The 250,436-nt window shown below is 43.7% G+C and overlaps 32 protein-coding genes, 2 long non-coding RNA genes and 1 other non-coding gene across 100 annotated transcripts; 15 read left to right on the top strand and 20 right to left on the bottom strand.

The window, feature by feature from the left end:
• Positions 1-7,447: 7,447 nt before the first annotated feature.
• On the bottom strand, positions 7,448-20,654 carry LOC6495570 (serine proteinase stubble). Of its 4 annotated transcripts, none has more exons than XM_032451077.2 (9): positions 20,581-20,654; positions 15,016-15,211; positions 12,055-12,212; positions 10,535-11,984; positions 10,016-10,471; positions 8,876-9,053; positions 8,667-8,819; positions 8,333-8,604; positions 7,448-8,273 (listed from the first exon to the last, which is right to left on the bottom strand). In XM_032451077.2, the coding sequence occupies exons 2-9, from the start codon at positions 15,209-15,211 to the stop codon at positions 8,110-8,112; spliced, it is 3,027 nt and encodes a 1,008-aa protein (XP_032306968.1). In that variant the 5' UTR covers positions 20,581-20,654; the 3' UTR covers positions 7,448-8,109. The 4 variants fall into 4 exon arrangements, with proteins under 4 accessions (XP_032306968.1, XP_032306969.1, XP_001959117.3 ...); XM_032451078.2 differs by having other exon boundaries at positions 20,540-20,619; XM_001959081.4 differs by lacking the exon at positions 20,581-20,654 and adding an exon at positions 19,284-19,848.
• Positions 20,655-21,430: 776 nt separating this feature from the next.
• Positions 21,431-27,989, bottom strand: LOC6495567 (serine proteinase stubble). Of its 4 annotated transcripts, none has more exons than XM_001959079.4 (6): positions 27,426-27,989; positions 25,571-25,750; positions 22,933-23,451; positions 22,541-22,718; positions 22,103-22,481; positions 21,431-22,041 (listed from the first exon to the last, which is right to left on the bottom strand). In XM_001959079.4, the coding sequence occupies exons 1-6, from the start codon at positions 27,613-27,615 to the stop codon at positions 21,823-21,825; spliced, it is 1,665 nt and encodes a 554-aa protein (XP_001959115.1). In that variant the 5' UTR covers positions 27,616-27,989; the 3' UTR covers positions 21,431-21,822. The 4 variants fall into 4 exon arrangements, with proteins under 4 accessions (XP_001959115.1, XP_032306577.1, XP_032306579.1 ...); XM_032450686.2 differs by lacking the exon at positions 27,426-27,989 and adding an exon at positions 25,878-26,387; XM_032450688.2 differs by lacking the exon at positions 22,933-23,451 and having other exon boundaries at positions 27,426-27,983.
• An 870-nt stretch (positions 27,990-28,859) lies between these two features.
• On the bottom strand, positions 28,860-33,213 carry LOC6495566 (serine proteinase stubble). Its single transcript, XM_001959078.3, has 6 exons — positions 32,565-33,213; positions 32,212-32,501; positions 31,572-32,091; positions 31,342-31,449; positions 29,107-29,205; positions 28,860-29,040 (listed from the first exon to the last, which is right to left on the bottom strand). Exons 1-6 carry the CDS (start codon positions 32,617-32,619, stop codon positions 28,973-28,975), a joined length of 1,140 nt encoding a protein of 379 aa, XP_001959114.1. The 5' UTR covers positions 32,620-33,213; the 3' UTR covers positions 28,860-28,972.
• A 549-nt stretch (positions 33,214-33,762) lies between these two features.
• LOC6495078 lies at positions 33,763-34,906 on the top strand. Its single transcript, XM_001959077.4, has 4 exons — positions 33,763-34,195; positions 34,246-34,331; positions 34,387-34,537; positions 34,593-34,906. The coding sequence occupies exons 1-4, from the start codon at positions 33,937-33,939 to the stop codon at positions 34,763-34,765; spliced, it is 669 nt and encodes a 222-aa protein (XP_001959113.1). The 5' UTR covers positions 33,763-33,936; the 3' UTR covers positions 34,766-34,906.
• LOC6495565 lies at positions 34,903-46,210 on the bottom strand. Of its 3 annotated transcripts, none has more exons than XM_032450685.2 (9): positions 46,052-46,210; positions 45,438-45,516; positions 37,807-39,981; positions 37,613-37,743; positions 37,089-37,319; positions 36,183-36,294; positions 35,867-36,120; positions 35,509-35,802; positions 34,903-35,445 (listed from the first exon to the last, which is right to left on the bottom strand). In XM_032450685.2, exons 3-9 carry the CDS (start codon positions 39,186-39,188, stop codon positions 35,330-35,332), a joined length of 2,520 nt encoding a protein of 839 aa, XP_032306576.1. In that variant the 5' UTR covers positions 39,189-39,981; positions 45,438-45,516; positions 46,052-46,210; the 3' UTR covers positions 34,903-35,329. The 3 variants fall into 3 exon arrangements, with proteins under 3 accessions (XP_032306576.1, XP_001959112.1, XP_014763356.1); XM_001959076.4 differs by having other exon boundaries at positions 46,066-46,210; XM_014907870.3 differs by lacking the exon at positions 37,089-37,319 and having other exon boundaries at positions 46,066-46,210.
• Positions 46,211-54,199: 7,989 nt separating this feature from the next.
• On the bottom strand, positions 54,200-56,685 carry LOC6495564 (angiotensin-converting enzyme). Its single transcript, XM_001959075.4, has 6 exons — positions 56,545-56,685; positions 55,087-56,343; positions 54,810-55,027; positions 54,629-54,751; positions 54,394-54,572; positions 54,200-54,333 (listed from the first exon to the last, which is right to left on the bottom strand). The coding sequence occupies exons 1-6, from the start codon at positions 56,590-56,592 to the stop codon at positions 54,323-54,325; spliced, it is 1,836 nt and encodes a 611-aa protein (XP_001959111.1). The 5' UTR covers positions 56,593-56,685; the 3' UTR covers positions 54,200-54,322.
• A 130-nt stretch (positions 56,686-56,815) lies between these two features.
• Positions 56,816-59,280, bottom strand: LOC6495563 (phenoloxidase 2). The gene is made up of 4 exons (XM_001959074.4): positions 58,199-59,280; positions 58,047-58,142; positions 57,224-57,985; positions 56,816-57,162 (listed from the first exon to the last, which is right to left on the bottom strand). Exons 1-4 carry the CDS (start codon positions 59,174-59,176, stop codon positions 56,950-56,952), a joined length of 2,049 nt encoding a protein of 682 aa, XP_001959110.1. The 5' UTR covers positions 59,177-59,280; the 3' UTR covers positions 56,816-56,949.
• Positions 59,281-59,323: 43 nt separating this feature from the next.
• Positions 59,324-75,187, bottom strand: LOC6495562 (putative sodium-coupled neutral amino acid transporter 11). Of its 4 annotated transcripts, XM_001959073.4 has the most exons (11): positions 74,889-75,166; positions 74,281-74,551; positions 70,861-70,920; positions 65,140-65,436; positions 64,813-64,927; positions 64,193-64,445; positions 62,799-62,869; positions 62,569-62,730; positions 62,133-62,245; positions 61,863-62,054; positions 59,324-61,388 (listed from the first exon to the last, which is right to left on the bottom strand). In XM_001959073.4, exons 2-11 carry the CDS (start codon positions 74,335-74,337, stop codon positions 61,146-61,148), a joined length of 1,563 nt encoding a protein of 520 aa, XP_001959109.2. In that variant the 5' UTR covers positions 74,338-74,551; positions 74,889-75,166; the 3' UTR covers positions 59,324-61,145. The 4 variants fall into 4 exon arrangements, 2 of the variants coding, with proteins under 2 accessions (XP_001959109.2, XP_014763355.1); XM_014907869.3 differs by lacking the exon at positions 70,861-70,920 and having other exon boundaries at positions 74,889-75,164; XR_006507329.1 differs by lacking the exons at positions 59,324-61,388; positions 62,569-62,730; positions 62,799-62,869 and having other exon boundaries at positions 61,921-62,054; positions 74,889-75,187.
• A 307-nt stretch (positions 75,188-75,494) lies between these two features.
• On the bottom strand, positions 75,495-76,899 carry LOC6495561. The gene is made up of 2 exons (XM_001959072.4): positions 76,386-76,899; positions 75,495-76,323 (listed from the first exon to the last, which is right to left on the bottom strand). Exons 1-2 carry the CDS (start codon positions 76,801-76,803, stop codon positions 75,581-75,583), a joined length of 1,161 nt encoding a protein of 386 aa, XP_001959108.1. The 5' UTR covers positions 76,804-76,899; the 3' UTR covers positions 75,495-75,580.
• Positions 76,900-83,562: 6,663 nt separating this feature from the next.
• Positions 83,563-91,040, top strand: LOC6495079 (protein anachronism). 3 transcript variants are annotated; one of them, XM_014907652.3, is made up of 5 exons: positions 83,563-84,183; positions 87,768-88,132; positions 88,245-88,498; positions 89,371-89,443; positions 89,689-91,040. In XM_014907652.3, the coding sequence occupies exons 1-5, from the start codon at positions 83,891-83,893 to the stop codon at positions 89,700-89,702; spliced, it is 999 nt and encodes a 332-aa protein (XP_014763138.1). In that variant the 5' UTR covers positions 83,563-83,890; the 3' UTR covers positions 89,703-91,040. The 3 variants fall into 3 exon arrangements, with proteins under 3 accessions (XP_014763138.1, XP_001959107.1, XP_044571218.1); XM_001959071.4 differs by having other exon boundaries at positions 83,564-84,183; positions 88,245-88,502; XM_044715283.1 differs by lacking the exon at positions 83,563-84,183 and adding an exon at positions 87,631-87,677 and having other exon boundaries at positions 88,245-88,502.
• A 1,065-nt stretch (positions 91,041-92,105) lies between these two features.
• LOC6495080 (solute carrier family 28 member 3) lies at positions 92,106-95,629 on the top strand. Of its 2 annotated transcripts, none has more exons than XM_032450837.2 (8): positions 92,106-92,329; positions 93,071-93,124; positions 93,188-93,380; positions 93,437-93,644; positions 94,014-94,778; positions 94,847-95,174; positions 95,238-95,418; positions 95,485-95,629. In XM_032450837.2, exons 2-8 carry the CDS (start codon positions 93,071-93,073, stop codon positions 95,568-95,570), a joined length of 1,815 nt encoding a protein of 604 aa, XP_032306728.1. In that variant the 5' UTR covers positions 92,106-92,329; the 3' UTR covers positions 95,571-95,629. The 2 variants fall into 2 exon arrangements, with proteins under 2 accessions (XP_032306728.1, XP_001959106.1); XM_001959070.4 differs by having other exon boundaries at positions 93,185-93,380.
• Positions 95,630-95,901: 272 nt separating this feature from the next.
• Positions 95,902-98,419, top strand: LOC6495081 (sodium/nucleoside cotransporter 2). Its single transcript, XM_001959069.4, has 6 exons — positions 95,902-96,167; positions 96,232-96,631; positions 96,694-97,458; positions 97,527-97,854; positions 97,922-98,102; positions 98,162-98,419. The coding sequence occupies exons 1-6, from the start codon at positions 96,023-96,025 to the stop codon at positions 98,263-98,265; spliced, it is 1,923 nt and encodes a 640-aa protein (XP_001959105.1). The 5' UTR covers positions 95,902-96,022; the 3' UTR covers positions 98,266-98,419.
• Positions 97,570-101,341, bottom strand: LOC6495560. The gene is made up of 10 exons (XM_001959068.4): positions 100,992-101,341; positions 100,770-100,936; positions 100,527-100,657; positions 100,240-100,463; positions 100,033-100,181; positions 99,864-99,975; positions 99,656-99,809; positions 99,423-99,594; positions 99,076-99,370; positions 97,570-99,016 (listed from the first exon to the last, which is right to left on the bottom strand). The coding sequence occupies exons 1-10, from the start codon at positions 101,244-101,246 to the stop codon at positions 98,411-98,413; spliced, it is 2,265 nt and encodes a 754-aa protein (XP_001959104.2). The 5' UTR covers positions 101,247-101,341; the 3' UTR covers positions 97,570-98,410.
• A 153-nt stretch (positions 101,342-101,494) lies between these two features.
• On the top strand, positions 101,495-103,424 carry LOC6495082 (probable ATP-dependent RNA helicase Dbp45A). The gene is made up of 6 exons (XM_001959067.4): positions 101,495-101,652; positions 101,711-102,252; positions 102,304-102,470; positions 102,526-102,884; positions 102,941-103,094; positions 103,153-103,424. Exons 1-6 carry the CDS (start codon positions 101,577-101,579, stop codon positions 103,421-103,423), a joined length of 1,569 nt encoding a protein of 522 aa, XP_001959103.1. The 5' UTR covers positions 101,495-101,576; the 3' UTR covers position 103,424.
• Positions 103,421-105,745, bottom strand: LOC6495559 (NAD kinase 2, mitochondrial). Of its 2 annotated transcripts, none has more exons than XM_032450111.2 (6): positions 105,607-105,745; positions 104,891-105,137; positions 104,464-104,704; positions 104,202-104,408; positions 103,749-104,151; positions 103,421-103,687 (listed from the first exon to the last, which is right to left on the bottom strand). In XM_032450111.2, exons 1-6 carry the CDS (start codon positions 105,644-105,646, stop codon positions 103,584-103,586), a joined length of 1,242 nt encoding a protein of 413 aa, XP_032306002.1. In that variant the 5' UTR covers positions 105,647-105,745; the 3' UTR covers positions 103,421-103,583. The 2 variants fall into 2 exon arrangements, with proteins under 2 accessions (XP_032306002.1, XP_014763354.1); XM_014907868.3 differs by having other exon boundaries at positions 104,464-104,692.
• On the bottom strand, positions 105,678-107,703 carry LOC6495558 (GATA zinc finger domain-containing protein 14). 3 transcript variants are annotated; one of them, XM_014907866.3, is made up of 5 exons: positions 107,554-107,702; positions 107,475-107,490; positions 106,892-107,415; positions 106,550-106,831; positions 105,678-106,489 (listed from the first exon to the last, which is right to left on the bottom strand). In XM_014907866.3, exons 2-5 carry the CDS (start codon positions 107,488-107,490, stop codon positions 106,421-106,423), a joined length of 891 nt encoding a protein of 296 aa, XP_014763352.1. In that variant the 5' UTR covers positions 107,554-107,702; the 3' UTR covers positions 105,678-106,420. The 3 variants fall into 3 exon arrangements, with proteins under 3 accessions (XP_014763352.1, XP_001959101.1, XP_014763353.1); XM_001959065.4 differs by having other exon boundaries at positions 106,550-106,807; positions 106,892-107,490; positions 107,554-107,703; XM_014907867.3 differs by having other exon boundaries at positions 106,892-107,490.
• Positions 107,704-108,057: 354 nt separating this feature from the next.
• On the top strand, positions 108,058-109,411 carry LOC26515338. Its single transcript, XR_001408688.3, has 5 exons — positions 108,058-108,175; positions 108,415-108,465; positions 108,728-108,786; positions 108,977-109,082; positions 109,329-109,411. It is a non-coding gene; the product is annotated as an uncharacterized LOC26515338 (long non-coding RNA).
• LOC6508146 lies at positions 108,826-108,910 on the top strand. The gene has a single exon (XR_046068.2). It is a non-coding gene; the product is annotated as a small nucleolar RNA Me28S-Gm3255 (small nucleolar RNA).
• LOC6495557 (cytoplasmic tRNA 2-thiolation protein 1) lies at positions 109,297-110,651 on the bottom strand. The gene is made up of 3 exons (XM_001959064.4): positions 110,512-110,651; positions 110,290-110,447; positions 109,297-110,230 (listed from the first exon to the last, which is right to left on the bottom strand). Exons 1-3 carry the CDS (start codon positions 110,557-110,559, stop codon positions 109,405-109,407), a joined length of 1,032 nt encoding a protein of 343 aa, XP_001959100.1. The 5' UTR covers positions 110,560-110,651; the 3' UTR covers positions 109,297-109,404.
• Positions 110,652-110,708: 57 nt separating this feature from the next.
• LOC6495083 (tetratricopeptide repeat protein 37) lies at positions 110,709-116,046 on the top strand. Of its 2 annotated transcripts, XM_001959063.4 has the most exons (13): positions 110,709-110,844; positions 110,902-111,113; positions 111,439-111,631; positions 111,701-112,296; positions 112,358-112,435; positions 112,501-112,915; positions 112,978-113,160; positions 113,219-113,403; positions 113,454-114,242; positions 114,304-114,732; positions 114,790-114,964; positions 115,016-115,203; positions 115,356-116,046. In XM_001959063.4, the coding sequence occupies exons 1-13, from the start codon at positions 110,752-110,754 to the stop codon at positions 115,513-115,515; spliced, it is 3,696 nt and encodes a 1,231-aa protein (XP_001959099.1). In that variant the 5' UTR covers positions 110,709-110,751; the 3' UTR covers positions 115,516-116,046. The 2 variants fall into 2 exon arrangements, with proteins under 2 accessions (XP_001959099.1, XP_014763139.1); XM_014907653.3 differs by lacking the exons at positions 110,709-110,844; positions 110,902-111,113 and adding an exon at positions 111,222-111,361.
• Positions 116,047-116,085: 39 nt separating this feature from the next.
• Positions 116,086-119,067, top strand: LOC6495084 (vang-like protein 1). The gene is made up of 2 exons (XM_001959062.4): positions 116,086-116,336; positions 116,396-119,067. The coding sequence occupies exons 1-2, from the start codon at positions 116,096-116,098 to the stop codon at positions 117,898-117,900; spliced, it is 1,746 nt and encodes a 581-aa protein (XP_001959098.3). The 5' UTR covers positions 116,086-116,095; the 3' UTR covers positions 117,901-119,067.
• A 353-nt stretch (positions 119,068-119,420) lies between these two features.
• On the bottom strand, positions 119,421-122,157 carry LOC6495556 (glucose 1,6-bisphosphate synthase). The gene is made up of 4 exons (XM_032450749.2): positions 122,101-122,157; positions 121,510-121,704; positions 121,345-121,446; positions 119,421-121,281 (listed from the first exon to the last, which is right to left on the bottom strand). The coding sequence occupies exons 2-4, from the start codon at positions 121,668-121,670 to the stop codon at positions 119,673-119,675; spliced, it is 1,872 nt and encodes a 623-aa protein (XP_032306640.1). The 5' UTR covers positions 121,671-121,704; positions 122,101-122,157; the 3' UTR covers positions 119,421-119,672.
• Positions 122,158-122,508: 351 nt separating this feature from the next.
• On the top strand, positions 122,509-129,047 carry LOC6495085 (ell-associated factor Eaf). 4 transcript variants are annotated; one of them, XM_014907654.3, is made up of 8 exons: positions 122,509-122,633; positions 123,467-124,395; positions 124,454-124,546; positions 126,609-126,747; positions 126,803-127,017; positions 127,081-127,168; positions 127,224-127,659; positions 127,725-129,047. In XM_014907654.3, exons 2-8 carry the CDS (start codon positions 124,269-124,271, stop codon positions 128,136-128,138), a joined length of 1,512 nt encoding a protein of 503 aa, XP_014763140.1. In that variant the 5' UTR covers positions 122,509-122,633; positions 123,467-124,268; the 3' UTR covers positions 128,139-129,047. The 4 variants fall into 4 exon arrangements, with proteins under 4 accessions (XP_014763140.1, XP_032306641.1, XP_001959095.2 ...); XM_032450750.2 differs by having other exon boundaries at positions 122,567-122,633; positions 123,470-124,395; XM_001959059.4 differs by having other exon boundaries at positions 122,568-122,707.
• On the bottom strand, positions 125,183-125,899 carry LOC6495555. The gene is made up of 2 exons (XM_001959060.4): positions 125,833-125,899; positions 125,183-125,771 (listed from the first exon to the last, which is right to left on the bottom strand). Exons 1-2 carry the CDS (start codon positions 125,870-125,872, stop codon positions 125,347-125,349), a joined length of 465 nt encoding a protein of 154 aa, XP_001959096.2. The 5' UTR covers positions 125,873-125,899; the 3' UTR covers positions 125,183-125,346.
• LOC116654716 lies at positions 126,126-126,602 on the bottom strand. Its single transcript, XR_004309889.2, has 2 exons — positions 126,445-126,602; positions 126,126-126,386 (listed from the first exon to the last, which is right to left on the bottom strand). It is a non-coding gene; the product is annotated as an uncharacterized LOC116654716 (long non-coding RNA).
• An 816-nt stretch (positions 129,048-129,863) lies between the features above and the next one.
• On the bottom strand, positions 129,864-131,126 carry LOC26514949. Of its 2 annotated transcripts, none has more exons than XM_032450880.2 (2): positions 130,992-131,126; positions 129,864-130,936 (listed from the first exon to the last, which is right to left on the bottom strand). In XM_032450880.2, the coding sequence occupies exons 1-2, from the start codon at positions 131,038-131,040 to the stop codon at positions 129,981-129,983; spliced, it is 1,005 nt and encodes a 334-aa protein (XP_032306771.1). In that variant the 5' UTR covers positions 131,041-131,126; the 3' UTR covers positions 129,864-129,980. The 2 variants fall into 2 exon arrangements, with proteins under 2 accessions (XP_032306771.1, XP_032306770.1); XM_032450879.2 differs by having other exon boundaries at positions 129,864-130,942; positions 130,992-131,051.
• A 338-nt stretch (positions 131,127-131,464) lies between these two features.
• Positions 131,465-132,535, top strand: LOC6495086 (lactoylglutathione lyase). The gene is made up of 5 exons (XM_001959058.4): positions 131,465-131,658; positions 131,731-131,867; positions 131,952-132,038; positions 132,102-132,215; positions 132,274-132,535. The coding sequence occupies exons 1-5, from the start codon at positions 131,587-131,589 to the stop codon at positions 132,398-132,400; spliced, it is 537 nt and encodes a 178-aa protein (XP_001959094.1). The 5' UTR covers positions 131,465-131,586; the 3' UTR covers positions 132,401-132,535.
• A 162-nt stretch (positions 132,536-132,697) lies between these two features.
• LOC6495087 (gustatory receptor for sugar taste 43a) lies at positions 132,698-137,186 on the top strand. Its single transcript, XM_044715538.1, has 8 exons — positions 132,698-133,112; positions 133,170-133,224; positions 135,709-135,853; positions 135,921-136,083; positions 136,156-136,299; positions 136,350-136,638; positions 136,694-137,045; positions 137,102-137,186. The coding sequence occupies exons 1-8, from the start codon at positions 132,959-132,961 to the stop codon at positions 137,162-137,164; spliced, it is 1,365 nt and encodes a 454-aa protein (XP_044571473.1). The 5' UTR covers positions 132,698-132,958; the 3' UTR covers positions 137,165-137,186.
• LOC6495554 (putative pre-mRNA-splicing factor ATP-dependent RNA helicase PRP1) lies at positions 137,186-140,561 on the bottom strand. 2 transcript variants are annotated; one of them, XM_001959056.4, is made up of 7 exons: positions 140,402-140,558; positions 139,525-140,339; positions 138,988-139,461; positions 138,661-138,924; positions 138,017-138,139; positions 137,607-137,960; positions 137,186-137,545 (listed from the first exon to the last, which is right to left on the bottom strand). In XM_001959056.4, the coding sequence occupies exons 1-7, from the start codon at positions 140,452-140,454 to the stop codon at positions 137,424-137,426; spliced, it is 2,205 nt and encodes a 734-aa protein (XP_001959092.1). In that variant the 5' UTR covers positions 140,455-140,558; the 3' UTR covers positions 137,186-137,423. The 2 variants fall into 2 exon arrangements, with proteins under 2 accessions (XP_001959092.1, XP_014763351.1); XM_014907865.3 differs by lacking the exons at positions 137,186-137,545; positions 137,607-137,960 and having other exon boundaries at positions 138,085-138,275; positions 140,402-140,561.
• Positions 140,562-140,595: 34 nt separating this feature from the next.
• LOC6495089 (kinesin-like protein costa) lies at positions 140,596-145,457 on the top strand. The gene is made up of 5 exons (XM_001959055.3): positions 140,596-140,698; positions 140,766-141,612; positions 141,669-142,386; positions 142,438-142,934; positions 142,995-145,457. The coding sequence occupies exons 2-5, from the start codon at positions 140,955-140,957 to the stop codon at positions 144,824-144,826; spliced, it is 3,705 nt and encodes a 1,234-aa protein (XP_001959091.1). The 5' UTR covers positions 140,596-140,698; positions 140,766-140,954; the 3' UTR covers positions 144,827-145,457.
• A 783-nt stretch (positions 145,458-146,240) lies between these two features.
• LOC6492917 (Down syndrome cell adhesion molecule-like protein Dscam2) lies at positions 146,241-204,708 on the top strand. 38 transcript variants are annotated; one of them, XM_044715525.1, is made up of 26 exons: positions 146,241-146,721; positions 149,473-149,642; positions 157,961-158,305; positions 163,308-163,478; positions 164,579-164,728; positions 170,348-170,471; positions 176,562-177,406; positions 177,465-177,626; positions 182,510-182,809; positions 192,715-192,834; positions 192,892-194,118; positions 194,187-194,342; positions 194,396-195,079; positions 195,134-195,242; positions 195,297-195,473; positions 195,533-195,699; positions 198,044-198,256; positions 199,763-199,918; positions 200,532-200,681; positions 200,986-201,296; positions 201,353-201,533; positions 201,595-201,753; positions 201,939-201,950; positions 202,648-202,714; positions 202,918-202,929; positions 203,498-204,708. In XM_044715525.1, exons 2-26 carry the CDS (start codon positions 149,570-149,572, stop codon positions 203,577-203,579), a joined length of 6,153 nt encoding a protein of 2,050 aa, XP_044571460.1. In that variant the 5' UTR covers positions 146,241-146,721; positions 149,473-149,569; the 3' UTR covers positions 203,580-204,708. The 38 variants fall into 38 exon arrangements, with proteins under 38 accessions (XP_044571460.1, XP_044571458.1, XP_044571459.1 ...); XM_044715523.1 differs by lacking the exon at positions 170,348-170,471 and adding an exon at positions 169,166-169,289; XM_044715524.1 differs by lacking the exon at positions 170,348-170,471 and adding an exon at positions 167,844-167,967.
• Positions 204,709-211,533: 6,825 nt separating this feature from the next.
• LOC6495553 (golgin subfamily A member 6-like protein 22) lies at positions 211,534-213,412 on the bottom strand. Its single transcript, XM_001959052.4, has 5 exons — positions 213,285-213,412; positions 212,856-213,035; positions 212,526-212,801; positions 212,212-212,469; positions 211,534-212,154 (listed from the first exon to the last, which is right to left on the bottom strand). Exons 1-5 carry the CDS (start codon positions 213,303-213,305, stop codon positions 211,900-211,902), a joined length of 990 nt encoding a protein of 329 aa, XP_001959088.1. The 5' UTR covers positions 213,306-213,412; the 3' UTR covers positions 211,534-211,899.
• A 9,127-nt stretch (positions 213,413-222,539) lies between these two features.
• LOC6495552 (flocculation protein FLO11) lies at positions 222,540-239,461 on the bottom strand. Of its 6 annotated transcripts, XM_001959051.4 has the most exons (11): positions 239,218-239,461; positions 238,189-238,347; positions 236,281-236,630; positions 224,994-226,937; positions 224,529-224,927; positions 224,310-224,473; positions 224,131-224,253; positions 223,405-224,073; positions 223,177-223,331; positions 222,974-223,115; positions 222,540-222,911 (listed from the first exon to the last, which is right to left on the bottom strand). In XM_001959051.4, exons 3-11 carry the CDS (start codon positions 236,498-236,500, stop codon positions 222,720-222,722), a joined length of 4,008 nt encoding a protein of 1,335 aa, XP_001959087.2. In that variant the 5' UTR covers positions 236,501-236,630; positions 238,189-238,347; positions 239,218-239,461; the 3' UTR covers positions 222,540-222,719. The 6 variants fall into 6 exon arrangements, with proteins under 6 accessions (XP_001959087.2, XP_032306828.1, XP_032306832.1 ...); XM_032450937.2 differs by having other exon boundaries at positions 224,529-226,937; XM_032450941.2 differs by having other exon boundaries at positions 222,974-223,112; positions 224,529-226,937.
• Positions 239,462-240,860: 1,399 nt separating this feature from the next.
• LOC6495551 (inner centromere protein) lies at positions 240,861-243,756 on the bottom strand. Its single transcript, XM_001959050.4, has 6 exons — positions 243,465-243,756; positions 243,222-243,405; positions 242,126-243,167; positions 241,967-242,063; positions 241,195-241,861; positions 240,861-241,132 (listed from the first exon to the last, which is right to left on the bottom strand). The coding sequence occupies exons 1-6, from the start codon at positions 243,531-243,533 to the stop codon at positions 240,939-240,941; spliced, it is 2,253 nt and encodes a 750-aa protein (XP_001959086.1). The 5' UTR covers positions 243,534-243,756; the 3' UTR covers positions 240,861-240,938.
• A 347-nt stretch (positions 243,757-244,103) lies between these two features.
• Positions 244,104-249,500, top strand: LOC6495090 (peregrin). Its single transcript, XM_001959049.4, has 4 exons — positions 244,104-245,550; positions 245,611-246,869; positions 246,929-247,212; positions 247,270-249,500. The coding sequence occupies exons 1-4, from the start codon at positions 244,392-244,394 to the stop codon at positions 248,861-248,863; spliced, it is 4,296 nt and encodes a 1,431-aa protein (XP_001959085.1). The 5' UTR covers positions 244,104-244,391; the 3' UTR covers positions 248,864-249,500.
• Positions 249,501-250,436: the final 936 nt, after the last annotated feature.

Raw genomic sequence — 250,436 nt, 5'->3', positions numbered from 1 at the left:
ATACTTTTATGAGACTATAAAGGTTTAGAGGAACTTAGTGGATAGTTCCTAAAGTCCTCTGAAATAAGCAAGTATTGGAAATGATACTTTTACTTTTGATATGTCCTACGAAGCCAGCTGGAAAGGTTATTCCCCTCTGATTGGCCTGTCAATTAGCGGCTGGCTAAAACACCGGCAAACTTTGGCGGCTAATAACGGTCATTTCATCATATGCAGCTAGGAGGTGCAACCTGCGGATTGCCGATTGGCATTTCCTTGACCCAAATTTCACTGCGAGCATATGAGACGGTGGTGGAAAATCCGGCGGCGCCAGCGATGTGGCGGTGTGTTATTGTTTTGCTTTCTTGGCTGGGCTTGGCCCGGTGGTCGGTCGGTTTTAATGTCGGCCTGGTCGAGGTCCGACCCGGGGTTGGGGCTCAGGCTGAGGCTGGCATTGAGGGGGTACGGGGGTAAACGCCTGACCAGGCTGGCTGGCACTTGTGGCTGGCCAAGCGTGGACACCGCTCCACCATCACATCACGATCTTTTTGTAGAATTTCACTTTCGTTAATTTGTCGCAGCTTGCCGTTTTTTTTTGTTTTTTGGCTTATCCATTTAATGTTTTTTCTGTAAACTTTTTCTCTACATTTCTTGGGCTTTTATTTTGTTGTTTATTTTCTTGTGGTCAGCCCATCGAAATGGAAAACAGTGTGAGAGCAGCGGACTCCAACTCCAACTATTGGCCATGCCGGGCACGTGGGTGGTGACTCTAACCTGGCCAGAACTAGTTGGCCAACTGGGGTTGGGAGTTGGTTTGGCTTTCTCGGGGCGGAGAGTAGACGGACAAACGAATCCCGTGATTCATTAGAGTCGGTATTACGAAACCCGGCAAGCGGGGAATTATGAACGATTTTAAACGATTTTAACATAATCAACGGTATGGTATCTAAGACAAAGACCCTGCGAATCGTTGACTTTCTCCCCACTCAGACACAATACAGCTCGCCCAAGAAGGTGCCAAAATAAAGCACTAACAAAGCCGAAACCCGATCTTTAAACAAATGGCAACGGGTCGAGACCGCGATCCGTATACCCGGTCGGTCAATGATGAAATATTGGGAGCCATTCTTCGGCTGAATCTGTTTAAGATGCCGCCACCAATTTTATCAGGCAATCGGTTATACATTTCGGGTTATATCATACGCCCGACCCCCAGTTCAACTTAGCTCAATCAAACGAAATAAGCTCCACTCTACCCGGGCAAAAATTAGCCCCTTAAATTGCAATGGGCACTTGATTTCTGCTTTGCATATTTTCCGACGATGAGCCATCAAAATTTCTATTTCACGGCTGGCAAAATAATCTGCAGACTAAGCAGCCAAATCGACGGGAGGGCCGAGTCGATCAATCGATGAAAACATCAACATAATGACCGGTGAGTGAGCGACAAGTGTGAGAAATTGAATTTCCAAGACGACACGGAGATCTCTGAATCGCTGTGAATCCAGAAAGTGAAGGTTTCTATCTGGGGATGGGATGGGATGTTCCCATGTCAACGCCTCTCGTGTTGCCAATTCGCGGTGGGTTCCCTCATGGCTCAAAGTTTATTAACTGCCATTAATTTGTTTTTTCAACGCCGGCGATTGAAAACGAAAGCCATCATAAAGGCGGCCTGTTTGTGAGACGATGGTCAATGGTCTCCGGTTTGTCTGCGATCGTTTTTGGCGTCGGATTTGTTGGATTAAGACCCAATTAATCAAAATGAGGCGTCGACATGAATTTTGATTTATTGCCTGCAAATTAAACCAAAAACTCAATCCCAACTGACAGTGTCTGCCCCATCATTAGCGCTCCCCATCCAAGGGTGCCTCACTTTCCACTTTGCAGCTTCGAAGGGTTCGCGGTTCAGTAGTCCAACCGAAGACTCTTTATTGGTTTCTGGTATTTGGGGATCTGTGACTAATTGAAAAGGCAATAATTTCACTTTTAGCAGGTTGCCAGCCATGTTTACCCACTAAAGCCAAACAAGACGAGGCAGAAAAGAAATTTCAGCACAATAAATGAAAGTGAGTAGCCGGCTAGTAGCTATGGTAGCAAGTACAAATGACATACAGAAAATGATTGTTAGGCTAATGTATGACAAGTTGGCTAGTTCCTCCCCCCCATCCACAACACAGCGCTATTGAAAGACATCCCCAAACAACTAAGCCGTGTTTTCTAAAAGCGACATCACATCACGCATACGCCGTGTTGACAACTTGCGCTTTCAATTAGCGCGTGTCAATGGCCCCCGAAAAGGGTCGGTAAGCCTCAGGCTATTTGCCCGGAAAGCCGGATGGCCGGGTGGCCGGGCCAGATGTGCACCTATGATTTAATTTCGGTTTCTTTCGTTTTCGCACACTTTTAATTACGCAAATGTTATTCAATAAACCAGTAAGCAAGTCGTCGGGTGTGCGATTAGAGAAATGGGCGAAACTTTTTGGCAAACGACGCAGTTGGGAAAGTTGTTAAGGCTTGCCAAGGGTTTGTTTAAGTTAAAATATACAATTAATATAAAAAATAAAAATATATGTACAAAAAATTTATTAGAAAAATCAAATATGATTCTTAAGCAACTATTTACATTTTTGAAATTGAAATTATGAAATTGAATTGATATTATCTTAAAAAGGGCTAAATAGACTAATAAAATTTATGAAAAGTCTCGAAAGAAGTCAGAAAATTAAGTTATGGTTTTAGGTTTCTAATACATCATAAAAACTAAACTACAAATCTTCCCAGACTTGACAATATAATAGAGTATTTTATGGCCATCTTGCAAGGCCATAATTTTGTTTACAAATTTCTTTGTCACCGACTTGGCTGGTGGTCGCGATTGGACAGCTTGGGCCTCAAGCTAATTGCACTATTATTTCATTTTGATGCCATTTTAATTTAATTCCATTTGCGCAACGACTTTCGTCTTCATTAGGTGCGTTTTTTTCTGCACATTGTTTGTCTGGGGGGCTCTCCATAAAAATTTTGCACCTTTCACAGAATCCATTCGACTTCCGTCACCGTTTTTTTTTCCATCATCTTCCATCAGTTTTTCTGTTTGTATTTTCTTTTCTTGGCTTTTTATTATTTTTATGCGCTGGGCTGGTATACTGCCAAGGCTTTGATTGTGAGGCCGTTTAATTGGCGAAAATTAAAAAGGGAAAACATTTTTTTTACATTAAAAACACTTTGTGTGGGCGTCTACCGGGGCTAATGCAATTAATTAGAAAGCGAAACTAAAAAATTCATTTGGATTATGCCGATGCAAAGGGGGGAAATTCATAATTTCTTCTTGATAAATGTTGGCCAGAAGATTATATTTTTTGTACAATTGCCTTCACTTTTCTGATGTCCGCAGGCCAAAGGGCAGAAAAAGGTTTAAATTTTGTTCATCTTAGTTTTGGAAAGGGAAGCCTCCGTGCCCCGAGGTGCAGGGCAAATGATTTACCGAACAAAGAGGCTTTGAAGGTGGGGGAGAGAGGCTTAGAGGGTATCCCCGCAGTTTAACGAGATCCAAAATCGCAACTCTGGTTGGCCATTCCCCGCCGAACCGAATCATAACTATTGACGCCCATATTTGGACATTCGACACACCTGTGAATTGGCCGCGGAAAAGGAGAAGCTTCCAAATGAAGATCCATCAGCATCAGTGCCGGGGGCTGTGGCAAGTTGCTGGCTGCGTCCGAATCCGAATCCGAAACGGCCCCAAAGATCTGTCTGGCGATCGATCTATCAAGATTTGAAGTATGTAGACCCAAGACCAATAATTACCGGATGAGGAGTAATTTCCTACGGGTTACGTTTCAAATGGGGCTGGCAGCCCATCAAAATAATGATCGTCTTCTGGGCCTCTTCTACGGTATGGGTTTTGTTTACTCGCATTGTGCGATTTCATTAAACGATATCGACTGGCCCTGAAGGAGATGCCTCTTCTATGGCTCTTCTATGTGATTAAAGGTTTTCCGTGCCACCAGAACAGTGGCGTTTCCCAGCCTCCCTCCTTCTTCACTAACATCTTCAAACTGAAGAAAGGGAAAATATTGTCCATGAGTACTTTTCAATTGTTTCCATAGATGGGCATATAAATTTTTGGGAGAAAGATCTTATATTTATTATTGTGGCAGTACTTGGACTTTCGTTTTTTGTTTGCTTCTCAAGTGGCTGCGGCGACGACTGTTCCTATAAATCTTCTTTTATTTTTCCCCAGTGTTTTTTTGCCCAGAAAAATAAGAAATTTCCATTGTATTGTCCGTTGGGAAAGTCTAAAGTCGTCATTGTGCATTCAGTTAAGGTTCAGTTGTTGGTGGCACTAGGCAGTAGTTGGTTGGTTGGTGGTCATCTTTTTCACTGGTGCCTCATGGTGGCTCATACCTCATGCTGATCTTTGGCTGACACTCGCCCCCTCATTCATTTCACTCGTGTGTGCGGCTTTTGATGATGCTTGATACTTGGTGCTTGGTGCTTCAAGCGTTTTAATTGTGCAACATTTCTTTAGAAATTAAATGCAAGGCACTTCAGTTACTTCATAGCTTTCGTTTTCCATGGGAATGCTCTGGATTTGAGGCTTGGCTTTCGGTGTCTGCGAACACTGCCAAAAACTACGTGTTCGTCGAAAAGCTTAATTATACATTTTTTCTTTCCAAATAGGAGACCCATCAATAGTAACAATAAAATTTGCTCTATCGGGCCGTGTTACGCAATACCTTTGAAAATTTCACCCTGGTTTTTGTGAATTGCATAAAAACCAGGCCATAAATAAAGCCATCGAGTGTCATAAATCGCCAATTTGTCGGCAAATTAATTCAAATGGAGCAGCTGGCCTGAGGGCGGGCTTTTAATTTTCACTTTCGCCAGGCGGACTTTTCATCTTATCTTCGCCGAGGATCATCGCCTGACAAGTAATCCCCTAATCGGCGCCCATTACCCAAACACGAACGCCATGTGAAAGTTCAGGTCCAGGACCGACACTCCGGTCGTGATCGCAGTCGTTGATAATCCGGACACATGACCCCGTCGCAGTACGTGATATCCGTACAAATTATGATATGCCAGTTGCCGCCGATCTCGAGTTGAGCCCCACGACATGCACTTGCAACGCACACGAAGGTCTGATCTCCGGCTCCCCCACATGCCACAACATAAAAACAATAAAAAAGTGTTCGTGAGCATATGCAAATGGCCAGCAAGTACGAGTATTCCCCATAGCCATCAAGTGAGAGCGAAAGTTCCACGACTATCTGGACGTAATCAAGCCGGCAATTGCTGGGCGTTTGGTCAAAAATTAAGTATTTCCAGCCACTTATCTTTATCATTTAGTTATTATGTTTTTTGATATGTGTTTTGATAATAACACAAAAGGTAAGAGTATCTATCTTGATTATCAAATTATCAAATATTTAAACTTTACAGAAATAAAAAAAGTTTTAAATATTCAATAGTTCATAGTTGTATTTCAATACGAAATGTCTTTTCTTTGAAGACTATTCTTACAATCGAGGTCTTGCCTCGATTAGTTTTTTATTTTGCCTCTGCCTAAAAATCGAGTGCTACGTGTGGAATATAAAATTTACGAATAAAAACAATTGGAAATATTGGAGTCGTGTGCTTAAGCTCCAGTCGAAGAAAGTTTTCAAACGTCGTTCATGGCACCTGCCAAATAATATTGAAGTCGCTGCCCAAACTCGGTATCGTTTCATGCATTATAAATTAAATTCCTTAGAATAATCTATGAATGTTTTATTATTAAATGGATTTTAAATTAAGTTAAGCTGTTAAAAAAAAAATAATTATGGATTTTACATTTTACATGACTCAGTGGCGCCATCCGGTGTCTTATAGATACATTTCCCTGTTAGTTAACAGCTGTTATATCAAGGACTGTTAATATTGAAGACAAAAATTAATTCGGAAAAATCTGAAACAGAAAAGCAAATAAAATGAAGTTTCGAGGCGGATAAAAACCTCGTAAAATGAAAAAATAAATTTTAAATCCGGAATGGAGATTTGTGGCAACGACAATGAATCCGTAGTTCAAAGATGTGTCAGCAGAGAGCGCCATAAAAAGTATGACCAAAGATCAATTTCGCTAAATGCCAACAATTTTTTAACAAATTTTCAAATAATTTTTGGTTCAAAACACCAGCTTTGCCTAAACTTGCGAACTTTATTTTAAACTAAGTATAACACTTCTCTACGCCAAAAATAATAATTCTTTATTAGTTTTTAAACAAAACAATCTTAACGGATACTTGCAAAGTTGTCAATGAAATATTTTTGGGAGTATTTATTTAAAGCTTTTAGCTGTCTTTGAAGTGTGTTGTTTTTGGTTTTCGTGAACATTCAAACTTAGCACCCTTGTGGTCTTCACATCCTCGACTTCCAGACCAAACCGGCATCAATTTCCAACTAATATCAGTCTGATTGTTCGAAGAATTTGCGCCATCATCTAAACACATCTGACAATTGCTGTAGGTAGCCGATTGTCGAATATTCGCACAACAATTTTTGAACTTTGCGTCGATAAGAAGTATTTTCGTAGCATTCCAGTCATTATAGTCAATTTTTTGTCCTGGAACAGGCTCAAGAAGCAGCATCGCCATCCACAGCAGAGGCATGAGGAACCTTATAGAACTCTGAGCCTTCATTGCGTCTGAAATTCGATATCTAAATACAAATTTTAAAAAATGTATGCAGTTCTTCATTTTAAATTGATTAATGAAAGAAGTAAGAGACCGATCGAATATAAAACAAAGTGTCCCCTTTTTTTCGATTGATTCGGAAATTTAGAAAAGGTTTTAGAGAGTTCTTTGTGTTTTTAAGAAAAAAAATTATCCAAGCCGTAAAAATTTAATACACAATTTGAGAAAACACAAGCTTTTCTTTTAAAATTATAATATATTATACCGGCATGGGTGCTTACTTTGCTGCGATGGTTCTACACTGACGGCACTTTACTAACTAACTCAACTTTTGGCACATGTCAGTGAAATTAATTGAAATTGATTTTTGATTGAGGAAATTTTTGACCTCATATTCTATAAAAACTCTATACATATCTTTATAGCTGTCATATTACTGAACGTTCGGAAATAAAACAACTTTACAGAAATGTTAATTTAGTCAAGTTTTAATTTAAAGTTAAATGAGCTGTTCTTTTATATCCCGAAAGTATAAAATAAAATTTAAAAGGCAAAAGTTTACTTCAGAGCCTGAAGCTTTGTAATGACATAGAAAATAATATATATAATATTTAGTATGTATAATATATTTAAAGAAATCCCTATTAAAATAACAAGAATACTTTTTTTCTAAGTTCATCATTCAAATTGTCCAATTTCAATCAATTTCAATTAAGTTTGGAATTCAGTTCCCACACCAACCAGAGAATAAGAAAGTTTTCTTGAAAGAATTCAAAGATGAAACACTTTATACGTTTGTTTTAAACATTTGAATTTAATTAATTTTGTCGCGCATGAGCTGCTATAAATAAATAATTACAGTACGTTATAAAATAAAATTACAATAGCTTCTGCCGCATTATTCGATTCGAGGAGAAGCGACTTAAGAGATAGTGCCCTACCGAGTGACTCGATCGAGTCCGAGTCAGAGTCCCTTTAAAATTAATATTGAATAGGACTAAAGCTAAGTGTAAATGTTATGCAATAATTTAGAAAATTATGTACAGCAAATGGGAATAAATTAGGAGTCCAATCGATTAATACGTTACATGATCTTTCCCTATCTCCTTTCGTTTAGTGTGCTGGTTAATCACATTCACTAACTAGTTTTAGGTTAGGCTAGGCAACGCTAATTGTAAGATTACGATTATGACAATGGACAATGGAAGTGCTATCAGTGTTCCAGCTGATCCAGTGGTTTATGGGGGGCGGGCAGACGGAGGTAAATGGTGGCAACTGGAATCGTTGCTCGGGTTATGGTTGAATCCGTTAGAGATCCGTCACGGATCTGATCTCTCCATAACCGGAGCACGAGTCCGAGTATCGTTGGATTCCGATGCCGATGGGCGATGGGAAGGGGCATTGCGTTTCTAGGCATTCGCTAAGGATCTGGGTCAGGATCAGGTCATCCTAAGACCTAGAACTGCAGAATCTGGTTGATCCAGTCCCGGAATTCGGAGATGCGCGTGTACACGCCCGGCTGGTTGGCCTCAGCGCATCCAATGCCCCACGAAATGACTCCGCCCAGCTGGAACCGCTTGTCCGACTCCCTTTGCAGCACCATGGGGCCACCGGAGTCGCCTGTGGTCGAGGATACAAATCGGTTACATTAGCGCCACAAATAGCCAGCAATTACTCACCTTCACAGGAGTCGTAGCCACCCTTCTTCCAGCCGGCACAGATGAAAATATGCGGTATGTGCTCTATGTAGCCCGCGGCCCGGTACATGGACTCGCAGATGGTGTTGTTGATCACCGGCACCGCCACCTCCTGTAGGACACTGGGCAGGGGTCCATCCTCGTACAGGCGGCCCCAGCCGGTGACGAAGGCAGTCTGCCCGATGAAGTTTTCGTCATTGTCGGGCACACAAACCGGAATGATGTTGGGCTGGAAGACCACGGGCTCGTAAAACCTGTCATGTAAATAATAAAATTTTAATAAAATAATTAAAATAATTGAAAGGAAATGACTCACCTGAGCAGGGCCAGGTCGTACTCAAAGGTGCGGGGATCGAACTGTGGATGCGAGGCTACGATCTGGACACGACGCTCCTGGTAGCCGTAGGGCTCCTCTTCCTCCGCCAGATCGTACTCCCCGAGGCGGAGCAGCAGGTCGGATGGCGGAACACTGGAAGTAGAACTTTGGTCAGGACGATCCCTTGGGATTTGGGAGTGGTTACTCACTTGTCCACGCAATGCGCTGCCGTTATAGCCCAGTTCTCGTTCAGCAGAGCTGCTCCGCACTTGTGCAGGTAGGTGGAGGTGCGCCACTGGCGCAGGGAGATCTGCCAGGGCCATCGTCCGAAGGCGGCGTTGGCTCCTCCGACGATTCGGGGCTCGGGGAACATGCGGCGACCGCAGACTGTGAACGGGAGGGGAGGAGAACATTAAACAATGGGAAGGATCATGGCTAATAGCGGCCAGCGCCAGGTCACAATTAAAATAATGGGTTGGCAAGAGCCCTAAACATTTTAATCACTCCGCCAGGCACTCAGTCATTTTGGCCGCCAATGTAATGTGCTTTGGACAAGTCCTTGGCTTTGGCCATCTTGTACCGGGGCCGGTCGGTCGGTCAGTCAACGGCCTACTTTATGGCCAACCACTTGTCTTGGCCCGACTCGTTTCGATTCGTGTATCAAGATTGTTTTTGCTTTTTGCAAATCGGTCAACAGGCTGCAGGAGTTGTGGTTGAAGGGGGGGGCAAATGGGGAAAGGGGGAGGCAACGGACTGGGATGATTCTTTTTTTATCTTTTTTTTTTTGGGTGCATTTTGCAGACTTGGTCGACAACGTGACCCATACGGCACAATGACCGAAACCATCCCATGCACGATGCAGTCATTATTGTAAATGATTGCTGTAAAAATTGTTGCGGCCTTAGCAAAGTTCTTGCACTGAGAAAAAATATAATACGAAAATGAATTATTAAAAAGTAAAGTAGGAATAAAATGGTCCAAAAGGGCATCTCGAAAAGTTTTTGCTTAAAATTTTAACTGACTACAATATTCAGTTTCATATCTCTTATAAAAAAGTATAATATTAAACTTAACTAGCATATAGATTTGTTTTCAGTGCATTCGTTTATGATCTGGACAACAGAGAATCTCGGAAGATGTCTCCGATTCTTGGTCTTCTTGGCTCGATGCTGGCTCAAGGCCAGCGGTTAGCCTTCAAATTGAATTTAATGGCCACGCACGTTGGCTTTGTCTTATGACCAAAGTCAGCCACGAGTGTATTAATAGATTTCTCCCCGCGGGAAACAAGTTTTCTCCCGAGGATCGAACGCCCATCCCCCCCTCCGCACCACACTGCACCACTTACTCACCTTCTCGGTAATCGACGCCCTCCAATGCATTGGCGGGTGCTACGGTGGTGCTGCCTGTGGCCTCGATGGTAGTGGTATTTGGTTCTTCGCCGCTGTAATCGGTGGTTTCTTCAGTGGTTGTTGTTGGCCTTGTTGTTGGGCTGCTGGTGGTGGTGCTGATGGTACTGATGGGGCTGCTAGTTGTGCTAGAAGATGCCACCTCCGTGGAGGATGAAGCTAATTCTATACTGTTTATTGGTCCATCTGTGGTTTTCACTGCACTTTGTGTTGTTGTTGTGGTTGTTGTTGCTTCCGTAGTTGTTGTTGTTGTTGGTCTGGAAGTGGTTGTTGGCCTGGGTGTGCTTGTGGTCTTTGTTGGCTTCGTGGTCTTGTGCGGCTTGGCCGTTGCGTGGGTCTCCACGGCACTGACACTGGTGGCCACCGAGATTACCACTTTGTCGGTGGCACTGGGTGGTGCTGCAAGTACAAATCGTAGCTATTACAAAATCCACCCTTTTGAGTGGTGCAATCCAGACTTACCTGTGGCCGCTGCGGCCTCGGGCTTTTGGGTGGCCAGCGGCACCCAATCGGCTGGTGGTGCAGGCTGCCAATCGTTCGATATGCTGGCATTCGTCGGTGGCTCAGCCTCCACATCGGTCCAGGTGATCAAGCCGGGCTTCTTGGTGGCAGTTGTGGTTGTTGTGGATGATGATGCCTTGGTGGGTGCCTCCGTGGTGGTCGAGGGCTTGGCTGTAGTTGTGGGTGGTTTGGGGGTTGTAGTCGTCGTTGTTGTGGTGGTTGTTGCTTTAGTTGTTTGCTTCCTGGTGGGCTTCGGAGTGGTAGTAGTGGTTGTTGTGGATGTAGTGGTGGTAGAGGTGGGTTTCTTTTTGGTCACCAGGGTGGTGGAGGAGGAGCTGCTGCTGCTGGTGGTTACAGTTGTCTCTGCCAGCAAAGCAGGAACCTTTACAATTTCTCCGGTGGGTTTGGGCTTCGGCCTTGGCGCCTGGGTGGTTGCTGGTGTGGTGGTGCGGTTGTTGTTCTTGTTCAGCTCCTCCTTTAACGATGTGGTTGTCGAGGTGGAACTACTGCTGCTAATTGTCTGAACAATTGGCTTTCGGGTGGACAGGGTGGTGGTGGCGACCGTAACATTCACCGTGGTGCTTGTTTCCGCCGGCTTTCGAGTGTCCTGGGTTCCACTAACTGTGGTTCCAGTTGTGGTTGGCTTTTTGGCTGGCGTGGGCCTCCTACTCGAATGCGTTTTGTGCGGCTTTTGGGTCGTGGTGCGCAGTGGGGGAGTTGGCCTCTTGGTGGTTACCGTTGCCTTTGTGGTTGTTGTTGGTGCAGCAGTTGTGGTTGTTGTTGTTTTGCTGGTTGTCCTGCTAGCTGATCCACCAACTGAACTGCTAACCGTGGGCTTTGTGTGCCGCCTGGTGGTTGTCGTCGTCTCCTGTAGGTGGGAAGGCTCCGTCACCGTCGGTGTGGTGGTTTCCACGATTTGGAAAGTCACAAACTTTGTTGGCACCGTGGTGGTTTCAATGCGCTGCTCTACTGCACCCGTGGTTAGCACTGGCTTGGCGGTGGTGGTGCGACGACGCGGTGGCTTCACTGTTGCCACAGTTGCATTCACCGGCGCAGTACTTGGCTTGAGAGTGGTGCGCACCACAAAGTGCGAATTCTTGTGGGTGGTGTGTGGCTGTGGTGGGCGGCGAGTGGTTGCCAGGGAACTGTTACCATCACTGCTGGTGGTGCGGACTGGCTTGGCGGTGCTCAGGTATGACTGGGTTACGTTCTTGAGCAGCTCATTGGTGGTGTGGTGGTGGGTGGTGCCGGAGCTGCTACCGCTGCTGGCACTGCTAGACAAAGCACTTTCGGTGGTTAGCTTGAAGAGAGCGCTGGTGGGCAGTGTGGTGGACTCGTGGGCAAAGTGCGAAATGGTATTCTGGTCGATGCTGTTGTCGTTGATCTCCGGCGCGAATAGAGAGGCTTCCTCCTGGCAATTAAAAAATATCCATTAAAAAAAGCCGCACAGAATTAATTTAATAGCCTGAAATGAAACTCACCTTTAGCGCACAGCACGAGCCGAAGTAGAAGCGATCGATACAGGTGCCCAGGTGGGTGCCATTCTGTTTAATGCAATCGATGGCAAACATGCAGACTCCCGAGCGTCCCGACTTGCGTACGATGCAGGGCAGATGGCGTATATTTCGACCAGATTGGACTGCCAATTTAAAAATAATAGCCCAAAATCAGTAATAATATAACAAAATGGTAGCACACATAATGATGATAATGATTATGATGATACAGATGGGACAAAGGGGCGGACAAAGCAAATAAGATTCCCATTCTAGCTGCTCCACACCATTTCCGTTTGCCGGTGCGATTAACGCCTTCGAATTTGTACGCCAATTTGGAGCGTCCATTTACCGTTAGGCAAACAGTTAGCACAAGTGAAAATGAAGTGGCAACAACTCAAAAACGAACCCAACACCGAACCCATAAAAGCCCACCAGCTAGCCCATGCCCCTCCAAGTCCGCTGAAGGGCGTCATCGTCAAAGAATATTCATAAATACATACAAACATGCTCGCTGAAGACCGCCCGATGAGGCAACAGTAGCCCCATCCGCATTATTGTTATTTATTTACTTCTGCTCTTCTCCAAGAACCACCAAGAGCTGCTGAGAGCCACCAACCACCAACCACCAGCTCCGTCATCTTTGTCATTGTGTAATCGAGCCGAGAATTATCCAAGCTCGAGCTTTGAACTTATATAATTATGGCCACGAGCGCGGGGCCAAGAGTTTTGTATTCGTTTTTACTTTTTTTTCTCAGTTTTTTTTTGGATTTTCTCACCAAAAATGGCCAGGCCAGGGACTAGAGAGACCGACCGAGTGTCCTGTTTCCACATCAGAGGTCATAAATTAAGTTAACAACCTGGCCACAGAGTTTCGAAGTAAGCGCTTTAAATATATCCATCCACATAAATAACGCACTTTGCTTGACTTCTGCTAAATGAAAAGAAAACAAGGCAGGGCGATGGCTTAAATACCCCTTTTTTATTTGGAAAACACTAAGCAAGGTGTGAAATTTTTATATGACTTTCATTTTGAAATAAATTTTATAACGAATATAAAAGACTATCCTTTTATCTTAAACAAAAAAGTAATATTATCATTAAAAGAAAGAGCATTCCTTGAATACTTGATATCTGATATCGTATATATTCCCACGATTATAAAGGGTATGCAAATAAATATTGCCAACTGCCACCAGTTTTGGCGTGTTTTGCGTTTATTGAACTTTCGGGGATGTAAAGTATCGCGCATTTCTTATGCAATTAACACGAATTTCAGGCCTGAGATTTTTTTATGCCACAGAAGCGTCCCAAAACAAATGACTCAAGACACGAACTGGCTGGCGGCCAGTTGAGTGGAAAAGCAAAGAAATCAATCGACCGAAATTGAACTCGGTCCCCACAGAAGACATTGTCACGTTCCATGGATCGTGGCAGCGGTTCTGTTTCTGTTTCTGTTTGCATTTCGTTTGTGGCTTTTTGGGTCAACAGCTTAGCATATGTTTCGCTAGCTGGCCGCCACTCGTTTGGCCTACCAAACAGCCAGAATCGAAGGCCAAGACGACACAGACACAGACACAGATAGAGATAGAGAGAGAATCATGGAGAGAGATAGAAAGACGGTGGAGAAGAGACAGCAGACCCGCATTGCAATGTAAGGAAATTCGTTTTTGGCATGCGAATGCGGCGGCACCACATTTTCGTGGCCCGATTGTGGGTGAGTGGCGCAGTGGCTAAAGTGGGTCACAATCGAATCGATCGGGCCATTGGAGAGGCCGAGAATCAATGTCTGGGCTCGGTCCTCGATATCTCAGGGGTTTGTTTGTTTTATTTCCCTTTCACTTGCCGTCAAATTTACTTTCCGCTTTCTGCAGCCGCCTCTCGCCTCTTGCCGTCTTCAATATTATTTATATTTTCTTTGTTGCCGCTGCGGTCCAGTCATAAACATGAAATGCTCGTCGGCACAAGCTTTCTGGCCAGAGAGTCCAACCCTGATTCTGATTTCAATTCCGATTCCCGGTCCAAGACGGACTGGCCCCGACTGGCGGTTGCTTATTTTATGGCAACATTCTTTGATGGCTGACCTCAATTGCTTTTGCTCGCTGACGTTTGCCCGTTTGGTAGCTTTAGTTGTTGGCTCTCGCATCTTGGATCTTGAATCTTGGCTGGCTGCCTGGCTGGCTTGCTGCCGGCTTTGGCTTTGGCTTTGGTCAGTCTCGACAGTTTCAGTTTGTATATGAAAGTTTTTTAGTTTTATTTTCATCTTTTTTTTAAAGGCTGCGCTTTGTTGCCTTGCGGCAGACAAATTGGCAGCTGTGTGGGGCCGTCCGCAGAGGAAGTGCTAATAGCGTATAAATTTGATTCTTAATGACTCTGACCCAATTAATCTTCGTGGCTGGTGCTGGGACCGGGCAACGCCTGTCTCTATTGTCATTAATTTTGATTACTTTCATTGGAAATACTCTGTCTGTAGCTCTGCTTCTGGATATCGCTCCCGACAAGTTCGTCGCTTAAGTATTTTGTGTTCGCTTCTTTTGGCAATAAAGTTTAAAGGTGGCAGTGGGATAATTAAAATAAGAATAAAGGCTAATCTCTCGGTTAAAGTAAGTATGAATTTTCATCTGACTGGCTACTAATTATGAGTTGGTTTGGAATTGTTATTGTTCTCTTACATTGTAGTTTTTTTTCGGTTTCTTACAGACCGCGTTTCATTTCATTGTAATAACCGTGGATGCTCCCGAAAAGAAACTTTTAATAGTCTACGTGAGAGAAAGTGCTGGAGTTCTTGGGAAACAATGGAAATAAACCACGACAAAGTGCTGCTCCGTCTGTACTGCTTTCCGATCTGTATCTGTATCTCGTTGCTGAACGGATTCCGGCTAAGTGAGAGCGTCAATGGCGTTCGACACCCATGAAGTCGATGGGTCTGATGACTCAAATACTTACACTGTGCTAAACTGGGATTATCCACAAAGACGGGACTGGCGTCTATCGTCAGCAGCAGGAGACTGCAGAGCGCCATGAGGCTGAGTAGGAGGCTGGGGCGTGGCATCTTGCTGGTCCTCGATATCGCCGATCTGCACTGCGCTGCTGTGTACGTATAGGTGTCTTCTGCATCCGTGTGTTGTTGTGCACCCATCATCTGCAAAAGTGAAGCACATTCATAAATTGGTTAGTTTTCTTCAGTCGTGGGTGATTCATATCCAAAAATGTGAAACGTTTTACGGCCGTATTCAAATTAATCAACAAAACAAAAAAAGACGAAAAAAAGATGGGCACGGCCCAGCAGCAGCAGAAGCAAAAGCAGGCAAGGCAACAAGTGCGTAGAAGCAATACCTCTGCTGACTCAAGTAGGTGAAAGTCTGTCTCCGGTGACTTGCATATGCAAAAACGATGAACAAATGAAACAAAACGTAGCCACAGAAACGGAAACCGACGAAGCTAAATTTTGCTGCGGCCTAAAATGGTCAAATAGTCATGCCTAAAATGGCCCAAATGGAAAGCAAAAGTGTATGCGTGTGTGGGCATAGAAAGCGTTCCAAACGGGAATCGTTCAACTGATTGTATAATCTTCCTCAGCGTTTATATAACTGTTCGGAAATGCATTTCCATTCCCACACCAAGACCCCCATTCTCCATTCTCCATTCCCATACTACTCTACTGGTTCTGCTCATCTTTGGGGTTCAACAGTCGCCTAATTGAGTTCGAACTGCAAAGAAAGTTCAGAGAATGTACAGAAATGATGACATAAACCGGAGCAATCAAAGAAAGCGCGTCCAACGACAACAAATGATGATGATGAGTTGGCTTGAGTTAACTGGACCTCCTCCGGGAACTGCCGCGATGACAATGCGTCTCTATATCTCACAAGAACATGTATCTGTATGTTTGTTTGTACATATATCTCTTGGGTTTGCCCATGGCCGGGAGGCATCTTTTGCGGTGACAACATATTCATTGATCGGTTCTGTTCTGTTCTGTTTGGCTTTGACTTGAGCTTGGGTTGGCTGGGCTCTTTCTTTAAGTCACGATTCTGCAGCGTTGAGAAATTAGCTGCGTTTGGTGGGGAAAGCGGTAGGTGGTAACAGGTAACAGGTAAGAGGTAAGCGGTTTGCGGGGAGAGTAACTCTCATTGTTAGCGACAGTTCTGTGAGTTGCGTAATACGGTCATTGAACTCCAATAGCAACAGAAGTAGCAGCTTCAACAGCAGCAACATTTTCCAGCTCCATCAGAAACTTGGCTTAAAGACACTTCCACCGCAGAGCCGTAAATCGCTTTAATTATCCCCAAATGCTAAAATTGTAATATCTACACTCTGATATCGGGAACGGAAGCCATAAAACAAAATACTAACTAACACAAAATTGCCTCAATTAAACACTAGAATCTAGAATCGAAAGCATTGGCATCTAATTGCTAGTGTGATCTTTAGTTGTTGCCACGATCTCAAGTCCAGTTCCAGCTCCAGCTCAGTCTCCAGCTCAAGCGATTGTTTGGCTTTTCGCAGCCTCAAAAATGTTGGCCAGCTATTTGTGTATTTGGGTCACGTTCAGACGCAAACACCCGTATCGGTATGCGTATCTGTATAATTGTGTTGGCGTTGGCTGGCTGGCCGGCGCTGGTTGTGTGCAAATTAACATGAATTTCAGAGCTACTGAGAGAAACGATAACCAGAACCGGGCGGGGATTGCCTGGGAAGCGCGAAATGGGTCTCGATCTGGGTCAGAAGCGACGGATGATTTGCATGATTTTCATTTGACTGAGACGATTCAGTTCCCTCATCCCTTCCTTTCCACCTTCTTGAATCTCGAATCTCAATCTCGCTGTGGTTCCAGCTTTATGGGCAATTAAGTAATTTCCACTCGCGACTCGATACAAGTGACAATTTCGGTGGCTCGTTAAAAGTGAAATTACAAATTTGTTTTGTTTGTTATTAAAAATACATTTTGTCAGCTGAGCGATACATATGTATATGTACCCCGCCCTGAGTAAAAGCGAAAGCCAGCAGGGGATTTCATTGTGGCGGCAGCTGGCTTCTTCTTTTAGTATTTACTTAAACGAAAAGTGAAAAGCCACCAGCAGCTTGTAATTTCAAATGGTGAACAAAAGAATTATGCCATTTGCCGTGAAACGGCCAGTGCCTCAATAGAAACTACATACACGGCCACTAAGCTCGTACATTTCTAGTGTAATCAAATAAGAAGTGCGTCTCGCTTGGCGCTGCTTTCATTTCTGCTTCCCAAAAACGGAGCTAGGAGAAATTTCTGTATATTTTTAGTAAAAAAAAAAAAGTTTGTTGCTATGCTTTTGTCCACTTCATGGCCCGGTGGTTTTTCTTGGCCGGCTGTCACCTGGCTGCCACCAAGGAGAAGGCTAAGTTCATTAGTTCGAATCAAAAGACTCAAGGCACAAACTTGATGATGGCCTGGCTAATTATTTCGGCAAGTGGCCAGCCCAGAAAGCAGGTTCAATGCAACCATCAGGCCATCAACGGCAATTTCTCAATTACAAATGCCGAATGCAAATTACAATAATTACTGCAAGCCATTTTATGCTACTTGTGGGCCCAGCCAGCCAGCATCATCATCGTCGAAGCCGTCACCGTCAGGAAACCTGTATAAACCAGAGCGCCCCGAGAACGTGAAATGCAAATAACGCAATGCCTACTACCAGAGCATCCTACTACCACCAGATCATCTGTGGCCGCGAGCCAAACGTTCCAAGATCCTTCTCTATCCCACTACACTCCGGTACTCTCCTGTCTTGGCCATTCTGCTCCCCTAACCGCTGTCGAGTGTGTTTTAGACCAAAGACAGGCGGAATGGCAGGTCTCCAACAATGAGGAAGAAACATGTGCGGTTGCAACAGAGTCGACGTATGGTTACTACGTAGTTTTGTTTCTTAAACCAGATTTTGGCATGGTGAAATTGATCAGAAAACATGGCTAGATCTGGTAAAGTTTCTACCACTGATTAAAGATCATTAGATTATATTTGGATGTGATAATGAAGTCAGTTTGGAAGAGATCTAGCCAACATATGTTCCAGCCAACCCGGCATACCCTTGTTCTTTTGAGCCATTGGCATAACCACTATCAGACCAGTTCTTTAAACCGAAAAGCAAAAATCGTTTGCCAAGGAGAAGGCGAAGGAGAAGGCAGGGTTCTTTCAGTTCTTGGTTCTTTATTTTTTTGTTGCTGTTGTGTCTCGGCAGCCGCAGAAGCAGCCGTGCCGCAATTGAAACACTTGTACTAAGCTGCTGCCGCTGCTGCTGCTGCTGATGCTGCTGCTGACTCTTGTGACTCTGCCACACACTGAAAAGTCTTGTGGCAAGCGCTTTGGCTTGCTCCCGTTGTTGTTGTTTACAGGAATTTCAATAAATTTACAGCAGGAGCAGATCGGATCGGCAACGGCCCACAGTTTCCAGCTTGGAATGGTTGGGTTTTGGTTTTTGGTTCGGTTCGGTCGAGAGCGGAGACTTGAGCTCGAGACTTTTGCTTTGGACTCGTTTTTGAGCTTTGGCCGTGTTTGCGGCGCTTGAACTTGTTGCTCTTGTTTCGATGCCACTGCCACTGCTGCCTGCTGCTTCGGATGGCTCTTCTTCAGCATCTTCTGCTGCTACCAGTGCAGTTAGTTGCAGTTATGCGCATCTATTGGGTGTGTGCTGTATCTGTATCTTGGTATCTGTGAGATTCAGTATCCGAGTAGCGAGTACTGTGAGTTGGCGCTTAATTGACTTGTACGCGGTAGAAAGTGCAGCGCAGCTACTTTAGGCACTCACACACACACACACACACACCGAAACACATTTGAGGGCCGGCGTATCTGATGGATGCGTATCTTGGCTGGAGATCTTTTGCATTTACTGGCGTTGGCTTCTCAGCTATTTTGGGTCATTTCTTTTAATTTGCTATTACTATATGATTGTTATAACTCCTCCGGCTTCTTTTGTTTTTTATTTTTAGTTTGTTTTTTTGTTGCCTAACTTCTTGGACTGTCCGTTTTATGAGTTTCTTCACTTTTGGCTTTTGTTTGACACTGGCTTTTTGCCTTTGCCTTTCGATGGTTCTACCTTTTGTTTTAGGCCGGGAAGAGCGACTAAAAAAAATCACACAAAGCACTGTTAGCCGGATAATTGCTGGCTATTGTGGTCGAGTGGGAAACTCTTGGTCCCGAAATTAGTTCTGCTGAAGGGACACACACTTGAACTTGCCTTTGGGGGGACTTTTTGGTCGTTCTGGCCAATTAATATTTCGCTCAAACACTAACACACACACATGCACACTCGATAGCGGCTAACACGCACTGCCACAAATATCCCGCGGGCGACACGAAGAAGAAGAAGAAGCGGAAGCGAGCAGAAGACCAAGTTCAGAGCGCGACAAGTTGCGCACGTCTGCGGAGTGGCGATCGTTGAAAAGATCCAAACACCAGCCACCAGGTGAACTGGAGTCTCGGTCTCTGCCTCGGTTGGCGGCGTCGTCACTGCGACGGCGCAGCGGCTGAGATTTGGCGACGCCGGCAGAGCTGAAGAACCACAAAGCGAAATTGGTAGAAGTTGGAGCCCAGCACTCTGCTGGCTCTCTCTCCCGGTCTCTCTCTCTCTTAGCCCGCTTGCTTCGTTTTCTTTGTGCCCCCACATGTGCGCACTGCGCATGCGTGCAGTCGACGCCGCGCAGTCGACATTGCTAGTTAGAGCTCGGCGGCGACGCATAACGGTTTCCATTAAGGCCAACAGCAGCGAGAACAGCCAAAAGCTAGGCGCTGTTTCTTATTCAAATGAACTTCACACTCACTCTCGCACTCACTAACACTACCGCTGCTGTTGCTGCTTCTTCTTATGGGGGCCTCTCTCTTTTGGCGGCACAGCTGATTGGCGGCAAGTGGTGTTTTTTTTTTTTGTTTTTTTGGGCAGGGGGCGGGGGAGCCAGGGGGCTCACTTTGGGGTTAACAGCGCTTTCACATTAAAATAGCAAGAAGCAGAAGACAACAGAGAAACAACAAACCCACACATATCCCAAAACACACACTCGCACACACACACACATGTGTGATGGCTTTTTCTTTTAATATTTTGTGGTGCAAATGAGTTTGTTTTTGCTGCTGCCACTTGCCATTCTTTGTCACCTGCGCCTTTGTCAGGGCGTGCATGTGTGTGAGTGCCGCAGTTTGTTTGTGTTTTAATTTATGCACGTCTTCAGGTTAAGAAAGTCAATCTTTATTAACGTTTTAGTTTACAGGTAAACCTGTTCGCTGATAAGAATTGCATGGCCAGTGGCCACATCCACTCCTTCCCCCATTTGAATATATTGTTGGCCAGAGACACCAGCAAACACTCATCAACAGATCATTAAGCTTTATGGAAAATCATTTAGATGCCAACAAGTCCCAATTATAAATCACAGACAGAATAGACAGACAGGGAGTCAGACGCGGCCGAGAGTATCGTCTTTAATATAGAGAACGCACATATAAAGAACGTCTTTGGCCGATTCTTGAACTCGAGAGACCTTGACACTGGCGCAGCTCCACGGCGACTGAAGACTCGAGGCCCCAACTGACTTGCTGGCCGGATCCCGGTTCTTTGGCCAATTGCCCGAAGAAGTGGATGCCAATGTGGATCGTAAGAGCGTGCCATGAAGATTCTGGCCAAGAGCGGGAGAGCGCCTGATAAGCTCCTGTTGATCGCAGTGATAATGCCAGGGGATCTGGTCATCCCGGTCTTTTCGTTCTCCTGCCTGGATTATGTTATTGAATTTTGATGGCTCTGCCAGCTGCGCCCGGTGATTAACCAGCCACTGGCGGAAGTTGAACTCATTAGAAATTCAGTCCATGCACCGCATGTGGCACTTGTTGCATGTCGCTCTCCCCGACAGTTTCAGTTTCTCGAAAAAGAGTTTTGGGTCAGCGGCGGCATCTTCCCACTCACATCTCCCTCGGGTATCTTTTGTTTAATATTCGTGTCTTTTGTGGACTGCTGCTGTTTACTACCTTTGTTTGTTATTAGCATTACAAATCAAATAATGATTCAAAAGCGATTCAAAAACGTTATCAAAAAGGTTCGTCATTCATCCAAAAAAGTAGGCAATGGTTTTTTCCAATACCCAGGTAACGAACCAATGCGTGTAAAAACGATGTACACATGTATCAGTCATGTAGAATAATTGAATATATTGAAAAGAAGATATTATTTAAGATTATATTATTAGATATTATTTAAGCATTTTAGAAAAGAAATTGGAAATAATATTTAATAATTTTATCATTTTAAATTAAGTGAATACAAATATTTGGCATTGCCCAATAACTATTATTATCATGTAAAAATCACTTTTACCCCAATCCAATATTAAACATGGTTTTAAATATTTTATTAAATTTTAATAGTATATTAAAACATAGTTTGTAATTATAAATAAGTTTGTGAATGGAATCTATCGAATGTAGGAATCTTTCGTCACAAAATACAATAAATATCAAAAACTTAAACCGAAATCCTAGTTATGCAATGAGAAACGAATGAAGGCGACAGGATTCGGGTCTGGGATCCCTTTTTGGAGTGGTTGAATATAGGTAAAATAAATACAGGGCCACAAGGACCTTGGGTCTTATACACTAGCAACCCCGAGTCGTAGAGGAATCACATGGCCTGGCTGACGGGATGCATCTCGGCAGCGGACGCACACAACTGCAGAACTACTCGAGCGGTGACTGCAGTCTTCCGGTTTAGGGTTCATGGGTCAGTGGCTCGACTACGCATTGTTGTCATTGGCCATGACCTTATTGATCCAGGGCACGAAGCGTTGTATATTCGTGTAGACTCCGGGCAAGTGCTCCCGTCCGCAGCCGATGCCCCAAGACACGAGACCAATGAGCGTCTTCCGACCATCCATGGTCAGGGTTAGCGGCCCGCCGCTGTCGCCCTGGCAGGAGTCCCTTCCGCCCTCCTTGTATCCTGCGCAAAGGAAGACCTGGAAAGGAATCATATTGGTTTTTAAGATAATTAATTTTTTTCATTTTACCAATACTTACATCGTGAATGGCTTCACGGCGTCCTGCCGCCCGGAACCATCGTTGACAGCGATCATTGGATATGACCTCCACGTCCACCTCCTGCAGCACAGAGGGCACCGTGCTCTGGCCATGTCGCGTCCGCCCCCATCCCGCTACGGTGGCCATTTTCCCCGTCAGTTTGGTGGACGGAGGTGGTAGGCAGACGGGGATGATGTGCTGTTTGTAAACCACATTGCGATCCAGTCGGATCAGGGCTACGTCGTTCTTAAAATCAGCGGGATTGTAGTGGGGATGGACTTCTTTCCTCTCTATTCCGTACTCCTCGTGGTTCAGACGCTCCTCCTGGCCACGGACATCCCATTCCCCAAGACGGATTTTCATGTTGGAGTTGGTGGTACTGAAATTTAAAGCAGCGTTGAGTTATTGAACCTTCCCTGTCCTTATTTTATTACTTACGTAGCCACGCAATGGGCGGCGGTCACCACCCATCGATTGGAGATCAAGGCACCACCGCAACTGAGTTTCCTTGTCAGGAATCCGCTCTTGATCAGAGCCACCTGCCAGGGATGAGATCCAAATCCCGTGGAGTGGCCGCCCACGATGCGATTAGAACGGGTGAAGACCTCTCCGCAACCTACCGAAGAAACATGAATGTAATTATTAAAAAGCATCCAAAATAACAAAAGTTATTAATAAGAGTGGAGTAAAGAAAGATAAATAGAATCCCAGAGTTCAAAAGTGTGGGTGAAATGTGTGGTGGTGCAGCTTTACGGAAAATCATTTGCAGAAGTGCCAGAGAACAGAAATATACAGTTAGAGAGAGAAGAATGTGTGAGATTTCTTTGTACCCGGCACTGGACGATAGTTGGCATCATGGTAGCCTCCGCCGCCACCACCGCTTTGGTATTCATCTGCAGCTTCTCCCGCGTTCAAATCCAATACATTGCCCACCGCGAAGGCCTGGGCATTGGGAAGGGGCTCGTGGGGCGGAGGTGGCACATCTCCCGGCGGGGCCTCTGCGTCGAAGAAGCTATCCAGGTGGTTGGTGATCCCGTTGATGGTGTGACCTCCAGTTTCATGCTCCCAGCTGTTCAGACTGGATGACGACGACGGTCTGTGACCAGATCCAGATCCGCTGGACCCGCCACCAGCAACCGGCTTGTAGGGATTACCGCCACTGTACAAGGTGGGGCGCTTGGTGCTGTAGTAGTTCCCGGAAGGATAGGCTGGTCGGGTGGAGGAGGAGGTCGTGGACGAGGCCGCTGACAGGCCGTTGTGGTGCAGGTGGTGCTGCTGCTGCTGTGGATGCGGCTTATTTGCATTCGGCGACAGATCGGGGTATATGTCATGCAAGTGTATTATGTCACCTGTGTGTAAGAATCGTGATACAGGTGGGGCTAGATCTCTAAAGAAAATCATCCTCTAGATCTCCAGATTTTGTTTTTTATTCATAGGATGTAGCCTAACTTTTAGAAAGATTCAAACTTTATAATAAACATCTAAGACCATATTCTTTAGGTTTCTTTTATCTACTGAAAAATCGATAAAGTCTAAAAAACTCAAAACTACATTTGTGATATGCAAATTTTGAATGGAAAAGTTTCTTCAAAAAACCATTAGGATGATCAAGTAGCAACTCCAAGGGTCAGAGAAAGACTCCAAACCAGACTTTCCCTTTAAAACAGAGAAAAAAAACTAAAAACTAAACTTACGATGACAATCGCGGCATGCAACCATAATAAAAAGTAAGACCTCCAACACGACTGCGATTATGTCAGCAGAAGATGGCCAAGTCTGGGGACCCAGTCTGGTCAGTTTATTTTTTTTGGTTTTCGGACATTAAGACAGAGCCGGACAAAGACACTTAAGCTGACTGGTTGTTTCGCACGTAATTCAAACAAATCCAAAAGCCATTTCGGGGGAGACACAGAACGGCGGCGGCGTCATGACTTGATTAACACTTTCAAATAGTTCGGCCTGATTCGGGGACTATGCCGTAACTTTTTCACTGTGATTTTTCCCACATTTGAAAGCCAACAAAATAATAAAAGCCCAGAAGGGGAGGGTGCCACCACCAAATTGAAACAAAGAAAGAAAACAAAAATTTCACTTTTAAATGCGAAAACGTTCACCTTCGTTTATTTCCGCAAGTGAGTTTTGCCCATTTCTCGTGTCTGTCTTTTCGGCTTTATCATTGTCGCCAGTCTGGGACTGGCTTGGGAAAAAAACCTTTACACATGATGGAGCGACATGAAGAAAGCTCACAGAACCCGCTTCTTTATGGGCTTCAAGGAAATGGTTAACCAAAAAACTGGAGAAGAAACTCTCAAAATTAAGTTAAATTGCGGTAAAAGAAGAAAGGGTTGATGGCAGCCAACAAGATTGATGTGAGCCCCCAAAAAAACAGTGGGGGGGGAGTCGAATAAAAAACTGAAATTTTCCACTAAGAATTATTTCCAACATGTTGTAATGCATTGTTATGGTCTGTTCAGGCTGCTTCTGCTTCTGCTTTTTTCTGTCTGCTGGCCTTTGCTGTTGCCTCTGTAATGCTCGCATTCGAAAATAGAAGGCAGAAATCTAGAAAACTAAACAGAGCACAACAAAATAGCTGCGGAAGAAACAACAACAGCCAGTAGCCGAAAAAAAAATATATAAAAATTTCGTTAGCCATGTATGTGCGTTAGTGGCATAATATAAGTGGCTGGTCTAACACTTGAAGGTATTTCTACTCTATTGCAATCGTTTTCGATGCGATTACGATACCAGCCAATGCACTTGATGGAAAACAATTGATCCATAAAGGGGGTTTTTTAAAGAGATTTAAGAACATAAATGATTTATTGGCGAAAAATCAAAAATTGGTCTGTCAAATGCAATCACAAAGGCACAAGACTTATTATAATAAATATATTAAACCCATCTATCTAGCTCATTTATTTTAGAAACAGAATATAATTCATAAGTAGCATTTTATGCGAATTTTTAGAATATATAAGGTATAAGCCGGGAAAAATTAATAAACAAATAAATAAAGCATTGATCTGAGATGTAATATTGGTAATCAATGATTTGATTGCTATATCTTATAAGTTATTGAAATATATTTAATAATTGAGAGGTACGAAGTTTACAATCACTACAAAAAGATCACTTTTCTTGCAAATAAAATTGTTAACTCCTTGGGATAGTTCTTCAAAGCCATTTAGTTTTAAATCCGAGCACTCTGCCCATGGGCTTGAGTTTAGCGTGCAGCCTGTGTGGTTTTGTGTTTGTGTGTGCAGAGCAATTTGTTGTCATTTTCGAAATGCAAGCTAATTTATTGCTCTATTATACGAATCCGAGTTGCATAACTTGGAGCCCAGTAATTTGCGATTGGTCGGAATCACGCGGGGAAAGCAGGGGGACAAATGTCTTTCAGAATCCAATGGTTTCGTTGGCGGCAGGATGGAAGGAGATGGTTAGGGGTTGGGGAAGCAGGGTACTTACTCGTGTTGTTGACTGGAGCAGCGTGTGGACTCTCTTCGGCATCCAGATCTTTGTCCACGCAACACGACCAGATCATGCCGCCGGAGCAAAGATCCAGGGGCTTGCCGCCGCCCAAGACACATGAAATGGACAGGCCGCACTCGAATTTGTGACCACGAAAGCGGCACGATTGCGGTATCACTGTAAAGACATTGGATCGAAAGAGTCAGAGGGAGGTGGAGGTAGAGAGAGAGAGAGATGGGGTGAAATTAGTCTGGGGTTAGGGAATATTCTCAAAGGAATTCAGAAGTCAAGTCAAATCAAGTACTTCGGGATAACATTTCCATCACGCTGTTCTCGCCATAATATCCGGTTCCACTTCTGCGGGAAAGAGCATCCAGGATGAGCATGTCGTGCTCCTGCTGGGCACTGGGATAGCCCAGTCCTTGAGCCAAATGGAGGGCAGCCAGGCCAATCAGCAACCTTAACCAGGTATCCTTTGAGTGCCTGGGCAAAGACATGATCGACTCCACTGGGACTTTCACTTTCGATACGGGGTAGCTGCACTTTCGCTTTCGGGCGTTCGGTCCTGCCACTAGTTCACCAAGGATTTCACTTTTGTTTTCATCTGGCTGCTTGCGGTTCACGCATGCGCAGTTACGGCGCTCTCGAAACAAGAAAAGAAAACTTTTCAACGCTTTTTACACTTTCCAGCTTTTCGGTTGATCTTTATATCAAAAATTTTCATGAAACGCACGCGCACACGAAGCGACCAAAAAAATGCGACCGCGCGTCGGGAAAATCGGCTCAGAATTAAGCCAAACTTTTGCGGTCTTCGAGCTTGAAGCAAACTTGAAAAGCCGAAGACAGAGTCTCGTTTTGCCGCCTTTCGCATTTCACTTGCCGAGCGGGCTTCGGGCGTGCGAAAGAGATAGGTGGAGTGAATCAGAGCAGGGCGGCGCTGAGCGTGTTGCTGGCAACATGTTGCCAAGCCATCGATTCCGAGTTCGACTTCAATTCGATTTTTTTTCTTTGATTACACTCTATTTTTTTTTTTTTGGCCAAGGTTTCTGCTTACATAAAAGGCCAAACCAAAATAATCTATAATCTTTTGGGAAAATGGCCGAATCACGGCGTGGTATTTGTTGCTGTGTTAACACTTTCGAATGCTACAAGTTTGCAATTGAAGTTAATTGCAGTTGATTTTCCTGTCTCTCTTCGAGTGTGTGTGCTTGTAACTGTATCTGGAAACACTTTTGCTTTACTCATACTCGTATTACATATACCCGTATCCGTGCTGCCATTGAACTTGCAATGCAGTAATTTAGCTCCAATCGCACACTTGCTTATTTCTAATATTTCACTGGCTTGGCCATCATTTTAATAGACACTCACAGTTGCCCAAAAAACGCGGGCTTTCCAAGCCAACAGTTACATATGTTAGTGTGTGTTGAGTGTTTTTTGTGTTAATGTTTTGGCCACCTTAATCTCTTGGCTAATTGGCTGGCATGTCTTTTTTTCGAAAGTCCAATTAAACAAGATGAATCGGTGGCCCAAGAACAGTGTGTCTGACTTTCGCTTTGGGTCGAAGTTCGGAATTCGGAAGAGTGCTCCAGTGATTGCGTTGGGCAGTGAGGAATTTGGTACGAACTTGACATCGAATCGATGGCCAGAGCCGGAGACAGAGGCGTAAAGTGGCGAAGATCAAGGTTAAACACGCCAGCGTTAACTAATATGCAAATTGTGTAATGCGAAACTGCAGGGAAGCGTCATCAAACGAAAGACTTAGGCAACAAACTCGATTTGACTTGACTTGCTCGGGGAAGGAAAGGGAGTGCGGGGATGCGGAAATCGGCATCGGCTGTTAAATACTCACAATCCAGCTCATCGAAGAACTTGGCCTGCTTGGGCAGCTCCTTATCAATCGCCTGCTTGAGCTCCGGGGTAATCACTTCGTTGTAAACCGAATTGTAATTGCTATGGCCAGCAACTATTGCCGCAAGTGGCAGCAGCAGCAACATCACCAGTTGCTGTGGCAGCATCGAGCCTGCAACTGCCAGGCGCATTTTGCAATACTTTCGTTGTTATGTTTACACTTTATTTTTGTATTTTTTTTGTTTTGTTTGTTGGTTGCGGCTGCGACTGCGGCTGTCACTGATTTCTGCAATTGTGTTTCACTTAATTCACGTAGCAGCGCGAGTTTTTGATTGAATAATCGCTCGTCTCGTTTGCATAGCCCGAACCACCGAATACTCGGAGTTGTGTTGCCCGAGTAAATTGAATTAAGTTCACAATTTTCTCCACCTGCCGGTGGTTTGGCAATTTCTTTATTTTATTTTTAGGACTTGGCGCCCTGTTTTTTTATTTGGTTTGGGCTTTTGCGGTGCAGGCGGCGGCGAAGTTCGCGAACAGTTTGCTGGCGCGTCGAAACACTTAATAAACAGTTGGCTGACAAATCCAAAATCAAAATGCCATCAACACCGGCTCAGAGTTGGCTTGGAGAGCGGAGGCCCCAACTATTGAGTAATAGTCACCAAAAAGAGCGAGGGAGAGGCACTTAGCCCCAGACAGAGAGAGAGCGAGAGCATTGAAAACGAAAGTGAAAAGCAGAAGAAGAGTGGCCAACGAGTTTTGTCGCTCAACTGACAATTGCATGTTGCTGCTGTTGCTGTTGCTGTTGCTGTTGCTACCATGACTAATCTCTATACACTCTCCTCTACATACCACAGCTCCCTTCTAGCCCCCCTGACAAAGAGGAAGTGGCATTTTCCATCGTACAAATTGGTGTTTTAGCAAAACCAACAATTGCCCAACAAATTGCAGCAGGAAAGCCCACTTGGCTTCATCTCAAGCATGACATTTTCGCAGAAACAGAAGCTTTCCAGCCAGTTCCATTGATTGTTGGTATTAATAATTATTGGCCACAGTCGCTGATCAATGACCAATGACACACAAATGCAATATCATTGCCATATGTCATTGCAGCAGCAGCAGCAACAGTGGCAGCAATGGCAGCAGCAACATTGCACTGCGCAACCAATTGCCGCAGATATTGGGCAACCAAAAGCAAAGTGCCCTGGCTTAATGTGCCTAATGTACAAATTACCGGCGGCAATAGTCAGGGATTGTGCCATTTGTGGCATTCCACCAAATAGGCCAAACAGCAGGTGACATAACCCATAACAAGACCTGCGCTTTGTTTTGTTTTGGCCACGCAGCAGTTTTCTCTTTTGGCCCGGCGTTCAAGGTCGTTCAGCGGGTGGCGTCTATACCTAGCCCTCCCACCAATTGGCTAATTACAAAGTTTATTAAATCTAATAAATATATTGCGCTCTTTTGTTTTGGATTGCACATTTTCATTGCCTAAGCCTACGAGCCGTAAACTATTGAGATGGGTTGCATGCCATTCGGAGGGGATTGCGGTTATGATTCGTTGCGTGCCAGCACTTCCTGTATCCACCTCACAGTCTTCTGAACGTTGTGATAAATGCCTTGTAAATAAATGTAAATATATTTTCATTATTTATGTTGCTTAGTTACGGTCTTATTTTTTTCACCTGGCTGATGGTCCACTCCGCAGCCAAAGCCCGCACTGGTGATTCCCACGAGCACAAAGCGTCCTCGCTCTTTAATAACCAAAGGACCTCCAGAATCACCTAGATTATGTTCAATATATTTATATATTTAATTTTAAAAATCTACATATTTTAAATAAAAAATTGGAGTTTTAAAACAATTCACTTTAACTCTCGCCACCGTAAAGTATACTACTTCTTTTTAAGCCGAGCGATGGCTATATCTTGGCCAATTTTCATCCGATTCTTTAGCGGAGTACCTTAAACGATTTTTGGATCGATTCTTAATCAATCTGCATCAAAATCTAACAACAACATATTTTTTAAATTTTTTGTCAAATTTTCTGGGCCATCCCCTTCAAAATGTGGAAAGTGCATGGGGAGGCCTATATGGCCCCAGCGATGGCTATATCTTGGCCAATTTTCATCCGATTCTTGAGCGGAGTACCTTAAACGATTTGTACATTGATTCTCCATCATTCTGCATCAAAATCTAAAAACAAAATATTTTTTAAATTTTTTGTCAAATTTTCTGGGCCATCCCCTTCAAATTGTGGAAAGTGCATGGGGAGGCCTATAAGGCCCCCAGCGATGGCTATATCTTGGCCAATTTTCATCCGATTCTTTAGCGGAGTACCTTAAAAGTTTTGTAGATCGATTCTTAATCAATCTGCATCAAAATCTAAAACCAAAATATTTTTTAAATTTTTTGCCAAATTTTCTGGGCCATCCCCTTCAAAATGTGGAAAGTGCATGGGGAGGCCTATATGGCCCCAGCGATGGCTATATCTTGGCCAGTTTTCATCCGATTCTTTAGCGGAGTACCTTAAACGATTTGTACATTGATTATCCATCATTCTGCATCAAAATTTAAAAACAAAATATTTTTTAAATTTTTTGTCAAATTTTCTGGGCTATCCCCTTCAAAATGTGGAAAGTGCATGGGGAGTCCTATATGGCCCCCAGCGATGGCTATATCTCGGCCAATTTTCATCCGATTCTTTAGCGGAGTACCTTAAAAGTTTTGTAGATCGATTCTTAATCAATCTGCATCAAAATCTAAAACCAAAATATTTTTTAAATTTTTTGCCAAATTTTCTGGGCCCTTCAAAATGTGGAAAGTGCATGGGGAGGCCTATATGGCCCCAGCGATGGCTATATCTTGGCCAGTTTTCATCCGATTCTTTAGCGGAGTACCTTAAACGATTTGTACATTGATTCTCCATCATTCTGCATCAAAATCTAAAAACAAAATATTTTTTAAATTTTTTGTAAAATTTTCTGGGCCATCCCCTTCAAATTGTGGAAAGTGCATGGGGAGGCCTATAAGGCCCCCAGCGATGGCTATATCTTGACCAGTTTTCATCCGATTCTTTAGCGGAGTACCTTAAAAGTTTTGTAGATCGATTCTTAATCAATCTGCATCAAAATCTAAAACCAAAATATTTTTTAAATTTTTTGCCAAATTTTCTGGGCCATCCCCTTCAAAATGTGGAAAGTGCATGGGGAGGCCTATATGGCCCCAGCGATGGCTATATCTTGGCCAGTTTTCATCCGATTCTTTAGCGGAGTACCTTAAACGATTTGTACATTGATTCTCCATCATTCTGCATCAAAATTTAAAAACAAAATATTTTTTAAATTTTTTTTCAAATTTTCTGGGCCATCCCCTTCAAAATGTGGAAAGTGCATGGGGAGGCCTATATGGCCCCCAGCGATAGCTATGTCTTCGCCAATTTTCATCCGATTCTTAAGCGGAGTACCTTAAACGATTTGTGGATCGATTCTTAATCAATCTGCATCAAAATCGAAAACCAAAATATTTTTTAAATTTTTTTTCAAATTTTCTGGGCCATCCCCCTCAAAATGTGGAAAGTGCATGGGGAGGCCTATATGGCCCCCAGCGATAGCTATGTCTTCGCCAATTTTCATCCGATTCTTAAGCGGAGTACCTTAAACGATTTGTGGATCGATTCTTAATCAATCTGCATCAAAATCGAAAAACAAAATATTTTTAAAATTTTTTGTCAAATTTTCTGGGCCATCCCCTTCAAAATGTGGAAAGTGCATGGGGAGGCCTATATGGCCCCTAGAGATGGCTTTATCGTGGCTATATTCTATCCGATTCTTGAGCGGAATTTTTTATATTATTATCGTAATAGAGTCTTCTGAATAGAAAATTTTGTGGTATTTAGTGACATACTGCTTTTAACTTACCCAGACACGCATCCATATGGCCATCGGGGTGACCGGCACAAAACATTTCCGCTTTTATTTCCACATTTATCTGCTTGCTTTCGTGCCAGCGAATACAATCCAACGTTGCTTAAAGTAAAAATAAATTTAAATATATTTATAATGGCCCCAAAAAAACGACAAATCTTCGTAAAGATCTCGCAAAGTGCAAGCCCTTTAAAATTTGAAACCATTATAAAGAAGATACTTACTTATAATTGGAACACTTGCCACTTGGAGCATGTTGGTGCCGGTGTGGCCCATATGTGCTTCTGTTTTTCCCCATCCTGCTATGAGTCCCTTTCGTCCAATCAACCGAATGGGATACTGTGGCAGGCAGACCGGCAGGATATGCTCGCTGAAGGACGTTGGCTGGACCAATTTGAGCAGCGCCAGGTCATAGCGATCTGGTTGGGTCATCCGAAAGTTGAAGCGCGGGTGGATGATCTTCTGCTGGACGCTGTGCTTCTCCACGGGTAATGGCTCATGGATGTGACCCAGATCCTGGGTGTCTAGCTCCCCCAAATAGACCGTTATATCCGCCAACTGGGCCTGCTGGATGCAGTGGGCCGCCGTGGCGACCATGTTGGCTGAAATGAGGGCGCCACCGCACTGGAACTCTGAGATACGGATATGTGCCTGCCACGGATACTCTGCAAACTGGGCTGGTCGTCCGCCAATAATTCTCTTTTGTAGACTGTTCTGCGCCGTTCGAGGAAGTCCGCACTCGGGCTGGAAAAAATGTGGCTTTGAGATTCTTTTTCTGAGGCACGGAAACGTGCAACGCCCTGGGGACTCCGACTGTCAGAATGGCTCAATCATCTAGGAAGGCTTAATTAGCTGGCCACTTACCTTGAAATTGAGGAGCTCGTTATCGTCGCGTCTTCGGAGCATTATTCGCTTGGGAAGACTAGAGAGGCTCAGTTTCAGCTTCCCGTAGTCGACCAGATTGGCCAGGGGCGACGAGCTGTGGTGCGTTGGCTGTGCCTCAGCGATGCAGCAGCTGAAGAGCCACTTGTTGCTGCCACAGCCCCGGGCATGCTTGCCGCCCTGCAACCAGCAGGAGAAGCTCAGCTTACAGGGCCAGACGCCACTTTGATGGACGCATTCGGCGGGCACTCCCAGGAGAGTGTTCAGGATGCCTGAAAAGTGTGATCACTGATCAGTTATGGCTTTCTGGAATTTTAGCTTTAACCTCTACTCACTGGCATTTCCTTGACTGAAATTCCAGAAGACAAAGAGCAGCCAGAAGAACTGCATCTTTTAAGGTCACCGATCACTAGTCACAGGTCACTTTAGCCACCGAATCGAATTGATTTTGAGGCACTGGAGCACATTCATTGAAATGTTCTATATTTTCCTTTGTGGCTGCTAATGAAAGCATGACAACTACTCATACACTTTTAGCTGTCTACGGGTCTTCTGTCTTGGCTTTTTCATCTTACATTTCCTATTATTGCTGCTCCACTTTTACTAGAAGCCGCCGCCGTTTATGGGTCTGTTTTGGGTGACTCACTTCTCGAGTGAAAGAGATTTGTGTCCTTGATAGGCGAACAAGTTCTGGGGTCGCTCGCAAATGGGTCGAAACGTCGGGCCGATGGCTAATGGATTTTTATATAACAATCATATTGCAAACTGTGCCAATTCGCTGGCTCGATGGCACAGTTTTCTCACTCGCTTCTCACTTGTTTTTCCTTTTCCTTTTCTCAAGAGCAGCAGCACACCTCACTGCCAGTTCCACACACATTTTAGAAGAAAATTGAATGCAACATGTATATCTAGTAGTTCTTGAGCCGCACAACCGCACGCGCCGCTGGCCAAAAGCAAACTAACTAAACTTCACGCCATTAGCCAGGCCAAGAACTAGCAACAGGTTGATCTTGATGGTTCTTCATGTTGCTCTTCGAGTTGTTACTACTTTATGTTGCTGCTCTAGCTGCTGCTGCTGTTGCTACTGATCTTCTTCATCTTTACTAATTATTACGAAATGCTGATGACGCCGCCAGCGGCGCAGGAAATGTTCTCCCCAGTCTGTTATAATTATTTTATGCGACATAATTGCAACAACCGCTCAAGTCTCCCAGCGGAATGGGAACAGTTCTCGTGGCGGTTCAAGTGTTTTTGGGTTAGGCCATCTAGACAAAGGAGAACCGACTCCAAATAGGGGCCACACATTCATTTATGTAACTTTCTAATTTGTCGCCAGACTGGGTAGAGTATTTTTTAGGGGATTAGCATAATAAATAGGTTTCCTATTAAGTTCTCTTCTTAGAGAAGAAAGTGAGATGGCCTTGTTCCAAAGGGCTTGAAAATATTTATTTAAAAGATCCAATAAAAAGTAATCCATAATAGCTAGAAACAAAACAAGCAGGCCTTGGCTTACACATTTTTTCTGTCACCTGGCTGTCGTTGGGCTGGTTCTCAGTATATCGTTGTTTGTTCTGTTGTAAACACACAAACAAACAACAAAAACTGAAAACCCGGCAAAACCCCAAACAGCCCCCTCCCACCGAAAAGAAACCAAAATAAATCCGGCTAAACGTGGTACGTTTGATCCATCAACAAACGGAGACTACAATGGCCCCCAACGATCCAGCGCATCCGTGTTCCAAGGCGGCTGCCGTGGCAGCTGTCTCCGGCAATGGCATATCGTACGTGCAGTGTCAGAACCTGAAGTACAACGTCCTTATCCTGGGCTGGCTTGGAGTGATCTTCTCTAGCGTTATCCTGTGCAGCTCGCTGCTAACCGTGCACCTGCAGCCCGACATCGAGCTGATCCTCAAGCAGTGGCCCATGAACACAGTCGGAGCCACCGAGCAGCAGGTCCTGATCAATTGTGAGTAATATCCTTTTTATAAAAAATTCTTGTTACTGATTCCTGATTAGTATTGGGAATCTTTAGCTCTATAGCTTATGGACTTTCGTTGATCAACTTGGGCGTTAGCCTACTGTTGCTTATTGGAATTGCCCGGGTGAGTACTCCAGATGCATCCATCTTAGATTTCTCTAAGCATTCTCTTCCTCCAGGATTCGAGTTGGTTAATGTATCCCTGGCTAATATTTCATGGCTTAAGTTTTGGATTTGGTCTATATTTGGGTGTTTTCTACGCTGTCGCAGGCCTGTTCATTGACCTGTCGAGCTTTCTAATGTGTCTTCTGGTATTCACTCTCGTACTAGGTGAGTCCATTTCTCATCTCTGGAATACTGACTCTAGTAACCTTTGGCTTTTCAGTCATTTTTTACAAGATCTACCATGAGGTCTTTACCCTATTTCGGGTGATGGAGCAACAATCGAAGGAGGGGGGCTTGGGTGGGCTCTACTATCAGGATGCTGAGCAGGGATGGACTGCGGCCGGGGTTCCATATCAGCAGGTTTACATGCCGCGTCTTCCACTCAAGCAATAGCAATAGAAATAGCAAGCGAATAAATTCCAAAAAAATCGTAGATATTAGAAACATATGTATGTATAAGCAACAACGGCAATAATATCATATTTGGACTACGTTTGTACGTTTAATAAAGAATGTTTGACATGCTCGAATTCATTTCAACATTTGTATAATTTATTTACACACGAAATGTAGTTCATAAATAGTTTTTAAAATTACATAACAGCGCATATGACTAAGTAAAATTATCCATAATTATCAGTTAAATTAAGGGATTTAGGTTGTCTTGTTTTTTGCAAAAAATATCGCACACGTGTGTATCTTGCAGATACACACAACCATTCCTATCTGCTAAATTGTACTGCGCTAATTTGTTCAATTATAAGTATTTTTTTTTCTTTTTGTGTATAATCATAAATTAAAAGTCAGCAGAATCGGAATCAGAATCAGAATTAGAATCAGAATCGAAAGCGGAATGAAGTGAGTTATGTACAAAAAACAATCTCTTGGCCCACTTAGCAGGCAGGTGCGAATGCGAATACGATTGCGATTGCGATGAGAATAAATTAGTTGCCCTTCTTAGATGTTCATCGTCAGTCCGACGACGTAGGAAACCCAGTCTACGGTCTTGCTGACGCTGTGATAGATTCCTGGCTGGCCTCGGGAGGCACACGAGTATCCCGCGGAGACCACACCTGTGGGAGATGGAATTCTGGTTATTCACTTGGTCAAGGCTTGGAACTCTTGCAAAAACTCACCTATCAGATACCATCTTCCGTTCTTGTCGTGCATCAAAGGTCCGCCGGAATCGCCCTGACAGGAGTCCTTGCCTCCGTTCCGGTATCCTGCGCACAGCATCTCCTGGTAGATGACCACATTGATGCCGTTCTGTCGGTGCCAGCGTTCGCAGATCCTGTTCTCAATCACTGGCACATCCACTGCCTGGAGCGTCTTGGGTCGGAGACGAGAGCCTGGATTCAAAGCTCCCCAGCCAGCGGCCCAGCCGAATTTTCCCAGAAAGTCCTCGTTCTTCTCAGGCAGGCAAATGGGTGCTACAAAAAGGAATTATGTTGAATTATAATCTAAACTTTAGGGAATTTAAATGTGAATAGTTACCAATATGAGGCATAAAGTGCACAGTCCGTTCCAGGGTCAGAACTGAGATGTCGAAGCGATCTGCCTGCGGGGTGAATTTGAAGTACGGATGCACATCGATCCTCCGGACTCCGAAAGTGTAGGCTGGAAGTGGTTCCACCGCAGAGTTGATCACATAGTCGCCAAGGGTGACGTGCACCTGGCGGGGCGTGGCCCGGGCCACACAGTGTCCAGCAGTGACCACATGACGCCGCGAGATCAACGAACCTCCGCACCTGAAAGGGTCAAGCCAAACCATGAAAACTGAGGGTGATTGGGACGAAATCTTACTACTTACCGGGAGGAACCGATGCGTATGTAGGCCTGCCAGGGAAAGGAACCAAAGCCGGCATCATCTCCTCCCACAATGCGACGTTGGGCAGTTTGTTTGGCCAGCGATATGCCACAGCCTGTAATGGAAATCATAAGAAAAAGAATCGCATTTAGTTACATCCTTTCGAGGGTCGTGGCTGGAAGGGACTTGGGATTAGTGAAGCATTAACAACGGGGGTGACCATAAAGCAGGCAATTAGGCAAACAAGCAACATAACCAACTCAACTGCCGGGTTCAGCTCAGCTTTCTAGTTGGGTTTTATTTTTGGAGTCTTTCTTTCGGAAGGCGGGGGCTTCTGTCTGGTGCGGAGTCTGGTCTGGTCGGTTGGGGTCTGGGGTGGATCCGTGTGTTGGACTTGGAGCGTAATGCCGTTAAGTTATGTGTAATATATGGCTTAATTATCATTAGCGTGCTGTGGTAATTAACATGCTCATGCCGGGCAATTAAACTTATATATTATTTTTCCAGCTTTTCTTTCTTCACTTTTCATTCCAACGCTGCCAGGCGCCATCTTCTTTGCGGGGGCTTGTCTTGTTTTGTTTTGTGTTTTATTTTCTAAATTTGTTTATGTTTTAGTACATCTACTAGCGATTGCGGCTTAATTAGGCACTGAAAAACCACCCAAATGCGAATTACGAGTGCATAACTACATACATAACAAAATGATGAAGAAACAAAACGAACTACAAAATATACGTAAATGGTTAGAGGTGGCATGCAAATTATTTCCCAACTATTTTGTTCAACCGCTTTTTTATAATTTTGGTTTTTATTTGGTTTTATTTTTTGGGGGTTTAGTGTAAGGTGCACGTGCTTGGAGGTTTTTTTTTGTATTTGGCTTGCATTCGAGCTGAGCTGCCTCACACTCACTGGGTTCGTTGTTGACCGGTCCAAAGTTTTTCTGCGGCAGATCTGTGAGATCTACGGCATTGCCGACGAAGTCCGAGCTGCCCAGATTGGCCGACTTGGCCGTCCGGTGGCAGCAGCCGCGCAATAGTCCGTTGCAGGTCCCCTGAATGAGGCCGCCCGACAGCCAGCAGCCCAAAAAGAACTCGCACGTACCGCCGCGGTGCTGGCACTCCGTGTCCGTTGTGATGTCGACTGTCGAATGGGAATCGAATCGGAGTTGCAATCGGTTTGTTCTCGTGTCTGGGTTGGTTTTGGGTGGTGTGCTTAGACTTGGTTGGTGGCATTAGGTGTGTGTATGGGTGGTGGGGTGTGTATTCATTCGGGGAGGAGGAAGGAATGTTTGGCGGAGGATGGGGGTCTTTGGGGTTTCGGGGTAATAAGTGGCCTAGTGCAAGCAGTTTCCCAGCAGCTGACTGAAGCTCATCTAAGCCCTAACGAAAGCGGAAACGACGGGGTGCCTTCTCTTCTTTTGGGTCACCACTTACCCTTCTCCTTGAACGTGCTGGCCGACTGTGGACTGCTGGTGGCCTCCGAGGCGCTGTCCAGGTCCTGCAGGCTGTAGTCATTCCGCACATCCTGCACAGCGGCCAGTTCATTGATGCCAAAGTTCTGATCCCTATTAGGGGAAGAAATAATCCGTTTAGTACACATTGGAAGATCTATTCGATTATCCACTCACCTAAAGGCTATATTATCGCTGAAATAGACTCCATTGCCCGAAGGAGCACTGCCGGCTGCTGGGCCACTTGGTCCGGTGGTGCCCACATTGTCGTTTGTGGGGAAGACCACCCGCGGACTCCTGGAGGACTTGTACGGGTAGTACCGGCTCTTGCGGGAGCCCTGGTACTCGCTGGGGCCCACGTACTCCTGGAAGTTCTTCTGCGGACCAAACTGGCGGATGGGGGGTCCCGTCCGGAACTCGGTGTCTCCGAAGTAGAAGCCTCGCTGCGGTCGCTGCTGGGGCAGAGCCGTGATGGGTCCGTTGATATCGCCAAACTTGGTCACATCATCCCGATAGATCTTCAAGCCGTGCGGCTTTGAGTTGCTCACCAGTCCGGGGAACTCGAAGCTGGAGGAGGCAGTGTCCGGGTCGAAGTACAGCTGGCGGGTGTGCCTGGTCTCGTGCTGCTGCGTGGGAGCCGGAGCTGCAACGGGGTCCTCGCTGTAGGGCTGAGGCTCGTACCCTCCGCCACTGGTTTCCCCGAAGATGGGGTTATCTTCCCGATAGGCCTGCGGGTGGAAGGGACTCGCTGGCTTCAGGCTGTAGCTGGGAAACTGGAAGCCCACTCGGCGACTAGTGTTTTCCGGCTCAGCGTACTCCAGCTTGTCCGTAGAGCTGGCAGCAGCCATCAAATCGCTGCGTTCAGTCCGCTCCGGATCACGCCCCACCTCCACCTCAAAGTCGGAAGCGAATTCGTGGGCCACGGCCGCCACTCCATCGGCGGGCGGTCCCAAAGCGGAGAGGGTGGCATTTCGGCTGGGTCGCAGCTGGAGCAGAGCTCCGGATCCTACGCCCTGGCTGGACTCCTGCAGCGGTATGTACATGTAGTTGCGCTGCCTGCCCTGGCGGGTCACATTCTCCGGCATCGTGGGAACCAGCTGCTTGGGCACCGTGATCAGTTCGCTCTGGGGCAGCTCGACGGAAGGAGCCGGGACTATTTCCACGGCGATATCCGAGCGCCGCTGGGCAGCCGCCGAGCCACCCGACTTTCGGGCGGTGCGGTAGGAACCAAAGGATTGCACCACCGTTCCATCGCTGCGCTGACGCACATCCTTGAAGCTGATGTCGTCCTGCTGGCTGAAGCTCTGGTATGGGGCGTACAAGTTCCGGGCGGTGGCAGGGGTGGTGCTAAAGGGCGTGGCAGACGTGGCCGCCGTTTGCCAGGGCAGCAGCTGATGGCCCGTTAGCAGAGCTGCCGTGGTGCCACCGGTGGTGGGCGTGGCCGCCGAGGCGCAGCAGCAGTAGGCGAACAGATTAATGGCCAAAGTCAGTTGGCTCCATCTCCAGGTGTTGCGTGTGCTGTTATTTTTTTTGTTAATGTGGCTGCTGGTCACTAACATCTTACATTGAGCAGGATGAGCGTTGGTGAGTTGTTTGATTGTTGTTTGTTGTTTGGTGGTGGTGCTGCCTGGTGGTAATGACACTGGCTCCAATTAAGGTGCAGCCGCACAACTTCCTGCTTACGGCCTGAACTTGAAGCCGTTTCGCTTTTCCTACGCTCCGCTGGACACACCAAACAGTGAAGACCGAGTAACGAATACTGATTACTGAATACCAAATACCAAAGCCTGTCAGCTGCGTGCCGCGTTCATTGATCTTCTCACCACTGGTTTTTGGCCTGGTCGCGGCTTTTGGGGATTTTCCGGCGCTGTGCGGCGTCTCTGTTACAATTCAGCTGGATTTGCGGCAAAACGATTTGTGTGTGTTTAAGAGTGTGTGTGTGTGGCACAGAGTGGAGTGGATTCGAGTGCTGCTGCAGATTGGATCAGATTGGATTGGAGTAGAGTGGAGTGGAGTGGAGTGGTGTGGTGTGGTGTGCCTGCCGCCGATGGCTCGTGTGGCGAGTTTCGTTTTGTGATGGCTGAATTGGTCCGGGTGCCGGGCGGATGGTCCAATGGATGGTTGGTTGGGATCTTGGATACGGGGTGCCGGGTTATTGGACTCCGTTTACGTTTGGACTATGTGTGTGCTTGTGTGTTTGGATGTTTAGGATGTCTATGTGCGGTGCTCCAATGGCAATTATGGCAATTGCTGTTGACGCTTTAACAGCGACGTTTCAAGCGATTTCATGTGGTTGCATGCTGCATCGTATCGTATCGTGCGACAACATCCACGAATCACTTCCTTAATTGCCTGCAAAAGATAAAATCCAAAAACAAAAAACAAATTATAAACAACTGGTTTGAATTTTGGCCGTTAAGAGAGTGGGTGTGTTTGGGGCACTTTGGGTTGCATGAACGAACGCCCGTCATCGTAAAACTCATAAATGCTCAAATCAGCTTTCATCTGGCAGCCATAATCTACGCTTTGCGCATTAAATTCCCATTAATCCAGCAGCAAATTAATTTTAAATCATCAATTTACGCTTCGGCCAGTTGCAACAACAACAACACAAACGGCAGAGGCAGCACCACCATAAGGTGCACTTGCAACTGCAACGACACAACGACAACATGCGTTTCCTCGGTCACAAGCTACAGCTGAGTTTTTATTTTGGAAAACCTGTTGCCCGTTGTTGAGATAAAAGCATCTGGGAAAACTGGAAAAACCGTCATCAGCCGCCTAAACCTCACAATGTTTTTATTTTTTTATAATTTCCATTTTTTTTCCTATTTGTTGTTTAAATGTTTTGTCTTGTTTTTTACGTTTTCGTTTACATTTAAAGATAGAAGGAAATGAATGAATGTCATGAAAAACGCAATAAAGGCAAAAATACTGTGTACTTTGGTACTCTAACTTAATTCGGGGATACTTAGTTGGAGTGACTTAAATAGTACCTACTTAAAAGACTGAAATTGAAACAAAAGTGCTTCAAAGATGAAGATTTATTAGTTAACTAGGCATGACAATTATTCATTTATTTTTATTGTTATAAATGATAGTTATAATAATAATCATTACAGCAATTGAAGCTTGATGATTTTAGATATTAATTGTAGAAGTTTTAATTTCGATTCCCTCTTAAATAAATTTTTTTGGTACATTGTTGTCTTAGAAGTTTCTAACCTTTTCCTAACTATTTCCTATTAATGGGAAGTCCAAAAAATAAAGAACTCCCTTAGTTAGGGAAAAATAGCTTGAAAGTAAATGCTTTTTACGAGCTTTTCTGCTCTGCTGCTCGCTCAGTTTGGCTCCAACCGACTTCAGTGTATTTTCACTTTCATTTCGGGTTCAAGCACCACAAAAGCAGCTGCTGCTGTTGCTGTTGGTGGTGCTGCTGCGAGCAACTAGTTCGATTGCTTCCTTTAACTTGGCTCAAACTTGACATTTTGAACTTGATTTGCAGTGCCTTTTTTGGGATCGATGGTGGTGGCATGCACCAGGAAGTCGGGAAGTTGGGAAGCTTGGAAGCAGCCCCTCGGAACGTGACTCGGCGCTTCGACAGTCGCGAAGATTGCTTTGCATAATAGTTAACACATTTTGCGGACACTTTATGTATAGACTTGGCTTGCTGGTTATGAAATATATATATTTTTATTTTTCCTTTTTTTTTGGCGACCCAACTGGTTTTGCCAGCTGGCATTTCTGTTTTTCCAGCACGCATACAGTGATGCAACCGATGCAAAACTCAATTTACATTTCGGTAGGAGGTGCACTTGGGGCTAATCCATCTGCCCAGCCGGAGATCGGGTTACGTAAGTCTGACAGCTGCCCCATCATCATCATCATCGTCATCATTATCGTTTCGAGTTGCATGCGTGCCGCATCGATATGGAAACGGCCTTGAGTGAAGGACGCCGGAAACTGGCTTTCTCGCTCGTTTGCTTTCTGCAGCTCTTTCTCTTGAAACGCCTCTTTCTTCACACTTCCATTCCTGCCACGCATAATTTACAATCGCTTTGTTGCTGGCCTTTGGTTTATTTGTTTTAATTAACAATACACTTTTTTTCTTGATTTTTTTGGAGGCGGATGGGTCCCTTCCTCCCATCTCGAATCTGAGAGATACCCCCGAACTTCACAGCCCTCGCCCGCAACATCATTACTTTTGTTTTAGTTTCGAGCTGGCAGTGAAAGTTTTTTTCTGTTTTCTGTTGCAAACAATGCGTCGTTCATTTCGTTTCGTTTTCATTTCGTTGTAAACAAGCGATTTTGTTACTTTTCTGCTCGTAATTGAGATAAATGCATTTTAAATGCGCCACTGCAGCAGCAGCAGCAGCAACAGCACCAGCAACAGCAGCTGCAACATCAGCAACACCCAAAAACAGTTGCAATCTGGAGAGTTGCGTATGCAGATGCGACTCATTGCTTTTGGGAGTCGAATTATGCGGCACAAATCTTGAAAGACTTTTCTTTTATCCGGCCACGCATAATTCAAGGCAAATGAATTCTCTTCGCCCCGCCAAGGAGACAATGCCTAATGCGCAAAATGACAATGGCAACGACTGCCGCAGCAACATCAGCAGCATCATCAGCAACATCAGCAACAATGGCAACACAAAAGCTCAACCAAAAGTTGTCATTTTCGTTGTCTTGCATTTGTTGTTGGCTGATGAGTTGCGCATAAAATAAAATAAATGCCAAACAAGCTGAGCCTCCGGCTCAAGGAAATTTTTATGCATTTTGTTGAATTGGGGGAAAATGCTTAAATTATGGAGGAGGCAGGCCAACGTTTGGATAATAAATTAAGAGACAAAAAAAGAGGCAGTCGGCGAGATTTTGAAATTTTCTTTCATTTAGGCTTAAAGAAGCATGAAGCCAATCGAAAGCCAAAACAAATCCTTTCTTAATCGCCGGCTATAAATACAATTTCCACTTTAATTTCATGTTTTCTACCTTGAAATGCCCAAACCATTTTTCCTTGTTAAACATGGCATTTTCATTTATTTCTTTCATCGCCAACGAGCAGGCAATCAAGAGACAATCACAGAAACCACAAATTTGATAGCCCCACCATAGCATACCACTCCCTCCCACACCGTCCCTCCCAGCTGCCATCTTGGCAGTTGGGAATTAAAATAGATTTGCTCAATTATTTTGAATTGCTACCATTTGCAATTACGAATTGTTTGCTCAACCCGAAAGGTTAAAACGTTTGGCTTTCCCACCAGCTAACACCACACCACCACTAGCACCACCAAGTGGGTCAGCCAGCTGAGCTCGTCCGAAATTGAGTGGAAATCGGTGTCGTGCCATTGGCACATTTTGACCAGCCCAAAACAGAGACGACAACGACAACAAACGGCGTAAGCATATTAGAGCCGTTGTTGGGTAAGGTAAGTGTCGTTGCAAACCACAGCCCATGGGCATTTCGTTTCAACACTCTCCGACCGCATAATCAATCGCTGGCCAAAAGATGGATCCATGACGCTAACACACACACACTCACGCATATAAGCCCTCAGAGTTGTCGCGTAGAGAGTGTTAATTAATATTCAATACAGAAGGTTGCTGCGCAATTGTTACGAATGTGTTAAGTCAGTTGGAGTAGATCGGCACCCGAGTGTTAAGAAGTAGCTGTGGCAACAGCAAGCACTGCCAATTTTATATGTAGCGTTGCATGCAAATCGAAACGCTATATCGATGATGATGATGACGATGATTATGCAATTAGCGCCTCTCACACACACGGCGTATGAGCAATATTAATCAATAGATGTGCGATTTTAGAGTCTTCGGATTGGATAATGACTCGTGGCATGCACGAGTATAGTGCTATAACCGCAAACTGTAAGTGAGGGAAAAATTTCCTCGCAAACAAAAGACTTAGGCCGCAAACTTTCTGCCGCAAACAAAAGACTTAGGACACAAACTTAACCGGCAAAATGGTATCGCAATAATTAGGTGCCGTATGGCCAGTAGCTGCTACTGCCACCCCCGTACGCCTATGCCCCGCCCCCACTGACCCAGGGCGCCCAATTAACAATAACAACAACAAGATGGTAAACAAACAACCCGAATACATAATCAATTGGATTCGAAGCGAACAGCTACGAAGCATCGAAGAAATGATGAAAACAACAAAAAATTGAGAAATCATTTGCATAAAGCCAGCAACAATTTTTGGAGTGTTTCGATTGGCTTATATAAGCCAGTTAGCCAGCCATCCAGCCAAGTACAATGCACAAAGAAGGTAAAAGAGAGGAAAATATTTACATAAACCTTTAAAAAAAAAAAACAAAACCAACAAAATAAGAAAATAAAAGCAAGGCAAATGAAGCCAAGAAATCCATTGCCATGGTCACAATTTGGCGGAACTTGTTTTTCAACAGACCACAGCCGGAGACCCGGAGACTTGGCTCGTATATTTTGGATTTTATTACATGATGAACAAAAAAGGGTCTCAACCTTAAAACCCAAAAAATTTCGGCTAAGCCGGACCTATAGCATCTCCCGAAAATTAAGTAATTTGTGGCGCCTTGAAAGAAAGTTCTCAGCCATAACAAAACATGCACTATACGAACTAAAGTTGGCATCTATATGTATTTCAAGACAACATGCTCCAAAGAGCAGGCCAAGCCATACGAGTTTCTCCGCTTATGCAATAAGCCAGCCCTAAATTGAAAAAGCAAAATAAAATAAAACCACTTCAGGAAAACGAAAAAAAAAAAAGTAAAGAGATGTTACCAAAAAAAAAAATAAAAAAAACAGCGTCGGCGTTCGACTTTGCTGATAATGAAGTTCATGTCATACTTATACCAACGAATGTGTGTGTTTATATATATTGTGAAGTCAAGACGAGACATCGTCAGAGCCATAAAAACGTTGCCAAATAATTTGTGGCCCGGTTGCAGTTAACCAAATTGAGGCTAAGACGATGCGCCAGCCACTTTTGACTCATTTCACATTTGGGCCTCTCGGTTGCCCTTCTTTTACGCACTTTTGTTTGGCTCTCAGCTGAAGGCTCCAGTTGCCCAGCTCCAGTATTTATGTTTTCCGGTTTGCCGTATCTTTTATTTTTGCATTCGTCGGCTTTTATATTTGTTTTATTGGCGACTTGACATGCTTTTTTTGTTTCAACTTATTCGAGCCAACCTATTTATTATTCCATGTCAGCGCCAGTTATATAATAATTATCAGGCTATTAATGTGGAAATGCATTGGATAATCAAGCATAGTTTGGCATTGTTTTATTGTTTTGACAAATTATTAGGTCACACACACAAAGTGGTTAGGATGTTAGTCTAAAAAGCTATTTGACGATTAATTTATGGCATTTTTGCAATTTGTAAAGCTTATTTTAATGAACACATCTATAAAATTTAATTAAAATTCTATTAATTTTAATAATAATCTAAAAACTGTAAAAACTATAACCACAACTAGTCCATTAGAGGAACAGACTGGGGCGATTCAACTGCGGTGGATTATGTGTCCAGGTATTTTGCAAGCATTTAAGTGCGAATACTTTCCACATTTTGCAAGAGACCACGCCATGAGGTTTGCGTTTTATGCATTTACAGACTGGGCATATATATATATGGTAAGATTTATTAGATAATGACGCTTTACTTTTGCACCATAACTATAGAGTTTCTTTTTTTTTTTTTGCGGTTCGTGCGCCGTGCGAATGTTGCAATGTTCAAATGATTTAATCACTGGCTCGGCAGTAAAATGATGGTTTTTTGGAATTTCTGGAAAAGTAATTTTACCTTTTTCAAAATCTGTTTTAAAATCCTTTGAGAATTAATCCAAGTTTGTGGCTCTGTTTATTTGATTTTTGTTGAATTACTAAGCGAAATGGGGAGAAAGAAATGGTATTAGGATCGCGATTAAAAAATTGCCTGCAATTTATATGGCTGTTTTTCTTTTTTTTTGCACTTTTCTTTATTGTTTTGCCGTGTTTTGTTTCGTTTGGTTTGCTTTGATTTGCTCTGCTTTTGCTTGGAGCAGCGAGAGTAATAATAAAAAGCAGAAATGCTTTTAGCTGCTAGCTGCTGGCTGATCGGATCAGCAAACAAGCAGAAATATTGTTCAAAGTCGTTGCGACTCCAATTGCAAAATCAAATCACTTTCACTGTCAGGCGCAAGAGCTGCCGAGAGGTAGGGGTGTGTGGGGGGGGGGGCGGTTGGAGTGGCAGAGTGGGGTGGTGGTTGGAGCTGGGTGGCAGCGTGGTAGTTGCAACTGCAACTCCACAGTAGCAATAGCACTGGCACTCAAACACACACACACACACACAATCGCTCTCGGGCTTTAAGGTTTATTTTCTCTCTCACTGTGATATCAAGAGTCCTGGCTTTTCGGCTTAATCCTCAACACACTCACACTGTGACACTTACGATCGCGTTCGTCCCGAAGCTAACTGTAAATACGAGCGCGAGCCGAGTCTGGAGGTGGATGTGAGCCAAGCGAAGCGCTAACACGACCTTCTTGAGCGGAGTCTCAAAGAAGTCTGATCCGCTGCGCAGGCGCAAAAGCTGAGCGAAGCTGAGCGCGAGCTTTTCTTTCAGCCGCCGCTGCTCAGTCGCAGTCGCAGTCACAGTCGCCGTCGAAGCGCTGCTTTGAAAACAGCTGTCTCCAGAAGGGGCAACCCCTCCCCCGCCGCTACGACTATTAGGCAACATAAATGCACAGACAAGCGTAAAAGATACAAAATGGGGATATAGTTGGGAGGGAGTACTGTAACAGCCACCGCATTGTACAAATAATACAAATTATTGCCTAATGTCGGCAGACGTACCACCGCATTCCCCATGTTACCCTCCCTTCCCGGCCACCCAGCCATTTCGTAAGCTGCAATTATGATATGAAGTCGTAAAGCATCATTGGACGCCATGGCCAATAGTAAGCACCATCGTTTTATTTCGCCTTTATTTTTTCTTTTATTTTTTTTATTATTTGTTGCCGGTCAAACATGACAGCCGCCAATTAAACATTTTCAGTTCATATTTTCCCAATGCCTACGGCCAACAAAACCAGCCAGAAAACATAAAAACAGAACCCGCAATTCACTAAAGCGTCGCAACATTTAATGCCTTTTGACAGACTGTGACAGGCTGTGACTCGGCTGTGACAGCTAATTGCAGTTGATTTGATTGAAATGTACATACGACCGGGCAGCGTGTGCCAGCTGACACCAGAGGAGCAGCAGGAGCAGCTGCGGTCTAAAAGATCTTGGCCAAGCCAAGTGGTTCGGTTAACCCAATTGTGGGCTAACCGTATCCCAAGGGTGCAAGTTCAAGGCAGTAGGAAGTCTGAGGAATTTTCTGGACAATGGTTATATTTTTATTCAAAGCTATGATTGATTTAGATTGGTTTGAATTCAAAAGCTATAAGATTCTATCTATAAGGTTGAAAATAATAGCCAGAAAAAGGCTATTCCTAAGAGCTCTTCTTCAGCCATTTGCTTATAGCCAGTTCAAACTCAATTATAAACATCTTCGAGTGATATTCTGCCTTCAATTAGTGCGGCAGAGTTCAATAGCTGAAATTTGACAACTTATTTAGGCTCCTAGCCCCCACAATGGTTCATCTGTTGATCTGTGGTTGAGCCACTCGAGCGTTCACAGCCTGTACAGTGAATACTTAATAATTCAACGTCAAGGCTGGTCGGAGAAGCCTTGATCTTAAAACAGGGAGGTGTACGTAGGGGTTTACCCGAAACCACGATGGCATGTGATGATTTTTTGTGTCGCCCAATACTGAAATAGCGAACGGCCTTTGAAAAACCACGAAGCGGTCAACAAAACAGCATCCGGATGATTCATCCGGTATCCGTTGCTACTTTTTTATTTTGGAGTTTGTTGTTTGGATTTCTTCTATTTACTTTTGATTACCGGTGGTGTGGTGCTGCCATTTGGCAAAGCTAAAAGTCCGTTTTGCTCTCGATTCGAATTGAAAGTGAAAGGAGCAGCAGCATTTCTTCATCTGTATCTGTAGTTGCTGGCGTTGATGTTGCTGATTTAGCTGCGGGGCCTGGGCTTCTCAGCATCGGCATTGGCATTGGGCTTCAGTTTGGGTTTAAGCTGGGGCTTGGGCTTGATATTGGTGCGGGTGCTGCTCCAGCTTTAACGCTTCAACTACAGCTCCAAGTTGCTGGCGGATGCTTGCGACAGTTGGAAAGTGTTGCCAGTTGGCTGGCCTTTTCCATTTCGTGTTTTAATTTTTTTTCATTTTTTCATTTTTGCAGCCAGGGCAAATATTTGCATACACTCTTACTACTGCTGCTGCTGCTGTTTCTACTGGTGGTGCTGTTGGTGTTGCTGCTGTTGCTGTTGCTGGCAACCACAAAGTCGAGTAGCAATTGCTCTTAATTTCGTGTGGCACAATTTCCAAGGGGCAAACTGCTGCTTTCCAGCTTTCGGCTGCTGTCCATAATTATGAATATTCATTAATCGATGACAGGCATTTGCCTGTGTTTGGGTTTGGCGCGATTTCTCCCCCAGAAAATCAACGCCAATTGAAGCATCAAATACAACAAAACAAAACCGTCAAAACACACAAGCCCACATGTTGCTCCATCACCTGGCAAGAAACTGCAATGAGGAAGTCGATGCACACCTTCCCAAAGTAAAAGGCAAACGAAAAATCGATAATTGAAAAAAAATATTTGCTGGCGAAATGCAAATCTATGGGCATTAGCATACTTGCATTCGCCATTCCTGCTCCTCCCCACCAAACATCATCAAACATTCAACACCCAACACCCAGGCAAACAGGGTGCCGTGGGGCGTATCCGGCACACACACACCCTGTGTGCCACATTCAGGAAAATATTCGCAAACGAGTATCGGCTTCGGCAGAGCCTCGCATATGCCATCATCACTTTCACCCAGAGGTGATATAATGGACTCAACCGCAGCCCAGCGAGCCCCTGACTACGTCATCTGCCACAGAAGATGCTTTTTCACGAGATACATGTACATATAGGGGTTTTTTTTCTCTAAAGACTATATCTCAACCGTATTCCGACTAAACGAGAGAAATTAGTCGGGTTAAGAGTCACAAAGTGTTCCGCGATTTTATCACTTTTTTTTACTTTTGTACTTTGCAGAAAAGAAACTATGTGGATCTTAGGGTATAGCCTAGTGTATAATGACTGAGAGCTTCTATCCTCATCTATCCTGAACCAACTAAAACATCTAATTCCCCTTAAATGTATACCCATCACGTGATCGATTTGTAAAAACCGCAGATCCGTTCCTAAGTTCAAATCCAAGAACTGATTTAATCCGCTCTATTGTTTTTTTCATTTTAACACCATCACACATGCATCGATTGTTGCTAACGATTATCAACAACAGTTCCTAATTTGATTAGCAGATCTTGACAAATTCCCAATATTTAGTTAGCCAATTAGCGGATATTAGTTCATTGGAGTTAAATAATAAATACCAGAACAACCAAGAAACAGGCAAAATTAATGCATTCGAAAAGGAGGGATATAGGAGTGCGAGGGAGAGTGTCAGAGGCGCGTGGCTAGGACATTAAAAACTTTCCATTCCTGGCACAAAAAGTCCAAAAAAACAGATGCCATCAATCGATCAGTCCATCAGGGCCGACAATGGTTGTAGGGTCTGTGCCACGAGCCAAACTCGATCGCAAAATTTGTGGCAATTAGCGAGAAGCCGTGTAAAAAACAAGAAAAAAGGTAAGCCAGGGATGACAGGGAATCTGGAATACACTAAATTATATCAGAGAATTATGTCATAAATGAATCAGCATGATTCTAATAGATCATTGATATAAATAATAAAGTTTTTAATTTAATCGATAAGAATATAATATATTTTTACCTAGAGAGTAACTTAAAGACCTCTTCAAAGAGTATTAACATCTTAAGACCCACATATGTCATAAATCAATTTGGCTCCGGCAGTAAAAGAGTAGGAAACCGATGGGCAGAAGGTGGCCATAACACCACAACTGCCTCTTCCCGATTGGGATTACCGAACAGCATCTGCAGACAATTGAACGGAAAGGCATAGCCCAAGAAATATTGGACATTATGAATAGACGTTTAGATCTTTTTGTCTCGAACAGCTCTCTTGCCTTGACTTCCCGCTTTGGGTTTCTTTCTCCCCACTAATTACACATTTGTCTTGGCAGTGTTTTTTTGTGCTTACTTTTGTTGGTAGGCCCCGCGGTACTACCAACACGACACATTTTCTGTCAAATGCGGGAAGAGCTCGGCGGCTTATACAACCCGTTGACTTTTGATGGGGCATGCGTAACCGGGGGGTTTTAACTTCGAGCCGAGTAATAACTCGAAATATTCCCCCTGATATGTGGGCCCTGGAATTGCGCCGAGCTCGCTGAACAGGCTAAAGAGCCCATAAAATTTAAGCGAAAGAAATTATGTTGAGTAAATGTAATTGCCTGGCAGATGGCCCCGTCTCAACGTCACACATGCAACGTCATACGAAATGCGTTTAATTTGCACATTAGTGCGTGGGAGAGATTTGACTGGCAAATTGCTGGGCGGTTTCGTAAGTGTGATTTAGCCACAGACTTGGAGTCTCCCGTTTTGTACCGATGAGCGACCTAGAAAATTGCCCAATGCGCAACCAAAATTGGCAATAAAATTGGACCGATTTCCACAATCGGTGAGCGAATAACAGCTTTTTTTTGGCATCAGGCCAGGAAATTGACTCTTGGCCTATTAAAATATAATTTGGAAAACGGCAAGAGCTGGTGACTTTCATTCAAAGAGATTTTCATAAATAGACGTTTCCTTATTGCAACAGCCGCTCACTTTGCTCAACAATCAGTCTATCGATCGATCGATCGATCAGTTAGTGAGTTACTATAGTTTTCAGTTAGCCAGCTAATGCTTGCACTTAATGGACAATTCCGTTTTGCGGCTGACAGAAGATTTGCTGCAAATCGATTTGAAAATTAATCCAACCGGAGGCCAAACGGAATCCGGACAATAAAAGTGCAATCAGTCCGTTCGAGTGGCACAGGCCAAGACAGCCAAAAATAGATTCGGAGGTTTTTATGTCTTGACCAAAAAATAAAAACAAAAAATCACCGAAAAATAAATATATATGAAATTCATTAAAAAGTAAAAGAGGCGAGCGTTCGCCGCAACGAAAATGAAAGTAAAATACAATTTTTTTTTTGGTTGGATTCGGATTTTCAAGAGGCGCCTGCTGTGGGCTTCGACTGAGTTCGTTTCTTGGCCATTTTTTGGCGATGATGTCAACATAATTTCTCCACCTACACAGCAGGCCATCCATCTCTCTCTCTCTCTCTTTGATGTCTCTTTCTCTTTCACTCATTGACCCCTTGAATGTGGTGTTTAATTTAAGGCGAGCACGCTCTTACATAAGCTTCAGTAAAATCTGGCAGGGCTTGGGTTGTCCCAAGTTCGTGCCTTTGGGTCTTTTGTTTTTCGGAGCATTCGACACGCCAGGAAGCAACCGCAAACGCCTGCCAGCCAGCCGCCTCCCTCATTTCCATCATAAATAAATTCTGAACAATATCTACGGCGTGCGTTGCGGATAATGATCCGCAGCCCCCAAAGTCCCAAAATCCCCAAAAAAGATGCAACAAATGATAATTATGGCGCGCCGTATCATTGTGGCATTGTAATCGCACCAAAAGAAGAAAGGTTAGCACAGTGAAAAGAGCAAAGCACACCGCCTGCAGGGCGCCCCGGCTCCGCCCGTGCCCCTCGACCAACGGTGCGTATACATAATGCTCAATTCGACGCTCGCATTTGTTGCTGTAACATTTTATTGCTTTTTATTCGACTCGGGGCTGCCATCATCACAGCGCGCGTCATAATATACATAATTTCTTAATTGCTTGGGGTCAGCTCTCGGATGGATGCTCGGATGGTTTGTGACGGCTGATTGCTTCTTCAGTCTTCTGTTTTCCCTCATGGCTTTATATTTTTCGTTTATTTATTTTTCCTTCTTTTTTTTGGGGCGCCTCGCTGCGGCAGCTGGCATAAGACACAGCATGCGATTTCGTCAAATAATCATAATTTTTGCGCGAGCGCGTGACGTTGATGGTGATCTGCAGTTTCTTCCTCAAAGTTTTTATGCTTTGGTTTTTGCAACAACAAGTAACGAAAGTTCGACTTGGAACACAATTAACATAAACCAGGATCCAGTGATTTCATTAACCAATTATATGCTCTCAGTTTTTAAATGTTAAGCTAATTATAAATATTTTAAAAGAAGTGATTGAAGTAATTTTTCTTTATTTTGTTCTTCAAACTTTAAACTAAACTTAAATTTTATATAATAAATAAGCATGAGATTTTTTATTTCACAATCCAATCCCAAAATAAACTACATATATCTTAGGTAATGGATTCATTTTCCCTCGGCAGATTTCTCTTTTGCAACTTTAGTACATCCTCCTTCTTAAGTCACTGTAAACTCCCAAATTGGGTCTATTTAACAAATATGAACTTGACAATGGACCCACGTAACAATGCCATTTTGGGCAGCTTATTCCCAGATCTCCTTTTCCCAATCCCCCCCACACACAAAATGTGTTAAAACCATTCAAATGCCCCCCAATTCCGCCTTATTGTGCTGGACTTAGTTAAATTCCGTTTGTGTTTGGTTAAACTTCGCTTGTTATTTGGCGAGATAAATGGTTAAATATTTGCTTTGAACGTGCCTGATGAATATGTAAACAAAATTCGCATTCAACACTCACATATACACATGTTGGCAGCTTGTGAACGAGTGTTTATATATGGGGATTACTTTTTGGGTTAATGTTAATGTGAATGCATCTGCTGATGCTGATGGGCAATTTAAAAAAGTTCACCAAATTGTCTGACATCGACATGCAAATTTCATTTAACTTGTTTTCCCTTTGCGGTTTCCGTTTCGGCTCTTTTCACCATCTTTACAGCCATCCACAAACTACACACACCACATACTACACACCATAACCATACCCATACCCATAGCCATATATCTATGCATAATTTGGACACTTAAGTCTTTATACTCTCGCATAGGGGTCGTCTTAATATTGGTGGATAATTGGTAATTGGCAATAAAAAGTTATAGGATACGGCTTACATTAAATTTAAAGGATTGAACTAAATGGTTTAAAATAAGACCATTATTCCAGAATAATCAAGTCAAAACCCACCATTTAAGGGCATTTAAGATTTAGGATGATCTTTCTTGTTTATTTTAATAACAGCTGGCATAAAACGTAGAGATACATATACGGATGTCGGACGACGGCGTGGGTGCCTTTCACTCAACTCTCCGTTTCGGGAGAGCCGACGTGCCATGTCAAAGTTGGATTCGCGCCGAGGGGCCTGCCTGCTTCTGCTGGAGCTGCAGCTGGAGCTGGAGCTGGAAATGATTCAATTTCATGGCCATTCATTCCGCCGTCGAGTATCCGCCCCGACCACCGCAATTTGGCGCAATTAGCAAGGGGCAGGCGGCACGCAATTCCCATTCGCATTTGCAGTTGCAGTTGCAGTTGCAGTTGCTAATGCATTTGAGTTCGCCCCCACACGAAAGCAGAAGGAAAATCACTCGGGAGGGAAGAAAAAGCACTCGTCCGTCTAAATGAGAAACGCCCGCTGTTTTGGGGGAAAACCAACGGGAGGCGCAAAAGGAGGCAAGCCGCCGACCTTGTCTTGCTCCACAATCCGTTGGGTTTGGACTTTGTCTTGGCTAATGACCTGCGGTCCGCTTGGAGACAACCAGAATCACTGACCTTTCGCCAGTCGACGTCGGCCTGTCGCCGGGCAACTGAAGCATGGCAGCTGCCGGTTCCAAATCCGGCTGGAAAGTCTTAAAACGAACTGTATAATACCCTTAATCTCAAAATAAAACCCAGCCATGGTCTTTGTTTAATACAAAAATGGTAATAGAATTTATTCTCAGCCAAAGGTATGTACAATTTTATTTTGATATCATAGAGTATTTGGGAAAAAATGTTAATGTTTCTCGTTCCTTGGACGGATGTGGATGTGGTTGGTGGATGTGGCCAGTGGATGCAATCAAGCGGCGAACGCACATAAAGCTGCTGTCCGCTTCGATGGTCTTCAGACCGGGGACAACTCTTGGCTTCGGATTGCGACACTTCAACTCCGGCCAAGCAACATTTCGAGGGCTCTTGATCCAACTTGCAACATGCAACGCCACGGCAGGTAGCTGTCGTCAGTGGAAAGGGAAAAGTTAAAGCCTGTTCACAGCCGGAACATATTTTTCGGTTGAATAAAGTTCAATTAAGAAATTCTCACCAAAAAATTTTAGCAAGAAGTGTGATTTAGCAATTAAATAAAAATAGTGAATAAATATTTTGAAATTTAAATTTGATTTTCTTGGCGCCAAGATATTGTGGTCTTTCATCCCACTCTAACGCATGCGTTTCGCGGTGGCCCCAATTCATTCGACTTTCCCCACTTGCGAGAGGGACAACTAGCTCCCCATGAACTGGTTCGTAAAAAGTGTTGAGAAATACATAAAATAAGGCGGCTTAATTTAAAAATTTTATTTAGAAACATATTTTACATATTTATTTATGTTTTTAGCTCAGAAAAATTAAATTTTCTTGTTTCAAACATTATGTAGTTTTCTTAAAAGTACTGGCAGAAGATGCTCAAACAATTTCTAAAAAATAAAATTTTATTATTTATTATTTAGTTTAACATTAATATTTTTATTACTTACTCTTTTTAGTAGCCGTCCATCCTATTTTGGCATTGGCTTCTTTATTATAATTACCAACCCAATCGAGGACAGGCTGATAATATTCAAGAAGCGCAAAGCTGCTTATTCCAGTATTGTTGGGTAATATCTTGGTCACCACTTCCCTCCATGGCTTTTTAGATCCCAAAGACATCATGGATCTATGGAAAATAGTTTTATTTAATTTTATATTACATTAAACAAAACAATAACTTACTTTAAGCTATTTCCTACAGCCAAATTGCCATAGAAATCACAGTTGTGAAGCGGCTTGTTGTTGAAGCTCTTCTTGCAAAGTTCTCTATAGAATTGATAGCCAAGTATCTCGGAGATAAATTTCCTAAAAGAAAAAATCATATTTATTTACTTCTTGGGAGTGTAAGTGTTTAATGTCTTACTGAGTCTGGAAATTCTGGTCAATGTTTACGTAGAACTTGTAGGGGAAATCAATGGCTCCCTCGCCACGATCCATGGGTGGTTCCACTCCAGCGTACTGCTCCATTAGTCGCCAATAGTGTTTGTTGACCGTGTCCATGTCCACAGTGTCACTGAGCAAATCGTGCATCACCTTGGTGTGGACATAGTACAGCGGAATGCTCAGAATAGTATGAAGGGACTGGAAAAGAGGATTTTAAAAAGAATGCCTCAACCACCCACAACCCAGCCTCTACTCACCATACGGAAGAGGCGATTCATCAGTTCTCGGTCACTAAGCACTCCCTTCGCCAGCTGGCGACCCGTGAGATGGGTGGGTGAGGAGGCGGACAGGACCACCGCCTCGCCCACTGCAAACTCCAGGTTATAGGCCTTGAAATAGTAGGAAGGAAGGTGGCTCCTATGCTGGGCATAGTACACCCTGGCCAAGTGGCTGTGGTACTGCATCAGTTTCCGGAAACTGACCTTCTCGCAGTACATCAAGTAAGGATGTGGGGTGAGGTCAAAAACGGAGGGGCGACAATCGTCATTGGGCCTGTCCTCGTTGGGCTCCTTCAGCTGGTTCTTATGGAACTCAGGCGACAGAGGCTCAAATCCCAGCGAAGTGTAGAAGTTCTCGGATTCATTGACCATGGCCTTGGCGTTCAGGTGTTGTACATAATCATCGAACTCCGGGAGCTGGGCACGGGGATAGTAATCTTCCAGGATGCTGCCCGGGGCCCAAGCCTGTTCCACCACCTGCTGGAAAAGATGATCCGGAATGGGCTTGTTCAAGTCGACCACCTCGCCGCCGTACTTCTTGTGCAGCTCCTTGCGGACAAAGGCATGCAGTTGCTGGTAGGCCGGACGCAGCTCGGTCATGGCTTGTTCCATCTGCTGGAGCATCTCCTGGCTGTCGGAGCGGTACCAGAGCTTGTGCACCGGTACCTCCAGGATCTTGGCTGCCCTCTGATACGACTGGACAATCGTGTAGAAGTTGAGCGAGGCCCAGAGCTGATTCTTCTCCCTCCAGGTCTCCCAGTAGTACTTTAACTCATCCGAATCCCGACTGGTTTGCACAATCTTCTGGATATCCGGGTAGTAGGCCAGTGGGCTGTCGTCCCCGTCGGGCATTTTGGCTCCGCCCAAGTACGGCTCGATGTCCTTGTCCGTGGAGAGGGTTTGCAATGCCGCCAGATTCATTTGCACAGAGGAGAAGTAGTCGTCACCGAGCACGAACAGGTCACCCACACTGCGCAGCTCCTGGAGGGCGTGCTTGGTCTCCGGATTGCGGATCCTCTCCAGATTGAATCCGGCTGCCTGACGGGATATGCTCACCAGTTCCTCGGCAATCCGCTTCACGTTATTCAGCTTTGTGAAGAGCGCCTCGAAGTCGTCCTCATTGTTCGCCGAGTAGGTCTCTGCGGCGATCTCGTTGTAGAATTTGTAGTATCTGGCACTGGACTGGTTCACAAAAGTCTTGGCCTCGAGGTCATAATTAACTGCCGCCGAGGCGCACTGAAATGGGAATATCCCATCCAAAAATATCAATTACAATCTTGTTGATTTTCTAATAATAATTTGGCAATATATTATAATCTTAAGTTATAATATTTTTGGAGCTAAAATTAATCATGTCATTAATTTTCTTCTGGCAGGCCCACCACAACATTAAGTTTATAGTAAAATCACTGATTATTTAATCCACAAAATGCTTACGCCAATTCCAGCTATCAGCAGCAGGAGCACCATACTCCGTAGACTCATCTCCGCCGGAATCTGGAACTCGTAATCCGTAATTTAGAATCAATTTCACTTTCACACTCAACACCGGATCTTAACGGACTGAGCCTCTCCGGCCCGGGGAGCTGCCTTTTAACGGCTTGGCTCTCCGGAATCCGGACCAGAGTCACTGATAAGCGCAATCAATGGGAGATGCTCCTCTGCTCCCATGCCCCACAGAACAATTGAGCACAAAGGCAGATAGATGTGTGGAATGCCATGATGTCTTGTTTATTTTAACGTCTCAATAAAGATGCAATAGATTGCTAAGAGTTATGTATCTAGAAGTGGCCAGGGTCAACGGATTCGGGTCAGGGTCAGTACGGATGCGTTCGATTTGGTTTAGTTCTGGCGGGGGACAGTGCGATTGTCGTGGCGGATGGTTACGTCAACGATGCTCATGTTGGGGGTCAGGAAGTTGACCAGACGATCGGCTCCAGTGCGTGGCAGACGGTCGAAGGGATAGCCCATGGACTGACGATCCGGGTAGAGGCGGTCGCGGACGCCGCAGTAGGAGGCGGCATCACTGCATCGACCAACCAATTGCTGGTCAATCTGCGGAGAAAATAACATTGCTTAGAATCTAAAAAAGCTGGAAGAGGCAGGGAACACTCACCCTATCGTTTTCGTAGTTGGAGACCATCACGAACAGGTCGCATTGCAGGCCCTCGGGCAGACCCTTGGGGATGAGCATGTGGTTGGGCCATCCGCAGCCGCAGAAGTTGAACTCCAGTTCCTCCGGTGATCCGGTAGTTGGGCGGTTGGCATCCAAGTTACGGAAAGTCCGCTCGAATGGAATGGTGACACTCGACTCCGTGGAGCGGCGACGGATAGTATTGGGTCCTGGGTTGAGGGACACCACAAATTTGTCCAGCTCGATCATCATCAGGCGCTGCTCCCGCAGCAACATGGGCTGTCTGCGTTCGTCGTTCTTGGGGGCCATGAAGATCCTCACGTAGCCGAAGCGCTGGGCACCACCATCGTTGTTGATGTTGATCGTGTAGGTGAATGGCAAGTGCTGGAGGTGGCTGAATCGGGCAAACACATTACCACGGGGCAGGAAATCGAAGCCACGGGACAGATCCACGTCCGACTGTTGCCAGAAGGTGGTCAGCGTGTTGGGCTGACCTCCGTTGGCAGCCACCTGGATGCCGGTGATCGAAATGCCGGAATAGTTCAACTGGGCATCGGTATAGGCCGGCAGGCGGGACTTGTGCTCCTGGAAGATGCGGTCGATGTACGAGTGCCACTTGTAGAAAACGGGATCACGCATGGCGGTGGACACATCGCCCATCACGCCGAAGGACTCCAAGTGCTTGTTGCTAGGATCGTGGGCATAAGAAATGAAGGTGTGTCCATTGTTGTGGAGATCACCATACTGAAAAGATAATAAACAATGAATTAAATAGACTTACAAAGAATATTTGATGAATTCTTACCAGGACACGGTTGGGAGAGAGAATGGAAGACTCAATCATGTTGCCCAGAGTGTCGATGCCAGTGGCCTCATCCAAAGCAAGTCGGTTGCCGCGTTCCTTTAAAAATTTCCTTTATAATTAAGAGTCTTTTGGTCTTACTAAGTAGTACTCACATCCATGACAAAGCCCTGGTGGATGGCCTCGTAGATGCGATCGCGCCAGCGCTCCAGATCTCCGATTTCCACATTGAGCTGATCGGCCTCCCGATTGAGATCGCTCAGCTTGGTGTTCTCGAAGCGCGGAGGCCACGCCCGACTGGCCACCAGAGAGTCCATCTTGGGGAAGTAGCCCTCGGCAATAGAGTCCCTCAGGTTGTTGAAGGGCTGGACACGGGCCAGGTTGTTGCTGAAGCGCTCGGCGTTGTAGCGGGCGATCACCTGCTGGTGCATGTAGTAGAAGAGCTCTCCACGGCGATCCTTGGCGACGATGCTGCGGTCGCTGGCTTCGAAGGGATAGACCAAGTGCCAGTGCCAATGGTGGAGGTTGATGCCCAGATCCTCGCGGAAGTACCACAGTCGGTGCTCTGGGTCCAGGTCAGAGGCGGTGTAGTCCCGGGGAATGGTAATGGGCATCCGGGAGCCGGGCTGCACCACAAAGGACTCTTCACGAAGCTGGCGCATCACCTGGGAGTCGATGAAGCGGTCGGGGAAGGTCTGCGAGAAGGAGGGCAGGTCCAGTCCCTGGGTGTCCGGACGATGGAGTAGGGCCACCGACAGTGCGTAGTTGAAGAGCACCGGGTTCACTCGATCCCTGGCGTACACGGCCACGCTCTGCAGGTCGTCCACGGTGCGCATGTTCATGAAGATGTCAATCAAACGGCCGGCGATGCGTCGGTGCTTGGGCAGGAACAGAGAGAACTGCTCATCACGGCCCAGGGACATGGGGATCCTGAGATCAGGAATGGAGATGTCCCGGACGGGAATGCGCTGCTCCACCTGCTCGCCCGCCCGGCTCTGCACCTCGTTGCTGATGGGGCGGTAGCGATCGGTGAGGAAGGAGTCGGGCACGTCGAAGACTGTCTTGGCCTTGTCCATGAACACCGGCTCGGTGGGGTGGTCGAAGAGCAGGAGGAGATTCTTCTTGTCGGCCATTTCGGTTATTTTTATTAAAAATCCAAAGGAAGCTAGGAGACTGAACACTGGAAGCAGTACGACTTCACAACTGTGACTTTGCAACGACCAGCATGGCCTTTTTATACCTTACCTTATCGGTGCTCAGTTTTCAGTCTTTAGTTTTTAGTTTCTAGTCTAAAAATATTATCTTTTTAAAGTCACCGCAAAATTTCTAAAACGGAACCCCGGTCGCGGTCTCCAAGACGATAAGGCTCTTGTGCAGGAAAACCGCAGTGTTTTGCTTTTCATATTTCTAAAATACATTCTTTATTTTATTTGATTTTTGGTTGTTTTGCTTTTGGTATTGCATATGCTTATCTAGACATATGTTCCTATTGGAATGAAATTTAATTTGGTTATCTCTGCACTGGAAATGAAAAGTTCCTACTACCATCTGCCGCTCGCATCCAATCTAAACCATTAATATGTGGTTGTATTTTTAATATATTTTTCTCTACATGCACAATACAATAATAATAATAATTCCAATTCAACAGTTCCCTAATCAAATCCCTACAACTTTAATATGTAATTATATATATATTATATATGTAGATAGAAAACAGAGACATTTAGATTAAATCGGCGAATGAGAAGATGGGTAACATCGTTCTGATCGATCTGATAAGCAGAGCCCTATAGAGTGTATATACAAGAAGTCTAGTCTGTAGAAATTGGTTAACCGATTTCGTTCGTGTATAAGCGATAGGGTCAGTTGGTAAGTTGGTAAGTTCTTGTAAAAAGTATCTATAGAAAATCCCTTGGTTGTGTTTGTCCCGCTTTGTGTCTTCTGGCCATATGATATGTGTGTTTAAGCTCTTAGAGAATAGAGTTAGATGGGTCATCAGCATTGCGTCCTTCGGCCCGAGGAGGAAGTAACAAGTGAGAGCTTCCAGTTTATTTGTGTATAAACTTTAATCACATCCAAAAATGCATACACATGTATTTACATAATATCGTGCACTATAAATCAAGAGTTGTACAAAAATATATCCTTTGTGTATAAATATGTATAAATACTTATGTGTGTGTATTCTGTCTTCTGGATGTTGTATATATAAGCAATTTAAAGTATATAGAGTTCAGTGCCATTAACAACTCAAAACTGTTGTCAGAAATCGATGTGTTCATGGAAAGGGGTTTCGTTTTCATTTTTGTTATTTGATTTCAATTCGATTTGATGTTTCGCCCGAGCTAAGCAACTATTTACTTATTTTTGTATACATATACATATAAAACGCTGAAACATGACTTTGATAATATGATGATATACAGATACAGATACAATACATAGTTATAAATAGTTGTTTCGTATAATACTTGTTCGCTTTTGATTTGCCTCTCAACATGGGGAGTTGGTTGGTATTTTTGGTTTTCTAAGGATTGCATTTCTGTGTATATTGGTGCCCAAATAGTTTCAGACTACGCTAAAGCTACGGATAACATCTAGGTTCTAAGATATTTGGTATTTGGTTTGTTTCATTTTCCGATTTCATTTTCATTTCATTAGTGCATCAAATGGCATCAAAGTACATCTATCGAGGAACTTTCACTACGGCAACATTTTGGGCTGGACAACAATTAACAATGGATACTACATGATAATAGTGGGTGAGTATGTCCAAAAAAAAACCGAAACTCAACAATCTAGTGCATATATGCTTGCTGACTCGATCATGGAGAGAATCCGCCTGGCCTTTGTACTGAGGTTCGCCCGTATCACACACACTTTTCCCTACAACTTACTTACGCAGATACTTTGAACGTCTGGGACTCAGGTACAAGTTTCTTTCGATGCGATTTGGTGCAGCTCTTAACCGAATTTTTTCCTAACCGAAAATCCAACCGAAAATATTCTAAACGTAAACGAATCATGTTGAACCCAACCCGCAACCCAAAACGCTGGGTTTTGGCTCCATGTTCCTCCCTGTCTGCCAACGTCCAGGATTTAATTCGAGGCTGTGGCATTCTGGAACTCCTGCCGGCAGTAGCCCATCACAATGTCCGCCCGGCAGTCCCCGCCCATCAGTCCGGGCAGCAGCACCGCCGCCCCCAGTATGGTTACCAAAGCGCCGAATACCACCAGGCCCAGGGCGGGCAGCTTCTCCCGGCTGAGGAGGGCGTGCGGCTCCATCTGGATGTAGGCCAGGCCGGGTAGGATGTAGGCCAGTGGGATGGCGGCCAGGAGACCCTGAAATGTTCCAACCAGAGCATAAATTTGCATGCCAAATACCCACAAACTACAAAGGCCGAAATGGGGGAAAATGTGTGGAGGGGGAGGCCATTTTGGCCGATACCCGTGACCAGAATGCAAGGGGGAAAAAGCCGGCTCGGGCCATGATAATAAACTTGGCCATAAGGCTACCTCAGTCCCAAGTGGTGAAGTTCGAATTAGTCTCAGTTGTATTTGATGGAGTATTTGAAACATTCGATTTGCCTCATAAAATATTCAAATGGCTGTGAATGAATATTATATGAGGTTGCCAAAATCACTAAATAATGAATAATAAAGCTAATATATGGGAAGACGGAGAATGAAATCGTTTTAATTGCAGATTTTATTCCGGCAAAGACTAGGTTTAGCCTTAGCCATCTTATATAATTGAACCTTGTTATTTCTGGCCAGGGATTGATTTATTTAAGAATTTTTTTCAGGATAACTTACGTTTAGCTCCAACACCGAACCAAGGCAGTCGGTCATGGGTGAAATGATGAACGCGCTGAACACGATGGCCATGGTAATGGCTTTCGAGTACTCATCGATCTCGGCTCCCTTCTCCAGGCTGGGGTCCTTGTCCTGGGTGAACTCGCTGATGGGCTCCTTCAGCACGAAACGATGGACGAGGGCGCGTACAATCTGTTGGGAATAACCCAAATAAGCCAACAGCCAAATGTGGCTAAAAGCACAAACTTTGGCAAACTATTTTGGACAAACCTCTCGGGAGACGAAGCATTCGATGGGGAAGGTCAGTAGTATGGAGATGGAAAAAAGGACACGAGAGAAGTTCATCAGGTCGTCATCCCAGCAATAGTTTTCCAAAAGGTCTCCTGTAGAAAAAATAAAACAAATTAAATAAAAATTGCGGTTAAGCTGCTGCCATTCTTATGTATAATTTATTGTAATCTCTTTGGATTTGTCTATAGGCTGTTGCCTTGTTATCGAAGCCATAACATCCTTTGCAAGGACATTAGCATAAACAATTTATACAATTTGTGCTACATTAAGATTAGGTACTTGTGCCTTGAGGGCGAGGACTCTGCCTCCCCTGGGTGCTGGCCAAAATGAATGCCAAAAACAAGCAACAGGAAATTCGCACAAATTGCCTGTCAATGCAATTAAATGCAATTTGTGTTTGTGTCATGCTGCTCACCTTGGGAGAGGGCGCGGAAGGTGGAGTAGCCGGCGATGCCGAAGAGGGCCGCCACCGTCCAGGCGAATCCAATCGAAATGTGGGTGACCTTCTCCCATCGCTCCATGGTCGCTTCGCGCATCGATTGATAGACGAGGAAGGTATTGTGATGGCACATGAAAGCTGTATCGGGTTTGGAATGGCAAATATGTCAGAGATAGATGGAGAGTCCAATGAAGACGGACACTCACCGAAGACCATGATGCCCGTGGCAGGGATGAGGTCGGAGTTAGCAAAGCGCCACGATTCCGCCGTATCCGTGCTGAAAATAAATCAACAATGGAACGAGACGAGAAAAGAAAAAAGGTTCGTTTCCGTCGAAACATTACACAAAAGTTAACACCAAATTAACATTTCGTTGGCTCGCTCCAGGCGCCCAGGTGGGGGGCGGAAATGTGAATTATTCGCATAAAAAATGTGTAAAACAAAAGGTGCTGGCCAGGAGATAAGAAACGAGAGCCGGCCCAGCCGCAAATTGGAAATTTATTTAAATTTTATACCAAGCCAGGGGAGACTAGAGAGGCGGCATCTTTCAAGGGTATATGGTTGGCAGTTGCCAGCTAACCCAGAAGGGGAAACCGGAGATGAACCCTTTCCAGGTTTGACCCTGAAACTGCATGCGAAAGTGTTGCCTTGCTAAGCTGCGGTCCCCTCGAGTCCTGCCGCCACAGTCCCCCTTCGGATCACGAAGGATATGGGTGTATGTGTGGGTGGGTGTGTTTGCATACAACTTAGTTGCAACCTACTGCAACAGACTCAACTCGACTCGGCTAATGAAAAGCCATAAAAGGCAAACAAGTGGCACACTAAATTTTATGAGCTCTGCGTCGCCAGTAGCTATTGCACCGCCTGCCCTGGGCAGTTGCCACAGATTTGAAAGCACTAAAGCGCCACTTAGCACTAAAGCCCAGAAGCTCCCCCTATCCGGTAGCACAAGCACCAGCACCAGCACTGCCACCCCAAACGCCATCCCCACAGGTCCAACTGGTTGAAACTTTGTTGGCGGTTTTTTCGGGGGGAAATCGAGGCGAATACACAATGTGTAATTAAAATGTAAATAAATCTTTACGCGCTTGCCGAGAGTAATATTTATGCTTTGTTTGGTAATTTTTATAAATGGCTTTTGGCGCGAAAGTAATTTACATACTGTTTAAGGTGTAAAAAGGTATGTATTTTCTTTATAATTTGGCCAAAAAATATAATTTATAGTTCGAGAAGTTATAAACAAGAAATTATTTATTTCATCAGAGTTATGCTTTCCCCGACTGTATAAATTTAATTAAACTAATTCAACTTTTTACCAACCAATTTGTTCCTAATTTATTCACGTTTTTTTTACCTCATTTTATATTTGGATGAGTTCCTCTCATTAATTATGAATTCAGGTTAGCCAGAATCTAATTGAATATTATATGTTTGGAAACCATGACACATATCACCAATTTCCACCATACTACACGACAGATAAATATTTGAAGCTTTACAAAAATGATTTCAACTGAAAGGGTGGAATTTAACCATCCTAAAAGTCCTTAGAATGTATGCCATGCACAAAAATCATAAATGAAAAATCTTATCTACTTACACTTTATAATCGCCGGACATGAGCTTTATGATGACCGCAAACAAAATAAAGACCACACAGGCCAGGCTAATGAAACTGGCCCGGGCCAACCGGGAGACGTTCTTGTAGAGGCATAGGGGCATGACCACGCCCACATTCACAAAGAAGACCACACCCAGCCGAACAGCGCCCATCGAACCGCCCCAGGAGGGGAAGAACCTAACAAGGACCTTGGACAGCGTATCACCCACCACAACATTGTAGGATATCATGGCTGAAAGTAAAGTATATCAAAATATATTGCCGCTTTAAAAGCATACTAACTTGCATTTCTTATTATAACTTTATAATTAACTTGTGGGTAACCTTTTTTTTTGTAATATAAATGAAAGCTCTTCAGAATTCAGGTTTATGAATTCAGGAAATTACTAGCTTGTTTTTATAAAATATTTAAAAAGTAATGGAAACTGAAAAGAAAACTATTATGAATCTAAGATAAGGTTCCTTTGTGGGAAAAGCTTGTACCTTTATCTTTAAATGATTTTGCCTTAGTGATTATATGGAAATTGAGTTAAAAGAGTACCACAAGTTGCCTTAAAAATTCAATAACTGAAAACCAAAATTCTCTATGATATACTCACCCAGGAAGGGATACATGAACTGGAGGAGGGAGAGCAGATAGTAGCCGTACTTGCCGTACGCGGCCTCCATGATGCCCGGATAGCTGAACCGACCGCAAATGTGGCCGCACCTGACCTGTAAATGAAATGAGGCTTAAACGGCTCGTGTGGGAGTTAATTATGCAGAAAATGCTAAGCCCGAAAACCCAAACTCAAAGTCAGAACGCGAATGCATGTGACTTTCGGTCCGGGCGGCTCGATTGGCACTCTAAACGGATTTGGGAAGCATCGATTCTGCGTCAATTTCCGCTGCAATTTTTGGAAATTGGTTTCGAGACGGCCACTTACCATGAGGATGAGCGAGTAGTCGGTGATGTAGGCCACCAGGATGAGAAGGGCCAAACCGAGACCGAATCCGGCGCGGTGGAGGGCGTAGGGTATGCCAATGACGCCGCTGCCCACGATGGAGTTTATGTAGTTGAACGAGGCCTGGGGGAGTGAGGACAATGCCTCTCCCAGGACAGCATCCTGCTGATGCGGTTGTTGCTGTTGTTGCTGCTGCTGCTGCTGTTGTTGTTGCTGTTGCTGATGTGGATTCTGATGCTGTTGCGGCTGGCCCTGTTGCTGATGTGTCTGATGGTTGTTCTAGGATGGCAGGCAACGAAAAAAAAAAAACACACACACCAAAGGTTAGCAATTGCCATCCCCGGGCAGACAGAGTCTCCATTACTGTTCGTTGATTGGGATAAGGGCACACAAAATTGCCTCGAGTGACTCTTTACATCAAAAGCAAAATCAACAGAGCCCGCACCGTGGCGTATACGCAATATTCAGGTAAAAACAAAGGATACGAACAGTATCTGTGTATCCTTATCGTAAATTGTGGTTGTCCCAAAAAAACCCCTACCTTAACCTACCCTCGCCAGCCATAAAAGACAATTTTATATCAAGAGCTCTCACATAAATATAAATAAAATTCCTCAGCCACGTCATAAAGTCACGAATGTTGTGTGACCCCAACTTCGCTCCTCAGCCAACTGGAAACTAAAAACAAATAATAAAAACAGAGGTTATAAAGCCAAAGAATTGAAGAAGACATTCCCCCCAGCTGGCTGACAATTAAAGAAGTTTTTCGTAACTAAACTTGAAAGCGCACAATCATTGAAACAGCAAACAAATGCCGGAAAACTTTACACTTCTACCGGTTTTCCTCAACCTCACCTCCCTCCCTCCGTGAAAGAGAACAAACATTTTTGCAGAACTACTTTAAAATGGTTTCTGTAGTAGGTGTTCGGCATAATGAAAAGTTCCAAAGGCACATTACGCGCGAGTTGCGTTGAGTTTTCAATTCAATTAAGTGGCGTCAAAGGTCGCAGAAACGCGGTGTTTTTACACCCGAAAAAGTGCCATGGCGTATCAAAGAAAATGGCTAATTATGAGGCGCACAGGACCCCCAGCCTTAGACCAAGGTCTCCGAGAAAGGGATGCCAAGCTCTGGGACAAGGTTACAAAAGGCAGCTGCGGCCCAATGAAATTACAGAGTGTCCGTTGTCAGTTGTTACTCGGCTCTCCAGTCCTTCCACTTTCCAGACCACTTTCAGTCGCATCCTTGCCAACGACAAAAAAAAAACAAAAAGAAAAACGAAGAAAACACAAAAACAAATTGCTCCGTCGAAGGCAAATGGGCCAACGTTAATCTCAAGGCGGGGTAACTCTCGAAGGATACTGGCCCAGGATAATTTATAGCCAGCCACTTGGATTAGTTTATCATGTAAAGTATTACGGCGACATTAAAGTGTTATTGTCACTTGTCCTTCAGCCACTTTAAGTTGGCCGAGTTAAGGCCATTCGAGTGAGGCCCCAAAAATCATAAATAATTGCCGGAATAAATGATTTCAACGAATGACTGAGCCTGTTTCCGTTGTTCAATCGAGCGTATTTTGGGTCTGCATATTTATGCATGTATGATTTATAAATCAAAAATAAGATGGTCTTTAAAGAAGGATACGGACGGATACATTCCCCTGACAGCAATTAAACCTCACAAATCCAATTAACTTCCAGAAGGAATGGAGGGATCGCAACGGGAAAAAATCCATTCGAAACTCAATTGCGTCAAAAGTGAGTGAGGCGGGACAAAAAAATAAACTGGAAACACAAGAGATGGAAATTGTTTGGGGGTTTTTCTCAGGCGCTTAGCCATATATACACACGCACGTAAAACCTCAGCCAAAAGTCTACCTGTTCTAACAGAACGTTTCTAATAAAAGACAAACATTGTCGAAAGGCAAATACAAATAGAAACTCAAACACGAAAGGCAATCTGCATTGGGATGCCAACAACAGGGACAGGGCCCATACCCATACAGGATACTGACAACGGTCCAGGACCTGCCGGTCTCAGTTGCTTAATAATGGCAAACAAGCCGTTTTATGCACTGCACGATTTTAATTAATAACACTCATGTCGTTGGGTTCCTCTAGCTCTAAGGACACACAAGAGCAACGAAAAATTCGAGATGATTAAGTAATGGTATTAAAAATACCCTTTTTCGAAGAAAAACGTGGGACAAATTTGTCATTTTCCAGAAAAAAAGGAGTTCTTATGTATGTTTGGAAAAGGAAAGATACATAAACTCAAAAATAATAACAATTTTTGGTTTGAGTCTAAAAGTTTCCTCATTTCGGTTATACCCATAATGAGTTACCTAAATCTCAATCCACATTTCTGAACTCGGCCTAATGAAATTACAGAACGGCAGCAGGCACAATGGGAGCAACAATTTGCATTTAATTGAAGCGTTTTGGTTAACACAATGCCGGTCCCTGAAGCCGTGCTAGCAATTAACAACAAGGGACCCCTAATTATGCGACCAGAAAAATGGCAAAAATGCCTGAAACGGCTAAAATGGCAAAGTGTTAACCTGTGCCGGCCACAGAAATTGCAGCTGTTCTCCCATTGCATTTCGTGTCCCCCTGAACTATTGACACAGCCGCGTCGACATTGTTGTCATTTCAGTTTCAGCCGTTGCCACGGTTGCACCCCATGCTGATAGACAAACAGGGCCTAAGCCCGCTCACCCCTCCCATAGGAAGTCATCCCCTGCCAGCCCAGCCCTCCGGCCACATGGGGTGTTGCAAAAGCAAACACGTACATGCAAGGCAGGCAAATGGTCCCGGGTCGGGCTCTTGAGGAGTGAGGAGTGAAGATTGGAATTTGGCCGGTGACTGGGCGGCCTTTGAATGGAAATGCACAGAAAAAATCGGTCGACTATATCCTCAATGTCAGCTTCGTCCATATCTAGTGCCAGGGGAAGCCTATATGGACCCCGGCGATAGCTATATATTGGCCATTTTACATCCGATTCTTGAGCGGAGTACCTTAAACGATTTGTGGATCGATTCTCCATCATTCTGCATTCAAATCTAAAAACGAAATATTTTTTAAATTTTTTGTCGTTTTTTTTGGGCTATCCCCTTCAAAATATGGAAAGTGTTTGGGGAGGCCTATATGGCCCCCCGCGATAGCCATATCTTGGCCGATTTTCATCCGATTCTTAAACGGAGTACCTCAAACGATTTGTGGATCAATTCTCCATCATTCTGCATTAAAATCTAAAAACGAAATATTTTTTAAATTTTTTCTCAATTTTCCTGGGCTATCCCCTTCAAAATGTGGAAAGTGGGGAGACCTATATGGCCCCCGTCGATAGCTATATCTTAACCAATTTCCATCCGATTCTTGAGCGGAGTACCTTAAACGATTTGTGGATCAATTCTCCATCATTCTGCATTAAAATCTAAAAACGAAATATTTTTTAAATTTTTTCTCAATTTTCCTGGGCTATCCCCTTCAAAATGTGGAAAGTGCATGGGGAGACCTATATGGCCCCCGTCGATAGCTATATCTTGGCCAATTTCCATCCGATTCTTGAGCGGAGTACCTCAAACGATTTGTGGATCAATTCTCCATCATTCTGCCTTAAAATCTAAAAACGAAATATTTTTTAAATTTTTTCTCAATTTTCCTGGGCTATCCCCTTCAAAATGTGGAAAGTGCATGGGGAGACCTATATGGCCCCCGTCGATAGCTATATCTTAACCAATTTCCATCCGATTCTTGAGCGGAGTACCTTAAACGATTTGTGGATCAATTCTCCATCATTCTGCATTAAAATCTAAAAACGAAATATTTTTTAAATTTTTTCTCAATTTTCCTGGGCTATCCCCTTCAAAATGTGGAAAGTGCATGGGGAGACCTATATGGCCCCCGTCGATAGCTATATCTTAACCAATTTCCATCCGATTCTTGAGCGGAGTACCTTAAACGATTTGTGGATCAATTCTCCATCATTCTGCATTAAAATCTAAAAACGAAATATTTTTTAAATTTTTTCTCAATTTTCCTGGGCTATCCCCTTCAAAATGTGGAAAGTGCATGGGGAGGCCTATATGGCCCCCGTCGATAGCTATATCTTGGCCAATTTCCATCCGATTCTTGAGCGGAGTACCTCAAACGATTTGTGGATCAATTTTCTATCATTCTGCATTAAAATCTAAAAACGAAATATTTTTTAAATTTTTTGTCAAATTTTCTGGGCTATCCCCTTCAAAATGTGGAAAGTTCGATCATAAAATTTGTTCAATCCGAATAATATTTTTTTTATCAAAGGCTTTTGTAAAACATTTTTCGCAAGCTCGTCGTACTATTGCCCATTTTTTTCTGTGCCATTTTAAATTGGATTAAAAACAATTATCCTTCTGCTAAAAACAATTTTTGTCCATAGTATGCTTTGGCAGTTTTGTATATAATTTAATTTTGTAGTTTTAGTTTCAGGCACAGTTTCCATTTTGCCTTGCCGTTTTTTGTGTCTCCTTGCAATTAACGAGTAATCCTTACTGCTGGCCGAGAGTGGCTATACTTTCGGCTGGAACTAACCTAATTGAGAAAACAGGGCCGAGAGTGTCTCAACTATTGGCAATTTGCCTTTGAGCTGGCGTGGCCATTAGTTGAGCAAACAATCAGGGCTGGCTGGCTGGCTGACGGACTGGCTTTCTTCTTTTATTCGCACCCTCTCCCAGTGGTTAATGTTGGAATTTTTGGACAGCCTTGGCGCCTAATGGCTTTGCCAACAACAAAACTTTCGGTTCGAGGCCTAAGAAAACAACAAAAGCCACACGTACATAGTCACACTCTCGCCCACACTCACAGTCACACCAATGTGAATGGATTTCCTTACTTATGCATGGTAATGCATCAAATATTACACAATGTTCCCTTCAAGTTCTAGGCCAACATTCGTTGCTTTCATTTCCGCCGCCCTTCCATTCCCTCCCGGTCATCCAAAAAACCAACTACATTCAAGTGTATGTATGGGAAATCCTTTTCTTGCTTTTTCTGACAGGCATTCTCTGGTATTAGTTGCCAGGATTAGCTCCGGCTTAAAGCCGAGCCAGCCTTGCAAGGTTTCTCACTTTTTCTCACTTTTTTTTGTTGCTAGCGTCTCATAAGCTGTAAGCTTGATGGATGAGTTAACTCCTCATCAGTTTGGGCTATGGTATCCTTAACTTTTGGACTTTATTAATTTCTTTTTCCCTCGAATGCGAACTACGCTCTAAAGTTAGGACCCTTTGCTCCATGCTCTTGAATACAAATCCTCAATTGTGATTTCTCTTCATTAGGAACTCGTACATGATTTCGTCTAATGTAATATTTAATAAGACGGTGGGTGTAAGGCGTGAGGCAGGCACGGAAATATTTTCTAATAAGAAAATTCTTTTGATGTCCAGAGACCAAAAGCAATTTGTACCGCCCGAAAGACCTCTGCAAAGGTCGGCGCCGCCAGTATGCCAGGATGTGAGTATCTCCCAGTCTCCCAGGCAGGCACGGCACTGCCGCCACGTCCTGGGCGTGAATGTGTGTAGGCGTTACTCGGAATTTAATGAATGTGAGTGGAGGGGTGGCTAGAATGTGAATAAGACTACGAATCGCAATGCAAGTGCAGAGGTCGTCGGAATGAAGGAGCAGTGGGACTAGATTCGGTGCAAGAAATGTGGGTCAAAGTTTACCTTCATTAAATTGTTGAAGTCATCGAATGCATAAGCCTCGGCAACCGACACATCGCTGCCCTGTGCGGCAAACGAAACGAATATAAATCAAATTGTTAGCCATTAAATCGAGCTCAATCCGGCGAATGATTCGCTTAAAACATAAACATAAAATATATATCAAATCAAAAAAACATGCATATACGTACTGTGCATTGCATACTGAATTTTATGGGGGAAACTGCGAGCGTACCGCGCAGAAAAGAATTCCAATTTATTCGCATGCCAAAATATACGTATTCTATCTGGATGTTGTATATACAAGTGTGCACATATCTTTATGGAACACGTGTTTTTTCTGCTTTATATATCACAGCTGCCCCTTCCGCTAGGGAAATACGCGACTCAGTTCAGTGGTTGGCTGAGTTTTTGTTTCTTTTTTTTTTGTTTTTATCGTTTTGCCCGTCAATTTTCGAGATACGAACGCGTACAGTGTTGCGATGCCCTGAACGCGTTTGGTTTTATTGTTTTGGCCGCGTGGTGGGGCCACCCTGCCACGGTCTGAATCCATCAGGGCATCAGACCATCAGGCCTGGCAGGGTAAAATGGCAAATCGAAACCATTTAAGCACATCGCCCATCTTCACTCCCTCAGTCCCCAACACCCCTAGCCCTTCAAAAAACCCACCCACGCCGTCGTGGGAAACGGACTTAGAGCACCTTGCCCCGGCATCATATCCGGATTGGGATTTAGCGATTCGCCTTGATGGCCTGTGAGCCTGTGGAAAAGAAGCATCAGCAGCTGAAAGGTATGCAACAGTTATTGCATAACTGAAGCGGTGGCGTATACGTGATATACTCATATAAATTGCGTATACGCATAGTGTTGCCGGGAAGCCTCTTAGCCATAAAATCTTAAAACGATATATGATACTGTTATAAAGGCATGAATAACTTTTTTTGTCTTAAAAACTTTTTTGTGGGAGATTTTTAAAAAGGTTTCTTTACACGAATGCGTTTTTTCCTTAAATATTAATTTATTAGCTGCCTTAATGGAGTAAAAGAGCCTGCGAATTAATGGCATCATAAAAAGTGCAACCCCGATTGGTATGCAACAGTTATTGAATAACTGAAGCCATGGCGTATACGTGATATGCAATTACATATTACGTATACGCATTGTGTTTCCTGAAAACCACTTAACTACAAAGTTTGAAAAGAATATACGATCATCACAAAGTTAAAAAGGCTTTAAAAAGTTTAATTCGTTTGTAAATTCTCCTTTTACAAGGATACTCTTAGTTATACTCTTTATACCACATTCAAAAAAGCTTTGATAATTAAATTTCCACTTTATTGGCTTCTTTGATGGATTAAAACGGTCTGTTAATTTATGCGGAAATAAAAAACTTTATTAAAAACCACTTTATATATCTACCTCTAATCAAATTGTCTTAACATCTATTTACGGCTATGCATCACCCACTGGCACTCTGTCGCCTGTCAGTGTCAGGACATCGTTGAGGACCATCAATAGCCATTGCTTTTCAAATTTATTTAAATTGGGTTTTCCGGCTAACGATTTCTCATACCCCCGAACAATGTTTGATTTAATTGGGTCAATTGGTATTGGGATTGAGTTAAGCATTTGAAGAGTTGGCTTACGGGCCAATTTGAAATTCCAATGGGAACTTAATTGTCGGGGTCGAGGAAGTGTTCCAAATGCACTGAAAAGTGCTGTTGCCTGCAGCTGACATTGATTTCTCTTATCTCGCAGTCGGGTGTTGCTGTTGCTGACATTCTTATTTGATGCCCCAGCTGGCACAGCAGTGGCAGGACACAAAGGACAGGGCGGCCACCATGGAGCGGGCTGGCCAAGGCCAGACAGCAGATGCGATGCCACCGCATGCCTTGCATACTAAGCGGCGATTAAGTGGATGTGGATGAAGAAACGAAAGCGGAGGCGAAGGCGATGGTGGCACTGAAGGATGTAGATGGGAAAGTGGAAGTGCAAGTCGAGCTCCATTCATCAGTATGTGGAGCAGGCCTCATAAATCCTTCGTGGGCGAGTGTTTGTGTGTGGGTGTTGTGTAATTAAAGGTCGAGCTTGCCGCTTATTGATTTTGTTATCAAGTGCTTAAGCGCGGCCACCCTGGCACCCTGGGGAGAGCTTAATTAAATCTTGAAGGATCTCCAAGGCTGTCCAGACAAATTTTCTCACCCGTCAAAGGTCAGTGGTAAAACAATAAATAGTCGAGTCGTTATTGCTGACCCTTGTGATTCAATTGGCTGCCATTAATCATAGCATGTTGTGAATTGTGATTTGGATTATCACTCAATCAAGACACGATACGATGGTTCTAATGTGTCATTGTCTCAGCGGAGAATTGGAGCTCGCTTCGGGGAATATTTCAGTGCCAGGGGGTGCTTCAAAACAAATTGATTTAACAGTCTTTTTCACAGTACGAACTGCGGGTAGCGAGTTACGAGTTACGAGCTACGAGCTACTACCTCAAACCAGTCGGTGTGTTAATGTGTTTCCGTATGTGCAGACAGACACGCAAGCCAATTTCAGCATTTGAGTGAAATGGAATTCATAACGAGCTTAAGGGATTATCGAGCATAACCCGTACGGGCATCCTGCTGCCGCTCCACCATCCTGCCGTCGGCAACTTGTGCCCGATAAGCCCCCAGACCATAGATTCATATGCAAATGTCTATGGGGGCATTTATTAAACCATGATTGATTGACGGAGAATTTTGTTTATTAACAATTCATTGGATATGCCAAATGTGTGCTATGGCCTCTAGGATCAGTTCGGCGACATTTCTGCAGCTGCAGCCAACACATTAAATTACAAATTTTATATTTATTTGAAATTAATTTTTTAATAAAAACAGGATATATATGAAACCCGGTTCCAGATTAATACTACTTATGGGTGTACAACCAACAATAAATATAATTTCTTAAAAAATAAGCTACTTTTAAGATAGAAAACGTGTCTTTCATTATAGAAATAGTTTTCTGATTCCTAGTAGAAATAGTTTCTGATACGAAACTAAGACTTTCAATCAAATGAAATCAAATACTAACATTGCTTTCAAAGCCAGATAAAAAATTGTGTGAGAAATATAGATGGCCATGTGCAAGCAATTTGGCTAAAAGGCAACACTATGGAAAAGCCAACCCGGCAGTCCCCATATCCTTGGCCATTATGCACTCTGCGGGTAGTTGTACGTACAATCAGACGGTTCGTGTGGGTGCAATTAGTTGGAGTTCCTGTGGCTGAGATGTGTGCAATTAGGGTGCTGCAAAGGAAATGCTCGAGCAGTGGGTGCGATTTTGGAAAAGGACTCGAAAAAAATATGGCAAACGCAAAACACAGAAACGAACTCTTTTGAAAATAAGTGCATAGATGTATAATTAAAGAGTGGTTACCTGACGCTGCAAAATGTAACTGAATTCCGTGGCCGTGTTGCGTCGACTGTCGTTCATTTTGCTCACTTGGTTGTGTTTATTCTAATTATATTCCTGTTCAGAGTTTAGTTTCAAGCGAGAAATGGTAAAAGTTGTAACAGCTTCTGGCTTCAAGTTTAGTTTAGTTCGTTTACTTAGTTGAGTTTGGCTTTAGTTTTATAGTTGTAGTTTAGTTTAGGTGGGTTGTTGCTGGAAATATGTATATTCACTAGAGCTGGGAGGAAGCAGACGCCTGCAAGCAGATAAATAAATTTGAAACTAAAATAAGATAAAAGAACAGGGGGAAAGCTCTGGGGGGGAGCGGGGTGAACACAATTTCGCCGCAGGCCCAATGTACGTCCTCCCAACGCAAGTCCTTTAAAATATGAAGTTCCACCGAAAGTTATACAAGAATTGGAGGGAGGCACTTGCACTTCACACAAGATGAGCAAACATACAGGAAGCCCAAGCTTCTTAATTTAATTGTATTTTTTAAAGAATAATGTTTGTGGGGAAATTAATTTTTTAAATTTGTTTTGTTTCATTTTGATTATGAAGAGTCTGGCGATTTGCATTGAACTTGGCCTGACCGATTTGTCGGGTGTTCGATTTCGATGCGATTCGGTTGCTTCGACGCTTTCGTTGAGACTGCTGCAATAAAAATATATTGCGAAACTCTCAACAAGGATAGCGTTGGCGTTGTCCTGTCGCCGCCGCGTCGCTGCCAGCTGCCTGAGCTCGTCGTGTCTTGTCCCGTTTACCGTTGGAGTTCCTGCTCTGCCTCTGCCTTGCTCGGCTTTGCTCTCCGCGCTTCGCAGCTGTTGGCTGCGCATTATGTCCTTGTTGTTGCTGTTTGACTTTGAAATCGCCAACAATAATGCACACACACATACACACAATACGCTTGCACACACACACACAGACACACACACAAGCTGCGCTCTCACAATAACAAAGCAAAGCCGGAAACGAAAGCGAAAGTTGCCAGACAGCTATCTCAGCTGTTTTGGCCCTGAAAGCTCTCTCCCAAGCCAAGCTTTCTCTTCCCTTCGGTCTGGCAGCCCTGTCACTTCATTCATCGTTTCAATAAGCGAGAGCGGGAGAGCAGGCACGTGGTCAGAAAGCTTAACCCACTGTAAGTATCAGAGATGAGCACCGGCAAAGCTCCTAAATTACTTGGACAACATTGCGTATGATTAATGTACATAATTTTGATTTTATAATTCATTTGAAACCGAAATTAACAAACTGCTTGGATATATGTATAGAGGAACTGGTATCCCTATCTCCAGGGCACAACGCGGTAGGTCTGCAAGGACTCGTCGTAGGTGTAACTGATGTCCAGTTCGGAGGGTAATACCACCTCGGAATCGAGTAAACGGCGTACGATCATGGCGGACCGCGAATCGAATTCATTTCCATACAGGGACATATAGTCCAGCTTGCACTTCTTTTTGAAGCTCAGCAGGATTTGATTAATGGCAAACGCACCAATATCGTTATTATGCAGGTACAAAAAGTGCAACTTCCGGCACGAGGCGATGTACCGGGACACCCACTCGCCTCCGTGAGATCCAATGGAGTTGTGGCTAATGTCCAGAAGCTCCAACCTCCCGCCGATGGACATGCCACGCATAAGAAAGAAGGCTCCATCCGCCGAAATCAGATTGCTGGACAAACGCAGGCGGCGCAGGTTGGAGCTCGTCTTCCTCAAATACTCCGCAATGGGCTCCATATCCTGGGCGGTCAGTTCGCAAAACTCCAGGGTCAGTTCCTCCAACCCGTTGTGCATTATCAACGACCCCACCACCGACATCACCTTTTCCGTGTCCAGGCTCAGACTAATTCCCAGCAGCCGACTGGCATTCAGTGTGCGCACACCCTTGGACTTGTACACCCCATCGGCGATCATAGCGAAGTTGTACTGTGTCAAGCTGCAGTGCGACACATTGAGAATCCTCAGTGACTGGGAGGCGATCAGGAATTCCCGCAGAACGCGTACATCTTCGTCGCTGAGAGGAGTGCCTATGGAAAAAGGAAAAACATAATCCCATCGTGTATCCTGTTACTGAAACCCAAATCCTTACCCTCCAAACTTAAACTGCAGACATCCATGGAGGGAGCATTTAGACGCATCATTACAAAGAACTCGAGTGGCAGCCGACACAGCTTCAATTCAATGTACCAAGCTCGAATCAAGGAGTGTGCAAACTTCTTTAAGAGATGGGAATCCCAATTACTGATAGGCACGCCGGTAATGGACACCGAAATCTGGGGCCGCTTAAGCAGATAGTTCACAATCAAGCCAAAATCACGAATGCAATGATACCGCCTTCCGATACGCTCCTCGAAATCCAGAATCTTGAACTGAAAGTGCTTGTAAGGACGTTTGTCGTATTCCCGCTGCCAGCAATAGAGCATCAGGATGCTGAACAGTCGACTCTTGGGAGGACTGCTCGGACAATCGAGCGGATTGTAGTTGCAGGGCAACACCACCTCACACATCTTGATATTCGTTGTGTAGGACTAATTTTTGAAGAAATAATTGCAAATTGTGACAAGCTAACAAAGTGTAATGTGAGAAATCCAGTACCTGTTCGATTTTAATCTTTGAAATACAAAGCTATTGCATACTCTTGGGCTGAAAAGAATGGTCTGATATCTACATTTTTTGTAAGTTCTTCTAAGTTTTTTAATCGCCTCCAATGAGTTCCTTCTGCCACTGACTGCGTCCAACAAAACATTAACTTAACTACCAAAACCGCAAATGAATAATCAAGAACCAATTTCTTGGCTAAGGACTCTGCACTGTGGAACTAGAAACAATAAAATAGTCCAGAAATAAATACTGAATTATTTATAAACAGCTTTATAGACTTCCAGGCACTTCCCAATTCAGGAAATTCTCCGAAACCCCCGAAGTATTGACACCTTATATAGGACAGAGTTCTTCCTATTTTTTGTAATTTTCGTCCTTCCAGCTGAAACCATCCACAGTCCAGACGGCAAGTCGCTCTCATTAGCATAGTTGCATAGGCTCTTACGAATTACCATAAACGCCATTTCATTTATTTGTATGTCATTGCCAGGAACTCGCCCCTGTTCGATGTTGGCAACCAAAATTCATTGTCGACGACCACGTGGTCTCCATTCCCCTTGGCCCTAGTCTCCGGTCTCACGGCGTGCCGGCACGTGCCCATCTCATCCTATAAATAAACACTGTAGCCCCAAAACCGATACACCCAGCCATTTATATGGTATATTTGTATATATTCCTCGATATGCACGTAGTCATCGAGGAATGCAGGAGAATGAGAGGTATTTGTGCCATTTATGGTGCTGTTGCATCTTCATTTATTTGATTACCTTGACAGTGCTTTCAGCATTTAGCATCCTTTCATTGAGGCAAGGAGCTGGCCTTTCAGCCCTTTTCAAGCTTAAATATGGTTAAAAAAATTCTTAATAATTTTGTCTGAAAAATATATTGAGAAATTTTTTAAAAAGGAACCAATTTAGAGAAGATATAGGTTAAGGATAGAAGATAAGAAACTAAGAAGCATATTATTTAAAATATTTAACTAAACATTTAGTTTAAACAATTTTTAATAAGTTTTCCATCTTCATAAAACTAAATTCAGGAACCAATTTGTCTCAACACTAATGGCTTATATCTCAATGGGCCAATAAAATCCTTTTCTAGCTCTGAAAACAGGTGCAGAATTAATAGACCAAAAACTGACGGACTGCCAACCATATTCAGAGTTATTTTTCACTTTTACTACCGAACCTTAAGGCTGATTTTACCATCGAGGATGGCCATCAACTGGTCAAAACCGATTTAATTTACGGCCTGGAATGGCCTGGCCACAGACCACAGACTGGCGGGAGCCTTCGTCCTGCTGACCAAAGGCAATTAGCAGTGGAGACTCGGGGACTCAAATTGAAATTCGAAAAGTGTCAGTCCGCTGAGATGCTTATCTGTGCTTAGAAAAAAAGCGCGATAATTAAAAATATTGTAATGTAAAATGCCAGACGGCCAGACGCTCATAATTGCTGGCAAAGGCAGCACACCAGAAGCCAGCAAAAGCAAAAAACCAAAAGCAAAAGCAGACGAGTCCCAGTCTCGGTCTCAGACTCTTTCTCTGTCTCAGTCTCAGTCTCAGTTTACAGCTACCAGACAACGCGACGCGACGAAGGAGCATGCTGCATGTGCATATCATTTAAATAACTTTCCGCAGCTAAGTGTGAAACTGCAGTCCAGTCTGGCCGATAGCTTCTTCACCTACTCTGCGAGATGACGCGACAACGACGACTACGACCACGATGACGATGAAGATGACGATGACAGGCCTTGGTCCATATTTGGATGCAGCAACGGCCGCAACGCATCTGCGGCACTTAAGGACAGCACCACCAAAATCAGGCACATCTCCAACCAATGCAACATTTTGTGCTTTTTTACAGTGGGTTTTGGATAAAGTTAAATCAAGACTATAGATAGAGGATATAGTCGCGTCTTAGGACTGTATTATTCCGGATTGCCATGATATTGTGGCCAAAGGCAGGATTCGGCCCCAAGAAGAAAGGACTTCTAAAAAAAACCTTCCAAGATAAATTGTACTTTTATTTCGCTCTTCTGGTCCCACCGTGCGGCCTCCAGACAAACTGCAGACGCGAGACATGCACTTGTCCCAGCGAAAAAGACACGACTCCTTAGGTCAGCTTCCGTCTGCATTTCGCAGCATCCCCCGGCGAATGCATTTATTGTCAATTTTGACAATCAACAAGATGTGGCTACACACATGCTTGCTTAAATGCCCCAGCAGACAGTCAGGGGATCACTGAAGAAAAATTATTAAGTTTAGATATTAAAAAAATCAAATATAATTGATTTTCTGAATGTATATATGAAATTGAAATATTTATTATAGTTTTATTTAAAGAATACTTGATTTTAAGATAGCGATTAACATTTTTTTTCTGTGTAGCCTCTCCAGCCACAATCACTGCGACGAGCTGTCTGGCTCTTGGTGTCTTGGTCTCGGTGTTGGCCTGCTCCTCCTTCGTCTGCTGGGATCTGGATCTGGCTGGAAGGGGCCGGACCCAAACAAAACACCAAGAAGCCAAACGACGGCACGCGAAAAACCTAAAAACCGAAAATTAAAATGTGCAAAAATGAATAAGAATTACGAGGAGGCTTCCATGGTAAATAAATCTCCAACGAATAATAAATTCCCTTTAACAGTTTTTATACAATTTCTAAGACTAATGATATATAAATTACTTATAGCTTTTTAATAAAATGTAATTAATTTTCAAAGGTTTTAATGTTAAATATATTGTAGAGGTAATGACTACTTCGCCAGAAGTTAGAGTATCCGTATGCCTTGTGGCACTAAAAAGCTCAAAACACCAACGGGCCACAGCAGAAGAGGCGTCTGAAAATCAACGGTAGCATCGGCCCGGCGGGCAGACAACAACACAATAACAAATTGGCTTCTGGTCTTTGCATTCCACATGCAATCTGAGACAACAATCACGACAACTGCATTCGGCGACTGCACCAGCCCCTCCACCATCACTGGCACCAGTCGCCATCACCATCGCCATTGCCATCTCCTCCAGAATGGCCAGAAGCACCGACATGGTAACACCCTCGGTGCCTGAGCAACCGATAACCGGCCAAATAACCAAGCCTATCTATATGCATATGGTCTGGGTCCGTCTGGGCAGAGTCTGGGACACGGATGGATGTCTGGTTCGTGTATTTTGAATACATAGACTGGCACCAGACCAACAGACCTCACCCCAGGCAGTCAGGTCTTCCCAAGTTTACTTAATGCTCTCAGATCTTGTTTTATTTGTAAACTGAAAAAAAATTAATCAGAAATCCTGGCCAAGAAATGATACAAAAGTTATTATATATCGAATGGAAAATATGATTTTTATTAACTTTTTTAACAGTGCACTTATTGTAAACTCTTGTGGTTTGGTTACTCCCATCTTACCACTTGAAAGAATACAAGTAATTACTCTAACTACGTGTTGATGGTTAAATAATTTCCACTATAAGCTTGAATAATAAATTTTTATGAAAATCATGTAAAAAGCAAACTGAAATCATTCTTTCCATCAAGACATCTTATTGTAGTGCGAAAGCAGATGATTAAGCGCAATATTATCGTCATTTTTTGAATGATAAGAAATGTTCATAAAAACAAACTTAGAATCTCGTGAAATACAATGATTTGATAAGCCAGTAAGAATTCCAACTATTGTTCATTTAAGAGTGCTTAACTGTGGTAATTAATTAATTAGGCTATTCAGCTTAGAGTTAAGACCTTAAAATAGAATGGTGAGCTAAGCCAAAATAAAAATACATAGTTGGGGAATCAAAGGAGAAGGGATGACCTTTATAGTGTTTCTCAAGAACTATTAGATTAAACTTCTTCAATTATCAGAGCATGGTCGTAAAATCTCGTTATCAACCTTTTTCGATGGGGCGCCATTAGGGTTCGAAAGTCTTGTTGGGATAATTATAGATTTTCACCCTCCACTTTAAACCATCCAGGCATTACTTGGCCTACACCTGCTGATTTCACTTGGGAGTTGACAAAAAGAACAAGTCAGAAACAATCAGGGCCTGTAATCTGTAGAACAAATGTTTTTCATCAAGAGGTAGGTGGTGCGAGCAGGTGGCGAATGGTGGCCATAACTTCTAGTGTTTTGATAGTAATGGATGGTGGTGGCTACCGGTCTTTTTTTAATGCCACACACGAGCCTCCCTCCCACATCCAGCTGGCTGAATTGTTGCTCATTGGCGGCAATTGCCACCGCCGGCTACCGTTTAAAATTAAGCCACACAAATTGGCACGAGCGTGAGGCATATTTGGGATTTGTCAGAAAATTGCTTTCAGAAAATAGCCACGAACAAATGCCAATCAAAAGTATGTTTTATTTGCTGCCCGGCTTCAATGTCTCTTTTACTTTTCCTCCCAAGATCAAAGAAAACAAGAACTATCTGGATACTGTATTTAGAATTCAGCCAATTATACGATGGGGTATACGGGGTAGACACAAGTATGGGTCCCACAGCCTTGAAAAGTTAATGAAAAATCAAAAAAAAAAACTGAAACCGACTGAAACCGAATCTTGACTCATTTCGCATTCCAATTGTTTAAAGGTATCTATCCCAAAAGTCTGAATCTACTGTCTGGCTGTTTATTTTCGTGCTCGTTCACATTGTCCACAAAGTGGGACAAATTCTATGCGAATGCTTAAATAAACAAACATTATTATATAAACTTCTCGACAACAGCCACTGATTGCTATATCTTTTTTTTGTATTTTTTTGTCATTTTTTTCTCCTGGCTAGCCATTTGATGCGATTGCAATTTTACATAACAGTCGCCTCCGTCTGGAGAACCCGTCCTCCTGCCCCCAAATGCCCCTCTATGGCCCTCTATTCATAGCTTAAACGGTGTGTAGACATGTATGATATGATGCGAGTATATCAGATGAATGGGCAGACTGAGAAATCCAGACTTTATAAAGTGCTGCGAATTATACAATCATTTTAAAATTCAATTTTTGTCCAGACGAAACATGGATCGTTCTGATGGGAAAGATGCTGATGATGATGACTTCTGACGACGGCGATGATGATGATGATGTTTAGATGCTGCAACAACAACAAAACCAAATAAACAAATAAATAAATCAAGAACGTCCTTGAAGTCTGGCTCTTTGGATTTCCGTATGCGGATGGAATGAATAATACGTTTGAATAGCGCCATCACTTCTTAGTATTCCAAGCACATCCAGAGGAAAAGATGTCCAGCTGTGGGTGAAAATCGTCAAGGATACTGCTGACGGCTTTCTGGGGTTAAGGCTGTAGCATTAGCAGTACCAGGCACCACCATACGCACCACCTCTAATAGGATATATCCGCCCAATTCACCTTCCAATTGATGAACTACGCACTTTTTATGGCCTATCTTGTTGTCAGTTTGATTAATTCACACGCACAAATCCCAGGCGACAACTGAAAGTCAAAAGATCCAGCAATTTGGATTGTACCCAACCAACCAGAATATGAAATAAAGAAATACTTGTACTGATAACACACATAACTCGAGAATCAAAACAATTTGATTAAGTCGTACTATTATAATTGTACGGATTGTGACCGACACAAAATCACTTAAAATTAATCTAATCACCCACGCACATAATGAGAACTACCGGATAATAGTGTAGTATTTCAGGGCATTCAGCTTCATTTCTTGGGTGCAAATTAATTGAAGGCATTGGCTGGAGTAGTGTTTGAAGTACTAACTGGGCTGATAGACAGGCCTTTTTGTATCTGATTGTGTCAGTAGTTTGGGGAATTGGTAACAAACAAATTGTATAAACCTTTTAACCGGAAAAGTTAACATAGGACCAGAAATATCACTTTCGCACCCGCCCCATAATCGATAGGCCGCATCACAAGCCACCGATTTGCAGATAAAGATACTTCCAACCACGCACCCACACTCAAGCTCTCACACAGGCGCACCACTCGTATCTGTGTGTCACGCATATTCATGGGGCCGGCAGATCCTCAAGCGACGTTGATTGGTCGGCGACGCCAGTGCCGAATACCAGCCGAACTATCAGCCGAAGTGCATAAGCGGTGCACTGAAAACAATTGAATGAGATTAATATTTTAACTTTTAACCTTTCAATTATAAATTTTATAATTATAAGGGGAATAGGTAATTTAATCAATAATTTATAACAAAAATATTTTGTAGTATTCAAATAAAAGGATTTTATTAAAAATGAAGAGGCATTTGCTTAGAATTTCTATATAATATTTTAATTATTGGTAGTATATTAGAAACAAATACGTATTACGTATTAATTTTTCATTAAAACACTATCAGTATTTGGAGTTATAATGAATGAATAAATAAGCAAAACTTTGCTGATAAGTTAAAAATAATATAATAGATTTAAATTTAAACATAAAATTTATTTATTTAATAAATCATAGAAATGAACATTATCCCCAATATCTAAATTAATCATAGAATAGAGAAAACTCTTTAATTTAATGCATACAACTAGGTAATTATTTCAAAATACCCTTCAGACGAACACGGCAAGAAAAAATATCAAACTACAATCAAATTTCTTACAGTGTCCGCAGCAACGCAGCATTTACGACCATAACAAAGTAGATATGCCCGGCCACAACCAAATTTTTTCTTATTTAAGACTAAAAAACTGACTCGCGCAAATCACTTCAGACTTGGTTCTTAAAGCGAACACGTCGATAGCAAAATACCAGCACCAGAAAAAGAGCAAACACCAAAATCTCAATAAAATCTGCATTTCAACAATTCATTTCTTCAAAAAAAGAAAACACTAAAATACTTTAATTTGTGAAAAAGAGATGCTCTTCTTGTGAAAACCAAGTGGGGTAAAATATGTGAAATAGTCAAAAAATACACGATCTGTTTTACTGATTTACTAAAAGAAACAAACACTCAAAAAACTATATACATTCTCTGTGGAAAAAAAGCTTAATTAATTTAATTAAAAAATGGCAAATGTGGGTCGTGAAAAGTGCGGAAGGAGCCGGATTCGTGAGATGATTTTGGTCATGTTTCTGGTATTGCTCACTGCGGAAGAGTCGCAGGCATCCCCGTTCAATCCCTCCTTCATGGAGGGTGTCCAGTCGGAGGTGGTGAATCCCTTCAACAGGACCATCCTCAATCGCTTCAACCTGACCGAGGAGCAGATCCAGCGCATCCAGAACCGAAGCAATCCCAATATGAGGGACGAGGCCTCCCAGTCATCCAATCAGCTGTATCTTCAGCAAGTCGCCACCCAAAGGTAAGTACTACTTTTCAAAACAATTGCAAAGCGACTGTCAATCACTGTTCGGTCGTTCTCTAATAATAGCCACTAGTTTCTCTAAAAATAAGTCTTTTTAAAATAAATAAGTGAAACGATTCTCGGCGCGAGCTAATGACCAGTAAAAAAAATATTTTCAAAAAAGAAATACCTCCGAAAAAAAGGCTTTAATATTGTATACAAAATGTGATGAAAATGCATTTTGGAATTAAAATGCCCAATCTGCTAAATGGAATCCTGCTGGATGTGTAAACACACAGTTTTCTGCTGCCAAATATTTTCAAATTGTTAATTGCGTGATTTGTCCAGAAACACTCGTTTTCCCCAACTCAAGGCTAAAAACATTTTTGCATCTCGTAAATGTGGCCAAGCACCCCGGATAATATATAGACCTGTACTTTTACGTATAGGAATATATATTTTTAAAGTACATTGTACGAAGTACATGCTGTGCTTCAATTCATCTCCAACACGATTCTCCCAGATGCAGACCGTTTCCTCGAATAAATAAAATAAATATATATCTTTAAAGGAAATTAATAGGCCTTTATCGACACGTGCCCTCACACAGTTTAATTACTTATATATTTATTTAGTAAACGATTCAATGATTTTAAAAGTTTCCCCCAAAAAAGTCATAAAATCGGATGTAATAATCACTAGACTAAATCTCATGGACTGTAAGGTAATTGATTTATCATTGAAAGTGTGCCTGAAAATGCGTCTTTTCCAAAAAAAGTGGGCCATTAATTTTCATTATTTATTTTGAAATAAAATTTTAGTATCCCTATTTTATTGACTTCCTCGGGGGCACTATTTAAATCAATTAAATGCAAAACTGATGAATGGAAGAATCTATCTACCATCTTATAGTCCTACATCCATCAATGGTATCTCTTGCATCCATCAGATACAGTAGCTCAATGCAATGAAAGAAACACTGACACTCACACATCCGCAGACTGCATCGAAATCTGTCGACGGCGGCGACCTCTGTATCTGTGTATCTTTGTCGGTGAGCCCGCGGGTGTCTGGCATATGTCTGGGAGCAGTCTGGGCCATGTCTAGCTTACTGGCTCTGACTCCGGCACCGTCACCGTCTCCGTCTACGTCTCTATGTCCGTCCTAGTCTACGTCTACGTCTCCGGCTCCGTGTCCGGTAATGAACTTTTTGTAGGTCGTTGCTATGCGAGACGACAAACGGGCCACATAGTAGTGGCTCTTATATGCACTCGTGCATTTGTGGGGGCCAACAGCTGATATCTAAATTGTTTCATCTTGTTTGATTGCTTTGGCAGAGTTCCGCACAGACGGTACAAACACAACAAAAAAAAATCAAAACAAAAACCAAATAAACAAAAAAATTATGACGTATGAACAATATCGGGACAGTAGATATGTCTGGCCCCCCACAACTTGCAATGCAATGCAAACAGTTTTAGATTGTAGGCGTGTGCATTTTGCGGCTATTACACTGAAGAAAAAAATGTATAAAATAAGGCTATTTGAACTATTCTTTATGGCCAGTACCTTCTATGCATCATGGCTCTTCTTCATGGTATTTTTTCCCAGTGCCTGCGAAAGTCTGAATGACTTACTGACTGCCGGCTGTTGGCAGTTCGCTGTTGGTTGCATGATAATGAAGTGCAGCCGGCGAGACACTGTCTAGCCACTGTTGTTGCTGTTGCATTTGCCATTTTGCTATTGCTGCTGCTGTTTCTGTTGCTTATGTTGCTGCTGCGGCCAAAGGCAACGGACTGCAAAGCAAAACCGCAGACGCAGACACAGAGGCGATGCATTCAGTGATGTGTCTGCCCCAGAGCCTTAGCTCGAGCCTCTGGCAAATAGAGGCCAATGCAAATTTTTGAGACTGTCACCACACCACCCCCAGACAATGGCAAAACCGAGGCACCTGTATCTTGTTTTTTTTTTGGCCTAAACCTCTACCTTTGCGCATGCCCAGATGGCTGAATGGCGTGATTCACGCATGTACAGTATTGGCAGCATCACAGTAGCTCCTCTAGGCCGGCAGACAGACGGCCAACAAGCCAGCAAACAAGAAGGCGGACAGACGGACAAGTGGACAGAATACGTCTAGACGGTGGCCAGACAGACGGCCCGGCCCGTCCCGGCCCAACTCAACAAGTTTTCAAGTTCATGCCACAGAGCGAAACTCCAGACGACTCCGTGGCCAGACCAAACCAGACCAGACAGATTCGATACGATTCGATGCGATCGGAACGTAAACATAAACATAAACAAGAACGATAATAAGCCAAAGGCGTTTCGACTCGGCTCTCCTCGACTTGGTTCAGTTTCAGTTCAATTTCAGACCGCAGACAGATTGTTCCCCGACCGATCGACCACTCGACCGATCGACCGTGTTTCATAATTATTTTGGCTAGACAAATTGCGCCGCGGGCAACTCACCAACATCCGAAACAATTAATCAGTTATGCATTTCATGTGAAGTCCAAAAAAAAAACCAAAGCAAAATAAAGGCAACAAAACCCTCAATTACTGATCCAGACATACAAAATATAATCGTACAATTGTCCAATTTTCAGACGAATGAATGTGGTCAGATTAGATCATAGCTGAATAACTATTGTTGTCTGGTTGCTCGTGATAAAAGTACACATAAAAAAATTATGATTATTATCCTCATACTGACTGGCACACTCTCTGTCAAAGACCTACCCTGATCTGAATGGGGTTTAATGGGTGAAAATAGCTCTACTAACCGCACTCCCCCATCACATGGCTGGCACACGAATCATGTGAAGCCATTTAATCATCCCAAGTGTTTCGGACCAGTCCCACTTATTTTATGTAGTGCCTTTCAAATAGTGAAGTCACTATCAATGTTTTTGATTTCCCGATAAGTCGATTGGTTCGGACCACAGTTTGAATAGTATGAAATAGTTTGAATTTGGCCATGACTCTCCAACACACATATTTGAAGAACTCTCAAAATCAAATGAAAATCAATGATAACAAACCACAAAGTACAAAGCTATTTTTAAAACTTGTTATGATAATAGTTCACACGTCCTAATCATATTAATACAATCTAATAATACCATTATAATCAAATAGTGCAGTGAACCCCAGCTACATAAACACGTCACAAACCACAAGCTACTTCAAGATCTGATTGTATTTAATGGAAAAAATGTTTACTCATTTGGGGGGGGTTTCTAGCTCGGGGGTTCGGCGGAAAGTGAAATAGTTTACGAGAGCTGTCTAGCTAAATTGAATAAAAAGTTCTAAATTCTTGCCAAACGGAAACGAGCACGTTTTATCCAACACCCACAGACCCTCTCAGACGTCTCAGTCCTCTGGGGCGATTCCATTGTGGATGTCTGTAACTATGACCGCTCTCAAATGTCAATTAAGTGGGCCTTACATAAACACTTGAACCAAATTTGCTGGACGAGAATGCTTGGGAATACAAATGGCAGTGTGATGATGTATGAAATCATGCCAGTCTCCAGGCATTAAGATTCACAAAAACGACAAAACAAATATATCAGACCTATTTTTCTTATATTTATCCACAGATTAAATGAGATTATCAAGCGTGTCCAGAAGGCCATCACAAATGACCCGAATAGCAGCACCACCAAGGAGAAGGCTGGCTTTCCTATCTGCAATGCAGAGACCACAATTCCGGGGGATTGGCAACTGGGCACCAATGTCACCCTGAAGTTCGCCAACAGTGTGTTTGTTCACAATGATGACCGTCTTACCAGCGCTGTTCTTCGCCTCTACAAGACCCATCCTGGCCACAATCCTGGTCAGGTCCCAGTCCCGACAGAGCCAACTGAAAGGACTTCCTCTCAATGCCCAGATCATCCTCAAGCGGGTCCACAAATTCGAGTCACGGTCTCCATTGTCCATCAGCAGAAGAAGAACCGTAAATTAGGTAAGGAGTCTATATAGTAAATAAATAATTATAATTTGTTTAAACTATTTAAGATGTAGAGCCACCGCTAAACATAAGAAGTCACATTCGAAACCTTTTATTTCCTTCACAGAACGCAAGAAGCGCACATGCAACACCACCATGTTGAGTAGCGCCATGACCGGCTGGGTAGAGATCGATGTCAAGTGTGCCCTCGCCTACTGGGAGCAGCAGATGCGTCAGGAGGAGCAGCAACAGCAACGCCACTCGCAACAACAGCAGCAACTGGCAGCCAGTGTGGTGGGCATGCTGATGATTGAGGTGCACGATGACGAGGAGAATCCTTTGAGGCCAGGACTCTACTTTGCGCCACCCACGTGCGATCAGGCAGGTAAGCGTGTTGTTTGCCAAGCTTAACTAACTGCCCGGATAAGAATGGAGGAAACGATGTCACTCCAATACATCTCCAATCATCAGTCATAAAAATCTCTTTCATAAACAATCTTTCCTGGTAGCGACAGGCCCCTTTTCCACCCACGTTGCAGTTTCAATTGATTTACGTTAACGACAAGTAAAAAAAAAAACAAATAAAAGGTCATTAGTCAGGCGATTTTGGGGGCCGGACTGCAGACTGCAAAACTGACCAAAAAAGACCAGACACGACAGCGTAAATTGATCTGAGCTAGAAGAAAAAAGTCCGAATTCGAATATCAGAATACGTAATCCAAAGCAACAACAAAATACCTGGTTGTCAGATGGACGAGCCAAGTCAGCAAATGTTATGCTTAAATGTTAAATTTGATTCGCGCACGTTTTTTCGTTCCAATAACAAAATCTTACGAAATTCTCAGAGGGTTTCTTCCGTCCGAGATATATATTTGAATTTCATGAGGGATCGGGGAAGCTAAAAATAGAGCGGAAGTAGTAACGAAATTACAAAGTTTTCTTTGAGATTCATTCGAAGTTAATGCCCTGGATTGGTAAGAAACAAAGAACTCGCCGCTGCAGATACTAATCTAAAATTTAGAAAAAATATTACTCATACGCACCGTTGTGCGTTGTTCTCGGCTAAGTGCTCGGCTTTCGATGTTGTTCAGTTTTGATGTGCTGTGCAATTTTTGCTACGTGTCGCTGTTCTTGCTAATTTGCATGCTCTTCCTCATTTGCGCCATTACCTTCTTGCATTGCATGATTTTTAAAATATTTAAGAAATATTTTGAACATTTTCTAATCTCTGGCTGGCAATGTTTATTTCACAGAGATTGCAGTCCCTTGGAGCGCATACAGAACAGAATCGCTTAAGTCTGATCTGGAGAGTTGGACAGTGCCAAGGTAGGTGTTTTCCCTAAATTTTTAATACTAATAAGTACTTAAATATAAAATGTAATAAAATTAAATGGGTTTTCGGTGCTTCAGTTGACTGAAAACTGTTTCATGAAGGTTAGGAACTTTGCTAAAATTTAGTTTCCCACCAAAACCTTGTGCTTACGTTATATACATGTAGAGGCTATGGAATCTACTTTTCGATTACGTTACTTGCTAAAAATGCTATATATTATTTTTATTCTCTCCTACAGAAACCCAAGGCTAGACGTCTTCTTCAATACCAACCCATCATTCAACAACGGCGTCAAAACCATTTACATTTCACCGAAAATCAAATCTTACGTTGGCATGGAATCGACCACATCCGGATCCCCTGCAATCGACAACCAGCTGGACGGAGCCGGTGAGAAGGAGAGCCAGGAGCGGGAACACCGACGACACCATCTGTCGGAGTCAAACTCTGGCTCGGATTCGGAATCGAGTCAAGTGGAGACCGGGATCGGGGCTGAGGAGCTTTTTTCCTCGGCGAGCAACAGCGAACAAATGGAACCGATCTCCAACCACCACCGGCATCGTTCCGGCCAACACCACCATCACCATCACCACCACCATCATCCACACCAGCTCCACCACTATCAGCGCCACCACCACAAGCACCACAAGATGACCCACAAGCCGGAGTAGAATCTTGCTCCAAGGCTTTCTTATAAACACACATTCATAAAAGAAACACACACACACATTTCTCACCCTCACTCATGCTGGTCTTAAAATTAATTTTTGTTTTTATTTGTAACATTAGGGCCAGTTGACTTAATTAGTTTTTAGTTAATCGGTTTCTTTTACCGCTTAACCTTATTTATAAAATTCGTTCGTAAGCTAAGCAAAATTTCTGTCGAAATTTGTCGTTTAATTTTAAAAACTTTCGTATATTAGAAGCCTGTGATTTAGATGTGGTTGAATTTGCAATTCTTTTTGTTTTTTTATCATTTATTTTACAAAATTATTGAAAACCAGAAACCAGAAATAATTGCAAAGCTATAAGAAAATATTTTATACGAATTTAAACAATGCATAATAAGAATGAGTACCAAGTGGCCTTAGGCCCAGATGGTAAATCAAATATTAATCAATGCCTTATCGAAACATTACAATCCCAGACTTCAGCACAATCCACTCAAAAGCGAAAACCCCAAGGGCGATCCAAATCAAAGATATTTTTTCTTTTGGTTGCCTTTGCGAAATGGTTATCGTCCCGAAGTAGCTGAAATAAATTTACACTTTTGTTATATGAGTAAGTCAATAGGTTAAAAGTGCCTTCCTGTTGGAAACAGAGCCCCGAAAGCAGCTCTGAATCTCAATCTTTTGTAAACCCTTTGTAACCCGATATTAGTGTTTTGTTTTAAGATTTTATAAGAACCATTGAAGTAACATAATTTCATTAAGTCTAACAGCTATCGATGCGTAATAATCCACCTCCATACCATCCACACTAAGTGCATTTGTAAATCGATTGCAAATATAAGTTCAACATAAAGCATATATACAATATAAATAAAAGCAAGTCGCAAACGTGTATAGTTGCGAGTTAATTAAGAATTAAGTGGACTGCTGGTTTTATTTGGTGTATTATCCCCACGAGGATCAAGTCTACGATAAGATATAGTATGTACCCCCTTCTTTTTCAGAATTTTGATTAGATTTTGGATTTAACTCAAGACTTGGCTATTTATTGCCTTACCCGCTTGACCAATCAATGGTGACATATCGCTGATAGACCACTAGTAAAGAAACCACATTGAAAGAGTTGTTCAATGGGAGGGTGAACGAGCCCACGTTGCTACAGGCCCACCCGCCCTTTGGTACTGCCCATATCTTCATCTCTATCGCAATCAGATTCCTCAAACGTCACTGTTATCATCAGCAATCTGTGGGAAGTTATATGGCCTACTTGAACATTATCTCGCTCAAATATCTGAATACTCGAAGTATGTTCTGCGAGCACCATTCAGTTTTAAACAAGCAGCTGATAAAACAGTAATTTGTCATTCAAATTGCCCATCACACGACGCTCGACTGGGCATTACGGGTTATTCGGAAACATACTCCCTGAAGTATATATGAAATAGCTTTAAAATTGTTTTTAAATTGTTTTTATCCACAAGTGCATAAAATTCTTTTTAATTTAAAAATGTGTGATAAAAAAAAGGAATTCCTAGGAGAGTATAGCTGAAAAAGGGCCTGAGAAATCTAATTCTGAAATTAAAATTCAATCACTAAGCCATTGTTATACGTAAGTGGAAACCCCCCCTTTAGAGTACGAGAAACTAGAACCATTTCAAACAAATAAATACCCCTTGATGGCATTAAGTAAAAAAATAAATATTTATATTGCAAATATTTTGTAATAAACGGGATTAACCGTATTCTTTATCTTTATTTTTATCCTTTAAATATTTAAATTTCTAAAGAAATCTGTCAAATCGAGAGCTCTCTCAAGTTTCTCCATTGGATGGATAGGCCTTGTCTCCTATTTGGCCTAATGTCTTTTTTAATTGGCTAGTAAAATGGCTAACACGCTTACTCGAATAAATCAACGGTAATCAAAAATCCAAACCTGATATACCCCTTATCAGTTACCGAGTATTTGGGCTCGATTTAAGTATAAACGCCCCGGCAAAGTTTCGGTTATTCAGTCTTGACGCGACTTTCAGCCGGCTACGATGGTGTCGGAAAGCAGTTAGCCAGCTTTTTTATATATTAACGCGCTAACCAGATGCACTAATCATTCATTTGTATTCGGCCTCAGAGTGACGACTTTGAAAACACGTTTTGTGGCACAACACTCCGATAGCACTCATTAAAAACCGACACAAAAACAAATATTAAAAGGTGAATTAACTGGCAATGCACGCAATCAAGGGAACATAATTATTCTGGCGTTATTTATTCACAAAATGATATATATTCGAGTTATTAAAAGAGAAAAACCCTTGACATTTTAGTAGAAATTCTGACAGTGAATAAAAACAACAATATGTGCTTTTGTGAATGATTACTCTTGTTTATAACTTTGTATATAGCGGGATATATAGGAGAAGCTACTATAAATTAGTGAGCGATTAGCTTTCACGAGTTACGCCATTCAGATAGTGCTATCAACGTTTATTGGCTTTTCGCCCCCAAGGCAAAATCCTATTCCTAACAAGGAAATATACCAAGGAATTTAATTTACAACCCAATCCACAAAGCGGCTTATCTTCTTGGACACTTTCAAGCTTTACTTTTCGAACTACAAATGTTTTTAACGGAAATTCTAAAGTGTCGATCCACGTGCTTGGTAACAAGAAATGCCATTGACACCGCGAAACATAAGCCAAGTGCAATAATCAAGTACCGGCCCACGTGCGATTTTTCTACAAAAACCCGCTTACCTGTCTTATCATCCGTTTTTTTTTACCTTTTTGAAGTGGTCACAAATCTTTAACCTATTCGCACTTTGATTTGGATGGCGAATAGATTATTAGGACTACACTTGCCAGTCCACCATGCTCTTGAAATAATTTTATATAGAATACTTCAGATTAGGAATGTCTCAATTGACATTATTCAACTGGTTTTTTTTCGTTCCAGATGACAGATACCTCTTCAATAGGAGCTATTAACAATGGCTACGAAACGGATCATGTAAGCTGCATAATACGACATTTGTTAAGTGATCTTTTTGATTTAGAGTCAATTTCTTAGAAGGAACTTAGCATACCAGAGACTGAACAGTTTAAGGAGCTCCCACCCATCGGCAGCACTGAAAAGGCCCCAAAACCGAGCTATTGGGACAACAATCCAAAAGTTAAACGCATTGTAAAGATCTCGCTTTATGTTTTTCTGCATCTTGTGGTTGTCGGCTACTTCTCTTACGCCACTTACCATTATCATGATATAAGTGAGTATAGTACATAATATTTATTCCCATCGGTTTCTGACTCTTTCCTTTTTCAGCTAATTACGAATGCACATGGAGTGGCAGCACCAATCCCCTTTGTGGCATCAACTTCTGCAGTGGCTATGGAATGCTCGTCCTTCTCCTGGGCTTCATCTACCTGGGTCTTTTTTACTTTTACGTATTTAAGGACACTGTTGGCCGCTCTCTGTACAGAAATTATTTGAGTCCTATTTCAAAGAAATGGCACAGTTTCACCAGAACCCGGTGAGTCACTTATAAGATTAAGACCAACTATAATGAAAAATTGTGCACTTGAAGAGTTAAAGAACCTAATCTAAACAAGAAAACTGTGTAAAAAACTACAAAAACGTTAATCTGGACAACAGGTCGTATGAGTGATATAATTTACACTTCATAGTCGCGAATAAATCTGCTATATTTCACATTTTTAAATTTTAAGTTATTTTTTAAATACAATTTTCTTTATGACAGCTTTAGCTTATAGGCGTCACGTAAAAGTCCGTCGTTAATTATTTTAAATTTTAACTTAAAAACAAAAGTAAACAAAAGTTAAACAATAAATCAACAAAAAGCTTTTTACAAACTTTAACTAAAATAATACATTTTTTTCAGGATTGTATCTTTCGCCTCCATTGCCCTCCTTCTGGTCCTGTTGGGCATTTTCGTCTTCTTCGAGACAAGAGACGATCGTCAGAAGCTGTTATCACTGGTGGCACCCTGCTTTTTCATCCTGTGTGGCTACGTTTTCTCCACCAAGCGAGCGGCCATTCAGTGGCGCGTGGTCATCACCGGAATCACTGCCCAGTTTCTGCTCGGAATCATCTGCATTCGCTGGGAGGTGGGCCGCAAAATCTTCGAGTGCCTGGGCAATAAGGTAGCCACTTTCCTGGGTTACGGCACCGATGGAGCCCTCTTCGTGTTTGGAGACTTTTTGGTGGACAACGATGTATTCGCCTTCGCCATCCTGCCTGTGATTTTCTTCTTCAGCTTCTTCATCTCCATCCTGTACTATCTGGGTGCGATGCAATGGGTGGTGATCAAGCTGGGCTGGATCCTGCAGTCACTCTTGGGCACCACCGTCTGCGAAAGCGTGACGGCGGCCGCAAATATCTTTCTGGGCATGTCCGAGAGTCCACTGCTCATCCGTCCGTACATTAACAAGCTGACCAAGAGCGAGATCCACAGCATTATGGTGTCCGGGTTTGCAACGGTTTCCGGCACTGTTCTGGCGGCCTACCTCTCCTTTGGCGCTTCGGCCGCCCATCTGATTACCTCCTCGGTGATGGCAGCTCCCGCCACTCTGGCCATTTCTAAGCTCTACATGCCAGAGACAGAGGAGAGTCAAACCACCTCAGAGTCAATAGAATTGGAGAAATCGTAAGTCAAATAACTAAAAAGGACAACAACCTTTTCCAAATACTTTATTCCACAACTTTGGTTTACAGACAGGACTCATCTATATTGGATGCCGCCTCCAGTGGAGCAAGCAATGCCGTGCCCATCGTCCTGGGCATCATCGCCAACATTGTGGCCTTTGTGGCGTTCGTCGCCTTCCTGAATGGGCTGGTTAGCTGGCTGGGGTATTTGATTGGAGTCGATGACATCGACTTCGAATGGATATTCTCCAAGCTGTTTATCCCTCTCGTCTGGGCAATGGGTGTTCCAAAGGATGACTGCGATATAATTGCCAAGGTGGTGGCCACCAAGACCATAATCAACGAGTTTGTTGCCTATGAACGTCTGGGACAGTATATCGAAAGTGGTCAAATTACAGTAAGTCTTGAAGAAGGGAATGCAATCCTAAGAAACTATCCTAAAATATGTTAATCATTGTAGGCTCGCAGTGCTGGAATTGCCACCTTTGCCATTTGCGGCTTTGCCAATCCCAGTTCTTTGGGTATCCTGATTGGATCGCTGAGCGCCATGGCGCCACATCGTCGATCCACGATTACATCCGTGGCGTTCCGAGCCTTTATAGTCGGCAGCATTGTCTGCTTTGTGTCCGCCAGTTTTGCAGGTAATTTCTATCAGAGAGTCTTACGAATTTCAATGTATATATAATAAAATGTTTCATAACTTTTAGGTATTCTATTGCAAGAAGACGACGAAAGAACTAACTACAATGTGATTATGCAGAAATTGGGACGTAGAAATGCCACCAAGTTTTAGACCGTATTAATTAAGAAATCAAATTAAGCAGACTAATAAATATATTATTTATTAAATTATTTGTTCATGGTATGGAAAAATCAATAGATACATACGTGAAATGGAAAATCTTTTGCATTCTGGATATTCCCAAAAAAATATGCTACAAAAATTAATGCTACAAATTAATATTCCATATTAATAGTATTAATAATACGAGGTGGTAGGTGGATTTCAGATTTGCCAATCTTTATTAGCTTTGGCTCCATCCACTTGTTTAATTTTTAATAAAAAACCCCCCTTTATGGCTTAGTAGGCCGATTAGTTATAGCTCTAGGGAGTAGAGTATAGGCCAATACTGTCAAAACAGTAGTAAAACACTGTCCCTTTCGATTAGTCAGAAAAAATTCTTTGTCTCATTTTATTTTTTTTTTTGTTTTTGTAAATTTTTATCATTTTCAAGAAAGTCATCGATGGCAGAACCGGCACCTGCTGAGGAGTCAGAGGAGAAGCCGAAGCCAAGATGGCGGCGGATTCTTGAGCGCGTTATTCTTATTTTTATTCATTTACTATTCATTGCATATTTTATAGCTGCCACAGTAATATACATGGGCTATGGTAAGTGCTCAGTAAACCCTATATTATATTAATAAGTCTGGATGAACTTAAATGGTAAACGCAGATCAGGATAACGACAAGTGCTTTCCACCGATTGAATACAATACAACTACAGAAGGAACTACTACGCCATTAGAAGAACAACCTCAACCGGATCAACCTCAAGAGCCGGATCCCGAGGCGAATCCCGAAGGGGAAGGCGGAGGTGCAGGGCCGGCGGAGGTTACCACAGAAACTACCTCTGAGGGTCCCTCAACAACACCTCCGCCCAAACCAAAGTTTGTTCCATTCGTTCTGTGTAGCATCAACTGGTGCCATGGCTACGGATCCCTAGTAGTAATCTTTGTTATCTTTCATATACTTTGGATATACTATGTCCTTTTCAAACCATTTATTGGCCGAAAATTATATAATGATCACATTGATGGCATGATCGATAAATGGATTGAGTTTAGAAGCAAAATGTGAGTACAAGTCATCTCCTATTAATGGAAAAAAATGAATGTTCTTTTAACTACACATTTAGCCTAGTCTCTATCGTAATGCTGGTTGTTGTAATCGTCCTATCAACGCTTTATTTAATATTCGAATGCCGAGATGACTGGGGAAAGACTAGGGGCCTGGCCGGACCTATTGTATTTATCGCCGTCGGATTTGCCGTGTCCAAACACCACAAAATGGTTCCATGGAGAATCGTGGTACACGGCCTCCTGGCACAACTTCTGTTTGCCATTTTGTGTCTTCGATGGGAATTCGGAAGGTCGGTTTTTCAATGTATGGGTGAAAAGGTGACTACATTTCTTAGCTTTGCCCGGTTCGGAGCCCGCTTTGTGTATGGGGACCGCATTGTCGACGAATTCGTGTTCGCTTTTGCCATACTTGCGGTGGTATTCTTCTTTAGTGTGGTCACCTCCATTCTCTACTATCTTGGCTGGATGCAAGCATTCCTCGGCGTTTTAGGATCCCTACTGCAGTCAACCGTTGGCACTACAACGTGCGAAAGCGTTAACGCCGTGGGCAACATATTTTTAGGAATGTCTGAGAGTCCGCTGATGATACGTCCCTATATTAATGTACTTACGGTAAGCGAGCTGCACTCAATTTGCGTTTGCGGCTATGCAACAGTTGCCGGATCTGTGCTAGGGGCGTTTGTCTCTTTTGGGGCTAATCCAGCTTACCTGATTGCTGCCAGTGTCATGGCTGCACCAAGCGCCTTGGCATTTTCCAAGCTCTTTTATCCTGAAACCGAGGAGTCCCAAACTAGGGCTGACAACATTAAACTGGCCAAATCGTAAGTTACAACGAAAAATTTCCCAAATACTTATTATATTTTTATTTATATTATAATTTGCTTTTAAGGGAGGACCAGTCAATCCTGGATGCTGCAGCAAGTGGCGCCCAAAATGCTATGCTTATTGTTTTGGGAATCGTGGCGAACATAATTGCTTTTTTGGCGATTGTATTTTTCTTTAATGCTGTTGTTCAATGGATTTTCGAACTACTGGACATAAGTGATGTGACCCTACTGGTTATTCTCTCAAAAATGTTTTGGCCTGTTGCCTTTATTATGGGCGTACCCCTAAAGGACTGTTCGATTATTGGCTTGGTGATTGCTGAGAAGTCTCTAATAAATGAATTTGTCGGCTACAAGCACTTGGGAGAGCTTACACAAGCAAATGAAATCGATGTATGTATACATGTACAATTTTTTATTTTAAAAGAATGGAATAATTTGCGAATTATTACAAATACAGCATAGAAGTGAAGCAATAGCCACATTTGCCCTATGCGGATTCGCTAACCCCGGATCCCTAGGAATTCTGATTGCCGCCCTCAGTGCCATGGCACCCAGTAGAAGACCGGACATTACTAGAGTGGCTGTCCGTGCCTACTTTGCCGGAAGTTTTGTAAGCTTTACTTCCGCTGCTCTTGCAGGTAAGTTGACACGATGATGATTATTAGTATTAGTATTACATAAGCTTTTATTCTAATAGGTATACTCGTCAGAGAAGACATGCATCATAAAGATGATTCCAAATTCATCGATATAGATTCCGATTCAGAGGACTATGTTGATCATCACATGCTAAATATATAGACCAAACTACTAGCATAATAATACCAGCACAATACCATTCCAAATTTATGAAAGTTTATCATGCTCTATAGTTTTTCTGAAACTTGACCAAATTGTATATCTAGCTTTGAACTAAAAGTTTTATACTTTAAATTAAAGGTAGATTTCAAAATGATTGAGTTTTACTTTTTTCGGACAAAATGCTAGTCAAATAAGCAACTGTTTCCTTGAGATTGTTCCAGTCGGTAGCTTCCAAAGTGGATAAGTTGCATTGACGCAAATGAAAAGATTTCTCGAACATGTCGTGTACAATTTTTTTAGCCGAATCGTCAGTTCGTTTACGTTTTAAAATAGGACCTGAGCACTCATGCTTTATCTCTCGAATATAACTGGTTTTTCGTAGGTCCTGGCAAAAAGCGTCCCGCGCAGAATATACAGATGGTTTTTGAAGCATCACCTCAAGGATAGACTGAAAACTACACCCGACGGAGTGTCGAGTACTGAATGCTTTCAGCTGTGCGTCGTCACCAGCTTTGCAGGTGTATAGAAACTTCTGCTGGTTCCATTTGGCGTCCCCAGTCAACGGCGGCAGACCTCGTAATATTACTAATTGTGTGGATGTATCCTCTCTGGCAAGCAGCTTAAAGAAACTCTCGGAAAACACGATGCACCTGTCATTGATGAGAAGCTCCTTGGCCATTTGAAATGACTGCAAAAACCACTGCGAACAATCTGTGTTGTTCTGTAGCGCCAACAGCTCCAAAAGGCCTGCCTATGAGGAGAAATCTGTTCGAATTTTTATCATACGTATATATTTTAAGGTCAACTAACCATTTCATAGTAGACTTCGGGTTGAGTTGGCAGATCAGGAGAACAATTTTCCAAACGCTTTAACAACTTGTTACCCATTTGGGAAGGAGCCACCGTAGATATGTATCGGTAGTTCCGAGTGTCAACGGCAGGAATCTCCTTTTTTGCTATTCGGTGAAAATATTTAAGAAATCGCTGAACGTGACATTGACTTGGTTGTCGAGAGAACATTGCATAAGAATTGTTGCATTTATTCCAGAAACTCAAAGCATTTTCAATTTCATCTTGGTTCCAGGACTTGTTCATTTCCCTTAGGCTGTATAGTAGAAGTTAAAGTTTATGTAAAACAATAATCTCAATTTACAAACCGAAAGTATAACATAAGTATATCAGCACACGCTTGTGACATGATCATGTCCTTTTCAAACATTCGTATGCAAAAGTAGTCAAATATGTAATCATTTTCTCCCAAATACATCAAAGAAGAAAAGCTTTCAACTATTCGTTCATAGTTCTCGCAATGTACAAAGTTGGAGGCGTCTGTAAAGCAATTTAAAACAAACAATTTCAATTGTAAAACGATTTTCCTGCAATGGTTTACCCTTAAACAAGTATTCAAAAATACTTTTTACTGTTTGGAAGGTAATTTCATTGATTTCCGCAGCGTCTTTGGATACTACTGATATAAAACCAACGCAAACGGATAAATATTCTTGCTCCGATTGATCGGAATCCAGCAGGCAGGAGATTAAATACTACAACACGTTTCAATTAATACGAATTCGAAATTTTAAACACAGGTAAGATACCTTTTGAAAATCATCTAAAGAATAAACAATTTCGATTACATTCATCACATAAGGAGTAACGTATGTGGATAAAAGTAGAGGTATATCCTTTCCAAGGTTATGTAATGGTTTTCTAAAAAAAAAAATGGATTTAATAGACAGGATTTTATTGAAATTCATACAAACTTACGTTTCACCAAGTAATTCGATTAGCGCTTGCAAAACGGCTTCGTCAATTGGCGTAACGACACCACTGAGTATCTCATGCAGCATCAATAAATATTTACGCGTAACTCTAAGAAATTCTTCTATTTTTTCAATGGGTATAGAGAGTGCATCCTGAAAATGGTAACATATTTCAAAACATACGCAAATGAAGTTAAATATTTTTACGAACCCCTTTACAAATTGTTTCCAAGTGGTTTAGAATCGTATCACAAATATGCAAGACCGTCTCCTTGAGCCATTCAGGCATCTGCTCACCCTCTATAAGGTTTTCGTTATAAAATTTTAAGTAGTGTAAACTTATAAAGGTCATAGTTTCACTAGTTTTTATAAACGCTTGTAGATGTGTAATCCTGTCGCTCAGAAATGCGGATATTTCACTCATCTGCTGCACCACTAAAAGTAAGTGATAATGGTAATTATTTTATCACGAAACGTTAATTTATTTGTAATACTTACGGGTTGTAATGCGTAGATGCGGTTTTGTCGATAGCGCAGTAATTTCTTTAAGTAAGGAAAGCACTGACAAGTGCAGATCAATGGCTATCGGAACACTTGTCTTCAAAATACTACTGCTCGCACTTTTTTCCCTATTATAACGTTTAAAAGATGAGATTATTTAAATTTATTTAAATAATAATTAATGTACGATGTACTGACAATACGATCTACAAATTTTCATTCTACATTAAAGCATCTAACCTTTCATCAAAGAATCCTTGGACCATTGCAAACATCAGAAACACTGTCCCATGGACCATACGTTCGTCCCTACTTAGCAAATGGTCCTTGTAATCTGTTACGAATCGCAGTGCCTCTGCCAAGAGAGTCTTTAAGTTGTTGCCAGTATCTGAAGATTCTGCTGATTTCTAGCAAAAAACAAAGGTGTTTAGTTTCGAATATAGTGGGGTTTTGAAGTCTTACCATCATCTGGAACCACTCGCACATTTCTTTGACGGCATTGAAGCAGCAAATAGCCTCATCCATATAGGCTCTTAATAATTTATTAAACCATAACGACAAAACGTCGAAAGAGCTGTTCGTGTTATTTTCTAAACATTCCTGGCAGATCTTTAGCGCAGACTCCACGTCTACAAGCATTATAATATCCTCCTGATCTATGCACTCCAGCTCACTATAAGACATCGAAATCATCTCCGCTTGAGTGTCGTCAGACATTTCTATAGTTTTGTTATAGTTCTGTTTACAAAAATGAAATTGTTTACAAAAAGATCGCGCCAATGAGGTTAGTGATGTGTAAAATGTACCCAATAAGTTATCGATATTTAGTCGCCGATTTAGTTGGCGATAATAATAATTCCATTTAATAGTTATAACTAAATAATTGTAGGTTTTCGGAAGCATATGGGTTAATATTACTTAATTTTTAAGAAATACTTTTGTCGATATATAATCCGATGTACAAATCGCAATATTTGTATATCGCATTCACCCATATCATCACTAGCTGGCGCACGTTGTTTTCTTGTTTGTTTTTATTTTGGAAAAATGCAGCGGAAGGAGGTGAATCCCTTCCAGAGCCTGGGCTTGAGACCTTGGCTGGCAAAGCAGCTAACAAAACTAGGTAATTCAAAGCGTTAATTCAACAAATATTTAGAGTATACATGAATCCCTCCTCTCAGGACTAAAAGGTGCAACTCCCATTCAGCAGAACTGTATTCCTGCAATTTTGTCCGGGCGTGACTGCATCGGAGCCGCTAAGACTGGTTCGGGAAAGACCTTTGCCTTCGCTTTACCCATTCTGGAGAAGCTGAGTGAAGAGCCAGTCAGTCATTTCGCTTTGGTTTTAACACCCACGCACGAGCTGGCGTACCAGATATCGGAACAGTTTCTGGTCGCTGGCCAGGCTATGGGCGTTCGTGTTTGCGTCGTATCCGGCGGAACAGACCAAATGATAGAGAGCCAGAAACTTATGCAGCGACCGCACATCGTGGTGGCAATGCCCGGTCGCCTTGCTGATCATCTCACCGGTTGCGACACATTCTCCTTCGATAACCTGAAATACCTGGTGGTGGATGAGGCGGATCGCATGCTAAACGGAGACTTCGATGAGAGCCTGGCCATAATCGAACGCTGCCTGCCCAAGACCAGGCAGAACCTCTTCTTCTCAGCCACCATGAAAGACTTCATGAAGGAGTCCAGCATCTTTCCCATTTCCAAAGATGTATGTATGAGCTAGAAAAGATTATGTTAATCTAAGATGTTTTTCGCTTAGTGCCTGGAGTGGTCGCAGGACTCTGATGTGGCCACCGTAGAGACCCTTGACCAACGCTATCTTCTGTGCGCAGATTATGATCGCGACATGGTTTTAATCGAGGCTTTGAGAAAATACCGCGAGGAGAACGAGAACGCGAATGTTATGATCTTTACCAACACAAAAAAGTAAGACTCAAAGTTGGACAAATCAGTTCAATTTATGAATTTGTGCTTATTGTAGATACTGCCAACTGCTCTCAATGACTCTGAAAAACATGGACATAGATAATGTGTGTTTGCACGGCTTCATGCGGCAAAAGGAGCGGGTGGCCGCCCTCAGTCGGTTTAAGTCTAACCACATACGCACCTTAATTGCCACAGATGTGGCAGCCAGAGGCCTTGATATTCCAAGTGTCCAGTTGGTGATAAATCACATGCTTCCCCGTACCCCCAAGGAGTACATTCACCGCGTGGGTCGAACTGCGAGGGCAGGACGGAAAGGCATGTCCATCTCCATTTTTCGCTTTCCGCGTGATCTGGAGCTGTTGGGAGCCATTGAGGAAGAAATCAACACAAAAATGACCGAGCACCCAATCGACCGTACGTTTCAAGCAACTTAAATGCATCCTTTTATTGATTTCCTTCTTGTTTTTTAGAGAGAATGGTTGAAAGAATATTCATGCAAGTGAATGTAACGCGGCGCGAGTCAGAGATGCAATTGGATAACAACGATTTTGACGAGCGCGCACAGAACTACAGGAGGAAAACATGGATAATGGAAGGAAAGGATCCAGATGAAATGGAAGCACTGTAAGCAGTAACACCCTTTCTTTATAACCAGAGTCTCTAAATACATTATTATGCACAGCTATCGGAAGAAGCAAAAGGATAAGCTGAAAGAAATTCGTCGCAAACGAAAGCAGCAACAAGCCGACTCCGCCAACAATGAAGAGAGCAAGGTTCTTCTCCAAGACGATCGCTTCAAGGCAGTGGACAGTGCGAGGTTTGAGAAGAAACACAAAGGACGAAGCCAAAATCCCACCAAGAAAGAGTCGGAATTAAAGCCACAGAAAAGACCTTTCAAATCAAAGGTTAAAGCAGAAAACTCAAACAAAAAAGTTAAAAAGTCCAAAGCGTGATGTTTAAATATATTTTAATATTATAACAAAATAACTTTTGAGCTTACACCGCTAAGTAGTTGCAAAATGCATATTTAAATAATTTCCAAAATTCGGACAAGCTAGAGACGGCGGACCAGGCACTTAAGACGCATCATTCATTCCGATGATTCGTCAGTTGTCAGTCTAGGGCAATGGTCAGCAGTGCATCCTCGGGATAGATCTCCAGCAAGGCCTTGGCACCATCGTTAAAGGGGTACGATATGCTGCCGTCTATGACAAGATCTGCCGAGCGAGATATATGAAATTTAATACAATTTCCCAGCTAGACCATCAAGTTACTTACTTGCATCGATGCAGTGCGACTTCACAAACACACTCTGCACAAAGTCGCGCTCCTTGAACGTCTTTGGCGAGGGCCACACGCCCACGCAAATTTGTTCCCGGATCGAATAGCAGAGCCTTGGGTCGTCGGGTGGGAATAGTAGACCTTGGTTATATCTCTGAGCTATCTCCTCCGTGTTCTCCCGCAGCCGCAACACATCCTCCGAATCACTGTTGGGAAGCGATCGCAACAAGGCATCTACATCGCGACTGGTTATTCGGTTGATACTGGTGTGCCACGAAGTGGAACCCGTTCCCGTGCTGACGCAGAGTCCTGAGCACTTGGTTTTGTTGACCACGTCCTGGTGGTCCAATACCAACTGCAGGTGGGACACTCTCGCCGAGAGATGTTCGCCAATAAACACCTAAAAGAAGCCATTACCACAAACACCAATTTTAAATGTTAAAAACAAACCTCATTTAAGGCCAAATAGGGTAGGATACGCTTCATTTTTGCCTTGTACTTGCTGGCCATTTCCGGGTCGAGCACCTCGGGCTGGGTTGTAACTTGCTCCATTTTCACCTCTGTGTGCCGGAAGAGGTCTGTGGACTCCGGAATCTTTCCGTTACTACCCAGCAGCGTAGTGCGCACCCTGGAGCGATGCATCCACTTGAAGTCACCCTGGAATAGCACTCAGTTAAATAAAACCAATAGTAAATATAACCAGACTACTTACGCTCTTTATCCGTGAGACAGCATCGGAGGGATTCTCCGAGAAGTACTTGGGCAACATCAGCCTGCCCTCCGAGTGAAGTGGGTCCGAGTTGAATCCCACAATCGGCGTCTTCTGTTGGCTGAGGGCGAAGAGGGGACTGGCGCGCCCAGCAGATAGGAGGAAGGTGCCATCACCACCCACAGGAACGATGACGTCCGCCCAGCGCATGACTTCCTTGCTCAACGAGCTTCTAAATTCAAGTCTGCTCGTTTAGTAAAGTCAACACAACACAACAGAACAGCGGCCGGACACGGAAGTGTGTGGATGACGGAGATATCAATTGTGGCAGGATCGAAGATATACAATTGCATCATAATTATGTGACGGGCGACGAGACACACACAGACACAGGGGGGGAAATAGAAAGGAGGAAGATGAGTTTACGCACCTGCTGGCTAGTTTCACCTCGCAGCCCACGTTCTGAAAGCTCTGTACGATCCGACGCTCAAAGTCCTTGTGGAGGTTGTGCAGGTAAAGTACCATCTCCACGTCAGTGCCCCGGTTCCGCAACTTCTGCTCCAGTTGCTCTTTTGAGAGGCCGGGATGCCGCAACTGCTCGAACTCATAGCGAGACAACTTGGTGACTACCAGTGCCCGCTCCAACTTAAAATTGGCCGGCGTGAACTTAGCATACTCTGGAAACAAAAATGCAACGGAGCTCCTTGTTAGTCCGATTTTGGAAGCGCCCCACTGGCATCGACAATTTACTGAATGACTATGAAATCTTTCTGCCACCCAGGTTCATTCTGAGGTTGACAACTGGGATTTGGTTACAATGATTTGGATTTATAATGCATGGAATAGTTGACCGATTAGCAATTAAGAGGTGAGCTCCACCAGAATGAAGTTCAAAATAAAATCAAGATGGAAGAAAGCTGTTTAGGAGAAAGTTCATGATGACGAAGACTATGATTTCCAGCGTCATAGAAGTTAAGGCCCGTCAAGGCGAGCCTACAATCTGGTGATATTGGGTATTATGCTTATTCGAGCACATGCGCGAAGCTGATAAGACACAGCAACGAAAACACAGATAGGAAGATGAAAGCACAAGTGTAGCCTCTAATTGCGCCTTTCCAGCCAACTGGAATCCTCCCAGATCCTTACCTTTGGCAAACTGTTGCACCAACTGCGAAGACTTCAACATGATGGTCACTGGTCACGAGTAATAACGAACATTTATGGATACTTTTTACTTTTATTTTGTATTCTTTGGAGTATACTCTTATCCCGAATTCGATTCCCGAGCCGAATGCGTATCGGTTTTTAATGGAAAATTACAAGATAGTTAATGAAATAAAGTGAATTCTTCTTTGTTCTCTGCTAGCTGTGTTGGTCGGTCGGCGTTTGGCCAAAAAACAAAAATATCTAATGAGTGCGGCGTCCTACATTTAACAATACACATATGTACATATTTTAAGCTAAATGAATTGCTCTTTTTCTGGAGTTCTTATCACGAAGCACAATCCCACTACCCGTAACCGCTAAGCATTTTTACGTCCACGCTCCGCCTGCTTGCAAGATTAACTGATTGGATTATTGGCGTAATTCTCTTCGTTGTTCCTCCATCAACACAGTGCTTATGTATGAAAATTCGCTCGCCTTTGCTGTAAGTTTATCGCCGTTTGTTTCTATTTTCGTCCGCTTTCGCTTCTCACATCTTGCTCGTCCGTGTGTGCTTTTTGTTGTGCATTGCTGATAAGCGGCACAGCCTGTTCTTATCAGCCAAAATATGTATTCTATACAAAAAAAAAAAAATCATCAGTCGGCAACTATTCACTTGTTGCCATTCGCAGCCCCCTCGACATCTGCTTCTTACCCTACGCAGGCATTCTATTCACACGGAACGAGCCCGCCAACTTAATGGTTTAAATCTCAAAATGGTGATAACTCTGGAAATAAAATTTATGGTGCGATATTTTTAATTAAAACGATGTAGCTGTGACGTGTCATTGCCCTGGTACTGGTTTCCTCCCATCCAGTTTGAGTTCTGCAATAAACACAAATATGTAAGTTTATGGAAGTCTCACAAAACTTAAAAGTAATCTACCTGCACCTGCCCTTGCGGTTCGTCGGAAGAAACACTTGACAAGAGTAGAAGAACGTTGCGAGCCACATCTTCTACGTTAAAGTTGGAAGGTCCAAACGGACTTATTCCAATCAGCTCTCCCACAACAGCGTTCTTATTATTCGGCATTGGGGTATGCTGAGGTCCGTTGAATCCATTGCCGTACGACCGCTCTGGCTGAATCAAGGATTGTTCCAAATTGTTGGCAGGCTGATACGGAAAGCTCGACACCGAATTGACCTGTGAGAAAATAGAGTTCGTGTTCTGTTTGTTGCTGTTAGCGATTGTCCGGCTTGAATAGATGTTTTGGAAACGATATCTTACAGTCGTTTTGATATCATTCTGCTGCTCCGGAGTGTTGGAGAATGCATTGTAAGCATTGCGCATGCGCTGCTCCATCAAAGGCTGACCCACTAAAGGCTTCTGGACACGATTACCGCCTTGGCCGCGGTGATGCTGTCCGTTATTGTTCTGATTCCAGTTCTGATTATTTCGTTTTCGCTGATTTTTTTTAAAATATGAACGCGACTGAGCTCTCAGATCAAGACGTGCCTTGACGTTGGGCCGCAAATTTTTGTCGCTCCCAGTTGTAGAAGCGTCCGACGGACGTCTGGCATTGTTGTCTTGAATGCGTCTTTGGTCAGGATTGGATGAAACTGTCGGCGTGGACCCAGTTTCCTCGGAGTAGATCTTGTTAAATTCATCCATTTCGAAATTAATTTGATTCATGTTGGGATCCACTTCCTTGTTGAGGGACAAGCTCTTAAAACCCGTCGTCGGTACTGCATCATAGTCGTCTTCATCCTCGTCTTGGAAAAAATCTAAATCTTTATAGGAGCGTAAGTGTCCTGCCTGGCGGCGGTTAGTTTTGTATGAAGAGCGTCTAAGGGGCTTAGCATCTACGCACTTTTGGCTGTACTCATCTGAAGGCCGTCAAAAAGATAACATGTAAGTAGCTAGCCAAGATTTTGACTAATGAAACTTACCCAACGACATCAGAACCCCAGCCGCGTTGAAAAACGTCATGGCCTACTTTTTCTGGTTTTCTCAGAAAATTAAAATCACCTTAATGAAAAGTTATCGACAAAGCCGGAATATACAGTTATATTTTGGCCGCGAAGGTTGCATAGGCGGTGTGATCGCTATCGATTTGGGAGCTTTACACGAAAATTCTTGAATTGGGGACTATCGGTCAAAGCTTTTACATAACTTAATTGGCTTATTTTTCTTATTATTTTTTATTTATATTAATTATAATAATTTCAGTTAATTTTTCCCTAATAAAAAAAGGTCATAGATAAATGTTATGGTCATATTCTTAGAACCTGGGTTTACAGAAATCATTAACCTATTTTGACAACTGCAATTAGTATTATTTTATGTTTAAAATGAATTAAACAGTTGTGATATTATGCTACTAGTTAAAACATCGCATAACAGATATCCGTCATAGAGTGACCATTATTTTTTCGTCGTTATCTTTGGGATAAATTATTTTCGCCATGTGGCAACGCTGTTTACATGAACCACGACCAACTTAGCTCACTTCCGTCAACTTCCATTTCTATTTTAAACTCAAACGTGGGAGAAGCAACATTCATTTGAGATGTAAGTATTATCTCAAAGTTCCTAAAGTTCTGATAATTGCAGCCAATATAACTGCAATTATAGTATGTCCAGCTTTTTTGCAGAACTCAATGTTGCAAAATCAAGTTGTGGCCGCAAGGAATCTGCTGTACCAGCTGCAGGTCAAACTGCAGTCACGTGGTATAGCCTCCTCTGCAACTTCAACAAATACGATGAATTCCTTATAATCTTACTAATGATGGGTTTTAATTACTTTTCAGGTGAACTAGTAATTAATGGATGCTGCGTCCCTGCGCTGGCATTTGAAATTGGTAGGTAATCTCATCGAAAATTATAACCTCTTGTGCGAACACGAGTCGCTGGTGTAAAGAAACTCAACTTTAGCTAGTGCTTTTTTACTTGTTCGCAGAGAAATGCGCTTTGCCCAAGCATAACCCAAATTTGTTTCACCTGAATTTGCGGTGCATATTTTATTCGTGAAGCTAACAATTTTTCCAAAATTTCTGCATCTATGCACGTGGTTTCTAAAATAATCAAAATATTAATGAAAAAATCTCTTAAATCTTGTTTCAGAAATGGAAAATGGAGTCTAAATCAATACTCTGATATTGGCACCAAGAACCGTCAAAATGGTAAGCACGTTTTCTGTTTATTTAATCGTAATTTTTTAAGATTCTATGATGATTTATTAAATTCTTTTCTGACATCTCTAATGAACCGTTGTGATTCAAATCAGTTTAATAAATTTCTGAAGTTTCCGAATAAAAAAGATATGATTACCTTTATAGAACCAATTATAAGAATACCTTCTTTTTATTTTAGGTCCATTGATAAAGTATCAAAATAGGCCAAAATGAGGAAATCTGAACGCTTTGCCTGAGAAATTAGAGTTTGGGAAGAGCCCTTGAAGAATGGAAACTTTGCTTCGGTTAGTATTAAAACCCATTTTGTGTCATCACAGAATGCTTCAATGATGATAACTTTAAACCATTCACAGACACCATATAAAAGTCAAGCGCTGACAAACTTCTTCAATATTCTTTTGGAGATAGGGAGTCTTGCTTGGCCGGTTATGGACCCTGGTTAAAAATTTGGCACTGAGCTTCACTCTTTACCACATAAAAGATGATTGTGTTGTCAGCTTACTTATCCATTTATTTTTGTATATTTACAGATCGAAAAGTGGTTTGGATCGCAAAGGAACCTCCTGTCCCTTATAAAATAAAAATAAAAAGAACTGTTTTAAAATATTAAAAATCGTTTTTCACTAAATTTGCACGTTCCCTTAGGGCTAGTTCCTGGTTTTGCTTAGCTATCATGCGATCGCCTTTGGATTTTTTGCCGATTCCCAGTTTGGGAAGCCCTCTGTTCAGTCCTTCGAGCAGCACACAGGCCTTGCACGGTTGCTGCGAGGAGACAAAGCCACAACGGGTGCAGATACCACGCACGGGCTTCTTTACAGTGTCCTTGAACCGCAACTGCTCGCCGGAGTAGATTATGTCCATTATCACAGAGGGCCGGACTTTCTCCAGGTCCTTCAGGAAAGCCCGCGCGTGTCCACGGTACGCATTGGGGGCAAAGACGCACTCCGTCGAAAAGTAGACTAGTTTCTTGTAGTGCGCGTACATGACAATCTCCTTCTCGTAGCTGTATTTGAGCGGCTTAACCCTTGGTATGGAGTCTTCGCCCCCACCGGTTTTGATGTCTGTGCAGCGGCGCAAGCGAGCGGTGTCCCCGCGCAGAATATTCATCAGCACCGTTTCGGCAATGTCGTCGGCATTGTGACCCGTAGCGATGCTGTCCACGCCCAGCAGCTTTGCACCTCTATCCAGTGCCTGTCTTCGGAATACTCCGCAGAATGTGCAGTTGTTAGAGCGTCCGATTTGTGCCACAATTCGGTCCATGGTCCAACCGTAGAGCTCCTCATATGACAGAATCTTGAGGGGCATTTGGTAGTCATCGCGATTCTGTTTGACGGTCTCCAGGCTGTCGTCCCGATAGCCCGTGATGCCCTCGTCGATGGAGAGCAGCACCAAATCCAGCCCATAGTCGTGACGTTCGTTTAGAAGTTTTAGCCTGAAACCAAGAAACGCTGCAGGTTACAACCAGTTGCATGTTTTGTTCTTGCCACCTACACGTGAGCCAGCACCGTCGAGTCCTTGCCGCCACTGGCAGCCACGGCTACCTTTTCGCCGCGTCGAAACAAATTGCTGGACGAGATGGTGTGATGGATTTCTGCTTCAAAAGCGGCAAAGAAGCATTCCTTGCACAAGGCATCGCCAGTTTTGGGTCGCTTGATAAATGAAGTAATTGTTTAATTCCAGTTTTCTGCTTTTATTCAACACCTTTCAACTCACCTTTAAGGCGGCGCGGTTCCCACACCGGGACTTACAACTTATGGGCATTTTAATCTCAAAAACTATTTAAAATCGAAAAATATTGAAATGTTTTTATGAAGAAGAGGAGTGTTGGGAAAACACACGTTGGACCTCATACGCCCTTTTCAACACTCACCCTGCGCGTATTTCGCAACACACAAGGCACAAAAATAAAAACAAAAACATACAGCCAAACATAAATACTTATTGATAAATAAAATGAGTGCAACCAAAGAAGCTAAAGCCCTGATAAAGGACATCAGGGACACAATTAAGTTGGGCAAGCATGCGGAGGCCATTCCAAAATGCCAAGTAACATCACTGCCTCCGGCATGATCATTTTGAACTAAAATTTGACTCTTATTGCAGCGCCTGCTGAAAATGGAGCCGACAAATGCCATGGGCTACTTGTTGCTCGGGGCTGCGTACCAAAATCTGGACAAGGCTGAGGCGGCACGGAGTTTGCGGAAGTCTATCGAGTATACGGAGGGGCCAGCCACGACGGCGCTTCAAGGACTGGCCAATTGTGCACCCAACGATGAGCTGCCTGAGGTTTATGATCGGCTGGCGGATCTGCTACCGTAAGAGCCAGGTTCTTCTCTTGATTTTGTTTCTCTTTTTATCCAAATAATGGATCAATTTGATCACTGTTTTGTTGGCTTAAAAGATAAGCAATATTTCACATACAAAGCTGTCAAGTGAAAAAAGGAGCATTAGCTTTAAGTATCTATTGTAGTTTATAAGAAATATTCAACGTACTTCGTAGGAAAATTTATTTTTAAATGGCACATTTGGTAACTTTAGACTCATATTTGGATCTAAAATGCATGTAAGCTGTAAAGCACCTCTCCATCGTATACTGTATGTTTTAAGGATGACTCATGAATTAATTTGATTAATTTTTAGCGAAAAGGCATTGGACTACTGGGATAAGCTCTTCTCCTTGGCATCGGATGCCAATGTAGCTCCTTCCTGTTTTAAAATATTTAAAAAGAGGACTGAGAAGACAGAGGACATCAACTTTGCTAAATTACAGGAATATTTGGGACGCATTTGGTTCACACATGATTTTCAAATTCCGTCAGAAGAAAAGGAACTTGTAAGTCAGCCTTACGTCAAAAGGCACGTCAGAAGTCTGTAACTATAAAGTAATCGATTTCATCTTTAGTACAAAACGACAATGGAAGCGCTTTTAAAGAGCTCAGACGCAAATACGAAAAATATCGTGTACAAACGCTACTTAAAGTGGCTCTACAAGGAAAAGAATTATGCCGCATGCGTGCACCACGCCAGCAACATGACCACTTCCCATCCAAACGACGTCTACGGTTACGAGTGGATCTGTAAGACGTACTGCGAAAACTATGAGCAAGCCAACAGCGATGAATGGCAGCAGGAACTGAAGCATCCTATAGAATTGTACGCCGAGCAGCTACTTGAGTTGAATCCCAATTCCAATCTAGCTCTGCTCATCAAGGCACTGCATCAATATGCCAGTGGCCAGTATGTCCAAGCCAGACAGCTCGCGTTCCAGGCCCAGTTGTCGCACCCAACCTACAAGGTAACTCTGATACTTCTCGCACGAATTCATATGGACTTGGGAGCCTTTAGGCTGGCTCTCAAACTGTGGTTGCAGCTGGGCCAGGAAGATGGAGCTGTGGCGGAGTGTATATCGTACGAAACCGACGAGTCCCAGCTTAAAGAAGCTATTCGTGTTTTGAAAACACTGGAAAAATCTCAGAGTAACCTTAAAACTTTAGCTCGGTAAGTGCCGGGATATATTTCAAGCAAGAATATATATTATAACCAAAATTTATCTTTCTAGATGCTTCTATAAAATGGGCGAGGTACAACTTGTAAAGGACTTACCTCTAGATGCTGTATCTAAAGCAGAGTTTTTATTGTAAGTAATAGAATATGGTGCATTAAAGGGGAGACACATATTATTTGATTCTCAATTCTTATTAGACCGCCAGAGGAAGCCCTTGCGACCCTGGCTAATGATGAGTCCTTTGATGCGCTGTTTCTGAGTGGAAAAATAAACATGGAATTGAAGAACTATGCCGATGCTTTGAACTGCATTTTGAAGGCTACTCGTCTTCGACCGCATTACTCAGAGTGCTTCGATTACCTGGGAAGGCTGTATCCTCTGACTACAGGGGACATGGCTCGGGCCAGAAAGTGCTACGAAAAGTGCATCAGCCTCAATCCCTTAGCCGAAGAGGCGGTGGACGCCCTGAGCTTCATATACCAGGAGCTTGGAGAGGAGGAGCTCAACGAGGCTTTGTTGCTGAATACACTGAAGCACCTGAGCAGTGACGAGTCTATCCGCTTGCAGTATAAGCTTGGTCTGCACTTCCAGAAGGTTAAAAAGTGGGATAATGTAGGTATTACTTCATAAACTTCCAGAATATTTGTCAATTTTGAGTTCGTCCTTGTTCGCAGGCCATTCAGTCGTTCCGTGATGTCATAAAGCAGGACGCCAAGTGCATGGTGTACTGGGAATCGTTGGGCGATGCGTACGCAGCACGCGGCTCCTACAATTCTGCCATTCGTGTCTTCCAAAAAATTCTTGAGTTCACCCCGGAGAACAGCTATGCCCTGCTCCAGCTGGCATCTATAAAAACGGTGGGGAAATTCCAGCTTTTTGAAAGTGAAAATAATTAAATTTGTACCTTTTTTGCAGACCATTCGAATGTATCCAGAAGCGATTGGGGATTTCGCTTCCCTTTTAAAACTGAATCCTACATATTTACCCGGTTTGAAGGGAGCGGCCGAAGCACACATAGGCTTGGCCAACAGCCTCAAAGGCCAAAACCTGTATGGTAGGGCCAAGGAGCATTGGCAGTTGGCCGCCGACTATCTTCAAAGGTAGGAAACATGAAAAGAATTCTTAAACAATACTCATTAAATTTATGCAGTGCATTTCACCAACCCGAAGCTCATGGCATGGTCTGGTTGTGGCGCTTAATGGCTAGCGTCTTTGTCCAAACGGCCCAGCTGCCCGCCTCGCTGGCCAATTTGGATGTGGCTGGTAGCCTGGCGAAACGAGAGGAGCCTGTAGCCTACTTGTCCCGCAAGGATCTCCTGCTGCTGGCTCAGCGTTTCTATCTATGTGCCTTGAAACTGAAGCAAAACACTTATCTGTGGTATGAGCTTGCTCTGTCCAGCTACTTCAGCGCCCTTTACATTCCCGAGGAGGCCAAGAGCCATTTAGATACGGCCGAAAGAGTTTGCAAGATGGCTATTAAGGAGCGCGGAAACCGCTGGCAAAACTGGAATCTCCTCGGAGTAATTAATATGCACTCGGATCACGAAAACTTGCCGTTGGCCCAGCACTGTTTCATACAGGCCGTGGAGCTGGAACGAAAGTGTTTCACGGCCTGGACGAACCTCGGGGTTCTGTACGTAAAAATAGACAAAATTCGGCTAGCCAACGAGGCCTTCACCCGGGCGCAACAGGCTTGCCCGACGTACGCCAACGCCTGGATAGGCCAGGCCATAGTGGCGGAGACAATTGGGGAGCAAGAGGAGGCCTTCGATCTCTTCCGGCATTGCCAACAATTCGAGTACCACCCCGAGGCGGCGATTGGCTTTGCACACTGGGTGTGCGGAGTGCTATCCGATCCGAAGTCCTTGGAAAAGCCGCACAACAAGCACGCCATAGAGCACATGCATGCCGATGTCTATGCTCTTGATGCAATCAACTGGTGGGTGAACAAAATACGTACATCGTTTGTGGTTTTAAATAATTATATTTGGTTTTTAAAGGTACGTGCAAAATGAGGAAACAGATACTAGTGTTGCTGCCCTCACCTTCCAGGGATTCCTGTGTGCCCGTCAAAAACTGTATAATCTGGCAGTGGATGCTTTCTCCCGAGCTTGCAAGCTATGTGAGCCTGGGGCAGACCGGGACAAGTTGTACACCAACTTGGGATACCTGTACTTGCAGCTCAATGAACCGGACAAAGCAGTTAACGCGTTAAACACGGTGGCCCACGCCACGTTTAAACCAATTATCGGCCTGGCTTTGGCGTATTTTCGAGCCGGAAAGTTACTTGAATCGTATTCCATTTACCACTCGGTGCTGGAGAATGTAGTCAGGCAGGAGGATGATAAGGCTACCATCTTGGTGGCCATGGCGTCCATGACCTACGCCTATGAGCGCGAGGCAGACACCAAGACTCTCCTTGATCAGTGGTGGGTATAAGGAAACCTATTTAAATAATCTTTTACTAATGAATCTTTTCCATTAAGCTTTCGTCTAAATGGAGTGCCGATACAGGCTTTGTATTCTGCTTGTGCCCTGGGTATACTTCATCGGGACAATGAGCTAAGCCTTAAGGTGATGGCGAAGCTAAGGGCTTATGCTTTAGAGGAGAAGTACTGTGATGAGATTACTTACCTAACCGCCCACTACATCCTCATAAATGTGAGTATGTGAGTTTGGACAATGGATATCACTAACCAGTATCATTTTTAGGAAGGCACCGATAAGGCGTTGCGCTATTTCCAGTCCCGTGTTCGAATGTTTCCCCAGTCAGCCGACCTTCGTAAGGTGTTCTTAAAGTTTCTACTAGATTACTTTGTTCAGGAACCCTCCCTTAAATTAGCCACATCTAATGTGGCTTTGATAGCCCTCACTCTAGGGCACACTAATCTACAAAATAGGTAAGAATTTGTACGATCAAGTTTTTGGTATTGCTTTTGGTATACGATCAACTCTTTAACTGAATGGATAACTGTCGACCTACTATATGTTATGGCGAATACGATATTTTAACATTCAATAAATAATACAAATAAAATACATTTTATTTTAGTGTTAAGGCCAGTGAGGAGGCCGAGACTACAATCTTTGCCAGCCAGGCCGTAAGTCCCGTGGACCAGATCCTCGCCTCCAAATTACTGCAGCGCGCAATCCGACTGAACCCAACCAACCAGAAGGCCAAAACATTACTTGCTGAAATAATCGCCCACTAACACCCCATACATTTTAAGAAAAAAAGTTAAAAAATGTATTTAACAAAAATGTTTCAATAATTTAAGCTTCTTTTACGTAAATAATCGGATTTACGGATCAAGAATAAAAGCTTTTAATTGCAATCTAATTTTATTTCAAATTCGAAAATTTATTAAATATGCCCAATATAGTTGGATTCCCCCTTAATTAGAATTCAGACACCCAGTGTGAAAGGCGGTAGTGTTGAAAAATACAGGTAGAAAGTGTGACCGTTCGCATGGCGTTCGATGCGTCGGGGTGAAGCCAAGTCTAACGAAAAAACAGAAAAAAAACGAAAAGTGTCTGTGAAATTGCCAAAATGTTAACAAAATAATAGCGCTGATAGTAAATGGAGGCAATGTGCTGCAGGAATAGCTAGAAATACAAAAGAAAACCGACCGAGAGGTATGCACTCCGCCCTGCATACCTGCATATAGAAAACCTGCTGCCGCGGCCGTAATTACAGTTAGACACTAAAATAGCTGCACGGTCAGGTTGTTGATAGGGGGGCTGTAAGCTAGCGAAGAGGGGGAACTGGAGCGGGGACTGCCCACGCACGCAATGGAAAACGAATCCGTGAAGTCGGAACATAGTGGACGCTCCAGACGCTCGCGGAACCATAATAACAACGGCGGGGGAGGTGGTGGTGGCGGCGGAGGCAGCGTGAACAACGGCTACCACAGGGAGCGGGAGCGGGATAGGTCACGCCATTCCCACCGGAGCACGCACTCTTCCAAGTCGGGAAAATCGGGATTCCAACGCGGGGATATGGCTCCCTACCAGACCAGTGTCAATATGACAGGTGAGTCCAATACGATTTCTATTTTCAATCTCAACCCCCAACCTTAATTTTAAAACCAGGTGATGAGAGTCGCGACGGCCAGGAGGTCATTGAGGTGCAGATCCTTCCGCAGGACGAGAATTGGGGCGAGAATACCACCGCTGTGACAGGCAACACCTCGGAGCAGAGCATTTCCATGGAGGACATCAACAACATGTGGCACCGCGAGAACGAGAAAGGATTCGGTTTCGCGTGTCGTCGCTACATGGAGTCTGGCTTCTGCTTCCTGCTTGGATGCGCTGCGTTCTTCTCCCCGGTGGCCATGGTGGTAATGCCGCACGCAGGATTCTTTCCTTCCGCCTTTGATGATCCGGAACTTACGCAGACGGTGCGCACCAAGCTGCTGGCCTGCAGTGAACAGTGCAAGGGCCAGCTGGTGTCCCTGGCCGCCCGACTGTTGCTCCTGGCGATCGGTCTGTGGGCGGTGTTCATGCGCCGCACTTCGGCCAGTATGCCGAGAATATTCCTGTACCGTGCGCTGGTCCTACTTTTGGTCACAATTTGCACCTTTGCCTACTGGCTGTTCTACATCGTGCAGGTCACGAACGGTGCCCGGATCGTCGTAGAGACCGGCGGCTATGCCGTCGATTACAAGTCGCTGGTGAGTTATGCGACCAACTTCGTAGACACATTGCTGTTCGTTCACTACGTGGCCGTGGTTCTGTTGGAGCTGCGCCACCAACAGCCGACCTACTACGTCAAAATCATCCGCTCCCCGGACGGAGTGTCGCGATCCTATATGCTCGGCCAGTTGAGCATCCAGCGGGCGGCGGTGTGGGTGCTGCAGCACTACTACGTCGACTTCCCCATCTTTAATCCGTATCTGGAGCGCATACCCATCTCGGTGTCAAAGTCGCAGCGCAACAAGATATCGAACAGCTTCAAGTACTATGAGGTGGACGGGGTGAGCAACTCGCAGCAGCAGAGCCAGAGCCGGGCCGTCTTGGCGGCCAATGCCCGCCGTCGCGACTCCTCGCATAACGAGCGCTTCTACGAGGAGCACGAGTACGAGCGCCGGGTTAAGAAACGCCGCGCACGCCTCATCACTGCCGCCGAGGAAGCCTTCACCCACATCAAGCGCATCCACAACGAACCCGCTCCGGCACTGCCCTTGGATCCACAGGAAGCCGCAGCCGCTGTATTTCCCTCGATGGCAAGGGCTCTGCAGAAGTATCTGCGGGTGACGCGACAGCAGCCCCGGCACACCTTCGAGAGCATCCTGAAGCACTTGGCCCATTGCCTGAAACACGATCTGTCGCCGCGGGCCTTCTTGGAGCCGTATCTGACCGAATCCCCAGTCATGCAGAGCGAGAAGGAGCGTCGCTGGGTGCAGTCTTGGTCGCTGATCTGCGACGAGATCGTGTCCCGTCCGATCAGTAACGAGTGCACTTTCCAGCTCATCCAGAACGACGTCTCCCTCATGGTCACCGTGCACAAGCTGCCGCACTTCAATCTCGCCGAGGAGGTGGTGGATCCCAAGAGCAACAAATTTGTACTTAAACTGAACTCGGAGACCTCCGTATGACACCACCACAACGGTCCGCCCCCCATTATCACGCCCACTCACAGCAACCAGACGCAGTCCTCGTACCTCCATGTGTTTGTCTGAGACTCCTTGCTCATATCCTTTGTCCTTTTTCTATTATTTTTATCACAAAACCTTGAAACAATCATTCTTCTGTGTAGAGAAACTCAGTATTTCAATGTCAATTTGAAACTCTTTGAAAGATTTTAATATTCTTTCACACAACACCCCCATATATCATCTAAAAAATACTCAAAATTCCAGTGTATCAGAATTCCTAAACCGACTCGAACACATATCACATGTATTGTCCCCTTTTACAAGAAAACATGACTTGAAAGTTCCCAAAGTATTAATTATAAGAATGAAGGTTCGGTTCGGATACAGAACCACCGCGATCACGAAAATATCAACTCTTCAATGCCGCTCTTTTATACACTTTTTATTTTAGGAAATATTTAGTGTAAAGTTGTGCTTACTCGTGGCGATGGATTGTCGCAGAAGCCTGTAAGCCAACGGATAGCTTTAAGGATGGAATTTTAGCTAAGATTCGGACTTGCGCCAAGAGTGGAGCGCCCACTGTTGGCGCGACTCTTTAGAATTAAACCGACGCACATTTTAAGCCGAAACCTAAAGGTCCTAAATCAAAACAGTCTAATCTGCCAAGCCGGATTAGAACAAAACTAGAACTCGAATGAAACCGTTGACAAATACATATACTTTAAGGAAAGAGACTGCCTGAACATATGCATTTTATACAAAAAAAAAAACAAAATATAAAAATTGCCAAGAGCCGGCCCACCTGGGCATAGCAACACATTTTATACAAAAGCAAGTGTATTTTTAGAAGCAAAATTTTAGCGATAAGGACCCGAATTCGTATTCGAACATATATACACATTCATAAACGTTCCAGTGAACCCAATCTTAACGATATAACTATAAACTTGCCTATTTACAAAACTAATTAAATACCTTCTGCTTGAGGTTTGAGTTTATTTTCGTTTTCTAGCTAATGCTTCTCGCCGAAGTACTCCTTTTCAACTTAAAGCAATTGGGAAGCCAAACCTTAAACATAAAGCGAATATTATCTATCCAACTGTAACTGTTGTAACTATAATTAGTCCTAAATCATAATAAATTGAACCCCATTTTTAACAGCTTTAACTGAATGAGTTTGTTGCTTGGAGTCATGACGCAAATGGTGGGATGATTACAAAGTGGCTTATCAGTCCTGGGTTAACAAATGCCTTCCTCCACTGATTTCCCCCATAGATTATAGATTGCCTAATTCAAGTTCAATGGATTTAATCGCCGATCAACCACTTTGCGAAATAGAGGAGGGATTCGGATTCATCCAATCGCTGGCACTCAAGTCACTCCCGCGATAACAATAACAAGCGCAATTAATTCGAGTGTGGTCTGACTTGCCCCAGCACTCGTATTCCAAAGATAACGATGGAAAATGAAACGTGGTTCCACTTGTTTTTTTGTTTAGGTGGATAGGAGTAGACTGCCTATTTAGTGCCTGGTGGTGGTGTTGCGTTTATTTACATACTTTTATAAATATGCCTACTGGTAAATAAAAAAACGTAACAGTTGATTATCAATAAGTAGCTACTATAGTTAACAGCATGGCCCGCTGTTGCTTTTTGGCTTGTGCATCAGTGCTGTTGATATCAAAATAATCACTTTAGCCAGGTCTATTCGCTAAAAGTTGTATGCAAATTCGTCAGAGCATCCGCTAGCTGGGACTGGGCAACCGTCAAGCATTAGTCCTTCTTTCGTTGCAGTCCGTTCTTGTCGGGCTCATAGAACTCCTCGACAGTGGCATCGACCATGATCTTGAGTGTGTTGCTCAGCTTGCCCCAATTCTTCTCCTCCGGCTTACCGCACATCTCGGCGTAGAACTTCATCTTTGGTTCTGTGCCGCTCGTCCGTAAGGTGATCACAGCACCGTTTTTGAAGGTGAACGTGATCATCTGTGAGCTGCTGCTGGTCGGCAGAGTGGCCTTCTTGTCGGGGGTGCTGCTGTCGTAGCCGGTGACAAGATCCCGGATACCCTCGATCTCGTACTCCCCGTTCATGATGCTCTTCGGATAGGTGTCCGCCTGGCCATCATCCCAGTTGCGAAGGCGCTCGAATATCTTCTCAATGACCGGTGGACACCGGCAGATGACATACGAACAGATGGATGTGTGGTAGCCGTATGTCTCGTATATGTCACGCAGCTTCTCCTCTAATGTCATACATTTTGTACAGCGCAGGTAGCACACCATGGTAGCGACGTGGGTGGCAGCGCTGATGCCGTCCTTGTCAAAGACGGATGTACCGACCATAAATCCGATGGCCTCCTCAAAGGCAAACAATACCTTTTTGCCAGCCTGCTCCTGTTCGATGGCTTTGTTCCCGATCCACTTGAATCCGGTGAGGGTATCGAAGAAAGTGAAACCCTCGCGAGCAGCCATGGATCTAAGGATCATCGAACTGACCGTGCTGGATACCATCACAACGTTGGACACATCGCAGTCAGGTACGGTCATTTTGTAGAACTCCAGACTCCACCAGCCGAGCAAGGCACCCAACTCATTGCCGCTAAACAATTTGTAGCTACCGTCCTCGCGCCGTTCGGCCACCGCCAATCGGTCTGCATCCGGATCGTTGGCAAGAATAATTTGGCTGTTACTCTGCTTTGCGGTCTTTATTGCCAAATCCAATGAAGTTTTACCCTCCTCGGGATTCGGCATCGGTGTTGTGGGGAACTCTGGGTCCGGCTCCTGTTGCTCGCAAACCGATACTACGGGCGGGAAGTTGGCCCGCTTGAAGGCAGTTTTTATAAACTCATAGCCCACGCCGTGCATGGCCGTGTAGGTGAAGGTGACGGGACACCGCCCATTCTTCTCCATCATATCGCACGGTATTTGCTTTTTCAGATTGTCAAAGTAGGGCGGCACCACAATGTCAAAGGGGTCATCCAATTGAGTGTTGGAGCACATCGCAGAGTCGTCCCACGCCCCCTTCGATGGCTCCAGATTTTCCAAAATTGCCTCGTGAATTCCTTTATCATGCGGTGGTATTATCTGTGCTCCGTTGGACCAGTACACCTTGTAGCCGTTGTCCTCCTTGGGGTTGTGGGAGGCAGTCACCATCACGCCGCACAAACACTGCAGCCGCAATATGGCGTACGGCACCATGGGTGTGGCCACATAGCGCTTGAATAGCCACACCTTGAAATCGTTGCTCAGGAACACTTGGGCTGATAGTTCTGCGAACCGGTGGCTATTGTAGCGTCCATCATAGCCGAAGACAACACCCCGCTCCGTCCAGTCCTCCGGGTTCGGGTACTGCTCCTTTAAATATTGGCACAGACCCTGGGCCGTTCTGGAAATGAAAGAAAACAATTATGCTGCGATGCCTCGCCCAAGGAGAGGGAGAAACACTCACTGGACAACCACTAGCTCGTTCATTGAATCAAAGCCAGCTCGCATACAGGCCCGTAATCCCGCCGTTCCAAATGTTATGCGCTTGCACAGCCTCTTGCGCAGCCTGGTCGGGGATAAGAATCCAGATTAGAAGGACTGTAGTCTACTGTAGATTTTCTTGACTTACGTATCCCAGTCGCTGGCACGAACCGCATCCATGATCTGGCAGGCGGTGCTGGGACACTTGTCCCAGCGTATCCACCTTCGTATTTGATTATCCAGCTCCGGATCGCCCGAGAGGGTCATGTTCTTGATCTCGCATTGCATCTGGCCCATCGGCTGACACATGGTGGCTAACTAATCACAATCACCGAAGACCGCACTGCAGAAAATGTATAAATTTTGAATTTAGATTAGAACGCCGAACGAAAAAAGTAAAGGGAAAAGAAAAGGCTAGCAGTTGCTTTCTGACAGTCACAGCCCCCGGAAACAAACGAAAGCACACTGAGCTGTCGATCCGAATAGGTCGGTCATTGACGATCGACTGGGGGATTCTATATTTCCTCAAATTGATAATGCTTTCAGCCACATATCTCTCTCTCTATGTACACATGTGCGTATACAAAAAAAAACCATATGTGTATACATGCGTATCTGCGCAACCAGGGCCTGGATTTTGGCGGAAATGCGAATTGTGCAGATGTAGATACAAAGGGAGATTCCATGCACCTTCTAGATCCTATTTCGTTCTATTGAAGTTTAGAATCCGCCGATTTACCTGGCTATCTCCCAGCGCAAAAACAGAGATTACCTGGAAAAAGTCGCCGCTAGGGATGGCCCACTTCATAACCTTATAGAACGATAGTTGTCAAATGATATCTGAGATTAAATTTAATTTGTTAATTATATGACATTGCTTTATTGATTAAAAAAATTATTTGCGCATGAAGATTCAACGTAATATTTGTATATTTTAAGAATAAAGAATATATTTCGTATTTTAATGTTTGACATTTTACATTTTGCTTTTGAAACTTTCCAGCACTGTTTTCTGCTAGAGGTGGGAAAACATTGATCTTGATATAGATCTTGATAGATAAGAGAAGTAAAAACAAGTAGCTTTTTAAATAAAATTATTCTATTTCTTTTAACGCATTTAATGATAAAAAAATGTTTTGAAAACATCGACGACATTAATGTTGTCATCGATGTTTCTCCCCCTCTACTTTCGGCCCCAACTATTCGGCTCCAATGCCCAATGGTCACACTGGTTGTAAATTTGGACGTGTTACTGCTTCGTGTGTAAATAATGTAAGCCAATATTGTGCGGGAGCCAGCTGGCCGAATCTCTAGAAACGAAAGTGTGCTTTATTTGAACTGCATTGGTTGGTGTGATCCGAAAAGCGGCTGAGATTGCTTCTGTGGAAAGCGTAGAGCACGACCACTGGTGCGACCGAACACACACACGCGCAACACTCACTCACCTATAGGCAGATATTTTTCGTCTACGTTTCAATTCGATTTTCGGAAATTTCACCTTCGCGTTGCTGTTTTTTTTTTTTTTTTTTTTTTTTTCGGCTATTCAAACTTGTTTTCAGCTGTGGCCGCCCCTGCCTCCGACCCGCCCCTTTCCACACGACGTCTGCAGCCGCTCACTTTTTAATTTGCTTACGTATTACGTGTGATAGTGTGCGTGTAGGTAGGTTTTCTGAAAATTAATGCCAATTTGCAGTGCGAGTGCAGAAGCTGGCCCAATTTCCAGGCACCTCCAGCCTCTAGTTACCAGCCCCCAGCTTCGTCATCTGTCGTCTAAGAATCTGGCCGAGAAGTCTCCTTCCACCGTCACGCGTGGGCCTTTGTCTGTGTGTGTGTGTCTCTGTGCGTGTGTGTGTGGGTGGGTTCTTGCTAAAAATAATACCCCATATCGGATCGGTGAATAATAGCAAACCGCATTTGAATCCGAATCGGAATCGGAATGGAGCTATCGAATGTGTGTCACTAGAGGGCCAGCAGCTGCAGGTGCAAGTGCAGTGCCACAAAAAGCTGTGCGTGTGTGTGTGTGTTCGTGTCGCAAACATATGGAAGAAATGTCTAAAGTCTGGTTGAAAAATAAATTCTTATTCCTAACTTGGCATTCTTTGCAGAAGACAGTGACTTTGTCCCGGAACTCCAGTGGAATGAAGGCTATCCGCCGCCTTAGCCAAAAGAAAAGATAATCTTCTCCAGCCACGACGACGTCACCAAATGACAAATGTAGCATCGGAGACTCACCAGCCGCCCTGAGGAATAGGAAAACTTCCAAAGGTTAATCCCCGAACCGGAGAGTCGTCTGCTCGTCTCCTTGTTCCCCTTGTAACCCCTTTATTTTTATTTTCACCGTTCGAGAGGGTGTTCTCTTTGTTTTCGGCGTGCAAAACCCTTTGAGAAGTTTTGCATCGTTCGAAATTAGGGGCAGCACCTCGAACAGTACACGGCCGTAAAATTCCTAAATCCGTGGGCACCAAGCTGCAGCGTCTCAAGGCCAAGGCGGCTGCGAGTCAACACTACGGCAGCAGTTATCGCAGCAGTAAGTCCGGCGGTAGTAGTACCTCATCCGTAAGCGGTAGTGGCAATATTGGTAGCGGAGGCGGTGATCAGAATTTTGGAATCCAAGGCGTCACCAATTATCAACGCGGTGGCGGTGCCGAGGAGCGTAACTTTGCTGCGACGTCGGCGCTGGCGGCGGCAGCAGCTGCAGGCGAAGCGGTCGAGAAGTCATATCAATACAGCAACAGCAACAACAATAACAACATTAACCACAATTATCAAAAGTCTATCAACTACACCAGTGCCAATTACAACACAAACAACAACAATTATAACAACAACCATCCTCAAACAACCGCCACCAGCCACATCCTGCCTTATCAGTCACATCTGTCATCGTCGCAGAGCAACACAACCACGATGATAATGACCAAACAGAAGAACACACTGGCCGAACGCCTAAACATTGGTGACGAGGTGCGGGAGCTGAAGCTGGGGGCCACCTTCAACCCGAAGAACACGTCGACAGCATTTCACACAATCAAATGTAAGATTTCCAACAGCAATTTGTATGCAATTAATGCTAAAAATGTCATCTCTTCCAGATGACTTTAAGCCAGCGAGTGTGGATACCAGCCGCATGGCATCTGTCGACGTTGGCCCCAACAATCAAGTTACTGTTATCGTGCCAAATTCAGGTGAGTGCTTAAACGCTTAAGACAGATTATTATAATAATTCTCATTTAAGGGCTAAGGCGATAGGTACTCCACCACAATTGGCAATCACTAGCTTAGAGATATGATGAGTTATGAGAGAGAGAGGCTATGAAGGAGACACTCCTTTTTATCCAAAATTAATAGTTTAAAGTTTAAACAAAATATTGCAATGGGGCGGTGAATGGGAGGTGTTCCCTGCCAGCCTTCTTCTCTCTGCCCGAGGAGAGAAACTAAATTACATCAGGTCAGGCAAAATGCAGCCAAGCGTTCAAGTTTTTTTCTCCACGGCTTTTCCATACTCGCATTATTTTGCTATGCTCTTTGTGGCCAGACCCAGACATCGTCTGTGGGCTATTGCTTGTTGTGGCAATTGTTGTTTTTTTTTTTTTCTACTACTGCCGCCAGTGCTTGTTGTTGGACTTCATTGCGGCCGACTTGGCTTGTGTAACGCTTCGTTGATTGCCAGCGCCGAGCAGTCGAAGAGTTCAGCGGTGGCGACGACAGTAATAGCGGCATTTGGTCAAGTGTGGGTATGGAAGTGGTGCGGTAACTTTGCAATTCCACAGCCGTTATTGGTTGCCTTTTAAGTTCCACCAAATCCAAATAATTTATAAGAATTTTTGAGCTATATCTTTATAGACTATATGTATCTTAAACTGTATTATAATTTATTTCCAATGCTTCACATGCAGAGACAATTGCTTCTAAAATGTTTTCAAATTCCGGGGCGTGAAATTTAAGGAGTCCTTCTCGTGTTGCCTTTCTTGCTCGTTGAAAATTTTCAAAATTTCAGGAATAAGGCAACCTTTGTAGGGGTTACTTCGGGGCATTCGGACGCCGCCGTGAGCCAGCAGTTCTCCGGCGGAATCGGAGTATTGCATCCCGGCAACCAGGGCCGACACATATTCTCCGGCGGCTTGATGTAGCAGAGGGGATCCCTGGGTGGACATGTCTCCAGTTGCCAAAACTTACATGGATCGCGTGCGAACTTGTCGCATATCTTCAGGAGCTCCATCTGCAAATCTTCCAAGGGGTACTCGACTGGACTCTCCTCGACCTCCACCATCAGTCTGTTGGCGTCCTCCAGCTGGGCAGCTGCGCTATAATTTCTGTTGTATACGTACACCTGGGCTTCGCGTTGGATCCTGTACTTGAGTCTTATGGCGGGAATCCCAATGATGGCCATGGCCAAGGGCAGCAACACTCCTTGAGGAGGAGGGTAATCAGTGAAGAACTGGGCAGGACTTTATCCGGTCAATAAACTTACCGCATACAAGTGCCACACAACACTTCTTGCTTGCTGCCATCCCACTAACTAAACGGATTCAATGATTTTCTGCAAGCTATGCCTCCAGGACATGACGAATTACCATTCCACGGTTTATTTAACTATTAAACTTTAGGGTTTCAAGGTTGAATGGGAAGTTGCTTTTATAGTTGCTTTTTGACAATCTTATTTAAATAACCACAACATTAAATCATACAGCTTTTCTTTCTAAAACTGAAAGCAGAACTAATAGACTAAGTAGGGAGTCTAAAATGGAGTGAATTCTAATGAAATTCCTTATAAAAACTATAATTTTATTTTCATTTATTTCAATTCTAACAATTTTGATAGATCAGGTAGGGTTTTATTTGGAAACAAGAACCCTGTAGCAATCTCAAGAAGATTCACGTACGTCTGGAGTTTCCCTGTTGTATTCTTTATTTTGTAACCGGTCCTATTTAATATGTCTGCCTTTATTTCCAATATAGCTTCAGCCACGTCCCATACGTACGATATAATCGACAACACATCAGTTACATGAAGGAAGATTATTACTAAATATAACAATTTAAATTTAAATTAGAACAGGCTTAATGAGAAGAATAGACTTACTTGTAAGGACGAGTAACAACTGCATTGTAGCTTTGGTTTGAGTTTAAGAGTTTAAATGACAAACTATTATAATAATTTATTTGTAATATAAATATTCTTCATCATCCATAGATAATTGTTTCTTTATGGATTTGATTTAATGCATTATTGCATTTATTTTTCAGAAAGTTCCGGTGTGCCTCATACAGTTTATAAGGGTAATCAGAGGGAGCATGCTAAGGAGTGCTTGATGATCTACGACAAGGAGACGGGTGCTATCACAATCGAGAAGTTGAATCACAATATTCAAGTCAAGAAAACGAGGTGACTTTGTTTATAATCTATAACCTATATACCTATTAAATAATTATATTTTTAGGAGTGAGATATCAAGCAAGTCCAGCCATCTGCCTCCTCAGAATGCGGCCATCATGCAGGGTCAAGTCCCGGGTCAACAGATTAGCAATGGATCTGGACCATCAACGAACGTGGCTTCCGGTCATGGGCCAGGCTCGGGGGCCAAACTGGAGAACAGCACCATGCGAATCACGTCAAAGACGAAGGTTTCAACGGGCAGTCGCCGTAATAATATTAGTAAGTCATCCACTCTATAAGACTAGAAGACTGAAAGTAATTTCCATTTTCTTTTCATTACAGTTGACTTCAAGCCCCGAAATTCGCCGATGCAGCAAAGTTCGCCCTCGCGACCAGTGGCCATCCATCGAAGTCCTCAATCCGCGCCAGCGTATGTCTAAATTCCTATTCGCAGAAGCCAGTTTTATTGCATATTTCCTTTTCAGTTGGGATGCAAACAATGCTCAACAAACGCTGCCCAGCATCCCCATGATAACCGACGACGACGATTTCGGCTTGAGGGCGGCCCTCCATAATGGCTCCCAGGCGAATACTTCCGGCTCCTCAACTGGCTCAGCTGTGGGCCATTCCGATTACGGATCCGCTTCCTCCTCATCGCACATGGGCAAACAGCGGCAAGCACCCCATCACGGTCATGCCAAGCGCCAGCAGCGCTCCAGTCCGCCGATGGTGCAGCAACAGCCGAACTTTGGCCGCAACAGCTACAACGGCGGCAACAACTACGCACAACAACAGCAACACGAACAGCAGCGACCTTCCCCCTATGGACACGGCAACAGCATGCCAATGGACCTGGACTCGTCCAGGGACCATGAATTGACTTCAAAGTCCGTTGCGCATGCGGCTGCAGTTCTGGAGCAAGTGAGTTCCTATAAATGATTATTTATTTTAATAATTTATTTAATGTGATTCTTGGTTGTTTGCAGCAAATTGGTGGCGCTCTCAGTGCCTCCAGTTCCAGCTCTGAATCTGACTCTAGCGACAGTGACAGCGGCAGCGATTCCGATGACAGCACTGAGGATGACCGCCCTAGCCAGCAACAGCAGCAGCATCAACACAAAGCTGCACAAATGCATCATCAGCAGCAGCAGCAGCAACAGCACCATCTGCAACAACAGCAGCAGCAGCAGCACTTTAACCAGTTGCCCAATCTGGGACTGGGCTCCATATCGCCATCCTACGGTAATAATCATCACCAGCAGCAGTCGCGCCACCATCCCCACCAGCAACAGCAGAAACAACAGTCTGGCATTTATGCGTCCAACGGTGGCTTTCCGAACGATTTGCTACAAAATGATTTACAACTGTCCTCAAATTCGTCCGATGAGGACGACGATTAGCTGGTTGGTTGGTTTTCATCTAAATTGCCTTTATTTGACAGAACCAACGACAAAACAAAAAACAAACAAACAAATCTATTGATATTCTGTTTATATGCGTGTAATTAAGTTGTAATTATTGAGTGGAGAATTTACTTGCTAGTGAAATTTTTATAAATAAATTATTAGTTGTAATCATGATGTACCGAAAAATATATGAATTACTTTTAAAATACCACATTAAGGGCCGGTTTATAGAGTGCCTCGAAAACCCGGCCCTAAATAGAAATGAAATACGAATCACACGAACCTTCAACCTAAAAATTAATTTTTGGCAATAATTTATCAATTGTATTTATATTCATTTCAAAGGATTATTATACCATTATGTGACATTTCCTAAAAGAAAAACATTGCACGCGAAAACACACTTATCAGAAACTAAACAAACTGCAACTTACATATTAGCTTTAAGTTAACATAAAAATCGCGGATAAATGCCATTAATTCCGTGCTTATACTTAAGCCTTGAGTTATTTTTATTATTCTGTCTAAAGAAGGGAAACTTGGACTGGGACTTTAGTAGAGTTTTCATGTCAACATCCCCTTTTAATTGCTTTTCTATTCAGGTTTAATTCTATCATTTGATTTGGTATTGTTATGGACATAAAATGACTATTATTTTAATGTTCAGCTCCGATTTATTTGTTAGTTTTGTATATGTATATTACGACTCTATTTAGCTCCATATTATTATAATTATTAGTTAAAAATTTGTGCGGTATGAAGACATTTATGTTTCTAGCTCATGTTTTATTTGAATTTAATTGAAATTCTTTAATTATTTTTTAATAGCTATTATGATTTTGTTATACGCTTGCAATAGTTAAAAGCAACGAAAAAAAAATAAATAAATGTGAAACAAAGAAACCGGCCTGGTGAAAACCATTTTATTTTGTAAAAAAAAAGATATCCTTCCCCTTTGATCCTCATGGAATTTGTTAATAGTGGCTTAAATCGAGGATAATCTTTTCATTTTTGACTATCACGGACGTCCACTTTTGGAATGCAGCGATCCTTGAATCAGGATATATGTATCTGTATCTTGAGAATCGGAATGAAGCACTCTATTATTTGCCGAGACAACAATAAATTGTATTTATAAAGTACCATCCACAAGCAAAACGACCAATATCTGAGCAACCGTCAGAATGAAATGGAGATAATACCGATTAATTTTTGTATAATATACAAACATGAGAGTATATCTAGGTATATTGATATCTTTTTGTGGTTAAGAATGGGGGTCTTTTGGACTAAATAACTTGAAAACACATCCATTGCAACACTAAACATAAAAAACACACAAAATCTAATCAAAAACCACAACATGGTTCAAATAATCGTAAGCCACATACATATGCAAAGAACTTAGAAATAATTATAAAGCAAATTTCCAAACGATTCCGAACGAATGATATAGAGCGAAATAGCGTAATTAGTAAGTTAATATTTAGCATTAAGTACACTACTTGACATAACAACACAAATCTTACTTCAGTTCAAAGACTTGTAAGGAGGAAACCTACAAAAATAAATCAAGAAAATTAAATTCAAAGATTTTACATTTTGTGGTTGGGCTGGGAATTATCTTTTGGAAAATATAATTTTTGAGAAATGTTTTTGAATTTTAGTATCTTTGTTTAATATTTTAACATACGTAATTATTTATTTTAATAGAAGACAAAACTCTAGACAAATATATATTTGATTATAAGGTCAAATATAAAAAATTTTTCAAAGGATTATAAATGATCCTGTTTAATGTATTTTGTAAAGTCCTACCAAGCTCCAAAGGGAGGGTCATCCCCACCAACTATAATCTACAGCGCTTTGGACAGCACAGTTGGACTTTTTTCTCCTTTTTTTCTTTATTTTTTCACCTTTAGTCCTCCTCCCGGAACGTGATTTTATTTTATTCCTGGATCGTTGTAGCTTCCCCTTTTTTATAAGCTTAGGACACATCGGCTTTCTGCATTTGAGAGGCGGTGGACAGTGAGGTTCGATGCAGGTTCTAAGTTTCGATCCAAAAAAGTCACCGCTAATACACTCTGGGTAGATGCAGGGATCTGGGCAATCACTGCCATAGCAGTTCGGCATTAGATGGCAGTGGGGGGGATCGCAAGGCGGATAGCATTTGGGGGGCATGCACACAGGATCACAATTGGGCATGACGCACGGATAGCAATAGGGTTGGGAGCAATCCAATGGGCACTTCCGCTGATAGCAAAATGGGAAGTAAGCTCCATTTTCATACATATTGTACATTCCTGGTGGGAAAATTTGATCCATCGGATACGGGTATATATGAAGGGATACATTTAAGTTTAAAGTTAAGGATGGTGGTGGAGCACGTGGTTCTTGTGTGGTGGTTTTTTTAGTGGTGCGTTTTTTAGTTTTCCGTTTTTTAGTAGTAGTGGTGGTGGTTGCGGTGGTTTTTTTGGTGGTAGTGGTAGTTGGTTTTTTAGTTGTGGTTGTCGAAGGATCTGTTTCATATCTATACTCATATTCATAGGAATACTCGTATGCTGGACTCGGGCAGTTCTCAGACAACAACAGCCCCACCAGCGCCAAAAGGATGAAACACCGTTTTGAGGACGTAGTGTGGACTTCCTCGAGAGCTTTTCCCAGATTCGGAACCCATCCCACACCATACTTGGTGCCAGCATTTGCCTCAGCAATCGCTTTGATTAGATCTTCATTTAGTTTTTTTAATTTTAGTGCATCATTTGCGGTTGATACCTTAACCCATAAAGAAACTATCCCTTTATTGGAAAAATTTATAATTTTGACATTATATAGTTCCTTACTTACCTGTAACAATCAACAGGTGACTCAAGCTCCCTTTCATTTTCATCTGCATGGAAAATGTTCGTGCAAAGCTTTAAATATAAACAAAGCATGCATAATCGAATTTAAGAGAAAGTCATATTTAATGAAATGATACGGATGAAATTCTAAATCGAATAATCTTTAGCGAACTATTATACTGCCATAAGTCGCAGGGATTAGAGCGTTGGAGTATTTAAGAAGTGGATTTTTGGATCTCAACAAAGATACGTAACGGTAATTTCAATCAAATTTTGTAATATTTAACGGAAAAGATTAATATATACAAAAACAAGAATGAAAAAACAAAAACTAAATAATATTAAAATAATCAAAATTGGATTGCTTATTTAAAAGAAACCTTGTAAGCTTTTAACAAAATTCAGAAATTTAAAATTTTAAATAAACTTTTTTCCAGTATTGTCTAATACAAGAAAAAAAACGTTTTTTAACACAGTGGCGCAGCTTTTATAGATTAATGACTGGGATCTTGTCCAACACTTCTGGACATACCATAATTTACCTCACCGGAATTCAGCGTATTTCAACAGGTGTTTCATAAATAGTAAAAACCCTTAAAATGGGCGACGTTACGGGTCTCAGCAATGCCGAAGCCGACGAGCTGTGCAAAAAGCCAGAGGCATCCACCAAGGTAAGGTTCTAATTGAATAAAGAGACCTGGAAGAAAAGCCATTAACCCCTTCCAAATTCGTACATGCCGCAGGACTTTTTGTTTCAACAAACTATGTACCGTATCAAGGACCCACGCCGGTCCTTGCCCTTCTACACTGGTGTCCTTGGCATGACACTATTGGTGAAACTGGACTTCCCAGAGGCAAAGTTCTCGCTGTACTTCATGGGGTAAGGTTATACCGGGCGCTTATCTATACGTGCTGCGATAGGTCTCCTATAGATTGTTTTAATTGCCCTTCATGTATCCCGCAGATACGAGAACCCCGCTGATGTACCCAAGGATCCCAAAGAGCGACGCAGCTGGGCCATGAGCCGCAAGGCAACCATTGAATTGACCCAGTAAGGAATACCCATTGACCCAGTGTATGATTAAACTTTTAACTTTTCTATTGATTCTTTTAGCAATTGGGGCACTGAGAGCGATCCAGACCAAAGCTATCACACCGGAAACAGCGATCCACGAGGTTTTGGGCACATTGGACTCATGGTTCCGGATGTATACGCCGCCTGCCAACGGTAAGCAGATCACAAAGTCCTTTATCTGTTCAAAATTCAGCGAGTTTTTCTCTAACAGCTTCCAGGAACTTGGCGTTGATTTTATCAAGAAGCCCGATGACGGCCGCATGAAGGGATTGGCTTTCATCAAGGACCCAGACGGCTATTGGATTGAGATCTTTAACGCCCACAGTGTCCCGAATTAAAAGAACACCACCACTTTCTATTATTACTAAATGTGTACACATCACTGTTCCTTAATTGCCCGCTCTTACATCTAAGCTGTAAAGTGGAGGCTTCTGAGAAGAGTCGTTAAAATATACATATATGCGAAAGCCCAACAATCGTCGTGTGGTCCTGGGCTTTTGGGGAAACCCTTGTCGCAGCTGTTGCAACTTCATGAATTGGGGTCCGAAATAATTGGCTCCTGTGTCCTTTTACCGGGTTGGTATTTTCACACGCTAATTATTATTTACATCGCGGACAGCCGCGCTTTTTGATAAGCAAATGTGTTACTTGGTCGCGCCCGATGGTTGGAGTGTTTGCCCAGACGGCCTGCGGGCTGCTCGTGTCCTGTGAACACCGACCCTGAGGGATGGGGTTGGTGGAGTTGGCTAGCCACTAATAATAGTCAAATATGGGAGCGCATTATTTGTTTGGTGTCGAATATGGCGTTTCACAATTTAAGTTCAGGTATTTGCTGGATCGCGAACAGTTCTCGTCCGGAGGTCGGACTGCTCAAAAGCTCTTAGCCTGGAATCAAGATGGAAATATCGGAGCCCAGCATTGGAATCTTTTATATCAGCAAGATGCTGGGACTTGCACCTTACGCCACCCATCGCAACACCAAGGGTCAAGTGGAGATCCGGCGTAGTTGGGTTTTTACCATTTACTCCGCCACTTTTACGGTGGTCTTGGGTAAGTCTAGGGAGTGAAAAGGATTCTCCTGGCTTTCAAATAATGTCTGTTCTACAGTTTGCCTCACCTATAGAGGTCTTCTATTTGATGCCAACTCCGAAATTCCTGTACGGTAAGTACTCCGCAACCCATTATTAAAAAATTGTCAATATGTTTTTGATAAAGTACACCAAGTATTCATTCTCATATTCTTTCTTCTTTTTTTTTTATAAAAATAATAACATAATAACCTAATAAGTAACCGTATCGTTTGACAGCCATTAGGATATACTAATTTACCTAATTAAATTAAGGAGGCCAACAATGTATTGCCTAGACATAATATTGATCCACCAAAATTATTTGTTTGATTTCCTACCTTTGTTGTCACAATACAATAACATTTACGACTGAAGGTTTCTTGTCCTGTTTCTAGTGGGAACTCATAACTCTCATTTTCTTATAGGGTTTATAAAGAAGGATAATGCGTGTTTCCATGCATGGGGAGGGAAATATGACCCCCTGCAAAGGCCATATCATTTCCACTTTCCATCAGATCCTTGAGAGAAATACCTCAAACGATTCGTGGATCGATTCTCCGTCATTCTGCATCAAAATCTGAGAACGAAATATTTTTTAGATTTTCTATCAAATTTTGTGGGGGTCCCCTCAAAATGCGGAAAGTGCTTGGGGAGGACAACATGACCCCTTGCGAAGACCATATCTTTGCCAATTTTCATCAGATCCTTGAGAGGAATACCTTAAACGATTCGTGGATCGATTCTCCGTCATTCTGCATCAAAATCTGAGAACGAAATATTTTTTAGATTTTCTATCAAATTTTGTGGGGGTCCCCTCAAAATGCGGAAAGTGCTTGGGAAGGACAATATGACTCCTTGCGAAGACCATATCTTTGCCAATTTTCATCAGATCCTTGAGAGGAATACCTTAAACGATTCGTGGATCGATTCTCCGTCATTCTGCATCAAAATCTGAGAACGAAATATTTATTAGATTTTCTATCAAATTTTGTGGGGGTCCCCTCAAAATGCGGAAAGTGCTTGGGAAGGACAATATGACCCCTTGCGAAGACCATATCTTTGCCAATTTTCATCAGATCCTTGAGAGGAATACCTTAAACGATTCGTGGATCGATTCTCCGTAAATCTGCATCAAAATCTGAGAACGAAATATTTTTTAGATTTTTTATGAAATTTTGTGGGGGTCCCCTTCAAAATGCAGAAAGTGCTTGGGGAGGACAACATGACCCCTTGCGAAGACCATATCTTTGCCAATTTTCATCAGATCCTTGAGAGGAATACCTTAAACGATTCGTGGATCGATTCTCCGTAAATCTCCATCAAAATCTGAGAACGAAATATTTTTTAGATTTTTTAATAAATTTTGTGGGGGGTCCACTTCAAAATGCGGAAAGTGCTTGGGGAGGACAATATAAACCCTTGCCAAGCCCATATCTTTTCCAATTTTCATCAGATCCTTAAGAGGAATACCTTAACCGATTCGTGGACCGATTCTCCGTAATTCTGCATCAAAATCTGAGAACGAAATATTTTTCAGATTTTTTATCAAATTTTGTGGGGGGTCCCCTTGAAAATGCGGAAAGTGCTTGGGGAGGACAATATAAACCCTTGCCAAGCCCATATCTTTTCCAATTTTCATCAGATCCTTAAGAGGAATACCCTAAACGATTCGTGGATCGATTCTCCATCATTCTGCATCAAAATCTGAGAATGAAATATTTTTTAGTTTTTTTATCAAATTTTGTGGGGGGTCCCCTTCAAAATGCGGAAAGTAGTTGGGGAAGACAATATGACCCCTTGCGAAGGCCATATCTTTGCCAATTTTCATCAGATGCTTGAGAGGAATACCTTAAACGATTCGTGGATCGATTCTTCATCATTCTGCATCAAAATCTGAGAATGAAATATTTTGTAGATTTTTTATCAAATTTTGTGGGGGGTCCCTTCAAAATGCGGAAAGTGCTTGGGGAGGACAATATGACCCCTTGCGAAGACCATATCTAAGCCAATTTTCATCAGATCCTTGAGAGGAATACCTTAAACGATTCGTGGATCAATTTTCCATCATTCTGCATCAAAATCTGAGAATGAAATATTTTGTAGATTTTTTATCAAATTTTGTGGGGGGTCCCTTCAAAATGCGGAAAGTGCTTGGGGAGGACAATATGACCCCTTGCGAAGACCATATCTAAGCCAATTTTCATCAGATCCTTGAGAGGAATACTTTAAACGATTCGTGGATCGATTCTCCATCATTCTGCATCGAAATCTGAGACCGAAATATTTTTTCGATTTCTTATCAAATTTTTGTGGGGGGTCCCCTTCAAAATGTGACAAATTACGTTGCTCCCATTTTTTGGGGGGACCTCTTAAGAGTTGTGTAATCGTGGAGTATGAAAATATGACTTGGAGAACTTGTTTGTAAATATAATCTACACTGTATTCTTTATCTATCTATCGACACTGTACAGAACAATTTTGTAAAGTTTCCACCTTTAATACCTTCCGTACACCGTCTATCCTCACCTTTTAATTGCTCTGACCAACTTCAACCAAACCAATCAACAAATCAAAAGTGCATCTTTTAGAATGAAGTCGGCAACATCGAAGGTGGTGACAGCCTTGGACGTGTCTGTGGTCGTCATGGCCATTTTATCGGGTGTGTACTGTGGACTCTTCAGTCTAAAGGACACCTTAGAGCTGAACGAGCGCCTCAATAAGGTGATAATTCACGTGAATCCTGTCCATCCTTTCAGATCCCTCTAACAAGTACTACCTTAATCTTTAGATCGACAATACATTGAATGCTTATAACAACCTCAAGAGGGACCGATGGAGGGCTCTGGGAATGGCTTTTATATCTCTAATAGCCATATCCTTGCTGATTGGACTGGATGTAGGGACTTGGGTGCGGATCGCCCAAGAGATGAATATACCTCATTCGGATACAGGTACTTGAATTGTTCTTAAAAATGTAATTATATTCTCACATAGTTTTCTTCATTTCTTGAACTGATGATCAGAGCTGAATGTGCATTGGTATATACCCTTCTACAGTCTCTACTTCATCCTAACTGCTCTGCAAATTAACTTCGCGAATACAGCCTACGGCCTGGGCAGGCGCTTTGGACGCCTTAATCTGATGCTCACCGGCAGTTTTCTTGGAGGTAAGAGGTTACTTCAACACCTTTAAACAAGCTTAACCAAGAACCTTTAGCAGAATCAAAGGACACCATCGCGGGCAAAGCCAGCAAAGTGAGCGCCGTAAAGACCATCAGCATGAATCCCCTAGCAATGCCCACAACTCTCCACTCCAGCCTTACCAAGCTAAACACCGAGTCCCTGCCCAGTATATCCGCAGGTGACAAAACCGCCGCCCACAGTCTAATCCTCAACGTGGAGTTACTCAAACTGGTTCCTTTTCCAGCCAAGAACAAGGGGCTGCTTATCAAGGCGCTGGCCGACAGTCATGAGTCGTTGGGAAAGTGCGTCCTCCTGCTTTCCAAGTAGGTTTAACTGGCTCTTTCCTTTTTGAGATTCTAACTCTCTTGTTTCTAACAGCTCGTTTGGCATAGCCGTGCTTTTTATCCTGGTGTCCTGCCTGCTGCATCTGGTGGCCACCGCCTACTTCCTGTTTCTGGAGCTCCTTAGCAAGCGGGACAATGGCTACTTGTGGGTGCAAATGCTCTGGATAGTGTTTCACTTCTTGCGCCTGCTCATGGTAGTGGAACCGTGCCATTTGGCTGCCCGGGAATCGCGCAAGACCATACAGATTGTGTGCGAGATTGAGAGAAAGGTCCATGAGCCCATCCTGGCGGAGGCTGTTAAGAAATTCTGGCAACAATTATTGGTAGTGGACGCCGATTTTTCGGCTTGTGGACTGTGTCGAGTCAACCGAACGATCCTGACGTCGGTAAAGTATTGAAAGATAAAGGAAATATACATACTTCTTTAAAAACATTCTTTCAGTTTGCATCGGCCATCGCAACCTACTTGGTCATTCTCATTCAGTTCCAAAAAACCAACGGCTAAAAAATGCGAATAGAACTGGACTTATTTTATAAAAAGATGCTTTTCTTTATTATGACTATAAACTAAACGGGGCTGGTGGATATTAAAGATCAGTAGATGCTCGTGTCTATGTGCTTAGGATTAAATTAAGCAAACAATAAAAAGCAAAACAGTTCATCTCTATCCTTAGAAGTGACCGCAAAGTATCTCTGGCATCCAAACCCCTCATCCCCTCCCAGTAACGCCCCTAGAGCTAAATAAGCGGTCGGCGAAATTAGAATCACTTCTGGTACTGCTTGGTCTCCATTCGTTGTTGCAGCAGCTCAAGCTGGCGTTTGGCCTCGCACTGGGGGAAGTTGTTCAAGTCATAGTATTGCGGTGCCAGACTGAGAAGCCACTCAGCTGTAAAAAATAGAGATTTAATAGTATGTATAAAATATCTATAGCTATCACGACTACTCACGCTTTACGTCCGTCACTGTGCGAATATAGTTTTTGGTGGTCAGCACGAACTCATTGTAAATGACCCAGTCAGGCTTATGGTCCAAGCAAGTCGACGGATGCAGCTGCACGTTCTGGTTGTCCTTTATGGTTAAATAGTGTCCAGTGCGTTCCAGATGAGCCACCTGCATGAAGAAGCCCTGGACAAGGGCCTTTCGTATGTTTACGTAGTAGTCCTTTGAGGTGAACTCAGTGCTGGTGCGTCTCAGATTGAAACGATCCATGATCCTGGCCAGCTGCTGACGGACATTGTCGGCACTCTTCAGTGAACGGAAGTTAATGAAGTTTTCATAGCACCAATTGGCATCTTCGTTGCCTGAAATATAAAGTATTTTTTAGTTCTGTATGGAAAGCGGTTAACCCTTTACTTACTCTGCTTGAAAGCGTGGTAGACGTTCAGCAAGGTCAGATGATCACCATCGATGTGAGCAAAGCGCATCTTGGCCTCATCGGCCGCCTTTTTGGCCTCGTTGGGTCGGACGAAGCATTGTGGCACTTTGGTTGATTGGTTTTGGCACGTTTAGATTGGTTTGTTTTCGATTAAGCGCAAGTTCAAAACAATTTTCTTATTGGGGAGTTTATATAAACAAATAGATTGTGCTCACTCTTTGTCAGCTAGGCAATCTAGGAGCTTGATTCAAAGATTGGTTGCATTCGTGAGTTGCAATTGCGTTTGAAATTAATTTGTTTCATGTGATTCATTCAATAAAGCAAGAGATTAGTCACATATCACTCACTATGTGACTGAATATATCAACGCATGTGCAACTTTTGTTTCGAGTTGGATGCAAAGAACAAATAAATTGAACAAACTTTTTCCTTTGCACTTATACTTATACTTAACTTCCACTAAGCTAACTGATATTTTCAATTTAATTTGTAAATAAAGGACATAAGTAATAATATATTTTTGAGAGAAGCAATCAACAAAAATCATAATTGCTTTTCTCTTGAAACCTAAACTGATTCCTAACCTTAAAGGTAATCTCTGGATATAGTTTTTTATTTCATCTCACCCGACAGCATCGCCGTAATAGAAAGGATTTCGTTGGAACAATTGTGCTGACAACTGGCTATCAGCATCTTGGCCAGCTGGGGATCCAAGGGAAACTCGGACATCACCGCGCCCAAATCCGTCAGATTTCCATCATCGTCCAAGGCAGCCAGGTAGTTGAGCAACTCCAGGGCACGCATGAGGGTCTCCGGTGCCGGGGGATCCATAAAATCGAAGTGCACCAGATCGTCGATACCCAGTTTCTTTAGCTGAAGAACCACAGTTCCTAATCCCCGAAAAAAATCATAAATAAGCAATGGAATTGCAAAATAAATAAGACTTGTCCTACCCAAGTTGGACCGCAGAATTTCGGGATACGTGTTGTCCTGCATCTCATTCTTAAAAGCATTTTCCGTGTAGAGACGGAAGCACTTGCCCGGACGCGTACGACCAGCACGACCAGCCCTCTGCTGCGCCGAGGCCTTGGAGATGGGAGAGACCAGGAGACTCTCCACACGGATTCTGGGATTATAGACCTTCTGTTTGGCAAAGCCCGGGTCTATGACAAACACCACACCGTCGATGGTCAGAGATGTTTCAGCAATGTTGGTGGACACCACCACTTTACGGCCGATGGCGCCGTTGGCGTTGGGAGGCGGGGCCGACTCGAAGATGCGCTGCTGCAGATTGGGTGGCAGCGTCGAGTACAGGGGAATGCATTTCAGTTCTCCAATTTCCGAACCGAGATTGTCGATTTCACGTTTGATGCGCTTGCAGGCTTCCTCGATTTCCTCCTGGCCCGTAAGAAACATGAGAATGTCGCCTAAAAATTGGGAAGAAATTAAAAGAAAGCCATTTCGGAGTAACCTAAACCACTGATGATTACCTTCAATCTCCTCGCACATGTGAATCTGGATAACAGTGCGGATGGCCGCTTCCAGGTAGTCTCTTTCCGGCTCAGGGGTGTAAAATATTTCCACGGGATGTGTGCGTCCTGGTACGTTCATCAGCGGTGCGTTGTCAAAGTACTGCTGGAACTTGCCCGCATCAAGGGTGGCGGACATGACAACTAACTTGAGGTCATTGCGTTGACGAATCACCTCCTTGAGCACGCCCATCAAGATATCGGTGGCCAGAGTACGTTCGTGAGCCTCGTCGAGCAGGATTACCTGGTACTGTTCCAGCATGGGATCGGACATGGCCTCTCGGAGCAACATACCGTCGGTCATGTACTTCAGCAGGGTCTTGGCTGAGGAGCAGTCCTCAAATCGAATGGAATAGCCGACCTCTTCGCCCAGGTTGACGTCCATTTCCTCGGAGACACGCTGCGCCACGGACATGGCAGCCACCCTACGGGGCTGGGTGCAGGAGACGCCCTTCCTGCCCTTGCTGACAGCAAAGTCCACGCACCACTGAGGGATCTGTGTGGTCTTACCCGAACCCGTCTCGCCCACCAACACGATGCACTGGTGCTGGCTCAGCAGGCGCATGAAGTCCGCCTGGTACTCAAACACCGGCAGGGTTATGCGCTTCTTGTAGAGGTTCTGGTAGCGCACTGAGTACGGCTTGTTGGTCAGCGGGTTTATGGTCGGTGGCTGCTTGCTGGGCACGAATCCGCCAAGGATCTGGGCCACTGTGCCGGCCGCCGACGTAGCCGCTGCTGCTGCCGAAGACGACGAGGGCGCCGACGCTTCCTTCCCTCTGTTGGGTGGACGGGAAGAGCTCTTTAATGGCGTCCTAGCGATTACAACGGGCATACTTACTTCTTCAGCTTGCTGCCATAGGTCTCACCCACTTCGATGCGGCGCTTCGACATGTTGTTGGTCCACAAATGCACTGAAATCAGCAAATTTAGAGTTTTCGCACAAAGAAAACACGCGCTGAAAAAACAACGTGAAAATTATTAGGGATGGACTAATGTTTGCTGTGTCCGGCTTTTGTGAAATAAAAAAAAACTTATCGAAACTATCGATTGCTGCGTATATCGATGTTTGTATACCTCAATCCAGACCTGGTGGTATAGACAATCGCTGGTGGAATTTTAATTGATTTATTTACTGGTAAGAGGTTTATGCCGGATGTATCTGAGCAACATCAAACGTTGAAGCGCATTTTTCTCTATTCAAGCGGCTGGACAAACCTCAATGGCACCTGATTGTCTGGCAGCTCTGCCCAAAGCGTTGCTTCTCCACTGACACTCGCATATCGATTTAGGACAGTTCGCAAAACATTTTCGAAGGAAGCGCAAAAATGCGCACCGCTCTGCGGGGACCCAAATGAAAGGTCTTCTGTTGAATCAGGACAAAAACTACAACTATGGAGTTACCCATACAGGTGGCTGTGCGTATTTTCCCGTATAGTGAACCAAAGGATCGGAAGGGGACTGACAATCTTGCGTGCGACAAGGAGGTTCCAGCCAGAGAAGAGGATGGGTCCAAGGACACTAGCGAGAGGGCTGAAGGCGAGTCCCCCGAAGAAGATTCTGCCGTAGAAAAGCCCCTGGAAGTGCCAGATGCGAACGGAAATTCTGGGGAAGATGTTCCTGCCAAACCTCAAACCAAGACGGATACCAATGGAAACGAAGGTGGAAAAAACGAGTCTACTGAGCCGCAGTACTGCGTTCAGGCTATTCCTATTAGCTCCTCCTTGGGGTTGCCCAGCGCTGTACCGGGGGGCGATCCAATGGATAACATAGCGGCCGGGCTCATCCAGGTGGGCCCTCACTCGGTGCCCGTCACCCACGCCCTGGACAGCAACTGCAGTCAGCGGCAGGTGTACCACCAGACCGTTCTTCCACTAATAAGCCTGTTCCTGGAGGGTTTCGACGCCTCTGTCGTTACCTATGGCCAGCGGGGACAGGGTAAGACCTACACACTGTACGGGACGGTTTACGATGACGCCCAGAAGGATGCCGTGGAAGGAGTGGTTCAATTATGCGTGAGAGATATATTTGCCCACATATCTTCGCACCCAGGTAAGCTCGGAATGAGTTTTTTTGTCTATCAGAGACTAATGAAAGTTTATTTTCAGAACGTACCTACGCCGTCAATGTTGGATTTGTTGAAATCTGCAATGGGGATGTGTGCGACCTTTTGGGCATCGGCAATGTACACTGCACCAATGTAGATGCCGTATTCCGCCTGCTGCAGGTGGGATTCGCGGCACGACACTCTGGGCCTGCGCACACGCTGTTCACAGTCACCCTGGAACAGCAGTGGGTGTCCAAGGAAGGTCTGCTCCAGCACCGGCTCTCCACTGCCAGCTTCTCGGACCTGTGTGGCACCGAGCGCTGTGGCGAACCCCCATCTGGTCGTCCCCGTGACGATGGCTTGCACATGCTGGAGCAGGTGGTATACACCCTCACTGATCCAGACCTAATGTATGCTGTAAACGGAAACATTCCCTACGGAGAGACCACTCTGACAACGTTGCTAAAGGACTCGTTTGGAGGTAGAGCTCAGACGCTTGTGCTTCTGTGCGTATCTCCACTGGAGGAGCACTTGTCGGAAACAATGGGCAACCTGCAGTTCGGCTTCAAGGTGCAGTGTGTCCGTAACGTCGTGATAATGAATACCTTTTCTGACGACAACACCATGATCGTGAGGCCGCCAGATCTTCAACCACAGCCCTTACAGCATCCCGGGGCGGGGCCACTGGCGCAAGCTGCCCAAGGTGACAATTTCGGACTGCAATTCGCAGCCAGTCAGTGGTGCAAGCTGGTATCTAATGCCGAGGGACTGTTTGCGAAGTAAGTGGTTCTATAATTCCTCCCTAGCTTATTCTAAACCCCTCTTTATAGATTAATAGATTCGAAGCTGATTAGCGAAGATGAAAAGGAACAAATTGTGGAGTGGATGTTCCTAAAACAGGAGTGCGAGGAATGCCTTAGTTCCACGGAGGCTATGCGCCACCACCAACCACTGGTGCCCATACAGGAGGCTGAGGAGCCGGAAGAAATGGAGATTTTAGAGCAGGGCCACTCCGAACCAGCCAATTCGGAGGCAGCCAATTCAGAGGCCGCCAATTCGGAAGCAGCCAACTCAGAGGCGGCTAACTCGGAACCAGGAAACTCCGACAATGAGAACGACACGGATAACGAGTCGCAACGCCCCGATTTTGCAGACAAACTGGAGGGGCTCAAGGAGGAGTTTCGCGCCAAGACAGATGCCTTGATCTTGGAAAAGTACACCGAATATCTGTCGAAGCACCCTCAAGCGGTGATGCAGAGCCAAGATCAGGACAACGAGCCAAAGCTGCAGGCTGAGCAGAGTGACGACAGGAAGAGCAGCGTAGGTGGTAAGTATTTGTCGAGAAAAAGTTTAGAACTCTTGATAATCATTCTATTCTTTTGAACAGGTCGCAGGAGAAGTATCCAACCAGGTGCCAGCTTGAGCACATCGGAACTCGCCATGCTCAGTCGCGTTGCTGCACAACAACCAACTCCGGCCAGTGAAGTCGAGCCGTTTGTGGATCCTCTGGAGAGTTCTTCGGGCGAGGGGCTGCGTAAAGCAGCACTGGCCGTCGCAAACTCGCCCATCGAACAGCTGCAGAAAAAATTGCGGAAGCTGGGAGCCGAGATCGAGGGACGCGAGAAGCAGCTGCACGAGATTCAGAAAACTATGAAGGTGAAACAGAACATTATTGGCGAGCTGGTGAAGAACAGCGACACGCGCAGCCACGCCAAGCAGCGGTTCAATAAAAAGCGGGGCAAACTGGAAGCCGAATGCGAGAAGGCCAAGAAGCAGCTGGGCAAGGCACTGGTGCAAGGCCGGGACCAGACAGAAATCGAGCGATGGACCTCGGTCACCTCACACCTTGAGCGGCGCTTGGAAGACCTGAGTTCCATCAAGCACATTGCCGGCGAAAGTGGCCAGAAGGTAAAGAAGCTGCAGCAATCCTTGGCCGAATCCCGAAAGCAGGCCGAGGACCTGGAGAAGAAGCTGCGAAAGGAAGGAAAACTGCGGGATCAGCTCGAGGCGGAGCTGACGAAACTGCAGCAGTTGCAGGACAAGGGCAAGGAACAGTGCAAGGAGCTGGTGAAACCGGCTGTAGATGGCCCCGAACAGCAGGGCCGACAGTTAAAGGCGGTGCAGGCGAGGATCACCCATCTGAATCACATTCTGCGCGAGAAATCTGACAACTTGGAAGAGCAACCGGGACCGGAACAACAGGAGAGCCTGCGTCACGAAATCCGCAACCTGCGTGGCACTCGGGACTTGCTTCTGGAAGAACGTTGTCACTTGGACCGCAAGCTGAAGCGGGAGAAGGTTTTGACCCAAAAAGAGGAACGCAAGCTGCTGGAGTGCGACGAAGCCATCGAGGCAATAGACGCGGCCATAGAGTTCAAAAACGAACTCATCTGTGGCCACCGTTCCATTGATACCAGCGATCGCCTGCAGCGCGAAAAGGGGGAACAGATGCTAATGGAACGCTTGAACCGGCTGTCGGAGGAGGAGATGCGCACCTTGTTGTACAAGTACTTCACCAAAGTGATTGATTTGCGAGACTCCTCCCGTAAGCTGGAGCTCCAACTGATACAGCTGGAACGGGAGCGCGATGCCTGGGAGTGGAAGGAGCGTGTGCTGTCCAATGCGGTACGCCAGGCTCGCCTGGAGGGGGAACGGAATGCCGTACTGCTGCAGCGCCAGCACGAAATGAAGCTGACCCTCATGCTGCGCCACATGGCCGAGGAGACTTCCGCCAGTTCGGCTAGCTACGGAGACAGGGCTTTGGTTCCCAACACGACATCCACCGCTGCGGCGGCGAACAACTATGAGATGGACTTCTACAAGACAAACAGCGGAAGCCATGGCAAGGCTATGGTGAAAGCCCCCAAGCCGATGCCCACCGGAGCGGCTCTGGACAAGTACAAGGACAAAGAGCAGCGCAGCGGGCGGAATATATTTGCCAAGTTCCAGGTACTAACCAGATACGCTGCGGCAGCAGCTGCCGGCTCCTCGGGCTCCACGGCGGAAGAGTCTACTGCTCTGATCGAGTCTAGCACCACAGCCACGGCCACCACCACGACCACAACAACCACAACTGGAGCGATCGGCAAGGTGAAGGACAAGGCCCTGATTAGCTTCAAGCCAGAGCAGCTGAAGCAACTAATTCCACCGCCGACAGCCACTAAAGTAACGCGTCAAAAGAACAAGATTATCATCCAGGACGCCAGTCGCCGTAATTAAAGACGAATTTAAAACTTTCCTTAAGTAGCGAGATCGGTACCAAGACCCTACTACAAACAACATTTTACGCGAATTTTTTTCAGACTTTATACTTTTAAGAAGCAATTATCAGGTTTTCAGAATATCAAGATTTATTTGTGTACAAAAATAAGGACTCCCAGGAGAGAGCCTGGGCCCACGTACTGAAGAACTTTCGTCCACAGTCACGATACAGACTTATGGTTCTCTGTTTCTTTAGTTGGTATGCATTTATTTTAATTTACTTATACAAATAGCATATGAAACTAACTATCCTCAAAAGATTTAACTGTAAAGACTTGACCCGATACTTAAGATACTCACAAGACCACACACAAATATGTCGCTCAAACGATCGCTCGAATTTCGAATCTCTCATGGTTTTTTATGTAAATAAGAAATGTGTTAAGTTACCGTTTATTATTATTGATTTTAAGGTTTAGATTAATTGTAAACACTTGTGTCTTCCCTCGAATTTGACATGACTTTTGTTACAACTCCAAATACTCGTATTCTTTATCCATTAGCCAGTTTAAGCAATTCTTCCTAATGCATTTAAGATTTAACATTTATGATTAAAAGTTACAAAATACTCGTACTATGACGACACATACTCAAGTTCCATTTGATTTATGAAGTAAGTTTTATTTTTTGGTTGTGTTTTGAATATTTTTTGTTGGCCGATTACTCCCAATAATATATATTAATATATTATATATGCATTTTTACATTGAGATTAAAGATTAATGTACTTATTAAACATACTCGTTGAAAATCTGCACTTTAAATTAAATACCAATCGTTCTTGGCAGATTTTCCACAATAAACGCTCGGCAAATCATTTGTGTGGATATTGTTGAATAAGAGAATAAATATATAAATGTCACTAATCCAAAGCGGGTGTTTTTATTAATAAATTGGGTATAGGGGCGACAAAATCTGCAATTATATAAAAGATATACCTGTGGAGTTACTTATACTACTTCCGCAACAATGTATCCGCAACATATGTACCACTTTAGCAACAATGTGTCAGCAACATGTAGGGGTAATAATTTCCCACATAGAGTGCCTGAGATTTCGTGAATATTTTCGCTTTTTGAAAGCGAATTCTTAAATAATTTATTTTGATTGAACGGTTGAAACATTGAGGTTCAATCATAGATGATTGAAAAACAGTTAAGAAACCCAGAAAGAAGTATAAGTAGTAGTTATACTACATTAAAGTTAGTTACTATAATTGGGCTACAAAGTATCTGAAAGTAAACAGTAGTAGGTAGTATCTTTTAGATACCAATCAACAAATAATGTACCAATTTCCCTGCCCTGTGTAACAGGTGTTAAATGTCCCATCAAATTTCCCAAACAAATGCCCCTCCGCTCTCAGAAATCGAGAGATACGGATACAGATACATCGGGGTGGTTGTATCTGGCAGTCTTGTTTGGACCGTCGAGAAAACCAGAAGCAGAGTTAACGTCTGTCGGCGATTCGCGCGGTACGTGTGAGAGTGTGCGTTGTTTTGGGATACGGATACGGATTCGGCAGCGGTACGGAAAGCCACCCACACCCCCCGCCAACCGGTTCCAGCGGTTACAGTGGTGGTTCGTGCTAGCGGCGCGCGTTCTGAGTGCGTGAATGCTGTGAAATAAAATAAGTAAATAATAGTATGCAATAAAGCGATCGAATATCTGACAAATAGCAGAGTATCTGTGTGAGTTTGGTGCCTGTGTGTGAGGTTGATTTTGTGCGGAGTCGCCACCCCCGTGGATTAGTGGCACCCTGCTGCAAATAGCCCACCACTGTCACAGTGTGTGTGTGAATTAATAAATAATATTAACGAATTAATCGACTTTGGCCGGTTAAAATAGCGAAAACGGTAAGAAAAGTGAGAAATTCCTGCGGAAATTTTCGCCATCGTTGTCTGGCAACTTCTTTGTGAGTGGCGTGTATGTATGGGTTGCGTGTGTATATGTGAGTCCTGCCCACGCCCACCGACGACTAACGGTTGTCTGCCATTTTTTAGCCAAATTTTCCCATTATGATAGGCAGTTTTCAGGCAATTTCAATACAGATTTGATTAATTTATGTTGACTTTTTATTGATTTTCCGCCAGAGGCAAGTTTTTCCGATTCAGGGAATGCAAAAATGGTTACTTTCTGCAGTGCTCCCATACACACACACATACACATGTGCAAAAAGGTGTGAAAATTTCCATTTCTGGCGAAAACTAATAAAGATTCATCCTGAAAAGGCTACAATATACAAATTCATTCTTTATAGAGGTCTGAAAATTACAATTCTAGGGGCTCCTGTGAACTTTTCATTTATAAATTCGCCTTTGAAGGAAATCATTTTAGTCCGTGAATTTTTCAGCGAATTTTTTTTCGGCGCATGCGCTCTCTCTTCCACCCAAAAGCAACTCTGTTTCCCATTTCTGAGTGCATGTGTAGGAGTGTGTGTGTGTGTGTGCAACCTGCTGCCTGCCGCCCGGTCCTTTGGTCCTTCTTTACCATCCTGATCCTTTGTGTCCGTCAGGTAGTTTTCCCTACTCAAGCCACTTGCTTTTCAAGCATCTTTTAAAATCGCTCGCAGTTTCCATGTGGCACACATACGCTCCTCTCCTTTATGCCACCACTGAGTATCCTTGATTGTCTCTGTATGTGTGTGTGCACTAGTTCAACCCCTGGCAGACGACAGGCATCTGCAGAAATCCCTGAAATCCCATGCAGCTGCCTAAAGTTTCCTTTACTTGATTTCACAAGTGTTGCGCTCCCTTCTCCCTGGCACTTTGTCCTCCGCCCGACTGCGATTTCCTCTGTATTTTCCAGCGTGTTCATCTGGTTTTTCGTCGGCTCGTCATCCTGTTGCTAGGCGGTGCAGTGCCTCATAATGGGCCGTCTGCCAATCTGCCCTATGACTCACTATTCCTAGGCTATAAAATGGCACTATATAAGCGCTTGACTTTAGTAGTGTCAGTTAAGGGAATATTTTTTAAAGAAATATTTTAAATATATTTTTATATTCTTCCCCTCTTAGTGGTTTGATGAACCTCCTGTCCTTCTGACAAATATTGATTTCCACTCGGCCACCAGGATGACACAGCACCGGAAAGGTTAAAGGGAACAAAGGCTGACAAAGACTGAGAGACCAAATAAATATTGGCCTTTTGTTTTTGCTGCTGCTGGCGAGTCGAGTCGAGTGCACTTGAATCTCAATTAGGGGCGCAGTGCGGAAACTTTGTGGCGCGAATGGGTCATAGCGTTTGGGATCTGGACAATGGTTGTCCTGCCTCTCGGCCCTGCACTGGGCCACTGCACTCTGTCCCCATCTGGTCCCACCCTTGTGCTGAAATTTATTGGCTCGTCACCCCAATTTTAGTTAAACATTCAGCCAGCCAGACAGACTAAAAAGAACACAAAAATGCAAGAATGAGTAATAATGTTTTTGATTCGTTGATTTTACCACGCGATTGATCGTGTGGATCTGCGCCCTGAGAGGGGTCTGCCGAGTTGTTTTATATTCTGTATCTGTAAATTGTATATGTTGTATCTGCAGATACATAAGGGTATCCGTACATGGATTCTTTTCGTGGCTGTTGACTGATTACCAGATGTTTTCTAAATTGTTTCTTTTGAAAATTCAAGAATTTGCTTTAAGACTCGGGAAGAGATGATTCATTTCTCCTTTTTTGATATTTTTACACGAGGTATACTGTATTTTGAAAGTGAAAACTAATAACACACCTTAAATTTCCATTCACACCCCCTGTGAGCATTGTGGCCACCCCAGCGTCCAGGGCACAGCTGTCGGCCCAACACGAAGCCAGTTAACCCTGGCTAGATCATTAAACCAATTGAAAAGCTAACAACTGCAGAGCCTACCCACCACCAACCACCAGCCCACTATGCGAGGGAAAACTTAACAAAGCTACAACGCGTGCGCAACCCTCAAAAGTAAATAGAAGTCGTAGATACGAATGGGGATATCTTCCAGCTAGATCAGGCCTCAATTGAATGCAAAATAACAGACTTAATTCTTCTTCAACAACAATTTGTGGCATGCGCGAATGATGGAATCCACTTTGTAGTTAATTAAGCGTTAAAAAGCCAACCATTCGAGTCTATTTCGAAAAGCTCACACATGTGTATTGAACAATCAGAGGCTATCTCATGGATTAAAATAAGTTGCCGGCCGAGCGAAGATGTTGGGGGGTTCAGGGACCCGATGTCGGGGCAAAGACATCGAGGGGATTACGGGAATACAGAAAGAAATGTGGAATCGTGACTTCCTGCCTGTCATAAAGTGTCTTTTTTTTTTCTCCACCAAACTGGGGTGTCGGTGGGCGGCGGAGGGAGTCATTTTATGGACAGCAGAAGGCACAGAACGAAGTTGTCAAAGCTGTTGAGTCCCCCTCCCATTATCCATTTGTGGTTTAATTAATGACATCTATCCGCAGTCGCCTCCTTCCAGACGGCAGTCTTCCTTTATAGGCGTAGTTTTATATTTCAGAGGAACTGTTCTATGGCTTTGTGGCCAAACAATTGTCTGGGAATTCAGTTATTAGATTAGTCTGATCTTTAAGAATTAAAACTTATTTTTAAAAATGTACTTTTATTCCTTTTTTTAGTTATCGTGTGTGTCTCAGCCGAAACAAAGGATCTCTTTTCGTGAATTTTCAAATAAACTTGATAAGCAGACCTACCCTCCATCACACAATCCAGTGTATGGCATATAATATGAATATAGTCATGGAACGCCTCAAATGGCTAATGCTGTACGCAGCTGTTGGCCTCATTGGTGAGTAATAACACTTTGCTTTTTACATTTTAGCTTTTATTTGTTTGAGGAAATTGTATTTGTGTTCCAAGGCATTCCAAGCTGTTGAAAAAATTCATGATATCCGGAAATTATAGATGCTTTCGTGATTCTCGGGAAACCTTAAAGGGCTCTAGAGATCTATGACTAAATACTATAGCTTTTTATTCAGATGGTGGGTGATTTATAGTAGAACAAGGCTAAAAGCTTCGTCTTAAACTTATAGAAAAGATTTCCCAGAAAATGGTTTAATTTTCCGCATACCAGCATCATACAGAAGTATTCTTTACAAAATTCTGACTTACTTTTTTCCTCGTGAGATTCAGTTTCAGTTTTATTCCAGATCTCAGATTCCTATCGTTGTTGACACATTCCGGCTGACTTTTACTGACTTTTACCCATTTTCCCCGTGGGCATGGCTGTTGCAATGCGTTTTCCAAACATTTCTATGCATTTTTAATTGCGTTTACTTTACGTTTACTCAGCCTTTTTGTTTTTTCATTCCGTAGCTGTGTATTTACCCGACTTTGTATCTGAACGAGCTCTCTCTCTCATGTACATTGTACATTTGTATCTTTTGGTGTGAGGGCAGATAAACTTGCGGTTCATTGCCTCAGCCGTCCGGGAAATAGGCTGTAGGGCCTGGGGGTAGTTGCTAGGAGGTCTGGACTGCAGTGGGTCAGATACTGAATTAGTCAGCCCAGGCCAGCCCACGAATAAACATTGTTCTTATCCATATAAGACCATTTTCCTCATTTATATTATTTACTTTTGCATCAAATTCCAATTTAAATCTAATTGGCATTATTTATTTACTTGCTCCATTGATATTTCACTTCAAGAGACTTATAGATAGCTTATATAGTGGCGCCGATTGTATAAAATATTTGCAAGATAACCTGCATTTTCGATATCAACTTTTCCGATTTAGGGGCTTACAGTATAATGGTGTTCTTTGAAACATCCCTGATTAAATAATAACATATCTACCTTATCGCCACAATAAAAATATTACTAAAGTGCAAATACTACGAGTTATGTAAAAGATCTGAAAGACATCAACTTACATTTTATTAAAGCAATTTTCGTCTTTTTCCGTATTTTTTTTTCTCCGGCTCGTCTTACGTTGATTGTGCGGGTCATCATTCAATTGAAATTGATTAAAAAAATTCCTCCACCAATTTTTTGCTTTTATTTATATTATATCTTTGCCGATGCTAAGAAGAACATTTCCAAGAGAAGCAAAACTTACTCCATTTAGTAAATACTATTTTAAAATATTTATGTTTTCAAGAGGAAGTTGGAGCTGTGTCTGCCCTCGTAGGAATTTAATTCGCAGTTTTATTTAATTAAATTGAAAATAAACTCGCACATGGCGGGCTCTGTAATGGAACTTTAAGTTCACAAGTGGCTGGCAGTTGTGATCGAAACAGTGCAGTAAACAAATAAAAAACAAAAACACAGAAAAATGTGTAACACAAAAACAAATAAACAGGAAGCTGGCAATTTAAGTGTTTGCGAATCAAATGGGACTCATGAAATTATGGCCAGACAGTGGCCACTCACTGGTGGCTGTGTGAATAGATTGTCCTCTTTTCGGATTACATTAAAATTAAATAGAGATAATATAGAATAGAAGAACTTGTAGATCTCTTATCAATTGGGTCACATCTCCATAGACTTCTCTCCCCGAAAGCCTATTCGTATGAACGCCTTTTAAAGTACTCTCGAATATGAAGGAACATAGATCACTTTAGAGCTGAATCTTCGGAAGAGAATCTATTTCCGTTCGCCACACATCCAACATCCAACTGGAGAAGAATGGATGAAAGAATCCGAAATTGGAGAATAGAGATGGCGCAGGCCTCTGGGCCGTAATTACAAATGATTGATGTGCCCCTCCTGACACTTTCCTGGCCCTCTTCAAAGACCGTGTTATGATACCTTGACGATTGAGGCACATCACACGCGGCGATTGTTTGAACAACACGCCAAGGGGCGTGCTGGGAAGAGGGTCTCCTATCCTATCAAGTATTTTACACTTCGGGAAATACTAATTACTCCATAATAAAAGATATATCTCAGATGGCTTGCAGGAATATTTTTCTCCTGGTGTACAAGTTCAATATGTTTTCATGCCAGAAAACGAGCCACTGCAGACGATTCAATAGAATTTTGCCCCCAAACATAATGGGTATTCGCCTGACTTATTATTAGTTCCGTTGCAGCAGCCGCAGGAATGTGACTTCACTTGTGGAAAAGCGTCTGACGTCATCTTGCAGTCGTACTTTTGTGTTTTATGAGCCATTGCCGACTGTTTTTTGCTTTTTTTCCGTCATTTTCCAAAGTTCAAAAGCGGTTTGTCAACTCCGAGACTCGCCAAATTACAGGCGCAGAGCAAGTTTTCGATAATTGCGTAAATAATTGCATTATAATGATGGTGAAAATTGGCAACGATGCCAGCCTAATCGCATTTCAAAAGAATCCTACTCCAGCTTTTCGAAAATGCCTCACAAATCCACATGAATAGCTCCACGGCTCAGTGAATGAAAGCCTTTGTCGGGGCCATTAAAAAGCATTTGTCATATATTCGAGTCGTTTAAGTGCTCCCCAGAACTTCCCGAAAGCATTCTAGTATTCAAAAATATATATATAGGGAAAGTATTATGTTGGCTCAAGATATTTTATAAGCTATAGCAAGTCTGGCAATTTATGGTGTCAGTCGGAAAGAATTTCCAGATTTTCGAAACTTAAGTGGGTGCGGAGTAAATGTTGCATTCAATATTTGGGGGGAAAGCACCAGAAAGAATGACAATTCCTAGGGGGACTTGACTTTGGATTTAGTAGATTTGTTTATTGGAGCATGTTTTATATATTTTTTTATGGAAAGGTTTAGGAGAGGGACATATTAATACTCTTATATAAATGTTTATACCCGGTACTCACAGAATCTCATAGATGGCCTAAAAGTAGGCAATGGCTTGTGTAAACTGCAAGGATATGAATTCTAGTTTTCAAAATTTTTATAAAATTTTCAGCATAAATTTTAAAATCTTCAACACCCGATATGGGTGTATATGGGTTCTCTCAGTTTCAACTTCCTGGGGGGGCGAGTTATTTTCACCCTTAACTCGGGGCAGAGAGGAAAACTTGCGGAAAATGAGATACGTTTTGTTAACAACATCAAACTTTGAGGTTACAGCCCATTTGAAGAAGAGAGAGCAAATAAGTGTCATCCGCTTGCCGGCTCCCTGCTCCGTGCTGCCTGCTCCCTGTCCTCCTGTCACCGCGAACAGCTGTAATAACTAAGAGCACGTTGTCGGCACGCATCTCCTCTCTGCCAAACATTATCCCTGCCTCTGAAAAAATTATACTTATACTTATTTATGTCTCCCTGCCAGCCCTGCCTGCCCTGCCTTGGTGGCAAGCTGATTTGGACCGATGCGCAGTTGCCGCATTTCACCCCTTGAGCTCCTGGCGCTGGGAGAGGACCAAGAGGGTTGAAGGGTGGGTGGCAGCGAGGGCGCCATGGAGACAAAGGTTGCTCTGTTGGGCAAAAATGATTTGATTTAATGTGTGCCTCCATGGAAGCTGGGTTACAGATTCGCTCCTAAAAATATTTTATTTAAGAAGCTGTAAAATATACAACTATACTCCCCAAAAATAAATTTCCAGTTCAAAAACTATTTTTAATAAAGCACTTTTTAGCCACGCTTCATAAAAAACTGTAAATAATGTAGCATTAAATTAAAGAAGCTTTTATATGGAAAGATACAAAACTGAGATACACATCTCGGAAATTAGCTTCATGTGTGAAGTGAGAAGATCAAGGGGCAGGGGATTAGCCCAATTTTGGGCGCCCCCTAAAATGGAATGGAATCAAGGCACCATAATAATTTGTAAAATATGTTTATAGCCGCACCTTATACGCATTCCCCCCTTCGAGTAAAAGACCGATCCCAGTTCCAGACGAACAGACACTTATCTGCCAGAAATCATCTATGGATGTATACACTCCGTACGTCCAGGCATTTTGATTGGACCCTCCTACCCGACCCTGACTGAGTCTCCTCCTGACTGAGTCACGTTTTTGTGTTTTTGGACTGCCAACTCCTCAGTCCATTTGTATCATTCACATCTCCATAATCTGCATATGGGTACAGAAATAATTTAAGGTTCCATTGTGGATACATTCGTATGAATTTTGTTTAAAAACTCTCTTAGGGTCTTGCACGAGGTCTTAATTAATGCGCGCGAGACGTTGACGACATGAACTTAGTATTTAATATGCAAAACACGTCTCTTGGTCTGGTCGTCCTCGGCATCGCCATCGCTTTCGTTATACGAGTTTATAAACACAATCTATAGGCCACTATCGCTGTTTTTGGAGTTGCCTGCAACTGGGGCTACAGTGGTCACCCTCTTTTTGAGATCTTGAATATTTTATCCACTTCAGAAGCTTTCAACCCTCATTTTATAGAATATATAAAAAGACACACCTTACTAAACACATAATAAATGCACAACAATTAATATATTTAGAGCCTACCCTAACCACACTGTATCTTCAAGATACATTCCCATACATCTCAACATGAAGATGTTGCACGTGTGGACTCTCAGACGTCCTCCCTTTTCTTCGGGGATATGATGGTATGCTTTCAATTAGAGGCCACATCCACCCCCAGTGCCTTTTTTCTGCTTGTCTCTCTTTGTCAGCCATATTCCCAGATGCTTTCCTGTCTAAAAGGACAGTGGTACAAATAACTTTAAAAAGGGAAAAAGAAATAAAAATGTTATACCATCAGATGATATCAGACTATCAGATATCTTTTAGATACAAAGAAATATATAGATATAAGATACATTTTTATAGTAAGTCTATGCTAAGCACATCCACTGTGCAACATCTTTGCGGAAACCCCCTGTCACATCCAGTAAAAAATCTCCTTACTTCCACGTGGTCTACTCCATTTCGTCCTAATTGTCACTCCTGTCGTCCTAACGGTGTCTCTCACGTGTCTCTCTCTCAGCACTACCACACCACACTCCACCCCACCCCTCACACCTGGCTGCGGTTACCTGGCTTTGGTGTTGTTGTCAGCTACTGTCGAGAGCGGCGTGTCGTCACAACGACTCTCTGACATCTTGCGCCCACAGCGAGGTGGACAGGTTAGCTTGCGGCTTGGACCGTGCCACGGATGACTTGCAGACGGCGACAACACGGTGTCGGTGCTAGAACTGCGTCTGCAATTATCTGTGTCACGCATTACTTAATCGAAGTGGATGTGTGTGCGAGGGCAGGGGGAAAAGTAATTACCCGAATTATTTAGAAAATTATATTTTTTCAACAGGTTCCTAATATAGGTATAATTTAATAGTGGGTTTCGGTGAACCCATTAACACCATATTGAGAGGATGGATATTGTTTTAGAGAAACTTTTAGGACATTTTGAACCTTTTTCTAAATTTGAAAAATATATTAGAAAATAATTTAAAAAATTAAATAGATGTTAATGCTATAGTATCTACACATTTTCTATATCTTTTATAGACTTTTTATACTTTAAACTTGGTAATAAAATAAACCTTAAATAAAATTTAATGAGAAAAGTTTACAACCAAGGTTTGTAATGGTTGTATAAGTAAGTATCTTTACGGCTATGAAATAATTAAGTACCTAGAGGTGTGATTAGTCTTTTTAATGGAAAAGCATAGTCCGTGAAATAGAGGCTGTTTGGAATTTTTCTGAACACGATTAAATAAATAAACAATCCCCTCATGTTAACACCTTTCCACTTCCATCAATGGATATAATAGCCTACTTAGTTAGAATGTAAAGTGATGAATGAAAACTATTTAAAATAGAATCTTAAAGAGAATCTCTTGATGAAAAGATATTATGCATGTGGTTTAAAGTAGATACTTGTATTTACTTTAATTTAAAATCCAAATAAATAGTTTGGGTGGACCTTAATTGCGCTGCAAGCGTGATGCCGCACGATTCGCATGAATGAGTGGGTACAATTGGCATTGAGATACCTGTTTGTCGTCGTACCCCTACCTTTTGCTCTCGAACAGCTGGCGAACTGGTTTCTTCGCTCTCTCAAGCAGATGGTTTTTATTTCACCGATCCGATACCAATCCGAATTTTTGAGATTTATTCTGAAGTTGAGTGAAAATAAAAGGTTCATGCCTCGATGGAAATAGTGCGTGATATGGACTAATTTTGGTGGGCATACTTTTTTGGGAGGAAGGCGTGGTCATGCGTGTGTGCTTATTGAAGTTTTCTGGCCTTTGTTTTTGTTTAGACGGAAGTTATTAGTTTCCAATTTCCGTCTATTCATAAGGTGTTAAGGGTTTGTATTATATGTTTCAATGAAATGGGTTAATTAGCTGACCGGAAGGAGCCCTGCAACACCCTTGTGTTCGTATTCAACTGTAATTAGTATAGAAGTATTGAGTTTGGAGACATATAATTGAAATTCAATATTTGTTTATGACTTGGGTGTCGTAACTCAACACCTCTCCAATCGCGTGATAGCTTTTACTCTTTTTTTAATATTGTGTGAGTCACATTCTTTTTAGAGCTTATCCATATTTTTTATTGGCTTGTTCGTCAACTTTTATTATCCAAAAATAGCAGAGGACTTGGAAGGTATTTATTTGCTTCCAAGTACCAGATTTGATGAGGCTCATAATTGTGACCTTAGATGAAAACTGCTCCATCGTCAGAAAAATTATCAGCCTCTTGCCAATTGTCCGTTTAAGTGGAAAATTGTAGCGCGAAAAAAAGTCATATTTTGTGAACAATGTTTTCAAGTGCTTGAGTAAGCTTACTTTTAATGTTCTGCCTTGCTTTTGCTTTGCTGGACTGTTGCTTTACTTTGCTTTGTTTGATTCAAAAGCCGGCTTCTTAACCGGTTTTGCTCTGCGATTTTATTTTATTTTTTTTTGCGAACTCAAAGCTTTCAGTTTTTGGAAAAAAAGTAAACAAAAACACCTGCTGCTATTACGGTTGGGAAGTTGCAGACGAATTTGCTTTGCAAAAAAAAGCAGGTGTGCTCTGAAATCGGAAATTTAAGAGGGGAAGTAAGAAAAAGATAACAAGTAGAGTAAAATTATTTTAACAAAAACCTGTAGCAAAATATTTGTAAACTTTAGGGCCGGAAATTAAATGACCTTCTTCGTGAGTTTCTATCTTTATATCTCTTCAAAATTTTCTTTATTTCTTGAGGAATTCTTAACAAATAGCAGCTGCAAAATATAATTCATAAATCTTGTTTCTTTTTCCTTTTTGCCATCCCGTATTTCTGGCTCTCCTGATGGCCAACACATGTTGGGTAATATACAGTCGAACCTCCATAACTCAAACATTAAATTGCAAAAGTAAATTGCTAAGAAAATAGTTTGTATTTCCTCACAAAATGATAGATATTTTAAACAATTAAATTGGCGTTGAACTTTATTAATCATTTAACAAAGTGGAGGAATAAATTAATTGAAATTGCAACTATCTTCCTGTTGCACTTCCCATTTCGCTGCTTCCGGAGCATTACTATTAAAATATTTATTTCTATCGGAAGTGAAGTAAGAAAAGCATGCTTTACATTTTGAATAGACTAATTGTTGGACGCCCCACCAATTGCAGCAAAATTGCGGGGAACGAATGTGTCAACACCTCTTGCAAGTGTTACCCAGGGCCATGAGGTATTCCATGAGCTATCCCATGAGGTATGCATAAAATTGAATATGAAAGCACATGTCAATGTGACAGTGACAAACAAATAGTTCCTGCTCCCCGGCCCTGAATCTCTGGTAGTCGAGGAGGGGCCAAATGGGAGTTCGCAAAGTGTCAATGAACGATTTTTGTCGCTTGCTTTTTGTGTCGATGTCTGTTGATGGCAGTAGTGGGTGGCAGTAGTAGTGGAAGTGGAACAGTCCACACCGTCTGGTTAGGCTCTCCGGCCATCGACAAAAAAAAAAAACAAAAAACAAAGTAAAACACAGAAATGAGTACTGCTTTTGTTGGGAGTCCAGCACCGGGAAGTCACTGATCCATAGCACTCAATTGTCAAACAACCGGGGCTCAAACAATAGTTTGGAGTGGTGACATGGATCGTGGAGACATGCATTTGAAAAGCCAACCATATATCAGTGCACTTCCGCAGCGGATGTTCTGTCCACAGAGCATAGCCACATATTTGTTGGCCATGATGGTGTTGGGTGGCAATTAGAAGCCATCTCCTGCTAGTTTCAATAAAATAAACTAATTGCTGCCTCTCTTTCGATAATTACAGTCTGTGGCAGTCAGATTCTGGCTGCCAGCCCCCCCGATGCCGACCAGAAAGGACCAGTATTCCTCAAGGAGCCCACCAACCGAATCGACTTCTCCAACTCCACCGGCGCCGAGATCGAGTGCAAGGCCAGCGGAAACCCCATGCCCGAGATTATCTGGATCCGTAGTGATGGTACTGCCGTGGGCGATGTTCCCGGTCTGCGTCAGATCTCCTCAGACGGCAAATTGGTATTCCCACCTTTCCGTGCCGAGGACTACCGTCAGGAGGTGCATGCCCAGGTCTACGCTTGTCTGGCCCGTAACCAGTTTGGATCCATCATATCCCGGGATGTTCATGTCCGAGCCGGTAAGTTAAAAGGGTTCTGGGATAAAATGAGGGCAGTGCAAGTTGATCTAAATGAGAATAAATTTCAATTCAAAGTCTAACTTAAAATCAAGATACAGTTTTAAAAATTCTACCATTAATCGGAAAAAAATCAAAGACTTGAGAAGTAATTATCTAAAACTTGCACTGCCCTCTGTTTATCCATTCACTTTCAGCTACTTCCTGTGGAAAAAATCGACGACCCATCAACGTTGGTTTCGTATCTCTTCGCCATTCAAAGTTGACTTCCCAGACGCCAGTTGCCAGTTGCCGGTTGACTTTGCGTGTCAAGTCGTTTTCTGCAGCGTTTAACCTCTCGTGTTTGGCTTATTGTTGCACCGATGGCGGCAATTAAAACCGAGTTTTACACCGTGGCTATCATTGAACGATTGTGCATTGCCAAAGTTTTCCATCCACACGCTTCAATTTTCGCACATTTCTTAGAGTAGAGTTTTTGCAACGTTCGGTGGAATTTGATGCATACTGGCATTTCACTTTAATCGATCTGCTTGCCTTAAGCCGGCGATTGACTTCCTCTGTGTTTTGCAGACACTGTACCTGTCTATTGGCCCATAGTTAGACTTCAGGAGCTGCCCCCACGGAGGATGTGCAACGTATCCAACGTGTCGCTGATGCAATTGTCACCTTATTTAGCTCGCCCCATGTGGGGTTGACGGGCTGCCAGGACAGACTCGACTCGACTTCCGGCTGGCTGGAAGCACCGTCTAAATAGGCCAGACTTGAACACATTTTAGTTAATTATGCTGGAGCCATGCCACCCGCTTACTCATCATCAGCTGACGTGTTCCTTGCCAATTAGCCAGCACACCTAACCCGACAACCACCTCGCGACCTCTTCCTCCCGGCTCCGGCTCCATGGGCCTGACATCATTATTGTCGTTTGCTTTCGCTTCATATTAACCGGCGGAATTTATCATTTTATGGTTCGTTCATGTATGAATAAAGCGCAGACGAGGAAGACTATGTTGTCCAGCAGGCTAGCTAGCTAGCTAGCTAGTTGGCCCAAATGAGTTATGGCCTACACCCTTAACACAGGCTGGCGTATAAAATATTTTGGTTAATTGAAATTAACTTTGTCTGTCCGGGCAGTTCCAAGGTTCTTCGTTTAATGAATTTCCAACCACAAGGCGGCAATAAAGTTAGGTGGTTCCAGGAGCTCAGAAGCTCTTTCAAGGTTGAATCGCTTTTTTGGCGACCGTGAGAATGTGTGAGAACTAATCAGCAATGGTTACCCCCTTTTCCCAGTGGTCGCCCAGTACTACGAGGCGGATGTGAACAAGGAACATGTGATCCGCGGCAACTCGGCGGTAATTAAGTGTCTGATACCCTCGTTTGTGGCCGATTTCGTTGAGGTGGTTTCCTGGCACACCGATGAGGACGAGAACTACTTTCCGGGCACGGAATACGGTGCGATTCGAACTTCAAGTAGAAAATATACAAATTAGGATTACTAAAAAAGCATGTCTGGGTTCCGCGTATGCCAACGAATATTCCTTCATTCTTTTCCAAAGCATCATCACTCTTTATTTACACCCAAAACTCATTTAAACTTTCATTTCTCCTGTGTTTAGTCGTGTCGCAACACTACGAAGAGGATATACACAAGGCGTTTGTAATCCGCGGAAATTCCGCCATCTTAAAGTGTGATATACCGTCGTTTGTAGCCGATTTCGTGAATGTCATATCCTGGCATAGCGATGAGCAAGAGAATTTCTATCCAGGCACTGAATATGGTGTGTGATTAAGCTCCTTAGTCCATGTGTGTGAGCTTCTAGAAAAAATTAGCACTATTTTAACCCCAAACAATACAACACTCTACAAATCAAAAACTCACAGAACCACTTGTGTACAGTGCAAGTACAGTTAACAGACACTAATAACGAGATTTTCTGTAAAATACACAAAACACCAAACTCAAAACTCAAAATAGTAACTTGATTAACCAACAATGGTTAGGCGGCCACTGTCCATCGTGTCTGCTTCCTGGATCCTTCAGTGTTTCGCCTTCAGTTTTGTCCCTGAATTTCTTTACTTTTTTGGTTTATGTCCATTTATGTACATTTCTTTGAATCATGTTGTGATGTTTTAGTTGTTGCGCAATACTACGATACGGATGTAAATAAGGCCTATGTAATACGTGGCAATGCGGCTGTTTTGAAATGCGAAATCCCCTCATTTGTGGCCGATTTTGTTAACGTTGTATCCTGGCACACCGACCAGAACGAGGACTTTCTGCCAGGCAGCGAATATGGTTTGTTTCTAGACACATTCCGGCTTATGGATAGCTTTAGTTAGGCTCTGTACGATTGCGTGTTCTTCCTAAATTATGGATAAGTACCTACCCATTTCCCTCCTGACTTCTTTGTGTTTACTTTTTATGCGTTTATCTTCTGTATCTGTCTGTCGGGGGAGTTGTTCGTGTTGATGAGTCGTGTTATCAGAAGCAGTATTAACCTTTTTGGCCAGAGACTTTCTCAGGGAAGGCAGTGCCCTCCAAGATGATTGCGCTTTAGAGTCCCATTAAGTGCACTCTTAGAAGAGGCACTCTTGTTTCAATTAGCTCGGTGCACATTTTCACACGCCCGTCTCACGCAAGGTGTGGGGATTTTTGTGTTCTCGACTGGATAGTCTCAGCTATGCCCTCCCTCACTTTCATTATGTAATAAAAGACGCTGTGTGAATTTAACTCCAGTTGTGCAACAATTCTACGAATCGGAGGTCAACAACGAGTACGTCATCAGAGGCAATGCAGCGGTACTGAAGTGTTCGATTCCATCATTCGTGGCTGACTTTGTCCAGGTTGTATCCTGGCAGGACGAAGAGGGTCAGCTCTACGGAACACTCGGCGAACAACAGGGATCTGGTACACAGTGCACCTATACAAACTTTACGAGCATAGGATTATTTTGAACCCATTTGACCATCCCATCTGTTAAATTAAACCACTTTTATTTCATTTATCCCCTCTATCCTTGTTGAATCCCATTTTTCAGTCGTCAATCAGTATTACGAGGCAGAGGTTGTTTCCGAGTACGTCATTAAAGGCAATACGGCCGTACTGAAGTGCACGATTCCCAGTTTTGTGGCTGATTTTTTACGAGTGGAGGCTTGGGTGGCCAGCGATGGCACTGAGTACACCCCCCAGGAGGACTTTGGTACTTCTAGTTCGATCTTGCTTGGATGAAGTTAGTTTTAAGCAGAAGTCCCTCCATCATTCCTATCCTTTTCCTTGCTTTTTGAATTATTATCATTATCCTTCGTATTCCTCCAATCGCAGTTGTTAATCAGTATTATGGTGCTGATATCCTGATGGAGTATGTCATTCGGGGCAATGCGGCGGTTCTCAAATGTTCGATTCCTTCGTTTGTGGCCGATTTCGTCCGTGTCGAGTCCTGGATCGATGAGGAAGGCACCGAGCTGCGACCTTCCGAAGACTATGGTATTCTTATAAGGCGATTTTCTATTAAATTGGCAACTACTTTGAGGGCTTAACTCCTACCCCATCCCATTATTATTATCATTTAAACATTAAAACACCTTTTCAGTTGTGAATCAGTTCTACGAGGCTGAGATTATGACCGAGTATGTGATCCGGGGCAATGCAGCGGTTCTGAAATGTTCGATTCCCTCCTTCGTGGCCGACTTTGTGCGCGTCGAGTCCTGGATCGATGATGAGGGCAATGTCCTGACCTTTTCCGACAACTACGGTGCGAAGCAGAGCTTCTCTCTTTATCAGTTTAGGCTTAACTAGGTCCTCCTTCCAAAACTTCCTTATCCTGCTATATCCCAAGTTATATTTATGTTTTTCTTCGATCTATAGTCGTTTCGCAGTTCTACATTACCGAGGCAGAGAATGAGTATGTGATTAAAGGCAACGCCGCGGTGGTCAAATGTAAGATTCCCTCGTTCGTGGCCGATTTCGTTCAGGTCGAGGCCTGGGTGGACGAGGAAGGCACCGATTTGTGGCGCAACAACGCCTCCAGCTCCTATGGTACAGATTAAACTGATTGATTTTGATTAGCGGTTTTCGTTTAGGGTTTATCTAACATCCATCCCCATCCCGATCCAAAATTTCACCCTATCTTATGCTTTCTTTTTGACTTAGTTGTAATTCAAAGCTACGAGTCCGAGGCGGACAATGAGTATGTCATTAGGGGCAATTCCGTGGTGATGAAGTGTGAGATTCCCTCGTACGTGGCGGACTTTGTGTTCGTCGATCTCTGGCTGGACTCGGAGGGTCGCAACTACTATCCCAACAATGCCGAAGAGACGGGTATTTGGCCTTGGCTTTCGTTGTTCTACTTTTCTACTAGGACCTCCAATCTCCATTTTCCAGATCATCTCCCGAACTCCTTAAGTTTTTTTTTGTATTATTAAGTATCCTCTGGTATTCTTCAGTTGTCCACCAGTTCTATCAGACGCGGGTTATCGATGAGTTTGTGCTTCGAGGCAACTCTGCCACCCTGAAGTGCCTGGTGCCTTCGTTCGTGGCAGATTTCATCGATGTTGAGGGCTGGATCGACGAGGAAGGTGTCGAGATCTTGAAGCCTCTGCCAGACGACTCCATGGGTAACCCTCTAGATTTTCGGGCTTAGGCTAGTGACACTATCCCCTTCTCCAGTCCCAGTCCGATTCCCCTCCTAACCGTGTTCCCCACATCTCCATCTTGCAGTGGTCAAGCAGTTTTTTGAGTCCCAAGTCTACGATGAGTACGTTATCAAGGGTAATGCGGCCATTTTCAAGTGCCAGACGCCATCGTTTGTGGCGGATCACGTTGATATTACCGATTGGATCGATACTGAAGGCGGGACTTTCACCAAGAACATAACTGGTAGGACCCATAGACGTGTAGACTGTCGTTTGAATAGCCACATGAAGGGGGATCCTGCTATCATTGTAGCCACTCTTAACTTTATGATTTTTCCCCGCTCCTCACTCAATCAATCTTTCCGTAAACTTGCAGTTGTGCCACAATCCTACACCGTTAATGTCATGGACGAGTCCATACTGAGGGGCAATAGCGCCATCCTAAAGTGTCACATACCCAGTTTTGTGGCCGACTTCATTGTGGTCGATTCGTGGGTGGAGGACGAGGAGCGAGTTATTTATCCCCAGGAGGATATCGCAGCCAGCGGTAATTAATCAGAATAAGAGCTCTCGCATTGCCCACTCCCCACGCCATAATCCTCCGACTCCTTTCCGATTCGGTTTGATTCGATCTCTTCTCGATCATGTCATGAAGGACCCTTAAAACGGGATGATGTCCACATTCAGCGCTGCTTAGGCTTTCGATTTTCTTTAATTTCCATTCTTCTATCCTTTTTTGTTTATTCTCCTCCAATCCCCCATCCCAACTATAATTTTTATGTTTTTTCCCATCCAAAATATCCATGGGTCGCTCCTGACTCACCCGAAAAGAAACCCGAAACCCTTCATGTAGTTGAACGTAGCGTTGTCCTGTAGTCTAGTGTAAATACGCGCAAAAATGCTAATAAATGGATCAACAATTTAACAAACTGTACATACAACTCATCTCAGATTCTAAAATTCTTGTAAATATAATAATAAATGTATATCCTTCGCTGATTTCATATTAAATTAAATTATTGGCATTTTTGCTGGTGCATGTTAATAGAGAGCATTGCTAGGAATTTAAGAACTTTACTAGAGAGCTAAAAATACATTTAAATGCAGAATAAATCTAAATCTATAATAACTATAACCTATCACAAATTCCTGGCTCTGCTATTGTATAGTTAATATTTAAGAAAGAAAATGTATTCAAATTTTATTTTAAATCAAATTTTTGAACGCATTTTTGACTTTTCATATTACAATGATTGAAGGACATTATTTATTCGTACCAGCTTGCTTATAAATATGTATAAATATTAAATATAAATATAATTATAATGTAAATATCAATGTGCAAAGTTTTAAATTAATCTCAACAAAATCTCCTTCAATCTAAAATCATTAAAATTCATTTAAAAAGTCACATCGCATGGAAAAAAATTAACAAAATTAATTGCACAATTTGCAAAAGAAAACATCTAAAAGGAAATTTAAAAAATAATTATCAAAGGTGTGGCTTTTAATGTCTTGCAAATAAATTTAATTAAGAACATAAAACTTAGTTAAATTTATTGAAATGTAGTTGCTTACAAAGTTTTAATATCTTTAGCCTCTCACTAATAAAAACCTATTATTTATCATTGATTCTGATCGAATCAGATGGCAAATATCTGGTACTACCCTCTGGAGAACTACACATCCGCGAAGTTGGACCCGAGGATGGTTACAAGAGCTACCAGTGCCGCACCAAGCATCGTCTGACTGGAGAGACCAGGTTGAGTGCCACAAAGGGACGTTTGGTCATTACAGGTAAGAACGCCTTGTTGGCCAATTGATTTTTTAAAAGAATTATTCGAAAAAAACTTCAGTTATTCTTGCTTAATTTTAAAATACTGATACTTGAAAATAATAGACAGAAATTTAAATCTATAACTGAAGTTTTTTGTTGAGTAAACTTCAAATATTTAAGTAAGGTTTCAGTTGTAATATTTACTTATAATTGAAGTTTACTCTTTTATACTATAAATAAGGGACAGACACACCTTTTTGTTAAATGGATTATTAAAAACTAAAAAGTGTATCTTTTTCTTAAGCTTAAAATGTTTGGATTTATGTACTCTTTAACCTAAATCTTCAATTGACTTGAATGGCTATAATTCTTAAAATATACTTAAAACTTTACAGAAATTTTCTATTTTCGGCATTAAAATAAGAAGAAATCCAGACATTTTTTGCTTTGCTTGGAAACTGTCTTGGATACTTAATATATTTTTTGTGCTTTTTGGAGCACAGTATCTCTGGCAATTTCTTGGCAAATTTTGTAATCATTACATAAGCAACAATTCTTTGAATATTTGAAAATGCAATCAAAAAGATTTTTCGCTTAAAATCTCTTTCTTTGCGAAAGCATAAACGATCTAGATTGCTCATTTGAATGCAGATTTAAGAATTTAAAAATAATTGGCCTACTTGGGGCCTACGAGGTCAAAGAATTGCTGCCGTAGCCTAAGTCTAAATTGAAAACTGCCTGAATGTTGGGATAGGGTACTCGACAATGAAAGAGCTTGCAATAAAGCCAGTAGCGTAGGTGTGGTCCGTTTTTCCAATAAGCCAAGTCAACCCTTTAGTGGTAAGATTTCATTTTAAATCCTCCTTCAAAATGCGCCCAAGGTAAGTGCCACATTCAGTTACAGTCCTTCTAACTATTATGACATTATTTGTATGGTTGTTTATTCTAAACTTCATTCACAGAACCAGTGGGCACGGTTTCCCCAAAGTTCCCTAATACACAGACCAGCAGTAGCTTCACGGGAGAAGCCGGCTTCAACCAGACACTTCTGTGTCCTGCCCAGGCCTATCCAGCCCCATTGTTTAGGTAGGAATACTGTTGATATCCTGGGAGAGGCTAGTTTCCAATTTGGGCTTCATTTTAAAGTGAACTCATCCTTAAACTTTTAAATTCTTTAAGAACCCATTGCAAGTGTTGGGCCCAGACTTCTTTCCGGCAATGACATCAAAGTGGTTCAGTTTAGCGCGGGTCTGCCCACCACACTTTTGTGTCCAGCTCAGTCTTATCCAGTGCCATTCTTTAGGTGAGCACTATCCCAACTAAGGGGGCTATCAAATAGTTTCTAAGTCCCTACATAATCCTCTGAATCTTCTTAGAGCCTGTTGGCAGTGTTGGTCCTCGTCTCACCAGCGGAGATGAGTCACGCATCCTTAAAGTGAAGCAGGAGGCCAGTGCCACACTTCTTTGCCCGGCCCAGGCCTATCCGGTGCCTTTCTTTAGGTAAACTAGCCCAACATCGAGGCAGCTCTTCCTTTGTTAGTCTTTGAGGATTAAAAACTCCTAAATACGTTCTAGAACCTGTGGCCAGTGTCAGCCCCAAAGTCACAGCCGGCGATGATGCCATTAAGATTCCCAAAGTATCTGCAGGAAGCAGTGCCACTCTCATGTGTCCTGCTCAGGCCTATCCAGTGCCCTTTTATAGGTAAACCCAACCCAACATTGGGGCAACTAGTCTTTGTAGCTTGTGTTTGATTTTCAATAACCTCTTGTAGAGCCCGTTGGTAGTGTTAGTCCCCAACTGAGCGGGAATGGCAACCAGGAGCACATAACACTAATCCGTGTGCCAAAGATGGGAAGTGTCACGCTGATGTGTCCAGCTCAGGCCTATCCAGTGCCCTTCTTTAGGTAATCTCCCAACTTCAGGCAGGAGCTTTAATTCAAAATGTCTGACTTATCGCTTAAATCGCTTTGAAGAACCTGTTGGCAGTGTTGGGCCCAAACTGACCTCCGGAGACGACTCGCGAACTGTGAGGGTTAGACTGGCAGAGAGCATAACTCTTCTTTGCCCAGCTCAGGCGTATCCAGTGCCTTTCTATAGGTAATTGGCAGACAGTTCCTCTCCTAATATCAGGCAGTCTTTTAGGGGTTTTCTTCACATTCCAAAAATATCCTTTCTCCACAGAACCTGTGGGCAGTGTCAGTCCCAAAATAAATGCAGGAGAAGATCTGAAACACGTGAAGGGCAGACTTGGACAAGATTTGAGTTTGTTGTGTCCAGCTCAGGCATATCCCACGCCTTTCTTTAGGTAACTTTCCCTAACTTAGTCTGAGCAGTTTTCAAGTAGAGTAGCTATCCAAATAATTATGTCAAAAACTTGACTTTCAGAGCCTGTTGGTAGCGTCAGTCCTAAAATCAGTACGGGAGATGATTTTAATCATATTAAGGGAAAAAGTAAACAAGATTTGAGTTTACTTTGTCCAGCTCAGGCTTATCCTCAGCCCTTTTATAGGTAACGGTCCCTTCTAGCGCAGTTTTCAAATAAATTTAATATATAGAAAGATAAACCCATCAATCCATGAACTTTGCAGAGCCCATTGGTAGCGTTAGTCCCAAGATTACCAACTCTGATGATCTGAAGCACATTAAGGCCAAGAACTTGAGCAGTTTAAGCCTCTTGTGTCCAGCTCAGGCCTATCCACAGCCCATTTCTAGGTAAACTTCAACTACCCAACCCAACATTCCTCCATTTTATTAGATTTTATAAGGATAACCATGTAGGATTTTCATTTTTAAGAACCCGTTGGTAGCGTGGCGCCAAAACTCAACTTCCTGGAGCGTTTCAAAATGATGCAAATCATGGGAGGCACTACCTTCAACATTCAGTGTCCAGTTCAATCGTATCCAATGCCTGTTTTTAAGTAAGACTTTCATTAATTCATCCTTTAGAGCCCGTGGGCAGTGTTAGACCCAAGGTTAATCCCCAGGACAAACACCAGTTCATAGACGTTGAAATGTCGAGCAGCTATGCCTTGTTGTGCCTGGCACAGTCCTACCCAACACCTGCCTTCAGGTGGGTTTCGTTTTTAAGAATTATTATAAGTGGTTTGTGTGTTTCTCCGCGATTTTGCTTCTAGATCCCGTTGGCTCTGTCAAACCGAAAATAAATATTCAGGACAAGCTGCAGACACGCGAAATAGCCGGAGGAGTTGCTTTCGCTTTGCTCTGCCCGGCCCAGTCCTATCCTATTCCAGCTCACAGGTGCGGAAAATATGCCACCAATTTGGCAAATTGTTCAATTACCAGGGCGTTTTCTGCATTTTTGGGGCTTTGTTATCCTAGTGATTATATTATTAGGCGGTACAGCCTTTCCATTTATTCAGGCAGTTGAAAAGATAGTTTTTCGGAAAGTGAAAAGTATTATTTTGCAGAGCCCATTGGTAGCGTGCCGCCAAAGGTTAGCATTGACGACGAGGTGGCCAATGCCCGTGGCTTTGTGGGCCGAAGCTTGAGCCTCAAATGTCCAGCCCAGTCATTTCCCATTCCAGTTTATAGGTAGGTTGCTCCAACATTTAGGCAGCTTTCTTGTATCCCTCAACAAGTTATAATAAATTGCCTTTTAAATAGAACCCGTGGCCTCTGTTCCTCCCAAATTGAACCTCCTGGAGAGGGTTCGCACCATGGAAGTCGAACAGGGTACAAGTTATGCCATGCAGTGTCCTGGTCAGGCTTTTCCCGTTCCCATTAATAGGTAATCTCACTCTTAGTCCCAACATTCAGGATGATTTCTGGTCTTCTATATCCTCAAGCTTAGGATTCCTCTTTATTTCTAGAACCCGTTGGCTCTGTCCCGCCAAAAATCAATAATATCAACGACAAGTTCCAACTGATGCAGGTTAAACTGCACAGCGACTTTGATATGCAGTGTCCTGGTCAGGCATATCCTGTGCCAATTGTTAGGTGGGTTTCCCGTCATTCTGTCTCAGCGTTAAGGCATTTTTAAGGAAGAGCTATCTGACTCATTATTTTTTCAACTTATAGAGCCCATTGGTTCCGTGCCTCCAAAAATTACCAGTCTGCACGACAAGTTCCAAGTGCTGCAAGTGAAACTAGCGGAGGATTTTTCAATGCAATGTCCTGGTCAGGCATATCCTGTTCCTATAGTTAGGTGGGTTTTCTGGTAATCTCCATCCCAGCATTCCACAAGGGTTAGCTTAGACCTTTACTATAATTCTTTAAAATTTATAGAGCCTATTGGATCTGTACCTCCAAAAATTACTAGCCTGTCTGACAAGTTCCAAGTGCTGCAAGTGAAACTAGCGGAGGAGTTCTCCATGCAGTGCCCTGGTCAGGCATATCCTGTTCCTGTAGTTAGGTTAGTACCAGCAACCTTGACCAACATTCAGGTTAAGATTAGTTTGACCGACTTAGATAACACAATACATATTAAAATCTATAGAACCTGTTGGCTCAGTGGCTCCAAAAGTTGACACCCGCGATGAGTTTACATTTGCCAGGACTCGCCTGGGCGCATCAAAGGCTTTAATCTGCCCAGCTCAGTCGTATCCCATGCCATTGTTTAGGTAATTCCCAAGAGTTCTCATCATTCAGGTCAGGTTTTAGGCAGAAATAATATTAGAATATTTTTTTAGAGCCTGTGGGCAGTGTGGCTCCCAAAGTTGATATCAAAGATGAGATCAACTATGCTCGGGTGGCCTTGGACCATAGCCTGGCTATAGTTTGTCCAGCTCAGTCGTATCCGGTGCCCGCCTTCCGGTGAGTGCTTCTCCCAACTTCCAGGCAGTTTTTAGTACCAGAACAGAGATTTATTCCTACCATTGAAATTTCTTGTAGAGCCTGTGGGTAGTGTGGCACCGAAAGTAGATCCTAACGATCGAATCAAGTGGGTGGATAAGCCAAGTGGCAAGTCTTTAAACTTGCTCTGTCCAGCGCAATCCTTTCCAGTGCCTGCTGCCCGGTAAGCTTTGAGTTTAACCTCTCCGAAAGTGCAGTTTTCAATAGATAGTCTTAGGATTTTAAAAGTTTGGAAACTTTAAGCAAAAACACATTATTGCAGAGCCGGTAGGAAGTGTGGCGCCCAAGGTAGATGTCAAGGATCGCATCACCTGGCTTGATAAACCAGAAGGACAAGCCTTGAACTTACTGTGTCCAGCTCAATCGTATCCCATGCCGGCTTATAGGTAGGAATACCTACCACTCGGTTCTCATGATCAGGCAGTTTTCAGTTTCAAAACTCTTTGTTTTTGGAAGAACCTGTGGGCAGTGTGGCACCCAAAGTTGATATGCACGACAAGTTCGATGTAAACATCAAAAGCTCCAATAAGTCCTTAAACTTGTTCTGCAAGGCTCAGGGATATCCCATGCCAGCCTTTAGGTAAAGACATTGCTGAGTACCCTTGCACCCATCAGAAGTAGCTTTCAATTAGATAGGTAGAATAATAGTTATAATCTCTTGCAGAACCTGTGGGCAGTGTAGCTCCCAAAGTCGATATGCAAGATAAATTGGGGTTCGTCATTAGAAACGCGAATACTTCCTTGAATTTGCTCTGCAAGGCTCAAGGGTATCCTATGCCAGCATTTAGGTAACTAAATAGTTGATTACTAAACCCCTTTCTTTCAGAACCCGTTGGTAGTGTGGCGCCCAAAGTAGAAATTAAAGATAAACTGGGCATATTTGTGGCCAAAGCTTCTAGTTCCATGGCCCTTCTATGTCCTGCACAGTCCTACCCAATGCCAGCTTATAGGTAATTGCTATGATCATTGTCCTGTGCCTCAACTGACACTTTAAGGCAGTTCATTAGTTACTAGTGTTAATGTCTTGACATCTTTAGAGCCCATTGGCAGTGTTGCTCCTCGTGTGAGTCGCAAGGATGAGTTCAATCATGACCGCATTAGCAGTTCCAAAACTATTGCCATTCAGTGTCCAGCTCAGGCCTTTCCCGTGCCCTTCTATAGGTAAACGTCGAGTGCTCAAAGTCCCCCCATTTAGTAGTTTCAATAAGTTCGATGGAAATTAGCTTTATTTTCTATTCTCCTTGGAACCTGTTGGAAGTGTGGCGCCCAAAGTCAATAAGAACGATGAGTTCAGTCACGACCGGACAGCCATTGGAGGGAGGGTGGCTCTTCGCTGTCCTGCGCAGTCATTTCCGGTGCCCTTCTATAGGTCTGTCATTGTCGAGTTTACCCTTTCGAACGTCCTTCCCAGGCATTTGCTTAGTTTCCTTGTATATCCTTCTGTATCGTGGCAATGTTTCAGAGCCTGTGGGCAGCGTGGCGCCGCGTGTCAACAAGAAAGACGGCTTCAGCCACGACAGTATCCGGCAGGGGCAAACAATAGCCATTTTCTGTCCTGCCCAGGCCTACCCCGTGCCATTCTATAGGTAACACACCCAAGCAAGCCAATTGAAGGCTTACCGAAAGTTTTCCCATTACAATCGAGCTGGGATTAAGTTGTCAGGCCTCATTGGCTTCCAATTATAATTGGCTTTGTGTCCAGCTTTGTCGTCCTATTTAACCCATTCAGTGTCATGTGTTTTAGGAAAGCCCCCACCCCTTCTAAAATCCATCAAGTGGCAGTTATTGTTGTCAGATACCTCGGGCAGTTTTCAATGACGGCTTAGGTCTGTAGTACTTATTTCGGGTTATTTGATTTTAGAGCCTGTGGGAAGTGTACCCCCTAAAATAAGTGTTGGTGAGCGGCGCAAGGATGCGGAAGTTCCTCAAAATGGCGACCTAAGCATTTTCTGTCCAGCCCAATCGTACCCAGTACCAGCATTTAGGTGAGATTCATACTAGAGGCAGTTAGAGTGTTAACTGGTTAGAGTGATAAGAGCTTAAAATATGTGATATTTTCCAGAACCTGTGGCTAGTGTAGGCCCAAAAATCAGTGTGGGTGAGCGTCTTAGAGATGCTGGTGCTTCGTCAAACGCCACTTTGACTCTCTTTTGTCCAGCTCAGTCCTATCCAGTGCCTTCTTTAGGTAACCCATGTGAATATTTTCAAGCAGTTTCCAGTTTAAGATGTATTCTTGCATGCTAGGTTATTCAATATATTCCTCATATCGTTTAGAGCCCGTGGGGAGTGTGGGACCTCGACTGACTTCAGGAGATAAGACCCGTAATGTGGATATTGCTTCCAGTGGCAGTATTACTTTGTTATGTCCCGCTCAGGCTTATCCGGTTCCATTTTTCAGGTGACTTCCTTCAGGCATTCAGGCATTTATCAATTAGTTTTGGGATCATCAGGTTTAGATGAAATATTTTAGATTAATTTTGTTTTAGAGCCCATAAGTGGGACTGCTCCACGGGTGGCCTTGATTCAGAAAACCAATATTGAATACGTTCGTCTTGGTGGTACGGTGGCCATAGTGTGTCCGGCCCAGGGTTATCCAGTGCCAGTTTTTAGGTGAGGCCCAACATAAAGGCAGCCTTATACTAGTTTATAGTTAACTAAACTAAAAAAATCCGTTTTATTTAAAATTATAGAGCCCATTAGCAGTACGGTTCCCAAAGTTATTTCGCTGGCCAAGTTCGATATGAAAACTTACGCAGGTCATTCTACCCTGGCTTTGCTGTGTCCTGCTCAGGGATATCCTGTGCCATTTTTTAGGTAATCATCCAAAGGTCTTAATCCATATTCAGGCAGTTTTTATTTAAGATTGCATAGTTTCATAATGAGCTATTCTGTTTTTGTAGAACCCGTTTCAAGCACTGCTCCAAAGGTGCCACCTTTGCAGTCGAGACCTTTGGTGGTTCCTGGACATTCAAGTCTGTCTATTTTGTGTCCTGCCCAAGGATATCCTGCTCCCAGTTTTAGGTGGGTTAATTAAATAGTTGGACCTGCTTCTATCCCACTCATTCGGGCAGTTTTTAACAGATTTTTATAGTTTTAACAACTTATAATCCCTTTTTTCTAGAACCCATTAGCAGTAGCCCTCCCAAGATAAATGCCTTGACTTATAAACCCAATATTGTGGACTCTACTATGACCACTGCTATACTATGTCCTGCTCAGGGTTATCCTGCTCCCAGTTTTAGGTTGGTTTTTCTAAGACTATTATCTTCATACGTTGTTGAGTTCTGATTTCAACATTTCGGCAGAAATATTTTAAAATTACTCAATACATAATTTATCCTCTAGAGCCTGTTGGTGGCAAGGCTCCTACCTTGCTCTCCAATGACATCAAACGCTCCTGGATCGAGAGGATGCAGGCCACCAATCTGGCCATATTCTGTCCTGCCCAGGCCTTCCCAGTCCCAGTCTATAGGTTAGATATTTTTGCTTTCTGAACATTCCACTTTCTTCCACTTTTTCTTTCGTTGGACACCAAGTGTTCTTCAGAACGGAAGTGGTTCTCTTTTCGTTGTGCCGCCTGGTTGCATATATCCGGTGGCGATTATCTGGTTAGGTCAAAAACGTGACTTTAATTATGCATGAGAAGTGTGAACTTTTGGCCCGTAGTTTGAGTCTTAGACCGGGTTGGGGGGTTGTAGGGGGCTGGGCGGTTCATTCATAAAATGCGCGCGCAAAGCAAAACAGAAACAAAACACAAAGGCACCCACAAAAGTAAGCTACGTAAACAAATCAAAAGAGAATCGGTAAACAGACACCCACCGGTCTGTGGGTCTGCCTCTTTCCCCTTTCTTTTGTGCAACTGTGTGTGTGTGTGCCAAAGTTTGTAAACAAAACCGGCGCTCAGCTGGTGAACTCTCTCCCTCTCTCATCGAGAGAGTCAAACTCTCTGGCCATCACTGCGCATGATTGCGATCGAGAGAGAATTTCCCAAAACAACTTCCCCTCTAGGGAGAGTGTGGATGGCAACCGTCAGCTGTTTATGAATGAACGCACGTTTCTGGGTCAACAGCCGGTGTTTGTTGCCACTTTTCCGAGGTCAAATCCCACCGGATGGGGGTGGGGCGGCTTCCTACCTCCACTTGTTGCACATAAGCTAAGGCAGCTGTTGCTGAAGACTCTAGAGCGCTTGCGCAAGTTATTGGCCTTCACATTGACCCATTAAACTATGCACCTTGCCCCCCATTTTATTTCCTCTTTTTTAGTGCGAAAGTTTCTTCTTTTCTTATGTCAGTCAGGGTTCGGAAAGGTCACGTTCAATGTCTCGGTGAAAGTTAAGTGAAAGCACTTGGGGGAAACATTCAGACAGTTTAATGCTTTCGTTTGAGTTAATTGATGACTTGGGGGTTTTATTCGCAGAGCCCGTTGGCGCCAAGGCCCCCACCTTCTCTCTCGAGTACAAGCTAATTGAGGTGCAAAAGTCAAAGGGCACGGCCTTTGCTCTGCTCTGCCAAGCCCAAGCTTTTCCAGTTCCCATTATTAGGTAAGAGGTGCGGAAAGTTCAACCCAACATTCAGAGCACTTTCTGCTAGTATATATTTTAAATAATAACTTATATAACCAAACCCTCAGAACCCATTGCCTCTAAGGCTCCTAGCGTGCCCACGGGAGTGATGGTCTTTCAGCAAAGTGTTCCTTTGGCCTCCACATTTGCCATGTTATGTCAGGCCCAGGCCTTTCCAGTGCCAGTTTTTAGGTAATCTCTAGTTTCGTTACTTCCAACATTCAGTTAGAAGTTTTCAAGGTTTTTTTAAATAAATAAAATATAATCCCCTAACTTTTTAGAACCCGTTGGATTCAAGGCTCCCAGCTTTCCCAGCGTGGCCTCAACTTTTACCCTTCATATACCCCAGAAAAGTGAAGTAGCACTCACCTGCCAAGCTCAGTCCTATCCAGTGCCGATATTTAGGTAATCCTGGGTCCTCTTCAGTAGGGTCCAACACTGTTTCCCTGGTTCTGTGAATCCCCTTTTATTAGCCACTAGAATAAAATTTTCTCTTTTAGAACCTGTTGGTGCCAAGGCTCCAACTTTTTCAACCGACTCTAAAGGCAGTATTTTTGAGCGTTCCGTCAACGCCAGTTTTGCTTTGCTCTGCCAGGCTCAGGCTTTTCCCGTTCCCATCATTAGGCAAGTTTTTAGGCCATAAAAATAAAGAAAAGATATTATTAATGCTTTGCAGAACCCATTGGAGCCAGGGCTCCTACCTTCTCCTCCGATTACAACTCCTTTTCTTATGCTCGTGCTGTGGGCCAGAGCTTTGCTTTGCTCTGTCAGGCTCAGGCTTTTCCAGTTCCTCTAATGAGGTTAGTTTCCAACTCAGGCAGTTTTCTTATATCTTAGGGGGTATTTTAGTTATTTATATTCATTATTTCAGAACCTATTGGCGCCAGGGCTCCCACCTTTTCCACTGATTCCAATTCATTTTCATACATCCGCTCTGTGGGTCAGAGCTTTGCTTTGCTGTGTCAGGCTCAGGCTTATCCTGTTCCGCTAATCAGGTCAGAAACTATCCCCATTTCAGGCAGTTTATTTTTAGATTTTACTATCTATCTAGTAACTATTTTTTACAGAGCCAATCGGCGCTAGGGCTCCCACATTTTCAACCGATTCGGATATCTTTTCGTACACCCGTTCAGTGGGTCAAAGTTTTGCTTTACTTTGCCAGGCCCAGGCTTATCCTGTTCCAGTTATGAGGTAGTTATGGGGTTCAGAGTCCAGTACCCTTTATAGGATAATGGTCCAACAATTCAGGCAGTTGGGATTATCTGATAAACATTTTATTCCCAGAACCTGTTAGTGCCAAAGGTCCGACCTTTGCTTCGGATATGAAAAGTTATACATTCGTTCGCCATTTTGGCCAGAGCTTTGCCTTGCTTTGCCAGGCTCAAGCTTATCCTGTTCCCCTCATAAGGTAGTCCTTAAATATACCTAAGATTTAAAGCCATCCCAGTCCCCAATTTAAGCATTTTGTTGGTTTCTTTGTAGAACCCGTTGGTGCGAAAGCGCCAACCTTCTCTGGCGAGTCCAAGAGCTTTACTTTTGTGAAAGAAATCTCGACTAGTTTCGCCCTGTTATGTCAGGCCCAGGCATTTCCAGTACCCATCATAAGGTTAGTCTAACATTTGGGCAGTTTTCATATCAGTTTTTTCTTTAGAACTTATATCACCTTTGTAATGATTTCCAGAACCTGTGGGTAGTGTGGCCCCCAAGATATCGGGAGGCCGCTTGCAAGAAATCACACAAACAGCTAGCACAGATTTGGCTATTTTATGTCTCGGACAGTCTTATCCAACTCCTGCTTTTAGGTAATTCATGGGCTCACTATCACGATTGACATTGAGGCTTTTTCAGGCTTCATACTATAAATGATAGAAGTTGAAATGAGAACTTAATATTATTTCAGAGCCAATTGGCAGTGTGTCGCCCACAATTTCGGGCGATCGCTTGCAGGAACAGACCCAGAAGATGGGACGCAGTTTCTCGATTCTCTGCCAGGGACAGTCCTATCCCCATCCAGTTTTTAGGTACTTCTATATAGTATTTAAATGAAACCTTCAGGCAGTTATTTTGATAAGGGATAGAGTCTCATTTTTTATGATTTTCAGAGCCAGTTGGATTAGTTAAGCCCCGCATTTCCACCAAAAGCATTGAAATCAATGAGGTGCCTTTGAGTGGCACATTTGTGGGTCATTGCCCAGGACAGGGTTATCCAGTACCCGTTTATAGGTAGAACTCTAGGGTTTCTCTTGTTAGGTTGTCGTTAGGATTATTCCCGATCCCCCAAAGGTGGAGCACAGAATAAGCAAGTAGAGTTTAAACTCAAACATAATCGTTATGGTAAGTAAGATCCATCTCCCCGCCGAGGAAAGGTGAGTATTCTAGACTTAAAAAAAGGAAAAGAACTTGCTCATTCTGTGCCCACTCTCCCTGCTGCCAACTCTGACATGAAGAGCCCTCCACTAACACCCTTTTCTCGTTCCAGATGGTACAAATTCATTGAGGGAACTACCCGCAAGCAGGCTGTGGTCCTAAATGATCGTGTGAAGCAGGTTTCCGGAACTCTGATTATCAAGGATGCAGTGGTCGACGATTCCGGCAAGTACTTGTGCGTGGTGAACAATTCCGTAGGTGGCGAGAGTGTTGAGACCGTCCTTACCGTGACCGCCCCGCTGTCGGCCAAGATAGATCCTCCCACCCAGACCGTTGACTTTGGACGTCCCGCCGTATTCACCTGCCAGTACACCGGCAATCCCATCAAGACTGTCAGCTGGATGAAGGACGGCAAGGCGATCGGACACAGCGAGCCAGTGCTGCGCATCGAATCCGTGAAGAAGGAGGACAAGGGCATGTACCAGTGCTTCGTACGAAATGACCAGGAATCCGCCGAGGCCAGTGCTGAACTGAAGCTGGGAGGCCGCTTCGACCCGCCCGTCATCCGCCAGGCCTTCCAGGAGGAGACCATGGAACCTGGCCCAAGTGTATTCCTGAAGTGTGTGGCTGGTGGTAACCCCACTCCCGAAATCTCTTGGGAACTCGACGGCAAGAAGATCGCCAACAATGATCGGTATCAGGTTGGACAGTATGTCACGGTCAACGGAGATGTGGTTTCCTATCTGAACATTACCTCGGTCCATGCCAACGACGGAGGTCTCTACAAGTGCCAGGCCAAGAGCAAGGTGGGCGTGGCTGATCACTCCGCCAAACTGAACGTTTACGGCCTGCCCTACATCCGTCAAATGGAAAAGAAGGCCATCGTGGCTGGCGAGACTCTGATCGTTACCTGTCCAGTTGCTGGCTATCCCATTGATTCTATTGTCTGGGAGAGAGGTAAGGAGATACTATAGTTGTACTAAGATTTGTTCCTAATGGATAATCCCTCTTCTAGATAACCGTGCCCTGCCCATCAACCGCAAACAGAAGGTCTTCCCCAACGGAACTCTGATCATTGAGAACGTGGAACGCAACTCTGACCAGGCGACCTACACCTGCGTGGCCAAGAACCAGGAAGGATACTCTGCCCGCGGCTCTCTGGAAGTACAAGTCATGGGTAAGTTGAAGATTCCAGTTCTGGCACAGACTCCTCTTCAAAGAGGCTGTCTGGTTGTTGTAACACTCTGTGGGCGGGCTATAAGTTTTCAGCCTCATCGTTGGTCGTTCGCTTCGCTTTCTCTTTGAATCGAAAATCAATATCCCTTCGTCCAGTCCCGCCACAGATAGTACCCTTCGATTTCGGGGAGGAGACCATCAACATGAACGACATGGTCTCGGCCACTTGCACGGTAAACAAAGGCGACACTCCGCTCGAGCTGTACTGGACAACAGCACCGGATCCGACCACGGGAGTGGGTCGTCTCATGTCCAACGATGGCATACTGATCACCAAGACGACCCAGCGCATCAGCATGCTCAGCATAGAGTCCGTGCATGCCCGACACCGGGCCAACTATACGTGTGTGGCCAGGAACGCGGCCGGGGTCATTTACCATACGGCGGAGCTGCGGGTCAACGGTTTGCCGATATTCTTCTCCAGCCGTAGTTTGTGTACTCCTTTGGTTTTTGTATTTCGTTATCCTCACACCGCCATCTCCTCGCTTCCCTGCCTTCCGTCACAGTGCTGCCCCAGATCGTGCCCTTCGACTTTGGCGAGGAGAGCGTCAACGAACTGGACATGGTCTCGGCCTCCTGCACGGTCAACAAGGGCGACCTGCCCATCGACGTGGCCTGGACGAAGAACGGCGGCCGTGTCTACACCAACGATGGCATCGTGGTGACCAAGACCAGCACCCGCATGAGTGTCCTCAGCATTGAGTCCGTGAGGGCGCGCCATGCCGGCAACTACTCCTGTGTGGCCACCAACAATGCCGGCGAGACCCGGCACTGGGCCATTCTGGCCGTCAACGGTTAATAGCCTCAATCTTCTGCTTCATAGCTGACCTAGAGCTTTTCTTTTTGTTTGGCTTTTAGTTTTTTGTAAACCTTCCCCCTCCTAGTCTTGCCCCAGGTCGTGCCCTTTGACTTTGGCGAGGAGAGCATTAACGAGTTGGACATGGTCTCCGCCTCCTGCACGGTGAACAAGGGTGACCTACCCGTGGACATCTACTGGACCAAAAACGGCGGCCGTGTCTACACCAACGATGGCCTGATTGTGACCAGGAACAGTCAGCGTCTCAGTGTCCTGAGCATCGAATCCGTGCGAGCTCGTCACGCGGGCAACTATTCCTGTGTGGCCACCAACAATGCGGGGGCCATCACCCAATCCGCCATGCTGGCGGTCAATGGTTATTGCTCCACCTTCAATATTTCATTTTATTAAGTTTCTGTCTTTGTTTTGGCCTTCCAACCTCCCTCCACTCCCAGTCTTGCCCCAAATCATGCCATTCGACTTCGGCGAAGATGTCATCAACGAGATGGACATGGTCTCCGCCTACTGCACCGTCAACCGGGGAGACCTTCCGGTGGACATAGCCTGGACCAAGAACGGTGGCCGCGTCTACACGAATGATGGTCTGATTGTGACCCGGAATAGTCAGCGTATTAGCGTCTTGAGCATCGAGTCCGTCCGGGCCCGTCATGCTGGCAACTACTCCTGCGTGGCCACCAACAATGCCGGCGAGACCCGGCAGTCCGCCATCCTGGCCGTCAATGGTTATTCTCTTCAGATTCTTCTCTTTCTTTGGGATTTTGTGTTTCCTTTGTTTAATTTAGAATCCCCTTCCTTCTATCATCCTGCCACTCCATTGCCTTGCAGTTCCTCCGTCGATAGCACCCTTCTCCTTCGGGGACGATCCCGTGAACACCGGCGAGAATGCCGGAGTGCAGTGCATGGTGCAGAAGGGCGATGTGCCCATCACCATCAAGTGGACGCTCAACTCCCGGCCGATCATAAACGGCGAGGAGGGCATCACCATCCTGAAACTGTCTCCCAAGACGAGCGTATTGAACATTGCCGCTGTGGAACAGCACCATCGCGGGGTTTTCAAGTGCATTGCCGAGAACTTGGCGGGATCTAGCTTTACCACCTCGGAGCTGAAAGTCAACGGTACATGGATGTTACGACGGTCCCTTGCACCCTTTTATCTTTTTAGTTTATGTTTTTATTTTTTATTTTATTTTTATTTAATCCTGCAGTGCCTCCACATGTCTTGCCCTTTAGCTTTGGCAGCGAAGTCTTCAACATGGGTGATGTCTTGAGCATCAACTGTGTAGTCTTAAAGGGCGACTTGCCCTTGAGCATTCATTGGTCCCTAAACGGGGCACCTATTAAGACAGGAGTTGATGGCTTCATGGTGGTTCAGATGAACAGCCGCACCAGTTACTTAAGTGTAGATACCTTGGAGGCCAAGCACCGCGGCTCCTACAGCTGTGTGGCTCAGAATTTGGCTGGCAAAGCCATCTATTCCGCTGAGTTGCAAGTAAATGGTTGGTGAAGAAACAAATACCTATTCCACCTCTTTCTGTAAGTTTTTGCTACTAACACACACCCGGTTTATTTGGTGCAATGGAGTAAGATAGTATTCCCCGAGGCTAAGTAGATTCTCTATCACAGTTGCCCCCCAAATCAGTCCCTTCTCCTTTGGCGAGGAGCCCCTGAACCGCGGAGAGGTGGCCAGTGTGAATTGCGTGGTTCCGAAGGGGGACCTGCCCCTTGACATCTATTGGACTTTGAACTCTGCCCTCATTGTGAACGGGGAGCTGGGCTTCACCCTAGTGAGGCTGAACAAAAGGACGAGTTCGCTGAATGTGGACTCCCTAGAGGCTGTCCACCGAGGCACCTATAAGTGCATTGCCAATAATTCAGCCGGCTATGCGGAGTATGTTTCCACTCTAGAAGTTAATGGTTGGTTCGAGTCTGCAATCGTTAAGATTAAAATCTTTATGTTATGTAGATTTCCTTATGGTTTCTTATGCTTTACATTCCCCATCAAGTACCCCCTCAAATCCAACCCTTTGACTTTGGAGCCGAGCCAGCCAACACGGGTGAGGTGGCTGGCAGCTTCTGCATGGTGCCCAAGGGCGACCTGCCTTTGGAGATCCGTTGGACCCTGAACTCCGCACCCATTATCACGGGCGAGCATGGCTTTTCTTTGTCTCGCCTGAATCCGCGCACAAGCTCCTTGAACATAGACTCTCTGGAAGCGAGACACCGAGGACTGTACCGATGCATTGCCACCAACAGGGCTGGCAGCACAGAATATAGCGCCGAGTTGCACGTGAACGGTCATTACTCATCATAATCAACTATTATAGATATTATTTTATTCATTTTTGGTTTAATTTGATTCATAATTATTTGATATTCACTCCCCGTCCTCGTCAAGTGCCGCCCCAAGTCCTGCCCTTCAGTTTCGGGGAGTCGGCCGCCGATGTGGGCGACATAGCCAGTGCCAATTGTGTGGTGCCCAAGGGAGACCTGCCCCTCGAGATCCGTTGGTCCCTCAATTCGGCTCCGATTGTCAACGGGGAGAATGGCTTCACCCTGGTGCGGCTGAACAAGCGAACGAGTCTGTTGAACATTGAATCGCTGACTGCCTTCCATCGCGGTGTCTTCAAGTGCATAGCCAGCAATGCGGCTGGAAGCAGCGAGAATGTGGCTGAGTTGCAAGTTAATGGTTTGTCCCGACTGTACAAATACGGCTTAAACCTAAGAGCACGCTTAAATAGTTAAATAGTTAAACACTAAGTATTGTCTTCACTGACTGTTGTGGTTTGGTGTTCGTTGTTGGAGCTTAAGTACATAGTTTAAAGAAAAGGTTACTATGGGTAGTACTATGCCATTGTCTCACCTCTATTACCCGTCTATAGTCCCTCCCCAAGTCATGCCATTTGTGTTTGGGGATGAGCCCTCTAACTACGGAGACAGTACGGCTGTCCAATGTATGGTTTTCAAGGGCGACACCCCCCTGCAGCTGCACTGGACCCTAAACGGACAGCCGATCACCAATGAACACGTCGGAATACGTATCATCAAAATGTCACCCAAGCTGAGCTCCCTGAGCATCGACTCCATCAGTGGCCACCATCGGGGGCTGTTCAAGTGCATCGCCACCAATGCAGCCGGAATGGCCGAGCAGAGTGCCGAGCTGATGGTCAACGGTTATTATCTGCGATTTAATCAAGACTTTTGCTTATTTTTCGTTTGTTTTTAATCCCAAAAATCCTGAACTCCTAAACCCAAGTGCCGCCTCAAATACGTCCCTTTGACTTTGGCGACGAGGCCTCCAATTCGGGCGAGACCATGGGCGTCCAGTGTACGGTGATCAAGGGCGACCTCCCCATAAACATCACGTGGGCTCTCAACAATCACACCCTGAACAGCGGGGACCTGGACGTCGTCATCGGTCGCATGTCCACCAAGTCCAGCACCCTAAATATCGACTATATAGCCGCTGAACATCGTGGCGTCTACACCTGTCTGGCCCGGAACCAGGCCGGCCAGAGCAGCTACAGTGCAGAGCTGAAAGTCAACGGTCACTGCCTCTATTTTTGAAGCGTCTTAGTAGCTATAGTTTATGTTTATTTATTGTGTTGCCTGATTTTGAACCTCAATCCCTCCCAGTTCTGCCCAGTGTCCATCCCTTCAGCTTTGATGCCGAGGCCAACGAGGGCGACAGCGTCCAGTTGACCTGCCACGTGGCCAAGGGTGACCTTCCGCTCCGCATCCGCTGGACCCACAATGGGCTGCCCCTCTTTCCACACCTGGGAGTGATGGCCAGCAAGATCGGGGAGCGGATCAGCCTGTTGACGGTGGAGTCGGTGAAGGCGGTCAATTCGGGGAACTACAGCTGTGTGGCCAGCAACAATGCGGGCAACGTGAGCTACAGCGCCGAGCTGCTAGTGAATGGTTAACAAAACACCTTTGAAATGTCCTGTGAAACTCTTTTTTTGATTGAATATATTTTACCCTTCCATCCCTGTCCTGTCTCCACCCAGTTCCTCCCCAAATCGTGCCCTTCGCCTACGAGGATGTCATAAACATGGGCGACTCGATCGATTTGTTCTGCCAAATCCAAAAGGGCGACCGCCCCGTCAAGGTGCACTGGAGCTTCGAGCGAAGCTCCGGGGAGTCCGGCTTTGATCAAATGCAGCCCCAGATGCGGACGAATCGCATCAGTGGGAAGACGAGCATGCTGTCCATTCCCAGTGCCAGTCCGGCGCACACGGGCCGATACACCTGCATAGCCAGTAACCTGGCCGGAACGACTACCTACAGCGTTGACCTGACCGTGAACGGTATTGGCTTGAATCATAAACTGAACTAGACCTTAAGGGTTGCGGTTTCCTAGTCTTGAAAGTATGCGTTGATACTAATCTAATCCATTCTCTCTAACTCCCATTATCTAACTTGTGAGCTTGTGAGGCTTAATCTGCAGTGTTTGTGCATCTTAGAGATACTAATTATAGTTTCCCCTTTTACGTCCCAAAGTGGCCCCCAAAATAGCGTCCTTTGATTTCGGGGAAGAGCCCCTGAACTACGGAGAGCCGGCCTCTGTCCAATGCACCATTTTGGGAGGCGACCTGCCCATCAATGTCACCTGGCAGCTAAACAACGCCACCATCGATAGCTTCCACGACATATCGTTTTCGCGGATAGGAAAAAGGATCAACGTGCTCTCCATTGAGTCCGTGTCCGCTCATCATGCCGGATACTATTCGTGCCATGCCGAAAACAAAGCCGGCATTACGGCTCACTCGGCACGATTGATTGTGAATGGTTAGCGGGAGTGTTACTAGATATAAGACAAGTTATTAATTATCCTTAGTTTGTATTGATTTTTTTACCCACCAACCTTAATCCTTCGTTTTCGTAGTCCATCCCAAGATAAACCCTTTCACTTTTGGGGAAGAGTCCATGAGTTACGGGGAGTTTGTCAATGTCCAGTGCATCATTTCGGGCGGGGATCTTCCCGTGAACATCACTTGGACCCTGAACGATCGTCCTTTCGAGGATTATCTAGAAATAATAACCACCAAGCGTGGAAAACGTATCAACGAGCTGACCATCGAGGCTGTGTCGGCCAAGCATGCTGGAAACTATTCGTGTATTGCCGAAAATAGAGCTGGTCGTGTCAATCACATGGCTGAGCTGAAAGTGAACGGTTATTACATTTCCATTTATTTAAAATAATATTTAATTTTGGTTGTACTGTTATTGTTTTCTTCCTGCCTCAAACCCCCTGAACCCAAAACCAGTGGCCCCAAAAATATCGCCCTTTGACTTTGGAGATGAACCCTCGAACTTCGGGGAGTCTGCCAGTGTCCAGTGCCTGGTCACCTCGGGGGACTTTCCCGTCAGCTTTGCCTGGCTCTTTAATGGCCGGGAGATCAATGAGAATGTCTACGACGTATCCATGGTCAAGTTGGGCAAGAAGATCAGCGCCCTATCCATAGACATTGTCAGAGACCACCATGCCGGGAATTATACTTGTGTGGCTGTCAATCGCGCGACTTCGGTTAACTACACGGCTGAATTAGTTGTGAATGGTATTGGAGAAAGATATTTTGTCTTAAGAGCATGCGATTGTGGATTTTCTTAGTTTACTTATTTATTTGTTTTCCCAACCCGTTCCCCGAACCAAGTTCCCCCCAAGATCGCCCATTTTGACTTTGGGGATCATGCCGTGAACTTTGAAGAGTCTGTCTCTGTGAATTGTCTCATCTACCTGGGCGACCTGCCCATGGACATCACCTGGCTGTTCAACGGGGCCCACATTAGTGCCTATTCCGGAGTGTCTATAGTCAAGGGTGGCAAGAAGGCGAGCATCCTGACAATAGACTCCGTGCACGGAGGACACGCGGGAAATTACACCTGCAAGGCGCGAAACGATGCGGACTCGGCGGAATACACGGCCGAGTTGATTGTCAATGGTATTGAGTGGCCACCGTACTATAGATCTATTGTGTCCTTTGAATTGTAGTTTGATTTTGATCCCTGAATCCTCCTCCCTGTTCCCACCTACAGCCCCGCCCAAGCTAGCTCCCTTCGACTTTGGTGAATCGCCGTCCAACTTTGAAGACTCCGTTTCGGTAAATTGCCTGGTCACATCGGGAGATCTGCCCATAGACATCGATTGGTTATTCGAGGGAGAACCCATCAACTTTTCCACTGGCATAGCGGTGCTCCGTGGAGGCAAGCGGACCAGTCTTCTGACCATCGACTCCGTGCATGCAGGACATGCTGGGAACTACACCTGCAAGGCAAAGAACAAGGCGGCCAGCAGCGAATACTCAGCGGCCCTCATCGTGAACGGTTGGCGGGGCACACTGTCTTCCTTAGTCTAGGATTTTGATTTGTTTCTGTAGCCTTTTTTTAACCACAACCATCCCTACCCAAGCTCCGCCCAAGATCACACCCTTCAGCTTTGGCGAAGAGCCGGCTAACGTGGAGGATTCCGTGTCGGTAACCTGTCTGATCTCCACCGGGGACCTGCCCATCGACATCGAGTGGCTCTTCAATGACTTCGCCATCAGTTCGTACTCGGGGATGTCGGTTGTGAAGGGCGGCAAGCGCAATAGTGTCCTCAGCATCGACAGTGTCCAGGCCCGGCATGCCGGGAAGTATAGTTGTCGGGCCAAGAACCATGCCGCTGCTGTGAATTACACTACCGAGTTGGTAGTGAATGGTATTGACTGGAAAATATATGTTTTTCTTAGAGTAGACTATTTTATTTGATTTTATATTCTGATCGGTTATGTTATTCCCTCGTTTACCACCCAAGTCGCTCCGAAAATAACGCCCTTTGATTTCGGCGATGAACCCACGAATGTTGAGGACTCGGTCTCGGTGACGTGTCTTGTATCCAGCGGGGACTTGCCCGTTGACATCGAGTGGCTTTTCAATGACTTCGGCATCAGTTCGTACTCGGGAATGTCGGTCATGAAGGGCGGAAAGCGTAATAGTGTCCTCAGCATCGACAGTGTCCAGGCGCGTCATGCCGGGAAGTATAGTTGTCGGGCCAAGAACCATGCGGCCGCTGTGAATTATACAGCCGAGTTGATAGTGAATGGTACTAATAGCTACAAGTCTTATACTCTTTATTTGATCATTTCAATGCATTTATTAGCTATTCTTTTTTTGCCCCCACCCTTTCTTATACTTCCGAAGTGCCCCCCAAAATAACTCCTTTTGATTTTGGCGATGAGCCCACAAACGTTGAGGATTCTGTGTCGGTCACTTGTCTGATATCCAGCGGAGATCTGCCTATTGACATTGAGTGGATGTTTAATGACTTTGGAATCAGTTCCTACTCGGGGATTACGGTGGTCAAAGGAGGAAAACGCAGTAGTGTTCTGGGCATCGATAATGTCCAGGCCCGGCACGCGGGAAAGTATAGTTGCCGGGCCAAGAATCATGCTGCTGCAGTCAACTATACCACAGAGCTAATAGTTAATGGTACACAATGGAAATACAAATTTAATAGACTTATTTTAGTTTAATAGAGTTCCTCAGTTTTAGCCTTATTTTAATAAATTCCAATCCTATAAGTTCCCCCAAAAATCACACCTTTCCACTTCGGGGAGGAGCCCACAAATGTGGAGGACTCTGTTTCGGTGACCTGCTTGATCTCTAGCGGGGACCTGCCCATCGATATCGAGTGGTTGTTCAATGACTTTGGAATCAGTTCCTACTCCGGAATGACCGTCCTCCGCGGCGGCAAGCGGACGAGCATGCTCACCATCGACAATGTCCACGCCCGGCATGCCGGAAAGTATAGTTGTCGGGCCAAGAACCACGCGGCGGCTGTCAATTACACCACAGAACTGATAGTGAATGGTATTAACGGGCTAAAGTTTCTTCTAGTAGATATTTCATAGTTAAATGATATGCTTTAAGTTAATAATTTTATGTTTCCCAAGTCCCACCCAAGATTACACCCTTTGACTTCGGGGAGGAGCCCACCAATGTTGAGGATTCGGTTTCAGTCACTTGCCTCATATCCAGCGGGGACCTGCCCATAGACATTGAGTGGTTGTTCAACGACTACGGCATCAGCTCCTTCTCCGGTATTACGATCTATAGGGGCGGCAAAAGGACGAGCATGTTGACCATCGACAATGTCCATGCTCGCCATGCGGGGAAATATAGTTGTCGGGCTAAGAACCACGCGGCGGCGGTTAATTACACGACTGAGTTGATAGTTAATGGTATTTAAGACAACACTAAGTAGTACCAGTAGACTGTTATATGCTCTTAAGATTATTTGTTTCCTAATTGTTTACCCCCTTCCTGTAAAGCCCCTCCAAAACTAGCTCCCTTCGACTTTGGCGAAGCGCCTGCCAACTTTGAGGACTCGGTTTCGGTAAACTGCCTTGTTTCCTCTGGGGATCTGCCCATCGACATCGAATGGCTGTTCAACGGCGAGGCCATCAACTATGCCACTGGCGTTGCGGTTCTACGAGGTGGCAAGCGCACCAGTGTCCTTACTATAGACTCTGTCCACGCAGGACATGCCGGCAACTACACCTGCAAGGCCAAGAACAAGGCAGCTAGCTCCGAATACTCGGCGGAGTTAATTGTGAACGGTTGTGGCTTCTTCTCAGTACTTTTAGTTACATTTTAAGTCCTTATTTGAGGTGTCCTTTTGTTGAGTTAATCTTTTCTTTTGCTTCCAAAATATCCCTACTAAGTCCCGCCAAAAATTACGCCCTTCGACTTTGGGGAAACCCCTGCGAACGTGGAGGACTCTGTGTCGGTCATGTGTCTCATCTCCACCGGGGACCTGCCCATCGATATTGAGTGGTTGTTCAATGACTACGGGATTAGTTCGTATTCCGGAATAAATGTTGTCAAGGGCGGTAAGAGGAACAGCATGCTGAGTATCGACAGTGTCCAGGCCCGTCACGCGGGTCAGTACAGCTGTCGGGCCAAGAACCACGCCGCCGCCGTAAACTACACAGCTCAGCTGACTGTTAATGGTACAAAGTGTCCCCAATAGGTCTAATATCTTCTTTGTTTGCCTTGTTTTTGTGTTTTACTTTGAAACCCCAAGTTCCGCCCAAAATTACACCCTTTAACTTCGGAGAAGAGCCCACGAATGTCGAGGATTCGGTTTCGGTGACATGTCTGATCTCCAGCGGGGACTTGCCCATCGACATCGAGTGGCTGTTCAACGACTATGGGATCAGTTCCTATTCGGGCATCAATGTGGTGAAGGGCGGCAAGAGGAACAGCATGCTGAGCATCGACAGTGTCCAGGCCCGCCACGCGGGCAAGTACAGCTGTCGGGCCAAGAACCACGCCGCGGCTGTAAATTACACAACCGAACTGATAGTTAATGGTACTCTTTGGTTTCAGAAACTGCACAGCAAACACTTTACTTCATTTTTTAAGTTTTCTGTTGACATCCCTTGGCTAATTGTAGTTCTCCTCCTTCTTTTTTTGTGGCAAGTTGCCCCCAAGATAGCGCACTTTGATTTTGGCGACGAGGCGGCCAACTTTGAAGATTCCGTGTCGGTGAACTGCCTGGTCAGCTCGGGGGATCTGCCCCTCGACATCGAGTGGTTGTTCAACGACTATCCCCTCAACCACTACTCGGGCATATCCACCTCGAAGATGGGCAAGCGCCTCAGTGTCCTGATGATCGATGCCGTGAGTGCCCGGCACGTGGGCAACTACACCTGCAAGGCCCGGAATCTGTGGGCCTCGGCGGTCTACACCGCCCAGTTGATAGTGAACGGTATTGGCCAATAGCCACCCGGAGCCTGGGCTTTTGTACAGCACTTTAATGTCAGTTTTAGTTAGTTTTGTATTTGCGAACCCACTTCTCTCCCTCCCACACACCACACCAACTATATGCATGTCTGCTTTTGGCTTTTGTGTCTTGGCTTTGAAATCATAGCTTGTAAGAATCGGGGGTTTTCAGGAAGTAATTTCAAAGGATGCTTTAGTACACCCATTTATAGGTCTTTACCCTTTCTGATTACCCCAAGTACCGCCACACATCAGTCCCTTTGAGTTTGGGGACGAGCCCGCCAACTTCGGCGACTCTGTCACCGTGCAGTGCACCATTTCCAAGGGCGACCTTCCCGTGGACATCAACTGGCTCTTCAACGACTATCCCATCAACGAGTACCATGGGGTGACCACCTCGAAGATTGGCAAGAAGGTCAATGTCCTCACCATCGACTCGGTCAACGGCAACAATGCGGGAAACTATACGTGCCGGGCCAGGAACAAGGCCCAAACGGTGGAGTACACGGCTGCTCTGGTGGTCAACGGTGGGCCGAAGGATTCAATCTCACACCACATATTTTAGAGTAGAATAGTCTTTGGTTTTGCTTTTCGTTGATTTGGTTTGTTTTTGTTTTCCAACTCCCGCAAGTCTTGCCCCAAATCACGCCCTTTGCCACGGGCTCGCAGCCCACGCACCTTGGCCAGTACATAACCTACCAATGCACCCTCACGGAGGGCGATCTGCCCCTGAATATTCGCTGGACGTTCAACAACCAACCGCTCTTCAATGACGAGGACCAGGACATCCTCATCGCCAAGATGGGCCGCCGCAGCAGTGTCCTCACTATCGAGAGTGTGGCGGCCCGCCACGCCGGCAATTATACTTGCCACGGGGAGAATGCCGCCGGAAGGGCCTCCTATAGCACCCAGCTGCGAGTGATAGGTCCTTGTCACAGGATTAGGCTTAGATACAGCTTTCTTTGATCCGCTTTTGATTTATTTTGTGCACCTTTTGTTTTACCATCCCACCACCACCATCGCCACCGATCCAGTTCTGCCCCGCATCATTCCCTTCGCCTTCGAGGAGGGCCCTGCCCAGGTGGGCCAATATCTGACCTTGCACTGCTCCGTCCCAGGAGGCGACCTGCCCCTCACCATCGAATGGACGCTGGACGGCCAGGAGATCCCCGAGGACTCGGGCATCAGTACTGCGCGTGTCGGTCGTCGCGGCAGTGTCCTGACCATCGAGGCTGTGGAGGCCTCTCATGCGGGAAATTTCACGTGCCACGCCCACAACTCGGCGGGGCATCAGCAGTTCACAACGCCTTTGAACGTCTACGGTTAGAAATCCAAAGGGAACGGGTGGCTCGAGTAGTTTTTTGTGGTTGCGTACTAACCTCGGCAAAAGTCAGCAAAAGTGTCGATAGAGTGGGATGGGGGTTTTGGATGAATACGAATTTTTAAATCAAGAAAATACTATTATATAATATATATTTTAGAACTTATAATAATCTTTTACTGGCATCCAAAACTCCCATCTCTTAGCATCTATCGCGGCATGATCTTCCGAACACCTGTCTCTATCTGCTGTTGTCTTTCTAACTGCCTCGTCTGTGAATCTGAATCTGTTTCTATATCCTATATCTGATCTATTTGGATCTGTCACTGTTTGGTAGTTAAGGCCTGGCGCACACTCACCCACAAAAGCTTGCATGAATTTCATCGATAAGCACTGATATGGATCGTATTAACGAACAAATGATAAAGATATTTGATCTAAAGGATAGGCTTTTAGGGAAAAGAAGACTTCTTCCGAAGCATTCTTTATTGGGGTCCATCAATTGCCTTTATTATATTTTTTGTTTAATTTTAATTTAACATTAAAGTGCTCCCCAAACTGGCGCCCCTGCCCGTGAACTCCCCTCTGTATGTGGGCGACTACTACCAAATATCCTGCGCCGTGGTGCATGGCGATGCGCCCTTCAACATCACCTGGTATTACAATGGCCAGCCGGCTGGTGACCTGCCCGGAGTCAGTATCCTGATGCACAGTCACCGGAGCAGCTCGCTGAACATCGAGAGTGTGCGTGGTGACCACGCTGGCACTTACACCTGTCGCGGTGCCAATCGGGCGGGCCAGTCTTCCGTCGAGACGCTTCTGAGTGTCAAGGGTTTGTGCCAGTCCTGATTTCAAGAAGTTGCCAGGAGGCGGCCTGTAGTTGTAGTCTCTAGAATAGGCGAACTATCATCTGTACATCCCCACTGTCTGTCTCTGAGTCCCTCTGTTGCTGGTGTTGGTATGGCATATCCTGTGTAAAATAACACTAGGGGGATATTACCCCACTGTACAGACTGTTCACTCACTGCACGATTTCCTTAGAGCTGCCCCAGATCGAGCAGTTCCACTTCAATCCCAACGGGGTCAATGGCGGCCAGGCGGTTCGGGTCATGTGCATGGTTACCTCGGGGGACCTGCCCATCGACATCTACTGGCTGAAGGACGGACAGCCCCTGCTGCGCTCCATCTACCACAAGATCGACGAGTACACCCTGATCCTGTCCCTGCGACAGACCACCATTGGTGACTCCGGCAACTATACGTGTGTGGCTAGCAATGCGGCGGGATTGGCCAGTCGCTGGTCCACCCTAAAAGTGAAGGGTATTTAAAGGGCACTTGCTGTATATACGAATTTTTAAAGTGTTCTTCTTATTGTGATTTTTTTTATGAATTTTTTTCCATTTACGAATCCCTAAGATAATGGCCATACGATAGGAAACATTTTCTATTGCCTACTTTCCTGCGCTCAAGTCCTGTTAAAGGCAGTTAATTAAATTTTCCCGATAAACTTTCCAAAAACCAACACTGTAATAATATTTTCTACGAGTTTTTCTATCAAAGGCATATATAATTTAATTTTAAATAAATCTGAATAATAGAAACTCTTACATTTCCCCCAAAAACCAACAAAAGAACCGCCCGTGCTTGCTCCGCTCCTGATTTCCACTTCCGTCTGCGATGTCGGTGACTATGTGCAGCTCACGTGCATTGCCAGCCGGGGTGCCACGCCCATTTTGTTCGAATGGTGGCTGGATGGGCGGCAGTTGCACGATGGAGGCGATGATGTCGTCACACAGGCAACAGTGGGCGAGCATACCAGCCTTCTGCTCATCAACCGGGTGGGGGCGGGGCATGCGGGCAACTACACTTGCAGGGCAAGCAACCAAGTGGGCGTGGCCGAGCGACTTGACAGGCTAACTGTAAATGGTAATTGAGGGCAGGAGCTATACTTTGTCTCGCTTACCCTTTTGACTTTACAGTTTTTGCTATCGTCTTCTCTTAATCGAAAATTTTCACTCTCTAGGCCAAAAAAAAATATGGTTCGAGGTCTATATACATATGTACATATGTGCAGTTTTAAATATTACTCTTAAATGTCATAAACTTGAGGATAAAAGCTCCCTAAGGCGGCAAAGTTAGAAGATATCTAACCTAGGTTCCCACCAAAATAATATGTTTGTTAATCACCTGGCAAAAAAGCAACAAAACAAAGATCTGACTCTGCACACACATCCAAGCACAACACACAGAATTACCCAAGCCCTGTCTGAGGACTACATTCTTTTGATTAATTTTTTAGTTTAAAAGTTCACAAAGCTCATGCTCCAACACCGAATAAACCAACCAACCAACAGTCGACAAGCATCTGCAACATGTACTACCTAAAACCGCTTCTAATTGTCTACTTAACCGAAACTAAACTTAATCGTTACTAAGAAACTCGGTCTTCCCCCACAATCGAGACCGAGTCTGCGCTTCCGTAAACGTAAACCCATCGCCCCTATCAGTCTTGCCCCAAAGCCCACACCCCGAATCCCATCCCAAGTCCCTCATTAATTAACTTTCATTTCTTTGATCATAATTTACTTAGAGATTAAGTCACAAAACAAAACCCATTTGCACTGAAAAATGGTCTTTGTTTTCCACAAACTGCATGAACTTTAACCTTTAGTTTTGTCTAACTTTAGTTTGATTAAAATCCAACTTTCATTTGTCCTTTTAACAATTTGGTTCATTGTGCTAAACTTTAGTTGTAGCTTGGCCTTTTTATTTTAATTAAAGTTTAAGCCAAAGAATGGAAATACTTTTGAAAGAAAAACTAAAGTACTTAAAAGTATTTGCACGCTTTTTAAGCAAATGGAAATGATACTGCTCCTAAACTTCATTCATAAATCTTTTTCTCATATAGAAATTTTTAAAATTTATTTTCTTAAACAAAGATATTGAAAGAATATCCAATTTTCTTTAGAAATCATTTCGATTTGCTTGATTCTAAGTCCGAGTTGATCCGCTTCCTCTACAAATCTTAACTGAACTGCATGCATCAAATACTTTTTTCTAAGAAACCACCACAGCCTTACTAACATATTATCTTTCTACAACCACCACAACCACTCCTGTGTGCAGTGCCACCAAGATGGATCCTTGAACCCACCGACAAAGCCTTCGCCCAGGGATCAGATGCCAAGGTTGAATGCAAAGCCGATGGCTTCCCCAAGCCCCAAGTCACATGGAAGAAAGCTGTTGGTAAGTATTGGTCACCCCTTCCCCATGGAACAAACGCTTAAAAGATATCCTTTCTAGGTGATACCCCCGGAGAGTACAAGGACCTGAAGAAGAACGACAACATTCGCGTAGAAGAAGGAACCCTCCACATCGACAACATCCAGAAGACCAACGAAGGCTACTACTTGTGCGAAGCCATAAACGGCATCGGCTCTGGACTCTCGGCAGTAATCATGATCAGTGTCCAGGCACCGCCAGAATTCACCGAGAAGCTGAGGAACCAGACCGCCCGACGAGGAGAACCCGCCGTATTGCAATGCGAGGCCAAGGGAGAGAAGCCCATCGGCATTTTATGGAACATGAACAACATGCGACTGGATCCCAAGAACGACAACCGATACACCATTCGCGAGGAAATCCTGTCCACCGGCGTCATGTCCAGTTTGTCCATCAAGCGTACCGAAAGGTCTGACTCCGCCCTGTTCACCTGTGTGGCCACCAATGCCTTTGGATCCGACGATGCCAGTATCAACATGATTGTTCAGGAAGTGCCCGAGATGCCCTACGCCCTGAAGGTCCTTGACAAGTCCGGCCGCTCTGTACAGCTCAGCTGGGCCCAACCCTACGACGGAAACTCGCCCCTGGACAGGTACATCATTGAGTTTAAGCGATCCCGCGCCTCCTGGAGTGAAATCGACCGAGTCATCGTGCCCGGACACACCACCGAAGCCCAAGTACAGAAGCTCAGCCCGGCAACCACCTACAACATTCGCATCGTCGCCGAGAACGCCATTGGAACCTCGCAGTCTTCCGAGGCAGTGACCATCATCACGGCCGAAGAAGCGCCCTCTGGCAAGCCGCAGAACATCAAAGTGGAACCCGTGAACCAGACCACTATGCGCGTCACCTGGAAGCCACCACCACGCAACGAATGGAACGGCGAGATCCTGGGCTACTATGTCGGCTACAAGCTATCCAACACCAACTCTTCGTACGTCTTCGAAACCATCAACTTCATCACCGAGGAGGGCAAGGAGCATAACCTGGAACTGCAAAACCTGCGCGTTTACACCCAGTACTCTGTGGTGATCCAAGCCTTCAACAAGATCGGAGCCGGACCGCTGAGCGAGGAGGAGAAACAATTCACTGCCGAAGGTACACCCAGCCAGCCACCCAGCGACACTGCCTGCACCACCTTGACCTCTCAGACCATCCGCGTCAGCTGGGTTAGCCCTCCCCTGGAATCCGCCAACGGTGTGATCAAGACTTACAAGGTTGTCTATGCCCCCAGCGATGAGTGGTATGGTAAGTACATCAGAGGTCTTGCTTTTTCGAGGGTTTCGAGTACTAATTGTTCAAAATATCCAAAACAGATGAGACCAAGCGTCACTACAAGAAGACTGCCTCTTCGGACACAGTTCTCCATGGCCTGAAGAAGTACACCAACTATACCATGCAAGTCCTGGCCACTACTGCCGGAGGTGATGGAGTTCGAAGTGTGCCCATTCACTGCCAAACCGAACCAGATGGTAAGTAGCTAAGCTGCTCCACCTTATAACAGACTAACTCCCTTTTTCCACAGTTCCCGAAGCCCCCACCGATGTCAAGGCCCTGGTTATGGGTAATGCCGCCATCCTTGTCTCTTGGAGATCACCAGCACAGCCCAACGGAATCATCACCCAGTACACCGTTTACTCTAAGGCTGAAGGCGCTGAGACCGAGACTAAGACCCAGAAGGTGCCCCACTACCAGATGAGCTTCGAGGCCACAGAACTGGAGAAGAACAAACCTTACGAATTCTGGGTGACTGCCAGCACGACCATTGGCGAGGGTCAGCAATCCAAGAGTATTGTGGCCATGCCCAGCGACCAAGTGCCCGCCAAGATCGCCTCCTTCGATGACACCTTCAACGCCACCTTCAAGGAGGACGCCAAGATGCCCTGCCTGGCTGTCGGAGCCCCCCAACCAGAAATCACCTGGAAGATCAAGGGAGTGGAATTCAGTGCCAATGATCGTATGCGTGTCCTCCCCGATGGCTCTCTGCTGATCAAGTCCGTGAATCGCCAGGATGCCGGCGACTACTCCTGCCATGCTGAGAACTCAATTGCCAAGGACTCGATCACCCACAAGCTCATCGTGTTGGCTCCACCCCAGTCGCCCCATGTCACCCTCTCGGCCACCACCACAGATGCTCTGACTGTGAAACTAAAGCCCCATGAGGGAGATACTGCTCCTCTACATGGATACACTCTGCACTACAAACCAGGTAAGCTGATAGTTACGAGTTAAGAGGCTTCAACTGAATAATTATCCTTTACAGAATTCGGAGAATGGGAAACTGCTGAAGTGTCCGTGGACTCACAGAAACACAACATTGAGAATTTACTCTGCGGCTCCCGCTATCAAGTCTATGCCACCGGATTCAACAAGTAAGTCAACTAATACCTTCTGAAGCTTCAATTCTTAAACTATTTATCTTATAGCATTGGCGCTGGAGAGGCTTCTGATATTCTGAACACCCGTACTAAAGGCCAAAAGCCCAAGTTGCCCGAAAAACCACGATTCATCGAAGTGTCCTCCAATTCAGTGTCCCTGCACTTCAAGGCCTGGAAAGATGGTGGTTGCCCCATGTCCCACTTTGTTGTTGAGAGCAAGAAGCGGTAGTTGTTCTAATATTTGCATGTTAAACTGTTACTAAAACCTATAATCATTAATACAGCGATCAAATCGAATGGAACCAGATCTCCAACAATGTCAAGCCCGACAACAACTACGTAGTTTTGGATCTGGAGCCCGCCACCTGGTACAATCTGAGAATCACCGCCCACAACTCCGCCGGATTCACAGTTGCCGAATACGACTTTGCCACCTTGACTGTCACTGGAGGTATTTATGATCTGTTCTCCGATTCTCCCCCTATATATCCCTGCATTGCTTTGTACATAAAGTACTCTACGTAGACTGAGCAGAAGCCCTTTCCTAAGATCACCTCTATGCCCTCAGAACTGGCAGTATAGGGTCTTAAGAAGGGGTTTCCCAGAACTCTGTCCATATACAAATAACAAGATGATAAGCACCAAGCTGTACAATGTTATATCCACACTTTTTATGAGTTCATTTTGCCTTTTACCAACAAAAAGAAAAAAATCTGTATATTGCTTACCAAACAATGAGCCAACTTGTTATTTTTATTTCAAAAATAAGAAACAATTGCACAGTAATTGATATAGTTTTGGTTTATTAAACGCACTCTAAAATGGCTTTTTAGTTATTTAAATTATAATTTATTGGAAGATACTTTTCATTTTGAATTGTCAGAACTCTGAAAGCAGCTGCACCCAAATAGTGTATAATAATAATCATTTGACTTACGTAAATGCAATTTGTTTCCTTCCGTTTTTATCAACAATCCCCAAACGAAGAGCTAATGCCAAGTATCCTTATGTATATAAACGAATAGATTACTAATTCACCAAACCAGCAATCTTTTAAGTTTCTTATTGTTTTCTTTATTTTTTTTTTAATAGACCCAAACATTGTAGAGCTCTATAGATCACAGTATGAATATTTATGATTTAATTTTTGTTTAAAAATTTTATTCTTTTATTTTTTGCATTTCTGTGCCCAGTTTGTGAAAAAATCGATTGTATAAAATAATGTAATTCCAATATAGATTAGGAAAGAAGCTGCTAATAAATGTTGTTGTACCCGCCGAACCATTCCTGAATCTCTGAAATGTAAAAATTCCAATTGATGTTCAACCTGATCATTAAATATATCAAATATCTTCTCTCTAATAATATTTGAAATTCAAAAGTAAACTTCAACCTTCACAACTGGTCACAGAATCGATTCACCCACCACGAATAAAAAACGGATATAGTTATGATTTTAGAAAATTAATTTAATTTTTATTTCAAATAGCAGAGTGCTCATTAACCAGAGACTTGGAAAAGCCAAAATGCATAAGAAACTCAATCGAGAATCGAGCAGAGCCACCATATGCCATAAAAAAAATACAAAAGCACAACAACCAAAGTGTCCTCATCCTGGCCAGAGAGTTTAGATCCGATCCGAGAGACATCATTTCCTTAAAACTTATATACTTACACTACAGCTCCAGTCATTTGCAGACAATTTGTTTTGGGTTATTGCCATTTCAATTAATTTCAGTTTAAACTTTAAAGTTATAGTTATAGTTATAGTTGAGTTGAGTTGAGTTGAGTTCCGCCTAAGTTTCCTTCAAGAAGATTCATCTATTTTCTTGGAATGTTGTTTGCGACTTGACCTACATACTCTCGTACATCATTAATTAGCTTTAAGCGGATTATAAACAAATTGCATTTAAACGTATCTTAAACATATAATTACGAATTTTTTCAAATAGTTAAATAGATTTTTTCTCATTCATATAAATATTATTCACAATTTGATGCGTGCCTCAAGTTTTGCGCAAATGTATTATAAACTAAAAACCAAAAAACTTAAAAATAATTTTTACTTTTTATATCTTAAAAAAAAACAAAAGTTAAACACTTTTTGAAATGCCTTAGTCTGTATTTGTATATGTAAAGTGTTTTTTAAAGGTGTCCTTTGGGTGAAAGGTGAAAGTGTTCTATCTCTCTCTCTCTGTCGTCTCTCTATCTCTCACTCCTTATATTATATATAATATATATAATAATATATAATATTATATATATATATATATATACCTTATATGTGTGTCCTGCCACCCACTGAAAAAAACACCCTTTGGTTGTTGTTGTTATTGTTGTTGCAGGCACTATCGCACCCTCGCGTGATTTACCCGAATTAAGCGCCGAGGACACGATCCGCATTATCCTATCGAACCTAAATTTAGTAGTGCCCGTCGTGGCGGCTCTGCTCGTCATTATAATCGCTATAATTGTTATTTGTATACTGCGTAGCAAGGGCAATCATCACAAAGGTATCTATAATCCCGACTAATTATCATATTTGTTCTTTTTTCGGTTCCTCTCTACTCTCTCTTTGAAAAACACACTCACACCCAACGACAAACACACACATCTGAAACACAACACTTTCGAAATCTCGTGACACTTCCGCTTCAAATATGAAATACTTCTTATCAAAATATCAAAAATGCCTGTTGCGTGTTGTTCATGGAATGTTGTTCATGTTGATGTTGTCGTTGTTGCATGTGTGAATATGGTTTGTATATTGTCACAAAAAAAAAAACATCAAAAAGGCACCATTGCCCCACTTGATGATGGAACGGGACATGGAAATGTTCATACCCGCATCCGCCTGCCCGCCTGGATGCCCGAGTGGCTCGATCTGAACTTCATGGTGCCCCTGATAGCCACCGTGGTGGTGGTGGCCGTGGGCATTTGTGTGGTGTGTGTGGCACTGTCCCGGCGACGAGCGGACGACATGCGTGGTGGCCAGAAGGATGTGTATTGTAGGTTTTTTTGAAGTTACGGCGGGCGTGGTTGCCCCTGAAATATTAATCTTTCTTAATATATGCATCTTAATCCAATTTCAAGAACTTTAATATTTTATTTCTGTTTGTTTTTTGGCTAAATGTTGGTCCTCAAAGTGGTTTCAATATTGCATATTGCATAGTATTGCAAGGATCTTGCATAGTATATCTATGGGATTGAAAGATACTTTAATCAAAATCTGTAGAAGGTGACTGCTTAAAAATATTAAAATAATTATCTCTAAACAATTTAAAATATTACTTTTATAAGGACACTATTCAATATATAACTACATAAGTTCTTATAAAAGATCTACCTAACTTTTTTCAATTTTTGTATAAAGTTTCCTGAAACCAACATTTTAGTCCAAAAGCCGTCACTCTAAAAATTGAATCATTAAGAATATATATAATTAATCGCTTAAATAAGTGTCTGTGGCATGTCACTGTTTAGTTTAGTTAAATTTTGCATGATCTCAACACGATTTATAGACTTAAAGAAGCTACACTTACAGAAATAAACCCAAAAGCTTGCACCACAAAAATATACCAACCAACTGTCAAATACCGATAATATATCAAATATCAAATGTACAAATATCCATATATATTATATTGCAAACATATTTAAGTGTCAATATGTGTTCATATATATCATCATCGCGATTTCATCGTCATTGAAACCAATTGGGTGACGCAATTGAAATATCTCTAGTAACATCATTAAATGGATTAATTTGCAAATCAGTTGCAAACCTATTTATATGCATTCGTTATTAGCCTAATGGAGTATTATATCCAATATTAGTTTAATCCCAACTAAAGTTATACCTACTATATTGTTGTATATACGTTTTGCTTATAACCTAAGCAACTTTCACATTCCAAACGACTCTTCTATATACTCTATCTGTATCCCAAGACAATATCCTTCACAGAACAAGACAAATCAAATCTATCGTAATGTTTTTAGTTCATACTTTCCGCACTTTCCCCCATTTTCTATGAAACCAAAACTAAGATGCTTTTTAAAATCGCCATCGAGATCCATTATCGATGATTCAGTAATGTTGAATTAAATCCAAAATTAAGTTCATCGCTCATTTCATGTCATTATTAAACGATCGTAATTGTAATTGTTGACCAGTTGGTATATTTTGATATCGAAAAAAAAAAACAAAACACTTCACGTAATATCTTTTGGAATCTTTTTTCGCAATTGTAACTTGTATTTTTGAGCTACTAATTAGCACATTTAGTGTGTTGACATGCCGCACCAAAAAAAAAGCAAGCAAACAAAATAAAAACAAAAAAATTAATTTAACTAATTTAAATCCTAAACGAGTGACGGAACAAGTCCAGATCGAAAAACATAAGAAACAGAAGTAAAGTATGCGAGTCGATTTATTGCGAGCAGCAAAGAATGAAGGAAAAGCATCTTCAGTGTTTCAATATTGAGTTTGCGATATCATATATTAATTCTAGACGATGTAGTTTACAATCAGACAATGGGACCCGGCGCCACCCTGGACAAGCGTCGTCCAGATCTGCGGGATGAGCTCGGATACATCGCCCCGCCCAACCGGAAGCTGCCCCCTGTTCCTGGATCCAATTACAACACCTGCGACCGGATTAAGCGAGGTACAGTCATAAGTAAGCATCTAAATTTCCAATGCAACATTTATTAATGCTGCCAACGGCTCGTCCGGGAGTTTCGAGGGCTCCTGGCCGGGTCCTGGCGCTTAGTTCTTTCTTCCATTTACTTTGCGAACGAAAAACAAACGAAACGAAAAGTATTTTGCCTTTCTTTTGCATACAATGAGAGGTAGGCGGTGACACGCCCACATCTAATCATAAATCACACTAAAGCCAAGCTTTTCTGGAACCAAAAAGAAATTATTAGTATTGCTTCGTTAAGCCGCTTATTTTCATTTATTCCCTTAATCCCCTCAAAAGAACTGATTCCTAAATGTTGTTGTGAATTTGGATATTTAGTTTAAGCCATTTTTTTGTTTGGGCTTCTAAGCCTGAGCTTACATTGAAATTTATTTTAATATTTATTTTTGATCTTGCACGACCTACAACTCCAAATCCCGCCCACTTTGGTTGCTTCAAATCGATTATGATTTCCGTTGACCTTATACTTGATGTTGTATGAAATTGGAAATTGAAAAAAAAAAACACCAAACACACACGAAAACGAATCCATACACGATACCATTCATCCAAACCATCCCAAAAAATCAATAACCAGGCCGTGGTGGCTTGCGCTCGAACCACTCCACCTGGGATCCGCGTCGTAATCCCAATTTGTACGAGGAACTGAAAGCCCCTCCAGTGCCCATGCACGGCAATCACTATGGTCATGCTCATGGCAATGTTGAATGCCACTACAGGCATCCAGGTAGGAGAGCGGTGGGGAGAAGCCGCATTTCTTTACGAGTTTTTATTTCTGTATTCATCCAGAGATCCTCCTAACTAACTTAACACCCATCCCAACTAGTTCCTTAGTTGAGTCTTAGTTCATTTATTTCCACTAATACTTGCTCTAACCTCTGGTCTCATCGAGCTAACCTAAGATAACTAACTAGTAAGTAATCAGAAAAGGGTATCAGGTATCATGAAACCATACTAAAACACTAAAAACCAAACAGAAACACCTCCAATCCTGCCAAGTACACCCTCTAATTGATACATTTTTCCGAAAGGCATGGAGGATGAAATTTGCCCATATGCCACCTTCCACCTGCTCGGATTCCGCGAGGAAATGGATCCCACCAAGGCCATGAACTTCCAGACCTTCCCACACCAGAACGGACATGCGGGTCCAGTTCCCGGACACGCCGGCACCATGCTTCCGCCCGGACATCCCGGCCACGTGCACTCCCGCTCCGGATCTCAGTCCATGCCACGTGCCAACCGCTACCAGCGCAAGAACAGCCAAGGAGGACAGTCTTCGATCTACACACCAGCTCCCGAATACGATGACCCAGCCAACTGTGCCGAGGAAGATCAATATGTAAGTTAATTCTTGATTTTAAGAGATTTTAAAATCAAATTTTATTTGCGTTCTAGCGCCGCTACACTCGTGTCAACTCTCAAGGAGGCAGCCTGTACTCCGGACCCGGACCTGAATACGATGATCCCGCCAACTGCGCTCCCGAGGAGGATCAGTATGGCTCCCAGTACGGTGGCCCCTATGGACAGCCCTACGATCACTATGGTTCCCGAGGTTCCATGGGTCGTCGCAGCATTGGTAAGTGTATGACAATCTAATATTATGTTATATAGTATTCTAAATGTATTATTCTTCACAGGCTCGGCTCGTAACCCTGGCAATGGATCACCAGAACCTCCACCACCACCACCACGTAACCACGACATGAGCAACTCCTCATTCAACGACTCCAAGGAGAGTAACGAGATCTCAGAGGCCGAGTGCGATCGCGATCATGGACCCCGTGGCAACTATGGCGGTAAGTTGTAAACTTTGATATATTTTTTGTAAGATTTTAAGAAACAGTTCCATTTTGTTGCGAAAATCCGATTAATATAACATTCGCTGTGAAATATTCGAGAGATCGCTCTAATCTTAACACAACGCCATTCGCCCTCTTTTTCAATTCTATTTATTCTAAATTTTGAACTAAATGTTAATCAGAAGACACTGAGGGTGAGTGATTCATTTGGAAATTGAGTTTAAATGTGATTATCTGAACATCATTCGATCACTGATCACACCTCATTCGAATCCTCATGAGCCCCTTCTCTCGAACATCAAATTCTCATAGTTCATACGAAAAATTCAGGCTTCATAAGAACATCCATCATTATCCATCGAAATGGCAAAGAATTTATTTATCGTCTCCGCATCACCTTAAATATTCATGCTGTGTTTTGCTAAAAAGTTTAAAAGAACATAAACATTTTACAATTTATCACACATTATTTGGTATTGGTTTTATTTTGTTCATTTGAGTTTAAACTTTAAAGTCATACTGCACATTGTGAGTTTATTTACTTCATAGAGCGCACTTTTCGTTTAAATGTTTTATGTTTGTATCTAATGAAGGGATAATCGAGTTTTATGTGACTAAAATCTGCATGTAATCAGTTTTTATAAAGTTTAAGTTCCATAGATTCAACTTCACCTGCACGAAGTTCTTCACAACGAACCGTCACCAAATGCACTGTTTTTCGTTTCTAGAACCTTAAGACAATACCTTTTGATTTCATTCCCATTTCATTATGAATTTTTCTTTTTGTCTACTTTTATGGAATTTTTAATTAATTTTTGTATAACAACCCACTCTTTCGGTTCGGGCAACCCAAATAAACAATTTCCTATGCAAAAATATGTAAAATCGCAGCTGTGAAGCGATCCCCCCAACCAAAAGATCAGCGCACCACCGAAGAAATGCGTAAACTGATTGAGAGGTAAGAGTAATGGGACCAGAACCCAGATATCTGGATATATTCACAACTCAAACCCCACATAATCATGAGCTGTTGAGTACACTGCACAGAAATTGTTGATGGTAGTTCTGATGCAGTTTGCCCTTTACCAAATTAAATACATTTTCTTTCTTATTCATTTACTTAATTTCCTGATTGTGAATTAATATAATCGCTGAATCTAGTCGACGACAGTTGTAAGTTCCGAACTAACTAACTAAATGTTATTAGTCCCAAGAGCATGCACAAACATTTACTAACTCCTTACACTAACACTGATTGCATCCAAAAAATTTATGACTTGATTTGGTTTTGTATTTTAATCTTAATCTTGAGTTCTAAGTTGTTTTTATTTCCTTACGGTTTTGGTTGAACAGCAAACCACAGTTGAATGTTTTGATATACCCTACTATGAATTACTACTATGAATTATTTATGTACAGGATATACTCACCGCCTGTCTATCGTAAAATATTTCAAATATATTCCCAAGTACTGATGTTAACAAACTACTGCAGCTTTGCGCCTGTCCTTAGCTTGCATAAAAAACAAACCAACAGAAAATATTAATCCTCAAACAGAACATTATGTCACGGTCGCCACGTCGAGATGTGATCGAAGTGGTTTCCTTTTTAGAATTCTTCCAAAACCACCAGAGATCTACTCTCGTTTTCTTGTTATGCTTTGGATGCAGCCTAAGGCTTATACAAATTTGAAATAATTTTATTTATAATGTACTAATCATTTTTATAACATCCCGTGTAGAAACGAAGCCGGCCCAAAACAACTCCAACTCCAACAAACAAATGGCGCAGGATTCACAGCCTACGATACTATGGCAGTGTAATTTGTAAGCCCATCCTGTCGAAGATGGACGTGGCTTTTTAGCTTAGCGATGTAAGGGCATGAAGTGCGTGGGAGTTGAATGACACTCGGACACACTCAGAAACAGATACAGACAGATCATCACTGCGAGGGCAGGAATGGAAGATGAATATATATCCCATATACACGTATAATTATTCAACTATTTCAAGTAATTATAAATGGGGATAATGCCACGAAATTTTGAAAAGCATATTTACATATATAAAGTCTACGCAAGCAGTAAACCAAACAAGCATACGATATATAAGTACATCCATAAACACATAACATATAAATGAATAACTATCATAAGTGTGTGCAGAATATTACTAAAGTTATACCACGAATAATATGAACGATCAGTAGTGAACAAAAAGCAAAAAAACAAAAAGAAATCTGAAAAACATACTTATATATTCACTTACGAATATTTGAAACTAAATTTAATATTGTATCCTAGGTTTAAGTGTGATTTACTAAAATATCAGAGGTGTATCGAGTGTGAGGAGACACTCTGTTTGTGTAAGCTTTTTTGCCATCTATGCCAGGAGCAGAAAACTCATCCTTTGTCTAGCCTAAGTCAAAGTCATAACATTAACTTGTCTAATTGATACATTTAGTCATATACATACGGATTGTATGATTTCTTCCTATACATTTTGTAATTTGTATGGAACGCGCACATTTGCAGTTTTGTTTGCGTTGATTTGTGATGATTGTTAATTTGTAGATTTGTGTGAGTCTTTAATTTAATTCGTATTTGTTTATGCATTATTTATATACTTTAAAATTACATTACTCTTATTTAAACTTACAATTTTTAATTCAGAAATGCGCTTCCAATAGAACAAAACAGAAATTGTTCAATGCACAAATCGTAAACACATTTGAATGTATTATACAAAATCCCCAGGACACTGAAGTAAATGAGTAAAACCCACACTGGCACGATTTATTTAGACCAATTTTGATCTGAACGCAGTTTTAAACATCAGTTATACGCATTTGAAGCTTTAAGATAACTTGAAATTGTTTATTTCATTTCATTTTATACATTTTAAGTTTTAGCTTGTAAGTTGCAAAATATATAATTTTGATTTTATTTAAAACATTGATTTTTTTGTCTGTCTTAAAGGGTATCATTAAGTCCAGAAACTTCTAATTTTTTTATTTATTTTGCATGGTTTGTCGAGTTTTTAGTTCACCCGATATTCCTTGGAGAAGCCACCAAAAATACAAAGACTGACTGATGCAAACTGAAAACGGAAAGCCACCACATTGGAGTGACAAAGGAAACCAGTATTTTGCTCGACATCTAAAAGTAGCAACGAATTTTTGGAAGGACCTCACGATGCTATAGCAAAGCACTGCCATGAGATCGAATTTGGATTTCGATCCCTGACCTTTGGGCACATCAAGAATTGCATTTAACCAATGATAATCCACCCTCTTCCTAATAATTTTCCTTTAAAATTACGACATTATTTATTTATTGTTCAGTTTCCTTAAAACTCTCCGATTTTTTAAGCACTCTTAAACCAGCTATACCAATTTTATATAGATATATATATACATATATTCGTATGTAAATGTAGTGTTGTGACAAAATTAAAATTGCTTACCTATACCTATATACGATATATGAGTGTATGACAAATTTTCGATGGCAAATGAACTACAAATATTAAGTAGTGTTTAGTAAAGGAAACTGGCATTTAATCAATAAAATGAATGAGGACAAGTAACCTACAAATTTTCAAGTAATTCAAATAGCAAGCAATAATCTAGAGGCAAGACAACGTTGGATTTCAAAAATTGTAACGAACGAACGGATGTTTTTAAATACTCTCATAATAACTAAACCTTTTCGGCAAATCAAAATCAAAACAAAAATCACTTTTGGCAACAAGAAAATCTTAAAAAGAATAATTAGAAAAACGGTTTGAGAATTAAAAACAAATTTTAGGCTAAGTAAAGTATTCTTAACAATTGTCAACTCATAAATGCATCAATCCATTTTTCATACTAACTCGCATAATGCTTCAAAATCGGCACCATTCGGGGCCAAGTGCTTTTTGTGTTGCTTCATTGCCCAGGAGAAGTCTAGGACGAATATATCACATTAAGCATTTTTTAGGCATCGCTGCATACATTGTAATTATTTTATCGATAAAACCAAACATAAATGTGAAACTAATTTTCTACTTAACTTTACTTAAAACGCATTAATCAAAATGTAACTCTCATTAAAACACAAAGACATTACACAAGACACTATATTAGACGCTCGTATATAAAGGAGTCATTCAATTTCAACGCACATCTGGTTTTGGCCAAAAACATCATGGTAAAACCATGCTCGAGGAACTCACATTTGTAATCTGTTACCAAATGGGACAAGCAGTTTAAAACGCATTTATACTAACCACTCGCTCCTTCTTAGCAGAACGAATATTATACGAAATTAAGAGAGAATCACTACACCCCAAAAAAAAACAAAAAATGAAGAAAATATTCGTAATCATTAAGCGCGGCATTATATGGTAAACCCAAAATTGAATACTAAATATGTGTATTACTAATAACAATTACGAAAGCATACATATATTAACTACATTAAATATTAAATATATTGAATTTTGACAAAGATCATCATGCTTGGGTCTTACCATCTAGCAACCGATCCGCTCTATCCAGGGCGAATTGGTAGTCCCAGCCCAGAATTCTACCAAACTGCATGCGAAAAGAAACAATTTTGTCATTTTCAAAGTTTCAGTGTCATAAAAACCAAACAGAAACTAATTCAAATTAAATAAATGCCAATTTATGTTGGATAAAACAAAGCAAAAGGTTTTTATTGAGAGTTTTTACACTAATAATACTTTAATAGCATACTTTTTGGCATAAAGTTTTAATTGTGTCTAAAAAGTTGTGTACAACTTTTTCAAAAAGGTGTGTAAGGTTCAGATACATTGGATTTCATAAAACCTTTTACATTTTTTAAAGTAAAACTTTCCATGGATTTTAATTAATTTATTATTAATTTAAAAAATATTTCATAAATTGTGGAATGCATGAATAGACAATATTGCTCAGCGATGGCCATATCTTGTCCAATTTTCATCCGATTCTTGAGCGGAGTACCTTAAACGATTTGTGGATCGATTCTTCATAATTCTGCATCAAAATCTAAGAACAAAATATTTGTTCGAATTTTTCTCAAATTTCCTGGGCTATCCCCTTCAAAATGCGGAAAGTGCATGGGGAGGCCAATATGGCCCCCAGTGATGACCATATCTTGGCTAATTTTCATCCGATTCTTGATCGGAGTACCTTAAACGATTAGTGGATCGATTCTTCATGATTCTGCATCAAAATCCAAAAACAAAATATTTTTCGATTTTTTCTCAAATTTCCTGGGTGTTCAGAATGCGGAAAGTGCATGTGGGGGCCAATATGGTCCCCAGTAATGGCCATATCTTGGCCAATTTCATTCGATTCTTGAGCGGAGTACCTTAAACGATTTGTGGATCGATTCTTTATAATTCTGCATCAAAATCTAAGAACAAAATATTTTTTCGATTTTTTCTCAATTTTCGTGGGCCATCCCATTCAAAATGCGGAAGGTGCATGGGGAGGCCAATATGGCCTCAGTGATGGCCATATCTTGGCTAATTTTCATCCGATTCTTAAGGGGAGTACCTTAAACGATTTGTGGATATTCTTCATAACTCTGCATCAAAATCTGGGAACGAAATATTTTTTAGATTTTTTATCAAATTTTGTAAATTTGGAAAGTGCTTGGGGAGTACAATTATCCAGCTGCAATGCCTATATGTATCTTGGCCAATTCCTATCAATTCCTACCATTCTTTTCTAAAGATCTGTTTCAAAATCATTATCAAATTTTAGAGTGCATTTCAGTAGCACTCTGCCACTTATTTTAGCCATCTTTCGGCAAACTTTAAAAAAACCTTGGGAAACAAATACCAACGGTATGTGAACTCCAAATATTTGGCAGCTGTTGGGATTTGCTCATCCAGTTAGCGATGGAGAGGCAGTCTCTTTCCAAAGAACGTGTGCTGATGCAAATACTTCAAGATTGCAGTGGCAACAGCTCTGAGGAGATCTGCTTAAATACGGCGAGGCTACCGCTTTTGGGCCATCATGATTACCGGCTTACGTTTGTGTATTGGCTAATTCAATAAAAAACTATTTATAATTCACACTCTCCGGCAACGGCCTTGCATAATATAATTAATTGTTGCAAAATCCGATGATTTACAACTAAATGTGGCTCATTAAAAATAAATCCAAACAGCCATGCCCATTTTTGTATGACGCCTCCAGAGTATACGCCTTCCAATTCAAACCCAGTGGATGTGGTTAGTAGTTAGAAAAAAAAAAGGAGAAAAAAATGAAAATTATTCGCAAACAATTACGACTGACGCCCCGAACATCCAACAATTGCGCATTGTCTTCGCTGCTGTGACGCCGCTGCATAACAAAAATTTCAACATGTAAATGGCCGAAGGGGAGTAGAGCGATGGGCGGTGGGGTAAGGGGCGTGGTGAGCTAACCAAACGTTTAAACGCTAAACGGCGAGCGGTCTAGCGGCGATGGAAGCATGACAAATACTCCCATCAAATATTGATCATTTAGCGTATTAGTCGCAGAACTTCGAAGGAAGTCATAAACAGCAATTGTCTTCAAGTTGCAATAAATCTGCTGCAACGGGGAGATATACCACCACCTCATGGTGGTGCAACAGAGACACATACAATGTAAGACAGAGAGAGAGCGAAAATAAAAACACAACCAAACAAAAGGAAAAAATAAAAGCAATGTTTGACAATCAAGTCGTTTGCATATGAATGAATGGGGAAGCAGCAGTGGCATCCTATCCAAACCAAATGCTGGCAGCAGCAGCTTCGGTTGGGAGCGTTGAGCGTGGCCAACATTTAGTTAATGGGGGCGTGGCAGCAGGTGGAACAACTAGGCCACAACGGGCTCCACGCCATAATTTGCATGGAGGCAGTGGCAATGATGTGAATTAAACAAATATTCAACAAAGTAGTAATAACTGGAGAGTTAGATAAGAAATTGTTTTGTATATTTAAAAGATTACAGCTTCATTTGGCTTATTTAAAAATGAATTAAATTAAATTAATTTAAAAAAAAAATTAACATTAATGTGTGGATAGATATTTTAATACAAAATAATAATCCATCTTAAACCAATTGTTAGCTTTATAACTTATCTCCAAAAGACTTAGAAACTCAAAATAAATCCGATAATAAACTTAAAATATTTATTTCTACAGCTATTATAAAAGCTCTTTATCAAATATGTGAAAATAATAACAATTTGACCAAGTTGTTGTCATCAAACGACATTGAATTCATCAGGGGAGAAAAAAAAGAGATGCGCTTGAGGGACTTGTTAGTTGGCCATACAAGTTCGTTGCCTGAGTCTTTTGTTTCCAAGTCCATTGAAAAGTTTTTTTTTCGTTTTATGTGTGTGTGTGAGGCTGGCCAGCTATAAAATGGCATTTATATAGATTAGAGATACGAGACAAGCGCGTTGACAACGCAATCTCTGTGCCGCCCTTTAATCATTTTTACTGCCCCCTTGGCTGCAAGTACTTGAAGCGCACGTCTTTATTGCAACATCTCGCGTTTGCCATTTCAGCAGCGTCATGGATGTTGTGGCTGGTTAGAGTCTTCGTTGCCACACTCCTCCTCTTCTTTTAGGGGCTATGTGTAATTACCGCCTCCGCTTCGTTAGTGCTCCTTTTAATCAGCAACATTGTCGCCGGCGACCTTGCCGCACTTGCACTTGCCTAATGTCAACACGATGCTGGAGTCTGTGCCTCATGTCTCTGCTCCAGTTCTCTAATTGCCTTTCGGATCGACCCACATCTTGCGCCAGAGTCAACAGCACCTATCGAGCAATAACCCGAGCTCCCAAGCAATCCAAAAGCTGCAACTTCACGCTTGGCTGTAAGCTCCAAATTCATCACGTGTTGCTGCTGTTTTTGATGTTGCTGCCGGGGCTGCTGCTGCTGTTGCTGCTGCGTCTTGAACCTGAGTCGCCACACCAGTAAATATTTATTTATTTATAAAATAAATATTTCGTTGCAAACTTTTTTGTTTTAAGCTGAATGTTGCTGTGTGTGTACGAGGTGGAAACAAAAGATTTATTACAAAAAAATATTTCTGTCGCTACGCGTTTGTTTTGCATTTTTTGTTTTGTTGTTATAATTTATTTTTATTACATTTTTTCAATTTCTTTCTCTCGGGCCTCTCGGTGTGGCTGGCTACGTTTTGTTTTGTTTTTTTTTTTCGGTTTGCGGCTTGTGCAACGCCCGAGATGTCTGGCTGTTGTTGATGTTGCCGCTGCTGATGCGGCTTCAATAATTAAAACAACAACGATTATGTGCTTCACTCAAATGCGTTAAGTGTCGGTTGCTGGTTCGTTACTTTAGTTTTTGTTGCTTGTAAATCTGAGTTTAGCATGACACTTGTTCGGTTGTACTATTATATAAAAACGGAATGCAATTCAGGCCTCGTAAGCCATGTCGAACAATTGTAATAGGACATTATACGGCCAGGCCTGGTCAAGATGAAGATAAATTGAATATAAATTTGTGACAAATTTCAAAAGCCTGCTGACAATAATGGTGTGACAACATTTTGAAAATCTTATGGAAATCGAATTGATTTCCATTGTGGCTACCAAAAACCAACCTTGGCTTAATTAGGATCTAATTGTTCCAGGCCACCGTTGGAGAATCATATAATATAGTATGAAGAAAATCAAGGAAATACATCTTATTAGCAAGGCAATGAAGAAAGTCATTTGCAATCCCCATCAATTGTAGATTTTCCAAAATCTCTTCGGCAACATCATTAGGCCAGCGTTGACTCCGTGAGATTTTCAAGCGGAATGTTTGCTTGAACTCGAACTTTTGGCGGCGGTTACCTAATCCCGACTAGCAAGCCGAGTCCCGAGGCGCGGATTGAAAACTGCAACCGGTGCAACTGAAAACAGTTGGTGTCGGCTTCCTCTCCGCCAACCTTATGCGGGACTCGATTTTTTGGCACACAAACACACTCCGAAATAGAGACGGGGCATGGGGGAGTCAATTAAAGCAACATGTTGCAACCGAACTGGCGACGCGACCGACTGACTTGGAATTGTAAAGCGGTTGGATGGCTTACCACTCCGAACTCTGTACTACGTACTCCCTGTGGCAATGGAGGCTGGGCCAGCTGCATTCAACTTCAACTTGGCAACAGGAAGTGGCAACGTTATTGTTGCCGCTTATCTGCCGCGAAGATGCTTCCTTGAGATTTATTTGGCATCTAGCAAACTGCAAATAGCAAATGGCAAGAGGCATTGCCACCAATATCAGCATCAGCATTCAACATCATCATCATCGCCATCGCCATCGTCATTGCAATTGTTGACTTTGGCTCATGGCCTCTCACAGCTTCAGGCGAGACCTTTTTGCCAATTCCAGTTGAACGATGACGTGGACATCTCTTGGTTTTTTCGGCACTTATCTAACTTCCGGGTGTCTTGGCCCGAAATCGAATCTTTATGAGCTGCATCAGGCCCAAAAAAAACGAAAAAGAAACTAAAATGCCTCATCCGTTAAGGGGAAGAAGCGCTTCCACATCCACCCATACGATGTCCGCAGATGCTTTTAGTTTGTAATTTGCGTTAAGCCGTAATTAAAAGCATTTACTTTTTATGTTCATTATTATTTCGTTGTAAATTTTATTATTTTTCTCAGGTAAAATAGTTTTTGTGTGTGGTCCACATGGGGATTATAATTATGTTTAAGTACACGTATTTACAAAACAATTTTATCGAGGGCTGCCTTTGCAAAAATTTTTGCTCGTAGGTTTGTATAAAAATGCCAAAATGTTTTTAAAAAATTGTTGTTTTGTTTTATTGAATTTTGTATAACTTAAAGACAAAAACGCGCGCATGACTAATTTGTACACTTGGGGAAAAATAGATGGAGACAGATGGAGAGGCGGGTACGAAATGTTTTGTACAAAATGCAGGTGGAGAGGAATGTGGGAGGATGCCTTACAACTTTAAGTCTATGTAACAATTTTAACAAGTTCGCTTGTACACAAAGGTGATCTGCGACAGACGGAGCAGATGGCTTAAAGGGTTCAAGGTTTGGGGTTTCGGGGGTTTGTGGATTTCTGGAGGGATCAGTTATCAGATATCAGTGCTGTCGCATAGCTTGCGGCTAAACGGAGACCCTTGCCACAGACCCTTAGTCCCAACCATGGCCATGGCTTACTGGCACCCAGACCTTCTCCCAGACTGGCTTCCAGACCTTCTTCCACTCCTGGACCTTGACCTCCTTCCAGACGGGCACATTCACCGACTGCCATTCGTCCTTCCACGCCTGTCGCTTCTCGGTGGCCCACACTTGGCGCTTCTCGGTGCGCCAGATTTGGACCTTCTCCTCGACCCAGGTCTCGCGCTTCTCCTTGATCCAGATCTGTTTCTTCACTGGCTTCCAAACCTGCAAGGAGTTAAATGATTAATGGATTTGTTAGACTCTTTGGCTGGGTTAACCCACCTGAACCCACTCATCCTTCCATTCGAGCTTCTTGTCCTGCTTCCACTCCTGGACCTTCTCAGTCTTCCATTCCTGTTTCTTCTCGGTACGCCACTCCTGCTTCTTCTCAGTGCGCCACTCCTGCTTCTTTTCGGTGCGCCAGACCTTCTTCCACACGGGCTTCCAGACCAGCTTCTTGCGCCACAGGTCGTGGCTGGTGTACTCCCAGCCCTCATGATCCTTGCCCAGGAACTTTTCGCCGGGAATGCCCATTTTCACCTGCCAAGGAATTCTTCTTGAGTGATTGGAAACTTAGAGAATTATCCTTTTTTTACCCATTGGGGCTCAAACATTTGCTTCCAGTCTGCCACCTGTACTTCCTTCCACACAGGCACTTGGATTTCCTTCCAGAACGGCACCTGAACTTCTTTCCAGACGGGCACCTGGATCTCCTTCCAAACGGCCACCTTGGTGGGCACCCAGATGGGTTTGGTTATCTTCTTCCATTCGGCCACCTTGACCTCCTTCCAGGCGGGGACTTCCCTCTCCTCGATTTTCGGTTTCTTAACAATCTTCCAGTCTGGCACTTGCTCTTCTTTCCAGACGGGAACCTATATGGATTTCCCATTAGTTTATAATGGTGGGGGAGGCTAGGGTTTTCTTACCTTCACTTCCTTCCAAATTGGAACGGAGACCTTCTTCCATTTGGTCTCCCACGCTTCCTTCTTGACGGTTTTCCATACCTGGACCCAATCCTCCTTCCAGGTGAGTTTCTTCTTCCACACACCCTCGGGAGGATGGGCATAGGCTAAGCTAAGGATTAGCGCGCAGCTGGCGCTGAGTAGCTAGGAGGAGTAACATTTTTAAATCAATTAATGTAATTGTAATTTTGGTTTTTAGTTTAGCAGCTTAATGTTTTTTTTTAAATTTTTTTTTAAATTTTAATTTAGTCTTTAACAACTTCTCAGTCTTTAAAATGTTTTTTTAAATCCAAATATTATATTTATGTTTGATAGAATTTGTATCACTTTGGTTTTGGATTTTTCCGTGTTTAGGATTCACTTGGCCACTAATATATATCATTGAACACTAACCAATAAACTGAGGGATCTCATGCTTGGTATCCCTTGCACCACAGCGCGTCAAAACAAAAGGAGCTGGTATGTGCCTCCGCTGAGGTCTTATGAACACTATTCGCATTTCCCTACATGCACATCTATTTATATTTTGGAATGGTCTCGTCTCCGAACCGCCAACCGCCAACAGCCACCATCCAACCACCAACTCCACCAGCGTCGACAGCGACGTCAACGTCGACAGCGATGGAGTCCAGTACAAAAACAAAAGAAAACACAGTGGCCAAAGCTCTCTGCCACGGTCCATGTGCAAAATGCACGCACCTGAGCCGCCGGCGTCGCTGCCAACGTCACTGCCGACGTCAACGCCAATGAAAGCAAAAGCGAAAAGCAAAAGCAAAAAGCAAAGATCCAAAAGCAAAAAAGCGCAAGCGCCAACGAAACGAAAACCGCAGAGAGTGAGAGTAAAGGTAACGCTCACCTCGCCAGGTATGGAATCGCTCTTGTACCGCCGATGACTGCGCGGATTTTCCCAAGGTAACGGCGCAGCTTCGCGGCAACTTCAACAACAATGCGATCACCACCAACACCACCACCAGACACTGCCATTGGACTCGAGTGCCTTTGCCTTTGGGCCCCAAAAATTCGGATCCACTCGAGTGTGCCATCTTCGGAAGATGGTTAGAATGCGACTTAACAGTAATTATGATGTTGGCAGCAGCGACTGCTCGAGTGGGCATTGGTCATTTGTCAAATGGTCAAGTAACTACAGTTTCTGTGAAGGCGGTTAATAAAGTCACGTTTTTCCTAGGAATATCTACTAGATACACCTACCCTTTTTTTTAGGAGCTTTTTTTAAACAAGTAGTTCAATAAATAAAATTTGTTTAGAGTCTAAACACTTAGAGACACTTAGATTTATTGTCTGAAGAAGAAAACATATTGTGGCCAAAATTCAAGTACTTTTCAAACAATATTGAAATATTTATAAAAACATAGTAATATTGTTATACTCTTCCGAAAAGTTATATAATTTTTGGAAAGAATTTTGAAAAAGTTTCTTAAAAATTAATTATATTAATATTACACTATTTCCGTGAGGTATTTATTAACAGTTTTTTAAAACCTATATCTTGAGAATGTAATATCCTCATGGAAAATCTTCTAATAAAATTAGTATAATAAGAGCTCCATATCCTTTATCTTTCTGAGGAGTATTATGATAAGATAAGATAAATATTTTATTTTGATTTGTCCCTAATTCTACCCATAAGAGTATCAGATATTCAACTTCTACTAATGTTACCTTTCCTTGCTCATTATAATGATTATTAGTACACCTCCCACGTACATAACAATACAAAACTGAATTTCAATCAAACCTTCCCGAAATATTCATTATTTTTCATCAATCACCCACCATGAACATCGAACATCTACAACATCTCGCTAAACATCCTCAAATTGGGCAATAGGGCACTCTAGTCCAACCCCCTGGAAAAGCGATCAATCATTTCGCGCAGTGCAAAGTGGTTCACCTCCCATCGGTCGATAAGGTCAATCGCTGTGGGCGTGTTGCGCCTGCTTCCACACACTAAGTAGTCTTAAGCTCCGGCCATTTGGGCTACGTGCCCGCATTTTATATGGTATGATTAACCATGTCCGACTCCCAGCTCGCAGATCGCAGCTCGCAGCGCCGAACTTGAGTGACAAACAATTAGCACAGGTGAGCTCGGAGCAGTCCAGTTCAGTTGGCTCTGCAAAATGATCGCAAAACGTTGGGGGTGGTGGATGGCGAGGGGAATGCGGCTAAGCAAATAGACAACAAAAAGTGCCATTTATGGACAGGTCGACCTAATCGCTCAAATGGCAACGCGACCTCCGCGACCGTCGATGGGACGACGCAGCATGAAGACATTAAGCACCATTAGAGGTTAAAGTGCACTCTAAACAATTTTAATTAATTTAAATTGTTTTGTTGGAAGTAAGTGGAAATTATTTAATCAAGCTCTATATAAAATTAAGAGTTAACTAATTTTTTATTTTAGTTTTAGGCAAGAGATTAATGTCTAATTTTAACCCTTTTTGGCCAGACCATAATACACACTTTCCTTTCAACTTTTCAATATAAATATTTTGCAAAAATCTTTTTCTACGTGTGGCTATTTAATCTTTTTAGTGCGATGCTATTGATCTGCTTCAGTGACTGCCTGGGGCCAAATGTACTTTTTAGCATGGTAATAAGGGCCGCGCTTTATGAACATCCGACTAGCTTGGCCATTGGGTTTTGATAAATCCGCCAAGACCAAACGGCTGACAATTAACACCCCAGAAACGGACCAAGCGGAAGATAATGGTGTCGATATTGGAACTGCACACAGACCCTTCCAGCTGGCTACAAGTAATATGTATGCACAAATTGAAACCGACATGATATTATGTCATATTCCAAGGAGGAGCCAGAGAAGGGGACAGGCCGGAGGAGGCAGACTGGGAGGGACGGCCAGACGGCCTTCAGTCCAGACACCGCAAAAGGAAAAGCAGACCGAAACCGAAGAGACCGAGAAGCAAAGTCCCCAATTTGCAATAAAAAGAAGGAAAAGACCAAAACTTGAAATTAGGTAAAAAATCATGAATATAATGAAGAATGTGCAACAGGCTCAACGACTTCGCTCTCTGTGGATTTTTGTTATCTTACATATATACATATATAGTATTCGTTCGGGTCGCTTTTTGTTGTGCAAAATGAAATTGAAATTCCTGAAACGTGCATTTTGCAGCAGATCGACTTCGTCTGCAGACTGGCAATTCGAGTTTCTGTTTGGCTTCCCGCCGAAGATGTCGTGGATGGAGCTGCACTACTGCAGCTACAGTCGTTTGCAGGATGAATGGACAAATGGCCACTTGGACAGATGGATGGCTGGATAGCTGGATGGATGGAGAGCCTCGGGGATTGGAAACACCTTTCCCTGCTCACCCAGTTGCATAATTTACGGCATCATTTTATTGATCTGAACGTTTATATGTAGGTTATGTATTGCCTTATATTGTGACGGTCGTGCAGACAGGTTTCCCCTACAAATCATAGATAGGAAGCGTGTGAAATTGGCTCCAAAACTACTTATACAATTAAGGGAATTAAATGAAAAAGCTGTTTGTGGAGAAAGGTATTAGTTGGCTGACATTTGCTGGCTAATAATAGTCCCTTATCTAGGATTTAGATTGTAATTTCAAAGTTCATTTAATGTTTTTTCTTTTGAAGGTTTTATAATCGTAAAAATGTTTTATAATCTGAAATGTTTTATATATCTGAAAGACCAAAAATATTTTAAGATGCACCCTTAATATTAAGAAAATTAGCTATCATCTCATTGGTTTTATTTTTCCGTAGTAGGTGGCGTATACTTGATATTTGTACTATTATATCTTATTTGAGATAAGATAGATATATGATACTGCTAATAATTCGAGCTACTTGTTACAACTTTTATCTCAATTACATTTAAAAACTCCGCTATTTGTTTGGAATTTCCAGCTAATAAAATGCATTTCCCAGCCATGGGTGGCGTATACTTAACTTATTGCACATACGCCTCATTGAGCGGAGAGGCTGTTGCAATGCGAGCGACCTGTTGGCTGGAAATTGCTGGCACTTGGCAGTTGGCCGGCAAACAATGAGCCATAACAAAACACTCGCGTTCACACATGGTTAACCTTCAATCAGGCTCTCGTGGATCAGGCCTAATCCAAGGCGGTCTGCAGCGTCATCGTCGTCATCTCGATCGACAGATTGCGCCTGTAATTGCTTGTGGCTTTCTTCATTTGCAGCTCATGGTACTTGGCCGCCCCAATTCGTTACGTGGCTCTGGAGTTTCACAGATTGGAACTGTAGCTGAAGCTGTTGCTGGAGCTGAGGCTGGATGGGCAGGTGCTCTCGAGTGTTGACGTTAATGTCATTGTTGCCACGAATGCCTGCGCGACTGACCCACATCCATGGTAAATGAAGCAGCGCTAATTGCAAGCCGATAAATTGATTTCTTTTGCAGTTGCATCACGCACCGCTCTCGCTCGGCAGGGGGCCAAAGTGCAGGCAATTTCAGACGGTGGGTGCGTTTAAATGGCTTAAACCGACCACCAAATTAATTGGCCGGATAATCAGAGTTGAAAGTGCGTGAGCTCTTAGCTGGGGCACCAAGTGATTTACCAGCAGGTGGCCAATAATCAGGCTGAAATGGCGCCAAGTGTTGGCCGAAAATACGAAATCCGTTCGAAAAGATGAGCGGGGCTTTGGTTTACTCGTTTTCTGCCAAGGTCGTCCGGACTGTGGACGGCAAGTTAACAACATGTTGAGCACTGGCAACTGGCATTAACGGTTATTAATGGCAACAGAAACTGCCGGCCCCTTTTCGTTCCTCCTCGACGTCTTTAGAGCCATCCAGTGCGCTGTTGCAAGATGGCTATTAAACCAGAAGATGCTGAGTCTTCTCACGAAACATTGGTTATGGCCAGTCGTCCTTTGACTGCACATAGTTACAGATACAGATACAGATGCAAATTGGCAGCGCCCGAAACCGGCTCAGTGGCTATGGGGCTCTGAGGCTCTGGGGGCTAACCGAACGTTACGCAATCTTGGCCAAAAACGAAGCTAAGCCAACCTAGCCATTTTATTCACACAGTCAGAGGTCTCGCATTCCAATTTGCGTAGACTCGTCGCAAAAGTCCGCTGCTGCCGATGCTGCCCACTCCTGTTGAAAACATTGGTAGTTGGTATTTGTTAGTTGGAAGTTGGCAGGCAGGTAGGCAGCTGTACCGCTGCAATTGATTTCCTCATTGCTACACTGGCCAAAATATCTGGGGATGAGCATAGCTGGGCAATTGTTGATCCTGGAAAGGGCATGGAAGCCACCATCTTACTTTAGGATCATCATTACTTTCATTTTTTTGTTGCTACTGTTATGATTTCCATTTAAATACCATTTTTGCCAGTGTACTTAAGCTGGAGCGCATTCGCGAATGGAGATGAAGACACCGACACCTGAAATGAGACCTGCCTAGGCAGTATTTTATAACACTTTGACAAATATTACTAATTAAACGGCATATCTTGCCTGCCACCTGGCCGTCGATTGGGCAACAGCAGACGGGCAACAGGAGCGCTTACGGGGGCACAGGAATGGAACCGGGCGGTGGAGCGCCCAAACAAAAAGCGGAACCAACTGGGAGACATCTTCAGTTTCCTGAGAGACAATTAGATATTGCGCAATCGGGCCGTGACTTACCCCATCGATACAGGGTTTACGGTGCCAACAACAATAATAAAAAACAGAAGATGCAACCGCATTACATCAGCCCCCTTTCACTCTTCTTGCTCATCTGCCACATCGTCATTATCATCGTGATTATTGTCGTAGAGGCCATCATCCCGGCCATTAAGCGCTACTGTTATTCCTCCATTTGCATTATTTTTTGCCACACTGCCCAATTGAATGTTCCTCCGGCAGATCTTCCCTCCCACCCGGGTGAGTGATGACCCAGGTGGGCGTCGAGGAAGTCAGTGGCAGGCAGCCACCTGTCAGGTGCCATACGGCGTAAGGAAAGTGGCAAGTGGCAAAGTGGGCCTATAAAAAAATTGTTGGCGAATTTGTTTATAGCTCGGCGCTTGCATTTTTGCTCATTAATAACTAAATTCATTCATTACACATTTTTTTAACGATTTTTATTGGTGTGTGAGACAATCTGCAGTGGCAAGTTGCTGTTGCATTTGGATTTTGTCACGCGCCTTGGAGTGTCGTCTCTGCGGCTTGATTTTGATTTTTTTGTGGCTTTTCCGCTTGCAGAAAAGACAGAAAAAAGGCCTAACTAAGGCCTCCAGACACTCACACTGACTGGGTCTCTATAACTCCTCCGTGGCGTATAATTTTCTTGGTTTTCCACACCAATTATCTCACTTTCCACTCGCTCCGCCACCGCCACAGTCGCCGGTGTGTCTGTTTTTATATAATGACATGTGAGATCTGTTTGCGTTTCGGCAAATTTATGCGGTTTGAACTTCCACTTGTTAGGCCATGGGAATGCCTGTCAAGATGTGTCTCTGTTTCTGGTTGACATGAGGCTTAAAAACTTGCACTAATTGGCGGTAAAAATAGCTATTCTTTCGGGTCAAGAACAGGAATATATTCCATTTTATGGTTCTTTTGTTTAATAAGTTTAGGAAATTCATTAAAACAAGAACACATCAAGAGATTTTTATTATGATAGAGAGCATGATTTATTCGCTGATTTTATGCCATTGGAATAATTTAAAGAAATCTAGAAATTTGTTTAAAGTTATCAGTTTTAAATGGATAGAGTTGAGGATGTTAGACTTAGAAACTTACTGCTTATAGAGCTAATACTTCTTGTATGAAAACTATAAAAATATTCCTTTATAAAACGATTGTAATAATTAATACATTAAATAAGCTGAAGCATTTCTTAATTACAAATCTGAAATGCTTAAACGACTTCAGTTAGCTGGTTGAGAACCGAAAACGATTAGTTCACCTGCGTGGTTAGGCCAACAGACAATGGATTGCCCGACATTTTTTGTCCAAAGCGTTTCTGTTAGTTTTCGTGGCTTTTTTTTGCTCATTTGCCGCAGATTGACAGGCTAACTTCACTTCACTTCATGACAGCCGACTGGCGGCAAGTGGCAACAATGCCAACAAGGAAGTTGGAAGCGCATCTTCCACGCGCGCCCAATTATGACAAACGACAACAGTGCCGAGCCCAAAAGCCCAACCAACCTCGCCCACTCCAGCCCACTCCGCCCACCGACCAATCTGCCACACGTCACTAGGAACTGAGGCATTGAGTTATGGCTTGCAACACCTGCGGTCTGTCGGCATTGTCATTGCCGCTTCGAAGACGCAACAATGTAACTGGAACACTGAACGTGCAACTGGTAATTTTAGCTGCCAATGTGGCGCCCCATACTGCATTTTTGCTGTTCTTCAAATTCAAAGTGGCCACAAATTCCAGGTTTCACATACAATTAAGTTTTTAAAACCGCTTTTCTTTAAAAGTTAAAACTAACTAAACAAAGAAAGAGCAGACAAGAAACTAAAGAGGCAGTTGCTTTTTGATCAAAGTAAGTACTAGTTAAAGTATTCAATGAATACTATTCATTACTAGTTTTAAATTAAAAATGTCTTTAAAAAAACAAGTGACATTTAAGCCTTCTTGATTTCAAACGGAAGAAGAATTTGGACAGAATTAGTTTATTTTATTTATAAAGAGGCCTGTCGACTGATGACTTTGAACTTTTGTGACTCAATATTCGCGGTTTTAAGATGTGGTAAGAAGTTAAATCCCATCATTTGGCACTCGAAGGGCACATCAATCCGCATTCCATAAACAGTGGCACTGTGACATAATTTGACCCAATAACAAGCGCCAATTGGTACAAAAAAAAACTGCACAACAATGGTAAATCGAACCTAATGGAATTTGTACTGAGCGATTTTTTACGGCCACGCCGTGGCTTCATCTACGTGATTTGGTTGGCACGGTGCCCATTCGGTTGTTGAATGACTGGATTGGATGTTGGGGGGATGACGGCATGGCATCACGAAATTGAAAGATTGCAGCGTCATTGGTACAAAAATAAATTAAATAATAAAACAGAAATGGAAACACTGAAAGTGAAATGAAAGGAAAATGGGTCAACATTTGGTAGCTGTAATAAATGATCGCTTTAAGCTCAGTTTGCTTTATTTATTTTTGCAATTTCGCCCCGTAGGAGGCTACAACGGCTACTAGTCACTTGGATAATTATTAAATGAGCGCAATTATAGCGCCTTGAGGCGCCAATGGCCCACAGACGAACCTGACCTCCCCGCCAAAAAGCACAAAAAACAAAAACAATTGGCGAACGTGTGCCGATTAATTAGTTTCTGCCGCTTTGAAGCCTAACGCGGCATTGAACTTCATAAACATCCGGAGATACATACATAATACCCATAAATACCCCTACCAAAGATTAGCGTCAGGTAATGGTCAGATATTGATGATCGTTTGGGTAATACAGTGTTTGCCGAAAAGGCTGCCTTGTCATGCTTATATTGCCTCCAGCTCTGTTCATTTCCATGTGACATATCTGTAACATACCAATTATGAACATATCTTCCAATAAGAGCTTTGATTTTTCATGGTTTTATAATTCAAAATATTCAGGGTAATAATGTTATTCTTTATAACTCTCCCTTTTTACTCCAAGTAAATTTCTTTGGAGCCTCTTCCACTCTCAAGCCCACCTGAGCATTCCACTGCCTGACCTGGGGCACAACTTGATCACTTTTTCGGTTGCATAAGAAGACGTCAACACCTCCGCCATGTGGTCAACCAACCTCACGCAAGCCCAGTCCAAAATTATGATTATCTTTCTTTATTCTTTCAGGTATTCCAACTTATTTATGCGTGTGAACCACGCCTGGGACAGCGCCAGAAAATTGTCATAAATCGAGGGCCTCTTGTTTTCTTTTTACGTGAAATGTGAAAAGTCATAAATCATTAACAGAAAGCAGTGTGATTATCAATGAGTGAAAAGAGGAACTGATAAAGTATTAAAAATAAAAATAATTTGTCAGCCAAGTTAATTGGGTTTATTTTGTGCATGTCTAAATAAAGATAAAGTAACAAACAAGGAGTCTATTGAGCATCCTTTTTAGATGATAGTACATCTTTATATTATTTCGATTTCCAAAGTTATTAAACTATCTTTAAATTGAAAATATTGTAGTGAAAAGATTACTATTACTGTTTAATATAAATAAAATATGTAAGAAACATTAAAATATTACAGCAACTTCCTTCAAACCATAAGAAAGCCCCCAACTTCCGCTGGAATCATGAAACTGCACACTAGCGCCACTTCAAGTGACACTTTTCAACACTGCTTAAACAGTTTTGAAGCCACTGGGCGCCAGGTTTTGACATTTAAGCTCAACCTTGGGCTTAAAATGTGGGAATTCAAGCTTTTCCTTTTGCATTGAAACAAAATAAAATATTTTAAATACTTTACTATTTATTTTCTTAAAGATCTTTTATTCGTTTATATACAAAAACAGACATGCACTTAACTAAGTTTACAGACAGACTTACATAAAATAATATAGGCGATAGTATTAAACTAAGGAGTTGACTTTTTGTGGACAGCTGTGAAATAATTTAAGTGTTTAATGTAGGGTTTACAATTAATGATTAGTTGTTGCTTGCTTTAAATTATTTCTAGATAGTGCCTAAGAGTATCCGTAAGACTAAGATTCTACCGAAAACTTTCTAGTGCTACGAAGGGCGGTACCGTCCTAAACGCGTCTCAGCTGCAGTCGCCGCAGGGACTGCAGTGGAAAAGGGTTTTGAGGCCTTGAACCTGGGTTTCCTATTTACAGGGGTGCTGGAGTCAATCCGGTCAGGGTCACTTCATATAGTAACTGCTAGGGGCTCTGCCGGAGGTGTACGTGCTCATGGGGATGCCCTGGGGACCCGGGATGCCCGACGAGTGGGTCACGGATTGGTTCTGCGAACCGTACAGATGATCGACGCTGGTGTTGCCAATGCCGTTGCCCGATGGCTCATAATCGACATCGTAGTAGATGCCGGATTGATTCTACATTTCAAGGAAATAAATTTATATTACTTTGAATAAATAAATAATATCAGATTTTATACCGCTATGCTGCCGTTGCTGCGACTTTTGGGTCGTGGCACCTGGAAGTTCCGCCCCAAGAGATCTGCACGGTCCTCCTCCTCACTGGAGCTGGAGTTCTCCAGCGTACGCATTCCATTTGATCGCGAACCCAGGCCAAGTCTTCTGAGTCCACAAAGAAAAGGGTTTAGTTAATGATTCAAATAAGTAGGACATCCAGAATTACCTTGGCAATGGCACGGGCGGGGCCATCGTGGCACTAGGATGCATCTGCATGGTACTCTGAAGGGACATCCCGCCCAAGGTTCCCATTCCCATGGCGCCCAGAGTGGGATAAGCAAACATCGCCGAGGAAGGTCGAGTGGGTCCGATGGGCTCCGCCTGAAAATACAGAATGGAATCATTAAAAATTATTTTAAATAGCCGATAGATATTCTAACTAATGGATACTCACCCCGTAGTGATTGGTCTGAGCCATGACATCCGCGATTTGGGCCCATCGCATTCGATCCTCCAACGTGACTTGATAGCCGGCTTGAGGTAATCCAGCGGATTTCAATGGCGCCGTGTTCATATATCCAAAAACTGGGGATCCCATCGCGTTCTTCTGTTCCCGTTGCCAGCGCCTGGACCACATGATCAGGCAGACCAGAGTCAGAACAATAATAATGATGGCTGCCACTGAGGCGCCAATGGCCACACCCAGAACCTCGCCATCGATCTCGCACTGGGCACCGTAGTGGCTGGAGTCACAGGTGCACACCTGGCCGCCATCATCGCTATAGCTGCAGGTGCCATGATTGTTGCAAACGGAGTCGGCACACGCCTGACACTCTCGTCCTGCCCTTGCTGGCTGGTCCGCCCAGGGATCCCGTAGTCCCTCCTCACAAGAGCAGCGGAAACTGCCCCACGTGTTGGTGCAACTGGCTCCTGGGTGGCAATCGTTCAACTCCGATGACTGGCACTCGTCAAGATCCTGGAGTGCGGATACTGCACCTTCTGGAGAGCTCACGTACAGTACAGAGTTTCCAATGTTGTTGTTCCTGCGGTGAAGCACTCCCAAGAGATGCTTCTGGACGTCACTACGCAGATTGGGTCTCAGGGTCTCCACACTCTCGTCCAACTAAAGCAGATAAGACTTTGTTAATTGCGATCTTTGGTCATTCCTGGTGATACTTACCTTTATGGTCATGTTTACAAAGACACCACTGCCTCCAAGGTTGGGATCTCCTCGGTAAATATTGTTCACCTTGGCTTCCATGAACTCATCCGAGTAGGGAGTCATCGACATGGCCGAATCAAGCTAATAGTAATTGGTTATTAATTTTTTCAGCTTAAAATCTCCAGTTAGATTCTTACCGCTCTGATGGACTCATAACTAAGTTGGCCAAATGGTTCACTGTGGCGATCCATAAGCTTGTTGTCCCAGACTATCCGGTGCTCGTAGATGCGATCCACGCGCATGCCCAAGTGGAAGGTGATGACCCGTCGACATGGCTCCCTATGCTTCCGACGCGAGTAGCCTAAAGAAAAGGAGTTACCAAAGCATTCCCAATGATTTTTAGTCAGAAATCTCACCTGGTCGGCAGTGGCAGCTGGACACTCCACTGTCAGTCTTGCAGTGCTCATGCTGGGCCTGATCGCAAGTGGAATCATCACCCACGATGCAGGTGTCGATCCTCACCGGCGGCTGCGTTGGTCTTTGGCGGTAGTGGGGTCGCGTGGGTCCTGCATTCGTCGTGGGTGATCCTGCTCCAGCTCCGGCTGCTGTTCCTGCTCCCCCCGGCTTGCTGTGTCCTTGAAGGTCCACCACCTCCGTTTCCGGTACCACATAACCACCACTGCTCTGAGTGACAGCATTCGGGGGGACAGACGGCGAACTACCACTGGCACCTGCACTGCCTCCTGGAGCTGATCCGGAACCGGAAGGCAGCTGGGGCAGACGCGTGGCTGGGGTTGTGGCTGCCGCTGGGGGATCTGTGGGATCACCAAAGAGATTGATGTAAGTGCGCTTGCCATCGATCGAGACGAAGCCTTCGTCACCTGATGCCGACACGATGATGTCGCCCTGACCTCCTCCTCCACCCTGCCCTGATCCGTAGGACCCGTATGGCTTTATGTTGATCGTCTGCTGCGAACCACTGCCCTTCGGGCCTGGTCCCTGGATGGCGGACAGAGTCACGTCAAAGATCTCCCCGTAACCCGGGGGTAGATGCTGTCGGGTGGGCTGTACCGCTGGCAGAAGAGGGTTCTGTGGCGACTGGGGTGGGGGTCGCTGGTTAAGAGGGCGTGGCCGACCACCGGGCTTGAACTCGGGATCGTCGAGTACGATCCCAGGACGGGGGTGGTAGGAGGCGGGCTGGGTGGCATTGGTGTTAGCATTGGAGTTATTGGGAGGCGCGCCTTCTGTGGTTGTAGTGGTTGTACTAGAAGGCGGGGTGGTGGTTGAGGTGGTGGTGGTGGTAGTGGAGGTGGTAATTTCTTTGGAGGACGTAGGTTGGATGACTGGCGGCGCTGAGGATGTTGTGGATATAGTCGTGATCGATGTGGCACTGGTGTCCAGTCCGGGGGTGCGATTCGCCGTCATGAAGATCACCTCCTCGGTGGAGGGATCCAGACCGATGCCTTCGGAACTGTCCATGGACATGGGCACGTACGTGGAGGACATGCCCATTACCGTGTGCACCACGGAACTGGTCTCTATGACGGTGGTGTAGCCACCCTCGGGTTTGATCTTCTCTCCGCTCGGCTTGGGCTTGTGTTTCTTTTTGGTGAGCGGTGTTGGTGGATTACTGGTCGTCGACGGTGGTGCTGGAGGTGGTTGCAGTTCGTCTTCCACCTCACCACCAGTTCCAGTGCTGGCATCCGTATCCTGGTCAGACACCTCTATGTACTGGGCATTTGCGTCTTCGTTGGAGAACTCCGAGTCGTAGGTGGTGTCTGTCGGCGGGATGGTGTCGTCTCCAGTCTGCTGCGTCTCCTGCTGGCTTTGTTCTTTCTCCGCATCCTTCTCCTTTTCCAACTGATCTTGCGTTTGCAGAGTGGGCTGCACTTGAGGAGCTGGTAGTGGCTTGTACTGTGGCAATGGTCTCCGACTGCCGCCCACGCTAGTAGCGATCGGTGGGCGTGGCTTGTTCCGATACCAGGGAGGACGATTGCTTACGAAACCGGGACGCACGGGCACAATCTGTTCGGGAATGGGTACACCCGTGATGAAAGGACGCTCCGGTCGGTCGAAAGGATACGGTGGTGGTCGCATTGAGGTTCCCGGCTTCTGGGCCTCGTAATCAATGGGCAGATTCTGGGCTTCGGAAATCCTTGGCGGACCTCGGTTGTTGATCCTACTGGCCGAAGGACGACGAACACCCTGCGTGTTGGCATGAACATTGACATTTCCATTCAAGAGCTTTACGATTCCGGTTATTATGTCCTGGATGTCAGGATTGCCGTTCTGTCGGGGACTAGGAGGTATCTGGGTGGCACTGCTCGCCATCGCCAAGGTAGCAGAACTGCTCGGACTCGGCCGGATAGGGGACCCCGACACTAGCGGTCGCAGGTCCCCCCGCCCTAAAAAAGACTGATCCTCTCGACTGCTGCTGCTCTTGATGGGTGTGCTGCCGCCGTCCAGGGTTTTGCCAGCCCGGATCCGCTGATGCGTGTTTTCCGGCTGCTCTTCGTGACCTTCATAAGTGCCCGTGGGCTTGATGTTGTAGTGGAAGTACCGTCCGGCAGACACATCTTTCTCCAGCTCCTCTGGCACATGCACATCGTTGGGCCCGGCGGCCTTGCGTTCGTGTAGAATGGGTGATGCCGATCGCTCTACGCGATCCGCTCGGGTTTCATTGTCGCCAAGATCTTGTGGGGGTGATCGGCTGTCCGCAAGTCCGTTTACGGATTCCGCCATGGTGCTCTCGATGCTCAGCCCATCAGAGCTTCCATAGCTACTTGATTTTGGAGAGATTTGCGAAATGCTTTGGTGCTGACCCGCTGCAAAGGAAAGAAAATACATGAAATATAGTCTACTATTAAAAATGTAAGTTTGTAAAAAATTGCATCTTCTCTTGCCAATAGCTGCAAATTGGCTTTGAAATTTCTTAACTACCTATTAGTTTAATTGGCAATTTAACTGGTCGAAAATATAAACAAAATGAAAACCTTAAACAATAGCAGGCTACAATAGCAGTTTAAAAATTGGCAAATTGTTAATGATTGAGAGTTGCTATTACTATTTTCGATAGCCCACACAAAATTTAATAATTTAAATTAAAAATAAGCTTGAACTCTGCTTAGTTTGAAGCTTGAACCGACACTTAAAGTATAATACCTCATTAAGACACTGTTCACACCTATACTTTCGATATGATTTTTATTACCATAAAATGAAATTTGATCGATTGAAGTGTCAGCTTATCAAAGTATGTTTTGGAAATTTTTCACTTTATAAAATTCAAAAGAAAAGCAACTTTCAGTCGAGCGATTTCCTTGCATCGCAGAGAATGAATCTTCCCAAAGTAGATTTCACTTTTCAATTGCCCCAGCATGCACCTGCCCCGCCCCTTTCAACGCGTCCCTCCCTTTCCCTGCTGCCACTTTGTCATTGTCAACCAGATTCATTTGCATTTGAGAGGAAAACAAAGCCCAGCCCATCCCATCCCGGCCCCGGCCAACTCGGATCGGTTTCAATCTCCGTCTCAAAGCCAGCCAGGCATCATTTGTTTTTGATGTCAAGTCTGCGCCTCGGTCTTTGTATTCTTTTCCCTCTCGGTGGGTATAATTGTGTTTGCTTTCGTTCAAAATTGTGGGTTTTGTTAGCTTGCCAGTGCGGTATGTGGATATGCCATATCTGTCACAATGGTGAAGGCACATTACTTATTACCCTGAGTACCCCGCCACTAAGATATGTACAAACTTGCCCTCGAGTCGTATCTGCATTCGCTTGGCAGCCTAGGAAGAATTTCACAAATTGCTACGTCAAGCGTTGAAAGCATGCCAACTCTGAGTTATTGCTGCTAATTTTCATAATTTTTCTTTGGATGTGACAGGCAAACTTTAGAAAATACAGCTAAACATTTTTGTCTAATGAAAATGCAAGGCATATCGATCAAAACAAACATTTTTACAAGCTCGAAAAATAAAAGTTGTTGATCTAAATAATTTGAAAGAATTCCTTTCTTCAAACCAAAACAAAAAGGTGTCAAAAATTAACCTGTCTTATCGGTACTCCATTGATCTTTTCTTCTATCTATTGAGTCTTTGAGAATCCAATGAGTTCCTAAAGTTTCTTTGGCACCTTTTCGAAAAGATTTATTTGCCTGCCACTTCTCCGTGTTTGGCTTTCTAAGAGTGGGGATCTCTTGTTGGGTCTTTTTTGGGTTGTCAAGTGCATGTCATCTTTTGGGCTTTATGTAGGGTAGGCCAGAACCAGTTTAAGGTTGAAACAACAATCATAATTCACACTCGCTTAGTCCCAAACACGTTTAGTTATTGAGCTTAACCCAATTGCCGAGTGTTGGTGGCGGCTTTTTGTGGGTCTCTGTGGTTTTTCGATTTACTTTGGCACAGATTTTACTTTCACCTGTCGCTAAACTGGCTGCTGGCTCAACCCTGATTGAAATACACAATATTTGTTTCACTTTCTATGTGCCAGGTATTTGTTGCAATTTTGATATAATTAACGCTTCCTTTTGGGCAAAACCAAACAAAAGGCGACGACACAGTTTTCACTTTCCTGGCTCTGCTTTTGTTAATTTTCCAGTTTTTCCTTTTGATTTTTCTTTATTGATTCGAGCGCGAGATCTGGAATTGGGATTTTGATTGCGACGGTGGGACGGAGAGTGGCGCCTCGCCTGGCAGTAAAAGTGAGCCGGCGGCTGTGAAATCGCCAGACATGGACATACCTGGCTGAATGTGTAACGCAATTTGGAATACGAAAATTGAATTGCATTTTGGAGCGGGGCATGCAACACTTTCACGGCCATTTCGCAATGAAAGTAAAATCTTGTCTTGACTGACTCCCTGTCTCCTGCTTCCTATCCACAGTCTCTCCACTCCCCTTCCTGGATAAACGACGCAGACACGGGTGTAGGCCAGTCGGGTTGAATGCACCTACATATGACAACAACAGAAGAGACACGAACAACGACAGCAACATCGTCATTAGTTCCAGCGCTTGCCTACACTAATTTATACGCTACTTCAACGAGGACGCACGACTTGTGCCCAACCTTCTTTGGAGACGAAAGACTCAAGGAAAAAACCCAACTTAGGCCAGACTTTAGATGGAGTTGGATACATTCAAATTGGCAATTTCAGCGCCTCCAAATTGCCGACAAGAAATCACTTTCTATTTCGCTGCACTTTTCAACTATTTCACAACGTGGCCAAAGCAGAAACCAAAATTAAATCCGCCTGGCGCTCACCTTTAATGTGGGCAAAGCTGGCGAAGATAATTGTTTATGAAATACGACATTTTCAGTTTCGATTTCTGTATTTAACACACGTACCCAGACATTACGCATACGCCATGTCTGCCCTATGTTTCGGAGGAGGTGACAGAAGGCTGGATTATGCAATCATATCATTTTATGACTGGCTGCAAATGGCACTCGACAATTCGTTGTGTTTTCACCATTAATTCATTTATGTAATTTTCTATAATTTGATGTCTTAGTTGGAGGCTTCAAACCATTACAAAAAAGGCTTTAACTATTAATCAATGATAGGAATTCCATTATTTTTAAGCTCTTAAAAAGATGAGGCTTTCGAAGCATTCACTTTTCTTTATTTCAATCCATCACAATGTTATCTACTGTTTCAGATTTAAAGGTGAATGCCTTTCTTAAGACAAAATCTTAGTCAATAAATCTCATCGAATGCCATCGGATTATTTTTCTAATTTCATTCTCTGAGCCTCTTTTATGTCTATTGGCTGTTCAAGTTTCTTTCATCTTTTATAAATCTCATAAACATAAAAATAACTAAACATGGGCAGACCCTTCGGCAAAGATTTCTATTGAAGAAATGCTGGTTTGTGTTTCCTCATCTACAAATGCCATCAAAACACGACCACGCCCTAGTCCAAAAGCCCAAGAATCTCTGCCCAAGAGCTCCTTCCTGTTGGGCGTTGCCTTGGCTATTAAAAGTTTGATTTAATGCTAATTGATTCTTTGGGCAGTCAATCGGCTTTCGATGTGGGCGTAGAGGCGGTATCTATGATAAAATTGAATGGCCAGGGAAAGCGGCAGTACCTGAGTGCCTTCTGCTCCGCTTATTTCCACCTGGGGGAGGTGCTACGTCATTCTTGGGGCATTTCATTAGCAAAGCAAATAAAGTATCCGTCGCCCAGGCTCTCGAGCACTTGTGCAATCAACCCGTCAACTGTTTGGTGTTGTTGTTCAAGACTTGTCTGCACACACAATTGGCCACTGCCGGTGGGAAGGGAGCACAGGTGTAGGGTAGAACTTGAACAGCGTCTTGGCCAGGTTTGTTGCTCTCGAGCCGAAATGCATGCACTGCAATTAACAAAGTGACGATGGCAACGGCAACAACAAAGTCTACTAGGAAAATGCAACCTCACCCCTCATGGCTTGAACTCAAGTCTGGTGAAATCGAAACACTTCTCTGGAAAAAGAGAAGTTTCTCTTTTCCGTTTCCACATTTCTTGGTTTTTCTCTCCGCCTTGGTACCGTGACCATGACGCTTGGCCTTCGGCATTGCACGAGTGTTTCTCCTTTTGGTAGCGCGTGCCCGCCACTTATTTATGTTGAAAGGAATTTTTTAGACTTACTAAACTGCACCATCTATATCTTTACCCACTAATACCTGTTCGTATAATGGTATATTTTGAAAGAAATATTTAAGAATTCTATCCAAAAATTTCTTCACTAGAAATTAAAAAGTTTATTTTCTTGAATCATTTTTGCCATATTTTATTTATGCTAAGAACTGGTTTAGCTTTCATTTCTTTAACATGGTTTGTTTTTATTCAGATATGTTGTTTTTTGGTCACTGTGGCCGAGTTGCAAAGCGAATGACCTTAATCAAGGTCTGAGGCTGATCTAACCGCCTTAGCGTCCGAGCCAAAGCCAAAGCCAAAGTCGGTGCCAATGCCAAGGCTGAAACCGATTGCAGTTTGACTGCATTTCTGTTTTGACCAGGCTTCTGGAGATGCGGCAGCCACTTTAGCTGGTTACGCTTTGGTGCCTCCGTGGGGCTTGTCTAAGCCATCTCGAAAACCAATAATGACCAAAGAAACATGCTGGGATACGCTTGGTGGCTAGCAGATTGTAGAATCTGGAAAAATATTCTGGATTGTGCAAGGGGCCTCCCTTGCTACTCCATGTTAAATGCCGGCTCTTATGAAATCTAATTGTCTCACATGTTTAATTAAGGTTCAGGTGGGAGAGAACAAGAACATTGCATTCCATTCCGGCCACAACAAGACCATAATGGCCAGCTAAGAGTCTGAAACTAGCTGCAATTCTCTTGGCGATAGACGATCTACACGATCTCGTGGGTAATTCGTAAAAATAGTTTAAATCGCTATCGTTGCTGCCCCTTAAACATGCCACCAGAATATCTCAGCGGGCAGCAGCTTGCCTTGGGTCAGTAACCCAGTGGTTGGCAAGATGGCCGAGCCTCTGAAACTAATTAAACAATTAAAACACTTCTCTCAGTTCTCTCGGATGGGAAAACGGAACATTCGATGGATGGCTCTAATACCAAGTTAGAGACGGAGAGCGAATGGGAACAGAAGACGCCCCTGCAGGCAAATCGGCCAGAAGATCTTGCCGCTGACCAACATTCGGTGGTAGAATTTATTGATTGAAAGGTAGGTATAGTCGCCTCTATATATTTTTCCACATTGAAACTGGGTCGTTGTACCCACAGTAGCCAGCCGGCTTATGTATAACCGCCAAACGGAAACAAGTTGCCAGCCAATATGGTCTTAATGGTCTGTGACAAGTTCAAGATTGCCACTGTGTTCGTGTGTGTGTCCAAAGCTAGTGGCCAAGAGAACCGGCTCTTCGAATAGAAAGAATCCCACTTTATATACAAGACTGTCAGTCAGTCAGTCAGCCAGCTTTTTATTAGGCTATATCTAACTGCGTGCCAAATAGAAATGGGTGAACTGGCCGAGTATGAGTGGATTTGGGTATAGGAGCGTGGGTATTATTGTGTCATGATGGCGTCTGTTTTGTTTGGATGGCCAGCTAACTGCACCCATTTAACGGATTTTTATGCCCGGGTTTCGTTTTGTTGTCTTTTTGTATTTAGAATTCTATTTTCTGCACATTCTGGTGCTGAATCAAACGTGGTTTGAAAATAATAAAAGTTCTCGGCAGTCAAGTTTGTTGCCTAAGTCTTTTGTTTTTCTTTGAGTAAACTATAGTTAGAATACAGTTTATCTTTTAAGTTTCAACAGGTGTCGGAAATATTTACATTTATAAGCCTAAAGCCGGACCTGCAAATAAAAGATCTGCATAAGTAAGTTTGTCGCTTAAAGATCTTAGAAGAAAAGTTTGTTGCCTAAGTCTTTTGTTTTGGTTGGAACGTCTTATAGAAAAAACAGTCTTGGAAAGAGGATTACATCTTAACAGATTTCTAGGTATGGGAGTAAAATATATTCTGTCGAGTCAAGATTTCTAAAATGTATCAAAAAGCTACAACCAAAAACATTCTTTGTATAAGGCAAACTGGAAATACACCACATTCCGATTGGAAACCGCTGGGGGGATACAAATTTGCAATACCATAAGAGAGTATATTCATTGATTGTCAACGCCGCCACATGAAAGGGTCTCCAGACCCATACTTTCCCTTCTCCCGCTCACTGCAATTTAATCTGGACCCGCAGCGCCTCAGGACACCCATTAAAGAAGAACGAACAAAGAGCAACCAATTTGGCAAGAGGCGAAGGGAAAGACGAGATAAATTGTGGGTTCAGTTGGCCATACCTGCTGCGATGGGTGTGTGACTGTGCCCCCAGTCCTGCCCCTCACTGTGTCTGCCACTCGGCCCCCAGAAGTTTAGGGAATGTGTGTGTGTGTGTTTGTGATTGAGCAGGCCAGGCAACTTTCGATGTGCTGAATTTCATTGTACAATTTTGGGCATCCACCTCCGAGAGTCGCTTCTCTTCTCATGGGAAAGGGAAAGTATGCAGTTATTGATACGGCTTCGGTTTCGTGTTTTGATTGGGAATCGCATCCAAGCTCAAGCCAGGGCAGTGCTAATTGAATGCTCTTCGCCAGGGTGGAGAAACGTTTAAGTTAATTGAAAATGAGAGATCAGCATGTGAGCTGATTATGAACTCGAGTCGCGCTAAGCCAAGAAGGGAAACTGATGACGGAGTGAAGTGGCTGGAGAGTTTCGATTTGGAAAGGGAAAGGAAGTGATTTGGTTTCTTCAAATGATTCTGTAAAATAAATGCTCAAGTAAGTACAAAAAGTACCGACTCATTACATATATTTTCTAATTTATATTCAGAGCAAATCATAATGAGAGGCACGTGCTTTTAGTTTCAGTTAATGATTCCGCAATAAAATGATATTAATTAAAATAAAGAATATGTTAACGGAATTTCACTCTAATTGCTAAACTGAAAATAAATAAAATTTCACTTTTATTACCATCGTGGAATTAAAAAACGGTTGATCCACCTGTTACAAGCTGCTCAAAATTCCTTATTAATTGCTTGGCAAGCCCCAGCCTGTGAACGTTAAGCCCACCAAGAATGCAAAAAGATTCCCGTGGCCAAAAATTATAAAAACCTGCCGGAGGAACGAACCTGCCTCTTGACCCAATAAAAAGTCAAGCGATAAATTTCTGCTCAGCCTGCAATTCGGCGGCTTCTTTCTTCTCTTCTCCTCTTTCGAATAAGGTAGACTCTTTTTCTTTTTTTTGATTATTTATATTTTTTTTTCTACCTCTTCAGAGCTCTCCGGCCAAGTGGGCCATGTAACAGAAATGTGCCAAAAAAAAAAAAAATAAAGAAATAAAAAAAGCCAGGGAAAACTGGTGGGGGGAACGTTAATCTGAAAATTCAATCAGCTTTATGGTCTTGTCTGAAAGAGAAGAGGCAAGAGCATGAAAATGAAAAATCCAACAGGTTGCAGTTGTAAGTCAGCGGGTTAGAGTGTCACCCGATTCAGACCACTCGATAGATGGCCAATACGCTGACTCAGTCTGGCCGGAATATGGGAATATGGGCTACCAAAGGGCCAACTCATGGCGCTTTCTTTGACACTTTTCCGTGGCTGGAAAGCGTCCAAAAGCGATTTCAATTGGCTCTGTTTATCGAAAGCCCCGAAACGCCGTTACTTAGTGTAACGGTTAACCGTAGCACCACACCAACTGATGCTTCTTTCTGTTTCACTAACTCATAACTGAAAGATTCTGTTTTCTTTTAATTAAGTTTGCTGTAAAATAATTTTCACTTCACCCAATTTTTCCCGTGCCCGGCTCTATGTAAATTCTGCTCTATCCGCTGCATGCTAATGCGGCTTATTAGCTGCATGAAAGGTTTGTTGCCTCGAATGGCTTAGTAAACAGTGCAGTTAGCTTTAATTCATTCCAGCCCGCTGAGATCTGGCCGGATTCGTGCAATTAAGCGGTTTCAGTGGCTGCCTGGCGTTGAAAAAGCTTTCATTGGAATGCATGTGTTGCGGTTACAAGAGGGGGAGAACCCTAGGCCGAAATGGCTTAAGCCATAAAAGGCTAAGAGAAACCTCTTATATTTTTTTGCCATGGCTTCTGAGTCCTGCTTTTTTAGAGCCTAAAGCTAAAAGTAATAGCCTATAACTATTGGACCTAACTATAGTTTCTTTCCTGAAAATCATTTAAAAGTTGTGCAATAAAATACTTGTTAGTCCTGAAGTAAAATGAGTTTCAGAATTTACTTCCTTAATTATGACAAATTAAATGTGGTTTGTAATTATGTTGACTTGCACATTACCTAATTCCCAACCTCTAACTATGTTTAGGTCTTAAAAGACCCACCTTTTTTTTGTCTATTCTAATTATGCTACTTCATTCTGATTAGTTTTTACAAGGCACTTTAAAGACTACTTGCACTGTCTAATGACGTCTTTATTTTTCCAGCTTACATAAGCTCGGCGTGCCACCGTCACTTGCCCATTGTAAGCCACGCACTCTGAAGTCACCATAAACGTTAATTAACTTCGATTCACGCACGTCACGCAAATGGAACCAAATCCGATACAAAAAACCCAAGACCAAGCCCCATCGGCTCAGCCCACTGAATCCGGTATGAATAATCACAATTGTGCAACTCCAGCCTGGGCCAATGAATCATTCAAAGCCAAGTTGCGATCGACCCTAGATAATCCAGATACATCTGAGATATCATCGACACATTTTCTTGTTTTGTAGCGGTTTGAAATGTGTCACCCAGCGCGGTGATGTATCTGCCAAGATTTTGTGGGTCAAACCCGTATTACAGTGGCTAAAACAGAAAATTAACAAACTTCTCGGTAAGCTTCGAGCCAACAATTGAAGACAATTGTGCGGGTACTCAGACAGTTAGTACAGTTCAGTACTGTTAGCTCACTTCATTGCGTTTGGCACAGTTCGAGGCAGGTACTCAGTCACTCTATGCATTCTTAGTAACGCCTAATAAATTATGCAGAAGACGCCAGCTTTCTAACCAGGCGAAGGCGAAGGCGAAAATGAGCCACAGAAATGAAGAGGAATAAACATGTACACAGTGCGGATGAAAAATGTCTGTGACTGAGACTGCCTCGAGCATCTTCATCATCGTGGCAAGTTCTTTTTACTTCTTTCTTTTCGTGAATAGACATTCCTTGGAAACGTAACAAATTAAAAATTAAAATTGTGCTCACGTGAAGAAAAAGTTGAGCTTGCCAGTAATAACTAAATGCGCAGTTGAGCAGAACCCTTGGTGAAAACTTATGATTATTGCACATGAGATCTTTTCTCTGCAGAAAACATGGTTTGTGAAATGACTCGTGGAAACCCGAAAGAATCTCTTCCTGCATCATTAATCACAAATAGTTAATTATTATATCATAACCTTTGGAAGTAACAAGATATTTGGCATATTTTCTGCATCTTTTTAGAAACCTATCCTAGGATTTTTGAGAGATCATAACCCTGCTATCTGCACTTTCATCCCCTGATGTGAAAGTTTCTACTGCCACAAGGCCCACAATTAAGGCTCAATTTATTAACTGAATGCATGTGAAATTCTTTTGTTGGGCCTGTCACTGACATGACCCCCACCCACTGAACCGCCCCGCCCCTTTTCCCGCTTAGCCCCGTCAATGAAACCACGTTTCTGGAGAAGACTTACCTGTTGTTTGAACGAAGAGCAGCAAAAGCGCCAGGGGCAACGTCGACATGGTGACGACCATCAAGTGTCGATAGACTCTTGGCATTCTATTGTTGAATACTGCTGACGATGGGAAGGTAGCACTCCTATTTTCTCCACCTCCACCGCCTCCGCCGCCGTCTCCGGCCCGGCCTCTCCTCGATTGCTTATTGTGTGTTAAACTCTGTGACTTTCGTCGCATTTTTGCATAAACTCTGTATTCCTTTGAGACTCTCTCACTTGTGTTTATTTTGAAATTATTAAATATGATTTGGCAGAAATTGTACTTTTATTAAACAATCGAATTTTGATGAGGCATTTTTTATTTTATTCTGAAATAAAGAAAGAAATCAACATTTATTATCAAGTTCGTGTCTTAAGTCTTTCGTCTGGACTGTGGGAATTGCCGAAAAATCAGAGCTCTCCATCATTAAAATGCCACAAAAGTCAGCTGTTTAAGCCGTAATTGTCATTACGTCAGACAACCGTAGGCCAACCGCTCATAAACTAGCAGTACTCCAAAAAAGAAACACATTAGCATTTACAAAAACGGCGGCTTAGTTTTGACTTTTTCAGAGGTGTCAACAAACCCTGATATCTAAGCGGCGCAGAAAGAAAATATACTTTCGGAAATACACTTTGGCTTGGTTTTTGTTTCAAGATTACATAAAGTGTGAAGTTTCATTCCGGGCGACTAACTGAACTTGGCTGATTGAAATGCTAATTTTGATTGATGTCTGAGATGTTCAGAAATTGGTTGCAGCGAAAGTCCGAGCACAATTTGAGGTGTCGGGCCAAAAGCAAAAGTGAAATTCCAATGCAAACTTGGCGTTTATCATTTAGATCAGATCTACAGTGTTACAGCTTTCGATTTGGTGTGCTCGGTATTACCCAATAGACGAATATCTTTCTGCTAATCAGAAGCCAAAACAAGATGCCGGATCGTAAACCGCAGCAGCAGCAGCAGTATAGCCGCCTAGCAGCAACTGAAGCAATTGCCGAGCATTGGGCATTAGATGGAAAGTGAAAGCAAAAAAAAGGTAGCAAAAGGAAAGGTAAGCTAAAGGTTGCCACTACACATATACGTGATCTTAAAGCCGGATGGAACCGGTCATGCCGGCTGCCATTTAGCCAAGTCCAGGGCCGATTTTTGGCAGCTCTTTTGCTTTGTTTATTGTTTACACTCAAAATCGGTTTCGGTCTGCAAAGGAACCTTGAAATCTGTGAAGTACGCTCGAAGAATCCGAGTGAAATAGAAAGTTTAACCTAAACCACTGGAAGAGCAAAACCACAACAAACTCTATTTTCATCGTGGGCTGTATGCTTTATTGTTATTCTCTAGTCTGTCATTAAATGACTCCATTTTTCAGCGGATTGTTGTTTCTTTTCCAATGAGTGATTCGCCCACGCTGGCGCTTGTTTACATTTTCCTTGAAATAATTTTTATTTAACCAAGTTTGCTTTCTTTTCGCCCCGAACTCTGGACTCTTTCAACATTCAACGGAAGTTGCCGCTGGTAATTAGTTTTCATTTCTTTCATCTTCTGCAGTTAAATGACTCATGTGATTTTTTATAAGCCATATTTCGGAGAGTCCGTTGCGTAACCATTACTTCAGCCAAGGCAGATGGGCCAGCTGAAGGTGAGTTTGGGTTTGGGTTACGAGAAGGAGAATGGAGTGGATATTTATTGACAGAGGTGGAAAGAGACGATTAAAAAGAGAGTTAAGAATGACGTCCGGCTTTTCGAAATTGCATAAGCTCTTATGCAAAAAGTTGTCTGTTCATTAAGGAAGAAGTTAAGGCTGACGATCCTTTAAGGTTTCAGGCATTTCTCTAGAAATTCCCCATCCGAACTCTTGTTTGGCTTCTGTTTCTCCACTTCGGACTCACCTCAAAGCATTTCCATTAATCATGCGATGGTTATCTCTGCGTTTGATTGATGTTTTTGCGTGCTTTTCTATTGCACGATATTTTTTCAATTAGATTTTTGCACATAAATAACGTTAATAATATACAAAAAAATTTCACCAATTGGGAAAAGCGACGAAACTGCAAAAAACAACAAGACAACAAATTGAAGATCTCGCCAACCCATCTCGAGTTCCAGGTTTTGGCCCGGCCGAGAGCCATTGCGGTTTTGCGGCTTAAGGAATGCAAAACTCTAAATTATCGAAAAGCAAAAATCAAGCGACAGGGGCAGCGGCACAGCTGCTGCCTAGAAAATTGGCACAAGTGCACTCGAAATGGCACAACTAACAGTATCAAGTGCTGGAACGGGACCCGGGAGTGGGCAGTAGAGTTGCTCTCAGACTTGGACCTGGTCTTGGACTTGAAGTTGGTCTTGGCCTGGAGTTAAGAGCAATTTAGCGGATCGTATTGCAAGTCTTTAGACATGTGTAGGCCGCCGGACAGGTTGCAATAGCCAAGTAATTTGACCACGGACCGCGTATCCGGTTGGGGGAACATGCAACATGGCGGATACTCAACGCGGCGGCGCCTCCTCGCTCTGCACAGTTTCGCGGTTCTCTCGCGAAAATCTTAATTAATTCCCATTCCCACTCCCGTTGGCCCCCACTAGAGTGGCTTTTTGTAATTGGGAGTGAAATGGCGGACAAATTATGAATTTGCAACAAATTTCACAGCCGTTGTGGAACAAAAGCCGCAGACAAAACTAACTAACTTCCAGTCGAAGTCAGGCGGCGGCAAAAAGGTAGCGCGAAAAAAAGAAAGTTTTTTGATGTTTTTGTTGCTGCAGCCATGGGTTATGTGTATGTATGTATTTATATATGTATTTTGCTTTTCTACACACACAAACGAGTCTCGCACAAATATCATTTATACGTTTACATATTCGCCTTTTGCGGCTGCTTCACTTTGAGAAAGAGACTTTTTTTTCCCATCTTCCCCACTCGCACTCACACTCACTCACATTCACAATCGCATTGGCAGCTTGGGGCACCGTCTTGGCTATTCACTTTTATTCATAGATTTGAACGCACTCACGCACACATGCACTTTGGGCCACGATCGCCGGTGGCTTCTTCACTTTTAGCCGTCTCTGCTCGCTCGCCTACCGATTAACCGCCTAACCGTCCACAGGTGCGCAACGTTGAACCGCTCGACTCAGACTGACTGAGGTGGATCCGAAGACTCGACCAAAACCCGACGAGGCCTCAAACTGGTGCTGAGATCGGTTGCTGCCTCGTCTTCGGCATCGGTTTGGGGCATGGGGAGTTTTAGCCACGGATTCGGCTTAGGTCTTGGTAAAAGCGACAGTTTCCCTGTGGCATTGCCTTTGCAATTTTTTTCTTTTTTTAAGTAAAGGAAAACCAATTAGTATCCAATAATGAATTGTTTTATTTTTTAGAAAATGGCCATGTTTAAATTGTTCAAGCTGAAGCTTAAGAAGTTTAAATATTTGGAGAATCGAGCTACCAATCATTAATCGTATTCCTCTTAAGGATCTGATGAAAAGTGGCAAAGATATGGTCTTCGCAAGGGGTCAGATTGTCCTCCCCACGCACTTTCCAAATTTTGAAGGGGATCCCCCACAAAATTTGATAAAAAATCTAAAAAATATTTCGTTCTCAGATTTTGACGCAGATTTACGGAGAATCGATCCCCGAATCGTTTAAGGTATTCCTCTCAAGGATCTGATGAAAATTGGCAAAGATATGGTCTTCGCAAGGGGTCATATTGTCCTCCCCATGCACTTTCCGCATTCCGAAGGGGACCCCCCAAAAAATTTGATAAAAAATCTAAAAAATATTTCATTATCAGATTTTGATGCAGAATGGCGGAGAATCGATCCACGAATTGTTTAAGGTATTCCTCTCAAGGATCTGATGAAAATTGGCAAAGATATGGCCTTCGCAAGGGGTCACTTTCCACATTTTATAAAAAATTTTAAAACTAATTTTCTTTTCATATAAGGTCTCTTAATCCTCTTAAGGATCGGATAGGAATTGCCAAAGATATAGTGGTTCTTTTTGTATAAATTTATCAAGTAAACTTAAAAAGAAGTTATTCATAGGAAAACAATAAAAGTCGAAAAAGAAAATCAAACACAGTTCAGCCTTTCCATTGAGGATTAAGCTTTACGAACCAGACTATAATGGCTAGTTAGTGATTACCGGGCGGGGCTAATCATGCAAATTCGCAATGCAGGAATTACATTTATTTTCGAGTCTTGTAGAAAAGAAATCTCTTATTGGCAGTGTCATTGGAAATGGAAACATGATGAAAGAGTATCGAATTGAGGCAGACTATTCGATCGAGTGCTCATCATGCCACAAAACCATGCCCCATGACCAGTGAAATTTTGTTTTCCGAAGCTTGTTTTCCTCTGGTTTATTTTATTTTCTTTTCTTTTCGCTTCCATCTCTTGCCTTTTCACACTTTTCACGAATCGACGTCTTCAATTGTTTGGGCCTCTGCTGTGTTAATGGAATCGGCAAGCAGCCACCAGCGAACCATTAATTGAGCTCGCTGGCGGCTTTAATAGTTCTTAAGCACCTGGGTATTAGTGTCAGAGCCACAGTGAATCGGGCAGCGGTACTCCGTTTTACTTTTCACAATTAACTTTATTTATTCAAGCATAAACATGTGTGATTACGGATATAGAGAACAAGATTACTTTGCTAGTATTTCGGCAACTCAGAGTAGCGGGGTGGTGTCGACCACAATACGCTGGAGTTCCGTTTCAACTGGCTGGGATCGATATTCGGGAATATCTGCTTCAGGTCAGGCGTGGTAGGCGCCACCGAGAAGAAGCTGTCGATGACATCGGTGGGGCAGTGGCTCTGCATGATGATTGCATCTCCCCTTACATGGCCTAGGAATAGAAAAGATTAAATTGTTAAACAGGTTTAAAGATATTAGTATAGAAACACCTACTTCGACTCCAGGTTGGCGCAGGCGGGCGTTTGTGAGTGACCTTGCCCTCATCGTCGGTGGAATCATCTTCGTGCAGCATCTCCCAGGTGTACTTTGTCTTCGGTGGTGGTGGCAGCATCTTCTTGGGCTTGGCGCCCGTCAACTGCTGAAGCTTTTGTTGCTCTTGCTCCTTCAGTTTGGCCTTCTTCAGCGCCTCGGCCTCTTCCTGTTGCCGCATCTTGCGCTGCAGTTCCTCCAGCTCCTGTCGCTTTCGCTCCTCGATGCGCTTTCGCTCCTCTTGCTTCTTTATCCGGTCGGCCGCCACCTTGGCCATTCGCTCGGCCCGTTCCCGATCCTTGGCTTCTCGCTGAAGAGCCGCCTGTAAGTGTTTCTGTTCCCGTTGCTTCTTTCGCTCCTCGGCCAGGTTGTGAAGTCCCTTTCTAAAGTCGTCGCCACTGTTTTCCCGCGACAAGGTCTTCGTTGATGATGAGTTTGTGCTCTTTAAGTTCGTTCCGGTGGCAGTCTTCATCAGGGTAGTGGCCTTAGAGGCGCTTGCTGGTGCCTTTTTGGGCTGTGCGGAGCTAGCCGGTAGCATGCTGGTCGTCTGTGTAGGCGTAAAGAATCGTCCAACTGCGGGAGCAGGTAGCCTGCCCACCTTGGGTGTGTTGCCACTTAATGGCGTACTTTGCTGAAATGGGAAAAGATAATATTCGCGTTAGAATTTACATTTGAATATAAATAGTTGTACAATGAGACTTCTATGTTACCTCTCACCACTAAGAATACAACTTACCACATCTTTTACCCGCTTGGGACGCAAGTTGCCCTGCGCACTGGCCGCATTTTCAAAAGCCTCAACTCGCATCTTCACGGGACTCTGTAGGAGAGGGCTATGGGAAAATATTTATAGCATAAGATAGTATTCAATTTTAAGATCATTTTAGCAGCTTACTTAAAGAGCTCATGGGGGCGGGCCGGCAATTTCATTGCTTTGACATTTGTAAGAAGTTTCGCCAAAGGCAACTTTTCCTCCAGCGATTCATCCTCTGTCAAAAGACTGTCCTGCTTGGTTGGTTCAGTCTGCTTTTTGCCGCTATTGAACACCTCGAAGGTGGCGTCTGCTGCTGGTCCACGCATGCTTTCCTCCGTTGGCGCGGGTCCCAGGACCATTGTTGCATTGGAAATTGTCACCGTCTCGTTACAAATGACTTGATTAGCCGCTGTCGTGGGCACCTCCTGGATGGGCGGCTCCTCCATGGCGTCTTTGTAAATAGAGCGGTCCTGTTTCGGTCGAGACTCAGTGCTGCCCTTGCGAGTGCGAGATGCCACCGGTGACCTTGTTTCCAGTTCGCTAAAGCGCTCCACTTTGATAGGCCGATGGCAGGCGGCTATGTCCTTCTTCTTCTTGCGACCCTTCTTGCCGGGCTCCTGGCTGGCCACTGTCTCATCCGGACGGGCTTCGTCCACAGTCGCTTCCAGAGCCACCGAGGAGGAGTTGGTAACGTTTGGAGTCGGAAGTATACCTTCGTTGCTTAGCTTTTCTCGCTTGATCTTTACGCGCAAAGTCCGTGAGTTGTTGGCCGGCTCGGCATTCTCCTCATCGGCATTTGCCTGATCCATTGCAAGCTCAGGAGCAGGCTCTGCTTCCTTCGGCGCTTGTTCCTTTTCCTGCATACTGGCTGTGGTGGTTGCGGCGTTGAACTGGGAGGGACGCTGCTCGTTCTCCAACTTCACCTTTACCATTGCCTCGTTGCTGGGACGTCGCATCTTGCGAGAAAGCGAGGGCTCCTTCATCAATCCTTCGGTCCTCAATTTGGCTGCGCGCTGCGGCCGAGTGGAATTCAGAGTCGTATCAGCGGCAGCGGGCGTAGGTGCTGGAGGGGGAGGCATCAGAGAGGCCGTGCTGTTTAAGTTGTCCTCCGCAATAGCCAATAGCTGCGAGTTGCTGATCCTTGCGATCTGGCGTACGGTGGAATTGGTTGTTGTGTCCGCCACTATTGGCAAAGAAGGATGTAGAGAAGGCGCATACACCACGGCAGAAGACTTACCTTGAGGCTCATCCTTATCCTCAATCAGAGAGCTAAGTCGTTTGGGCCGCTTCTTCGTTTGCTGTGGTGTGACCGACGAATTTCCACTCCTAACCTCCGGTGCGGTCTCCATCGCCTTGGCATCCGGGTCGACGAGGGCCGCCCCTGTTCCGTAGAAGAGGTGGTCCAGGTCCTGGGCGTGAGTCTATAAACCAAACGACGCCATGTTGAGCCGTGACTACTATTGAGATTCTCAAAACTTACCAGGCGCAGGGATTCCAGATTTCGCTGGAGGTCCGTGAGCGAGGTCAGCACCATCGCAACGTCTTCCATCTTGCAAGAAAATCGGGGCTATCTGTACAGTATTTCACAAACAAAGTTCCGACTTTTTTTTCGGATTTCACAAACGTTTATTTCAAATGGCGGCAGCAGAGACGCGCGACAGCAGCTGTTAACATCGGCTTTGTTTGGGACTGTTGGCACGTAACATCGGAATGCGGGCTGTTAAGCGCTTGGATTTCCAACACTGCAATCGGTGAAAAAGTTCCCGCGCAAAATAAAAAACATCGTCACAACTTTTTTTTATTAAATAAAATATTTATGGCAAGATAGTCATGGGAAAATGAGGGCTTTAAGTTTAATTGATACGATTTTAGGCAGATATTTTCCATTCCCTAAAATGCAAACATTGGTAACTTTGAACCAGTTCCATGAAATTACTACAACCACCATCCCTATTTGGTAGAGTTGAAAAACGTGGATATGTATGTATTAAAATAAACAACAAAAATTTGAATTTTAAACCGGTTTGACTTGTTTCTTGTCCATTTTAAGTAGCGTAAAGTGACTTAAGACCTTTTTGAGCCAAAATTAGCCTGGCCAGCATTATTTCACCGTCAGTGTTGGAAAACTAGAATGAAAATGCGCCAACGATAGTATCGCCATGGTGTGTTGCCCAGATTTATCACCTCTAGCACATTTGTTAAAAAATTTGCAACAAGCCAGCGAAAATTGACCAGCAACGGGGGATAGAAAAACGCGCGCTCTGCTTGGACACCGTGGCACGTACATATGAGCACCCGCGCCGCGGAGTAGACACAGTGCCTGCGTACCGCACCGTCCAGCACCCATAGAAGCCATTGCCCGCGCCCGCTCCCGCTCTTGATTGAGCAGCTGCAGCAGAGGTGAGCCATGGGCCTCGACTTCGATGCCATGGAGTACTGCAAGCGCGTCAAGAGCCAGCAGGCCCAGCCACCGTTCGGGTGTCCGGTCCCTGGCTGTGACCGCAACTACAAGACGATCGTGGGCTTGCAGTATCATCTAATGAAGTTCGACCACGACAACCCCCAGCCGCTGACCCCAGTGCTGACGCCCAACAGGAAAAAGGCGCGTTCGCGCTCCGGTGCACACCACTCCACACCCCGCCCACCTAAAGGAGATGCGCCAGGTGGCGGAGCCGAGTCCAGGAATGGTTGCGCCTCGGCTAGCAGTGGTGGCGGAGCTGCAGGTGGTGCTGGAAGCGGCTCTGCATCAGCATCGCGCCACCAATACGCTAACCCGGAATCCCTGGTGGCGTACAACGAGGAGGAAGCCACCGTAACGTTCAACCTAGACGGGAAGAGCGTGAGATTGGGAATCGATGACGCCCTGCCTCTCGTAGATGAAGAGGAATTTGCCGCCTTAGTAGCCAGGGGCTGCATACTAAATGCCGACGCACCGCCGCTAGAAGAGAATGCGCCTTGGGCGCGGGTCCAGGTGCCCGTCGCCAAGGTGGCCGAGATTGTCGACTACCGAGTGCCTGATGCGCCCCCGCGGCCGCTCGCCTACTACCGGTTCATCGAGAAGTCGCTGGAGGAACTGGATGGTGAGGTGGAGTACGACGTAGACGAAGAGGACTCTGCCTGGCTGGAGCACATGAACGATGAACGCCAGCGCCTAGGCCTCAACGCCGTAGGCATTGACACCATGGAGCTTCTAATGGATAGGCTGGAAAAGGAGTCGCACTTTCAGGCTGCAGCCAATGGAACGCCTACGGGCGTTGAGGTGGATGACGACGCGGTCTGTTGCATCTGTCTTGACGGCGAGTGCCAGAACACGAACGTGATTCTCTTCTGCGACATGTGCAACCTGGCTGTGCATCAAGACTGCTACGGCGTTCCCTACATCCCGGAGGGTCAGTGGCTGTGCCGAAGATGCCTTCAGTCCCCCAGCAAGCCTGTCAACTGTGTTCTTTGCCCAAATGCCGGAGGAGCCTTCAAGCAGACGGACCACGGTCAGTGGGCGCACGTGGTGTGTGCCTTGTGGATACCAGAGGTTCGGTTTGCAAACACCGTTTTTCTGGAGCCGATAGGTAAAGTACTCCTGACTTTTAACAGAGATTGGAACACTTATTTAACATTTTTATCCTTAGATTCCATCGAGACCATTCCTGCTGCTCGCTGGCGACTCACCTGCTACGTGTGCAAGGAGAAGGGCTTGGGAGCCTGCATCCAGTGCCACAGAAACAGCTGCTATGCGGCCTTCCATGTCACCTGCGCGCAGCAGGCCGGCCTGTATATGACAATGGACACCATCAAGGACGGCCATAACGACTCCTCCATGCATGTGCAGAAATTTGCCTACTGCCACGCCCACACGCCAGCGGACGCTAAACTGAAGATGAACGTGCCAGACTTTGAAGACACGCGCCATAAGATGCGGGAGGCGCGGAAGGCACTGGCCAAGAAGCGCTCCACGGCACCGGTTGTGCTCATTCCGACGATTCCGCCCGATCGTGTTCAAGAGATCGCCACAATGGTGACGATGCAACGGAAGAAGGAGTTTTTGGACCGCATCATTGCCTATTGGACGCTTAAGCGTCACTACCGTAACGGAGTGCCTCTGTTGCGGCGCCTCCAGAGTCAGGGCAACAACCACGGTGTTATTCAGCGCAACGGCATCGAGGGATCGCCGGATACTGGAGAGCTGTACCGACAACTAAAGTACTGGCAATGCCTCCGCCAGGATCTTGAGCGGGCGCGCCTTCTATGCGAACTGGTGCGCAAACGTGAAAAGCTTAAGGTCGCTTTCGTTCGCATCTCCGAAGAGGTGGTAATGATGCAGCTGAACCCGCTAGAGGCAGCGCTGGGCAAGCTTCTGGATTCACTGGAGGCGCGCGACAGCATGGAGATCTTCCGCGAACCTGTTGACATTGGTGAAGTTCCCGACTACACGGACATTGTCAAGCATCCTATGGATCTGGGGACAATGCGGAAGCGCCTTAAGGATTGCCAGTACACCTCACTCGAACAGTTGGAGGCCGACTTCGACCTGATGATCCAAAACTGCCTAGCTTACAATAACAAGGACACGGTGTTCTATCGCGCGGGAATAAGAATGCGCGACCAGGCGGCTCCGCTGTTCGTCCAGGTGCGTAAGGAGCTGCAACGTGATGGCCTGTTGGAGCGGTCGCATCGCAACCATGTAGACCACGTGGAAGCTGAGGTGGAGCAAGAGTTTCGTCAGCTGCTGGCTGGGCCGGCCAGCGAAGATGTGGTGCAGAAGCTCCTCATCCTTGCCGATAAGTCGCAGGTGCTTAAGAATCCCAGTTACCGGACAAAGAAAATCAAGCAGATCCGGCTAGAGATTACGAGAATGCGGAAATCTCTACAAAAAGCTCGCTTTGCAGCTGTAAGTTTGTCTAATTTCTAAATATTCAGATTGAAATTAATTTCTATTCTCTCTCTTAGCGGTACTCCTCACAGACCAATCCATCACAGAGCGAAGAGGAGGAGGCGCCGGACACTTCTCCTGCTAAGAAGCGAACTCGCAAGCGGCTGAGTACTAATGCCATGAACATGGACCTGGATCACGAAGATGAAGACGAGGATGAGGACACAGAGGAAGACTCCATGGGTGAAGCAGATGGCGAGGATAACACATCCAAAGACATGCTCAACTCCACCCAAACGCCACCTTGTAGTCCAATCAAGAGTCTCAACAACAGCAGTTCTCCCGTGGGAATCAATAGGAGGTGAGATTCCCTTCTAATCCAAAAGAAATCATTCTAACTTCTTAACTTTCATTGTAGAACGGCTATTCTGCTCACGCGAAAAGCGCAGGCGGCGCTGAAAAGACCCTCGGAGCCACTGACGACGCCCGTGAAGGAGGAGCATCACAACTCTCAGACCTCCAGCACGCAGTCCACCAGCGCCAGCGGAAGCTCCCTGTCAGCGACGACAGCTGCGACGGCTGCCTCCAGCACACTGGGTGGAATGAATCACGTTCTGGCCACCGCTCCGCACTCAGCCTCTGGATTCGCGTTGACGCAGAATAGCAACAGTGGCGGAGGAGCACTAGCATCGGGAGTAGGCACTGCATCGTCCGCCGGAGCTGCAGCTGCAGCTAGTCTAGCGTCCACGGCGCTCTCAATCAGCAGCAAGCTGGGCATGAGCATGGGAGTCAAGTCGCCCAAACGGCAAGGCCGGTATCGTCGTTTGCCAGAGCTCAGGCATAGTGCCTCGATGTCGCCGAAGAAGTCACCTAACCCAGCGGCGGCAATAAGTCAGGCTATGCCCGATCCCCTGCCCTTTGAGCGCATCCCCGACAGCTTTCGGGTCTATCGGGCGAACAATCAGCGCGATGCGAGCGACAGCGACGACGCACCATCGCAGTCGAGCAGTCCGTGCAGCAGTTGCTCCGACTTCAGCATGTCAGGCAGTTGCTCCGACTTTGACAGCGACGAGGCTAGCGATGCGGATGGCGACGGTGGACGAAGCCGTAGTGAGCGGGATTCCACGTCTCAGGATGGCACCACAGACGCCATGGACCTGCAGCACACCAGCTTCCATCATGGCCAAGGCAACAACGGCAACATGGCCATAAGCAGTAGCAGCGGCGGCAGTGGCGGGAGCTCCAGTGATGACGATGAGGAGCAGCCGCTCAGTGAGAGGCAAAACAAGGCGGCAAGGATCGGCACGCGAGGCACACCAACGCCCACTTCAGGCTCAATAGCGCGGGGAGCTTCCCTGGCTATGGCCCGGGGACGCGGTAAGCGGCGGAGTAATCTCAGCGAATCTACCAGCTCCACGGCCACGCCACCTCCATTGCTGCAAACGGTTGGAAAGTTGCGCTCGGCCACGCCGAACGCCTCGCCCCTGATAAACAACATCAAGGCGAGACGAAACACCACAGTGGCTGCAACGACAAACAACAACCGGAGCAAGCCAGGCGAGGATTCCGAGGATACGACGTCCACCCGAAACAATTACTCCTTGGCTCATGGCCAAAAACCCACGTTAGAGCCTCTTCAGCTTGTGTGGGCAAAGTGCCGGGGATATCCGTGGTATCCCGCCCTCATCCTCGATCCTAAAACGCCGAAAGGATTTGTCTACAATGGAGTGCCCTTACCCGCCCCGCCCTCGGACGTTCTGGCGCTGCGCAAGAACTGCCTGGACGAGATTGTGTTTCTGGTCTTATTCTTCGATGTGAAGCGGACTTGGCAGTGGCTGCCCGCGAACAAGCTTGACCTCCTCGGTATCGACAAGCAGCTGGACCAGCAGAAACTGGTGGAGTCGCGGAAGCCGGCGGAGCGGAAGGCGGTGAAGAAGGCGTACCAAGACGCACTGCACTATCAAAGCCAGGTCTCCGACCTGGAGGGCCAGGGACCCGATCCGATCATGTGAAATCTGCTGGCCCGACTGCATCTGTAAACGCCGCGCGAAAGGCTTTAGCCATTAGTTGGCCACCACCTCGAGTGGGACCGTCGTTTTTATATCTCGTTTGTTGTTACTCGAAGAAGCTCGAAGTTGAAGAAGCCCTCCATTAGAGTATTTCGTTGGCGAATTTCCAATTTGCACTGCAAGTGTCTTTGAATTTCGTTTGTTGCCAAGCTAGCAGGGATTCGTTTAGCCCCCTTATGTACAGTTTTTGTAATACACGCAGTTAACGAATTCGGTTGGAGGACCCTATTATGTACATTTTGTTGTGACTACGACTACGATTATGAATTATTATCCAGATCCTCGATCGCCAGATCAGTACGACACTCACAACATCAACATGGAATTTATAACCTCAAGACGTTTCACGGGAAATCAAATCAATGTTTAAGTTAAATAGTTTTAAGCCCTCCTAGAGTTAAGGCGAAACAAACAAAAAAAAAACACAAGCATACAACAAGCTTCAAGTTAAAAAATCAAGTGTAAAAACTAAAACCACTTCGTAGTGGATAGATGATTATGAACATTTACAAATAGAATTAAAAACTGTATAGATGTGTGTGCGTGTGTCTACATAAATCGATATATCTCTATATGCAAATAGTGTACGTTTTGATTTCCGTATGAACAAATAATATATTTGATTATTATGATGTATTACAAAGATGAGGATTATTATTATAATTACTGTGTGTAATTAATGCAACAATTTAGTACATTTAAGCGAAAATCGTAGCCATTTAAGTATTGAAGTAGTTGGTCCCCTTCCGCATTCAACTTCCCAATGCCCCACTCCACTCCTATTCACACCTTTGCCCTTAACAACATTGAATATTGTTTTAAATTTAATGGTGAATAAAAAGCAGAAAAATAAATGTTTTAAACAAAATCGAACCCCTGGCTCCTGCCACTACTGCCGCCTGTCATTCTATCCAGTTTTGCATCCACTGGTGCAGTCGCCAGTATCCACCACTTACAGTTTCAGCAGCCCCGTTTCACAACTGTCCCCAAAAGTGCGTCAGTACTGTTTGTCAGGAATTGACTTACATTTATTTTGATTGCCCCCAGGTCGTTCACCACGTACTTTTTTTTGAAGGGGCTTCTGTTAACAGTGTCATATTCCGCTCATCATCAATTATCACCCAGCCAGATGTTTTTTGTTTTACAATTTTTGTTCGGACAGATTCGCCACTGACATCCGACGCTTGATTCCAAAAACAATTTAATTGTAAGCTTAAGTTTATTCTGGGGCTTTATCGTCACTATATATTTATTTTTAGAGTGATTAAATATTATACCCTAGCAGGGGGTATCTTAAAATGGCCCAACCGTGTGCAACTAAGTGCAGGATTTGGCCAACTTATTGGGGCTTATTTTAAACCATATCTAAGACTGTCCTTTATAGGAAAATGAATGGGAAGAAGGGAATACATTCCGTATTATGACATTCCCAAGGTTTTACTCTAAAAATTGCCTTTGTTAAACAAAATTTGTTAAACATAACTCCGAAAATAATCATCCAATTCACGAATGTTAT

This window comes from Drosophila ananassae, chromosome 3L, assembly GCF_017639315.1.
Source record: "Drosophila ananassae strain 14024-0371.13 chromosome 3L, ASM1763931v2, whole genome shotgun sequence".
NCBI classification, from domain to species: Eukaryota; Metazoa; Arthropoda; class Insecta; order Diptera; family Drosophilidae; genus Drosophila; species Drosophila ananassae.
This window is presented reverse-complemented; position numbering and strand designations above follow the sequence as displayed.

Excerpts from the sequence above, each read along its gene's own strand:
- LOC6495570 (XM_032451077.2), bottom strand. The coding sequence starts at position 15,211 with ATGATGGGTGCACAACAACACACGGATGCAGAAGACACCTATACGTAC. Across the intron at positions 12,213-15,015 it reads TAATCCCAGTTTAGCACAGT|TCCAATCTGGTCGAAATATA; the intron begins GTAAGTATTTGA and ends TTAAATTGGCAG. Across the intron at positions 8,274-8,332 it reads TGGCTACGACTCCTGTGAAG|GCGACTCCGGTGGCCCCATG; the intron begins GTGAGTAATTGC and ends CCTCGACCACAG.
- LOC6495567 (XM_032450686.2), bottom strand. The coding sequence starts at position 26,070 with ATGTCTTTGCCCAGGCACTCAAAGGATACCTGGTTAAGGTTGCTGATT. Across the intron at positions 23,452-25,570 it reads TGCTCCAGTCAACAACACGA|GTGACATAATACACTTGCAT; the intron begins GTAAGTACCCTG and ends TCTTACACACAG. Across the intron at positions 22,482-22,540 it reads GCCGCCCATTGCGTGGCTAC|TACCACCAACTCCAACATGA; the intron begins GTAAGTAATAAA and ends TTTAAATTTCAG.
- LOC6495566 (XM_001959078.3), bottom strand. The coding sequence starts at position 32,619 with ATGCAGTTCTTCTGGCTGCTCTTTGTCTTCTGGAATTTCAGTCAAGGA. Across the intron at positions 32,502-32,564 it reads TTTCAGTCAAGGAAATGCCA|GCATCCTGAACACTCTCCTG; the intron begins GTGAGTAGAGGT and ends CACACTTTTCAG. Across the intron at positions 29,206-31,341 it reads CCATATGGATGCGTGTCTGG|GTGATTCTGGAGGTCCTTTG; the intron begins GTAAGTTAAAAG and ends AACATAATCTAG.
- LOC6495078 (XM_001959077.4), top strand. The coding sequence starts at position 33,937 with ATGGCCCCCAACGATCCAGCGCATCCGTGTTCCAAGGCGGCTGCCGTG. Across the intron at positions 34,196-34,245 it reads GCAGCAGGTCCTGATCAATT|TATTGGGAATCTTTAGCTCT; the intron begins GTGAGTAATATC and ends ATTCCTGATTAG. Across the intron at positions 34,332-34,386 it reads TGCTTATTGGAATTGCCCGG|GATTCGAGTTGGTTAATGTA; the intron begins GTGAGTACTCCA and ends CTCTTCCTCCAG.
- LOC6495565 (XM_032450685.2), bottom strand. The coding sequence starts at position 39,188 with ATGTTAGTGACCAGCAGCCACATTAACAAAAAAAATAACAGCACACGC. Across the intron at positions 36,295-37,088 it reads ACCGGTCAACAACGAACCCA|GCTGTGGCATATCGCTGGCC; the intron begins GTGAGTGTGAGG and ends TTTCCATTACAG. Across the intron at positions 35,446-35,508 it reads CGGAAGATGGTATCTGATAG|GTGTGGTCTCCGCGGGATAC; the intron begins GTGAGTTTTTGC and ends CATCTCCCACAG.
- LOC6495564 (XM_001959075.4), bottom strand. The coding sequence starts at position 56,592 with ATGAGTCTACGGAGTATGGTGCTCCTGCTGCTGATAGCTGGAATTGGC. Across the intron at positions 56,344-56,544 it reads TGCTGATAGCTGGAATTGGC|TGCGCCTCGGCGGCAGTTAA; the intron begins GTAAGCATTTTG and ends TTCCCATTTCAG. Across the intron at positions 54,573-54,628 it reads GCTGTAGGAAATAGCTTAAA|ATCCATGATGTCTTTGGGAT; the intron begins GTAAGTTATTGT and ends TATTTTCCATAG.
- LOC6495563 (XM_001959074.4), bottom strand. The coding sequence starts at position 59,176 with ATGGCCGACAAGAAGAATCTCCTCCTGCTCTTCGACCACCCCACCGAG. Across the intron at positions 58,143-58,198 it reads ACCAGGGCTTTGTCATGGAT|GAACGCGGCAACCGACTTGC; the intron begins GTGAGTACTACT and ends AAATTTTTAAAG. Across the intron at positions 57,986-58,046 it reads TCTCTCCCAACCGTGTCCTG|TATGGTGATCTCCACAACAA; the intron begins GTAAGAATTCAT and ends TTATCTTTTCAG.
- LOC6495562 (XM_001959073.4), bottom strand. The coding sequence starts at position 74,337 with ATGAACGACAGTCGACGCAACACGGCCACGGAATTCAGTTACATTTTG. Across the intron at positions 65,437-70,860 it reads ACTTCAACAATTTAATGAAG|AACAACCATCAGACACATCA; the intron begins GTAAACTTTGAC and ends CTGCCATCCTAG. Across the intron at positions 64,928-65,139 it reads ACTACTCGCTCATCCTCATG|GTCAGGTGCGGCCACATTTG; the intron begins GTAAGTGGCCGT and ends TTTCATTTACAG.
- LOC6495561 (XM_001959072.4), bottom strand. The coding sequence starts at position 76,803 with ATGTGTGAGGTGGTGTTGCCCTGCAACTACAATCCGCTCGATTGTCCG. Across the intron at positions 76,324-76,385 it reads CTGCAGTTTAAGTTTGGAGG|GCACTCCTCTCAGCGACGAA; the intron begins GTAAGGATTTGG and ends CTTTTTCCATAG.
- LOC6495079 (XM_001959071.4), top strand. The coding sequence starts at position 83,891 with ATGGCAAATGTGGGTCGTGAAAAGTGCGGAAGGAGCCGGATTCGTGAG. Across the intron at positions 88,133-88,244 it reads GAAGAAGAACCGTAAATTAG|AACGCAAGAAGCGCACATGC; the intron begins GTAAGGAGTCTA and ends TTTCCTTCACAG. Across the intron at positions 88,503-89,370 it reads ACCCACGTGCGATCAGGCAG|AGATTGCAGTCCCTTGGAGC; the intron begins GTAAGCGTGTTG and ends TTTATTTCACAG.
- LOC6495080 (XM_001959070.4), top strand. The coding sequence starts at position 93,071 with ATGACAGATACCTCTTCAATAGGAGCTATTAACAATGGCTACGAAACG. Across the intron at positions 93,125-93,184 it reads ATGGCTACGAAACGGATCAT|AAGGAACTTAGCATACCAGA; the intron begins GTAAGCTGCATA and ends TCAATTTCTTAG. Across the intron at positions 95,419-95,484 it reads TGTGTCCGCCAGTTTTGCAG|GTATTCTATTGCAAGAAGAC; the intron begins GTAATTTCTATC and ends CATAACTTTTAG.
- LOC6495081 (XM_001959069.4), top strand. The coding sequence starts at position 96,023 with ATGGCAGAACCGGCACCTGCTGAGGAGTCAGAGGAGAAGCCGAAGCCA. Across the intron at positions 96,632-96,693 it reads ATTGAGTTTAGAAGCAAAAT|CCTAGTCTCTATCGTAATGC; the intron begins GTGAGTACAAGT and ends CTACACATTTAG. Across the intron at positions 98,103-98,161 it reads TACTTCCGCTGCTCTTGCAG|GTATACTCGTCAGAGAAGAC; the intron begins GTAAGTTGACAC and ends TTATTCTAATAG.
- LOC6495560 (XM_001959068.4), bottom strand. The coding sequence starts at position 101,246 with ATGTCTGACGACACTCAAGCGGAGATGATTTCGATGTCTTATAGTGAG. Across the intron at positions 100,658-100,769 it reads CAAGGATTCTTTGATGAAAG|GGAAAAAAGTGCGAGCAGTA; the intron begins GTTAGATGCTTT and ends ACGTTATAATAG. Across the intron at positions 100,464-100,526 it reads GCATCTACGCATTACAACCC|TGGTGCAGCAGATGAGTGAA; the intron begins GTAAGTATTACA and ends ACTTACTTTTAG.
- LOC6495082 (XM_001959067.4), top strand. The coding sequence starts at position 101,577 with ATGCAGCGGAAGGAGGTGAATCCCTTCCAGAGCCTGGGCTTGAGACCT. Across the intron at positions 102,885-102,940 it reads GACCGAGCACCCAATCGACC|AGAGAATGGTTGAAAGAATA; the intron begins GTACGTTTCAAG and ends CTTGTTTTTTAG. Across the intron at positions 103,095-103,152 it reads CCAGATGAAATGGAAGCACT|CTATCGGAAGAAGCAAAAGG; the intron begins GTAAGCAGTAAC and ends TATTATGCACAG.
- LOC6495559 (XM_032450111.2), bottom strand. The coding sequence starts at position 105,646 with ATGTTGAAGTCTTCGCAGTTGGTGCAACAGTTTGCCAAAG. Across the intron at positions 104,705-104,890 it reads GAGGTGAAACTAGCCAGCAG|ACTTGAATTTAGAAGCTCGT; the intron begins GTGCGTAAACTC and ends CTAAACGAGCAG. Across the intron at positions 103,688-103,748 it reads GTCGCACTGCATCGATGCAA|ATCTTGTCATAGACGGCAGC; the intron begins GTAAGTAACTTG and ends CTCGCTCGGCAG.
- LOC6495558 (XM_014907867.3), bottom strand. The coding sequence starts at position 107,593 with ATGACGTTTTTCAACGCGGCTGGGGTTCTGATGTCGTTGG. Across the intron at positions 106,832-106,891 it reads AGAATGATATCAAAACGACT|AACACGAACTCTATTTTCTC; the intron begins GTAAGATATCGT and ends AGCAACAAACAG. Across the intron at positions 106,490-106,549 it reads AACCGCAAGGGCAGGTGCAG|AACTCAAACTGGATGGGAGG; the intron begins GTAGATTACTTT and ends TGTTTATTGCAG.
- LOC6495557 (XM_001959064.4), bottom strand. The coding sequence starts at position 110,559 with ATGCCCATAAGTTGTAAGTCCCGGTGTGGGAACCGCGCCGCCTTAAAG. Across the intron at positions 110,448-110,511 it reads GGAACCGCGCCGCCTTAAAG|CGACCCAAAACTGGCGATGC; the intron begins GTGAGTTGAAAG and ends TCATTTATCAAG. Across the intron at positions 110,231-110,289 it reads TCGACGGTGCTGGCTCACGT|GCTAAAACTTCTAAACGAAC; the intron begins GTAGGTGGCAAG and ends TCTTGGTTTCAG.
- LOC6495083 (XM_001959063.4), top strand. The coding sequence starts at position 110,752 with ATGAGTGCAACCAAAGAAGCTAAAGCCCTGATAAAGGACATCAGGGAC. Across the intron at positions 111,632-111,700 it reads CGTCAGAAGAAAAGGAACTT|TACAAAACGACAATGGAAGC; the intron begins GTAAGTCAGCCT and ends TTTCATCTTTAG. Across the intron at positions 115,204-115,355 it reads CACACTAATCTACAAAATAG|TGTTAAGGCCAGTGAGGAGG; the intron begins GTAAGAATTTGT and ends ATTTTATTTTAG.
- LOC6495084 (XM_001959062.4), top strand. The coding sequence starts at position 116,096 with ATGGAAAACGAATCCGTGAAGTCGGAACATAGTGGACGCTCCAGACGC. Across the intron at positions 116,337-116,395 it reads GACCAGTGTCAATATGACAG|GTGATGAGAGTCGCGACGGC; the intron begins GTGAGTCCAATA and ends TTTTAAAACCAG.
- LOC6495556 (XM_032450749.2), bottom strand. The coding sequence starts at position 121,670 with ATGTGTCAGCCGATGGGCCAGATGCAATGCGAGATCAAGAACATGACC. Across the intron at positions 121,447-121,509 it reads CGTGCCAGCGACTGGGATAC|GCTGCGCAAGAGGCTGTGCA; the intron begins GTAAGTCAAGAA and ends ATCCCCGACCAG. Across the intron at positions 121,282-121,344 it reads AACGAGCTAGTGGTTGTCCA|AACGGCCCAGGGTCTGTGCC; the intron begins GTGAGTGTTTCT and ends TTTCATTTCCAG.
- LOC6495085 (XM_014907654.3), top strand. The coding sequence starts at position 124,269 with ATGATAATGACCAAACAGAAGAACACACTGGCCGAACGCCTAAACATT. Across the intron at positions 127,018-127,080 it reads CAGTCGCCGTAATAATATTA|TTGACTTCAAGCCCCGAAAT; the intron begins GTAAGTCATCCA and ends TTTTCATTACAG. Across the intron at positions 127,660-127,724 it reads CGGCTGCAGTTCTGGAGCAA|CAAATTGGTGGCGCTCTCAG; the intron begins GTGAGTTCCTAT and ends GGTTGTTTGCAG.
- LOC6495555 (XM_001959060.4), bottom strand. The coding sequence starts at position 125,872 with ATGGCAGCAAGCAAGAAGTGTTGTGTGGCACTTGTATGCG. Across the intron at positions 125,772-125,832 it reads TTGTGTGGCACTTGTATGCG|GAGTGTTGCTGCCCTTGGCC; the intron begins GTAAGTTTATTG and ends CTCCTCCTCAAG.
- LOC26514949 (XM_032450879.2), bottom strand. The coding sequence starts at position 131,040 with ATGCAGATGAAAATGAAAGGGAGCTTGAGTCACCTGTTGATTGTTACA. Across the intron at positions 130,943-130,991 it reads TCACCTGTTGATTGTTACAG|GGATAGTTTCTTTATGGGTT; the intron begins GTAAGTAAGGAA and ends TTTCCAATAAAG.
- LOC6495086 (XM_001959058.4), top strand. The coding sequence starts at position 131,587 with ATGGGCGACGTTACGGGTCTCAGCAATGCCGAAGCCGACGAGCTGTGC. Across the intron at positions 131,659-131,730 it reads AGCCAGAGGCATCCACCAAG|GACTTTTTGTTTCAACAAAC; the intron begins GTAAGGTTCTAA and ends TACATGCCGCAG. Across the intron at positions 132,039-132,101 it reads GCAACCATTGAATTGACCCA|CAATTGGGGCACTGAGAGCG; the intron begins GTAAGGAATACC and ends TGATTCTTTTAG.
- LOC6495087 (XM_044715538.1), top strand. The coding sequence starts at position 132,959 with ATGGAAATATCGGAGCCCAGCATTGGAATCTTTTATATCAGCAAGATG. Across the intron at positions 136,639-136,693 it reads TGCGTCCTCCTGCTTTCCAA|CTCGTTTGGCATAGCCGTGC; the intron begins GTAGGTTTAACT and ends TGTTTCTAACAG. Across the intron at positions 137,046-137,101 it reads ACCGAACGATCCTGACGTCG|TTTGCATCGGCCATCGCAAC; the intron begins GTAAAGTATTGA and ends ACATTCTTTCAG.
- LOC6495554 (XM_001959056.4), bottom strand. The coding sequence starts at position 140,454 with ATGTCGAAGCGCCGCATCGAAGTGGGTGAGACCTATGGCAGCAAGCTG. Across the intron at positions 138,140-138,660 it reads TATTACGGCGATGCTGTCGG|TGCCACAATGCTTCGTCCGA; the intron begins GTGAGATGAAAT and ends AATCAACCAAAG. Across the intron at positions 137,546-137,606 it reads CACAGTGACGGACGTAAAGC|CTGAGTGGCTTCTCAGTCTG; the intron begins GTGAGTAGTCGT and ends TATTTTTTACAG.
- LOC6495089 (XM_001959055.3), top strand. The coding sequence starts at position 140,955 with ATGGAGTTACCCATACAGGTGGCTGTGCGTATTTTCCCGTATAGTGAA. Across the intron at positions 141,613-141,668 it reads CCACATATCTTCGCACCCAG|AACGTACCTACGCCGTCAAT; the intron begins GTAAGCTCGGAA and ends GTTTATTTTCAG. Across the intron at positions 142,935-142,994 it reads CAGGAAGAGCAGCGTAGGTG|GTCGCAGGAGAAGTATCCAA; the intron begins GTAAGTATTTGT and ends TCTTTTGAACAG.
- LOC6492917 (XM_032450753.2), top strand. The coding sequence starts at position 149,570 with ATGGCATATAATATGAATATAGTCATGGAACGCCTCAAATGGCTAATG. Across the intron at positions 177,627-182,509 it reads TCTGGAAGTACAAGTCATGG|TTCCTCCCCAAATCGTGCCC; the intron begins GTAAGTTGAAGA and ends GTCTCCACCCAG. Across the intron at positions 194,119-194,186 it reads CCCCAGCGATGAGTGGTATG|ATGAGACCAAGCGTCACTAC; the intron begins GTAAGTACATCA and ends TATCCAAAACAG.
- LOC6495553 (XM_001959052.4), bottom strand. The coding sequence starts at position 213,305 with ATGAGATCCCTCAGTTTATTG. Across the intron at positions 213,036-213,284 it reads TGAGATCCCTCAGTTTATTG|CTACTCAGCGCCAGCTGCGC; the intron begins GTTAGTGTTCAA and ends TACTCCTCCTAG. Across the intron at positions 212,155-212,211 it reads GGAAGGATGAGTGGGTTCAG|GTTTGGAAGCCAGTGAAGAA; the intron begins GTGGGTTAACCC and ends AACTCCTTGCAG.
- LOC6495552 (XM_032450937.2), bottom strand. The coding sequence starts at position 236,500 with ATGCGACGAAAGTCACAGAGTTTAACACACAATAAGCAATCGAGGAGA. Across the intron at positions 224,254-224,309 it reads GTTATGAGTCCATCAGAGCG|CTTGATTCGGCCATGTCGAT; the intron begins GTAAGAATCTAA and ends AATTACTATTAG. Across the intron at positions 222,912-222,973 it reads GCAGCAACGGCAGCATAGCG|AATCAATCCGGCATCTACTA; the intron begins GTATAAAATCTG and ends CTTGAAATGTAG.
- LOC6495551 (XM_001959050.4), bottom strand. The coding sequence starts at position 243,533 with ATGGAAGACGTTGCGATGGTGCTGACCTCGCTCACGGACCTCCAGCGA. Across the intron at positions 243,168-243,221 it reads GGATAAGGATGAGCCTCAAG|TGGCGGACACAACAACCAAT; the intron begins GTAAGTCTTCTG and ends CTTTGCCAATAG. Across the intron at positions 242,064-242,125 it reads CGCCCCCATGAGCTCTTTAA|CCCTCTCCTACAGAGTCCCG; the intron begins GTAAGCTGCTAA and ends ATTTTCCCATAG.
- LOC6495090 (XM_001959049.4), top strand. The coding sequence starts at position 244,392 with ATGGGCCTCGACTTCGATGCCATGGAGTACTGCAAGCGCGTCAAGAGC. Across the intron at positions 246,870-246,928 it reads AAAAAGCTCGCTTTGCAGCT|CGGTACTCCTCACAGACCAA; the intron begins GTAAGTTTGTCT and ends TCTCTCTCTTAG. Across the intron at positions 247,213-247,269 it reads CCCGTGGGAATCAATAGGAG|AACGGCTATTCTGCTCACGC; the intron begins GTGAGATTCCCT and ends CTTTCATTGTAG.